Raw genomic sequence first — 245,807 nt, forward strand, 5'->3', positions numbered from 1 at the left:
GTCTGCTTACCAGTTCCACAGTCCTGTTAGTAAAAACATATCTGACACCAGCGATTGTGGCCTGAAAGATACAGTGAGAATGGGTGGTGCTTTTGGTTATTGCAATGAATAAGTGTCTTGCTAGTATTTGGAATGTAGCCATGGAATAAGCAGTTTTAGGGGCGTTAATATACTTAATGTTTGAGAAGCCGTGAATGAAAACTTAGGAATTGCCACCTGTATGTTTAAAGAAAAGGAAAAAGCTACTTTCTTTATACTGCTTCCCCACACCAAAGGAGGCTGCAGGATCTTCGTATAAACCTTATCCTGAAAGTTCCTTCTTCATGCTCAGTTTGCTGTACTTAAACTGGACATTTATATTTTCAGTGTTTAAAATGAGACTTACAGGCTGTTATTTACAGAAAATGCTGTCTCTCCCGTTTGACAGTGGTTTGATAGTAAATGAAATTCACTGGAATGTGGGTAGATAGAGACAGAAAAACACACGTTTTACACATGGATAATCCTGGAATAACATGAAGCTTTTGTTGTTTGTTTGTTGTGGGGTGGGTGTGGATTTTTGTTATTGTTGTTTTGGGTGGGTATTTTTGTTTTTTGTTTGGTTTTTGTTTTTTATTAGAAAGCAAAAATCTGAAGTTCCTGTGAACTGAAATTTTGAGGCTTAAATAATCTGTATTTAATTGGAATCAACTTAATAGAAGCTTAGAGACATCCTAGTCCTGGAAAAAAAAAAAAAAAAGGTTGCATATACTTCTACCCAGAATAGACTTCCAGTAACCCACAATCACCCAGAAGCTGCTCTCCAACATATGAGGTCACCTGGAACAGGCACTTGCTTTTTTTGAATTCTCTTTTTTATTGGGGTTTATTCATTTAGTTCTGATTCAAGAGGGGTTAGAAAATAAGAAAAAAATATTAGTGCTGTATAAAATCACAGCCAGTGTTTGCTATTCCAGAAGACTCTACCAAATAACTTCCAGTCTCTCTTATCTAGCTGTGAAGAATTGTATTCTCAGAAAAAGGAGTATTTTTCAGAGTGTGTAGCATGGTTGAGTGTCTGCCATAAAACAAACCATTCGCTCCTCCAAAAAATGATACAAGCAGGTTGTAGTGAGCCTAGTACATAGACAGATTTTGTCTGGGCTCATTCAGCACATGGAAAAAATATTTCATCTCATTTCTTCACGAGCTAACACCACAAAGCCATTTCATTTATTTTCCCTGACATGATGTTATGGTGTTCAATACTGCCTGCAATCTCCTCTGACTTTGGAACAAGCTGCTAGGATTTAGCAAAACCCTTTCATTTTCACAGTTACAAGGGAAAATGAGATCATAAAAGAGAAAGTTAGCTACCAAATAATGATTGGGCTCCCTGTACAGCAACATGAAGCACACCTGACATACATGACTTTGTTAAGGTTTGCTAGCCAGACACTATGCAGCTGTTTCTGATGCTTTCTGTGCCTTGCACAGGTACTGAGGGAAAAAAAAAAAGGCAAAAAAGGAAAAACAAAGCATCCTACAATAAATTCTCACCTAGTTTTGGGTGTCAATGTGAGAAAATTAGCAATGCTGCTAATAGAACAAATAACAGTGCTTCCCCATCTGTGTCTTTTTTACCTTAAAGCAGGGAAAGCTCAAGCCCTCTTCCGGAGATAAGCAGCACTAAGAAACTTGGAGCAAAAATAAATATTACAATTTTTTGTTCCTGCAGCTCCCAATAGGAAATAAAAATAAAAAGCTTCAGCCAGCTTAGAGAAGTTGGTATTGATTCTGGATTGAATGGTAACTGCAGGGGTATAAAACCTATTGCTATCTGAGACAGGAGCCGGGCTTTACTTGAACAAGAAGAGACCTGTTTCAGAAATCAATTTTAGTTGAACTATGAAGGTAAAAGGAGAGCAAGTTGCATTTCAAACACATTCAAAAGGTGTGAAAAGCTTGACTTACCACTCCTTTTTTTCTGTGTGGTTCTCTTCAATCCATCATCCATGTTAGCAGGTAGGAATCAAGCAAACCATTTTTACAGTGATCCAGCACATGTTTGCTTATCAGTTTGTTCAAATCACTGCATAAGCAGCAGCTGGGAAAAGAAGTTGGGACACATCTGAGTAAAAAAGTAAATCAATGATGGGAATGTTCAGGAAATGCAATGATGACAGAGAATCCTGATTAAATGAGAGCAGAAAACCTGCAAGTAGAAGCAAGTCCATCTTAAAGGTGGGACCACCAGGGCTTCCCCTTCCAATACAGTCTACTTTAAGGGTGTTAGCAAATAATTTAAGACTATAGCTCTTACCCTTGTCAAGGACTAACCACAAGTGATCACAGTTCCCATGAATTTACAGCTAGCAAAACAAAGGTCTTTTCAAATGTATCTTATCAGAACTGGGACTGCTACTTGCTTGTGACTGACTCAGATGAGTGACATGGAATTACATATCTTATGTCTTTTATCATCTTTTGTAAACCGAGTTGTCTGCAAATGCTTGGGTATCTGGGCCGCAAAAGTAATTTCTACAAACAAAAGTGCCAGTGAAATGTGACCACTTATGTGATCCTAGAAAATTTATGCAAAGGAGAGAGGAGATGGGTAATCTGCGGTAACTGAAATTTAAACTATCCTTAATCAACCATGAGGTAGCTGTGAGTCACAGCACATCAGAGGTGCAACCATGGGCCTCAAGAGGCCTGAACTGTTCCCTCCTCTACCACAGATTTTGCTCTCTAAAGCTAGGCAAGTAATTTAATCACTTTTGGCCATCTCCACCATGGTAATGTCTGACCTTTTGCCTCTGTTGTCTCTCCAGACTAAAGGCTCCTAAAAAGTGGCAGTCTGTCAGTACAGTGCCTAAACTCTGAACAGCCTGATTAAACATGGGGCCCCTTGCACACTGTCATCTGGCAAACACCATAACGCAGTTCATAAATAATTATGTTTTACAATAGCCCTTTTCTTCAGTTCCCAAGGAGAAGACATAACATATTGTGTTAAAGGAACAACTCTCATCTGGTTATATTAAAACTGTTCTGAACTGCTCTCTGGTCACCCCAGAAGTCAGATAAAGTTGTAAAATCCCTTTCAACAAGTTGGTGTGATTTTACATGAGTTCAGGTCTGACCTTGGAAATGCCTCCTCGGAAGAGAATTCCTTTGACCGACTACAGTGTGAAATGAGCTTCTCAAAATTATCGTGAGCCTTTCAGGGTTTCAGGTTTTGTTCCAGTATTTATCAATGCCTTTTGGCTTGCTAAAGCCTTTCTAGCTTGAGTTCATAATTTAAGAAGGGAGTTAAAAATCAGCTATTGCAAGTACGTTAATGCAAGGTGATTTATTTCATATGCACTGCAAAATGACAGCAATGACTCTTTGATCTGTCCAAGCACAGCGAGTTGTTTCTTTCAGATGCTTAGGGTATGACTGGACACATGCTCAGACTAAGATCTTTGTTTAGTAAATATTGAATATTCCCTAGTCCTTTATATCCTGTCGTCATTTCCTTTGTACAGCTTGCAGCTGTACTTTCAAGTCAATGTACAAAAGTCACTGGTTAGGCAGTGTTTCGTAAGTGTGTTTAATTGTGTAACAGAGAGATTTTCTGATGGCTTTTACTCTCAGCAAAGTCCTTGGAGTTCTGTGCCCTGCATCCAGAGTAGCCTACACCAACATTTTCTGTGTGTGAGTTGTAATCAGTAGCTTCATTCATTATCCATTTGAGAAGTATGAATATACTATAATACTAATATAAATTTATAAATATATATACATATATGTATAGACATATATTAAAAAGACAGTGGCTGCCATGTAGTCACTTTATGGTTTTGGAAAATCACAAGCTTTAGGGTGGAGACAGCCATTGTATTACATTAGTTTTTTTCTCACAGCTTAAGAAGCAGCAGCTGGAAACACCGTGGTCCAGACAGTAAAATACTCAACAGTAAAGCAGTTGCTTCTCATAGGCCCATGTGTCTCACCAGCCTTCTGAAAATAGGAGGGTGGAAGGGGATGATGGCTAGCTCATGAGTGGTCACTGGGCCCTGTGAGTTGAGCAGGAATGGGGAAAGGGCGAAATTATTTAGTGCTGAAGCCTTGTGATAAGGAGCATACACTGAGATGTGTGACACGAGGGAAGGGTAGGAGGACTGTTTACGCTGTGTTTTCACAGGAATTGCTCCATGGTAATACCTATGTATGGATTTGTTTTCAGTGCGAAGAGGGAAGCCAGCAATATTGTGAGGCAGTTTTGTTAGTTTTGAATTGCGGGCAGAGTTTTGGATTCAAAATTTCATTCTTTTCACCTCCTAATTAATATTGAAATAGATTTTTTTTGTGTGTGTATTTTTTTTTCTGTTATATTCTCGTCCTCCTGTATGTTTCTGTTCTCTGGGTCCAATGTGCAAGTGTTTAATGCCAAGACAGAGTTAATTAATTGAATAGTAAACATCTGTGTTAGGGCTGCTGTCCCTCTAAGTGTTCACTTGCTTTTTAAAGCTCTGACTGAGGGCTTTGGCTGTGTAGAGCTAGACAGGAGAGGAGTTTGGATGTTGACATCTCTAAGTTAGGAGATGTATTGAAACTGTAAGCACTACTCAAGTATGCCACTGAACAACTCTTACAAGGTAGCATGATTCAGCTGAGTGGCCTAGAGCTGGAAGGCAAGCCATTATTTTCACTTTTTCTGCCTTGTAGAATTTATATGTGCTTCAAAGCCACAGGGTGAAACCAACCAATTTTTGAAATATTTAAACTCAGCACCTCCTGTGAGTTGTTCTGTAAGTGATGCCAGAAAGGCCACAGAAATCATAAAGGGGAAAAAAAACCCAAACAACTTAGATAAGGTAGAATTCACACTCAATTCTCTGGAAAGACTCCCAGCCTAAGCATAGCTATCCTGAGCAGGTAAGGTTCAGCAGGCAGCATACTATTTTCCACCCTTACTGACTCAGATTGTTGTGATCCTTCCAGAGATGTTTTTTTCCAGTGTTAAGACAATGGAACAACACAAGCTTTCATGAATACAGAAGTCAGAGCCTCTGTTTGAAACAGAAATTATTCTTTTGACAGAGTAGCACAGGAAAGATGATAGCTAACGTTATTACACCATGGGAAGCAATACATTTGCAGTGTCCAGGGTATTAAACCAATGATTAGCTCATTCACTTTCAAATTAACCTCATTAGATTTTGTAAATGTAAGACCTCTTTTGAAAAATTACTTCAAAACTGAACTTTACTCCAGAGAAATGGCTGGAATTTGACCTCTTTCTAACAGCTTTAATTTTTTTTTTCACTTTTACTTTAGTTTGTTCTGCTGTCACCAACAAATATAATAATGTGTCTTCTGCCAAAATACTTCATAAAATATTATCTGTCTTCCAGGGTGAGTGGGGAGGGGAGCTTCTTTCAAAATGAATCGAATTAAAAAATAAAATGAAGATTATGTAGAACATGTATTTTACGATTATACAATCTTAGAGGCCATGTTAAGGAGTAAGAATTGTTTTATTGGCCTTTCATGCAAAATGGTTCTTGCCAATTCATTTACACTGCTAATTATCTCGCAGAAACAAAACTGCTTAATGAAGGCTCAGATCCTGGATGACACCCTGCAGCTTCACAGTCGTGTCTGCTCATGGGAATTTTAGCACAATATTCCCCCAGGTGCTGCAATTGGGTCAGCAGCTTCCCTGGGAGCTCGAGCGCAGACATGGCTCTGTGGGAGTTGGACAGCTTTAGCACTGCTCACAGCAGATGCCATCCAGGGTACAGGAAGGGAATGTGTATTTATTTCCTCCAGGCAGATTATGGAGTAGAAGTAGACCCGTATAATGGCTTTTCTGCTCCATAGTTCTCCAAGGCTGTTGCTCAGGTGGAAGCAAGTGTGCATCAGTTAGCATTCTGTCACTGTCTTGCAGTGTCAGTATCCTGTATGCTATTTGGGTGGTAAAACTGACAGACTTTTGCATTCAGTTTCATACGTGGTGGTGAACACACTTCACTGCCATTTCCAGAACAAAGTTTTGTCCATGTAGCAAGTAGGGTAGCTCTAACAGCACAGATCTTGAGAAGCAATGTTCTCTTTCTTAAGACACCATGGATTGAGCTGTTCCTGTGTTATCTGTCTCTCCCACCTGCTCCAGCTGCACTGGCAGGGTTGTATTTAGTTTGCGGGGTTCAAGGTTAGCCTGAAAGTTGGGCTCAGACCATGGTAAAGAAATGTAAGCATGTAAAAGGCAAGTGATATGAACACAGTTCAGAAATGCCATATGATGTTCTTCCTCCTCCCTATACTTCCTAATGAAAGCTCACTGATACTTTTTTGCAGTGAATCCTCTAGGAGAGAACAAATAAGCACCTAGACAAAATTGCAGTACAGCAAGGCTCAAACTCAGATGAGAGTTTATCCCTTGTCTGAAACCCTGTATCAGGCAAAGCTTAAATGGGACTGGTGTTTGCAAACTTATTGTTTCTGTCTTTTGTGAATCGTGGTAAGAAACATCATCTTAGTTCTCTCAGAGATGCATCCAGGCTGCTTTAACCTGTTTATAACATCTCTTAGGGTATGTCTGCATTGCATAGTAGATATACAAGTAGATACTTGTGTATATATATATATATATATATACACACAAGTAAGCTTTCCTCAGAGCCAGAAGCAATACAGCTGTGTCAGTGGTGCTTTGCATGAGACGACTTGTCATGTGCTGATATGTTTGTGTGGCCATGCTCTGGGCCTTACAGTTGTTCTGCCTTGTTCAGGCAAATGGTGGTAGCACTCAAAGTTCTGCCTTGTGGAACACAAAGCTTTGCTATCCTCATGCATTAGGATTTCTCCTAACTTCATTTTCTTCAAATGCTCCAATTAATTGTTGCCTTTCATTTCAATAGGAGACAAACTCAAATTTGTCCCACCAGAGAAATCAACCCTCAGTGTTGCTAGCAGTGCTGAACTATGGTCATGCAGTGGAAGCACTGGGGATCTCCTGGTAATTCAGTTTCCAATAAAAGAGACTACCATCCTACAGTCAGGTATGGTGCAGTGCTCATGATCTTGCTCTAGAGGTCCTATTCTGAAAGCCCCCAAAGCCCAGCATCATGCCAGATTGCCCTGGAAGCCCCAGCATTTGCTGGAAATGGCTGCTTTCAGTCCTCTTCTCCTCAAGTACCCTCCTAATCCAGAACTTTCTCCTTTCTGCCTTACCACTTTCCAGAGAGTATCTGCTCTCTACCCAGTGTGTTGTACAGGCCCTAAAAAGGGTGAGAGATAAACGTTTCAAATCTATTAGAAGTACAGAATTCTCATAACTATTTTTTGTTACAGCTTTCACTGAATTCAACTAGTTGTATTGCAGTGCCCGATTTCCAAAGCCAATTTACTTATTTAAGGGACAACCAAGTCTCCTGTGCAGCATGTGACTGGCTGGACGGTCCCCACACATGTAAATTTTCCTTTGAAGAACTGGGCACCCATCCGTAAATTCTAAAAGTTTGAATTTAGTTTGCTATCTTTTCTTTGGTTTCTCTTGCCTGAAAATTCCCCTAGTAAAAGCAGTGCTTGCTCTTACCTCCTTTCCTGCTTCCTCAAGTGTAGTGGGGAAACACAGGCCATTAGCTGCTCTCAGCTTTCCCCCGTCCATTTGTGTTGTACATCTTGCTACCCTGGTACATGTGGGGAAGTCATAGAGGTGATCCACAGACACCTAAGTCAAGGGTAAAATGTCTGTTTGTAGTCAGACAGTGCGTAAGGTAAAGCTCACGGCCCTTTTTTCCTCTCATTTCTGTCCCTGCTTCTTTTCACACTTCCAGACACAGCTGTGTGAGAAGCTGGTTTCAAAGTTGATACAAACTTACACAGTTTGCATTTGGTCTCACTCACACTCTGCACTTCTCTGTTTCTTTAGCTGTGATCTTACAGCTGCGTGTGGGCTTGTGTTAGAAACTCAGTCACTGACATGATACAACAGCTATGCAGGTGGGGATGGGGGAAGGAAGGAAGAGAGCAGAAACTTGTTAAATTGGCTTCACCAAATTCTTTCAGAGCATACATCTTCCTTCTCTCTAAGCGTGGCTTTCCCTTCCTCTTTCTCTGCCTTTGCCTACCTGAGTAGTCTCACCTGCCACTTGTAGATCAGGTTTCTTCTAATCAGCTTTTCACACCCTGTGTGTACAGATGTATATATATCATATGAACAGAGCAAAGTCTTCAGTCTTTTCACCAATGCAGAGAAAAGTATACTTGTATTACTGGACGCGGTCAATGAGCAGTACGTCAGGTTAAACCAGTTACAGTTCTGATTGTAAGGATGATGTGTTCATGGGGATTTTCAGGCAGGTGACTTAGCCTCTGACTGCTTATGGGGATGCTGTGTGGTATAATGACAGAATTTTCACTTGACCAGAATTTCATTACATCATTTGTTACTTTATATAGAATATGGCAAGGGAGTTCTACTTTATTTAACATAGTAACAATGAACATCTGTCTGCATTACAGTTCTCTGTGTCAGCGAGGATACAGTCAAAGTAGTGTAGTTTAAAACATTCAAACTACATTTTTGTAGGTTGGCCAGCATGCACTGTGAATGACCAGAACAAGGAACAGACAATTCAATAGTGGAAATAAAATGTCAAACACAGTGAGAGTCTGAGCACTACGCAGAATATTGGCATGAAAGGTGTTAGAAGGATTTAACCTATTTAAGGGGCATAGATTATAAAGTTATCTAGTTTCCAAGACTGCTCTGTTGCCTAACAGGACTTCAGGCCAGGAGTTATATATAATACAATGTTTATATCACTATTCTGGTAAAATTATGATTTTACTTGCCTGAAAATTCCAGTGTTAAAAATGTCAGCTATTAGCTCCTTTCATGCCTCTGTAAGTTTAGTAGGGACATTTGATCATTCCCAGCTACTGGCACTGCCTGTTCTATGAGGGTTGTTCTGCACCACCTCTCCTCCCTTCCCCCCAGCCATATCAGAGAGCACTATTGCTGTGGCAGTGAGGACAGTATACTTCTTTGTCAATTTTTATATGTATAGAGCAGTCTAGAACCATCTGCACACTAGCACTGTGTGATGGGTCACAGAAGCTGGTACGTGCAGTTGCAGTCTGTAACGACTAACAGACTATGCTACATTTGCCTCTTTCTCATTCATTCCTGTGTGGTCTTCATCAAGTTTCCTAATTTTCCTGGGTCTCAGCTCACCAACTAGAGAATTAGGTTTAAGCATGATTTACTCTTGTGTTTTGACAGATGGACAGTGTTCTGTGATGTATTCCATAGCAAAATCTAAATACTCCCATTCTTGTGGGATTTATAGTGAAGTTTACTGAAGTACATACAGTATTATACAAGTTAATAATAGGAAAAAGGGGATTTAGATGACACTTCTTGCCAGTTCGTGGTATTACCCGCAGACCTTCTCAGAGCATTTTGCAAATGTAGTTTTACAAGCTCAAAAGGACATTGTGTTCCCACAGTTGCTATAAGAGATACTTCTGTGATATTAAAACATGGGATTAACAGGAAGCTTTCTCTGATGATTGTCCTGACTTTTTTTTCTTAAGTATGCATGTCTATACTTTGGCATTTGTATTTCTCTAATAGCCAATAGAATAACAGTCATTATGTTTTCTTGCCATTAAGCACAACTAGACATGTTCAGCATGTTCAGTCTTACAGTAGCCGATTTCTTTGGGCATCAGTTGTTTGCATTGCTTTATCAGAACCTCCTCCAGCTCACCTGTTATTGTGCTGTGGAGACACATGGCCAGAACAAAAGGTTTCCAGATTTGGCCCTACAAATCTGGAAACCCCCAATGAACAACCAGTTGGGATTTTGTTACACAGTTTAATGTAGCTGAACCACACTCAAATGCCCAGATGGAAAAGGATTCAAAACTTGGAAGGGAAAAAAGAAAAGCAAGATGCAGCAATAGCCTTGGGATATCATCTTCAAAGAATGTTTTCAGCAAGATGTCGCAGTTTAAGGTTGAACAATTAGAAAAAGACTGAATGATATTTTACAGGTTGGTTTTTCTTTTTTTCTTCATAAACAGTTTCTTATCTGAGAGAGACACTGAGGGCAAAACACCCTCCTCAGCCCCAACTTAAGTGAAACAAAATTCATCTTCACAGTTCCTCTGAAACAAATATAAAGAGACTGACATCTCACATCTTAGTCACTGATGGGAAAAGTGAGAACTGGAAGGTGGTAAGGGTGTATGAGATCTGCTGAGTGCAAAGACTCTCTGCTGCTTGGGTCCATAACTGACAATAGTACTTCTGGAAATGGACTGGAAAACAATATGCAAATGTCCCACCAACCTTCAGCAAGGAAATCACATGCCTGCCTTTTAAGCAAGAGACATTGAAACACAAAGCTGCTGTGAATACACCTTCTAGTGGAGAGGTGTTAAAATTGTTTATTTAGCTAACACAAACATGACTAGAATCTCTGTGAGGAAGGTGCCTACTATCTGTGGTACCCAGGTATCTCCCATGCTGAGAGGGCATTCCCAACAGTAGGAAATGCATGTGGTGCCTGTTAAAGGAGGGAAGAAAATGGTACATTGACTGTGCTTGGCCTCTTGATTGGAACAAGTGAATTAGAATAAGAGACGCAGTATTTCATGTTGGCTCAAACATTTCAAATGACAAACACACAGAGGACACATGTAATAAATTTTATTGTCTTCAGAATAATAGAGAGATTTATTATGGCTTTTGTGTGACAGCAAATGATGTAATTAAGACAGCATGCACTATAATAGCAACTGTGACGAGCTATTTTAAAGGTCCTCAAACTCTTTGACAAATTCTCCTTTTAAGCCTTCTTGCTTTATGCAACAGGTGATAAAAAAAATCATATAAGCCCTTATTAAGCTTTTTTTTTAAAAAAAAGGTAGAAAACTAAATATCTTGATTCTAGGTTTCATAATTTAACAAAACTAGGTTAAATGTAGGGTTTAATGGAAAAAAAGTAGTGATTTCTATGCCTACTTTGTTTGGATAAAGAATAGTTTAACACATTTTTTGCCTAGAATTATGCATCCTAAATATCCCTAAATATTCCAGCACTGAAAAGCTAATGTGTATTGCTTGATAATTCCATTTTGAACAATTTAGCATTGCTATTATGTTAAGGGTTTGATGTAGCATATCACTTAAAGTCACTCTTCAGTATTTGCTTAAATGAATGTTTTGCTATATAGGGATGAAGTTAAGCATGTTCTTACTTGATGTGTTTTGTTTCTGAGACAGTTTCTCAATCTGCAGTATTCCTGTACAACCCAGTGCCAAATGGAGTGCTCAGCAAAAGTTCGTACCAGATGGGCTCTCCTATCTGCTGGGAGGATATGCAGTAGTCAGAGCTGTAGCGCTAAACAACCTGCAAGTACAACATTTAATAAAGCAGATTGTCTTTAGCCTTCATGTTTTCATTATAGCAATTTTCCAGATGCCAAAAGTTCAGTTTATTTTTTGAAAGAGGCACCACAAGTATAAACTCCAGCGTAATTTTTTACTGTTTGTAAATGTTACGTGTTTCATTGCTGAGGAGAAGTATCAAACTTTACACAGGATATTGAATTTAGTGCTGTTAAGGGAAAATGATCCATCTTCCCTGTGCAGAAAGCATTACATCACGAAGGGATGGAAACAAAGAGCTCCGAGGGACTGGGATAGGCAAACTTCCCTTCTTTCGCAGGAAATGGGTGAAGCCTTACTTGAAATTATTATTCAGACGTTTTGTGCTGTGAAGGAAATGTCTCCTGATAGCACAAGCTATTGGTTTCCTGTTGTGAACTAACACTTTTGGCATAACCAAGAATGGACAGGAAGGGCAAATGATTGGGGGTCATTTGAAGAATGTGTTTTAATGAGAAGACCAGCCCAAGTAAGCAGAAAGAAATTTGGTCTGAAAAAAATTGAATATAAAAGGGGAGAGGAAGAGAAAGGAGATCATTGCCCACTGCTATGGTATCTTTGTGGAAATAAGTAAAAACACAAAAAATCCCACATCAAATTTTAGCAGGATTCACGGAAGGCAGGGGGAACATTTTTGTCAAGCAGGAAGTATCATGGGGGGAGAAAGGCCTTTGTATCCTACCTAATTAAGAGCCTGATTCAACAAATATATATCCGGTTTCTGCACTAAGGAAAGCAATTTTTGGAAGTTTTCACAGATGTGGAATTGGTTTTTTTCAACCAAGACCTTATAACAGAGGCACTCTCAAGTGTTATTTTTCAAGAACAGTGTATAAATAGCACTGCCAGTACGTCCCTGAAACTGCTGTAGTATTGGGCCATCTGACTGCTTGTCTTCCACTGTAAGTTAAAGCAAGCAAAGGGAAAGGCACAATGACATTTTCCTTCCTCAAGCCTTCTTCCCAACCTATTGTGAGAGCAGCAAGGAGGTGGCTTGCCTCATCTTTTCCTGAGGTCCCTGAGGATCTGTGCCATCTTCCTGGCTTGCAAATGCAGCACCAGAACTGCCCTCGCATTTGCATAGTTGTCTTGGTCAATTTGGCTCTTGCTCTTGATGGGACTGTACAAAACTGGCTGGTGCCTGATGCCTGGTTATAGCTCCAGGGGTCATTCTCCTGCAACATGTAATGAATGATGACTGCATTGCAGCCTGTGCCCTCCTTTGCTGTGACAGGGAATGCTTCCTAAAGCAATCTGTTCTGCTGCAAGGCAGTTGCAGAGTTTCCTAGAGAACTTTATTTTCAGGAAAAAAAAAAAAAGTAAATTTAAAAATCTCCCATCAGTGTTGCAGACTGCTCTTTAAAATGGCAATGAAAATTTCATTTTAGGCATTCAAAATGTTTAAAGGCTATTTCTAAAGTAAATAAAACCTTCTTGGATTTTTGTGGTACGTACTTTTGGAAGCGACCACTTTCACCCCTGCAAAGATTATTTTGACTGTATGGAAATTCAAGTTGTAGAAAACATCTGCCTATTTCAGAACACAAAACATGAAAGGAGACACTTCATGTTTGCAGATTCTTAAAAGACCTTCCTTAAAGTGTTCCTTATGATGCCAAACCCACAATAGTTTGTAAAACTGTGCCTGAATTTGTCTGTGGATTTCATTTAGATCAAATTTTTAAAACCATAGACAAAAACATTCTACTTTCTACTCTTAGAAAAACAAAAACTTCAGTCACATTTGAATCACGCTTTTTTTTTAACATCTCCTTTTAAATATTTTTGTTTCCATTCAGGACTGCCAACATTTCCATGGAAACTTCCAAAAATAAAGACTTTGCCAGCCTTGTGAGAACACACCTGCAAGAGCAAGAATTGCCTGTCAAAAGTGACTCGCCCTCTTCACCAGTGTCACCTAAGGACATTTTTGTGGTCAGTATGATTTGTTATCTCAGAATTTGTTTCAAAGTATATTCTGAATTGATACAATTGGGAATCTTTTCATGGACCAGTAACAAATGAAAGTTGGTGCCCAACAGCCTTCTCTTCAATATTATCTCAGTTTCAAGAAAAAAAAAGCAATTGTTCACAGACTGTACAGTTGAGATTGGAAACCCAGAAAAAATCAAAAATAAACACTCATCTCAGTGAGACAAACACATGTAAAACAAAGCCCTAATAACCTGTCTTAATATAAATCTTTCCACTGGCTTCAGAAGAACTTGGATCAGAATAACAAAGGGAATTGCAAGAATTCATCTGCTGCTTCCTAGCAGAAAGGTGGAGCATATTTACTAGTGAACAATTGGCTACTATGCAAACTGATCTGCTTTGGCTTTTTAACATTGCAAATTTTGTACATGTATACTTTTTAGTTGCAGAATTAAGTTTTAAGTTATAAACTAATTATACTTTTTAGTTGCAGAATTAAGTTTTAAGCAGTTTGATCTGAAATTTTGTAATTGGAACTCATTCTGTGAGGTTTTCCAATTACAAAATTAATAATTTAGATAATTACAATGTTTTAATATGTATTTTTTTCCAAGCAGAATGCAGCTTTGGTGGTAGAACTGAATTCAGCTAATCCGGCCGTACATATGAATAATATTTCATATGTATAATGTTCTTACATTTCTTAAACTATATTAAAACCCCTCAAACTGACAAGATATTTCCATTGGTTTTGGTGGTTACTCTCTGTTCTTAGCTATATGAATTGTATATTCTGCTTGCTAAATTGTTAAGCTTCCAGTATATAAAGGCTTTTTATTTGTGTATCTTTCTGCAGTGTAGTCACAATTTGACAGCAAGTCTGCATCAGTAATGAGCACCACTGGGAAAACAGAGATTTTGTTTCTCTCTTTTTACTAGGGAAAGACTTTCCAGAGATCTCAAACCTAATGAAAAACTGAATTTTAAATAATGTTAGAAATACACCTTTGTGCTATTAACAATAATGCATGAAAATTATCTACATTTTTGCTGTTCTTGTTGTTATTTAAGCAACTGAAAAACTTAATTTAAATGTATTCAGGTCTCACCCATATTTGCTTTTCACTGCTGTTTAATGAGCAAACTCCTTGGCAGAATTGTTTGTCAGCACAGACAAACCTCAGAAATGCTCATTGAAACATTTGCATGGTATTTCTAATGCCAAATTATCCTGTTCAAATTAATAGGGGAGTTTGGGAAAATAGATGCTATTTCACATGAACAGGAGTATCAGATCTCACCTCTCCAGGAGTACTAAAGAAGAAAAGGAAAGAACAAATTCAGACCTCAAAGTGTTTTCACTATGGAGCCAAGTCTAAAGAGAAATTAATTCAGGCAGAAGGTAGAAACTGTATGTGACAAATCAGTGTCATGACTGTTGTACCATCTCAGACTCTACCATCTCATCAGAAAATACATATTTTGCAGGACTGGAGCTTCCTGTTGTACACATGAAGAATTTTCACAGAGAAGTAGGCTGGTGTTTATGAGAAGAAATCTTCCCAGAAGTGCACAGGTACTGTCAGCAGGAACAATGGTCATTCTCATGTGGCCAACTCTCTCCAGCTGTTAACAAAATCTCTGTCCTAATCCTACTGCTGAAGTTATTTTTGCTGAATATACCAGCTTTAGGTACAGTACCATCAAAGTTCTGGATATTTGCAGTCAATAAGTTTTCTGTGTCACAAGAGAAATGTTTTCCCAACAAATGCTGATTCAAGTGTACATTCCCACTGCTCCAATTTTTGCTCTAGGCCAAGTATATCATTATGTAGTGTTGCTACAAGCTGTCGTATTACTTACACTGCTCACTGAAGAGGAGGTTGTGTTTCAGCATTAGGTGGGGAGTATTCCTATGCATGCATCTGTGCATGATAATTTCAGAAGATTTGTTGCATATGTTCATTGATACTCTTTAAGGTGGATTGGTGTTGCAGATGGGAGTAAAAGCTAAATTTCCATGTGAAAGTGGGTAGGAGCCCTAGTGGCAATCAGATTGAACTAGAAAAGCATTATAAGTATTTTGAGTTCTTCAGTGGCAAATACTGTGAAAACTGCAGATAGATGAAATGCATGAGACTTATCATGTGAGGTTAATTTTTCAGGAATAAAGCAAAGAAATCAAATTAATTGTAGCAGAGCTTGTGAACTGGCATAGATTTTAGCCCAGTCATCATAAAATTATTCCTGTTCCTTTGCTGGATGCTCTGCAAGGTGCAGTTCCCACTCCTAAAGCGTTAAAGTCACTCCTTTTCATTTGTGCATGCTTTCTCAAATTGATGAGATTAAAGAAGCTTAATACCACTTCAACTCAATAAGGAATGATTGCAACTGAAATGCATTTATTTACCTGGTGTGAATCATTCTGTAGTACAGAGATTTCTCTGTCTTTTAAAGGTTTACTTAAAGAGGAGAGGAAGTGAGAAGTAGTCCTTGGCACTTTTGCTTTGTCAATGCAGCTGACACATGCCTCGCTTTATAGTGCTGATGTATTGCAGATGGACGTCTAGGGCACTTTCGAATATTCTAGTGTTTATTGTTACCACATCAAGTCTTTGCAGTTGGTTATCAAAATGCTGGTCAGTGTAAACAAGAAATAATATTGTAATATGAGTATCATAGAAAAGGTTTTACTGCAATGTCAGTGTCTATTGGTTTTACCTTGATAGTAGTTTTTAAAATGAACTAGACATTTAATAGCTACAGTTTTGTCTAAAAATAAGGCAGATGCCTTATGGAGAAAGTTGTCTCTTTAAGAGAACTGGTGTATTGTGGAGAGGATAACTTAGTATTATGGTAACCAGCTGGATCTTACTTTGAACTTCTTTACATTTGTAGCCATGAACTGACTTACGGGAAAGGACATGTGCTCCATGTGCTCCCATATCCTGTGTGTGACAGTGACTTCAGGCTCACAACCCTAATGCTCAGTCACTGGGGAGGGGGTTTCTTCCTCAGTCAGCTGGCCAAGGGCTCTCACATTAATACACAGCAGCTTCAGCTTTTTTTAAACTTAGCTAACAGTTCAAGTCAGATTCCTTTATTCTGATTAATATACATGACAATCATTCCAGGATGGAATTAGTAATCGTTCTGTAGGAAGAGAACGTACATCTAAAATTGTTATTAGATCAATTAATATCATTGGAAAGAACAGGCAGGCTTTTGTGCTCAAAGACCTTTCTCTGGGCCTGAACAGGAGTGTCAGAATCCAAGGTTGGCCCAATTCCTCTTAGTTTAATCTAATTATGTTAGTTAGGCCACTTGACAGATAAGGGTACTTAGCATGTGTAGAGCAAAGCTCTCTTCCATATTGCAGCAATCGTATTCTGCTGGGAAAAATTTATGTTGCAAGGCGAGCTAAACAATCTTGTACATCAGTTTTCAGAGACCTCCTGGGGTCCTTAATTGCTGACACACATTTAGCCATACTGGCAGCATACACAGCATTTAAGCCCAGCCACATGGAATACGGGATATACTGTGTTCAAAAATAACGTCTGTTAACATCATGATGCAATGTTTGTACATAGGGCTCCACTGAACCTGTGGCTTCATTGGTGGTTGTCTAACTGCTGAGGAGGCTGAGTCCCCCTCAAGAGACTGAGAAGAGCTCAGTGCCTGTGATTTTGGGAGCCCCTTTGGGAATACTCTGGAATCTGTCTCTGAGCTGGTGGGTGGATGAGATTCCAATCAGGCAAATGGATGGATTACCAGTAAGTCTTGTTGTTCGGCCATCTGGATGTACTGCCACCAGGCTCATTTCTCAGCTTGATGACCGTAGTGATTTTGGCAATGGTTGTGGCTGCTACCATTCATTCTTTTAACAATTTCCATTACCCTGGCCAATTATTTTTGGGGTCCTGGCCTCTTTAAGAGCTATGTGTTTTTATGTTTCAAGATCTCTGAATAGTGATTTGCACAACTGTGTCCCTTTGTGGTTGTTCTTCATCTTCTTGGAGCAGTTTTACATACAGCATATGCCTTTTGAACTAGCTTGTGACAAAGTGACTCAGACATCTCTGCTCTAAATAACCTTCCAGCAGACAGTGAGTAAAAAGGAGACAAGTATCAGCTCTCCATTTTGCTGGACAGGGCATGCACAATAAGCAGACAGTCAGATGGGAAAAAATGTGGATTTAGTAGTGTTGTCAGTAGTAGATCCCAGCTGTTCCCTCTGATACAGCACACATAGAGACTCTCCATACAGGACTGGGTTCAGCTGCATTTTACTCTATGGTTTTGTTGATCTTTAGTATTTTGTCAGCCCCAACAGGCTGAAAGAGGCATCATCTTGCATATTTTAAGCTGAAAGAAAAGTCAGCAAACAAATACTGAGAGAGTCTATACAGACACCCAGAGACAAAGCTAGCATTATAGGACATGCAATCACTTTTTATGAAGCATTGTTAAGTCTTATTGTCTCAGATCCATACACACTGTCTCGCATCTTAGCTCTCTGGGGGAAAAAGTTCCCAAACGTGCTTGAAATACTAAACTAGTCCCAGGAGGGAAAACCTAAACAAACACTATTCCCCTGTTGAACACACCCGATCCTTCCCTAATCCTCACAGCCACTGACACCACTTTCTGCCAGCCACTCTGTTTTATTGTTAGGAAGTAAGGCTTATATTGCTTGTACAGGTTTGACCACCTTTGTACACTGCATGTCCCAGATACTCAGCCAGCTGTGTGCTGCTGATTCTTACAAGGGCGCTTACACACAGAAAGGGATTCTGTATAAAAACTCTGCTGCACTAGGACTAGGTGGGGACTGGCCATTAGGTCACCACCGGTGACTTGTGGTGACTGGTGCCATCCATTACACAAGGAGACAAAGAGCAGAGATTTTGGCAGAATGGCTTCTGAATGACACACTTCCTGTTATCAACGTGTACTAGTGTGTGTACATATTGCAACAGAATAGACCAGGCATCTTTAATTCCCACTGCTAATTCACAAAAGTAAGGTTGGCTAGATTAGACTCTTGATACAAGAATTTATAAGAATCAAAGTTGTACACGGTGAAAATTATCAGTTATCACTAGAAATAAAAGCATTTCAGATGCCATTTCCTTGCATATATGCTTAATAGTTTCAAATCATTGACAGCATGTATCAGCTCCTCCCCATCACACAGCTGCATCGACTCCACAGCCTTTGGATTCAGTTCAAATCTTGTTTTCAGTATGACAAGAACTTTTGTCAACACTGTAGTTAAGCAGCAAGAAGAATGCCACTAACAAGACAGACAAACAGAAATACCTTAGTAAGTAGGTGAAGATCTAAAGCCTTAGAAAGGATGGGTAAGTTTTCAGCGCAAACAGGACCATAGCTATAGCCCTGGTTTGCTTAAACTGTACCTGAGACAGCCACTTCTAGAAACATGTTTTGAGACACAACCCAACTTCTCTTTCCAGGCAGCCCTCCAGACATCCTGAATCCAGACTGTCTAAAGTGCCATGTGTCTTCACATAACACTATGTTGACCCTCATCAGAAAGGCCACAGGACGTCTTGTCTATCTAGCCTCAAACATATGGTCTCATCACAAGGGCAGATGGGACGCAGGGAGGTGATGGGGACAGGTAATGCTTACAGCCTGCTATCACTGCAGGGTAACAGTCAGGTGCTTGGGGCAAGCTCAAGTTTTATCTGAGGATGCCAGTTAGCTCATCAGTCCCAAATCTGATCCTGGGACCCGATCGAGAGTTTAATTCAAAGCAGTGTGAAGTTGTTCTTCAGGCTGTATTCATCTCATTGAGCTTCCCTACCCACTCATTCAAGGCAACTCCAAAAAACTGCACATCAGGTATGTACAATTTCATAGCAAATGCAAATACAAACTTGAAGTGTCATATCAATATAGTGGATTGCATTCACAGCACGCTGGCAGCCTACTTAAATACCAGCATTTTCTTTTCCTAAGCGCACATGTAGTTTATAATGGCCAGCTAACTTCAGGAAGTTCCTTATGCTCTAAGGCTGAAATACTTGTATATACATCACTACCCCAAAGACTAATAGTAAAATTGGAAAATTCATTCCCTGTAGAGAAGACTCCTAGACTCCTCTAGGCTTTAAGGACATATAACTTCCAATTAAAGCTTTACGAAAGGGCTGATGCATGGAACAGCTCAATACTACCACAATATATGTCTGTCTGATAAGGTGCGTATGGCAGTGCTGCAGCATCACAAATAGGTACCAGTAAATCCACCTCTGAATGCAGTTCACCTGTCTTGGGAATGAAGTTCATCTTTCACAGTACAACATAGTCTCCTAGACAAAAGAAGAAAGAAAAAAACATTTATCATTCCTATGCCAGGCAGAGTTCGACTTGAAAGAAATAGGATGAAATGTGTATCATTCATCTAAGGAACAAACCCAAATGTGAATGCAACCCAAAAAAGCTATCCATTTCAGAATGGGAAGCTTGAATTCAGTCCAACCAGAAAATGCATGCTGCGTAGCATCCATTTATTCAGGGTAGTAATGGTTTCTTTCTAAAAGTATGCTGCCTTGTGTTAAACATGGCATATGTACCAACAGAAATCCCCATCTTTGTGAATGCAGGCTATCTGCCAGCTCCACAAAGGGAATTTTTCTTTTTAAATAGCTACTGCAGTGGGGCTGCTGCCTGCAGAGCAGGTTTTGTATGTTCAGCCTACTGCAATCATCAGGTCTGAGTGCACAGTAAATGGAATCCACAAGCCTTTCCAAGTCACCTCCTGTGTAAAGCCCTGAACAGACAGTCCCAGAAGTGAAGTAAGGAACAACTCTCTCCACCCCTTTGGGCAGCTCACATACATGCTTTTAGCAATACCCAAAACAAGAAAAACACCTAGCTCCACTTCGCTGGGATTGACAGAAACAGAAAGGAAATGAGAAACTGATGAAGTGGCGAGCCAGCTTCACATGCAGAGAAACTTCCAACTTTCTTTCCTAATGACTTTTTTTAAAGCGCTTCATTTTTGCCTGTACTTCACTTAAAAAAAAAGAATCTTGGCCCACGAGTTCTCAGTGCCTACACAGATGAAAGCTGTGAGAAGCCTTAAATGACTTCAGCAGGAAACTACTGGGAAGGGGAGTGGTCTGTTTTCTGACAGTCCCATTACACATTTCTAGGAAAAATCTTTTCAAGTTCTGCGTATGAAAATGAAACAGGATTACAGCACTGCCTCTCTCCTGGAGACAATTGCAACAACACTTTTCTTGCTCCCATGCTGGAGCGATGCAAAGTAATTCCCTTCTTTTTCCTCTCTCCTTCTCTCTACCTCAGGATCTTAGACACAGGAATAGCACTTTAGATTGCAGAATTTTTTAGAATTGATGCATTTAAAGTCTGCTCATATAGGACCCATATCTACTTCAGGTAACCCTGATGAATACTTTGTTCTGCAATTGCACTCATAAACCCTTCTGCCATTACACAAACCCCTCACAAACTGTTTAGTGAGCTCAGGAGTTCTCCACTTAGTAACGATGACAAAGCACCAGACTACTGCGAAACCCATGACGGAGAAGCTGAGCAATAACAGATGCCAGCCAAATAGATCACTAGGGTGGAAGGTCATCCTCAACAGTATTTCCATTTTTCCCGTCTTGGTAAATTGCTCTGGGAACAATCCTCTTTTCTAGCATAATGTAATCAAGAATTAGAAAGGCATCACCACTTACACAGAGCTGCGATTCCTGGCCTGACTGGCCGTGTTGGGAATTTTAACTGATGTCTCCACCCAAGCAGCATGTGGAACCAATGTAATGGCTAACACAATTCAGAGCTTAAAATGGAGTGATGTTGCAGTTCCAGCTGGTTTTGTGAGTGAGTACAAGAGAGTTTTGGAAGCATTAGAGGAGAATCAGAGGTGAGGAATGGCTCCTAGCCTGATGATGTGCACTAAGGAGTATGTGAGTGACAATGCAAAAAGCAAAAGTAAAGCATCACTAGACAGTATTACATTGTGAAATGCTCAGGACCAGGACAGCAGTGACTGGTGGGACATATTTCATGGGAAAGAGGTGCATTATTTTTTATCTCTGTTTTCAGAAAAGGCAGAGCCCTCTGCATATGGAGAGGTGAAGATAGGTAGCAGCCTACAGGTAGACAATAAAGCTTTCATTCTGATGAAGAAGAAAGGATCACTGTAAGTAGACTTGGCCCAAACACCCTTAACAGGTATTGTGACTCACAGTGCTTCACAAATCCCTTAATTATCAGAGCTGCATCTCCTGATCCACTAGCTTAATCCAAGCTAATTCTAGAAGGAACTTTTTCTTTCCTAACAACAGATACATACTTTTTAACTAAACAAGTTTCCACCTTCTTCCCCAGTCTTAACATGCAGAGACCCAAAATCATTGGCAAGGCATGAGGATGACAAACATTTACCTTATTACTAAATATATTTCCATGTACGTCCCTGCTTATAAGCAGAAGTTCTCAGCTAGCTGCTAATTCTGAGGTAGTTTTTTGGCAATTTATTTAAGTAGTATTTAGTAGATCTGCTGTCTATCCAGGGCCCCTGTTTAATGATTAAATGTCCTTCAAGCAAACTGTATTCTCAACAGTACTTACTGTTCTTTGAAGGCAAGAATCATACTATTTTGTAGAGCAGTGTGTGGGGAAGAAAGGTCAAGTCTTAGGAAGGAGTCCCCTTTGTATGTATGTTTATACCGGTATACTTCATACCTGCACCTACCACACCTGATCCCTATCTGTCTGAAAGAATCCGTATGGCTGCATCATTTACTGAGATCAAGGCAAAGTTCATTTTTTCTAGGGCTTTCATCCATAAAAACAAATCTAAAAGGCTGCTTCTAAAAAATGAAAATCCATGTTTCCTTGAAAAGTCACAGATACCCCGACCTCAGGCAATGTAGTTCTTAACTAGCATTAAAACAACCCCCTTAAAACATGCTCAACCTGTACATCCCGGTTTTGTATCTGCAGGTAGGACCCACCCTGCAAAGCAGATCTAACTAGGATCATTTTTGGTAAGTATAGTCTAAAAGGCTTTAATTCCCATATAACCTGGTCTGGGAGAGGTAATTCTGTACTCTCTGGAATAGAGATAAAATTAAACAGTTTGAAAATAGTATGCTTCAGGCTTGTAAGAGTCCTCAAACACACTACTACAAATGCAACAGCTTTTAGAATTACTAGGTTGAACTCTCATCAATCTGACTTATGCAAAGCACTAGTTTTTCCCCTTAGAAATAAACATAGTATCATTTCACTCTGTCATTAACAATGATTATTTGGTTCTGAGGAAGAATTTATATACTGTCAATATGACTGAAGCACATAAACAAGCTGAGCACTTTTCTAAAATGAAACTGTAGGATGTCAATGCACATCAACAGTAAAAGGTATTTTAGAATGCAATAAGCAGTGGGATAACTTAGTTACACAGCATCTAATGAGCAAAAGGGATATCGATCAGTTTGCAGTCCACTTCTGAAAACCAAAACAGACGCTTTCCTTTTTCCCTGCTGAAAAAAACCTGCTATTTTTTGGCATAAAAATACATTTAAACTGTTATTTTTAGACAGACCAGATAGACATGAACAGATCAAAACATGAAGGAAGGCTTTCACACATCATGTAAGTTATCAGGGTTTTTGGCAGCTGAAAATTCTTTAAATACTCTAATTAATTTCCAATTCATAATCTTGAGGAAGAGGGGCTAGTTCGACAGAGTTACTGAAAACAAAATGTCCATCTTACAGGCTTTCCTATAGACATGGTCTGAACATTCTTTATGCTTTATTCTCTTGACATGAATGATTTTCCCTGATATTAATGATTCATGCGAACTTCAGATCACATCAGTAAAAAAGAAGTCTTACAAGGAAGTACATGGAATATCTCACAGATCACAGCCTCAAGGATCCAGGACCACTCAGCAACTGCATCTTCTGTAAGTGAAATCAGTCAAACTTATAAAATCATTTCATAGAGGAGCAAATGTCCAACAATAATATGAAATGAACGTAACAACAAAACCAGGTAAAACTATGCCTAAAACAATACTTTGGGGAAAAGCTTTGAAAAAGTACTTTGACTCTTTTAATCATCTTTCTATCTGATAGGTTTACTAGTTTTTAAAAGTCTGTTTTACTCAAGCTTCTGAGCACCACTGTACATTTGCAAAGCGTATTTATCATCCAGGGAAAGTGGGGTTTTTTTTCAAAGAAAAAGGGAATAATACAGCAAAGTCTTCAAAGATGTGAGTGAATTATTTCATCCCTTTACAAGCCCAGCATGTGCTCTCTCTTCTGTAACGACACAGTACAGAAAACAAGATGTAATTAATGCAATTCCTTTGCCAAATGAGTGGGATCTTATAAAGAATTGGCACATAATTCCAATTTGAGCTTTCTTGTCTTAAACAAAACCAAACGTAATACAGAACATTATAATGTACGAACAGGGGCTTTCAACAGACTTTTTCTCTTTTTTTTCCCCAATACAAGTGACTGCAAAGTGCTGAGCCTATAATCAAAAGGATACTCAGTGCCTAGAACAGCAATATTGACACAGCCTGGCATTTCTGTATACTACAGTACAATCATGTAAGTGCACCAAACATTTGGCCTTTTGTTATCTCATGTACCAAGACAGAGAAGCATTCCTTTTCTACTCTTTTACCCCAATGAACAGATGTGGTTTTAATCACATACAAAACAAAATGCTCCCCAGTTTCAGACTATGACTTTGAAATTTAGGAGTAGAAGTATTTTTCAAAGAAAGTGATTTCTATCTAATTATCTTGAAACTTTTCATAAAAGCAGATGTGCAGGGAATTGGATAAATACACCAGGGTTATCCAGGGTGTTGTTTGTTTGTTTGTCCCCAGTTGGGGAGAAAATGAAGGTAATTTTGATAAACAGAAAAACTTGTAGCAAGACAAGAAATTTTAAAAGAAGCCTCAAGGTCCAATTTAGAAAAGTTACGGGAAAGTCATCAAAATAGATTTTACAGAGCAGTGTAAATCCAGATGCTACTTCCCTGTTATTGAACTTCAAAACTGCAGATTAATTGAATACATAATGTTAACAGAACAAAATAGTTAACAGACAGAAAATGCCACACAAAGCCCAAATGCTACTCCACTGGGAAATGGGCACCTAGAGCTGCTACGAATTTAAGCTCGACACTAACCTATGTCTTATAGTATCCCGCTCATCCACCACCCTCCCTAACTAAAAAACATCTCATAAATACTTAAAGTCATATCACCCTTTCTTCTGAATCTCATTAGAGCCCTTTGTTGAACTGTGTGTGAAAGAGTTCCAAGGAATATTGATTACAGGCAACTCTTCAAGACCTGTTTTGGAAGGATGTATGTGATATTGAGGTAGTTCGAACCTGCATACAAAGAGAACAGGTATGTTCCTGATGCAATCTGGACCTCAATTAGCATGAACTGTCTTTATGTGTATGGCCTGTTGAGGATAACATGAACACAGTACAAAGGGAGCTCTGTGCCACATCTGGGTGTCACACCAGGAGCAGAGAGTGGAAGGAAGGAGGTGAAATCTGTGATTCTGATATGAAGGTAAGATGCACGATGCTGGCATTTGGCAACCAGAAGAGACAAATGAGGTAGAGCTGGGCTTCTGGCTGCTTGTCAGCCAGGGCATAGGCAAGGGTAACAAGAGCTTTTAACTCATATGGAAAGGTCAGGATGGCAAGAACAGAATTATGGCCCATGTTCATAATTCAGATGCAAATTTTCTAGCTTTACAGAGTTACAGTAAAACTCTACCACAACATTCTATAATTAATCCTAAATCCACAAGCATTCAAAGTTCATCACAAATGACCAGGTTCACAAAACATCTAGACGTATAGCTCTCACTGAAAATCAATGAGAGTTAAGCCCCTAAATACTCTTACAGTTCTGACCAAATAATTATTCCCCCGCCCCTTGAAAACCATAAATTGTGCCCACGCTGTGAAACAAACCTCCCTTGCTCATAGCTTTTTTCAGCCCTGTATTTCACTGTAACTCCTCAGGGCTATTACATCCTGCAGCGCCTCAGCCAGCAGTGCATAGCTGTGAAGTTTCAAAGATAGTACTCATGTCTCTGGAGCTTGTACCACTCACTTCAACAACTGCCCTTCAGCCTGTTCAGATGCTACCAGCTCCATTTACAGGCTGTTGAGACAAACTGCTCTAATACAACAGTCACAAGAGTAGGCAAGATTACAGACTCCGAATGAGTTCATGCCTAAAGTCAGTATTAAGGAAATTTCATGCAGATAGCTTCGCTCACAGATTTTCTCGCAATGCCTAGAACCAATCCCAGTTTCTAGAAAGCAAGTTTTTAATTATGAGCAGAGAAACAATGGCTCACTTCAGCATCAAAAAGAATACACCCAGTATTTTTCCATGCTCTGTAATTTAAAAATAGGCAGACCCATTAGCTTTAAAGCTCTCAAAAATATTAAAATTGAAATACAGGCCTTAATTTCCTTTTTGTTTCTTTTTTTAAGACAGACCCAGAGACTGAGACATTTCAGGCTAATGGCTACTTTAAGATGATAAAAGGGGATAAAGTTTTTGAACTATGAATCTAACATTGCCAGAACAGATTGATTCCATAGTAATTTTTTAAACAGCAAGTAAATTTTTAAACATTGACTAAATTTGAAGCATTTAAATAAGAACAGAGCATTAACTGCATGCCAATTCAGAACTGCTACACCGCACATACAGATCTACCTGACTCTTCTCATATTTTTCCCCATAGTGTGCATGTTCAGAAAGCAAATGGGCCAAAGTACACCTGAACAGCATGCCTACCAATTCAACAGACTTCCTATATTTAATGTAAACCGGACAGAATAAATAGATAGTGGAAAAAATTACTAGGAATTGACAATTTTTTTCCTCCGTACTTTAAAACCATAACCCTGGAGGCCAAAATTACTGTCTTGACCACTGGTTATTGATGACAAAATAATTATGATTAGTGGGACAATGACTCCCAGTGTTTCCAAGCACATTTTGCATGAGCTGGAGGAACACTTTGTATACACTGAATATGGCACAGAAGGTCCCTCAGTTCACCAGCACCACAGTGCCCAACAGGCTCTGCTCTTTTAAGAAGCATTCTAGACCTCAGCAATTTACCCAAGTATCAACCAAACAAAGCCTCACAATTGCTAAAATCCAAAGGCCAACCAGACCTGGCCCAGCTCTGCTGCTGATGCTCCACACACTAACACAGCCCCTGTGAACTCAACCGACTGAATGGGCTGAAGAGTGACACACCCCACAGATCAGGGGAATAAAAGCAGTTCCAAACCATCCCATGGTGAGTCCACCCTGGTGTCTGTATGGGCTCACAGTGCCAATCATATGATTTGTAAACAGAGCAGCATGCTGGTGATGGAGAACCTGATGTCAAATCTCTCCTCCACTGCTTCACGTAAATGTTCAGACCAAGGAGGTGGGAGACACAGAAGCTACTGCAGAGACTCACAGTTATCCAAGGCTGGTTAAATTAATTCAGGGATACAGCAGCTCGCAGCATCCCAGCATACCACTGAACCACACCCTGTGAGTTATTTCCAGCAATCCTAACAGCCACTGCAGCCTTAAGACCATCTTGGGGTTTCCATCTGAAGTTCAGACCCTGCAAGAAATGCTACTGCAAGATTCAAGGCTGTGTTCTATGCTTTTCAGGATTCACTGTCCTCAAACTGAAGTTCAAGTTCCTGCTGCTCAAACGAACCTGGAGAAAAAATGCTGAGTTTAAAATCGTGGTAGGTAAGTCAAACCCCATCAAACCTCTCCTACTCTGATGCATCTCATACTTGCAGCCATTTCACTTCAAACTAATTGATTTTAAAACTGAAGTTGAGCAACTTGTTAGTAATAATTTTTCAAGTATTTATTTATTTTGTTGGGGGAGGAAGGGAGGGAAAGAGGGAAAAGTCAAGCTATTTAGCTTTCCAAGTATTTAACGCAAAACCCAAAAGAGCTCCATCTGGCAACCAGCAGGACTTCTAAATTATCTAAATAGCATCTACATAAGAACCAGGCTGTCTATGGAGTAAGACAACTTCAACTTTTACAGCCACAAGAAGCCTTTATTAACATAAAAGGAAATTATAAAAAATTAAGTTAGAACAGGAACAAGAGCCTGGTGAGCTGCCAGGAGACCCCAGGAATCTCTGCACTAATCTTGAAATGCTGCTTTTGCCTTGGTTAGAATATAGCATCATACACTGTGTGGTTTTAAAAAAACAAAACACTTAGGTTCAAAGGACTCTAGTGCAATAAAACCAGTTCCAGGAAAAGATCCAGATTAATGAAAATCAATATATAACTCCTCACTTTGCAACACAAAATGACCCCCTAACATTTTAATATCACTTGGGGAAAACATTAATATTTAATTACACAGACTTCATTGAGTCATGGATGAGGCCCTGCCTGTCCACAGATGTCCATCTTCATTAAGAAAATGGTTCAGAATACTACTTCAAACTACTCCTATATAAAAATGTTGATAATTCATAATTCCCAAGTAAATAAACACCTCTCAGAGGACACAGTATTTAATTTTCCAAGTTATTCACATGAAGGATTTGGCCCTGCACTTCATACCTAGTCTGTACGTTTTTTTGCTTGTTTGTGCGTGAACCAAACCTGGGGGCAGTTTGTTGGCCTGTGTGAAATATTGTAATGGTCTTGATGCCCTTGTCAAGTTGCCATTGGGGTTTACTGTCAGTTTCTCAGGAAAAAGTCAAAGAATGAAAACAGTGGCCCCCCCAAAAAAAATACAAATATTGTCATGTTAACCTATGCTGTGAGGACAGGACAGCCTTGGAGCTCTGCATTTTTGCTGTCCCTGGGCTACAGGAAGAGAATTTCTATCTTTATCATTGCCCATCTGGCACCTTTCACACGCAGCAAGAACAAAGAAGTAAAATGTACTGGTCCCTGCCATCTGCTTCTGCTTGTAAAAGCTAGAAAGCCTAATAGGGGGAAAAAAAAAAAAAGAAAAAAAAGAATAAAAAACATTAAAAGCCAACCCCTTCATTTCCCACCAAACTGTTGCGGCAGTTTGTACCGCAGCAGGTACACAGTTCTGCCTGTACTTCTAACATATATCAGGGCAACTTGAAGCTTTCTGTTCCCTACAGCAATACAGCAGCTCAGTGCTGAGCATCCACAGTGCTCCTATGCCGCTCCTAGCATCTTCTCTCACAAGCATCTTAACAGCTCAGAAAGAAAGGTTTCGTTGTTTGAGATTTGCTTTACTGGATCAGACCGTTTCATCTAGAATAGGAAAATTCCTGTGGGTTTAATAGGAGGTACTACCCTACAGATTTTCCTCTGGTTCCACCTCCTTTCCCATCAGCCACATCCCCTCTTGCTGCAAGGCTGCATACACCATGTGTTGGCTAGACCCCTTCTGTCTCTGACAGAAGTTTGGCCAAAAAGAGCAGATTTTCTGCTACTTTGATCATTTCCTGTGGTAAAAAGTGAAGGGAATTATCTGACCCATGGTCTTTTTTTTTTTTCTTAGCTTTGAAAAATAACATTTGCAAGTTCCCTTTAGTAATGTGCTTGTTTTTCAATTGCATTTTGCTGCTAGTGTACTGGTTGTCTTACAGAACTTACTTTTTTTTAGAATCAGAAAATACATTGCTCTGATCCTAAACTCAAGAGATTCAACTGCTGTGTTAGATCAACAATGAACTTCACTATGATGAAGCCGCAAACAAAAGGTAATATCAAATTCAAAGAAAATACAAAAGTGACGTCTTCCCTGTTAAAATAATTCCTACATTTAAAAAATAAGCTTAATTCTCTTTTGGTGGGGATTGTGTTATTTTTGGCTACAAACCTGCATTGCATAATGTGTTTAGAAATAGGTTAACCCCTTTATTAAACACACTGTTAGAGCAGATCTATGACATATGTGATATAAACATCCTAAAATACTAAGCTTTCTCAAAATCACCACAGTTTCAGATCAGAAAACACAACTCATGCTTGTCTGAGCCTATGTTGAAATAGTGACACTACCTGTTGACCAACATGGTATAAGCACTTGGGCAATGACAGCCTAAAGTATGACACTAAGTGATCATCAGTGACCTCGATGTGCCCAGCAACTGCACCCTGAAAACTAATCCATTATGTACTTTTTCTGTCCCAGAGAGTACAAAGTGAATAAACATTAATATACCTACTGTAATAATGTCTTACATTGGAATTAATACTCTCCAGGAATACATTCCAAAGTAAATTATCACAATGTACATAAAGTCTTTGCAAATGTGGCACTACAGCATTTAAAATACATCTATGATGTTCACGCTTAGCAGTGGAACCACACTCTCAACTCAGAAAATCCCACAGCGTTCATATGTATATACAGGCTTTTTCCTGTTAATTATTTACTCAGAGTCCATAAAAATAGTTGTATTTGTTTGCATCAAAAGCCTTTTTTTTCTTGAACTTTGCTGTGCTTATTATATAAATGGCATGGATTTTGACAGATACTCTCTTGAGCTGAGACCAGGGAACGCAGGGCTCCCTTTGTTCTATTCTGGAAAGGAATGATTGAACATTTTGAAGTGTTAAAATTACTGTTATTTTAAAAATGTTACAGTAAGTTCCTTCGGTGAATTTACCATTTGTGTATATTTTTTTCCATCAGCCTGCTAGCTAAAATCATGGCCTAGCTACAGTTCACATTTGATTTTATAAAACTGAACACCCCCTGCCCCCAAAACCCACACTCCTCAAAAGCAAAGGGAGATCCCAAACAGTTTGCTTTCCTTCAATGTCAAAAAAAGGGAAAAGATACATACTTATTTAATATGTATGCATGTAGTTCACTTTAAAACACAGTTACAAAGGGGGGGAAGAATCTGCAGTACCCTTGTTAAGACAAAAACTGCATTAAACCACTTAAAATTTTACCACAACAGGAATCGGCACTACCACCATTAATAATATATTGTCTTTCACATGCAGAGGTAATAAGGAGGCTGCACTGTGATCCATACAACCTCAATAATGTATAAATGAATCAAAAAGAATCTAATTAGTTCAGCAGCACCAAAAATTAAGTAGAAACATCAAAAGAGCCAGTGGGACGTTACTTTTTTTTCTTTGTCAGACACGCTGCAGAGCTGCCCTTCAGAATCCTCTGGTTTATATCTGGAAGCAGATCTCCGATGTAGGTCATGGTAATTTAAAATACCTAGAGCTGAAGGATGCCGCCCTAGCACCGGTCCCCTCCCCAAACAGCACTGCCCTGCGGCCTCCCCAGCACCATCTCCGCACGTCCCACACGAAGTTCTGCACCATCCAGGATCTATGCAAAGGAAGGGTGGAGCCAGTTCCGCACCTCCTGTCTGCAGCCACAGAAGATAGCACATCCTGAAAGCATTACTGCTGCAGTCCCCTTTTCCTCCTTCCCCTAAGTGCAACCACGGAAAAGGACGGGTAGATTGGGACGGTATCTCGGCTCCCACGGAGACATGCGACAAGGGAGGGAGATACCAAGGGTAGTTGAGTGGACAACCACAAACACTGCAGAGGCACAGGACCTCCCTGTTAGATGTCCTTGGCCTCCTTCAAATCCCTCAAGAGTGCTACAGCTGTTTCTGCCATCTAGATCCAAAAACGTGTGTCCACACACGTGTGGAACACCTCTGAGGAAATACCTGTGGAGGCATCTAAGTCAACGGTAGGACAGCATGTGTGTGTACTTATGTATGTAAAAACAGGGAGAGAACTGTTGCTCTATACGACACAGACATGGACCTCCAGGCCTCTGCATCGTGTACTGCCAGGCACACACTCCATCAGAGACAACATCATGAGAATGTCATACCCCAGAGCAATGCAGCTTGGGTTGATTTTTTCACAAAAAGTTCTAATCATGCAATTTACTGAAGTCAGGAAGATCTCATTTAAAAATAAACAAAATCTAATACTGGGGTCCTTTACGCTTAAAATCAATGAATTATATTTTTCTAACCCTGAAGACCTATAAGCTAAGCCTTGTCCACTATGCAGTTCAACTCGCCTTTGAAATTAAGTAAAAGCATCATGTGCTAGAGAAACAATAACACTATAAAAGGAACTCCTTTTGCTACTCCAGGACTGTTTCCATATCCAAACCCAAAAGGTTTGCTTCTTCAAAGGATTAAACAGGACAATGCTTCTACAGTGAAGGTTTAAACCACGATAACATTTTAAAGGTATGTTCTCCAACAGCATTCAACATTGAACAATCTGCAGACATAAAAAAATAATCCAATTATGCAATGGAGCTGGGCAGACAAACAAAGCCTCCTTGCCAGAAGACTTGCTCTTCTATTTACTTTTCACGGAACATATAGAAGGCAACAGATCCCACAGGTCAACAAAGACTAGGCTGAAAAAAGCCATCATTGCAATTATGGGAACCATGTACTCCAAGGTCCACTCAACATTCCCAAAGAATTCAAATGGAGGTGGCCTGGGCCTGGAAAGCTAACTTTTCCCACTACCTCTGTCATCAAACTCAAACTGCTTTGACAGACAGAGCTCCAACACAAACCGCTGCGGAACCAAACGGCCCGCTTCGGCAAACCTCCACAATCCTAAGCAGACACACGGAACAAGCAGGGCTATCCAGCAGGGTCAAGCTCTTCAAGAACTAAGTTAACATGGAAACTCACAGGCTTAACACAGATGGCCCACAACATCTGCAAGAGTTAAAATACAAAACCTCACAAGATAACACAGAATGCTGATAGAGACAACACCAGCCAGTGCCCTACTGCAGCAAGCAGGCAGGGTGATCCCAATGCCTGCAGCACTGTCCAGCTTCCCATAAATACAACTAGAGTATCTCTGTCAGAGGCAGCCAGAGGAGCAGGAGGGTAGTACTGGGGGAGGGACAGTATTTATGAAAATAAAAGAACTGAATTGAAGCCTCTATGCTGCTGTCTACAACTACAGTTACATTTGTACCACCCATTCCCTGGAGGAAATGACATACAATGCAAACAGGCCTGGCTGTTCAATTATTCAAGTATTAAGAGATTCACGGGAAGACATCTGAGAAACATAACATTTTAATAGATGAAATAAATACTCCAGTACATGCAAGATAAAAACTGACATTGGAAAAAAAGAATTAAAAATCACTTTTTGTTATAGTGTAATTTTTTTGTTTGTTTAAACACTCACAGTAGCTTTTCCCCCAGTTTGGAAATCAACACATGGAAAACATAATCACAACCTCCAGTCCTTCCACTCCTACACACCAAATGCACTTCTAACCTAACACTTGATGCAAAATAAAAAAATCATACAAAACGAAAACAAACAAAATAGTAGCTACATCCATCCTCTATGTGGTGGTGGGGTTTTAATCATTTCTTTTTTAAATGAGTGAGAACTGAGGTAACCTTTTTCCTGCACAAACAGTAAAATTTAGAGGGGAAATTTTGGAAGACGAGACAAGACAAACTTTAAAAACCGCACCCAGCGCGATTAAAGCTTTTTTTTTTTTTCCTTTTTTAGTTTTTAAGACACCCCCACCTCCCCAAATAGAAAATACTTTTAAACAGCTGTTATTACTATTGGTGTGAAGACCTTGGTGATTAAAGGACAATTTTATCTGCAGATACTTGCTGGACTTTAAAGTAAAATAAGAAGCCCAAACCAACTACCTTTATTAGTACGCATAGTCTGAATATGTTCTGCTTCTTCATCACATGAAATCAAAGGATTGGGCTCATCCAAGCAAATTCTTTGGTATACAAAAAAAGGGGTGAGGAGGTGGGATATTATTTTCCTTTAGCAATGACTGGGATCTGAACAGAAGATGTGGGGGTTAATTCACAGAATTGGAGTTCACTGGCGGTAAAGTCCTGGGTGAAGATCTTTCTCTTAGTGCCTGAGATAACAGGTTGCAACCATCCGAGACGGCGCAAGCGGAGTTCCTCAACCTTTCCCTGTAATCGCTCATTTTGGTGCTACTTTCGGGGTGTTGGGCTATATCCCTGAGGCATTGGGTCAGGAGCACACAAGCGGATACCACACTCATGGCTCCTCCTAAGATGGCAGTTTGCACAGCTTTGCCCTCTGGATTAATGGTGGCAGCTTTACCCAAAAACTGGGGCTCAGTGGCAAAGCCCACCAGAGCGTACACAGACTGCACCAAAGGTCCACTGAACAAGACGCACCGGTTCCTGGTCAGCTCACTGGGTGAAGTCTTGACCTCCTTGACGCATGCCAAGAGAGCTGAGGCGCTGGTGCTCATACATTTGACACTGAGTTTGAACTGCTCCTTAGCAAATTTATCCTTGGATTTCTCACTGGCCAGCACACAGGCGTCTGTCAGGAATTTCAAGTTCTTGGACATGTTCTGAGAAACCTCCAGCAGGAGCTGAGGGCTCATATCTGCCAAAGGGGTGGTCTTCAAGACCCCACAGCCGTGCTCCACCTCATGCCTACATCGGGTCACCTTGTAGCGATCCACCAAGCCAGGCATGGCAGGCTGGGCCCCCGGAGTCTCCACTGCAGCCAGGTAGGCAGCATGGGCAGAGCACTCAGTCAGGGAGACCACCAGCTCCCCCATCTCCATCAAGCTTTCCCCCACCTCCCCGAAGCGTCCCATATTGAGCTGGCTCTGGACGTCGTGGGTCAAGATGGAGAGTCCTTTGGTCCTGGCGATGATCGTGTCCCTGCACTTCTCAAAGGACTCACCAAAGACAGACAGGCTCTCAGTGTTCACCGGCCTGGTCTCACTCGACAGCAGCAGCAGATCGGCCACCAGTTGCATCTTGATCTTGCAGTGGTCGCAGATGGAGACGAGCTTCTTCCTCTGCAGGGAACCGCTGCTGGGGATGCCGCCGCCGGACACCTCGCTGCTGGACTTGCCCGAGCCGCCGCTAGCCATCGCGCCGGGGGGGCACTCGCATGCCGCTCGCTACCCCGCTGCCGCCGTCTCTGCCGCCCGCGCAGTCCCGACTGAGCCCGGCAGGATCGCTCTGCCTTTTCCGCAACATCATTCCATTAATCGCCGGGAGGCAAGAAGGGGCTCTGGGCGCCGGGGCCGCCGCTGCTGCGGGGAGCGAGCTCCGCTGAGGCGCCCGCCCCGCTCGGGCGCCAGCCTCCGCTCCTAGGGCGCTCCCGCGGCGGGTCGGCGCTCGCCGGGAGCCCCGGGGCCCCGCTCCGGCATCGTTTAGTTAAAAAAACACTATTTTTTTTCTTCCTTTTTTTCCTGCTCCCCTTTCGCACGTCGGCTCCGCTCCCTTCCACCACCTCCTGCTCAAAGTTCCCCTCACGGGCCGAAACCCCTCAGTGCTCGGGGCTCACCCCTCCGAGTCGTTACCGTGCCCCGGCTCCCCCGGGCGGCAGCGCGGGCCGGGCGCAGCTCGCAGGGCCGAGGGGCGGTGGCGGCTGCGCACCATGTGCCGCCCCCGGCGCCCGCCGCGGCCCCGCGCCGCCGGCTCGCAGGAAGCGCCGCGGAGGGTGTGGCCCGCCCCGAACGCCACAGCCCGCCACAGCCCCGCCGCGGGCCGGAGCGGGGAACAGGAGGAGAGGGGAGGAGGAGAGGGGCCGCCGCGGGGAGCCGAGCCGGGGGTGGGGACAGAAAAAGAGGGGAGAAAAGCACGAAAAAAGATCCACCGGATCCGGGTGCTGGGGGCGGGCGGGATCCGTTCCCCTTCCTTTGCCGCTGCCTCACTCCTTCCTGCCTCGGTCATTCACGCGGCCGCTGCGAGCTCGCTCCCCGCCGCCGCGGCCCATGCCCCTCCGCCCGGCTCCCGTTGTGTGTGTCCGCCGTGTCGTCCGCTGTCGCCGCGCCAACTTAGGCTCTTCCCGCAAACAAGGGTGGTGGCTCCGGGTTGCAGCTGCGGATGCTGCGAACCGCCCGGCCTTGCGCTGCTCCTGCCATGTTCGGCCGAGTCGCCAACTCCCAGGAAAAAAAAAAAAAAAAAAAAAAAAAAAAAAAGGAAAAGAGGAAATCTTGGTCTAAATTCCCTTTCTCAGGCGTTCAAACTATTCGGAAGAGACGGCTGCAGCGGCTCCGCCAGCCAGACGCTGCATGGCTCTGGGGGAGACTCCCCCCCCTCCTTGTTGCCTTCGCTGTAACCTCACTTAAGCCTATCGAAATCTTTTGTGCGGTGTCACCGCCCTTCGTTTAAATCCTGCCCTCCCCCCGCCGCCCCGTTCCACGCCCGCCGCCCCTCGCTCCTCCCCGCCCCGCCGGGGGACAGCAGCGCCGTGCCGCGGCCGGACACCGGCCACTGAGCGGATGCCGGGGTGAGGGGGGCTGAGGAGCCGTCCCGGTGCCGCTGACCCGCCGGTAAGTTCGATGCCCGGTCACAACTCGGGGTCGGGGGGAGCGCGGCTGTCAGCGGGTGGAACGGCGCGACGGCGGCTCCGCTGCGGTGAAGCCCGCGGGCCTTCCCTGGGTGCGCTCCCGTTTAGTTAAACCCCCACCTAATGATGCTGTAAACACGGTACGGGCTGCTACTACATCTTTATTTACATATTTCCCTCAGCGCTGGTCTTGACCCATTTTTTGAACCAATGGAAATGAACCTGGCACGTTTCTCTCGTGTTTCTGTCATTGCTTTTGAAGGCTGGTTACCATTTGTTAGAATTTAGCAGGGAAAATGTAAACCTACGGACACCAGCTGTGCACAGAGAGCCTCTGCAAAGACCGTGTTCTCCTCTGGTCTGCTTCCATGCTGCAGCACACCAAGAACTTTGTTAGACGGTTCTTGAATACAGGACATTACTGTCAGTAAATCAGAAGCATTAAATGCCATTGAAAAATAATAAAATTTAAATTACTAATTGGGCTGGAACAAGTTATAAGAAGATGGGTTTAATGCTGCCTGGAATGCTACTAAAGGGAGTATATAGTTTGGGAGATGATGGTGATAAGGATATTTATGTACCGCACATCAGATTCTCTCTCTTGTTAAGCAGTATCTCCATCAACATAATCCTGCTAATCAGAGTTTATGTTGAAACCGCATCTTACATTTGTAACATTTTGCTGCAGCTTAAATAATAACATTCTTCTGCTCCTTCCACCTAGCCTTCCCTTTTAAAGTTAGCATCTTAATTTTAGGCATTTACAGTGCATTTAGCAAGCTACAGAAATTCAGGAATACATTTGTCCCAGTTCGCAGCTCCATTAACGTCCTGCTACATCCATACTACGTACTATAAAAGTGACCTTGAAATAAATGAAAATTGCACCACACTCCTCACTTGCAGGCCAGGGCCAACAATGTCCTGGCACCAGCGAAGCCCATTTAAAATGCTTCAGACAAGTTTATTTGTACGTGTTCTCAGCCATTAGCTAGAGGAACCCTTGCCCTTCCCTACAAGCTTGTAAAGCAGAACGTGAGTGGGACAAACACAGAATCATAGAATCATGAAAGTGGAGGGTTAACAGGATGTGCACTTCTGGAGGGCGGGGGGAACCCTTGCCATAAAGCCAGGCTTGAGGAAGGGGGCAGATACTGGTCTTTGGGTGTGTCAGAAATATGGCACTTCTCCACCCACCCCTCCTCAAAGGAGCCCTGTGAGGGAAATTGTGTTGACTTGAGTCAGATCATTGCAGTTTACAGGAAGGTTGTGATCTGGGCCTAAACAATTTTGGCTCACTGCCAGCAACTTGTTTTCAAAACTATAAATAGGGATGATTTCAGAGTGCTCAGAAAAGTAAAAATCAATGGGCAGGAGAAGCCGATGGAAGTGTGTTTCAAAGTATTTCCCGTTATGTCCTTAAATGAGGCACTGAGATATTATGTAGCATGAAGAATGCCTCTTATAAATGTTAACCTAGTTTATTTTTAATGAGGATTCACTACATTTAATTAGGGTTTGAAAGATTTCATTTTGGAGAACGTGGGTCTCACCCCTGGCTAGAAGAGGTGTTAAATGACCTAATAATGTTTTCCATTTTTAGATGCTGCTGCCTGCCATGATGCTCCATGTGATTTGTGCCATTTGCCAAGGACAAAGTGGAGAGATCCTGGGTTTGGATAGTTCCTGCTGTGGCTTCTCCACCAGCCTTCCCCCCAGCTGCCATCACCAGCTATGCCTTAACCCATGGCAGCACCTAGCAGCTGATAGGGCCACTCAAGCACGTAGTAACTGCTGTAATACAAAGCAAATATTTTTTGAGCTCCTTTAATCCACTGATCTTGTTCTTATCAGACTCAGCATTAGGAAGGGGTGAGACCAGTCACCACTGTAGTCATGTAGCAGGTGTTGCGTGTGGACAGTCTCCAGGGCAGTCTTGGAATCATAGAATGGTTTGTGTTGGAAGGGACCTTAAAGATCATCCAGTTCTAGTCTTGCCAAGTGTCATTTTCCTCCAGTCATTGCCGTGGGTGTTCAGCTATTCTGCGTGTGAAAGGCATGATGAAGAGTGACCTGATTTGTACTGTTTGAAAACATAGTGTCAAAAATACCACCTTAATTGGTCATTTTGCTATGGATGAGACATTTCTTGTAGCAGCTGCCTGTTGGAGCCTTCCTGCAGACTGCGTTGGTGCCTTATACATACAAGATCACTGTCAGTCTGGGTTTACCATCCTTACTATTTGACCATAAACACAGAATTGTACTCTAAAAGGCAGCCTTGAAGGCAGATTCTATTGGGTAGAACGGAGGATCAGCTAGGTACGTGCTTTAAAGTTCCAGTTGATGTTATCTGTGTGATTTAGGAGGAAACTTTTACTCAGTGATGTTTGGGGTGGGTATTTCTTTCATAAGTCTTTTGCCCATCTCTTTCAAGGGGATTGCGTGCATACCCATTTACTTCCTGGCTGCTGAGTCCAAAGGTGACCTGCAGGACTCAGGCAGCAATGTGAATTGGTGTAGAGGCTTAGAAGACATGAAAATCAGCTGGCCATGCTTGGCTTTAAAAAGATTTCACTGACAGAGTCTGAATGAACCAACTGTGGGGCTCAAACCAGCAGGCATTGTCAGATACAAGGGATTAAACGGCTTTTTAATGTGGCTTAGTAGTATACAGAAGATTGGCTTACTTGTATGAGCTCTTCTTTCGTCACATTGATCTTTATTTTGCATTGTGCTTAGTACAAGAGAAACTAGAGACCGAAGTCTTTTTCCCTAAATCACCTAACAGGACTTGGCCCTTTTACTGCTTCGTAAAATCTGGGGGGTTTATTGTGAAGAAGGAATTGATTTTGCCAGTGTTGAGTAATAGCTGAAGAATACCAAGTTGTAATAATTTTATGAACTCTGTATGTGGCCAGGTTCATGAGAGGAAGTTACTGTGGAATGGGTTATACTACTTCATATTACTTTCCTCTGTAGACGTATCGATCTAACTTAATAGGGAGCTCACTGATGAAGGAATAAAAGGCAATTCAGTGGTTCCCCTGTGTCAGTTCTATGTGGCTAAACCTATGAGGTGGTAATGACAGAATGATAGCTCCAATTCTGAGGGATGCAGCTGCTTTGTCAGGCTGAGAACTAAAACTCAGAGGAGGATAAAGTTGGCAGAGACTGGTGGAAGAAATAACACAAAGGCAGACTTTGCACAAGGGGCTGTAAGAAGCTGGGCCACCCTCTCTGCAGCAAGGGAATGGTAAGTCAGACAGAAGGAAAGGCAAGTGTTTTGACTGGTTTATTGTTTTTAAGATCTATTTAGTCTTAAATGGTTTGGTGCTAAGTAAGTGTTTTGTGGTCAATACTTACAGACATTACTTCAGGAGAGATTGAAACTGTGAGCTCTGGATCTCTCTCAGGTCTGCAGAGGTAATTATGGGTAAATCGCTAGGGATGCAACCTGAGACTGGGCTGTGTGTGGCAGAAAAAAACCCCAGCAAAATGCAAACACAGTCACTAGGTTTATTTTTAATTCTTTGAAAATTACTTTGTTTAAAAATAAGCAGCTTTTAGAGTAACAGGTGGGCTTTCACAGACAGGTTTAACCTCGGTGTTTTGATAGGTTTCATTTTATATATGGCATAATCAAAACCACAGCATCAAAGGTAAGAAAAAATTTTTTACATAGATACCAATAATGTAAATATGTCAGTTATGTCTCAAAAACTGGTCAGCTCCAGTTGCTCAACTGAGAGGTAATACAGCAGAAGTGGGTTTATTTTGTTGTCCTTCTATTCACCATTTATTGTACTGTTGTTTTCACCGCTTACCATATATAATCGATTGGTTCTCCCCTGCAGTTACCATGGATATTTAATACATTGACATGGAAAACAGACACACTTTTATGGAAAGGAAAACACAGCTACAAAATTCCTCTTGCACAGAATGGAAGGGTTTGCTATAGTTGATGTTGATACAGCCAGTAGTGGCTTTCTGCTTCATGTTATTATCTACCATCTACAAATCTGGATGTCCATCCTACAGCTCGTGTTTCATGGGGCTAGCGCCTAGGAGGGTGTTAATGTGCAACATAGCTCCTTGTGTCCATTCTCTCTCCTGAACAGGCAAGAAGGGCCAGGCACAAGTTTGTAGGTCAGTCAGCCTGAAACTGAGAAGCAGTTGCTGTCAGAGTGGTAAATGCTGTTGATTAGAGTGGTCCAGCATAAACATGAATCCAAGACCCTCCCTTCAGGCTCTTAGGTCTGGGGTTTTTTGAGATCAAAGGAGAACACAGTATTTTGAACAAAATGTGCAAAGGCCCACCCTTCCTGAGCTGCACTTCTGGTAGATGTTCTGTCCTGCAGCTGCAATACTCAAGAGAAGGGTTTGGTTCCTCCTCCCCCTCCTTTTCTTTCAAACATGTATCATGAGAGAAATCTAACAGATGTTTTCATAGGAGTCTCTGATCCTACACTCATTTTCCCTGTGTGTTCTATGTGGAGAGCTGCTGATCATTACCAGTTTAAGTAAGTCTAGCACCTTTAATTCACCAGAAGGTCATGTAATGTATTACTTACATTAGATGTAGGTGTCAAAACTGACCTGTAAACCTAAAATTAAATTGGAACTACAAAATTAATTTCACTTAGATTGTGGAAATTAGACTATAAAAGGAATTCCTGTGGGAACCATGCAAACCTTCTTTGACATTGATTTAATGTAACTTCAAGTTGTGTAAGCAGTACATAGTTTTAACCAGCACAGATTTGTAGCAAATCTTACAGTAAGATGAGTATTAACAGGAACATTCTGTGGTGTTTCTGAATTTAACAATTACAGTGTAGAGCTTTATTACAGCTTCACTGCAGTCAGGCATTGTACTCCCTTCCCAAGCCTGAGCACACAGGTAATGATACAAAGCTGACATGACATCTGTCAAATACCTCCATTCAGTCATTAAGCTTTAATTTATAAAATGCACATGCACAGGATAGCATAAAGTTAGGGTAAAGATTTATTTTGTGGTTAAAACTGAATCTGGAATCTGAATGTCAAGGTTAATACCTGAATCAGAATTTCATGTCCAAATCACAGTAATTAGCCCCTAATTTGGGAAAATTTGGAATCAAAGACTTGAATTTTTCAAATTGGACCCAGGAATTCAAGGTCTGATTAGTTCTGGGACAAAAATCTGCATTCCTTTAATAGATGGCAAGTGAGTGTGCTTGTTTTATGCATGCAGTTAATTTGAGGACTGAAATTATTCTGAATCATTCAAATGTTCATGTTCTAGATTACAGCAGATTTTGCTTGCTACGCTGCTAGTAACAGTTACTAAAAAGCATATTTTTTCTTTCTTGAGATACGGAAATACTCTGTTTTTTGAAGATAACATGTTCAGGTGTTCTCTGAATGTGATGGCGTTCAGAGGTCTGAATTCATGCATGCTCTGTTTTTGCACAAGAGCTCATGCATGAGACTTTCTGCAGGGGAACATTTAGGGTACTTCAGATAATTTGACCTGTGAAAACATTAATTTTGAATGTTTTACTGAAAATAACTCAGAATATCCTGAATTTCTGTAGAATGTATGACAATGTTTTTAAACAGGGTAAGGATACTCTGAATTCTGCATCATCTCAAAACTAGCATCAAGTTCTCTGGGATCTGCTACTCAGCAAGTCTTCTGTGTTGTTTAACACAATGTTGTCCTGGTCTCTTAACAAACCTGTAAATGTGAAAGCAATTCTAATGCCTATTGGGTTGTATGTATAAAGAGCACAGCTGTACACCAGACCTCACTCATTTTAGATATGCAAAGTAATCCCTAAAAGGCTGCCTTTCGCAACACCTTAGTCATCTAAGGCACTGTTAAACATCCTCTTGGATTAGTAGAGTTCTCAAAATGAATCAGTTCTTCCAGATGCAGCATGTGTTGATAGCAGATAGCCTGTGCATGTTCATTCTCCCTTCTGCATGGTTAGGGCTCATCTTCTGATTTTATTAGTTTAATATCTTAATTGTCCGTATGTCCTTCCAAGAAGGCACTGCCCTTTCCTTGACGAAGTCAAATTCCTTGTTCTTTCCAAGGAATGTCAAGGGATAAGCTTTAAGAACCTGCTGTACTGTATTTACAAAGAGAAGTAAAATGTGATGAATGAGAATCCACCTTCCAATAGAAAACTGCACCCAAAAGCCCACAACCAGCAAAGAAGTGAGAGACGTTTTGGCAGCAAAAATATATCCACATTCTTCTTTTAGCTCATAGGAAATAATGGGATAGGAAATATATTCTGCAGAAATATAGTTCCAAAAATGCAGGTTATATTAAAAACAAAAAAAAAAAAAAACAAACAAACAAAAAAAAAAACCCTCCCAAAATCCCAAACTTCCTTAACAGAAAGTTAGAACATCCTGAATCCTCTCATATTTCAGCTTGACCCAACCCTACTCAATAATGAAAACAGTTTACATTAACAGGGGGAGGTAGATTTGCCTTTCTGATAAGGGGTAATTTTATTATTGAAAGTACTACTAATAAAACATGGAAATTGCCCAAGTAACAGCCACAGGTTGAGGCATTCCCTGGCATAACCAGATGGGATTTTAAGCTACAAGATAAAGTTTTAAACGCCTTAGTTTTGCAATTGACAGTGCATGTAGACAACTATTATCAGATACTTTCTGTATTGTAATCATAGCAGTGTTAGCTGCTAGGACTATATGAACTGTTAAGGAACGTGAAAATGCTTAAGCTATATAAGGCATATTTGTATCATTCTGTAGATACTCTGAATAAAACAGTGTGCTTCAATAAAAAGAAAATGCAATTTAATTTGCCCCTGTCAGTGATAGGTATTTCTAGCTGCACTGCTTTTGTTTCTTGCATGGGAAAAAGCAGCAGAATAGAGGCTGGGTAGATGTTTGTCCTACAGCTGATACACAAAGAACAGGCTTTGAACAACTTCTTTCTGGACCCGGAATTCTGCATGGACAAAGACAGTTGCAAGGTTATAGCCAAGCATGAAAAATATCTCCCTTTTAAATTAAAGCTTTTCTATGCATGACAAGGAAATGTATAGCATTGTTTGGTGCAGTGCTGGATATACTGAATGACCTGTTCATTTACCAGAGGGAATTGGATTACATTTGAGATCCACATCTGAACGTAGCACCAGATATTAAAGTCAACCTTGGCTTGGTTTGCTCTAATAAGAGAAAACAGGATGGAAGAAAGTATTTCCCAGTAGAAACTCAGTGAAAATATTTTATACTGTAAGTCCAGCTTTCCAAAATTGAATCTTTAGGTTTCTTTCCAGTGGCTGTATGCATGTTCCAGTAATAACAGAAGTTACCAGAAATATATTTTAGTAAAACCTCATTAATCAGGGCAATGTGATATAGTATATCTGATATTCAATACATTTAATGAGAAATCATTGAGCAGATGTGCTCATTAGTGACTTACTGGATAGCTTTGTGAAAGATACTTGACTAAACCCCTGTTTCAGTTGCTGTGAATATAACAAGCCCCATGAATAGCTATGGTCTAACTGCTTCCTGTTTCTCAGGCACACTGGTAGTGCCTGAAATGGTATCAAGCGATAACCCTCACTATGGAGGCTGCAGGCCAGACGGGTTGTTTATGAGGGTGCTGAAATTGTGGATCCCACATCCTCCTCTGCTGTTTCTCATGCTACACGTGCGCTTGGCAACCTGCTGCTTCATGTGGCGTGTCACCCTAACACAAGCTATGTAGCCTTTCAGTGTCTTTATCACTTGAAGTTAGTTCAGGCTTCAGGAAGCTTCCCAAGCCCACATCCCTGCCCACTGACTGCTTCTGGTTTGCATTTGTATGCTGTGCCTGTAAGATTCTGGTTAATCATAGGACTATGCACAGGAACAGAATTGGGGTTGAAGTGCTCACTCTATAAAATTAGTTGCTGTGCTCTGAACCTGCTTTCCTTCCACTGCTTCCATTTGAACAGAAAAGCCCCCTGCTCACTTACCAGCCCAACCACAGCTAATATCTACCAGGATGCAGTTACTGTGGCGCTTCCTTAAATTCCCAAGTTCAAACTTCTTGGCAGTCCAAGTCTAAAAGGCAAAAGAGAAGATAGTGCTATTTATAACAGCTTCCACGAGGGGGAAAACAATAAAGACTGAAGAGTGAAATAAGGCCATGCAGGCACCAGTCTGTGTCGTTTGGTTTGGAAAATGGAAGAGTAATCTGTACAAAAAAAGAGCCGTATCTCTTAATTTTTTGTGCTGGCCAGATGTTCCGGAGTGGTTGTAATGAACAGCTTCATTCCTAAATGCCTTCTTTTAAAAACCTTAGTAGTTAAAATGAGAAGATGCTCCTACGGGCCCAGTTGTTATCTCACAGCGAACACAGATACCTGTCGTCCTACTTTAAAAAAGCAACAGGACATCACATAGTTCATATTCCAGGAGCTGGTCCATATACGGGGTTATTTAAAACCAACTTACAATGTCCACCTTTAACTCAGCCGTCCGGGCCAAGGTCTGCGGGGCCTCCACCCAGCGCGGCCCTGACCTCCTCAAACGGCCCATTGTGCCCGGGCCGCGGCATCGCGAGGAGCAGCAAGAGGAGGAGGAGGAGGGTGCTTCCCATCCCTTCTGTCCCGCCTCGCTCCCAGCTCTCGGGCACGCTGCGGGGAGCACCCGCCCCACCCCTAGCCCCGGCCCCCAGCCTTGCCCACGCCGCCTCCGTCGCTGCCCTTTCGCCCCTTCCAACTCCTCCTCCTCCCCGCGGCCCGAGCTGCCGCTGCCCCCGCCCCTTTAAGGCAGCCGGGGCCGCCTTCACGCGGCGGCTGTGAGGTTTGGGGGAAGATGGCGGCGGCCGCTGTTTGGGCCGTGTTGGGCCTGGCGCTGTGGTTGTGTGCGGCTGCTGGCGAGCCGGAGAGGAAGCAGCGGGCAGGGCCGGCCAAGAAGAAGGACATTCGGGACTACAACGACGCGGACATGGCTCGGCTGCTGGAGCAGTGGGAGGTGCGGAGAGGGGCCGAGGATATGCAGAGGGGACCCCGCGGCTGTGGCCGGCGCGAGGAGTGAGGGAGACAGGAGCCGCCCTCACGGCTCCGGGCAAGGCGGGAGGTTTGGTGCCCGCGTCTCGACCGCCCTTCCCCCGGGCCTGGCTCTGGCCTTGGTGTGGAGCTGGTGGGGGGATCCTGGGCCTGGTGGCGTTGAGGTGGCGAGAAGCCGATCCCTTCCGCTGAGGCTGCGGATTACTGTGTAGGGAGGTTACAACATCGGGGCGAACAGGCACAGAGACGGCTTCTGGGGAGCTGCCGTGGCCCCGGAAGCCCGCAGCCTGCCCTGCTGCTCCTGCCCTCTCGAGCACACTGTGTCCATGCGTGCCACAGCCTGGCTTGAGTGTCTGCTGTGTTGGGGTATTAAGGGTCCTGCTATCCAAAGGATGGATAGCAGGAGAAATGCTTATTTCAGGTTTCCGGAGTAGATACATAGTTGGTTAGTGTTTTCCTTCCTTGCCACTCATCATGGTAATGACTTCTAATTCCAGCTCTGTTGCCTCCCTTTGTCCCCATCACCCTGCTGCCTTAACTTTCTTTTGACAGTTCCCCATCATTCTTCTCTATGTGGTTGTCATGACACTGTTCGGTTCTTTTCACTATTTTTGTATTCCATCATGTTCTGATAAATCCCAGAACACTCATCAGTGACTTCTACTCTTTCCCATGAGGCTATTCCCCAGAATGTTTTGCACAAGTCCCGTGGGAAATAATGGAGTAAAAGCTTCTGTCTCCTGTAACACCATCTGCAGCTGTAAGTCAAGGTGGAGAAATAGGTTTCATATGTGTAATACAGATAAAGTAACTTTTGTGAGAAGTAAGGATGTCTGCCTTGGGCCTGGTTGGCAGATTATGAACGTGTTCATCCCAGGGACTGTTACTGTATATCTCCCTTTAAGAAGAGAGATTCTTGGAAAACTGAGTTAAAATTCTAAATAAAATTATATAAAATCTTGAAAATCACCTTCCATTGGTGGCATCAGCCAAGGACCAGGTGGTCCCAGCTGCTAAAAAATCAAAAGCTTAAATAATAATATTGGCCAGTTTCAATGAAATTTGGCATTGTAGGGAAAGTCTTAGAAGATTAACATCTCTGAATTGGATGCCTGGATGAAAGGGATACTCAAGTTAATGCTGTCATGACTCTGGCTGTGCACTCTCTTCCAGACATGTGTCAAGCAGGAGGCTGTTCAGGGTTTTTCCTCTCTAACTGGAGCAGGTCCCTGATACATTTTGCCATGTGCTGCACAAATGCCTGTAGTCACATTGCGTGCAGATGTGGCTGAACATCTGGGGACTTTGCTGCTCGGGCTGGCATTGCCACTGAGGGAATTCACAGCCAGCCACAGCCCTAGGAGAAAAAAGTTACTGAAGCAGTGGCTCAACAATTAGCAGTTGTTGTGTCTTTGGGATGGTCAGCTGCATGGCATTTTGCCTGGTGGTAGTCAGGACTCATAAAAAGAACATGAAAGACTTGAGGGGGTGGTGGCTGGAGGATAAAGGAGAAGAAAGGCATGAGTGGACTTGATGGGGTGGGATGAGAAACAAAGGGGCCATTATGAATTTGGATAAGAGCAGGAATTATGCTCTGGAGCAAGGGGCACAGGGCCCAGATCTGTACAGAATCAAGTGTCATTCATCGCAACTGAGATGATGCCTAATACTTTTTGTTTCCCTGGCGATTAGTCGAAAGCACTGGAGGATGGTGGCTGTAACATCCTTGGGTTCAGCCACAAGCCTGGTGAGGCTGAGGCCATGGCTTCAGCAGCCTTCCCAGAACAAGCAGCCACCTCTGTGCAGGCTCTTGTGCTGCCACTAACCCTGTGCTGGTGCAATCATGTGCATGGATGCCCGATGAACCGTGGGAGTGATCTAGCAGAAAATGAGGATGGGGAACTGAGGTTTCTTCATTAGATCAGTTGCATAACTAAAGCTAGAAGCAGACTGCCTAGGGATTTCCCTCATGGAAAGGGACTCTCCAGCAGCCTTGGGTCCAGAGGAGCTTGAAGCAGAACTGAGAATGTGGTCGTTCTGTTACTGAAATGTCATATTCTTTAAGTAGTTCGTAATTGTTCTAAGCTCAGGATTTCTTGGGCTTGACTCTGAGATGAGACTGTTGAAAAGGCCAAGGAATTAGGTGACATATGTTGCTAATATTTTTAAAAATAAAAATTCAGGGCATTGATGAGAAATGTGTGAGAATGGGAGCAGAGGGGAGGAGAAAAAGAAGGAACACATAGGAAATATATAGTTATTACCATGTTGTGTAATGCTTTCCCTCTGAAGCCTCATGTTACAGCTTAAAGGAATGAATCTGCTAGACATTTCAAAGCAGAAGCTTATACTTTTTTCCAGTCTTTTGCCTCATAGATATATTTATAAATACAAAACTGCACGGTAGTTTGTACAGGATCAGGAGAAGGAGTGTGGTATAGGGGAGCTTTTCACTGCTTTTCATGATATTTCTATTCAAACTGCAACAGTACAGCTTTGCGAGCATTTAGCTGAATAGTTAAGGGAAAAATAGGTTACTATATGTTAGGTTGTGCAGTCACTAAATCCAAAGTCAGTTTCTGTATTGCTTAAGGACTATATGGAAATATTTCTGCCTTTCCCTTTCAAAACTGAAATAAGCTGGTTTTGCACTAGCCAGACTGTTCTAAAATTAGGACTGTTTTGCATTTACTTCTGAAGAACGTTTTTCATTGGCTCATAAAAGATTTTGTATTTTCACTGTGCTTTACCAATATGAGCATTTTCCAGCTTCCTCTAAGATTAGTATTGTTCCCCTTTAGTGAGGGCAGTGGGACTTCCCTGGGGCTCTCCTTTGCTTTCAATTAACTTAATAAGGAATTTTCAAAGGGATGTGAACTATTTGAAGGCATCCTTCAACCTTGCAAAATCAAAGCAAATGTAGTTAGTAAGGAAAGAAAGGATAAAATCTAAGGCTTCTACAGCTTCTGTTCTGTGGTAACTAATTTTTGAACTCCTTTGTCAGAAAGACAGCAAACTACGTAATTGAGATGGGAAAAGCAGAGAGGTCACTTGCATGGAACCTTACCTTTAAAGGGTATGGGATGCTCCCTGTAGTGGGATGTTGTCAGAGGGTGATGTTGAGTTTGCATATAGGCATGTGCAGAGATGAGAAGGTAGTGCATACTTAGACCTAAAAAATAAAGCTTGGCTTCTGAAGGGAGTTATCTTTAGATGCTGCTGCAGTTCATGCCCCTGATGGAATGCTGCATATTTTCACAAAGCACTTGAAGTCAAAACAACACCTGAAATGTCGGCCTTAATTCCTGCTGATTTACTAGTACTTGGGTGGATGCCAGTATAGGACTTCCAGGGTTTTATGTTGTATTTTTTTATTAACTTTTTAATATGATACAAATACTGTTGAAGAAATCAAGCTCTGGCTCGATGTAAGCTGTCACTCTATTCACTCCTCTCTCTCATGAGCTGTTTTAAGGGGCAGCAGTTTGAATTCTGCCTTTCCAAATATTTAAATGCCTGTCAACCTCAGCAGAGGCATCAAGGTTTTTTCTTTATTCTAGAAGTAATTTACTCGTGGTGATTATGTTGTCAGACTGAGCTGCAGCTGTGCATTAGAAAAGTCATGAAGCCTTTAATACAAGTTTTCCTGTGGCATGAGCCTTGAAATTCTGAATTTTTGTGGGTTTTATTTGGTAAAGAGGCAAAGTCAGGAAAATTTAATTCTCAAGTGATCAAACGAGTCCTAGAGATGAGTTTTGACCTCTGAAAGCAATGTGCAGGTGAACACTTTTCTATGTGTGTTTGAGGCTTTTTAGTGCAACTTTCTCAGTTCGTCTTGTATGCTTAATAAATTTCTGTGAAACTGTGAAGAAAAAGTGTTATTTTATGAAGTACCTGTGTGGAATTTTACTGAATTAACCTTGAGGCTGAACTGTTTCTCAGTATATGGTAGAAGGAGAGTCTAGCTGTCAGTATGAAAATGTGTTGAGGGGAGGGTTAGAAATTGAAGAATACTGTTGGTGAAGTATCCTGAAACAAAACTCACTATTTGTTTTGGTTTGAGAATCTCCATTATCAAGCTAAAAAATACTTTGTCAAAGTGGGAAATTTCAAAACAGAACAACTTTGTGGAACAGTTGAGTTTAAAGCCTCCTTTTCCTTTTCAAAACAGAAAGATGATGACATTGAAGAGGGAGATCTTCCTGAACACAAGAGGCCTCCAGCACCAATAGATTTCTCAAAAATTGATCCAGGCAAGCCTGAAAGTATCCTGAAGCTGACGAAGAAGGGGAAGACTTTGATGATGTTTGTCACAGTGTCAGGAAATCCCACAGAAAAAGAGACAGAAGAAATCACTAGCTTGTGGCAGGGCAGTCTCTTCAATGCAAACTATGATGTGCAAAGGTAAGCTGTTACACACAAGGATGAAGTTTGTCTTTTTACAGAAGCCTTGTTTCTTTCCTCCTGAGAATTTTTTCAACTGTTCGTGCTGTGCCCTTCCCCACCTCAATCATCTGTCACTATTTCTGTATCAGTTACTATGCCAATTTGTTATAAGTCATTCTATAAAAATTCTGGCATGGTGCACAAATCTTTTTAACACTTACAAATGAGGTATGTATAGCCTCATTTGTTTTTATCTCATTACGTTTCAGCTATTTATCAGTTTTAGCTGCAGTAGTTTGCCTTTATATGCTCAATGGAAAGCATCACACTTAGATGACTCATCACGACAGAAGGCTTTTTGTTCCCCTTGCTAAAAAATGTAGTGTTTCTGAAAGAGAAAGGATCACTTTGAAACGCAGGAAGATTGTGTCTCTTGTGCTGAGACTGGGAAGGGTTATAGTAAGTGTATGAAGTAAATATAATGCCCATTAGTGGGCTTTACATAGTGCCAAATTAGTTCTTAAGTTTTCTTTGTATTCTTACTCCTCCTTGGTTATTTGCAAACTTAATACATTTTATTCTTACGTATGCTAGAAAATTGTTCTCTTGTCCTCCTCCCCAGGCAGGAAGATCAGCTTCTAAATGCTCCATCTCTGGGAGTGTTCAAGGCCAGGATGGACAGAGCCTTAGGCAACATGTTCGAGCATCCCTTCCTATGGCAGGGGGGTTGGAACTAGATGATTTTAAGGTCATTCCAACCCTAGCCTTTCTATGATTCTATGATTCTTGCTCTTGCATATATGCCTCAGTCATGGAGATGCTCTGAATTAAGCAAAATGTTGTACTGCTTGAAAAGCACAGAGCTAACAGAAATTATATCTTTCCTCCAGGTTTATTGTTGGCTCAAATCGTGCCATCTTTATGCTGCGTGATGGTGGGTATGCCTGGGAGATCAAAGACTTCCTGATAAGTCAAGAAAGGTGTGCAGATGTTACTCTGGAAGGTCAGGTTTATCCTGGCAAAGGAGGAGAAGAAAATGAGAAAATGAAAAACAAAACAAAACCTGAAAAAGCAAAGAAGAAAAAAGACGCAGACAAGAAATCTAACAGCATCAAAGAGGACAACCGAGCAACCAAACAGAGAGAGGATCTATGATGCATGTGTTAACCAGACTGAATTCTGTTTCTTGAAGGGAATCTAAATTTCCATGCAATTCCTGGGTTTACTGGGGGGGAAGGAAGGAAGCAGAGGTTACTGAGGTTAAAAGACTTTTATGTTGGAATTCACCAGTTTACTTACTAATGTTGGCCATTTGTTTAGTTGCAGGATAGGTAATGTTTAATACTTTAGTTTGTAATTTTGTATGCTTTTGTGTTAAAATTAACATACAAATCTGTGTGTCTAACATTGCAAACTTAAATTAGGTGGAAAAGAAAAAACATAGTCTCAGAATACACTGATACTCATCTTTAGTATCCACATCTTGACTGTGCAAGTTGGTCATTGATTTGTAACTGCTGATGGCCCGCAGAATGCAGTACTAATAGATTCTCTTGGAAGTCAGTTTGCTAGAGTCAGTTGCAAAACCGCATAAAAGTACAAAGAATAGTGGTACACTGGCCAAAGATGCATGAAATTACAGGGTTTAAGACATGTCTGGTTAGGCTGCCTGCTTCTTTAAAATAAACAAAACCTGTTCTGTTTGTCGCAAGAAATCCATGGAAATTCTTAGAAGCAGTATAGAAGCTAGGCAGAGAACTCAGCTGATTCACTCCAAATCAGTGCAGAAAAGAGGTTCTGTACCCTTCAAAGTGATGCTGGGCTGTTAATGAAATTACAGCACCTGCATGAGCAGTGTCAGGGCAAAAGGATAGTCAGATTCATGGCTTTCAGGTTGCTGCTGCTGCCAAAGAACTGTGCCTCTGGAAGCAGATGTTACGTATGCCCTATTATCTAGACAGTAGATTTTAACTCAGAAATTAATTTGGCTTACTGGTTTAAGGGTTTGCGTAAATCTTTGAAAAAGCACTAGGTGCAGTGCAGAGCTCAACTTTGAGTTAGACGTATCACTTCCTGATGTTTAATAACCAGATTATTATTTTTTGTTTGGGTACAGATTGCTGACTGACATGGTTGATTGTGAAAAAAACCCACATTGATTTAAACGCTCTGAAGTTTGATGTATGGGAGCGAATACAATTTCTCCTTGACATACTTTGTATAATTGGGAATGTTTTATTATTATCCAGATTGTATTCTGTCAAATTCATTACTTAGAATTGTTGCCCTTCTGCCTTACTGCTTATTAGAGACTAAATGCACCTTGTATGTGTGGTCCACATCATTTTCCAGAGGATGAACACAGTGTTATCTGTCTTCATTCAATACTACTAAGATGTTACTTTGACTCTTTATTTAAGGTGCTAAAATCCAAATGTTTTGGATAAAAGGTCCTAATTGAACCATAATGGTTAATCTTGTGGAATACTTCAGTATCAAAAGTGCGAAACTGATCTGTTAAGTACTTGTCCTAAAATAAAAGATGTGACTAAACTTACTGTTTCACTGAGTAGTAAAACCTTTTAAATAATTAATGCATTGAGTTAGGTATTCGGGAGAGACACAAATTCATCTTTGGTTTCTGTACATAAGGACTAAATGATTTTGATGAAGGTTCCAGATGATCGGGTTTATTTAATTTTAATTATATTTGTATGAATTTAGGATTAAAGAAACCTTTCTGGTCACACTTCGTTGAACAGGTCTGTGCCTGTTTGAATAGAAAATGAAATCATGTATTTCTTCAGGATTAACTGTATTACTTTTATATTGTACTATTAATCCAAACGTAACGGAGTTGAGAAGAGTCTCAGTAGATGTTTGGATATCACATTGCATCAAGATGTGCAGTCCATTTCTTGTTCATTACTCATCATTTTGTCAAGTGTTCTGCCTTTTTTTATGGAATGTTGCTTCTCACCTTTAGAGATGAGCAAAGGTTAGATGAACCAATAAATACAAAATATTAATGAATGGTTTTCTTTTTACAACTTAAATCTATGGTATAGAGATGACAATTCAGATTATGATCAGAAACGTGGAAATGTAGTTTCTGTAGTTTTCCTAATCTTAGGAAACATAAACCTGATTTTTTAGTCAAAGTGAGTTCTTCCTGAGCTAAACAATGAAGCAATGTAAACTGACATACGAAGGCAATTCAGCCAAGGAGGAGAAAAAAATTACTACACTATATAGCTATAGCCCAGCTTTTGAGAATGGATACTTGTTTTAGTCATTCGTAAATCCACATTTACAGTAGGTTGGAGCCCGTTCCCTTCATGGTTAAAAGGAGGGAGATAATTTTGTTGAAATTCAGCCAGCTAATTGACTGAGTTTTTTAATTGGTTGTTCTGAATTGTCAAGTTGCCTATCACAAATGCAGTTGTGTTTTGTGCATGTAGTTCAGTTTAAATTTCAAAGTGTGTTTTGGTTTTTGGGGTATTTTTCATTATTTTTTTTAATAGTAGTAATGACTTGAGAGTTGCTTTTTGATACAAAACACAAAGTGCTGCTTTCAAGTAGCTGCTTTTTTTTGTCTTCCATTTTTCTCCCTTTTTCATGCTTTATACTCAATAAATAGCATATGTAACTATTAAGTATAATGTGAACCTGGCAGGAACTTCACCCAGCCAGACTTTCTCTGGTATTGCAGTTCATAACTACTCCAAAACAACTTACCTTCCCTTTTGGAACTGGTAGGCTTTTGAGCCTCTAGGACTTGTCCTCATGCAGTGTTACATTAGCAGATGTTAGCTGGTAACGATTTAAGAGACCTGAACATAATATCACTTTTATATATGTATGTATAAAAATAAGTATCTTCATAAAGTTACTTAAGGTCATTCATTAATGTTCTGTAGGTACCCCAGCAGATGTTGAATTCTGCGTTAAGAGTCTCATCAGAGTTCCAGTAACAGATTTTTGGCTATACATACAGATACATGTTCAGATACTGCGTTTAAAGCTAATTTCACCAGGGAGGCTGGTGATTATAGCTTTTCCTATTTCCTTATTTTTTTCAGTGTTAAACAGAGGTATAGGAGAAGTGATCTGCTTTCATGACAGCTAAGTAAGTGCCTGCCATCTTTCTCCACTCAGCTCAGTGGTTTCTCTGTTCTAGTGCCATGACTTCAGTTTTCTAAGTTACTGTTCTATTTTTAACCCAGCAGTCCTCAGAAAAAAGCAGTTTGGCAATGGTACTACACAAGATGTGGTTGCACTTTGTGAAGAATTTCCAATGGACAATCAACTTTTTTATGTAATAAAATACCAGAACAAAGATGTTGTGGGTTTTATTTGGGGTTTTTTGTTTGTTTTTTGGCTTTTTTAAAGATAAATGTATAGCGCGTGCCTTATCAAAACAATTTAATTCCTACTTCAAAGAATACAAGTGCATCCCCTGTTCTCGAGAGCTTAATTTTATTGACCAAATAAGTAGGAAATTGAGCATTTAAAGTGGGGACCGGGACCCATAAGACACAAGAAAAGCACCATGTGCAGTAAAGGAATGAATATTTCTACAATTGTACGTTGGCAGTTGAATTTACAACTAAACGTCCTCACTTACTACTAAATCTCCCTAATCAGGCAATGTAAACAGTATTCATAATAATTTAAAAGAATGAGAATTGGAAGTGCCATCATTACTTTGTATGTGTGCTAAGATCTACCTGTGCTTATTTGCTAAGATTTACCTGTGAAGGTGCAAGGAAGTTCCCTGTAATACCACACCTGTTGCCAGTCTTATCTCTATTTGCTGCATGGTCTCACTCCGTATGCATCACTTGCTAGCAGGGCAGTTTGTGGGTACCATTTTGCAGCTTCTTTTAGTTTATTTTCAGCTTTGTTGCTGCAGTTATTACCAATTATTGCGCAGTTTTTAAACGTTACTAGGATACACACACTACAACAAGATTTCTGACCTTTATGTGAGTGATTAAAGCATTTCTATTCTCTGAACAGTTGGATCTGCCTTGACTTCAAAAAGATTCTATGCTCCTGTCACTGCTTCTGAACTCTGTCAATTGTGTCATGAAAAGGAAATCATTCATTGAAATAATATTTTAAGATAGGGAACTTATGTCTGAGTTTTGGCCACTGCTCTTGTGGGGCTTATACTGAGGCTTAGAAATTATTTCCAGTCTTTATCTCTAGCTCATTTCCTTTTCTGTGCAAAGAGTAACAGTGATTACCTTTTCCAGAGTTGTTTTTTTAATTGTGTTGGACGTTTATACAAATTCAAAGAGCCTGTGCCTGTATAATGGGATGCTCCTGTTTTTACAACTGCCTGTTTCATTGCTACTCTCATGTGTCTCGTTCTTAAGATTGCCAGCCTACTGCATCTGGTGATACACTTTTATTCGCTCTTTCTTTATATAAATAAACTATTTTTGCATATCACTATGTCCCATCAGTCATACTGTGCCATTTTTAACAGGGACAAGCCCCACTGAAATCCAGGCAATACCAGACTGCCAGGAAGGTTAGAGCTGTTTGGATTCATGAAAGAAAAACATTCCACTTGCATTCTCTGATGGTAGAGGGGTTCCTCCTCCAGTAGAGAAGTCACGCAGTGTGAAGGGAGCTGGACACACCATTGATCTCCGGCAGAAGAGCTCTGTGCAGCGTAGCTTTTCATTGGTATTTTCATTATATTTCAATCAAGCATTATGCAGCACACCAGCCTTTATCCAAAGCTGACTGGTAAATGCTTTGTTTCTTTCCTGTGTGATGCTACTTAATAGACTGATATTTTCACTATTGTTACCAGTGCCAGCTGCGTTCAGTTATCAATCAATAAGTGGCATTGTATCAATGGATTTGTGTAACAGCAAACCCAACAGATTCATTACGTATCATTTAAATTAGCAGTCATAATTGTAATAAATAATTTCTTAAAAAAATGGGTCTGTATTTTTTCTATTTATTACACAGACATTTGTGTTTTGAGAGGGATATATGGGACAACTAAAGGAGTTTCAACCTCTTCCCAGTGTTACTGGCAAAGGCCAGCAAATAAATACATGTTCCTTCAGCACACAGTCTTGCTATGCAGCATGTTACAAAGAGGAGCGTCCTTGTTCTAAAGGCCCCTGCTCACCCACTGACCTCTGGCACCACTCACTATGTGATGGCAGAGTATTCCCATCTTGTGAAGACTATAATTCATCCTGTTCAGCTGCTTCCACATGTCCTGGCTCTGAAGCAGCAGCACAGAGGTGACCTGTGTTAGAGTTTCTAGTGTTCAGGTGTCTTGGTGCCTTCTGAGGCTGTAATAATAATCCTATTGACAATGTCCTTGGCCTGAACGTTGAATAAAATGGGGACAGACTGTGTTAGTTTTTGACACTTACTTCTCAGAAGCAGAAAGTTTCTTCTTTTTTATCCCAGAATTATTGTGCCAAATAAAACCGTAGGCCCATCTTTCCTGCCTATAATATCTACTGCTTTTAAAGATAACTGTTGGCAGTCTCTGAGAATAGGCTGGTTTGCTGTGCTGGTGACGTGCTCACTAGTTCTATGGAGCCCACAGACCAGAGTATTGAGCCCTCATTGACTCGTTAATATTTAAATGGATTCAGGTGCTGTCACTGATGGTGGTGTTACATGTCCATTGGCCTCTGAGGGCTTTGGAAAGTGGTGAATAGCAAGGGCCCATCCTTCGCTTGCAAGGTGCAAGGTCGTTTGCTAGTAATGAGAAGCAGCTGTTCACTGAACAGCACCATGAAGTAACCTGTATCTTGGTGTAACTTACGTAGAGCCTTCTTTGTAATGAGAAACACTGAGTTATACATGAACAGTTGTATTGCAAGGGTGTATTAAAAAAAAAATACAGCACTTACTTGCTGAGTCAAATAAATAACATAAAGGTTTAATATGTATATTCATGTGATCATTGCTTATCATTTCCCAGATCCATGGCTACAAAACATCCTGCATCTTTGGTTTTGGTTTTTTTAACTAAGTTGTCCTCAGTACAGTTTTATTTCATTCAACTTCTTTTGTAAAATATAAATCTGTTTTCATCCCCTCACCTAAACTGAAATCTAATCCAAAATAGTGAGTACCTCAAATTGAATCACACAAGATTTTGTATTACTATTTTATTACACATCCTGCCAATTGTATCCACAGCCAATACCCTGTGACTTCTCAGCCCCTGACAGTCATCTGTTGTCTTTCTGGTGCCATAAAAATGTTAATAACTGTGTGGACTTTAGCTAATCCCAGTTATAACAGAATGGAGTTGCCAGGGAGCTTAATGGAAGCAGAAGTGTGTGAGTAGGTAACAGTTTTGGCACTTAGCTGAGTAGAAGATTTTGAAAAACTGACTTTCTTTCATTTAATGTGGGAGGCAGTTTTTTGTTGTGATTGCAAGAGCTGTGTAACCTAACCTGGGAAAGGCCATTTTCTGTGTTACCCTCCCCAACGCTTGTTCCTAGACAGCAGCACCATTTAAGCCATATTGCTCAATCTTCGAATAGACCACGTAAGGCCTGAAATATATTTCAGCCACGTTATTATTCCTGTCAGCAGTGATAAGCCAGGGCAGTCTCACTTCCTGGGATGAGAAAATCAGCTATAGCTGTGTAACAGGGAAGGCCATTCTCAAAAGATACCCGAATGACAGAGCAGTACCAGCTGGATACTGGAGATGGATACTACAGGAAAGCAGAAATTAAAGTCAAACCAGCTGCATTAATTTCCTGTGGTGTCACTATCAAGTGACAGACCCGTGGGTTTTAGGTGAGGCATCTGTGCTTTAAGAAGTGTTACCTAGTACTACTCACTCAGCACTAAGACTATAGGAGAGGAGATGAGGTTACTGTTGTGCTGGGAATTTCATCATGATCTCACATTACACCACTGCCAAAGGAGCAGAAATATTTGTTTGTAAGGGGCTTTTTCCCAGAAAGATTTCCCATTAAATTTTGTCACTGCTTCCTCATCACGGACCCCTTACTGTGTCCTGACTGCTGAAATATTGACTCCATCTGAGGCTCAGACTCAGAAACTGCAAATTATTCTATTTGCAAAGTGGTGGAGCTCTCCCTCAGTTTCTGTTTCTAAGGCTATACAGTGAGTGTACGTGCTGGATTCAGCTCCATGGGTAAGGGATCACTTCAGGGGTGTGTTTTGTGAAGACAACACATAAGAGGAAGGAAGGGTGTAGCTGCAGTAGTGGTTTCTACACCTCCCTCCCCCATCCTTTGGTCAGGAAGAAGGTGGGGGTGACACAACAGCCTCCAACCTGGCTGCTGGAATGGCCTTTTGGGGGCTGCAAGAGCCTGGGCACATCACAGCAGCTTCAGCTTCTGGCGGACGAGATGGTGCAAAACTCTGCAAGGGTGGCATAAAAGCAACCTCTTTCGCGGAACCACATAAACTGTGCCTTATTGTCCAGAGGATTTGGGAGAATCAAAGCTCTGGAAGTGGAGGGAGCATCCCTGCCCCTTGTAGTTTTGAGCAGACGCTGTGACCCCTCAGTGGCTGCTCAGCGCAGACTAAGCACGAGTGTGACACTCAGCTGGGCCTGTGACCGCCCTGCTGGCAGGAGAAGAGCCAAACCCTCTGGCTCTTCTCGGGGTGTGATTCAGCCCGTGCCCGATTTTGCAGCGAAAAGCAACAGATCAACCCAAAACACACCACCAAGACATCACCGCTAGGGGGCGCGCGCGGACAGGCAAAGGGGCGCTGGCTAAGCCTGTAGCGGTAGCGGAAACGTCACTTTACGTGGTGTTACATTGTATTACGTTATGTTATATTACGTTATGTTACATTCTGCTATATATTATATATGACGTTATGTTGTGTTACCAATTTAGTGATTTATAGCACCTAAATGATACATATTAAAATGTTATAATTTTTTCTTTTAATCTTTATTAACAAATTAAGCATACTGGCATACAGAAGCTAACACATTTAATGTACATTGTCCTTTATATATTAATGGCTGGAAAGTATCTGGTCTATACTTAAATATACATGTATAACTAAAAATTACGTAGTAAATTTTAAAATTACGTAGTAATTTTAGGACTAATGTAATGTAATGAATTGTATATGCTTATGGATAGGTTGTTGTTAAGCTAGTTCTAATGGCTGTATCTACATAGACATCCACACAGAAATATATACACACACACACACACTCTCCTTATATACATAAATATATATACAGAGACACTCCCCCAGTTACACACATATGCACAAATGCACAAATACACACGCATATGCACACAAATACACCCCTTACACAAATACACTTCCCATTATATAGACACACACAGATACAGACATAAACCTCCACACATATACCTCTCCATTCCCATACACACATGTACATATACACACACATACATACACACACACACACACATACACACACACACACCCCTTCTTTATACACAAATACATACACAGGGTGCATTTTTGGTTTTCTGGCTTGAAGGTGCTAGATGGGTTATCTCCTCTGATGTGCTAACTACTATTTTGACACCTGATTAAAAAACAGATCCTTGGATGTTAGAAACTCTGATTCTGCCACCAAAAAATCTCATTTGAGTTTTGGAGCCTCCAGAAAGTTTCATAATGGAGCCTGCTCAGCCGGCACCATCCCGGGGTGAAAAATAAACAAAGTCACACTTGACTTGACAATGAGATTCTCAGAAGCTTTAATAGGTGCCCACTACAAAAAATGTGTACATGTTTTATCTATTATTTCCATATATATTTTTATTCCATTTTCACCCTATTTAATGAAATTTTTTGTGACTAGGGGAACAAGTTTTTATTAATATACTATAGCCCCTACCTGCCCCAAACACAGCCGTTTCCCATGTCTGCCCACTGCAGTATCCCCTTTCCCGCCCCCATCTCCTTCCCTTCCCCTCTCCCTGTCTCAGATCCTGCAAGTGTGACTGGGCAGGCCTGCCATGTGCTGTGGTCACTGCAGACAGGCCAGCAAGTGCACACAGTTGTGGTTTGGGCTTTTGCCTTTTGCAATAAGTAGGAAGTTGCATGCCTTCCTGATGCTGTACTAAGTCCTGTGCGTGCATCCAGCAAACACCATTTCAATGTACAGAGAGACACAAAAGAGACAAGAGACAAAAATAAAATAAGAAATTTGCATTGAATATTTATTTTGATAAACATTGTGTACTCCAAACAACTACGTGTTATTTCAGTTGTAAGCCACAATCTGTTGGAACCAATGTCCCAAGAGTTCTTGTCATCATAACCCGGACAGTCAATGCATTACCACGGTCTGCGGACATAGAGAGCTTTCAAGTGCAAAGCAGATTATCAGAAAAGACATATTGCCGACCTCCTTAACAACCTGGACAATACTAAACTCCAGTAAAAATGCTTCATATGTCTGCAATTTAGTTGTCTTAGTGCCATTGTAATAAATTAATAGAAAATATATCTTTTTTTCATTGGAAAGTCTATAAGAAAATGTACAAACTTCTAACTCCGAAAAAGGACCAGCTGTTTCGGCGACAGGTAAAACAAGCATTCAAACTGAGACAAAACCCCCAAACATCCAAACAAACAAATAGACAAACAAACAAAATGCAAACAAACCCCTCCACTCTACCAATGGCAATTGCGTAGGCAAACATAGAAACATCTGCAGTAATAAAAACTTACAAAGAAGGGAACTGCAGTTTGTGCAGGGACTGTACAAGGTGTACAGAGAACAAGCAGTCAGGTAATTCACTAGTCAAAATGTGCGTGTGCAATTTCTAGAACAGTCAAAGACTAGAAAGTAATCCTATGGCACAAAACTATTGCTGACTGGTGATGGTGGTAGGCTTCATTCTATCATCAGAGCAACACATTGACTTCATCCCATAAAGACCAATGGAAGCCCTTTGCATTTCCCAGCCGTGGCTGCCCCACTATGATGCTCTATTGTCCCTCAGGCTCACAGACTGCAGTGATCCCATACTTTGTATTCACAGCGTGAGACCCACCTTAGCTCCAACAGGCCCCATGTGACAAGATTTGCATGATAGAACAAGCTACTTAAAAGTTTTCTTCTTTTAATAAGATGAGATTTTTTTTTTAAGAAAGAAAAAGAAGAAAGCTTTTCCTAGAGCCAAATTTTATGATTTCACCCTGAGAATACCCGAAATAGTAAAATCAGACACTACACTTCACAAAGGCAGCATGCTCACAGGAGCTGAACAAACCTGCCTAGGGAATAGACCCACCTGGTACAATCCTCCTGGGGAATTAACGTGCTTAGAGGGAGCAGGAGAAGAGAAACGGCTGATGGCCCAGTGAAGCAGGACACCACAGAGGGCAAGCCCTACCCTATGTGTCATACAAAGCTGTATCCCAACCCAGGTACATTCTGAGCCCGGCCTTCCTGCCCACCCACCATTTTTTTCAAGTGCTCATGAAAGAAATACTCCTGCTTTGGTCCATCTTTTGAGAGCAAGTGTGTTCCACTAACACCAGTGCAACGGTATCAACAGAACTGCCTAAAGGACAGTGAAGAGGTTTAGATAACCCAGATTAACGTACTCAAGGGACTTGGGTTTAGTCTATTTGCTCGAATTCAGGGACCTGGCTCTGTTTGCCTTTGGAGGAAAAAACAACCCACTTTACTTGACTTTTACAAGTGTTGCCCATTAATTCTGGAAACGGCACAAATGCCTGAAGAGCCTTCATGAACAGACCCTTGTTGAGAAGGAAGGGAGGGAAAGCTTGGCTCTTCTTCTAAATAAAACACACATGACATTCAGTGAGTTCAGAACAACTATAGAATAAGGCTGAAAAGAACATTTCCAGTTTCAAAACCCAGGAGAGGCTTGAGGGGAATGTAACCTACAACACTATATCAATTTTGCTCAGGGTTGCTTTGACTTTCAGAGCAACTGATCCAAACCAGGTTTACAGATTGCAAACCTGCCAAGCCTTTGGAATGACACAAAATCCTTGTTCTTTCATGCTAGCTGCAAGATAATATTTTGGATACTGTGGGAAAAAGGCAACTTCGTTACATGAATTAATTAAACCAGAGCAAAATGAAGTAACCATCAGCAACTAGAATGAATTCTGTACCAATGGGGACAGGCAGAGACAAAGTGGGAAAACAAACCCAGATATTATTGGCAAAACTGATATTCTGTGTGCTTTGCAAAGCTCATCATCCTGTCTTTTACCCCCCACCCTTAGATTTCTTACAATAGCCACAGCCCTCAGAGACTCCTTCATGGCATTTCTGAGCCACAGATAGAAATATCACTGAACACCAGAAGTGCTTACAATGTTTTACAAAATAATATGTAAATTCGCAGCTTCAATAGATGTCCCCATGGGAGTCCTGATTCACACTAATCTGCCTTCACTACCCAGATACTGCTTTGAAGAAGGGGGAAAGGATGTACAAACATCTAACTAGTGTATGGGAATTCCCACTCTGATTCTTCAGCTGCCTGGTAAGACCTCTGCCATCTTCCATCCAGATCTCACGTAACCCTTCCAGCAGGACCAAGACACTCATGCCCATAAGCCTAAGGACAGGATCAGAAAGCAACACACAGGAGAGTGGTCTGGTCCTATTGCCTCTGGCCTCCCTAGAAAAGTGAGGGTTGCGCACCCGATCTGAGGCTGAATAAGCTAAGTCCCAGTGTTCCCAATTAAAAACTGGAAGCCTTGAAGAGGATGGCTTAGACTGGCTACCATAAACACTCCAGACTGATCCTGAACATTATTACATGTAGGGACAATATGGGAAAAGCTGAGAAAATACATGTACAAATTGACTTTGCTTTCCTGCTGCTTGTTGAAGGAAAACATCTTATTTGAGCAACCACTATTAAAAAACCTTGATCCATAGGAGAAATATGATTATCTGAGCAAGCAGAAATATGTGGTTTCGTCAGTCTCCACTGGCATGTTTTACCCGCTCCTCTCTCATCTCTTCCCCAACTATGTGCCATGGGTTAGCATGTTCAACACAGATCCCAAAAAGCATGATCAAACATCACAGAAGCTTTAGGATAAATTCTTACTGTCCAGTTATGTTTCCCAGCATCTAAGTAATAATTCAAATATACTCTTTCTATCTTAGATTTTCAACCAACCTTTAAATTGTCATTAGGTGTTTGTGAGCAGCTAGTTACACTAGCTAGCACTAGTTACACTAGGAGAAAAAAAGTGTTTGGACAACTTAGAGGCTGGTAAAAGCAACAATCCTTGATGGCCTTCAGACCTAGAACTCCCCTTTCCAGAGGCAGCACATAAATTAATCTGTCACAGGGGTGCTTGATAAAACCAGTACCTTGTAAGCCAGGTCAAACCTTGCTTAGTAACAGCATCAGTGAGCAAGTCAACTGGCGAGGAGCTGGTGATCACAGAACGTACACTGATCGCAGGGGAAGGCTTGTCTGTCACATGTGGCCACTCTAGCTACAGTAAGGTTTCATTTTGAACAGCAACAACAACAAAACGCTACACCTCTGGAGGAGGCTGGCGAGGTGCCTGCGGTGAGCAGTCAGTAGTCCGTCCCACGGGGCAGTGCTGGCAGCCAGAAGGCAGAGCAGTGTGTCCTCATAATTTCATTTTCTTCACCACAGGAATTGGCAGTGCTTGATAGATTTTAGCCGAGTCCTCATTAGTGACCAGCTTCACCCATACCGGGCGGAAGCTGCCTTTGAAGCCAACAAAAGCCATTTTTTCTGCAAATCAAGGCATATAGATTAGGGATGTGTCAGGGCTGCATCAGAAAACCACCTGTGTGTATGGCTACAGCCAACAGCTGGATGGGAGCAGATGCGCAGGAGCACACACGAACTTTGCCAGTTACACATTCCCCAGGTATTATACTTTCCTAATGAAGCTTAATTAAAATTTTATTTACGTGTTATATGCTTCCCTTAATTAACAATGTGTGGTACATAGCAGAGGAGAAAGCAAGCATGAAAAAACCCTTCCTAGCAAGCAGCTTGAGCTATCTGTTGAAGGTGTCATTATTGGCATGGTGGTTATACTCAAAACCTGCTTGGGAAAGGTTAGGGGATGATAAGGGACAGGACAACCAGCAAGACCTATGTTAGCAAGTAAAGCACACACACACACAGAGGAGGACAGTGTGCCAAAAGCTCACAGTTACGAGCTGATCATAGCAACATACACATAAAGCAATATTTTAGTGCAATATGTGATGCTTTGAAATCGCTATGCTTTGTGCCATCAAGTCAGAATTTTGTTTCAAGAGAAAACCAGCTAAAAATAAGTTTGGAAAAGTAAAAAATTGTTGTTTGGGGCATTTAGGAGGAAAGAAGTCCAATATTCCTATTACTAAAATGCCTTTTTATTTAAAATAAATCTCGAAAATCTAACACCTGAATTCTTTACTTATAAGAACAACTGCCAGAGCACTTTTTCCATCTACAGCATTAAACTGAGCGCTGTTATCCAAAGTGGCAGTAGGTACAACCTTACCGAATAAATAAATGACTGGTCCCAGGATGTTTGAGCACATGCTGATAGAAACAAGCAAGGCAAAGTTTAGAAGCAGAAAAGAGGTCCCCTTGCTGGAACCATGGGAGGGAAACAGATCAAAGGGGTTTAGAACTGCAGTTTTGAAAAGTGGTTACCTTTTAACCTAAACCCCTCTTCTGCTCCGAGTTTTTCCAGTACTTTAGTCCATGGTCCTCTTGAAATGAATCTTCCTTTAGATGTCACCAGCACGATGGAGCTGAAAGAAACAAAGCCATTTATAAAGAGATGAAGAGTCACAACACATTCCTTGCTTGTCTGCCTTGAGCAGCGGTAACTCCTGCCTGTGTGACTCAAAGACACCCACAAACTACAGTGGTTTCTGCTTTAATGGCTTTTGACAATGCTTCCCAACAGTTTAGTCATACAAACCCATTAGAAACTAAAGAATTCCCTTTTTTTAAAAAAAAAAAAGAAAAAATCCAACTGTTTTCTAGAACTACTTAAATGTTTCCAACCAACAATTCCATCCTGCTTTGCTCAGAAATGAACACGCTCTCCTTCAGATGCTCTTTGTAAGTCTCAAGCAATCTCTTGTTCTTTCAGCAGCAGCAGATTAAACATGAAGAAATTAACTTCTTTAAGACTTTTGCTGGCCTGATGCTTTTCCTTCATTTTCATTGAGCTTTGGCTTACAAAATTTATTATTGTTATTATTTTATTATAATTATTATTACTAATACTTATTACTGCCTTACTTGCATGTACTGTATTTCACTTCAAAATTCTTAGGGTTCTCTACAAATACCAAGTGATAAACAAAAACCACAGGGTAGTGCGTCAAGCTAATGCAAATCTGTAATTGCTTGGGTAAGACTTAGTAATATGCTTCATTCTAGATGGATAGAATAAAACTCCAAATTACAAATTAAGAGATAATCATGTGAGACTTTTTTGGGGGGAGCACAAGATACTCAGTGAAGTTAAGCTCACTACTTCCTACGAAATACATAAACACCTCCAATGAGTAGTTCAAAGGCCATGGAGGAAGAGCTACACTCCAGTGAGTGCAGCGGAAGTTTTGCTGTTAAGTTCAGTTAAGTCATCTTTGCTCACCTCCTAGTTAAAGCTGCATGACAGTTACTGAGCAAACAGTTGCTTAGATGAATTATTTTGTTCCACCTTGCAGGGTTTCCATGAACAAAACTTCCCTGACTCAAATGGCATTTGCAGTCTTACAGAATGAGAGCCTTGCTGGGTCTGCTTTTCAGCTTCACAGTGGACACAAGTCACTATATTTAATTAGGCAAGAACTCCTGCAGAGCTCAAGGCCTGAGCGCAGCAGTTACCTCTTAACACCTCAGCTGGAACTAGAACTGTTCAGGGGTAAAAGCAATGGGTGGTGGCAGAGGAAGAAAAGAAGCAAAAGAGTTAAGAGTCACCAAGACTTTTCCTAGAATAAACCTGAGGTGTTAAAATGCTCCTGTGATTACAAGAGCAGCAGGCTGGTTTTGACTACTTTGCAAATGCTGAATCACCTCTTTTTGATTCCTTCAGTTCACTAAAATTCAGTTCACTAAAATCCTTCAGTTCACTGTTAAGCCTTTCCTGCTATGGAAGTTTAAAATAAATTCACCAGATGTTTTGGGTTTTTATCCCTGAGAAACTCATCAGAATAATGGATTTATTAAAAAAAAAAAAAAAAGAATTTGGCCCACAGATTGCTGCTCAAATGACTGAAAAGGCCTGTCCTTGCTAGAAACACCTCGCATCCCCAAATCCATACATCTGAATGTTGCTTTAGCAGTCTCTTCACAGCAGGCTGGTGGGGCCCTTTCCCCTCTGTTAGCACCACCTCTGTACAGTCCATGCTCCGCATGGCACTGGGAAAGGTGACAAGAGGCTGCTGGTTGTACAGTCCTCCACATCTGAATCCGAACAACACTTTCATCCAGCAAATGGATGAAAGATATTTCATGGCTGTAGCTGAAGCTCATCCCTGATCAAATTGGAAAAGCCTGCAGGGATTGATCTGGGAAAGCTTTTGGTGAAAGAACAGTAATTTATGGGTTCAGCCAAAGACATAGCCGAGCGAGACCTGAGAGGTGCTGATCATATTGGGTCAATTTCCAGTCTTAATCCTAATCCTATTCTAACACTAATCCAGAGAAGACAATGAGGCTCAGAAGGACTTGAATACACCTAAACACTAATTACAATTCAATCTTCTACAGTAAGAAAGAAGACAGGAGCTGGATTTAGCCAGAATTGAGACGGGATTTTTGCAAAGGGGAGGCTGGTCTCTCTGAAAAGCCCTTTGATACTTTTTATGAAAGAAAAGTGAGCAACTACCATGCTTTCCTGCAGTAGCTACTCAGTGTGGGTTCTGCAATCTTCAGAATTACTTAAGACAGAAGACACACATCTGTGTCCACCTGTGTGGCACTACGCTGAAACTTCCCCAAGCCTCTAGAATAAATACCAGAGCAATATCCTCCTGATCTGCCCACAGCTATTTCAGATAATTCATCAACAAAGCAATCATACTGGTATTACATGTTATGTATAAAACCAGATTTAATAACAACGAAATATATTCATTTCCCAATAGCACTCAACAAACAAATACAAGAACAACCCCTTTGGTTAAATGGCTTTTGATGTTGTTCTCATTCCAGCGTGTGAAGCCGCTGTCCTCCAGGATGCAGGAACATGTGCTGGCTACTTGCCACCCACTTGCAAAACTCTGTATTTCTGGCTCCCCAAACTTAAATAATAAAAGCATCCAGCCCTTAGGTCTGGGCAGCGAACATGTGCAACGAGGAATGTATTTTATTAGTGGAATTTTCTGTGATTTGAGAGAGCATGCAGGCAATAGAAATATGTAAACTGTGCACATCTGTCCCAATAAGCACTTGGTGAATTTAAGTCTGCATTTGTCTATAACCCACAACATAAATGTAGGTCTGCAGTTTATTAATCAAATGTACGTCTGCGGTTTATCTAGGCTTGATCAGTTCCTAAATCACAGATTCTTCTGCCTGACTGCCCACCTCACATTTGGACTCTATTGGAGTTGGCAGGTACAAAAGGACATTGTTAGCCCGGTCAGTCTGGCCCATGTTGGGTGACAAAAAATAGGAAAAAGATGAGTATTGTACAGCATTCTTGTACATTGCACCTTAGTAACACCAGGTTATTTACTCACTGATCTTTGATGTTGTTGACATAATTTTCCATCTGTGCTGGGATTCCTTGCAGAATTGAGTTTTTGAATGTTACTCGGTCAACAACTTTTCCATGATGCCCATCAATCACAACCAGTTGGATACCTTCATCAGTGAGGAAAAACCTGACACCGTCAACCTGCACGGAGAAAAAATGTTCCTGATCTATCACAGTTACACAATTGCAAACAACCACCTGCAAGTAACAGTGATAGACCTGAGTCACAGGACTGCTCTTTATATCAAATGGCAGAATTCCAGAGCTTTGAGGTCAAGCTGTCCTGCATTTTTAATAGCAAGGGGAAGTTACAGCCATATCTGGTCTTTTGCAAAATACAAAGCAGAAGTGATGTGAATCTAACTATCCATGGTAACTTTGTAAGCAGGTTTTCCATAACAACGAAGCAAGTATCTTAGAATTTTGTCCCACACAGTTCACTAAGAGGAGCTGCTCACCTCAATGTATGCAAAGTCATCCTTTAGGTGGAAGTACTGCTTCTTATAAGTTTCTATTTTCACCTCTAGTAGGTGGTCCTTAGTCTTCTGTTTACAAAGAAAAAGAGAGAAAAGAGTTTTTCTGGTGAGGATGTCCATTACTATCCATTACTTGAATGTTGCTTTTCAGAAAGCATTTTAAACCCTGAAATTCAATCAACAAGAAAGCTACATAATAAGCCCTGACTTGCCAAATTACATTGCTAATGAGACTGGGCACCACAGTAACCTCTCTGCTCATCCTGTCATCATTTAAATTGTTTTACCAAGTGGCACTGTATAAGTGATTCTCACTTTTCAGAGCTGACACATAACTCTCACAGGCTTTGCTGTACATTTCTGCTCAAAGGGTGACAAGTGAAAAGAAAAAGAAGCCAAACCAGATAGACAAATATCGCCCTCCCTTCCCCAGAACCAGACTGTACTGGATATAAGAAACAGTGTTGTGCATTACATGAATGAGACACTCAGCTATGCTGTCCCCTCTCTGACACTGCTGGTCTTATAGCCTGGAGGAACTGGAGGCCAGGCAAGGAACCTTTTTGCAATCCAGGATTACATTCCCTGGACCAACCTGTCTTCCAGCTCATCACTTTTGACCCTGCGCTTTTAAACACAGCACATCAGAACAGAGCCTCAAAAGACTAAGTATCCAACTCCAACCAAAGTCTTGGCTGGTTCTGCCCTTTGAGGAGCTGTGCTCTTTGCACATGCAAGAGTCTGTTTCATACTCTTTCACATGCCTGAACCATTTCAGAAAATTAGGCATAGGTTATCCTGAACCTGGTACAAAGTCCTTCTATGTCTGTGGGCACAATATGTGCCAGAACTACAGATATACACTGGCAATAATTCTGTGATAAGAAATTAACTACTTTACCAGCTGTGCACTAGAGAGCTTCTTAGGCATTGGCACTTCCACTATTGGTGTCTCAATGTACTTGGGATAGGCCATGGCTTCACAGTCGCTGATGCCAGCCGTCTTTGGGATCACAGCTTTGATCCTTATTCGTTCACAGCCCTTGACAGAGCAGAAAGCAAATTTCTCCTTCTCATTTTGAGCTTTAAGTTTCAGAAACAGCAGCCTGCAGGTAGGAGAGAAAAGACAGAAGCATCCTTGAGACTTCTGTGCAAAACATTACCAACTCCCAGTTTTGGTGACTCTTTACTAATGCCCTGCAATAATGTGCATTGCAAACCCTCAGTGCCAACATCCACATTTTATAGTTCTCAACATGCTACATGCAAGTAAAAGGGGGCACACATCTCAGACATGGTTTGGGGAGGTCACGGAACTTAAGACGGAAGTGACACCTGAACTCCCCTTGTAATTATATGTTTATGTAGAAGTAAATGTCTTGTATTTGAGGTCTGTCTTTCTTTCCCATCATTTTAATTCTTTAAAAGAAAATAACAGGCTTCACACTCTTAGATTCTGTGCATCCCTGTGATGGTGTTTATAAATCATTGCTGTTCAAAACAGAAAGGGTTGGGTGTGTTTCCAGCTCGGTTTCACGGTCTGCACTTTGCTTTTGCCTTTTTTTGTAATTCTTATTCAAAGAATTGGCAGAGCATTTCCCAGAGTAACCGGCGCTGCAGCACAAGCTGTGAACGACTGGCAGCCATGCAAGTCCCAGGAAAATTAAGCACTGGTCGCATTCCCAGAAAGACTTTTTGGTTTTGTTGTGCTCCCTATTAATGGCATTAGACAAGCAGCTCATGATTCCAACAGCTTTCCCATAGCAGTGTGCACATTGGCAAGGCCTGCTTCCTTACCCAGTGTCCTCATCCCAATAGTAATATCCTTTGCTAGGATATCTGTGCTCCAGTTTCTCCATTTGAGAGGTTCTGTAGAAGGTTCCAGTTTTGTATGTTTTCTTCAAGAGACGATTGTGGATGTCTGAGAGAATGGAAAATGTTGTCCCTTTAGGATAGCAAAACCCTACTTGGATCCAGTCGTTCCTAAAAATAGCAAAGACCCACATTATAACAAGTCCACACATGACTATTATTTTCCTGAAGCATGCTAGAAGCCAAACTACATAATTCACTCTGAAATGTAACTTAATTTTTTTCCTGGCCAGTTAAAATTTTAATGGTTTGGGATGAATCTATGCAATGTAAATTAGACATAACAGCCATGGGTTGGACCTGCCCCTGACTCCTACACCTGTGACTTTCATGCACCAGGAATGAATTAGCTCTAGGCTTCTAAAAATGAACCGTGTTATCTCGCAGGGCTTCCCAGGGGAGGAAACAGGAATCTGGGATGTCAAATGGAAAGACGGTGAACTCAATGGACTTCCTGGAACAAGCATGTTCATTCTGGAAGAGCTCATGAGGTGATAACCTCACCCATTAAAAATGTGCAGTTACATTACTGGGCTGGAATGTTGGAATTTGGTCAGATCACTCACTTGTTGAAGTTGATGAGCCATACGGCCAGCTCTTCAGGGGCTGTCTTGTCCCAGTGGATGGTGTAGCCTTTCCTCAGAGTTATAACTGGCTGATACTGCTGGTAATGAGTGCTTTTGCTCAAAGCCCCTTCCAAGTAGAGTGGGTGATTGTGGTAGTCATTTTTAATTATTTTCATTTTCAGGTTGGCTGGTTTGTAGGCTTGGATGTATATCTAGATGAAAAAACACATCACCAAGGGAATGAACTACAGCAAAGCATTAAAGGCGCACCCACTCCATAGATGTAAACTGGTGCAAAGCCTGTGGCTTCAGCAGTGACCTGCATGCTGTACACTTAGATTCAATTTTTTAGGCTCCCTTTTCAACAAAGCAAACTGTTTTCAGAAAAATAAGAATCATAGAATCATAGAATAGTTAGGGTTGGAAAGGACCTTAAGACCATCTAGTTCCAACCCCCCTGCCATGGGCAGGGACACCTCACATTAAACCATGCCACCCAAGGCTTCGTCTAACCTGGCCTTGAACACCGCCAGGGATGGAGCATTCACAGCTTCCCTGGGCAACCCATTCCAGTGCCTCACCACCCTCTCAGTAAAGAATTTCTTCCTTATATCCAATCTGAACTTCCCCTGTTTAAGTTTGAACCCGTTACCCCTTGTCCTGTCACTACAGTCCCTGATGAATAGTCCTTCCCCAGCATCCCTATAGCCCCCCTTCAGATACTAGAAAGCCGCTATGAGGTCTCCACGCAGCCTTCTCTTCTCCAGGCTGAACAGCCCCAACTTTCTCAGCCTATCTTCATAAGGGAGGTGCTCCAGTCCCCTGATTATCCTCAAAAGAAGGATCTTTTCCTTATCCACTGAGTTGCAGAGTGTGGGCCAGTCAAAGAGGCCTGCAGTAGGGCTGAAGTATTTCAGTGTTAGTGGCAACCCTCAGCAGCAGGGCAGCATCTGCCTCAGACATCTGACTTCTGATGAACAGAGACCCTTATGTCTGGATTTCAGAAGCATGAAAACCAGCTCAGTGGTTAGAAATTGGCTTTAGTGGCACTACACAGGGAAAAAACCCAACAGTTGCAATACCCAAGACAAAAACAGGCACTACTCAGAGGAAAGTGAGGACTCTCAAGGCAGCAGCATTCGGAGCCTGTGTGGTAGGAAGAATGGTTAGGTGGTTACACAACAGGATGAAAGATCATGACAGCCAAAGTCTAATTTTGACTGCTCAGCACATTTCCCACCACACTGTGGGCAACACTTCCCTCCTTAAATTAAGGAAAAATAACTAGCCGACAGCCCATAGATTTATGAATATTAATCTGTTAATGCTCATGGAGCTCTTAAGGGAGTTCAGACAGAAGTTGTTAGAGCTGTTAGCAGTCAAGGCCAAAGCATCTGAAAATTTACCACAGTATCCTCATGTTCAAAACCACCTGTGCAGACAAATAAACACTGAGCACCCTGAAGAAAGGCCATTTCTAAAGGTTAAGCTTTACAGTTCCAAGGAATTTAAAATAAAGGGATAACAATACCTGCAAGATAAGCAGCTTTACCTGTGCAAAGTGTCCACTGCAGATGGAACCTCTCCAGTCGGGCACGTCAATGCAGTCAGGGTGCTTGATTAACCAGTTATCTTCTTTTATCAAGTATGAGCCTGGGTACTCTGATACAGAGCCATCCACATCATGAAAAACTGATGTTTTATCACCGTCCATATCCAGATCATTGAACCAGGGGCCGGGTTCTCCAAAGAAGACCCTTGAGGTAATCTAAGCAAAACAGCGAAATGCATTTACATTTCCACAAAGGAATTCATCACTTAGAGTACACAGCAAAGGATCGCTATGGTCACTAGAGTGGCTCAAAGGACCCTTTTTTTGACTTTATTTGGCACAGAAAAGTAGCTTGGACAAGAAATAGTGTTGAGTTTCTGTGTCAAACTGCGCATGAAGAAATCTGTGTACGCACTAACATCACCACTCTTTAAATGGCCACAGATTCTGGATGCTCAGCTTTAAGACACTGTAAGCTTGATGTTCAATGGCTCAACCCCATGACTCCAGATAAAGCTGGGGTTGTAACTCCTCTGAGATAGCACTTACGTGGTAATAAAACTACGAAATTCTGAAACTGACCATCCAAAGATGGAAGCACCAAAATAATTTTCAGCTCAGCTGAGCTGGTCTTGTCAGTTGGCTGGAACATCAGTGCCATTTGGTACAGGCATATTAGGATTGTCTCTGCCTGCATGCTGTCTCTTTGTTAAGCCTTAAGTCAGTGTAGAGCTGGGTCACATGCTTAAAAGGTGTGTTTGATTTGTCAGACAGAGCAGACACAGATTTCCCTTCTGACTATGTGGGAAAGGGTAAAATAAACAGGATTTCAGCCTCAGCTATGAGGTTTGTGTTAAAATTCTGGAGGAAGGTTCAGGAAAGGGGGTGATTTCACTAGAGCCACTTCACACATTGTCTCCCAATATATTTTTAAGGTTCTAAAGCCACATAAACCCACACTGATTCTGGGAATAATCAGTAACCTCCCGTGGGAAATGGCTGCTCAAGCAACTTCTGAGTGGTATTTTTATCCAGCATAAATAAATGTCATGTCACCAGCCTGCCTGGTGCAATGTGAGAGAAGGACCAACCAACACTTCTAGGGGAATTTTGCCTTTCCCATCCCATTTGGCACAGGGATTGCTAGTCAGCACTTTTCCTGACATCCAAGCAAGTCTGCTAAGTTTTGAAAGTTAGGCAGCCCAAATCATTTCAGGCCCAACCACATGTATTTGTTTATTTGTTTGCAATGTTTGGCAGTTGGATATAACAGCTGCTAGAGGTGAACCTCAGCAAACCAGTTAGGACAAATCTGTGCAATCAAATACAAAAACAACTCAAAAGCACAGACCCCAGGACAGGTTCAGACCAGCACCCAGAAGTTCATATTGTAATTCAAAGTTTGGCAGACCCTTTTTGGCTGGGCTCTGCTCTCATTTATGTCTGCAGAACTGGAGTCCATGGAATTACCCTGGTGTGCAGGGCTGCAGAATTACCCTGTATCGGCTCAGTTTCACTGGCTGTTATCAAAAATCAGTATTTTCTGCTTCTAGGTGAGTTAGACCTTCCATAAGAGACTTCATTTTGTTGTTGTTTTAATATTATACTGCTGTTGAAAATAAAGGTTCAGATTCTTCTCCCTGTTTCACAGTTTCTGAGACATACAGAAATGGAAATTATTTTCACTTGAATGTCATTATTATTTCATTTGAAACTGATGCCTACTTCTGGTTTACTGCAAACCTGTCAGAGAATTGGATTTTCCTGTTATTTCATCCATCCAATATTCTCTTTCTGAGCTGTACCCTCTTTGTTAAACTTCTGCTAAAGACAATGAGAAGCCTTTTGAAGATCTTGTGTTTCCTCCTAAAGGCTGGTACTCCCTTTTTTGCCCACAATCCCATTTCCAAGCCAAGGGGAAAAGGCCTTTCTGAGAAGGATAACTCACAGGGACGTCTTCAAAATGAATGTCGGTGACGTTATTGTTGGGACAGCTCTGCCAGGCGTTGTTGAGGCGGAAGGCCAGGGCGCTGGTGTGCCGGCCATCCAGGGCAGCGAATTTTCGGAACGTGCAGTTCTGGACATTGATGGGTCCATCGTAGAACTGAATCCCTCGAATGGGAAAATCTCTAAAATGCATTTGGAGGAGACAGAGAGACATGGTCATGACACAATAGCATAAGGATGAGAACGTATTCTAGACATGTACAGTCCCACAGCACTTGTTTCTCAGCTGCTTTCACTTTTCACATCCCTTAGGATTACTCCTGAGTTCATGCTTTGGAAGAGGAGGGATTTCCCTCCTTTTTAGGTCTGTAAAGTCCTCTTATCCTTGCAAGTTCAGATCAAGTTTTCTCATGTCTGAACAGATCATCTTTATTTGTTCTCTGCTTCTCCAGGGAAGGAACTTAAAGCAATGCCAAAGCATTGACCTAAAAATGAATAAAGTCATGTCTGCTATCAGAAATGAGTTCTGCAGCAGTGAAACCTGAAACTCATCAGAGCCGCTCAGACTCCTTGGGCTGAGTAATGGCAGGGCTAAAAGAAGTCCCATCACATCTTTCAAAGGAACTTGGAGAGAAACAGTGCAGCTCAGCTGCAATAAAAAATAGATTTGAAAAGAAGAAAAGGTCTTACAATCTATAGGGTTGAAAAGAGATGAAGGGGCAGACTAATGTACCTTTATTAACAGCCTTTTCTGTTATCATCTGCAAGGTAAAGAGGACACCATTTTTTACACTAAGTGAATGAGATGCTTAAACTCCTTAAGAGGCTATGATAAGATGTTTCACATTTCACTCATGATAAATAAATTTCATCCCTTCCTCATATGAATGTCTTCCCTTAGACAGGACCTGCCTCCTCCTGTTCATTTGTTCTGTCTGCGTTTCTATACACAACACACAAGATGAGATACATGAAGGATATTAGAAGAAGAGCTGTAGCAGATGGGGTTTTCATTATTAGTGTAGTTAATAATAAGCCTGCTGTATCATTGACAAGCAAGCTGAGGCATATAATACATCAGGAAAATACCAGCATATCTGGCTGCTCACTCTAGGGCTGCTGTTAGGATAACTGTGTTTTTAGGAATAACAACAAAACATTATTGCACTTGCAACTCAATCTGTAGGACTAAACTCTAGGAAGAGGCTACACACGAAGTTCACTGGCCATTTCAAGACTGTTTAACAAAGGCATCAAATTCCTGTAAGTACAGCAGCAATAGTAACAGCAGCTCTGAGGACATTTGTGACCACATCTGGGGCAGTTCAAACCCAGGGAAGGGCTTCTATGATCCCTCCTGGCAGCTGGCTTGCCTGGAGACTGCCACATTGCTCAACCACTGCTGACCACATATACAGAAGTGCCCAGCTAGCACACAGTCTTATTGCTGTCTTCTCAACTCTGTTTGTAAAGGGGAGGGGGAAGGAAAGAGGAGTTTGATGCTGTCTTGGCAGCCTGCATGTATGTACCTGCCAGCAGCAGCTGCACAGTGAGGATTTTGGGATCGGGAGACATGAAACCAAATCCTTTCTGTGTAATGGTTATTAAACTGAACAGCACTGAAGAAACCACATGGGGCTGGAGCTTGCACTGAGAGTGGGAATAGTAAGTGTTTTGATGTGCTGAGCTGAACTTACGGGCCAATGGGCAGGGTCCTTCCTCTGTGATCCAGACCTCCAGGTCCCCAGATCTCGTTATCCATTGTCTCAGTGCCCAGGTTTCCACTCTCACCAACAAACAGGCTGTTCTTGATTTCTTGCTTTGAGCCATCATCATGAGGGAAAGTCCCACCACTGTGAGGGAAGGGCTGGGGGTGAAGAGGGTGCTCACATCATCCCACCAGCCATGCCCCAGGCTGCAGCACATCCTGCACCACACTTACCTTGCCAAGGTCAGGCCAATGCCATTGTCAGCAAATCTGCAAAGAGAAGAGAGATGCTTCAGAAGAGGTTTGGGTTTGGTTTGGTTTATCATGTCAAACTAAAATAGCTAAAGCAATGAGGTGGAGGACAGCAGGGCTGAATTACTGAGCACTGCTCATGGGGGAACTCAGGCTTTTCCAGGTTTGTTCTCTGGTTGTGGAAGATCTCTTTTGGCACAACTTGCAGTATACACAGATCACATAAAGCAGCAGATGTGCACCTGACTGCTGCTGAAGTTAAGCCAGTGATTACTGGGCATAGTTTACTTGTCTCATAAAGCTTTTTCCCTGTGTCTAATGACCATGTTCTTTTCACTTTTAGGTAAAATATCATGCTTATCTTTCACTCCAGCTAGCTTTTATTATTTAATAGTGCTTTGCCTTAAACACACTTCTGTGTTCCCATGTTCATGTATCACATACTGCTTCCATACAAAAAACTTTACAATGGGAACTGTTAGACAAACAGACAGCTTGGCTTCTCTTTAATCAACAGGACATAGAGATCAGATCTTACTCAAAAAAAAACCAAAAAAAAACCAAAAAACCAAACAAAAACAAACAAACAAACAAAAAAACCCAAACAAAACCAGAAAAAAGATTAAAATGTTTTTCTATTTTGCTGAAATTCTAAGCTTTTAGATGAGCTAAATCACAACTGTTGGTCCACGACTCCTGCTTATAGGAAGCTTACAATTAGTAGGATAGTTTGAGTCATTCTTGATGGTATCTTCACATCGGTGACACGTCTAACACTGATCAGCAAAAACATCAGTGGAGACCTGCCCCAGAGCAAACCCAGCTTTGTCCTGCTTCTGTCTGTAGGTGGCAGCCCTTCCCACGGTATCGCCTTGCCTTTTCCAGCCGCAACGGCACGCACAGTACTTCATATACTGCATGCCACATTAATATTTGGTTTGCTAATATAATATGTAAGTCTTTGTAGCAATAGGAATGGAAGCTCCTGTGGCTATAAAGATAATTACAGTTTGATGATGCTTCCTGGAATTCACATACACTTGCAGGTTTCCTGCTGGAAACCGAAAAAGTACTAGGTCTTTTAGCAACCTCCATATGCTGCATTTGCCCCATGAGCAATGTAAATGTCTTAATGACATGAGTGTGACCTGTAAGGCAACAGTTGCTGGCCATGGAGTGGGCTAGATACTTGTGGTACATAAGTTCAGCAAAAGCACAAACTGTATTACTCAGTATTGAATTTCTGACTGTTCTGCTACAGCCTCATTCTTGCCAACCCGACCGGTTGCTAGAGCCAGCTATGCTGCTGGTTGCTTTAAGAGGTCTGGGTCACTCGAAGGTAAGGCAGCTATGGCCGGGAACTGGACACCAGATAACAGCATGACAGCTATTTCTACTACAGTTACCACAATATGCCTCGTAAAGTAGCTTTTTCCTTTTCCTCCTTCTTCATTGAGGTTGATACCAAGAGCCTGGCTCAGCAAAAGAAACTGTAGAAGATCATCTGTTTTCAAGTGGAAAACAAGTATCTGCTCTGGCCAGCGCAGGAAATGGCCTTCAGAGAGCACAACAGGCACTTGCCCAGACTCTCTCCCTTGCTGCTGTGATGCATAGTTTTATGTCTGCTTTGTCAGTACTTGCTTATTCAGCATAAGAGTAAGCCACATAAAACTGATCTGTGACCAGGCCCAGCCAGAGAAGGTGATGGATTTTGCTGCTTTCTTTTCAAAGCACCTCGTTTCCCTGTATAAAAAATAGGTTTTATTTTTAGTTATTTTTATCTGTGTGTATGTGACTATTTTTAGATGCTGGTCAGCATCACACAGAGAAACAATCTGGGGGATCTTTAGTTGAGACAAAGCAGGTTTTGTTTGTGTAAAATAGTGCCTGTGTTTATTTAACGTTTCATCTGTATTTCAATCTTAGCCATATGAAAGGTGCAAAGTGATATAAATAGCTTGAACCACAGCTATGCTCATCATAAACACCAGGCTGAACTCTGAGAGTTGAAATAAGGCAAAACTCACTGGCAGTTGTCCAGCCACACATCTCCACCCCGCAGCCAGGCCCCGTGATCCTGGTTCTTGTAGGCAATAAAGCGCTCAATTATTGCAGGTTCCCTGGGCTTCAAAGGATCAGCATCTTTGTGTGGGCTGTATCTGTAACCAGAAGCAGAGAAGGGTTGGCAAGGGAAGGGGGCCTTGCTCGGTGCACGGCCCCACTAAACATCTGGTTTATGCTAACTCTGCAGCAGCTCTGGGACAACAGTCCATCCAAGTAGCATGTCTAGTCCAGCAGTCATGGCCAGACCCAACTGCCAAGGGAAGAACGGTCCAGGCAAGGCAGTTGTAAAGACCCACTCCAAGTTTCCTTTCACCTTTCCATTATTGTATTGCTGATATATTGCTGAAAGCATGGAAAGTTTATTACTGCTCCCAAAAGTCTAAGATTATTTTTTTTTTAATCCCTGTTATCCTTTAGCATATTCCTGTTATTTAGAAAAATATCCTTTCGTTTTCCCTTTTGAACATTCTTATCTCCTAATCTTGGCTGTACTGTGGCAATGAATACTACTGCCAAATTTTCCTTGCAGTGGAAAGGAATTAAAACATCAGGAGCATATGTCCTTTACTATTCCCACTATACATTACCCAGGACACACGTACAAGATTTATTAACTCTGAAGTTCCCAAGTATGATGAAAAATAGTTGGCCTGATACAGGAAAAAAAGAAGACACCAGCAGAAACCACAGCAATGTGTGCCCTCAGCTGCTGCCTGTCAGCCACTGCTTGGGCCACATGATCTGCCCAAGGATCTAGCTCACTATGATGATCCTGAGGTCAGCTGTCTGAGCTCAGCACGTCCTGAGGCACAGCTCTCCCTTTTGCTACTGAAGGAGCATCTTCCATCATACTACATAGCTTAGAAAACCTGACAGATGTATATCCAACTCAGTGCTAGAAATGGATGGTCCAGAGATTAAAATTCATGCCTCACCAATGAGTAGCAAGGCCAAGCTGTCAGATCACTTACAGATATTCAATAGCACTTTGCTTTGCTTAATAAGCCATCATATCAATCTAAAACTGAGCATCAGGCTGATAGTGTTCCAGTAAATGAATATTGCTTTGGCAGTTTAATCACTGTGAATTTGCTTTCAGGAAAGATTTAGTATCAGCCCTTGTGAATTCCCCAGACATTGTTAAATACAGATTTTGAGATGGATTCCAGTTTCATTCACATCCATGTAGAACTGGAGGAAAAGTACAGGGAATAGAACTTGACTCAGACATTTAATGCAGAATGCAGAATAATCTCTCAAACTCTGTCCAGTCAACCTCCAAGTTTGCCCCAGCCAACTCAGCTATTTGATCTTTCAGTCTTGACACATGAAAAGTGGAAAATGACATAAATAATCAAAGGTGCAGCTTGTGCTGGTGTGTAATCCCTGAGCATAAACATGACTGCATTATGAATTGCTTGGCTTCCCAGGGTCATTCCTGCCCTTGTATGGCAAGGGACAAATTGCCTTTTGTAATCACTTTGCCTGTGGCAGCAGGCAGTTTCCCAAGCTATATGGAAAAGCAGCATCGAGCTTCCCAAGAGAACTTGCAGAGCACAAACTGATCTTAGTAAGTTATTTTTTTAGCAGTTACTTTTATCATTGAATTAACAATTTCAAATAATTGAGCATTAAAATAATGTAAGTAATAGTCACTTTTGAACACCTTTTAGCTTCAGCTACTAGGCAGGACACTGGGGTGGTGTTGATCATGGGATAATTGATATTTGAGCTGCTGACTGGGTTCTGCTGGGGAGGAGGACTGATCCCACCCCTGCAGTGCTTGCTCAGTGCATGACTAAAGCAGTCTGGGTAACCCACACCCCAGAGATGAAGAAGAGGAAAGGAAAAAGCTGCCATTCTTCCCTGCTGAGCAGAGATTTTCAGAGGGTTTCTCTTCCCTACATGGTTTCTTCTGTCAAAAAACCCAGTCGTGGGGAAATGCAGGTTGGGTGCAACTTGAGGTTATTGGTCTGTCAGGAAAGAAAACTATGAAACTTGAGAATATTTAAGTCCTTTTCTCTCCCTGGAATTGGCAACTAAGTTAAAAGCCAGAGACAACCTCTAATGAGATAAAAGGGTGCAAGCACAGTCCTTATGCTATTACACTTGCCTGCAAGAAGCCCCCTGCTTCCATCAGCCTCCTCAATAGCATCAGCTTCAGAGAAAGAGGAGGGATTCCCAGAAACCACCAGATCATGGTAGGTATGCCGATATGATATATTCTATAGAGAGGCTTCCAGTATTTCTAAAGAACTCCATTATGCCACACAGAGGCTGTGCACAGCACGAGGGATAAAGCATCACTCTGTGTTTTTAGCTATAACTATTACTACAGTGGCAGATTTGGAACTAGACAGAAATTTGAAATCAAAGTATGAGCTGCATTACATAAGCACACCCTGTTAAAGCAGGTTCTGAAACAATAAAGAAAATCAATAGCATTCCCAGGAAATACTTTTATTTCTTATTCCTAGAAGTTCTTATTCCTAGAAGTTCTTGCAGCAAGTTCTGTCCCATTGGGACAAAAGTTAGTGGAACACCTTAGAGCAGATGTATCATCCATGCCAGCTCAGCTAGAGCTAAAGAGGAAGGACAAACTGGAAGCATGTGGATGCTGCAGGTTCCTTAGGAATGGGAATAGAGAAAATGAAGTTAGAAAGTGGCAAATCTAAGTGAAGACCTTTCCTCAATAAAAGCCACCCCAGAGGCATTGCCATGATTCTTGTCAGCTTTCTTTGGGGCAATTTCACAGCTTTCAGTCAGTGTTATAGAAAAGCCTTTTCCAAACCAAAAGGTTTGTTTTCTGTGCAAAACACTTTACCTTCCAGAAATCAGTGTCAGGATAGGTCTCTTATCCTTGGCGGAGGCTGGAGTAGTTTTAACGCCATTATCGATGATCATTCCAGCCTAAAAGAGAAATGCAATATTACAGTATATTTATATATTCTACAATTCTTTCCATCTCCAGGCTCTACCTCCAACTGTTCTAAGCTGAAGTAACTCTCATGAGCCTAATAACTGCTTCTGCAGCCTCAAGCACTCCACAACACTTCCACACAGCCCCACTACATGGCACGCTATGGGTAAATAAGTAAAGTGAAGGCAATTAGACACAGTGACCTGTATTTATCTCTCCAGAAGCTGTTCAGTTAATTGCTAACATTGGCAGTTGAGGTCTATAATTAGACAAGCTGCCAATAGATGCTCCTGGAGGCACTATTTTAGGAGTGCAGAAGCAGAGGAGCAGCCTGAGCAGAGGGAAGAACCTCTCTGAATGCCCAAGAGCCAAGTGAAGCAGGTGCTGGCCAACTCTGAGAGCTCCTGTGCCAGCACGCAAGCTGCTTTATCTGCAGACACAAACAGGCCTGCAGTAACTTTCAGTCAAACAGAAAGCACAGGCATTAATCGCCTGCAGACCCAAAGAGCTGAAGCGAGAAGATGGTGTTTATTTCGAGGGCAGTGTTCCCATTGCGTGCAGACTCACCCGGTAGTTGGAATGTGCACGGTTGTTGAAGAATTTCCCCATCGGCATGTGCTCCGAGTAGCCGGGGGAATACATCCCTGCCGATGGCCCTGTTGGCACATGGTGTAGAACAAACCAAAAGCCTGTTTCCTGAGAAAGAAAACAGATATCTGAGACTTTGCTTGAACTTCTTCGCTGGTCTACATGAGCCCAAGGAATTGTCAGCAAAGCCATAAGACGTAAGCCAGAAGATTTCAGGACAAATCACAGCTAGCAGCATTGACCTGTGTAACTATACGCAGCAAAGTGTTTGACACGCACATACATTCACATTCACAGCCTCACATCTCCAAGGGGCCTTAAGTTAAGCTTTGACATCTATATTGAAGCTATAAGCAAGAATTTTAAATACTTACACACATACACTGATATCTTCCTATCACTGCATAGGATCTTAAAAATCAGATAATTTTTATTCAGTTGCCTAAAAATGTGTCTAGGAGACCAAATCCAGGTATTCAGATTTGGAAGTTTGGGAAAAATCGTATCTCTTTGCTTAAGGCTTATTAAGCTTGTTTATTTGTCTGAGTAGGAAAATAAAGGCTCCTGATGTGATTGAGAATTCCTGTGGAATTGGCATTAGCGCTGATTGAAATTTCAGGGCACCATTACTGTACTGCCATCGGCAGAATCACTGCCAAAGACTTCACTGGGACTCCGCAGTCACATTTATTTCATTTATTCAGGCTGCACATTGTGCAAAGGATGGGAACTTTTGTTAAAGTCATGCAGCTCTAGAAACAGCAAGTGACAAGAAGTGTGGAGCAAAAGGAAAAGTGTTGTTTTTCATTGGGGGCAACAGCCACATTAATATCTGTCTCGATTGAGCAGCATTTCAAAAATGCCTGTGTCACAGAAGCAGGTTTTATTCCAGCAAGAGCCTTCCAGGGCTGTAACCAGTCGGGGTTGTTCCCAAATAAAGAACTTCTGCACTCACTTCAGATCCAGCAGCTGCACAGTTTATCAGGTTGTTGTGTGGGTTGGCTATCCAGAAGGTGGATACGGCACTGCAGGTCAGGAAAACAAAACATAACATAAAGATGACACTCTGAGCACACACCAGAGTCACTGATCAACTCCGCCAGCACAGGGCAGATACCTCCTCAGATAAGAAGTCCTGCCTACGAGTCAAAGGGAATGTTGTTTTTCCTTTCTCTTCTCATACCACGTGTCCTCTGCAGTTTGACAGAGAGCATGGCCTTATCTTTTAAAACCCTGAGCATTAAATGAGGAATTTCAACTGCAATTCCAAGCCTGCTATGAAGCTGTCAGATGTCAATCATGTTTTATGATAAGGTAAATATGTTGCACAACTCACAGAAAGGAACTTTGCCCCCAGATAAGCCCTCAGAAACTTATTTAATCAAGAGACCCAACAAATTGCCTCTTAAGGGCTTTCCAAGTGCACCCCAGTACCTGACTTTTCCATGAGTTTCTGTGATTCATTAACTTTATTTGCCACACTCCTGTGCATTGCTTTTGGGACAAAAGGACTCAGTTTGTCTAATGCACACAAAAGACTCTTAATGGAAAGATTCCCATCAAGGAGGAAAGATCAATCCATTACTGTCCATCCTGTGACATACAGTATTTATTAACCAACAAGTATATAACTTTGGGAGAAGAACAGCCAGCACTCACAACCAGCAGACTGGCTCCCTGAATGTCCTGAGGGAGATTTGTCCTTCTGTAGGGGCTGAACTGATGGAACCCGTATGTCTACTTTAACTTTGCTATGAAGGACTTCATGGGGGCTTTAGGCCAACTGATTTTGCTGGCCTAAGGTGAAGTTTTGTTTGTGTGATTTTATCATGAAAACATAGCAATTTTTTTTTTCTATTTTTGGCATGCAACTGACCTAGAAAGAAACATTTTGAGACTATTGAAATTACTCTGGCTGTGTAGGCAAGGGCACGGACATTATATTTCCACAATGACTTGTCTTTCAGCCCAATCCTGCTCCCCAGAGCCATGTGGATTGAGCAGGTTACTGTGTCATTTGGCACAATCTTATTGTCTTAATTTCTGCCAGTGGCTTCCTTCCTGCCTCTTCCAAGCTGACGGAGCCGCAGCTGGTGCTCATCCATCATCCCTGCACTGGGTGCCTTGGCTGCTGCCCCACGGATAGCGTTAGTGTACTCACGCACTTGCATGAGCTCAGTGCAAAACAAGCTATTTTTCTAATCAGACCTCAAATTCCTTTAAATAGCAAAACATGGCAGATCAAAGGACTGTAGGACTTTTTCATTAGATCTCTGCCTATCATTCATTTTTCATATAACAGTCTTCAAGATGACACAAAATACGTCCCTCTGACTATTAAATGGATTATCAATGGAAAATGAGCATAACGATCAACTCTTATTTTATGAATGGAGACATTAAGTGTAAATTATAAACAAACACAGATGTTAAAAAGTGCATTGCATGAATTCATCTCTTTCCCTTGCCAAACTACAAAGCTAAAAATATGTTTCTTTGGACAAAACTCCAGTTTGTTCTGAGGACAGAAGGGTGATACTGAAACAGGCTCAGCAGATTGAGAGTATTTCCAAATAAAAGAAATTCCCTGAAGATATTTCACTGTTAGCCATCAATCAGCTTCTAACTGTCTAATTTTCAGGATGGAAGTCTGGCTCCAAAGAATTTTCACTAACATTTTGTCGATCAGAAATTTATCTCTTCTGGGTTTTGAGTGTTTTTTAAGAATAAATTCCTGGAGAAAAATCTGGACTATGAGCAGAAGCATTCCTGTCTCCCAGCAGCTTCAACACAGCACCAGCGTTCTGTGGTCTCAAGACAAATCTTCACCGTGGAAGACCTCCCATTCTGTTGCACAGGGGTCTTGTCCTCAAGATGATTCACCATCAATTTTAAATTCTTAAAGGCAAGTTTGATGTCCAGCTTTTAAAAGAAAGCACTCTGAGAGCAATGTGGTTCCACAGATCTGCTCCAGACCATTTGCTATGCTTCCTGGACTACAGCTGGGGATCTGGTTGCCTAGCTGCAAAGTACACAGGTTTTACTGTAAGAGTTTAGTGGTCTCTCAAGAAGAGTCAGGGAGATGTGGGAAGAAAAAGAAACCTAATTAATTGCCTGATATGCATCAAAATGAGCAGGTTCCCTGAGCAGCTATTAATTAGCAATGAATAATTTTCCAAGTTTTGCACCTTGATTTTCGTGCAGAAAACCAGCTGGCAAATCATGGAAAGAATGGTTAGAATGGCCTTCAGGAGCTCAGAGAGTCTATACCCTACCTTACAACAGGGTCAACTACAACTACAGTATTTGTGACTGGCATCCTCTAACCTGTGCTTAAAAATTACTGGTAATGAAGAACCCATTAATTCCTCCAAGAAAGAATTCTAATGCTTAATTGTGTGGCCCAGCTGGTTGTTGTTTCTTCTATATTTCACCTGATTTTTTTCTACAAGGCAACAGAGCTGCAAAAAGAACTTGTAAAATCCCTTCTTGTTGCAAATGCTTCTGTAATCCTCATTTAAACTTCAGTTGGCAGATCTGCAAGGACGCTTACAGGAAAGGATCTTGAAAAAAGGGAGATGAAAGGCATTTAGCATTTTTCAAGTTTAATACGGTGTTTGTGGCAAACAGAAGTTTTGAGAAGCTCTCTCAGAAACATTTTAATGAGCTCCTGTATAGACAAATTATTAGAGATCCAATGGGTGTATACAGTCTTTGATCTTTTACTAAATTCCAATTCTGTGCTAAACTGCATTTATTATATCATTTTAGTTTCACTCCACAGTTGGGCAGACTGCCATATGAATGCGTAACTCCAATGCTTTAGCATTAAACAGGAGTCATTCTTCACAAACTCTTCTGAATTATCAGCAGTATTTTCAAAATCAGCTACCATCTGAGATGAGCACAAATGTCAGAACTCAGCCCATTCTGAACTCAGCAACTTTTTGCTGAGCCATTGGGATCAAGTGTCCATAAGGCACAAGGCATCACCATGTCCTTTGAAATAGATTTTCAATATCTGAGGTAGGAACACTCTCAATTGACTTTATGGTAAAAATGAAAATCACACCCTAGGTGTGTAGGCATCCGAACGGCACAAGTATGAAGATCCCAAGCAGACTGCTCTCCCAACTTTTGGGACATGCAGCCCAGACCTCTACAGAGAAGGACTACATAATAAAATACACAGAATGCCATCTTTTATGGCTAAGTCTTGCAAAGAATAGAAAGAGGAAAAGGAAGGCTCCCACTCACCTACAGTCCTGCCTGGGTTTAGGGATGTACCCTGGGTAAGCACCCTCTGTGATCAGCTTGCACATCCTGCTGTCTCGGTCAGAGGGGAGCAGAGTGCTAGGTTTAACAAGCAGTCCGAGGCAGTGATCAAATGTGTTGCGCTCTTCTGGTCCATCCTCTGTAAAGAAGCAGTGGCCCAATGCATCATAACCCACAGCATCCTTCACCTGCATGTACAAAGCAAAGGTCAGCGTTCAGGTTTTGTGCTTCAGCCACTGCATAATAATAAGAAATTTTACAGCAATGGCACATAGGAACTTCAGTACCCTCTTGAACTCAGGGTGTATAAGGAAAACCAAAAGCAAGATCACTCTCTGCTCTTAAAAGCTCATAGTCTAAGCAATAATTCCAACACGTAATTAGCATTTGTCATCACCTAGGAAATGCTTATTCCATTCTTATGTTTGCTTGTGAAATCAGAGACTGTCTTAGCATGAGGCTGGAAAAAACACAGGGTGGGGGGTGAATGGAGGACATTAGATGTTCAAATCACATCTGGGCTCATTCATCTTCATGTAGAGTTACATGGGCAGCACATAAAGTGCATTTGAAAAATGCAGCTGAGCTGAAAAAATATTTTTTCAGGCTATCACAAAGGCAGCAAGTTGTTTTCCAGACAGGCTGGCTTGTTTTAGGTTTGACCTGATCCTTTTCTCCAAGTTGTTGACAGAAGCTTTACTTGACCCTGAGACGTATCAGCTGGCGTTAATGCTGCTCTGGTTTTGGTTTGAATGTTGTTAACATTGGGACACTGTTGTGTTGGGCAGAACAATACCCATCACACCACTGACGGATCTGAGAAAACAATTTCAGGAGCAGATATGTGAATTCAAAGCATAAGGCTAGGACTGGCTGGGAAATAACAGCTGTTGGACACATCGTGTCCAGCAAGTCAGTTAGTGGATATGTCTGGGATACAGAAAATTAATTTCTGGTCTCCACTGGCCAGATGAATGGCTGACACTCCTGGGCTCCTTCCTTGCTCTTCCCATCAGCCATCACCCATCAGCCACCTTGGACTTAGGAAACCTTCCTGGCAAAGGTTAGCCTGACACCTGTGTGCTCCTACAAGTGCTTCTGATGAAACAACAATTACCAAGGGGCAAAAGATAATCTTAAACTGGATAGAAGACCTGTTCTTTATGGTGTCATTGGGAGACCTGGGTGCTCAAGTGCCTGAATTACCTTTGTAAGCTGGCCTGAGATTCCTGAATCATATTCATGCCACATTCTCAAGGCAGGGAGCACCAATTTCAAATAAAATCCCAGGACTAGTGTTGAAATGATTACAAATATGTTTTCACATAAGAAGGAGCACTTTGCTTGCCAAATCTATTACAAGCTTACATCTGCACACACATCTATTATGTATCATCCATGCTCCAGTGTAAATACTCAAATCTCTGAACATCACAGTAAATTAAACACAGCTAAAATGACCTGCAAAGTGGTGCATTCCTTTAAGCGATCTCACTGAAGCTTACTGCTAACTTCACTGATCCAATTAGATGATAACTTTTGCAAGGTTTAGGCTTTTTTATTTAGGTGTAAAATGTATAGACTAGACAGAACTGTCCCTTCTTGGATGAATAAGCTGTTCCAGCCTTGTAATGGTAAAGGTTTACAGGATAGAAGAACATTTCAGGAGAATGTGCTATCTTCAGAGGAAGTTTTCCAGCACATAGAGGAAGTCTTTTAACCACACAGATGTCAGAATTGCACAGAAACTGCCATCAATACCTATTAGCTTTCTCTCACACAACAGTAATACTGGAAAGACACACAAGTAATGGTGCTGCAACATTCAGATGATGGAAACAGTTTCCCTAGAGAAATGTTAGCCACTTAGTACAGCCATTTATCTCCAGCACAGTGCTGAACTAAGACTGGGAAAGGAAAACCTGTAGTGACCAAACTTGAGCACATCTTTGTGTGAGTAACATTGCAGAGGAACACATCTCCTGGTACAGTGACAGGAGTGAAACAGAGAGGCTAGCACTGGCACAGGGGCTCAGAGCCAGCAAATGCCCAGTGTTCTCCTAATTCATTCCTGAAAGCCCGCAGAACAACATGGAGTTATCAGCCAGGGACCTGGTAACCAATGCGTTTGTCACTCTCCATTTTATAAATTACTTTCCCCATATCTCATCTTTCAGTCAGCTCTGTCTTATTTTCCTGTGCGTGTTTTCATGCACAAGCCCAGTACTGAAATGCTTGGATAGCAAATGAAATGCTTGTTCCAAAATCACTTTTCAAATGGGTCTAATTTTTTAATTTGATTTAAACCTTCCTAATAGTCCCTAATCTTGCTTTAACCATGAGTAATTTATGACCAGATAATGCCCTTTTGGTATAACAACTGCTGTGCAGTACAGCTGGATTAATAACAGCAGATACCACTGAAGCAGTTAGACAGCACAACCTCATATTCCATGAAGTACGGCTCTCCCCTGAATTCTGCCAGACTGTTTTTTTGACTTCCACTTAATTTCCCTCCCCATTGGCTGTTTCTATTTTATCTTTCACACTGGGATCCAGTGGAGTGGGAATCAGAGCAAAGTTTCATCCCTGGTATTGCAGTGGCGCAAGTAGGTGGTTTTTTGGCAAATGTATTAAAGAAAACATTGGGTAATTATTGCATTTTCAAACAACAACTCTGGTGAGAAAAGAATTTCTACAGATTTGTTTCCAAAAGGACCTTCTGTGTCTTCCAGTGAATATGAATTTGCAGACAAGTGCAGAACAGCCCATCAATGGGAGTGAGCTAATGTTAAGATTGTGACTTTTAGCACAGCGTACAGACCCACAGGAAAACATTTCTGTCATCAGGAATTACTGGACACTGTTTTCTGCTAGTGTTTTCAGTATGAGTATCTCTGAAGTGACATGAGAAAAGCGACAGCAAAGGAAGCAGGGAAGCCTGTATGCAAATTACCAGCCTGCTTTAATGACACTTAAAAATAACTGATGTCCCTCTTCCATTTGTTAAAGCATTTGCACAGCTATTCAACCACAGCCCTGCAATAAGCCCCTCTGAAATCAATGGCTTCATGTTAAGGATATCATTAAGTGCTGTGCTATTCTGAGGTTTAATAGCCCAGCTAGATTTTTTTGTACAGCTATTTCCAAAGTGTGGTTTGTGCACATCATCAAGGCAAATACTCCCTCAGTGAAGTATGCTTTGGTTCTGCCTGATCTCAGAGGGAATGAATGTTACCTGGGGAAAGACAGAGCTTGTCTGTTTGCAAAAACAGTGATCATGCATGCAGAAACAGGTAGTGTTGCCCAAGTAAGAAGATAATAGGCAGCTAGGAAATGTACAGAATAACTGTTGTAATCATCAGAGACCCATGTGGGTGTCTGTGAATATATCTGGGGCAGAAGGAAGAGGAAAGGAAGGAAGTTAGAGTCAGAAGGCTGATGAAGAGATTGTGGTGGGATCACCTGATGAATTGAGACATGGAGGTGCTGACTGCAGATGTCTACCATGGAGCAATGAAACAACATTTAAGTGATGCAACCTTTGGAGCACATCTTCTGTGATGCAACTGAACAAACTTGTTCAGGTTGCTTTATTTCACTGGAACTTTCTTTTTAACTATCAGCAATAATCATGCAGTTAAAATAGAAACAAACAAACAGGTAAAATATTATGAGTCGAGTTTAGCATCCACACATTTTGGTAAACCATAACCCACAGGGATTCAGTTCTTGACTAATGTTTATTATTTGTCCCACATTTTAAGATTCTCTTGTGTGCCTTGTCATGGAGGCAAAGCACAGTCATTTAGTGAATTGTGGCTGTGGAGTAACAGCAGGAGGATCAAGCTGCTTTCATCTGCTACATCAGCCTACCTAAATTTCATCATGCCATCTTGGCTGAAAAAGCCTGAGCACATGGATGGATCTCTAGCCCATTAATCCTCCATGGCACAGTTATCACTTGGAGAAAGCAGGGGTTTAGCTGGCCTGCAGCTCACCAACAGCTGTGCAACCTCTGCGCAGCCAGAGGAAGTTTTTATGGTGTCATTAGCAACAGTCCATGACAGTGTGACAAATGAATCCTGCAACACCGCCCTTACGCTCTGCACATTAATTGCATACTAAGCCACTGTCCTGGTGACTTCGAACTGGGAGGATGCCACATGATCCTGAATGCCATATATAATTTAGATAGCAGAATGTCTTTTTTCTTTAGAAGCTGTGTTCACTTGCTAGGATTTTAGGATCATGTTATAAACTTAGAAGGATAGAGGTCAAAACAAAACCTCAGTTTCATAAATAGATAAAAAGCTGCTCTGCTTCTGGAGCTGCAATTTCAATGCCCTCTCTTCAACTTCGGTGCATTATAATTATGCCTGTGACTTTCCCTTCCAATGGATTTCTTGCTTTGGAGGACAACTCAGACAAATCAGAGCTCTCTGAGTGCTGAACATTGTGAATAGGATTGCAAACACAAACCTTTATTACAGGAACGATGAAGCACCTTTAAACCTTCTCATTATCATTTTTAAATAGCAAGTTCTCTGTCTATAGATAGATCCAACTACTCATTAGAGATGGGCTGGTCTGCAACATCACTGTGTACAGACAAAAGCTCTGCCTGCTCTGAGTCACACACAGCCTACAGTGCCACATTGGCCTCCTCCTTTTGAATGCAGGTTGAAATACACCTGGAATATATATCCACAGTGGGAAGAGGCAGACATGAGCTTGAACAATAAAACACATCATCCTTTAATAATTAAGCTGTAGTCATACTATGAGGAAATTTTTTAACTGGTGCTTTGATGTCCAAGGTAGACAAGGGGCTTCTTACCAGTAAACCATTGGATCCATGGACTGTGATACAGCGGGAAAAGGTATGGTGGATAGAGACATCCTTCACATATGTTGGAGGGTTGTAGCCTCCTTTCTCATCCACATCTCCAGCCATATGGAAATGAATTGGGTAATGTCCCATTGTCTGCTGCCCCATGTATTTCAGTTCTAGACCTTCAATATGGGTAGCCTTAAAATCAAGACCAATCTGGAGAACAACAGAACATCAATTAAGTAACATGAAAGACTGTTGAGGAGGGGGAATACAAGAATAGGAAAGGTTGCACTGTATCTGCTAGGAAGATTTACCATGTGGAAGGAAGCGTATGGCTGCAGGGTGAGGAAAAGAGGGTCATGGTGGCTAAAGGGACCATGATTGCTTTTTGATCTCCCCACCGCTGCGATGGCTACATTTAACTTAAATTTAGAAGGAAAACAACATGTATTTAATATTTCCATGAGTTTCAGCCAGCTGGGCTCAAATCAAACTCCCAGGCTGAGCACCACCAGAATCTGCGGAAAACTGGGGTTGAGACATGGAGACTGTATCTCGGGTAGGTTGAGCACCAGCCTGTCTGGTTGAGCAATGTCTGCAGGGGCATGAGGTACACTTCAAAGCCAAAGGACAGGCAGCAGCAGTGGGGGTGATCTGATGTACTGTGGGGAGAGGCTGTTTGCTCAGTGGCTGACATGAGGGATTTCTCCCTTCCTGCTTCCTGGCTTCCTCAGTATGTGAAGGTGCGGCTGGGAGGAGAAATGTGCAAGGAGAGGGCTCTAGCCTTACCTTGATGTGTCCCCCAAAGGTGTCGAAATCAAAGAAGGAGCATAACTTGCTGCCGTACTCATAGCACTGCCCCTCCATCTCGCCCATCACGACAACGTTGCGGCTCAGCAGCCCCACTTCTGCCCTCATGTCAACACCATCAATCACTTCACCAATGTGAAGGTATGTTGCTTTCCCTAAAGGAACAAGATCCAGTTTCAGGGTTACTCTGCCAATGCTGCTGGTTTCCCCTTGTGCTTCCTGTGGCAGGGTTGGTATGATAATGAAAGGAGTAACTGAGTCAGCATAACCTGTTGATTGACTCCTTAAAGGAGAGAAGGCTGGAGCACAGGTGTCACCCAAGGCCTTGCTGAGATATTTGCAATGGAGGAGGTGGGATTTTTGGTTTAAAGTTTCTTCATTTACCCAGGGAGTTAAACCAACAGCCTGTCAGACAAATCACATTCCCTACCTTGAAAAGGGACTGTAATCCAAAATAAAAGGATCTTGAATGATCCAATCAGCTGTGTATGAACATTCTGCGCATAGAAAACCGATGATGTAGCTACTGAAAAGTCTCAATCCTCAAGGTTAGCACAGCTCTTCTTATAGTGAGATAATGGGAGCTGCTCAGATCCCACAGCACGGCCCACTCATGGGCGAGCATCAGTCTTGGTAACACCATGGCTGTTAATCTAAGCGAGTAGAGGTCTGGGCAGACAGTCTTGTGGAAATTGAGGCTTGGGACAACTGCAACCCCTCCTCCGCCTTGTGGGCTGCAAAACTTATCACTGCCTACCCTCCCAAACCTCTTAATTTCAGTTCCACCTGCATGTCTCCAACTTGCTTCACTCTGCCCTGGTGTAGTTGGAGTTGGTAGATCTTCCACCTACCCCACGCCACGTCTCCCTTTGCTAGGCCAAGTCACTCATACCATCCTTTGCACAGATACCTGGCTTCATGGAAAGATTAAAAGCACAGAAAACTTTCCCTGGCCTAACCAAGAAGGAGTGAAGTCCAGGCAGTGTGCATGCCTAGAAAGCAAAATCATCTCTTTGCTATAATTTCATTCAAACATATTCATACTCCTTCCTTCCTTCCGTGGCTTTCTGCAGAGAATGCAGTTGGAAAAAGGTTCATCTTACTGACTACATTCTGTATTATTCCAGTAAAAATAAGTAATAAACTCTTTAAGTAAACACTGAACTTTAAGGAATGCTACACTTGTATATATTTCATTTCAATGGAACCGTTCAAATATGTAATTAGAAACAAATGGCAAGCCTGAAGCCTGGCTATCACTGTGAAGCACTTTATGCTTAAGCAGAGGTGCCAAGTTAAATGGGGGGATTTTTGAACACTGAAACAGTTTTGTGTTTAACCAAAACATGATGCTTTGACTTTATAACAAAGATAAGCACACACCATTCACTCTCTCTTCTCTTGCAGCTGGGAGCAGTGCAGTTTGATGGTAATATTGGGATTTGGGAAGGGTGAGGGCTTTGCTTTGCTCCAAGAGTGCTGTGTTGTGGGACAGGGCTCACACCATTACATGTGCCCTCTGCCTCGGCACCTCCACCTTTAAAACTATGAAATTATGTGAAAGAACACTCTCTGCTAACTAGAGGAGTGGTGATGACAGAACATTTGGACACAGCTTTCTGCCTGCAGGGGGAAGATAAGGCTACTCCAAGCTCCGTGCTCAGCCCCAGAAATGAGGGGCTGCAGGAGGCCATGGGTTTGCTCCTCACTCATTTTGCAGTCACCTTCCTAGAAAGTCCTGGTATTCCCTGTGTTGCTGCCCTGAAGCCAGTGAGCCTCATTGGATGTGTGGTCAAAACCAGACCTAGACCATCCAAAAAGCAGCTTTGCTTCCCTTATTCACATACATTAAAAAAGCCATTGTAGTAAGTGCCCTCCACACATTGAACAAGTCTGCTAAGGAGCATCGTGTCTTGTTATGAAACCGGTTTTAAGCTGTTATTTTTCAGTTTCCTCCTGAGCTGACCTTTGCTTGATTTACTGAAATGCAGGAAGAAGTTCAGATAATCATAAGAACACCCTATTGGAAGTCACATCTCCAGGATTTGTGGCAGTGAAATTGGATAGGTAGTTTTGTTATTCATGCGCTGAGCTCTAGAATAATAAATGTCATGCTTGCATGTATTTAATTTAATCTAACACCAGTCCAGACATGTAAAATAGGGTAAGCACTGACAGGAATGTTAAATACGGACTAACCAGTTTCTAAATATAACATCTTGGGTGCATGTTTTTCACTTTGTGCTTTTGCTGACTTGGCTTGTTTGGAGATAAAAGGAGAGATGGAAACCAATTCCCTTCCAACGTAAAAGTGGATTTTGAATAATAGCTCCTTTAAAAGAGCTCTGAAAAACAAACCTCTCCTCAAGGCAGCCGGAAATTCAAGGTCCCCATGGCAATGGAACTGTGCTCCTGAAACAGATCACGGGAGACAGCCCCTGACATGGGAGCCCTTAGGTGCTGTAAATGCTGCTGGGAATCAGCACTCCAGCAACAGGAACTTCCCATGAGGCTGGAAGCACCACAATGTGCTTTTATAGACACGTGGCCCTTCCAGAGAGCTGCTGGGGCATGTTTAGTGATAGGCATGGAAAAAAAGCCCAGCAAAAGAGGCTACTCCATGATGAGTTCAGGGAGTTCACGTAGGGACAGGAGCATCTCACTCTGCAGAGCTACAGACTTGAAGCTAGGCTGCCAGCACAGGGAGCTTTCCCAGAGAGCAACCATGGTATCTGAGACCTTGAGAGCTGGCCATAGGCAAGCCCAAAACAGGGGTTTTCAAACTCCTACTGAAGTGTTTTGGTACTAAAAAGGCAACACTGTGCTTTGGATGTGGGAGGAATTTGTCTGCTGCTTCAGCATCAAAGCCAACAGCTGTGATTGCTCAATCGCTAATAAACCCATGGGTCACTGATTCACTGTGTCCTTCTTTGGGCTCATACTTGCTGCATCCCTCATGGACAGATGTTGCCCTGTCAGCAATCCAGGCTTGTGCCATGTTATAATCTAAACCCATCAAAGCCTTGTAGTGACTTAGATTATGTCTCCCCATAACAGGCCTATGTGATGGACTAGCGAAAATGCCCTGAGTTTGCCACTTTATTTGTAGTATCAGTGCCTCCAGGTAGTAATATGTAAATTCATGGTGAAAAGCTTCCTTAATGCATGACCTGGCCTGGCAGAAATCTTGATCCAGAAAATATGAGGACATTTCTATGCTTATTACTCAAGACAATGACTATTAAAGTCATCAATTGTTGGTAAGGACAATGTAATTATGGAAAGAAAGTATGCATTAAAATAAACATAGATGATCCACTAATCAAGGGCATGCTTATGCTAATAAAGCAGTTCAAAGCAGAGTCTCTCCAAACCGTACAAAGCTCCAGGAAAACCTGCCATACAAACATAGCCATAAAACCTGTGTCTCAAGCCTTATCAAACCTAGGGAGGGTGGAATTTTAAAACTATTTCAGCTGCTACAGATGTGGACGTATGGTTAGCTCTGGTGAATTACACAGATGTCTGACAACCCTCCGAGGTACACTTACGCATTCCTAAATGCCTTAGCTCTAAACGACAAACTGCTAAATCTCCCTTTCAGAAGTGAAACAGGCACCTGAAGGTCTGGCTTCGGTGAAGATAAAGTGGAGCTAAGATGCTCCTGGATTTATTTTTTTCTCTGAAGCGTCTTTTGTTCTTCTTTGGGCTCTCTAAGGCCAAGACCTTCTCTTTCATGATCTTTTAACATTTCCTAAACATGAGGTTTTTAAAGGAAATGCTAAACACAAACTTGTAAGTTCGATCCATGTAATCCAGTGACAGTGAATCCTTCAGGGCATCTTTCTAATCAGTGCAATTCATTGTAGATGCCATCCCAGGCCTCTGTCAGATTTGGTGTTTTTGCCAGATATTTATCATCACTGGTGGTAATGCCCTTATTCCTTATATTTAATAACCAACAAATGTTCACACAGACATCCTGTCAAATTGTCATTCTGAATTATCTTGATGAGGTTTGCTATTGCATCCCTAAGCCACAAGCCTGCAATGCAACGCAGAATGATCTGGGTGAGTTGATCAGCTTCTTGAGTCATACAGTACAACCTGATGTCTTAACGAATAAATATTCCTTGTATTCCTAACGTTCACATGGAAAACTAAGTTTACAATAAAAAAAACAAAAAACAAAACCAAAAAGCCTATAAAGCAAAACATACAGCAGAAAGGATGAAACTTTGTAAGGAGTTCAGGGCTAATCTAAGTCTTTTGGGGAGATATTCCTGCTGGGTAACTCATCCTATTACAGCCCTTCGTCCCTTTTCTCCTTCAAGATCCTGCATGGTACCCTGCAAAGTTTGGAAATACACCCTCTGGTGTAGGAGTGTGAAGAGCCTTGATTTAACATGGATATTATTAAGTGAATTATTAAATACTCTATTGGATCAAAGCCTCTGTAGCTGTTTGGTTTCAAGGCTGAAAAAAGTGGATCTTACTGCCGCAGATTGGTGCAACAGGAAGATTGATATAAACTGGGGAAAATGCATCTGCTCATGCTGACTTTAACTGAGCACTGAGAGGTCTGTAAGTGTTTTATCCCAGTGGCAGTGTCACACTCTTCCTAAGGCCACTCCTGTCCCATCTCACACCCTCTTTCTGGAGCAGCTACTTGGCAATGTACTAACATACTTCTGTAAATGCTAGGTTTTCCTTCTCCAAATGGCCAGGTTTTTCTTTCCTTATGCTGACATTTAAGTTCTTGTAGCTGGGATGGGAAGACTAGGCAGGTCTAGCGGACAAAGGTATCAATTCCTTATTTAAATCAGGCCCAAACGCAACTCTTCTGAACTGCTATGTCAACTTGAGTATGCTTCCGTCAACTTTGCTTCCAGGCAATACCCAGAGGCAGAAGAAAGAGCTCAGAAAGACTGTTTGAAAGTGCCATATCACAACATTTCCTGCCTAGCCTTCAAGCAGCAGGGTTGGCTTAAAAAAAAGTTTCTGGCAAGTTCCAGCCAAAACGATGCCAACTTCTAAACAGAACCCCCTAAATCTCTAAAAGTATCTGAATTTTGATAGCAGAGTATCTTCTCCCATCCTTATAGCACAAGATGAATGCCAACACACGCTGTGCAGTTTAGACAACTATGGATTTACATTTTTTATTCAAGAACAAGATCACTGTAAACTCTATCTCTCTCTAGTATTTGCAATCCAATAAGCAGGATTTAAGATATGTGTGCTTGTAATCATAGATTCACCAGTATGTGGGATAACTGGAGTAATTATGCAAGGTACAAACAGTTTTTTCATGCTTTATCAAAAACATATAGTAGCACAAAAGAGCATTTCATCATTTTTGTTCCATGGTGAAACTTATCAGCATTAGTAGTAACTTCATACAGAGCAACCAAGATGAAGATAAGACTTGTTTCCCAGGGAAACTACACAAAATACTTGATCTTTCCTACTATCCAATTCTATCATAGCAACACAACCCTTCCTTCCTTCCTCCTCCCTCCCTCTGCCCTATACTGTTGTCCCTCCCCAAACCTTGTGAAGTTGGAAGATCAAACAGTTTTAATCTGTTCCCACAGAGAAAATAATCTAGGCACAAAAATGACAAGTGAAAAACAAAGGAGGCAACAGGAGAAAAAATAGTTCCATTTAAGTGAGTGACCATTTGATGGGGAGCAGGACCTGAAGAGCTGTCCTCATGCAAACCAGGCTTACTCATGGAAGCCACAGTTTTGACATTAATGTAATAAAGGAGGGCATAAGGTCATTCCCTGGGTGTCCTCCACAACTTTCTACACTGTGATTTGCAGAAGTCCACAGTTAGACAACTAAATCCTACTAAAACCTGATGGCAATTCAGTATTAACACTCTTAAGCTGTTTTGAAAAGACCAGCTTCTAATCAATCCGTTCCTAGCATGTAAAGAAAGTGTGAGTTTTCAGCAGAAAGTATCAAATATAAATAGGACATGAGCTAACAAATAAGTTTGATTTAGTTGGCACAATATGCTAAATTGTGTCTATTAAAATATTATTAAATGATGAGAGCATCAATTACAATCAAACCTTAGTATGCCAAGCAGCTGAAACACCAAATTGTCTGTCCACAAAGCAAATGTTTTCTGCCTTTTTTTAAACAGAGACTTTTAAGTAGTTCAGACTTGACTTTCAGGTTTTGTTTAAAAAAAAAAAAAAAAAAAAAGGAAAAAAAGAGAAAAGATTAAAAGGAAATAAATCATCATGGGTAGGAATGGTTTTATCATTTGTCTTTCAAAGGGCAGACTTCTGGAGTTTTCAGCTCTTAAACTAAACCTCTGAGGGAAAATTAAGACATGCCACTTACTACAAATTACATTCCTCTGAGACTCCACATATAAATGAATCTGTGTTGAAGTTTTTTTCTCAAATGGAGCAAAGCAATCTTGCATATCTCACATAGCAAAAGGCAGACGGGCATTTATGTTAAACATCTTCATGCAATTAAGAGCCTAACGTGGCCATACAAGCACAGGTTGTGCTCACCTGTGCTAAGGCTAGAAGCAAGCACACTGCTTTTGCCAGCTATTTTTCTGTGGTTGCCCTCTGTTGGCCAATCCCCCTTAACACAATGGATGATGTGTCACTGGAAAAAATAAAGCCCTATCAAAAGGAGTGTGATCAGTAGGTGAAAGGAGGTGATCCTCCCCCTCTGCTCTGCTCTTGTGAGACCCCACATATTGTGCACAGTTCTGGAGCCCCCAACATAAGAAGGACATGGAACTTCTGGAAGAAGTCCAGAGGAGGCCATGAGGATGATCAGGGGACTGGAGCACCTCCCGTATGGAGACCGGCTGAGAAAGTTGGGGCTGTTCAGCCTGGAGAAGAGAAGGCTGCGTGGAGACCTCATAGCAGCCTTCCAGTATCTGAAGGGGGCCTACAAGGATGCCAGAGAGGGACTCTTCATTAGGGACTGTAGTGATAGGACAAGAGGTGATGGGTTCAAACTTAAACAGAAGATATTTAGGTTAGATATAAGGAAGAAGTTCTTTACTGCGACGGTGGTGAGGCACTGGCACAGGGTGCCCAGAGAAGCTGTGGCTTCCCCATCCCTGGCAGTGTTCAAGGCCAGGTTGGACAGGGCCTTGAGCAACTCGATCTAGTGGAAAGTGTCCCTGCCCGTGGCAGGGGGGGTTGGAACTGGATAATCTTAAGGTCCTTCCCAACCCAAACCATTTTATGATTCTATGATTTAACAGAAGTCTCACAGGTAATTAATTGAATCACAATAAGTTTTATCAAAGTCAGTACCTGATCACAGGACGGTGGATTCATATGTGCATACCTGTGTGCAGACCAATTTCAATGCAAGCAAAGCGCTCAGAGTCGTGGTATTTGCCTCCTCCAGCAATGAACACACCTTGCAACCCACCACTATGGTACTGCTGCCTGCCTGCAGAGCTGTGCAGGCTGTGGGAAGCTACAGGCACTGCAGAGGGGAGGAGGCATAGAGAGCACCCACCCCGTGGCTCATTTTGGCTACCTGCATGTCGTGGCACAGGGCAATGGATGAAGTTACATCATGGCTGGGGAAAGAGCAGCTCAGGGATCTCTTGGCTCCTGAAGCTAGGGAACAATCTCAGCCCCACCCAGGTTTTATTTCATCTAGGCTGAACTTAGATTATTTTATTTTCTAGTGTGAATGTGCTTTTGTTACAAGAAAGTTGGATGTAATTTTTATTCCTGGAGTAGATTTTGCCTTGATTTATATAATCAGTGAAATCCCATTGACGTCAATGGAGTTGCCTGGATATAAGTAAGGGCAGGCTTTGGCCCCAGTGCTCATGTCATTTGTGGTAATAAAAAGAATGTCCTAATTCTCCTAAAGAGTAATTGGAGACTAAAAGCACAATTACTTTAACAAGTGTTTCCACTGCTTCTTTACTTAAAATTCACATGAACTTTTTTGGGTTTTTTAACCCTTTCTTCATTTCCTTAAACTTCATTGCCATTGTTGCAGAAGATAACTCTAATTACATGAATTTCACACATTCAGTAGATTATGGGAAGCCTGAAGAGAAACATTCCCATGTCATCTTTATTTTCACTGACGATCTTCCAAGATCATCTTCATGATGTGGCTTGTATTATGCTAGTCTGGCACAGTTTTTCCAATAGCTCAAAAGTTGCTCAAGAAAAATATTCAGCTTGGAAATGTGTCTTCTTTGAAAGTGCTAGACATTTTAAGTCATCAGACTATGATACATTCGAACTGTGAACAACATTTTTCTTGGCTTGATGAACATCTCTCTTTAGGGCCAAACAACAATGAATGGCTAGAGCTCTTTGGGGAAGCAGTCGCCAAAGGAAGCCAAACGAAGTATATCCGTACCTTCCAGAAGATGTTGCATCAGAGATAATGAGGAAGTAGTTCATTTCACAGAACTAAGCAAACTCCCTGGTGCACTGCATGTTCCAAATACCCTTATGGTTTCTCAGAAAGATCTTACTGTAAATACAGACAAAACCTCTGCCTACAGCAACTGCCAGTGTGTAAGATAATGTAATATGCATGACTTACCACCAGGCAGATGCTGCCTTTAAAATACAGCCTCAGGTATTACGTAGCTCTATATTGTAAAATAACCTTTGATTTTGAGTAAATTAAGTGTGAGTAAATTATAGAAGTTAAAAATTCCTCATCTATTCCTGGAAGAGGCAGTTCATGTAGTACTTCCATGCTTTGCTTATCAGCATGCCAAAACATAATTCTGGAAGGAACAGACCACTTCACAGACTCAATCCCACTCTGGATTTCATTTTCATGCTCGTATCAGTAACAGTCTGTGCTTCACCATGGTTATGCTATATAATTGGACTTAGTATCTGAAGCCATTTTACAACGATTAGACTACAAGGCCTTTTCATCAGAGGCAATTTGTTCTGGATTTGAGCTAGTCACCTAACCTGGTTCTGCAAGTGCAACTCTTTGTTCATGACAGCTCACAACTCCCTGGCCTCATGACTCCAGAAATGTTTGGTTAATACATCACCTCTAAGCAATGCCATCTGGAGACACAGCAAATGAGAAACAGTAGCTTCAGTAGTACAAAACAGTATTTCTAAATTGTAAGATTACGGTTCTTGTTAAGTGTAACTTTCTTAGGAAAACAGCCAGATGCACATTAATTCATAGCCTTGCTGTCTCTCACGGTCTGCTCCTGCCCTAGCACACTCTTTGGATCAGCTGTGCACATCTCCTGCTTTCTAGGAAGTGATAAGTTTTCAAATGCAGTTATGTAAAATTGAACATTTCAAATACATGACCTGTATTTGTCTCTCTTAAATAAATACATTCATACAATAGTGTGCTTGAAGACAAAACCAGGAGTCAGCTATGAAAAGTGAAGGCAGAAATGAATCAGAATCAAACAGTTTTCAAGCATGAAAGGCATATGTTTACCCAAAGCATCTAAAAACTAGACATCAAATTCAAGTGTCTTTCAGCTCTCCACAGTTTTTAATGGAGTCACCTCAGCACAAACAACAGAATTTGTGAACTGCAACACCAGCAGGATAAGACGAAGCACCTTACCTGCTACCTTGACCTGGGTGGGTCTGCAGGCTTTGCATGGCAGCACTTGGAACTCCTCCGCCTGGTACATGGAATAGTCAGTGCTTGCAACCACCAGCCTGTCTCCAGGTTCCCATGAGCTCACATCATCCAGCAGATTCAGGACCGTGCTGTTCACATTGGTGTCAATGGTTACCGTAAGCTTCGGTTTCACTGAAAAGCCAAAATGGAAGGGTGGAGAATTCAGTTAATCTTATCAGAAAATGCTTCCTCTTTTTTTTTTTTTTCTTTTTTTTTCCTTTTGCCTGGAATGCCACCAAAAATGATGATTTCCTCATGCAACAAAAAATACTTAACTCTCCAAAACATGGCTCTTACTGGCTTTGGCTTCGAAAGTGAGCAAACAAGAAAGTGTTTTCCTTCAGTTACAGGCAGGTGGATTTTCCACTAGTCCCAGGCCTAAATTTAAATGTAGCTCTTAGTGGCTCTTTTTCACCACACCCACTGAGCAGCAGCACTTGTGGGTGCGGGGCACTGTTATTTACAGCAGCTAAGTGGTCTTTAACCTAATGACTGTTTTTTCCAGCAAAACAACAGTCTTCCACACCTTCTTTTCCCGCCAAAGAATCCTCATGACCTGTCTAATGACGAGGTCAGGGACAGCGGTGCTGGAATCAATAACTACAAAATAAAGTATTACTTTCAAAACCTGTCGTCTTTGCACACACTGATTGACTAATTCTGCCTCATCCAGAAGTGCTTTAGCAAAAGACAAGGTATTACAGGAAGGGACTTGCCAAGTATTTGCCATAGCCTTGCTGGGTTTTTCAGACACCACCCTGTTGCCTCTGTTAGTGCTCAGGAATTTTTCCTGAGATAAATTGTGCTGAAGATTTATCTGTGTTCGTGTCAATAGCCCAGCCCAGGTTTTAGCTTGACTCAAGATGTTCCTGCACTGAACAAGAGACAGTCATCAGAAGACTATTTCTGCTTTTCCCTGATCCGGCCTTCAGACATGGGGCACATACCAGATCTGCCACACAGGAACCGTACTCTGTAGTTCTGGCAGCCCTCGCCCGTCTGGTCCTTCCCGTGGCACAGAAACCTGTAATCATGGCCACTCTTGTAGAACACTTCAGTTGTTAAATCAGCTCCATCAAGCGTCATTGCCTGGAATGAGAATAGAAAAATAGGTGATACCTTGAGGTGAAGGGACTTCATCAAAGCACCGGTGCCATCAGAAGAGGTCTTTGCTTTGTTTTGGGTGATGCACAACAGTTGTGCAACAAAACATGACTGTTATGTGTGCTATGCAGCCACACTCCAGCTGGTGCTCAAACACAGCTATTTTATCCACAAGCTACACAGATTATTGCTAGGTGCGTGCCTTTCTTCTGTACCTATATTAAGACCATGTGCTTTTTTGGGAGGAGTATTCTGAGCTTGACTAACATCTGCCTCGGTGCCCTAGATTTTCTCTTGCTGTTGGTTTAGGGTAGATGAAAACACTGAACACAGATGCTTGTACCCAAATGAGCTCATGATTCAAGCCTCTTCACTGCACTCATTTAATGTCTTGTGGCTAGGCTATGTCTGAACCTTGCAGAAGGAAGAGGTAGGGGTCTTATTTCTTCTTTGTATGGATCAGTCTCTCTAAGAAAAAAACCCACCAAGCCGCTGTATGGCCCATTGCTCCAAACAGAAAAAGAAAAGGTGGCTTTTTCTCACGTACAAGAGCCACTCTGTAGAGCTGCCTTGAGAAAAAAGGCTGTATCCTGACAAGAAGCAGTGCAATATGTAGCCTTGCCTGTGTTCCTGCTGGAGCCTTGTCACTCCTCAGGGTCATGCTGAATTTCACATTCCAGCTCTATAGCTTGCAGTTCTCTTGACCTATTCACAAAAATGCGATGCCTTGCATTGGGCAATCCAAATATCATGTGCATTTTTACAAGGCACCAACATATAAGCTGTCTTTCAATGAAGGGTCTGATCCTGATTCTCTCAGTCATGTAGACCTTCGTTATTAATGCATACACCCCACTGCCATGTACAGGATTAGCACCATCAGCTGAAGGAATGTGCCTCTGGCTGTGCAGCACTTCTGTTATTATCATCATATCTTCAATTTCCTTGTATGTTTCATAGCTGGAGCAGACCAGCTGCTATAAATCAGCGTAACTTTATGAAAGCAATGAGCAACACCAGATTACACTACCTAAGGATTTGCCCTAAGATCTGCAGGATAAAACCAAAATAAGCTGTCTTGGTTTTAATATACATGGGGAAAAAAGTGTGATTTAACAGTAGAGGAAAAAAAGTTTCTTTCTTGAAAAGAATATCTTTCTTGTTTCCTTTTTAATACGCATGCTAGAAGGGACTGTGTCATAACAAACATCTGACCCCTGTTTTGAACTAAGTTGTCACTTCTAATACATGTATATGAAGCAAAAATTAATATGGATTTGCTAAGACCTGGCAGAAAATTATAGGGCAAGTTTCTCCTTTCTGTTCAAGGGGAGATGTTTTATGACATCTGGCTCTGGAAACTTTCACCCATACTGTCAGCATTCCCGTTTACTTCAATAGCTGCATTCTTGTGAATAAGGACAACTCTGCTAGTTCAGAGTATGCAGACTACCAGATATGAAGTATTTTATTGTCTTTTGCTAGGCAATGCTTCTGCTATAGTTCTTTTATCAGGTAGACATATAAAGTATATGGTGAACATATGCAAAACAAATCTTGGTATTTGCCTTTTTGGTTTTGGGTGTTTTTTTTCCATTAAAGAGGCTTTCGCAGTCTCGGGAAAGGTATATGATTTCTCATCAGCTTGCTGGCCTGATGGCATAATTATGTTTAGCCCCAAATGGAATTCAGATTTCTTTCCACAGAGACAAAAGAATTCACTCCAAAAAATGACTGCAGGCTCACTGACAGCTGGTAGCTTTACCTATTACAGCTGGTAGCTTTACCATCTCATTACACTCTATGATGAATTTTTTTAGGGAGGGTCTATTCCAAGACTATTTAAGAACTTTGAAATTTTCATGGGTTTTTTTCTTTTTAATCTTCCATCAGGGAACCACATATTTCATGATAGCATCTGTGCTGTCCATGACCCCATCTGTACTCCTTTTCATGCCAGAAGCCAGAATTTACTGAAAGGAGCTCAGTTCTTTAAACTTTTGTCTCAGAATGATACAAGATACCAGATCTTGTTGGTTATGTATTACAGCAGTAAAATAATTGATGTCTTTTATTTGGAAATAAAAATCACTGATAAGCACAATTAGTTTGGGGTTCAGTGTCAGTCCAAAAAGGACTTGCCCCTCTAAAACAAGTGGTAAGCAAGCCTACCTGGATGTCAATGGGTTGCCTACAGATTTTATCAGGATGAGCAGCTTTGAAGTCAGAAAGCTTCTCCATGTCCTTAGATCTTGCTTTATCAGGCTTCTCAAACCACTCTGTCCATTCTACATCTGGAGACAAGTGCAAACAAGAAAAGCAATTTGAAAGTCAACCTTAATGAATGCAGCAAAATGCATGAAGCATAATATGATCTCAGATATCTCCCAAGTTTCTTCCCTGATGATCTGATTCCTGCCTCTTCCTGCCAGTCTGTCAGATGCTTTGAATGATGCTGTGAAGTGTAACAAGCTAAGAGAGAATGGAGTTATTAAAAGCTACATAATTGGAGTATGCAGTAGGATCATTATTAATAGGAATGGATTTTGGATCTGTGTCCTCCTTAGCTGCCTTTTCTGATCTTGATATCAAGTTACAACCAGTTACTGTATGTTGTCTGTAACAGACATGCTGACTATGCAGTCAAAAGAAGTAAGAGGTTGTGTGTGATCTCTTAGATCATAAAAGATGGAATTTAATACCCAGTGCAGTAAAGGAAAAAGGATTCCAGTTATTCAGAGAGTCCTGGAGACAACTGGGGAAAGAATCTGTGCATGTTCTTTACTTAGGTTAGCGGCGACGTAAATAGCAGCTAGCAAGTCCACTCTTCCCAAATGGAAAAGTATTTCAATAAAAAGGATGATTCATCCTATTTGTCAAGTCTTTACCACCGAGATAGATGGCAAATAGGCCTCTTACCTTGAACCCACTCACTAGTTGAAGAGACATTAAAATGTTCTCCATTCTCAGCTTTGAATAGTTTGAATACTTTGGCCACAGCTGACCCTTTGTGACCTGTACAAAAACAAACATTGGTAAAATTCCTGAATGCAATCAATAAAAGTCAGAACTGAAAGGTAGTGGTTCCTCTGTGTGTTGGCATATTTTGGCTACATTATCCTGAACTAGCCCTGCACAGCTTCCAGAAAAAAATTACTGATCTTAGAATGAAGCTTCAGACACTTTTATAACTGCTTGGACAATCAGGAGGAAAAATCTTCAAAAATCAAGACAGGATACAAAACCAGTGATTTGTAATTTATTGCTATTTTTATTTGATGTTGTAGCAAGCTGTGTTGTTAGCTGCTCTTGAAAATGTCACAAAAAGACACAGACTCAAAAGTCTTCAGCTTGCAAGAAAATGGTTTTGCAGTTTTTGAGGCTATCAATGCAGGATACACTGATTAAATTTTCAGCTGGTGTGAACTGGGTTTGTTCCATAGCCTTGTGTCTAAAAGAGGCAGTGTCTGAGTTCTAAGGAGTTGCATGGATTTACGGTGGTGGAGGATCTCACCCTTTAATCTCAGGGTTTGGATAATCCAGGTTATACCCCCATACACACTCAGCTATTTCAGCTGTATTGATGGGAATAATATACAGAGAGACTAGTCAAATATATCTAACCATCAATTACCCACAGTTTCGATGTAATCCAGGGTCAATTGAAAACACAATGGACAAAACTAATCTCAGCCATAAGTCCAGTACCTTCCAGAGATAATGTCAAGCTAGCATTTTGTGCATGAATTACCATGATATTCAATGTGGTCTTCAACAGAAGAGGAGGGATTTCCTTTAACAGTAATAAAACTCCATGGGTGCCTGGAAAATGAAAATAAGAAATTATCAAGTTATGTCATGTATGAGATGCATATTTTTTTATGGCCCAATGTTTTTGCATTTCTCAGGGGCAACAGATTCAAACCAGTTTGATTAGTGTGAAAGGTAGCTTAGTTAAAATTAAAAATATCTTAACAGACTGTATTTGTTCAGTAAATACATCAAAAGAGAAGGACTTTCGAAGACAAATGTCTGCTTAGCACACTCCTATAACAAGTGTATTTCTCTTTTAAATGAATGTTTAAGAGGCTTGTGATACACCTAAGAGACACTGGCAACTCCTGGGGGAGCCTGAAAATCCTTTGTGTGTGTGCACGCGTACACTAAAGAATATGAAAAGAAACCACTTCTGCTTAAATAAATTTAGCTCATGTCGAAACCTTGTATGTCACAATTGTCTTTGGAATGACCCATGAGAATTTCTAATAGACAGACTGGCTGGCAAAGGACAATAAAAAATACCTAGATAGTCTCTGGGTATCTAGTTTCCTTATTTTGAACATTGAACAGAGATAAATGTTTATGAGTCTGAATTGTGTGCTCAAATCTGATCCCATGTCAGAAGTAAGGTCATTACTGCCTGATGGTTATTGGTTAAGTAGGTTCAATAGCTATCAGCAACACTGGAGAATGACCACATGGATGGATGAGGTCATGGAAGCAATGGAGAGAGAGACTAAAGTGCCTCCCAACCTTGGAGGTGAACCCAATTAATAGGGGTCAGGAGGGAGTTTTATCTTCAAAAGAGAAGTATTTCAGGCATATCTGCTCTTAATGACTAACAGTATAAAAAAATATGCTTTTAGCATTATAGGGAGACTGTCACCTGTACCCTAAATTTAGCAAACAGTCCCATATATTAAAATCATATCTCTATAGGTATAAGTACCCTCAATTACATCAAGATTCACCCTTGTGTCTTGCAGGTCACCTTACATTTACCATCTGCTGGTAAAAGTGAAATTATAAACCATTCTGGGGCTTCAGAAGAAAACATATACAGACATTGACAGATAACCAGTACGACACACACAAATCACCACTGGCATGAGCTGGGCTTTGCTGGGATTTGCAGCTCTGGGAGCAGCAGGAGCAGGTTCTGAGTGAGCACTAGTGCATACCATGCTATGCTGAGGCCCCACACACACACTGGACACACTCCTCCAGGGGAGGCAATCCCAGTAGCATGTCCTTGGCCCAAGCACAGGACAGCATCAGTGGAAGCTGCCAGCACAACTGCCTCGGGAGCCTGCCAGGGAGCCAGATGCTCCTGCTGGAAGACTTGTCTGTGCACCAATTGCCGAAGGCAATGCTGGGCAGTAATCTCCATCCAGGGAGAGAAGGGAGGTGGGAGCAGGAAGGACACTATCGCTCAGCAGGCAAGACTGATTTTCTTTTTTGGTCATAAAATTCAAAACAAATGACAGAAAAAACACCAAAACAAACAAATGAAAGGTGAAAAAGTGAGGGTCCAAAAATAATCTCAAAAAATAAACTAAAAAAGAAGCTATCTCGTTTTGCAACTCAAGGTTTTGCCCTATTTCATATGTTAAAATACTTGTTTCTTCCAGGTATTTAACAGCTACAAAATAGTTTTAAAGTCACTCAAACCTGAAACATAAGGACACATTCAATCTGTTTGGGCTATATGAAATGGATTGGTAAATCCAGAGCTAAACCAGTGATATTTGGGTGGGATTCCAAAGAGAACAACTATGTCATCAAGTGCAGAAAGACTTTAATTTATTAGTTAAAGAAAAAAAAAAAGCAGTTCACACTTAAAGAGTAAACTCACTTTTGAAAAGGAAAACAATGAAGGAGGAATGCAAGATTTTCCTTTCATTCCTAATGTTTTGGACTCAGCAAAGAGGTGCCAGGAGCATCTCTTTGGATAAATCAACATTGCTTATCAGCTTTGCTACAGCAAGTGGGAGTTGCACAACTTTAGAGTCTGGTTGAATATGGAGCAGCTGGAGATAGATATGGAGATTGTCCATAACCACCACCCTAGCCAGAAAAAAGCCCAATCCATGGCTGAATAGCCTGACACAGTGGCATCTTACAAAATGTGACATTCCCTTAGTCAAATTTTTGCCTGGGGCTTACACTGCCCTTGTCTCAGTGATGCCCATGCCATCAGCATGGACCTGCAAAGTTCTGACAAGCAGAAATCAACAGGATCAGCCAGCAAACCCCGAGTGCCAGCACTGACTGGTAAGAGCACGCACACAGCCATGTTAGAAAAAAACCCCATCCAGTCTCCTCTGTCAGAGCCTGCCTTTAACGTATATATGTGTGTGCAATTTTCTCACCCTAAGCACTTGTTTTTTAAGATAAATTCCAAAAAGCACCTGTCAGGTATATACATCCTTATTCATAGTTATAGATGTGTCTGAAACATAAACAAACGTGTCTGCATCTTGTTACACTAAATTGAACTAGAAGTTCAATATGCTTAAGGAGAAAATCTTGGATACATCTGACAAAGCTGCCTGTCTTCCACTCTGCCATCGACTGTCTTTGTAAATCTGGTCCCAGCTGCTATCCAATGTTTGTTTTGAAAGTTGATGAACTTAAACCCTGAGAACACTCCTAAAAATGCAGTCTTTTAAATAATGCACCAAGTTGTGGGTATTTTTCCATATATCAGTATGCTGTAAAGGGACAGTATTTACCAACAACTACTACATTTTGGTAACCACAGCATCCCTATTTATATAAGGAAATATTGTGGTATTGCAAATAACAGCATGGTAAGGATTAGCTTTTTGACTACAAACAATAGCAGTGTGGAAAATCACACTTCTTTGGATAAATTTCTATGGTATTCCCATTATAAGCATTTACGGCAAAGAAGTGAGAAACTAGCATTAAAACACCACAGCAGCCTACAAATATCAATGCCATTTACTTTTATAAACATATGCCAAACCCATCAATTCCTTCCTGTTGCACAACTGGAAAAAATAGTATAATGGTCAAAAATCTTCTGTTTCCCTAATTTCAGTCTTTCAAAAGAAACCCAGAAGGTTACTGGGCATTAATATGAGTCTGGGTATTTGAGAGAAATCATTGCATTAATGGAGGCAGCCTGGTTTTGAAGACTATTTCTGCAGCCTTGGTTGATTCTTTGAAATGAGTTATCTAATGCAAATGAATGCCTGTAATATTTGACAAAACCACTTTGCCAAACACCCCAAATCTTAATCCATCTGCACATGCCCAGCTGATACTTCCCACAGACTGCTGTATCCAGTCACTTCTCCCTACAAAGGAGATTTTTTCTTTTCTGTTCTGCAGTGATCCTCTTAGTGCCTCTTAAATAAAGAGCCTACATAAATTCAGATAAACACAATAAATATAATGGCTACAGTTGGGTAAATAGCAAATATTCTCAACAGTATGTGTGCCAACACAGACACTGTATTGGCCTCAGGAGTATTTACAGCCCACAGCATAAATTCATGCTTGCTAAATTTCTGTGCTGCACAAGTATTATTAGAATATGTATTTAAACAAGCTGAAGGATATGCTTTATACATGTCTATATGTATTCAGCAAGGGCTACACAGCTATTATTCTACCCTCCTTAATGTTCAGCCCATCCAGTCCACTGTGTGTAGATATGCTTCTTAAATCTTTGGGGGATGGCCTGAAAAATAAATTGAAATAAGTAACTTATGGGAACACATCTTGGAAAAACATCTTTTTAAATGTGAATCATATGCTATTCCTCAATCTGCTAATAAAAATACCCAATATAGACCCTGCGTGCATCTGAAACTGTCTAATTAACTGCTAAAACTTCACAAGGAGAAGTTTCCCTTTTTCTTTTTTTTTTGCTTCCCATGTGAAACAACTTTGTGCCTTTGAGAGAGTGGAATTATTTGGACATCTCAGGAGCATAATAAAGCCTCTGTGCTGGGAGAACTGGCAGGACTGGCACATACCTAAACCCAAGGTGGAGGAAATGCTTGCTGCCCAGTTTGGTCATTGCTTTTCTGGCTGTGTCATCCAAGTTTCTAGATCCTTCATCGTTCACTGCAACTGACAGGATCATGCCATTCTCAACACTGCCCAAATACTGGGCAAGACGTATGCTTTCCTCTTTTGCTCTGTAGGTGTCAAACCTAAAGTGATAAAAACACCCAAAACCCATTTAATTCAGTGAGCATCGGAGCTGTATGTACTGAAAAGCAAGTGATAGAAATAACTCTTCTGCATTGTTTACAGTAATTGTATCTTGTTGCAAAAGAACTTATCTAACAGGGTATATTAGGGGTTTCTATTAAGCCAAATTGATTAAACTCTAGTTGGCAGAATACCATGATAGTAACATTACTCAATCTTTTGTTTTGGAGATTACTGATCTAGAAAGAATCGTATACACATGCAATAACACCCATTTGAACAAGATACTAAACTGCATGTTTCTGAGCTTGCTAAGGTGCTGTCCCCAACCTGTTCCCAAAGATTCTTACATCTAGACAGTTGAAAAGTCACTCACCGATCTGAATGGACAACTGCTCCCGTCTTTGGGTCAATAACATGGACAATGACACCTCGATGGCCCCAGCTCCTTTCAAAGTAATATCCACCTTCTTCCATGCCACCAGGATGAAGAGTCTTGTTTAAGAAAGTCCAGGACAGCTTTTTCTTTCCATGGATCTCAAGAGTGCCACCCTTACTTACTCCAAGATACTTCTTTCCAAAGTAGGGATTTGGCTGGCTGCTATCATCCGCTCTGCAGCAGGAATTGGGGAAAGGAATAGGTTTGGGTTTGTATCTGACAGCCAAGAAGACCCTTTCCTAGTTCTGCTGTGGCCCAAGGAGAAATGATTTGCATGCATTTCTGTCATTATTTCATGATTTGCAATGCATTTCTTTCAACTACTCTAAAATCAGCAATTGCCCACACTCTACAGAAAATAAACTATTTGAAATAATACTAGCAACTACTGGAGACCAGGAGCAATCCAGAATGCAGATTATACATGTTATATTTATTATACCCATGCCAGAGGAGGCCTGAAGCCCAGACTGAAAAACACATTTGTGTTTTTGAATACTGGAGGAAGTTAAGACCCTAGCCAGGAGCTAGTGGTTGTTAAGTATGAGTTTGGCATCCTTGAAATTCTGAGAGATCCTGTAGCAATCTGCAAGACATAAGTAAATCCTTTTGCTCACCACTGTCATTCAGAAAGAGAAGATGTTTAGGGAGGAGAATTTTCAGAGTAAAAGAACTGCTTGGATTTTAAGCCCATTCTGGAAAAACAGCTTGAGTGGTGGCAAGATGCATGCTGATTTTATGGCATGCCCAAATCTTCCAGTAGGATTTGAAAACTAGAACCAAAACTGAATCATTTTTTTACAGGCTATTTAAGTTGTTTAAAAATCTACTGAACTTTCCACAGAGCACTGATGATAAGTATATATGAGAAAATGTAATTTTAAGGAACATTTTTGTTCCCTGTTGTGGAAGAGAGATCCTAGAAAGTTCTAAGACAATATTTTATCATGCATACGTACCGCCCATATAAGATGATGATCACGTTGCTTTGGTAAGGGCACATCTCACTGCCAATATGTAATTCTCCATCATTTTCAATTAGTATATGTCTAGTACGCAAAATGATAGGCTGCACATCATCTTTAATGACCAGTTTTCCTAAATAGAAAAGGTCATGACATTTGCTTTAACACACCGGAGCTCATCAGAGGTGGTGATACCATTCTGCTAAACCCAGTGCTGGGATCTCATCTCAGTTTTTTGAAAAGTTCTGCCCATCCTCCCCCAAAACAGCTCCCAATAGAAATACTAAAGACATTACATGTTTTGTATTCAGTCCAGTTCTTGAAGAACACAATTAAGATTTGTGTGGAAGAGGTCTCACTCAAAACTGAGACAGAAATTCAGACTTAAGATGAATAAAAGCTATTCATGCTAACAGCCACCAGCAACACTATGTCCTTAGAGAAAGAGAGGCACATATGTATCTGCCCTGTCGTGAGACCCTGAGAACACTATTGGAGTATGATGTTATCAGGACAATGATTTAGTAAAAAGAAATGTTTTTGAAGCAAATCACAGAAGTAGAAATAATGAGTATACTGAGCTACTTTTCTAAAGAAAGGACAGCAAATAGGTTGATTATAATGGCTAAAGATCTGATAGCATCTGAGCTACCACCCACCCTTGTACTGAATTAAAGCTCTGTTTGTCCACTAGTTATCCAGTTCTCAGCATGAGGCAGGAAGTTCTCCCAGCATAAGACAGAGTGATTTAAATAGCCACAGTGGGAAGAACACTTCACCCAGCCTTGCTGCTAGCACGTTTTACCTCCATCAGTGATGTGGATAGAGTGGACAGTCGCAGAAGAAGAGAGAAGGAACTTCCTGCCGTTACTGATCTCAATGTGGTTTTCTTCATTGTGACCTGGGTTCCAGTTTTCTAGCTCAGGATCTTTATCAGGACATGTGACAGCTGCTTCTGCTGTGTAAAGATGGAGAGTGAAGACAATTACCACTTGCTCAGTGCAAGACAGAAAGCTCCATATCTGGCCATCTTTGCAGTATCATTACAATACATTCATACATATCATACAGTATGCTTATAGTACATTCTTAGTACCCCACTTTGCTGACTCACTGGAACACAGCACCACCTCAGCAGAGCACATGTGGGTCACAACCAAAAGAAAACAAAGAACAGTTTAAGCTGCATGATTTCCTGTTTTCAGGAAGCATGGAAAAGCCTGCTACCCCATGCAAAGGAGCCTTGCAAGGGATGCACTTTCCAGAAAACAACCTCGAAAGGGTGTAACTGAGCCCTTTGTGCAGTGTCATTAGCTCCGTTCATACTATCCAGATACAAAGCCTTTCACAAGTCCGGGGAAAATGTTGATGAAAGGATAAAACAACCACTACCTGTTAAAATGTCCCCCAAATATCTGCGAGGTTTAAGAAGCTTTGTTTAATGTAAAGATGTTAAAATACATTTGCATACTGTGTTTTCACTGGAAAGTAAAAATGCTCAGACTAACATGAAAACACCAAGCAACAAGGAATTACCAGTCCACCCAGTAACTGAGCCAAGGAATCATATGATTCTCCAAATCATAACAGAGAGCAACAGGAATCTCACAGGAGAAACTCTGGGTTTCTGAGGTTTTCCAGGCAAAAGCAATAAGGGTTCATTCGCATTGAGTTCACACCTCACCAGTATCCACACACAAATGTGATTATGGACTGCCATGACGTGTTAGTCTAAAGGGCTCTCATACCAACCCCAAGAGTCTCATGTTGTAAGTATTTACTTAAGATAAAATATTTCCCTGATACAATCTCACTCGATATGTGAGCCTCACATCTTGCTCTAATCAACAAAACAGCAAGTGTGGGAGTCCCATGTGTTATGCATATTTTCTGAGGGTAGAAAGCTTTCTAATCCTAGGAAGCTGAGGTCAGTGGGAGTTTGAACAGTGAGCCCTTTGCAATCAGAAGGGGTTGGGAGTTCTCACCAGCTCTCCAATTTTTAATCCTTTAAAACCAAAACACCATCGGAAAACTACAGGATCCACAAATCAGTGATAATAGATATGAGATAAACACCTTGACTTCAGCAGGGTTATGTCTCTGGCACTTAGTATAGTAAATTTGGGTAGGTTTTGCCCTGCAGACACTAATCTGTTCAGATAACAGAAAGGACAATGATGTGAATCCATGCAAGGATTCCCAGTGCTGGTTTAGTTGACAACGAGCAGTTGCGTGCTGCCACTGTGAAACTTGAGGGGCATCTGCAATTCCACAGCAACAGGAGCAAAATCTGTTCACCTGAGTTTCCTCTCAGATTCCTCCATCAATTTCATGTCTTAAGAAAACAGACATTAAAGAAAATAGAATTGGACCAGCCACTTCCTTAATGTCTCCAGAGACCCATTAAATACTAACAATTCAATATAAGCAAGGGACATTTCATGTGGGCAACACATGCTTTGGCTCTTTTCAAGCTTTACCCATATACATGAATGATCAAATCAGAAATGGCTAATAATCTACCAGGTAGCAAGTCAAATACTGACAAACATCCAGGACCTGATTTGATACCACTTGTGCCAGCTGGAAGCTGAAAGTATATCAGCAATGTCAGAGGCAGTTTTTCTCATGTACAATAATTGAGGAAAATAATGAGGAGTTTCTGGTTTCCTACCAGAAGACACAGAGAAGTAATAAGATTAATATTTCAGGCAAGAAATGGAACTTGCAATGTAAGTAGATGTTCAAATATAACTGTAAAACAAATTAAGAAAAAATGAGCTGCTATTCCCATAAGAATAAGGATAATAGAAAAAATTGCACATGATGAGAAGCTAAATAAAACCAAAAGAATTGATTCAAATGCAGAGGCATAATTTATCAGATAGATTAAGTGGACAGGCTAAAAGCTTGTTCATTTTTCCATTTACTTGGCTATGCTAGTGTCCAAAAGAGCTTTCTGCAGTCTCAAAAGATTACTTGTGCCCCCCAAATTCATTATTTAGAAAAAGAGAGGTAGGCAGTGAAGCCTAAGGGGAAATCAAGAGAAATTTACATTGATGTTTGGGAACAAACCAACAAAAGCTAACACAATCAGAACAAAGGAACCAAATTCCCAATTTCATTAACTAATTTGTACCAGAGAGAAGGAGCTGTGGAAGGTGAAGCACATCATCCACCCCCTGCTGCACAAAGGGCACTGAAGGGCTGAGCATATTGTGGTCCAGGTACCTTGCCAGCTTGCTTGTTACTCTCATTGCCATTTTTTAAATGAGTGCAACTTCTACTCAGGACAAGGAACTAACTGCATGTTTTGCTTCTTGACCAAAAGGGCCTGAGCACGGCAATGAGATGTTGCTTCATGTAGCTGCATTGCATGGGACAAGACATATGGTCTCTTTGTTTTAAAAGATACAAACCCCCAAATTAGCTGTATTTTGAATATGTATACCCAGTTTCCCTGTTCCCCTTTAACTACTTAGGAAAAGGGTTACTTGGAAGAGGCAAACTCCAAAGGGCAGGGATGTCCTACCCTAGAGGTTTTTGCTGTCCACATCTGGGCTTGGGCAATGCTGCACAATGCTCGACTTCACTTCCCACAGCCACAGCCATTAGGACCTGAGGTTTCTTTTGTTATTTCTTTGTGGCAGTTTGTTGGATTTGGGTTTGTTTTAAGAGCACGTGGCAGAGGGATTCCTGAGGGTACTTTCACCTGCTCAGAAGTTGCCACTCCAGCTGCCCTTGATAGTGAGTACTGGCACATCAGAAAACTGCTTTTCCCCTGAGTTTTCTCACTCTGTCCTTGACTCTTGTTACATGAAGAAGAGTGAAAAGCTGCTCTATCTAGAACAGCAATATCTTTATTTAAAAATAACATTACAAACCATGCCCTTTTTCCCCACAGCAGGAAAACTTACCTGTGCTTACAGAAGAGCTTACAAACAGAAGAAAAATGACATTTTCAGCCAGATACTTGGAGATAAGTAGAGCCATTCTTCAGGATGTTTAATTCTCTGGATGGATAGCTGTGAAGAAAGAATAGTAAGAAAATGTCACCTTTTTGGTCCAGTTCATGCAAAAACCATCCAGTGCACAAAAAAAAAAGGTTATATTCAGCTTTATGCCACTTCCAGTGTCGGTTCAAGAACAGCCCAAGCAGAGCAAGAAACCTCGGGCAGCTCCTCACCCTTTGTTTGCTTTAGGATAAACCCACTTCGGAATCCAAATAGACACTCAGAAAGCAACCACCAGATGTAACCAAAACCGCCTTAGGAATGCAGTATAAACACATCCAGTCAAGACTCTCTAGGGCTGCGTATTCACATGTGCAAAAAGGTAATGAAACACAACAGAGGAGGCGTTTGCAGAGTGACAAATTCTCACAAAGTAACCTTTCAGTGGCACCTCTCTCCCCCCATATTCCCCACACGTTTTTAGGAATGGTGTTTTGTGCACCCCTGAGATAAACCGTACTCACACTTCCAATCTGAAGCACGCAGTTTCTTAGATTTCAAATCCAAGAAAACATTGTCTGTTTAGTGTGCCAGCCCAGAATTTTCTTGCAAAACCAAAAGCTGCTTTTGAAACCAGTCTACCTAATGTTGTTTTCATTTCCTCAGTAGCCAACCCCCATCAAAAACAAACAAGCAGTGTCATGAAAGTCAAAGTTAGGATTCATGTGATTCTTTCCAGTCTCCAGTGATTGATTCTGCAGCTCTGCCCTGCACTCATGACAATTTATTGACACGTGTGTTCACACTGAGGCAAGGACACACACTTCTGTATTTATAAGGCAGTGTTTAAAATTCACATGTAGTCCTTGGAGCCATTAGGTTTTATCATGTAAACCAGTATTGGAGGAATATTGAGTAAATTTATTTGTAGCTGTCATGTCATACCACAATGATGAAATAGGATAAATGTAGGCATCACAGAGCTTAGTTAGACGCAAAAACGGTGATTGAAAACAACTCCATGATGCCCCAATATTTAGGGCAAAAGACATATGCTATTTTTCATGTCACTTGTTAATACAAACCAAACAAAACCATGAGAAAATATGGAAGAAGCTAGAATTTAATCTGGAGCAAATTTTACAGTGTATATATACAAAAAACACCCGTACTTCTCATAAAGGTGATACAGCCTGAAGTACAACGATATGTTGAGACCACATGTAAACCAGTGATTGTATTAAAAATAGCATTAGAACCAGATTTGTCAGGAAATATTCCAGCAGGAAAATGTTTGCTTGTTTTGGTATAGTGTATTTGACAGCTCTGAGCTCTGGAAATAGCATAGACTGAGGGCTTGGTACAGTGTATCAGGTGCTGAAATGCTGTTACAGAACAGCAGAAAAGAGGAATGCACTTAGTAATGCTATAACTTTGAATGCTATACATTATCAGAGTGCAATACCGTCACCATGGAATTTGTGCCAGACCCAGGATGCATGTGTCTGACATTTTAACAGCATTAACCATCAACATTTGATAAGACAGGGCTCTTTTAAAGCAAGATTATTGCAGGTATGCCCAAAGTACAGCAGTCACCATTAAAATGTCAAGATTTATTAGGGATTATTGCACAGCCTAATCTGCAAACCCAGTCAGTAGATTCTGCTTTAATGACAAGTGGTAATAGTACAGGATGGTCACTGCAGATAAATAGTGTTCCTTATAACATATAGTATGTTAGTGTTGCACAAAACCAGATTCCAACTGGTAAGGTATTGATCATAAAAATACATTCAGATGATGTAAGTGTTCACAGAAATATAAAGAAGGGACTGATTTTTTGACAGTGATGGCATGCATTTGCTTTACAGGTAGCAAAGCAGCTATTTTGTTCTGGCCCATTAAAAACTCAGAGGACCACCTCTGCTCTGTCCAGTTCATGATGTTGTTTCTACAGCAAACAGGTAGGAAATTAGCTTAAGAAATTTCACAGCTTTTGCTTTCTTTAGAGCCAAGAACTGCACATTACTTGCCATCAGGTTGTGCAAACAGCTTCTGGTATTACATCCCCAGTTGATCACCGGGGACTGCTTCCCTGATTACATCCATCCTCATAAGCAGAGATCAAAACAAGTAATCAGACACTGGAAAGTCATGTCATTTTTGGAGGTGTAAGCTGTGTGCCAGGCTCCAATGTTTTTGTAGTGTCTGATCTGCCACAGTCCAAAGAATATCCTGCTTACTTTGTGACTGAGGGAGGGTGTTTGATTCAGCTCGCAGTGAGCCAGGGGTCATTGTGGTGTTAGTATTAACTGGCACTCGGGTTGGAAAGACTGAAAGCTGACAGGTCCAAGAGGATCCGACTCCTCTGATTCAGCTCTGACTAACACACTACTGGAAAAATGCTACTTGGAGGATAATCTCAGGAATTTTCCTTCAAAGGCTCTCAATTAATCATCTTTCCCAAATATTAGGCACAAACAGTGACATGTTCGATTTTCCTGTTAAATAGAAAAGGAGGAGGAGATAGTGATTCTTTTCATTAATGTCTCCTGCTGGAGGGAACTCCAGAGTGGTTCTCTGCTGCCAGCCAGCCATGTGTTAGCTCAGCATTCAGAGCTGCGTGGGGATACAGGCAGCAATATGCTACCTCTCATTTGAACAGGCGCCACGTGGCTGACTTCAGCTGTGATGTAATCAGCAATGTCAACAAACCTCCCTGCAGATTTGGGCACTCTGAGAGCATAAGGGCCGTGCAAGTGTCCTCCTAAGTCTATCATCTCCAACATTTCTCAAATACCATCTGTGACTCCTCTCTTGGGTGAGAAAAGCTTTTTCATCTCGCCATTAAAAGCTGCCTGGCAATGGCAAGTGGGACTCATATCCCTGGATCTGGCAAGGCAGACTTTCTGAAATGATTCCCAGCTGCTGGATCTTTCCAAAAAGTGAACAATAGCAGCAGACAGTGCTAAAAGTAAATGCAGGAAACCATTAGCTCTCAATTGGTTGCTACCGCAGGTGTCAGCAGCTATACTGTACTAGAAAGTGCACCGACTGGAATCCCTATCCACTGCCCTCCCTGCAGTTTTAATGCAGAGCAAACAATCCGGACGGCAAAACAGTGAAGAAATGCTCTGAGGAAGCTGGATTGTCCTAAGCATCTCACATGGAGACCCCAAATCCTGAGGGCAGAGCAGAGCTCTCTGGGGTGGCAGAGCCAGCCATCCAGAAACACACGCCAGGCTCCAATCTCAACTTGCCACCTTGCCCACCTCTAAAAAAGTAGCTCCCAATATTGGATATTTTAAAGTGTTTTGTAAAACTGGCTTGACACACATTGAACGATGTACCTTCAGTGTCTGCTGAAGACAAGGATCCTTTCTGGTATTGTCAAATAAGGCATAAATAGGAGCACTGACCATGCATTATGAACCACGGCAAGGATGGTGGAAAAGCAGCACCTCTACGATCTTCCCTGAAAAGGATGTCAAGCAGGAGCAAGAAACCTGATGGCTACTACTGCTGCCACTGCTCACAAAGAGAAACCACAGACCTGTGCAGGACAAGGGAGGGTTCCAGAGCAATCCCCAGAGAAGAACAGGAAAAGCTCATATGGAAAAGGTGCCATTTAGCCTGATGGGGAATAAACTCTCAGCAGACACTAATTTGAACAGGTACTTGAGATGACCTGTGCACAAAATATGTGTTCACCAGGGACCACCTTCTCCAGGCAAGATGCTCCAGGGGACCCCCATGGGTCTGTGCCAGAGGTGTGGTGTACCCCTCCTGCTCTGGGTAGGCAAACCTGGACCCTCACACTGCCACAGCAGATGCTGAGGTTTTAGCGGTTTTTTGGCTGGGTCTGAAGCCTTGCCGCAATGTTTCCTCATTCATATGCAAAGAAGACAACATCAGTTTGGAAGCTGATTCCTAACAGAGAAAAAGTTGTTTAATTAGCACCTCTGCTGCCTTCTTGCTGACATTGCGTGGCAGCAACTGTCCTCTCACCCCACACAGGGAATTCTGCTTTTTAGCCCCAGCTGGGAAGATGGATTTGAGCAGCACAGTTGCCTTTCTGACCCAAGGACATGCCAGCTCTCACTATAGTGACATTTCTGTGCAGGGGGAGCCTCCATGCACCCAGCCACAAGCACAGCTAGAGCCTTCAGCCAGCCTTACAAATAAACAGGCGTATTCCTAGGGACTGCTAATGAAAATGCTCTCCCAGTCCCAGCAGATGACAGCAGCATGGCCTCTTTATCTTGTGCTTGCCACCCAGCCATTAGCTGCTCCTTTTTACTTGCAAGTAGAGGAAGGTTAAACCCAGGAACAGACTTTACTTCTCAATGAAATCAATACTGGAGTCAAAAGCAGCACTCCGACTTTTTTCTCAATGAACCTTGGTTCCCTGCAAGGAAGAAGGTTCTGCTCACGTATTCCGTATATAAACATCACTGCAAGTTCCCTGATTCCTGATGTTCATAAAAACAGATTCTGGAAGAGGAGCACGAGTTAGAGGAAATTTTCAAAATGAATAAATTGAAGGAAACTGGGGTGTTTGTAAAGTTGTGATATTGGCACACTTTTTTGAGACAGAAATAAAAGAGGGGGGGAAAAGAGTTATTTTAAAGCTATGCTTTTTTCAGATTTAACTTTTGGGGTTTTTTGACAGAGGCTTACAGACCTGGAAAAGGAGAGGAAGCAGTTTTTGGCTCAGCTAAAACAAAATGATTTGCAATTCACATCACTCCACCCATCCGAGGCTGACTGACTCACAGTTTCACATGCTTTCGAAGAGCTCAACATTTCACTGAATTAAACCCTCATCTACGGCATGAAGCTTTCAAAGCATCAAAGCGGTGGGAAGCTGAGACCCACTAGCTGGGGTTCAGGGTGCACAGACTTTGCTGTGCCTGCTGACAGTAACTCAGCATATAGCCAAGCTAATGCTTTCAGGGGATGCCAGAGCTCCTGTGTCCCCACTGCAGAAATGCTCTCAGGGTAGCCAGGGCACACATATATCCTGAATGCATTAGGTGTACTGAACATGCCTGAGTTAGCTGCAGGTCCATGTGGACAAACACAGTTCATGGGGATCCTCCTGCTCAGGATATCCAACAGCTTCCCACAAACAAAAAGCCAATGTGACGCTTACTTACCCCCACAGCTTCACCCACACAGACTTCTGGTGCATGCCAGGTTAGTGTTAGCCTTTGAAATCATGGTCTTGAATGTCCCAAGGGTCCGTGAAGGAACTGTACCCTCTGCAGAGCTTCCCTGGTTTTGAAGCCTTTTTTCCCTCCCAAGGAAAGGAAACTTGTGTGCAGTGGCTAAAGACGATCACAGCATCCTGAATCCTCTTCAAACTGCTGCTTTTAACTACCCAAATAACTGCATCAGGATGTAAATATTTTTCTTTTTGCTTTTGTGGTACTTTACTGTTTGCATCTGGCTCGCCATGGCGCCACGCCTTCCTCTCCAGGACATTTGCCATTTGCTCTCCTTCTGAGGCAGGAGGAGGAATAGAGATTTTTCAGACGTTTAGGCACATTCCTTCCTTCACCAGGCTCTTCCTTTGCCAATTGTTTAGTCTCAGCCTGGGGTTAGAACTCTGCAAAGTTCTATTGGGATCCAGGGTCTGGACCTGTCACAGGTTATCAAATAAATCTCCAAAAGGCTGAAAGCTTGCTATGCAAATACTTGCTCCAATGTTGGGGTTACGTTCACAAGCCAAAAACATCTTTCTTCTCTTTCCCTGCACAGCCTCAGAAATCGTGACAATTAGGTACTATTAGGAGTTCAAATGGACTTCAGGGAGCTCCGTGGAGGGTCAGTATGAGCCGCTTAGGCTCTTATATCACTTCTTATCTCCACAGAGTACATCAGTCCCTATCGCTGCCCATGGGGGCCAGCACAGGCCCATCATGTCCTGTGCATCAATCTTTATCTTACCTTTATTGAGCAGTATCAGTGATTTCCTCACACTTTCTAGCAAGCCAGGAACTTTCCCCCAGCCAGTCTCAACTCACACCTCTCCTACCTGGTGCAGGGATGGAGCCACGATCTCCTTCTCTGCCTGTAAACCTTTCAGGTGTCCTCTCACCCCACGTCCAAGGACCACTGGGCAGTACGTGTCTGACGGAGGCAAGTGTCCCAGCCAAGGAGTTCAGTCCCCTTTCAGAGGCACAATATCAGCTGGCCGGTGTGCGGATGCCAGAGCGACTAACTCACCAGGGAGCAAAAGTCTGGCCAACAAAATACTAACCTTTCCCTGTAGCAACTTGTTTGGCCATTTCTGAGAACTTCAAAGAAACAACAGGACATTAGTAACAAAGCCTTCACCTACCTGTTTGAGTAATCCATGTGACAAAGACATGGACAGTCTGTAATTGCTTGCCCTTCACTGATGTCACCAAGTAACATCATGTTCAAACCAAAACAAGTCATCATTTGTACTTAAACTGTCAGTGAGGTCATCAGCAGTTTCTCAGTTTGCATACAAAGTTCTATTTTTGTCTTTACTTCATAAAGCAGCAGCATAAACAGAAAATCAAAGAGAATTAACCACTACTACTGGCAGTATTTCAGTCTGCAATGGGAGCAGAAAGTCAATACAAGCATTGTCTGAAAGGAACGCAAGACTTAACCCTATGCAGCACATACTTTATCCTGGGTTTTATTCCTCTAGTCTTTAATTAAATGTTCACATAATTTGGACAAACATCATTTCACCAGTCATTAGCTACAGACAGAAATGCATTTATAACTCCTTGGAGCACCCTATTTATTCAGTTCAATTAGAAGATATCGTAAGATCACTGCATGCTCACCAAGCAGATGTTACTGAGTTCGCCTAAAATGCCATGGCAGATGGACAGTTAGGTGTTTTAAAAGCAGACATTAATGGAGGGAAAACAGAAGTGAAGGGAGAATTCCCTACCTCTGCTGAAGTTCATCTGTTTCCCTGGATGTTGCTAAAGCTTCCATGCCAAATTCCATTTCCAGTCTCTGTGATACTGGAGAGCAGGCTCTTGCCTTTGAAACTTACCTTTTGATACCAAATCGTAGGTATGTTGAAACACTTCTCCTTGGGAAAGGCAGCCCACAGGCTTTTCCTGTTCTGCCCTGTGAGGCACTGTTTGCAAAATAAAGCTCTACCACGGCAGGTAAGATGAGACTATATTTATTAGTTATACTATATACAAGTGAACACCATTGGTTTGGTACAATCCCGTGAAAACAAGAGCAGCTTTGGTGGCAGCAGTGGGCTTTGCCTGGCTGGTGATCCCCAGCGATGCTAATCCCAGGAAGCTGCAGCTGTAGAGATGTGTTCCGAGTGGGTCTGAGAAAAAGCAAATTTTAGTGGCTCATCAGCATTAGCTGGACATTGATATTCTTTCAGCTTCAAGGGAACATAATGCTGTAAAGAAGCGGCTTTCTGATAACCAGCATGATTAAGGACTTTAATCCAGGAGGGTTTGGCTTGTCCTTTATAGCCAAGCATGGCAAAACTCCCTGAAAAACAGACACAAAGAGAGTGAGCCTCTGGATGGGTTGGTTCACTTACTAGCAGTGCAGCACAGGCTTCCTCCACATGATGGGAACTTCTCAGTCTTCTTTTTTTTTCTCCTGGATTAAAATAACAGAACATTTAGGAGAGAAAAAGGATGATGAAAGAGGGAATGAGCCTCACTGAAGCCAGAACCTCACTGCATCATTTATTTCAGTGGGTTCCCAGATGTCAGTTAGCAGGAGTATTGATTTACTCTTTACTTTTACATAAGACTAGTACTTTTTCGTATTTGACTACCTGAAAATGGTTAGGCATTTTGAATCCTTCTTTTATTGGTTTACATCAGTTTCTTCCTGTTATGCTGAAACTATCTCCCATGTCGCTCTGGTCCTGTCACAAAGTACAGAGGCATTATGTATTCTTCTATTTTAATAATACTGTCTTGTGTTTATATTATGTTTTTCATTGCAAAGACTCTCAAGGCTATTGCAGCTGGCTGGACCGAGTCTATTCCTGTAAGCACTTCTAATTTAAATCAGGTTTTGCAAAACCAGGCAACAAGACCCTAAATCCTGATCCTGCTGGGGACAAGTGGATTGGGGTTTTTTTGCATTATCCTTGGCAGAAGCAATACGCACTTGGGAGGAATGCTCCATCCTGCCCTGGAACACAGCCCCCCCAGTGTGGATCAGTCCTGCATGCAATTGCTTTTGGAGCTGTGAAGTCAAATAGTGTGCATACCTGAATCAGCAGGAGAAAGCTCATGAAGCAGAATGTAATTAGTCAGACTGGAAATCAGGGCAGGCACATGGGTGAACACCCTTGCCCTTAGGAAAAACAGAACAGGGGCTGCACATGATCAGCCAGCAGTGGAGGCACCAGCATCCTGCCAAAGTGTCAGAGCAAGGAGGTGGCCACCAACTAGCATGACCCCGGGAGGGTGGTGGTCCTGCTTGCTGCTTTTTGTGCCCCAGGAGCATTCAGGGCTGGAGGCTGAACCGACCTCCCAAAATGACTTGGAAGGGCTGTGCCCATGCGAGTGGCAAAGGTGGTTCAGAGAACAAAGTTTGACAAAACAAACAAAACAGACTGGTTTTTAATCAAAAAATTCTTTTCAAAAGTATTCAGGGCTTTGGCGAAGGAATGAAGCAATGAGGTTTCAGAACAAAAACAAAAAAAGAGAAAACTTCAAAGTTTTGCTTTTAAAAGGATGAAAAAACCCCCCCAGCTTTTTGGGAATCAAACAGGCACCAAAGTGAAATCACTGTCTCTGCTTTAAAAGACTATGCTGTCCTCCCCCAGAATGCTTATAGCAATGAACTTTGAAACTTGAACCAGAAATTGATACAAATTTCAGTAAAGCAGTAGGGGGAAAAAAAAACCCCAAACCTCCAAATAAAAATAAATAAAAAAAAAAGCTGGAAGCACCTGGAAATGCAGCCAATTCTCCAGCTGATCTCTGCTTGAAACTGCAAATTAAAACTCAGTCAGGCTGGTTGGTTGTTTTTGTGATTTCCTTATCAATCACCCAAGTTATTCATCCAAATCTGGACTCAATAGCCCCAGTCTTCCAGGAGGAAACCCAGCATGGATTTCCTGGACTAATGATACCAATGGATTTGTTGCAGCAATCCAAGGTAAAACTGTAATAAGAACTTTCCAAAACGGGTGATTTCACCTTCCTTCTATATGTATATAGAAAAAAACCGCTCATATTTCACTTCAGGTAATTTTATTTTTCATTAACTTTTCCATTTATGATTGTTTTTCCTTGCAAAGCAGATGAATTTTGGAATCCTTATCAAATGGGGGTTTTTTTTCTGTTTTTGATTAGAAAAACAACTTCCCTTTAGGATGAAGAATTTGCAGCATGCAGGTTTTCACTGGTGACATAGAGTCAAAACCCTGAAATAAGTCTCATATTTCTCACCATCCCTAAGCCAAGAGGTTTTTACTAGGTTACAGCTGGGATACTGTGCTAGGAAGTCTGTCAATAAGCAGTATATAAGGATGTGTACAGTTTTGATAGGGAAACACACCAGTAATTCTTAAGCAAAAGAAAATGGTAGAATAAATACATTTACCTTCCTTGTGGAAGACAATAGGCTTTGCTGAGCCTAACCTGGTAAAAATAGGCATTTCAGAGCTCCCCACCACATCTGCAATATCTCTAGAGCACACGAGAACAAGTGATCTGAAAAGAAGGAAAGTAATTACCACATGATTGCAAAATATTATTTCATTAAGAATCCACAAGACCTTTAAACTCCAATTCAGAAAACTACTTAAGAGCTTGCTTAACTTTAAGAACATGTTTAAATCCCTTTGATTATGATCCCATGTAAACTTTCCTAAGTTTAAGCCTCTGTTTAAATGTTCCTAAATTAAACCTGTACTTCTCACGGAATCAAAATAAGCACAAGTGAGTGTTGGCAAGTGCATCGCTTTATGGGAGAGGGACATTCAGCAACAGAAGAAATTCAGTTGCTGTGTAGTCCTCAGATTCTGAAACCGTCTGTATTCTGGGTCTGGTTTTCAATCAAACTTCCATCTAGCTTAGGTCCTCAGAGACGGGCTTTCAGCCCCCAGTGAATTGTACCTGCAATGAATTACTGGCACAACTGGTTGCATTTAGCTGCACGCCTAGAGTTGCAAAATATACATCTTACCAGAAAATCAAACCGAATATATAGGCATCATATGGATATATGTCGCTTCATGCATGTTTGATACATGTACACACTCATGCGCATAAATACAGATGTAATAACTCAGGAGTGTTCAAGTCTTTGGTCATGAACTGCACAGAAATGTTTTGGGCTGAAAGTCTGTTTTCTCGTTATTTGACCTGCTCCTGCCAGCAGCCAAGAATTTATCTATAAATCTCTGTTGTTCCATGTTTATGTGGCAACACATAAAACCACAAGGAATGTGGGACAGACAGAAGTGGAGATGATCCAGACCATTGCCAGGACACATGCAAGGTAACAGAGCCTGCAGGCAGGCAGGTCTATTCATTGGCTCACCCAAGAAACGTCCTACTGGAAAATCTGGCACACCTATGATTTTCATCTGTTACAAAAGGCAAAAATAATCAGTAAGAGTAAACAAAAATCGACTCGGTTTCAGAAATGGAAAACTGAGTCACTGACTGCCAGGAAACTGCTGGACACCAGGACAGAAGCGCAGGATTGCAAATGTCATTGGAAGGACATTATCTACTCCATGCTGGAAACTGAATGGTTAATTTAGAAGGAGTTGCCAGTTTACCAGAAAACCTGTTTCTGCCTGCTCTAATCTGTGCAATCCTGGGAAAGAGACCCTCCTCCTCTTATTATCTGGGTGATATTTGGGATTTGTATATATTTAATCTGTGCCAGATTCCTTCAGAGCACAGGTTTGGTTGTGAAAGTAGGTAATTTTCCTTTCTCTGTCTATCAGCCATGTGTTGCTACATGAACTGCACTGCCAGCAGTTTGCTTACCTCTCTTTTATAGATGTTTGAACATAGTCAGTTATTGCACTGGCAGCGTTTGCACCAGTAACTGTGTCAAAGTCCCTCCTACTCACAACAGCTCCTGAACATGCATCTACCACCACGAAGAATAACCCATGGCTATTGAACAGGAAAATGGTATCATTTATCTGCAATAAAAAGCACAGGTTAGTTTTATGGGGGCAGACTGGGGAGCTTCAGACTCTGACCCTGCTTCTCCATAAGGACTTATAAGCAAGGAAATTATCAAGGGTGTGCACCCTATAATTTTACATGTATAATTAGTACAGATGAAGTGACAGCACTGATAAATGGCCAGTGGCAGAAGGAAGCAAATGTTCTCAATGGGGTACAAAACCAGGAGGAATGAGGTCATCTTTTGCGTATTAGGAAGATACATCTGTGAAGCAAAAAACCCTGAGAGTTAAATGCTTAGTTCAGTCTATAACCACTTTCTTTCCATGTGGGGAAAATTACTGTCACTTGGCAAAGCAGATTTGACCACGGAGCAACAGAGAGGTGCTGAGACAGCAGATGGGGGAACAGAAGCAACACATGGACTTTTTCCCTGAAAGTGCAAATATCAAACCCAAAATACTCCTTCTTGGTCTCAGTGCCTCAAAGAAGTTGTAGCACAAGTGGCTCCTACTCCCTTCCTGTCCTACAGCATGGGCTCCTTCTGGAAGTTACTCCTCTCAGGATGTGCCCCACAATATCTGCTTTTAGAAAGGCAAAGACTCCCTGAGGTGCCCGACACTGGTGCATCTTCCCATCATCCTGAGGAACAGCTTAGCCTGGGAGGACACATCCACCACCAAGGAGAGCAACAGCATACCAAGATCAGGCTGTCAGAAAGCTAAGCCCAGGATACAACATGCGCCACTGTAATTTGCATAGTTGTCCATAGCCCAAAGACACGTGGGAGCTCAGAAACTTCCCATCAATCTGAGACATGTTTATGCCTCCATGGAATATAGGGCCAGAATGAATGAGGGAGTCAAGTGTTAAAAAAGTGGCTTCTGCAAGGTGTCAGAGGATGCTGAATGCGACAGGGTGTCAAGGGTAAGGAAAACTTGACTGTTTGGGCCATGCAAGGCCCAGAGGGGTGGTGGGCAGAGGGGAGTGAGGAGCAAAGACAGACTAAATGCCTGGTCCTGGCTGACTCATGCTCCTAAGCCTGGGAAGCTTGTCAAAGTCTGGATGCACATGGAGCAGAGAGCAACCCATTGCAAACTGACCTAATTGTGGCTGCTAGGAAAAGCAGCAGCCCCACTGTGCGTATTGCCCCTGTCTCCATTCTGCAGACCCACCGAGGAACCAGCACAAGGGCTCCTGTGGTCCCTTTTCATTTAGACATTAACTTCATCATTTGCTTAGCCCAGAATGAAATTTCTTTCAAAAACCAGTATTTTCCATTAAAGCTTTAGATAAGGCAAAGCAGATTTGAGGGTACTGTGCCTGTCCTATGACTGCTGCACACACACAGATCTCTGCACCTCATCACAGGTGAGATGCTGCTTCCAGTAACACCTAATGGTTTTGAATACATTTTTGAGGATGCAGTCAGTGGATGTGACAAGAAATCTTGGCTGCTCAGACTCCTTAAGGATGCTGTCCCAGCTTTGCTTGGTGTTTGTTAGCATTAATTATAATTCAGTATCACACTGGCATGTAAGCCTGGATAATGTCCTTGCAAGCATGATTTCAGTCACCCATCACATTTAGACAGACATATAAGGCATGTGTAGGGACAGCCTGACAGGTCCACATCCCTTCAGTAGTGAAATATTGTTATTTTTGTCTTTTAGTGTAACGCCAGCAATCAGAAAAACAAACTTTGATTTTCTTTCCCCCATCCTTTGTAAACAATGACTTCTGTGCTTGTTCCCCCCTCTTCCTCCACATTAGAGTGGTTGTGTTAATTCTTCTTCTGAGTTGATAAAAGACCTTTTTTTTCCCCTAAGGGCTCAAATCCTCATCTGAATAGAATACAAACTCCCAGTGACTTTAGTAGAGTTAATTGTAGGAAGAACAATGCATCTGCCTCTTCCAAGGGAACTTCCCATTTCCTTCCTCTAAAGCTCAGCAAGATTTTGCATCACCTTTCCTTGGAGATAAAGCTTTCCCTGATTAATCACCATTTCAAATGCAGTAAAACACAATATACCTTAATGAATGTGGATGTCAAGTGGTTTTGTATGTCCATCCTGCTGAGAGACTGGATCTGAATCCTTATATACTTGACTGAGGGTGTGCTAGTGATAGCAAGCTGCAATTACACCAGAGACAGAAATATAACAACTGTCTTGATAACTGGTTTTCATCACCAAAATGACACCAAGTACCAGTGCTCATATAGATAGGATTGCAAAACTTTAAGAATCCTTTTATCGAACTGTGATCCTGGTTCACAAGTAAGTGCTCATTATTAAGACCCATTTATCAAAGAATCGTGGCAATGCTGGTTGGAAGAGACCTCTGATGGTCACCCTGCCACTAACTCAGTTTAAAATTGCATATATTTTGCCTGGTTATAAACTCAAATGCAAATCTTGTATGAAACAATTCTGTAGGATTTAGATGGGGTGAATTTACAGTAAATGAGGAGAGAACCTGGCTCTAATTTTCCAGTTATTCCTATTAACCAGAATTACTTCCCAGTTTGAAATCAGCAGAGTTGTAATTTGGAATCCAGAGTTAATCCAGTCTGAGCCCTCTCCAGAGTCCTGGTGTTTCTTGTTTAAAAGAAAGAAACGGGGGGGGGGGAAAGGCTCCATGAATGTACATTCACATGCTCCCAGTTGGGCAATTCCTTGAGGCTATCTTTGAAGCATAGTACAAAAAGCTGCCGAAATTCACAGCAAACCCCTTCCCTCTACACATATTATGTGATGCTGGGCAGATTCATGAGTGGGAATTCCCTATGGTTTTTCCTTATATGCTGTAAAAATGATATGGCTGCACATCTACTACATAACTGCAAATGCTGTTTCATGTGGTGGGTACCTGTGGGGCCCCACACACCCTGCATGGCCCGGCTGGGTGCTGGGACACGGGGCGCTGGGTGGCTGCTGGCCTCTCCGAGAAGGGGTTTGGGTCACAGCTCCAGGAGTCCCCCGGGTACATATGTGCCATGATCTTAATACGTTCGCAGCCTTGCTGAGAGCAGTAGCTGTGTCCTTCCCGAGCTTCATGGGCTTGCAGGTGAACGAATAGGTACCTACAAACGAGAGCAAACAAAGGGATAAGAGCCACCGTGTGCTTAGAGGACAAGCTGAGTGGAAGGAGGATCTGCACTTGCTAAATTCCATTATCTCTCACATTTCCCAGCATCACAATCCAACCCTGTCTTAGACTGGTGTAACATGGCACACCCATTGCAAAATGTGTCCTGCCAGGATGCAGGTTGAGCTCCCCTCTCATCCTGCCATGACAAGACCTGCAGCACTTGCAGCCCATATGCCCAAGCCAGCTGCCTTCACCAGGCAAGCACTGAGTGGAACAGACACTCTCTCCAGTCCCAGGCACCCCACTCTGCCCAAGGCATGGTGGCATCCACCAGAGAAAGAGCTCAGGCTGTTGTGCAGGAGACAGGCTTGCCTGGAAATATCAGCATCTCCCCCTCTGCTGTTGCATGATCTTGGCCTGCAGGCAGAGCTTAGCCTTAGGCATGCACAACAAAAGCTTGAAGCCAGCCAGGTCTTCTGGCCTTTGGAGTTCATTTTTCCTTCTAGCTGTTCAAAGTATGTTTTCAATTGTGTTGATTCTGCAATTCAGGCTGAGGAAATGATATAAACAGCTCAATTCAGCTCCAGGATCAGATACATGAGGTTTAAAGGGTTTTTTCATTCTATTTCTTTTAAAACTAAATATTTGTTTCTATTTGTCTGGAAGAAAGAATGAGTAAGCTTGGCCCCTTTCCAAGGACACAGCATGTGGGGTTAAAAAAAAAGAAGGGGGAACATCCCACTCATTATGAAATAAAGTCTAAAAAACAACAACAGGAAAAGAAAAAGCCAATCCTGTGACTTCTGTGCTCTGAAAGGCTAAAAAAAAAGTCACTGCTGAATTAAACAGAGAACCAAAAGGCTGATACTGCCAGGAGTTAGTTTAGACCCATCAATCTGCATGTACCAGGTCCAGGTGGCTCCTCGCAGCTAATGACTCTTCCGCCACAGACCCACAGGTATAACAATTTCCCTGCTATTCAGTAGTAAACAACCTGTTTTCAGAATTTGGGCAACTTCCCCTTCCTCACCTCCCAAAAAAAGGAAAGGAGGATTAATTAGCAAATTGTCATTTCACAATTCCTATGATGAGAGAGACTTGGCCATCAGCAAGGAGCCTGGTTAGCAGGGAAAGCATGCCGGGATTCGATTGCTCATGTGTTATGGTTGAATGAATAAATATATCCCACCTTATTTTCAAATCTGGCATTTGTGGATTGATTCCTGAAGCAGCTACTTAGTCAGGTGAAGCATCATGGGACCCATGGTTAGACCACAAAACACCTTTTTTCGTCCTAACTGTTTTAGCTGGTGGAGAAACAGTGTTTCGTAATATGTTTTTTTTAATCAAAGGTGTCCTCGAGTCTTATAAAGGCAGTGCAAGATCTCTAGGACTCTCTTCATGCCTTCAAAATAAGAGATGCACGATGGTGGCATCCTTTAATCACAAAATCTAATTTTTAGAATGTGATGATTTTAGAAATCTCTCTTCATGGGAATATGAAGAAGTTGAAAAGTCCCAAACTCCCTCAGTGTTGGAACTGCAGCAGTCACAAGAGGGCTCCTCTTCATGGCCTTTTGGGGTTCAATGGATTTTAACAACTATTTACACTGTGCACCCACACCTGCAGCAATCTGAGCAGCAGGGATGCCTTAAAGGAGCTAAATTCAGCCAAGAAATCAGCTGTTTTCTTAATAGCAATGCAAATCACTGCTCAGTAATACAGACATGGATCTATCCCAGGTACTCCAGCCTGTAAATCTATTTTGACCTGAAATCAGTAAGAAGACCATGCAAGATGGATGGGCCTGAACTTTAACTACTAGAAAGGGAAAGGAAGTGCTGGGGCTGGAAAGAGAAAGACCCTGAGGGTTTGCTGCCCACTCAGGAGTAATGCAGGGCTCACCCTGATGCTCTGTCGAAGTAGAAGAGCCGCTCATCGGTCCCATTGAGAGCGCTCGCCCAGGAAGGAGCTGCCAGGTAGTGCTTTACACTGTGCACCATCCCTGTCCGTCGCTGGTAAATATCTGCCACCACCTGGAAAACAGCTTCCCTGGGATAGCAGAGGGCAACATGCAGCCAGTCTCCTCTGAAGGCAAAAAGGGGAGGCAGGAAGAAGAGAGAATAAAATATAGTTAAGGGCTTGAGTACAGGAGAGATGGTCTGCAGCCAAGAGTACAATTTTCAGGGCAAAACAAAGAAATGCCCTTTGAGGTTCTTCTCCTGCTTTATAAAAAAAATACATAACAAATCCTCAAAGCCAAAGAAAATCAGATTTTTTTGCTTTGTCTGGAAACAACAACTGCTTATTATGAAGGTCTGATCCAGGGACCCCAGCTGACCTCAGAGGACTTTGAGTCAGGTGCCAGGATGGCTTAAATATAGAGATTTTCTCTTCCTTGCCCCATAAAGCTGAGGTACAACCAGTCACATACCCACTCACATCTCCTGAGGCAGCCAGGGCTTGTTTTAGTTCATCTGGTGCTGCTGCAGGAGAGGGAACCGGCATCCAACAGACATTTCACCAGGGGCACAGATTCAGGAATTAGAAAGTAATCTCCAAGTTGAACCAGAGCCACGGTCTAAAGAGACCTGCTTCCTCCACTTTACAGCAAAGTTTATTATTATGGTTTCCATTAAAATCTCCCTCTCCCCAGCTCTGTCTTCAATGTCAGTTTATAATAACTAAGGGTAAAGTTGAATAGTCTTTTAACTCTTGTCTACCACAATTTTGGTATGCACATTCACAGAAATAATTGCCCCCATGGCTTTCCTTTTTCCTGTGATTCACATTGCCACCCTCACAGAGAGGAAAAACTGGCTCCAAACTAAAAGCCTTTGCTGCAAGACTCAGTGCCAAAGGGTACAGCTATGATGCAATTCAGGTACCGATAGAAACGATCTTCCGCTAAAGATCTCAAAACTCTTTCCTGTCTGTGAGGTGTCCTTGCACTGTGCAAAGCAGAAAGCCACAAGAAGTTTACACTTGAAAACTGAATACCAAGATAATTAAGTTTTTTTTTTTTAACTCCTTTCCACTCTCTGAAGTGGCTCAGTGTGCCACACCAAGGAGCCTGACCCAGTACTGTGGTTAGCTTGCTTTCCTTATATTACCAAAAGCATCCAGGCTTTAAATGTATTCTTTTAACTACCTAGTTTCCTGGCTAAAATGTGAAATTTCAATGTCTTACAGAAAGACAAATACCACCTTCATCAGCTGTCTTTTTGGGTCCTACAAAGCTCAGGAAGACAAAGTTTCTCCAAGGACTCCCCTGAAATAACCTGCCACTCATCCCTGCCTGCAGAGCCATACATGAGGGAAACCACTTTGATTTGGAGAAATCTGTGAATCTGCATTCCTAGACCTCTACTTTGCATTACACATGGAGAGCACAAAAGCAAAGCTATTTCAGCCTTTTTCTGGTTTTCTCATTAAAACAAACCAAAATGATCTACAGGATGGAAGAGGGGACAGGCTGTTCTAGAATAATAAATCAAAGCCACACAAAGACCTATCAGCTTAAGCCAGACACTGCCCTCTAGATTTTAACCAACTCCAGCTGTGTCATAACACAGGACAGCTAGAAAACGGATATATTTTCAGATTATTTGGCCTCCGACTAGAGGAAATGAAAGAAATGCACCAGAGCCATATTTGTGGAATACTTTTAGGATGGAGTCCCAAGACATTTGGCTGTTTCATAAGGGTGATTTGCATTGCATTAGCACATTTCATCCCCTGAAGTCACCATCACAGAAAGGGCTTGTCATCTCCCTCAGATGCTGGGAAGCAGCTTTGGCGTTGTGCTACGCTGACTGCCACCTCTCTGGGGAATAAGAAAGGCACTGGAAAAGGAAACTGGAGGGTGAAAGGGAAAAAAAGTGTGAAAACCCCACAGCTGCAACCGTCTTGAGTTGCCGAGGCATTTGGGAATGTGAGCGCTAGAGTCCAGTATGCATGTGAGTAGACTGAGTGAAATGCTGAAATAAATCACGCCAAGATTGAAAAGATCAAATGAAAAGCACTTACTTTGGAGTTTGTGAAGGAAGGGGTGAAAGTAAGTGCATTCCCACAACAAAGGGTTTGGGAGGAGACGGGAGAAGAGGAGGTATTAAAAGTTATCCTTTATGTAAATATAGGAAAGAATAAGGTGGTTATTTTCTCTTTAATTTAGTAGTATTTTAACAGCTTTCTATTTAGATGTTTCCTTCAGTTCTGTTTCTTCAGCTTGTAAAAAATACACTGTAAACCCTCCCAAATACCTGTCTGTGTGACTGAACTGGGCTCCACCATCTCCAGAAAAAGCAAAGCAAGAGACATCACTACTGCAGGAAGGTTCACCGAACTCTGCCTTGCAGCTGGCCTGCGGATAGGGGTTAGATGCCTGTTCTCCAGCCATTGCTGAAACGGAGGGAGAAATGCAACCTCAGGCAAGACGCAGTAATCAGCTGTGGGACATATTGGACATTGGATTCAAAGGAAAATGTGTGTGTGCCTTTCTCAGTCACTGCACTGGCTACCAAGGACTTCCCGGCTGGGTCAGGAAGCAGCCTTTTTCAGGGTGGTCAGAAAACTGTGGCTTCTGCTTTATTTCTCTGTTTAAACATTCCAATTGTGTCTTATTTACCAGCTGCTCCTCTGGGGTGAATATTTGCAGGCAGAATAAGACAAATTTGAACCAGCCTAAATATCCTGTAGGACATTAAGTTCTTGTTCTGCTGCTCTCAGTACTAGCACATCACCTAGGATCTTTGCAGCTGCCTCGGTGGCTTAGGGATACATACAGCACTAGCAAGAAGAGAAAACACCAAATTCATATTATATCCCAAATTATGAATTCAAAGTAAGTTCACACCACTGCCTGAATGCTGTGGGAACCTGTAGCTTTAGATGCTCTTATACTTAAAGACCAGAGCCAAAAAAGGGGAAAAATAATTTAAAACACAAGAGGTAGAAGCCAGACTTTCAATAAACAAAATGCTGGCCAGTGTAGCAATACACAGCAGTTGCTTTTTTAAACTTTCATCCTTAAGAGTTTCTTGCAAGAGAAACAAATAAAAATATTCTCAGGTGGAAAGTCTGACTGGATTTGGCTGTCAGTGTGAGAGTCATATTAATGTATAGGAAACAAACTTGAGCTATCTAAGATATTCTCACCCCAAAACTAATTAATTGTGTTCACAGCCTTTTCTGGTGATAAATTTCAGTTTATTTTATAAGTAAGGAACATTCATCTTCCTTTTTTTCCATTCTTGCTCTTAATCAGGCCAACATTTTCCTATGTGTTTTTACAAAAAATGAAAAACTTTTAAAAGCATTTGAAGGAGAAAAGCTAAATATGCACCAGCAAAACCTCAGTTTTTAGTGGGTCCTAACAGTTTCAAACATCGCTTGGGAAGCTGTGGAGAGTCTGCCGACACCAGCATGTATAAAACCTGCCAATTCTGCCCCTCTGTTACTGTCACTCAAAAATCCCCGCAGTGCATTTCATGCATTTTTATGAGTGTATTTAGCCTGTTTATTTTCTTTCGGAAACGGCTCAATGAAACAAACCCAAGAAACCTTTCTTTTTTTCACCAGGATATTGGCATTTGCAGTTCTGGCTCTTTCAGGTGAAGCAGAAACATCAAAGTGTTAAATAAAGTATCCTTATGTTTTGGCAATGAGCAGGCTTCCTGGGATAAGCAAAAGCAAAAAAGGATGAGGGAAAGGCAAAAAAGCAGGCAAGAGGTTTCCTGTTCTTGGACATGTGGTAGATACAGATCTGCACGTACACACATACATACCTCATTTACAACCCTTAGAACAACCCCCCAGTTCGACCCCACACTCCCAAAGCCAAAGCCACTCAGAAAAACGTGATCAAGCAGGCAAAGGAGGGGAGACTCTTGCAAGTAGTGGGATGTAAAATGAGTCATATAACTTGGAGATGAAATCTGGCTGCAGTAAACATAGAAAGAGTGCATGTCTGGGACTATCACCGCCTGAGAGAGGACAAATAACACTTTTTCAGTGTTGAGAACATACCCCTTGGCTACACTGGATAAAGTATCAGTCATGGGCAAATGGGTATGATCTAGTGCTGGAGTTGGTGGTTATGCTGGTGCCAATCCTGGCTGTATTTTAGCAAAGGGAACCTCTAAGCTGATGAATATTGTTCTAGAAAACAGCTCCACCATGTTTATTGACATGGTGTGTCACATAGCTGATGACCATGGAGGTGCACAGTCCAAATTCTGATCTCACTGATGAAAATCTGGGGTAAGCTAATGAGGGAATGCCATAGAGTACAACTAAAAATTACTTATTTTTTCCTTGAGCTCAAAAATCCAAGAGAGTTCCATCCAGTGAGTCAGTCTCCCCCAACTGTTATTACTCCTATTTAAAAACAACCCCTTTGATATTTCAGTCAACATCTATGTGAGCTGAAGTTTCAAAGGGAGTGAGACAACTAGGCATTTGAAACTTCCCTGTTCGTAACATGGGAACCCAGCAGAAATCCCCATGTGCTGCTTTGGCAAGTTTGTCTCTCACAGCCTGAATGTTGAAGTTCAAAAGACAAAAAAGCAAAGCCACCATTCAGCCTCCAACCCATCCTAAGAACAAATCATAGGAGGTCAATGCTCCTTGCTCTCAGTCAGGATACAGCTGGTTTTTCTCTCCAAAAACATCTCCCAACCTCACAACAACCTACGCACAACCAGGCTAAATCTCCTCTGGTATAAATCTTGTTTTCAGGACAAGCTGTCTCTTCTCCAACCAGCATCACTGGTGGGGAAAATGGAGAAAGAAATACCCACGTCTCACAGGTGCTGAGAAGGGTGGAGAAAGGGTTGTAAGGAACTTGGCCACATCCTTACCACTTTCTCCCTGTTTAAGGTTTTCTCCTTGAACCCACATTTCCCACCAGCTCCCTGATGCTGTTGCTCTCTGCTTCTCTTTTTCTAGATTGATTTTTAATTTTCTACTCAAATTACTCAAATTACTACTTCAACTCAAATCCTTTAAACACATCCAACCCCCTGTGATGTCAAACAAGGCTTCTGGGCAAAAAATCCAGCCATTTTTTCCAGGACCCTGTTATTAAGGATATACTGTTCTGGAAGACCATTTGCTGCAGGGATAGCAACAAATAAGGTATGTGTTTAGCTAACTAGAGTTTTGTGTATTGGGATTTAAATGCCCTTCCTAAATGTTGCCACTTAGGAAATGCCATTAAAAATTCAAAAGCATAGGCCATCTCTTGACAGAAATTAAAATTTTTGGTTTTACCCACATGCCTCCTTAGGCAATAAAGAATGATTTTTGTTTTTTGTGAAGCTCAGTAAATTACAGAAGGGATCCTGCCCTGAGGTACACTTCAGCTGATACTTATGAAACCAGGGTCTGACTCAGCCATCATTTGGCTCACAGACAATTGTATGCAAGCAAAAATAAGAACATCGTGCATTTAAATATAGTACATCATCTTATCATCTTTTTTCCCACCCTACATGCTTTCACAGAGGAATCACATCCCAATTCAATTTGTAGCTTTTTAAATGTATTTCCAAGTACTGTATTGCTGACTGTTGTGCATTTTGTACTTTCCTGCTGCTTGTGCCTTGGATGCACGTCAGGTCAGGAGAGCCTGGTGGCCCTGAGTAGCCTCAAATCCCACTCCATGGGCTAGGAAAAGGGTGAAAACATGAAAAAACCTTCAGGTTTCATGTGCCAGTCTTCAAAGTGACAAGCAGTCTGGTTTGCCTGATCACCTGGAGACTGTGTGGTGCTCAGATTGGTCTAATTCATGCTGTAAAATTATCAGCTCAGGAAGGACTCTCTCAGAGTCACCTTGTTAATCCCTGTCACTGAGCCAGCTGCAGGCACAGGCCATAGAGGACAGGGAACAGCAAGGGATTGGACAAAGACAGGGCTTCAGAATCACTCAAACTTGGTGATGTCAGCACCCGCTTTGGCCTAGATGTACTAAAATGGTTCAATCTGCAAAGTGCTGTTCTGGCAAACTGGTGTTCTGGCAAATGGTTTAGCTTTTTTCCAATTTTAAACAAACTATCTCATGGCTTTGGTCCATGGGTTGACCTGTGGGTAATTTAAGGGATTTAAATAGACAGAAGGGAATTCAAATATATCTGCTGACTTCTGTATTGTGTGGATGATTAACTCTGAACTACAGATGTTATCAGAAGGGGCAGGATATGAAACCCAAGTAGCTCTTATTATTATTGGAAATAGTGCTGGTGTTACTTGTATTACATCCAGATCTTGGGGATCCAGGTCAGAACTCATGTATGTACAAGAACAAGAAAGCAGTCAGAGCTTTAAACTGTTAGCTTCACTTTGAAGCACTAATTTTGCCTTCCTGTGCATTCATCAATCTGGAAAGCAAGAGGAAAAGCTCATTTAGAACTAATCTGAAAAAGAAACAGTTTGGGAAATATCCATAAACTGGGCAAGCCTGCAACAAGCCCAATCTAGCCTTGTCTTGTTATCTGTTTTCCTCCAGACCTTATCACCACTAAGGAATTTAATCGCAAAAATGTCAAGTAGCTGAAAGTATGAATCAGACTGGCATTTAATGAGAAGCTGTAGGAAAAACACCTACCTACACAACCCTGACAAATACAAATATAATGAGTCCCCCAGAGTTTCAGTACACACATGAGCTGTGTAAGTTTGGTTGCACTGAAAACTCCACTTTTGGATGGGCTGTGGCATCCTGGAGGCTTCCTTATCACCCAGTGTCCAAAGCCTCCACTACTTCTAGTGAAGAATTTAAACACAAGCTCATTCCAAGCACTTGAATTTTCAGGTAATTAAGATTATTCACTGGTGAATATGACAACAAGTCCTAGCGCAGAGCTCTGGCCTAGCAAAGATGGGAGTTGAGCAGTGCACCTCTGCCCATCCCTGCACAAACACCATGGCAGAGAAAGGCTGGACACATGCCTGAGCACACACAGACATCTGCCCTTTTGCTCCCTGTTGGCAAGAAATTCGGCCGTCCCCTGCCATTTTATCTTTTAAGTGTCTCATAAGGATCCAAATCCTGCAACAGGACACCGAAGAACTTCAATATGATGAGCCTCACTGAACCACTCCACGTGAAGCTAAGAGGATGCGGAGAGTCTGGGGAATGCTGCCATGCATGGTCCTTGGAGGCAGTATCTCTCAGGAGAGGTGCAGTACAAAGCAAAGCCCTTGCTTGCAGGACTGTGGCAATCTATTACAAAAAAAATACCCACTTTCTGCTATTAGATACTCACATTTCCCCGAATTCTCCCTGTCGAGCCACAGCAGAGAGCCCTAATAAGGGAAAACCCTTCCCTCTGAGGCTCAACAGACCAAGTATAGAGATATTTGCCTGTGCTCACTAAAAACAAGGAATGTTCATTCTAATTGCCACTGCTTTTCAGGCTGCTTCAGCAACACAACTTATTACACTATACTCCAGATATGTGCTCTGAGGTGATTTAATTCTTATCTTTAGATGTGCTGATAGCACAAAGAAGCCTGGCTGATTTACTGACCAGCATTGTGCCTGTGATAATAGTATTTGCCTTAGCTTCTTCTGTGATTAGAAAATTTGCACAGGCACAAAGTCTAGGTCATTAAATTGAAGGACTTCATTTCTGAGTTTGCTTATTGTATGAAGGGCCAATCTTTGTACCTTTTTCCAGCACCTGAAGGGAGGCACTTACTTCACAACCAAACTATTCTCCATTCTTTCCTCCTGGCTTACCAGCCTTTCCTTACTCTTTTAACAAGCTTGATGCTCTCTGCATGACTTTGTGCTTCAGGGGGGTAATTTTGAGGAAAGCCCTTAACTCAGTCTTACAGATAATTCTCATCTTCTGTGAAGCAAGAAAGGAAAAAAAAAAGGGAACAACCAAGAAAACATAGAAACAGCTCTGAGGGGGCAGAAACTGCTCCAACAAAGAGATGAAGCCCATGGAGAAAGCGTCCAAAGGCTCCATTTATGAAGGGTTTGCACACACTTTGTGCCTGATGAGAGCAATCCTGAGCAGATCTGGATTGGATCATTAAAATTCCAGCCAGAGCTCTCATTCTCTTCCCTTGCCAAAACAGTCAGAAGTTACTTGTCCTGCATTACCTCTTTCCAGAAGCATCAATACCCAGCTGCCTGCCCATCCTCACAGGGGAACTCCCAGCCATTAGCCAGACAACCCTATCTGTAGTTTAAAAAGGCATTTCTGCTGAGACAACGATGTTCCCCAGCAGCCTGAAAACACAGCCTGTGGGTCTCCACCATGGCTCTATATTTGCCCATCAATCAGCTAGCAACACAGCTACCCTGATCAATGCAAACAAGTATATCTCTCCGTGGAAGGGAAGTTGATGTATGTTAAACAGCTCATTCGCACCACATGGCTGCAGATGGCAACACATGGAGACATAGCAAGTTTGGTTTAGGTACATATTTTGGTGGAAGTGAAGAAACTAAAGAATTACTCTAAACACAATTTGAATCAGTGAGAGGAAGACACAAGTACTGCAGCAATGCTTCAGGTGCCCATGACAAAGACTTGCTCAGTGATGGTGCTCCAACTGTTGTCCTCCTCTGCTGAGTAAATCCACATAAGCAGTGCCTATGAACTCACTGGACAAGATTCACAGCTTGAGGAAAGCAGCGCTGCCAAATTCAGCTGAGTCATGTGAATTCATCCTGCCCGGCTCCTGCCCACCCCAGGAATCTGAACATTCCTGTCTGTTAGTAGACATCTGAACTGGCATGAGCTCTATCAGGTCTTTCTACAGTGCTTCAGAGGCAGGGAAAGCGTTAATTGTGCAAGTATTCAACATCAGTGCTATGCCTGACCTCCACAGAAATCCAAATCCTTGTACACATCTCCCTGTCAAATTCCTTATTTCCCCTCTGACCTTCCTTTAGCCAGTGTAGAGCAAATTGCTCCAGAAGCATGAGGGCTGTCTAGCTGGAAAGCCAGCATCCTGGATGTATCTATCCATCATTTTACAATGACCAAACTAAAAATAGTGTAATTGTTCACTCAGGTTATGCCTGAAATTATTAATCCTAGAATACTGCAATTAAAGTTCATCTAACATATTTTGATTTGTGTCACATATTCTGCACAGATGTTACTATGCTAAGAGATCAATTTTTGGCAGATTATTCAGTGTTTCGGATTAAAAAAGAACAAACAAAACATAAAGCCACTTGAGACAGGTAAAAGTCTTCCCTGATTACTCTGGGCTCCACAATCTGAGATTTCTTCCATTCCAGAAATGACTGGAATACAATATTTAATAAAGGTCATACTTGGAACTGCTTAGGCAGCCACTCTTTTCCTTCAAACTCCTAAATCCTATTTTTCACTTCAATTCCTTTACCCTTCCACAGACATCTCATTTCTCTGTATTTTTGCATAGTCTGGATATTTCACTATTGCTATTGCATCAGCCTGAAGTCTTGCATTAGCTAGCATCCAGCATACTTGAGGTGTACACAGAGCAGCCACACATTTCATTCCCAATTATTTCTTAGCAAGATGATCTAAATGAAATTAAGTTAAACTGTGGTTTTCCTTTGTTACAGTATATTTCTTGTTTATAGTTCTTCAAAACACATACCTTGCCAACTGTTTCTGGATCAAAAAAAATCTATAAACCTTTGCCCTGTTCAAATAACTGGTTTCACACAAGACAAAAAGAACCGCAACCACATTGTGGTTTTCAATAGTAAAATGCAGTTCAGCTGCTGCTTGAACAAGAGCCTAACTTCAAGCTGAGTTTTACCAAAGACCAGTGCTGCCTTCAGATTTGAATCTGTGTTTGAAGATCATGGGCCAAAGCTTTGCCAAGTATTAACTGGCACAGTGATAGTTACCCAGCGAAAGACTTAGCTCTGCATTTGTCAGGAAATAGCTAATTATTTTAAGAGAGATAATACTTGCAAAGCTCAGCTTGTCTGTGAGCGACTAATGGGGCTTCCTCTTCCTTAAAGTGCACAAAGATATATTAATACCAAAACCAGTGATTTAATAATTCCTCTGTGACAGGAGTGTCCAAATAGTGATCCTCCAGTGACTTGGTCATGCCCCATAGCTAATACATTTTTAAATCAAGAGGACCAGGTATATCTCACTGACTATGATGGGCATGTGTACAGAGGAAGCATTGCCCTTCTCAGCTACATTCCTATGAGGTTTCATAATGGGAACTAAGGACAGTATTTTTCCCCAGATTTCAGGCGAACCAAATAGAGCTCAAGTTTTTGCCAAAACTATCCTAAGCTAAAACCACAGCAGTGACGCTCTGCTGGAGCAGCAGTGGATGGGTGTGGGGTTTGGTGGGTAACACTGGATGGGCTTGGGAACCCGCCAGATTTACCAGCGGTACATGCTGCTTCATGTCCTCAGTGCCTCTGACTTCTTTCATGTCAACTATCTGAAACCTGCTTTGCAAATCTGAGCCTGTGCGTGGCTGGCTGTGTGTAATCATGGGAGCCTGCATTTGCACACCTCTGTCCTTTTATTTCATTGTGCTTTTATCAATAGTTGAGGAGTGACATAAACTGCAGAACCTAAGGTGATGGCAGAGTTTTTTTGTGGATCTCATCTCTTGCAGCATCTCATCTGTGCAAACCATGGCAATGTCTGTCACTGCTAAGCTGCCTGGATTGCCCCCCTAATATTTGTACCAGTGCAAAGCACAAGTAATTTCACTAAACTAAGAATAGTACTAAAAACCGTAAATGAAGTTGTGCAAAATGAAACAGACTGGAAGGGAGAAAAGGAGTACCTGAAATGGATATACTCTGCTTTTATATAATGCTACAAGAAAACATGGGAAATAAATACAGCACAGCCTCAATTTGCCTGTACTGAGCCCGAAGATTTTATAACTTTATGTAAAAAGAAACAGTGACTGCAGTGCTGTTTGGATTACAGAAGATGCAAAGTTCTGTGCAGATTCTGATGTATTTCTGCACTGCATACATATGGGAGATAAATCATGTGTGCACCAACCAGTACAAACAAACGAACAAGAGCCAGAGCTCTTCTGGAGGGATTTCAGGGACAGCAGCCCAGGACTTAGTTGGATTCTGCTTCAAAATTTTCTGGAAAGAGAAATGTCACTGCACATCAAAAAAAGCTGGAATAAAGTGAAAGCAGAGGAATCTCGTTGCATCAGTAAGTGCCAGTTATTAACACTTTGCTTCCACACTCTCAGAAATTGCTGACATTTGAAAGACCAAACTTGTGAACAACCTGAGAAGTTGTTAAAGCTCCAGACTTTCTGAAAGTAGAATATTCCCTAACAACATACCTGTTGAAGTTGATGGGGTACAAGATAATATCCTCAGGTGCTCTGCCGTCCCACTGGATGATATAAGCCTGCTCGAGCATGACGACAGGCTGGTACTGCTGGTATGGTGCTCCTCTGTTCACGCCTTGCAACCGCAAGGGATTGGAATGGTATGCTGCTCTGGCAATGGATAAGGTCAGATTCTCAGGGCGTCTGGCCTGGATATAAAGCTGAGGGTGAAAAGAAAATGACAAACATAGCCATTAAACAAGCCAGGCCCAGCCATAACATGTGCATTTGATCATCATTTGCCTGTAAATGGTTTTTGCCAATGAAGAACTCAGAACATTTGGAAAGTCACTGAAACATTTCCAGTTCAAATAAAAAGGTAAACCAGAAATAGCATCTTCAGCCATTCCTGGGGATACCGTGAAGGGAGATATGAATTGGATAGTGCCATAAAAATGTTCACTATTTAAAATCTTAAGGGAGAAAGGTAATCAGGGAAGTATCTCAAATTAACTTTTCTTATGAATTCAAATAACTGCACTTTCAAAACAGGCTTATTCCATTGAAAATACAGAAAACTCTTAAGTTATTTCAGTGGGCTTTGGATTAGGTCCCATTATCTAATGGAATCCACATCTTTGCTCTCAAGTAGCAGTCTGGGCTGAAATTTCAGGGGCTAGAATTTGATGGCCTGACTATATGACCTTTTAGACTAAATACCATGTTCCACAGGCTTCAGAAGAAAGCTCCTCTGTGCAGGGATCAACATATGCCCTTGGCCTGTAGTTCAACTCTACATACCAATTACAAAACTATACTTCAGTTGTATGCTTTTTCTGTCCTCACTCAAATGAAGGCCAGTTCATTGTGGCAAACACTAGTTTTAAGGCTGAACATGTGATGTTCACTTTTTTCCCCCTGTGTGAAATTCCAGTGCAGAAGGAGAATGGCACAGCTAGTCATAAGAATCTGTCTTGGCACACAGGGCTATAGAGGACAGCTTATTATATTCTCTGAAGGGCCTCAAATGCACCAACGACAAGTGAGGACACCTATAAACCTGCTTCTTCCCCTCTCGCACAGTATAGAATAGCACTCATTGCATCAAGAACTTAAAACATCCAACATAAAAAGCCATGTTAGCTCAGAAATGTCTAAGCTTCTACATGAGCATCCATCCAGCAGAATTATTTTGAAAACCCTGCTTCTCTCTTTGAGGCAGATCAAAATGCAGGCAGTAGTCTCTTAACAGATTTTAATACTGCAGGCAAAGATACAAGCACAGGCAAGACTAGCAGAGAGGGCAAGACTCCATCTACTAGGATATCCATCTTCTAATGCAGGGCTGTGAGACCTGGGCCCCTCACATCTCCATATCTGCTTCTCTTCCTCTTTCTTGTCTATGCAGACCGAAAGCTCTGCAAACCCAGACTATTTCTCACTGGTTTATATATGAGCTTATTTTAGTTGGGGTTTACACCCAGTTCAGCTCCCAGTTCCAGTTTCATGCCCAGAAGGTCTGTGCTTATGCCTGCTTTTGGTCGCGAGTTTGAGCTCCTCAGGACCTCTAAAAGAGAGGCCATCTCTGCCTACTCCTGACCTCACCCCTGAATTCCGCAGCCGCGTGCTGAATGCTCAAGTTAAAAATCTGGGTCTCATGTCAAAGAAGTAATTCAAAAGTGGTTGTAAATATTTTTTGGATATTAGGTCCATTCCTCCTTTTACATCATTGCATTTTAATGATGAGAACCTATGCTGAGTGGTATTTGCAGACCCCTGAAGATTAAAGCGGATCCCAGAATTTCATTAAACAAATTTTTCCTGATGGCTAAAACTATTTATAGTAATTCACTCCAAACTGTCTCTGAGCAGCAGGCCGTTTGCTCATTCTTGATGAATAAAGGAAGAATAAATTATTTTTACAATCTTATAAAAGACCTTTTTTATCTATGAAACCAAGGAGGGAAACCTATTTTTGCTTTATATTCAAACCATGATTGGAGAGTCAGTAACATGCAACACAATAAACCAGATTTCAATCTTGTTTGTCCTCACCTGGATGGTAAGTGCTGAGGTCAGAACAGGTGATCAGTAAGGTACCTTCAGACTTGAAATCCCATCAATGTATTCATTGTTCTCAACCACAACAGCATTTTCTGACAACGAATGGTTGAAATGAACTCTGATACTGCAAAATAATAGCCCACTTGTGTCTTTCTCGATAAGAGGCAAGAGTTTCTGTCCTATCACTGTAAACTTTGACATGATTTCCCTCTAATATGTGTTTCCAGCAAGCACAGAATGTTAAGGTGGTAGCTGGTATGCACTTACTACAAAATTAAATACAGCAATGATAAAGCAAGCCAAGAAAGGAAGGAAATGCCCAATATTCAATAAGCCCCAAAAGTTCCTAAATTACAGACTACCAAGAAAAAAAAAAAATCCTATATACTTTAAGGTATTTGTGTAAAATTAAAAAAGAGAGAGAGTGGGTACTATGCATGGCCTAAGCTGCTCACTATGATTGTTTTCAAGAAAGTGCTGAAAGAGTTTGCAGTATGCTTCAATAAAATGATGAGGAAAGCATGTCAGAGATATTGGTAATATTTTCCTTTGGCCTAGGGACCAAGTCATAGGTCTGATGTTAAGAATGATGGTGGTAGCTGTTTTGAGAATGAAACAGTAATTACCAGAACAAGGAATAATGCCACTTTGTGTTGATAGAAATATCTGTAAACTGATTTTGTCTCCTGCAATGACCAACAGTGGCCACAGAGTGAATACCTTCCAGGATGTGATTTTCTGTCCCACAGAAATACAGTAGTGTAGCTGGTGAATCTTGAAAAACGTTTATCACTAAAGGGGGTTACAGTAGGTAATTGCCTATATCTACATGAAGAGACTCTCAGAATAGTGCTCTATCTTCTCTTGGGATGCTACAGTGTGGCTTCTTTCTTCGTCAGCCTTTAATCTTTGACACCTTTACTCACTTGAACTGAACACAGAAAACTATCACTTTTCTTCCTTGTATCCGCCTTTGCAGGGGCAAAACACTTGTGAAGAATAAAAAGGAGAGTAAGAGATTTATTTTTTTCTAGAATGAAAAATTCCTTAGCAACACTTCCATAATTTTTGGTTAACTCTATCAAAATATTTAAGAGAAGAAAGTGGGTCATGAAGATACTTTAAAATATGAGAAGTGGTGACAGCTTAATGTAGTAAGAGAAGAAAAGCTAGTTAAAGTGTTATAAAATGCAAGCCTTCTACTTTCCTGGATGGCTTAATGGACACAGTTGTCATTTTAGCTGCTTAACACTTCATGTTAAAAAGATGTGTCAGATTTCCTGTGCTTATATGGCAATTTTCCCAAGTAGATTGTGAAACTGAGAAGATAAGTTCTTTTACAATTCATGGGGGATCTGCTATTCAACTGGAGTATGAAGATAAGCAACATGCCAAGTATTGGAACAGAAAATGTTGGTTTCTAAGAAGAGGTCTGCTTGCTTTCTAGTTTCTTCAACATTGCTTTTGTCCCACTGTGCTGTCAGCTGTCAAGCTGTGGCAAAATACCTTAAAAAATGAGAAGCTCAAAACATGCTTTCGCCCCTTCTGGTTGTTTGACTGTTCCAAAAAGGTGAATACCCAGAAAAATGCGTTTTCTCTATGAACTTTCCAAGAGAAGACTTCAAAATTCTTTCAAAAAGAAAAAAAGAAGTTATCTATCTTTCTTTCTCTAACACACGCTAGGACATGCCAAGATGTCACTGACATCAGCAAAACTACTTTGTTTTTCCATTGGTGTACATCAGAGATCAAAATTGGACCTCCTTGTCCAAATACAGACACCATTAGCTGAAAAATATCTTGCAGGCTTTTCCTTCTTCCTACTCTGTGAGTTGCTGACAATCCTCAAGCATTGCAGATACCCTCGGATTGTATGGTCTTCCCTGTGGTTAGAGAAGCACCATTCACTACCAACTGCATCTCTTGCTTGCTTTACATTTAGAAGCGTCGGTAGCAAAACCAGCTGCAGAGGCACTGAGTACACAATACCAGCTGAAGGTATATAACTTGGAAATGCAGGATCAGTGCAATTGCGAACGTTTGCTGCAAGAACAGAGTTAAGAGAAGTGGAATAATTTCACCTCATCCACCTGCAGTATGGAGGTGACTAAGTGAACTGGTGAAAAATCAGCATTTCCTAAAATATTTTAAAATAGCAAGGCATCAATCTTTGTTAATTCAAAACTGACGCTAATTTATCTATGTGGTAGTCTCTTATGTCTGTCTAACACCTTTTTAAGCTTGTAAAAGAAAACAGCACACACTGCCAAAAGCTCTGCTTATTTTAATAATGGCTAATACCAAAAAAGAGAAGTTTCACAGCCTCTCCTGATGAGCTGCTGTGAAGTCTGCAAGGAAGCAGTAAGTGCACAGCTTCAACTGCCCAGTGGGAGCCAAGGCACTTGTCTTACAATTTAGATAAAAATCAGAAATGGTTTAGGAATCTCATTTACATTTTAACAAGTAATGTGGGTGTTGAGGAGTCTCCATCTCAGTGCCTTTGGAAATCTTACCCACCTACATTTTTCTTTTATTATTAGCCTTTGCAATAGCTGAAAGTCAGGTTCATGGAACACCAAGGACCTCAGTGCACTGCTGACAGGGTCTGAGTGATTCACACGGATTGGCAGATGTGGTGCTGCCAACTTCCTCTACTGTTCTTCCTTAAAGCCTCACTTTATTTACATTACAACATGAGAGTTTCAGCTGTCATTAAAAAGCAAAAGGGTTGGTCTTGTTTGGACAACACCAACTCTGCAGGCTCCAGAACCAAAAGAGGAGGAGTAAAAAACCTGGTAGTTCTTGCCTGTGCAAATTTCATGATTTTGAGCTGCTTCAAGAGCCCTTCTTTGGTAGTGAAAGGCAACACTGAAGCCAAAGCAGAAGGCATTTCTTTGTGCTCTTTGTTGAAGGAAGATCTTGGATACCATGTGAGAAAAGTGGCATGATGCTTCTTAGAGACATCAAGGAGGAAGGGCCATCAACCAGCTGCAGAGAGGTGGGAATGTCAACCTCAGCTGCCAGATTAAAACACTTTCAGAAAAGTTCGTCCACAGGATGCTGTGGAGCTAGAGACACTGCCAGAGGAACTGGTTTTACCCAGGTATTTCCTTTCCTGGGTGAATTACATCCAGGAGAAGAAGAGCATGAAAAGTGAATTCAAGAAAACAAGCAGAAAGGAATTAACTGAGCTCTAAGCACTTTACTCAGAAAGGGTTTGCCTGTAATGTTAGCTGTAGGACTTGGATCTCATTTCTCCATGCCAAGTAGCCCATCCCTAGGCAGACTATCTTGGGCTCAGTTTCAGCAGTAATATAGGAGTCACTGTTTCCTTGAACTGAAAGGATATTTTCACCTGCTTGCGCTAGGGAAGAATAAAAGTTCTTGTCTACCAGAGCTACACGGAAAGGAAAAGAAAAACAGATTTTGTAATAGAGTTACTGAGATCAAAGCAAACCATCTTTCTCCACAACTGAATTCACTCCTTTAGGCTTTTGATCTGAAGTATGACACTCAGAATTTAGCACACAAACAAATCACCAGTTAGTCAAGGTGCTGAGAATCAGGGTTAAGCTGAAATACTCCAACAATTACACCCTCCAAATTAATACAAACCCTGCTGCACAGGACCAATTTCTTCTACCATTCATATGCATACATTTCCCTACCCAAACCCCATAAAGTAAAGCATTTAATATGAACTTTGCTCATCCTGCTGGATGCTAATTAGTAGAAAAACTCTAAGTAACATATCCCAGAGAAGCAAATGTTTGCACTTGCCTAAACCTAGCCAAGGAAATTTTCTATGGTGGAAAAACTGCTTCACCATGTACAGTGCCATAAACAGGAGGGTATTAATAGAAATAAAAATATAAATGCCTACTTGTTTACAATTCTGAACTTAACTATTAAGTTTCCAGAGCAGAGAGAGTCATTTCTCTAGAGACACAGAACAAAATCAAATGTCAAGAACAAAAAATTATATCAAGGGGAGTGTTTCATAGGAGCCCAATCCCATTTCTGCCCAGTCAATAGTAAACCAGGGGTTGTTAAGTCCAGTGTCTAGGCACTTAAATGGCAACTCCTGCTCTTTGCAGTACAACTAAAGCAAATGCATATGCTTTTGTTTAGCTTAGAGATACGCTTATCTGGATCTGACTGTGCAAATATTATGTATGCATAGAGGTCTCAAAGACAATTGTATTCTCAAAAGTTTCATGCAGAAAGTTCCATGGAGAAAGCAGAGCTATGTCTGACTACTCAAACTGCAAGCCTACACATTATTACACATCAGAGAAGCCACAGAGAAAACACCTTCAGAAATCTCCCAATATGGAAAATTCACGCTCACAAAACTGCATGCTAGAAAGGGAAACCTGAAAGTCCGCTCCAATTAAGGCAATTTTAACTCTGCCAAGTCTTCAATGACTTCAATTAGAGTTTCATCCTGTGCCACACCGCTGGTGTCAGTGCCATGTCTACCGACCCTCAATGGTACAAGAGTTTGCAGCATGCTCCCAAGCTCTCTATTAAATAAATAACTCCTGCTGTATCTCATGAGCTTGGATCTTATTTTAACATCACTTCAGAAGTGATGACACTTCTGAGTGCACCCCACTGCAGACTTTATTTGACAGTGCAGGGCTGTTCTCAGGGGCTATAAGAAAATAATGGTCCTTCCTAAAGCCGCATCTTGCATGAGGGCTTCCAGTACTCACACTCCAACTTCAAACCACATGGTGCTCTATGTGCCCAACACACATAGTCTTAATCTTTGTCTTGCTCAACACAAAGAGGAGACCTGGCAAGATGTCTAAATAACTGCAGCTTTAAAATAGGCCTAGATAACTTTTCAGTAAATACATTAATATTCTTTAGAAGTGGAGGAGCAAGGAGAGCCATCTGCAGTCTCTTACATGTGGCTGTGAAAGCTGTGGTGAGTCACATATTTACAGTATGCTCTATCCACACACAAAGGTTGTGTTGAGATTTGAGCAACATAAAATGAACCACAATTTGATTTTGAGAATCTTTCTTTCTTCCTTTCTCTTTCTTTCTTCCTTTTTTCCTTCCTTTCTTTTTCTTTCTCTTTTCTTTTCTTTTCTTTTTTCTTTTCTTTTCTTTTCTTTTCTTTTCTTTTCTTTTCTTTTCTTTTCTTTTCTTTTCTTTTCTTTTCTTTTCTTTTCTTTTCTTTCTCTTTTCTCTTTTCTTTTCTCTTTTCTTTTCTTTTTTCCTTTTCTTTCTTTCTCTAGTTAAAGGTTACCTGGGATTTTCAGCCCTTTCTACCAGGGTGTTGAATGACCATGCCTCAACCAGTGATGTCTGGATGGGAAATAAGTGTGAGTTTGTGTCTCAACCACCCGTTTCACCATCGTGAACACAGTGGGATGTATCAGAGAAGTAAAATCTTCCATTACTGAAAGTTGGTTCACCAGACTTATCCACTAGAGCTCCACAATAGTGGACAAATGCCTCGAAGCAAGAACTAGAAAACAACACTTTTCCCCAACTCAGTTTCAACTTGCAGCTGCTTGTGACAATGGGAGGAGACAGGGCTCCTTACAGCCACAGGTTCTAGGCAGCTGCACAGCAGGAGTTTTACTGAGTCCTTGGAATTAGGCAGATAAGACTGAGGAGTGAAATTATACCAAATTTATTATTCACCTCTTACCTTATGGAGTGTTGAGTAGGCTTCACTCCATCACCCCTCAGCAGAATGTCTGAGGACACCCACCCAACATGCGCAGCAATGTTGCCTGCAGACACCTCCCCATTACCTGTGCAAATTTCCCAGTACACATCAACCCATTCCAGTGTGGGACAGTGAGACACCCAGGATGGCGCAGCAAGTAGTTGTCCGCTCTGCCTATGAAAGTGTCTGGATACCCTGTCACCGAGCCGTCCAGGTCATGGAATATAGACATTTTGTCACCATCATTGTCATTGTTTCCGAACCACTGGCCTGATCTGCCAAAAAACACTTTCAGTCCAACCTAGCAGGAGCAAATAAGAAGCAACTGGTTAGGTCTAAGTAAAGACTCAGGTTTGCAGCATTTTAACAGCCAAAACAGCAATACAGCTAGAACTAGAAAGTAAACAGTTTTGTTTTGTCTTGTCTACTTAGAAAAATTTCCAACAGTATTGGCTTTCCCCTCATTTCTTAATCCCAGGAGATATTTCTACAAAAATGAGACTTTTGATTCTTTGAAATGCACCCGCACAACTATGTATTCCTTGAAATCACACAGCAATAAAGCACGCAGTGGCCAGAGGAAGGGGATGACTCAAAGGGTAGCGAAGTACATAATGCTATGAAACTTACTGAGGACTGTCACAGCTGAAACAAGGACTACTAGATATTTGATGAATTTTCTCACGTATTTTTCATATATTTTCTCATATATTTTCTAAGTGGTACTGAGGGAGCTATTGTTTTCTAATTGCTCCTCCTAAAACCTTATAAAACTCATAAAAGTGACAGCAATTCTCAGAATTTGCTCTAGTACACATTTTAACATTTTCTCTGAAGAATTTATTTCTTTTAGGGAAAGCGAAGAACAGGAAGCAGCATTATCATCAATATGCATACCTCTTTTATCAAGATTTTTCTGTAGCTAAGTAGAAGAATCTGTCCTGATACAAAATCCAGCAAAACAAGGGAACTGTAGATGTTCCACAAAAAAGCATGGAATATTTTATGTCTGCAGATAAAATTAGTACAGTGTGTGATGATTAAGTTCAGAAATAATCAAGAAAATAGTTAGTCCAGGTAGAGCACTCTGAATCCTGCAGCAATGTGTGTAAAAGCAGGCAGCATAAATAGCGACTGGATCACGCCGACTCAAAAGACTGATTTGTTCCATTTAGTCCAACTCATTTTAATTGGACTGTACAAATGAGTAAGAATTAGGGTCAGTGGGATTAGGCTGCAAGTTTACCAAGGGCTTTAAAGGCTTTATTTTAACAATAATAAACAGAACAGCTTAGGAGAATACGAGGGTCATTATGATTCTGAGGTAGATGGAAAGTCCCACTGGCTTAAGAATAATGACCACTGCAGCAACAACTACTTGCAGAATAAAAGTCTTTATTACTTAAAATTAAATTAGAGCCTAGAACCATTTTTCTGCTACCTTCTTGTCTGAGTCTCATAAACAAACAGTTGAAGCAGTCTCATTTAAAGGAGGCTCAAATGATTGGAAATTTAATGTGTATTTTTGAGTATTTTAAAACCTTTTCTTACTGCACCACAGGAAATTTTTGCCCAAGGGGCTATTTGGCAAAGTGGAGAGATCCCAAAAGTTGGGAGGGTTTTTTTATTTCATTTTGATATATAAAAGAGGAGATATTAAATAAAATGTAAACACTCTGCTGCAGCTCAAAGCTCCATTATAAATACTTTGCGACAATGCACAAAGTTGGGAGTTGAGTATGAAAAAGGGCACTTCACTGCAGAGAACATAGTCAGCTGTACTTCAAAATAAACTAAAGCACAGCTAGTCCTGCTTATATTTGATTAACACTCCATGTTTCCATCTAGCAGCAGACAGTTTTGGTGCTACAGCTAATCTGATCTCTAACATTCTCCTCTAAAAAGTCTGAAAATCAGAAACAAAATGCTAGTGTTAACGAGCAGTGTCAGGTCTTTCACAAGTCTCAAGGTTACCTTACTGTGGTACACTGTGGGATAGAGGTGCACTGAGTTTGCAGCTATAGCAATGGCAATATATTTTTTTCTAAGTGAACGCACATGAACAAAGGCTCAGCTCATCAGGTATGTCCATGAGGAGCTAAGAATGAGCTGCAAGAGAGTGCAGAGACAGGTCATGTCTAGCTACCACAGTACTATTCAGACACCTATTTTTCATTAGGTGTGGACTACCTGGGAGTGGTATGGTACAAAGGTTACTCGAATTACCTGTCTGAAGCCTGACAGGGAGATGATGGTTATATGAGTACGTAATCTCTTAGGAATATGCTAACTCAACCTGTCCAAAGGCAGCATACCTAACACACCTGCAGTGTAGTCCTGAAGACTGCAGTGGAAAACACGTTCTATATTAAAAATTACTAATGTACTGGAAAACATCACAATAAATTGCAACTTCTTCTAAAATTCAAGTGTTGGCATATGCTGCCAAAAAAAGACACATCACTTTATCACTGGTATCATTTTAAGGAAACTTTTATCCAGTGTGAATCTTCCTCTATTGTACTACCCAGGGACTCTGCCCTTGTTAGCATGGCTTTTACTCTGCTGGAGTGATGCAAGTCCTCATCCTGCCAAGTTCCCTTCAGTCAGGAGTCTTTTTAGAGTTGGTTTTGGGTTTTCTTTTTGCCCTCTTTTTAAGAGAATAACAGACTTGCTCTTTAAATGAGTGTCTACTTTTCTTTTTCCCATCATGAACTGCTTGCAAACTTCTGCTTTGACGCAGAAACTGAGCACTAAGACCACACAGGCTAAACATAGTAAAGGCAACATTAGGAGGTGGACATCTCTTAGCTAGGCAGGACTGCAATTCCATGGGAATCGCTAGACCATAGACAGGAAACAGTGCTGTCCCCTCTGAGCTCTTCTGGGGACCACAAACCCACCCAACACAGCCCGCTGGGATTTCTTTGGCACAAGTAATTTCAGAGACACCATTGTGTTGACACAGCTAGGAGTGGAAAAGGATTGAGTCCACCCTAAGCTCCTGGCTGCAGGGAAAAAATAACCAGAGAGAATATTAGCAATGGATGTGAATAGGGCAGTTTGTGAATTTTCTGTAACTGCTGAGGTGGCCTTGTTCATGGGAGACCAAAAGGTCACATACAACCTCTTGCTCCTCACCTCACTCTAAAGGAGCTGTGCAGCAAAAGGACAGAAGGATGAATAGGTTGCTATTTTCTGACTAAAAAGAGATATGTCAGGTCTTCTTAAGAAATAATGCACAAGTGTCCTGTTTGGGCATGGCTCAGTTCCGGGCTGGGGCTACCTCCTTTGAGCTCTCTCAAGTTCTACTGACTGACAGTAATGAGATCTACAGAAGACACCAACCCATCAGGCATGCCCTCAGCTGAATTAAAACTGCTTCCACTGGTTTGAGTTAACATTTTAAAAGCACCCTTTTCCAAACAAACAAGCAAGCAATAATGTTGCTATTAATAAATGCACAGATATCTTAATATCTGAGATTTAGAATTGTCAATGAAAAGGCAACTAGAATACTATTTGTGGAGCATAATGTTTAGGTCTTCTATTCTCCTTGACTGTTATTTTTATGCTGGAATTAAACTGCCTTTATTATTTTGTTGTCTAACCAATCTGCTGATTAGTCTGATTAATTATACAATTATTCCTCCAGCATGACTAATAGTTTTGTCATCCCTATATAACTCGTGGTAATGTTTAATTTCTTCCTAAAAAACAACTGTAAAATGATTGTCCTTTAGGGAATTAGTACTTAGCTACACTTTAACAAGTCATAAAATGAAGCCTGGAGACAGAAAATTAATTACAACAGCCTACAAGCTCTATCCTAACTAGTCAAAGACATATTGTCCTATATAGCAATTAGCAACAAAACAATAGACTAACCATGGTCCTTTGAGTCTGAAATCAGATTTAGCACATCTGGGTTCAACCCAGATGAAACAGAATCAAAGTGAAAAGTAAGTGCTGAGATGCAGGTGGTTACAATCATAAATGGTTTTTAAGTAGGCAAAATACCAACTTCAGAAACAGATATTTCTTGGAAATGTACGTACAATAAATTATTGGGGTAATGTCATTAGGTTTTTTGTAATAAGCTGACACTCTACTGTTCTAATTTGCTTTGCAGAAGTATTCGGCAAGTCCTCTGACCATTTTTACTCTAAAAACCTCAGATCTTAAAGGGGTGAAAGTACTAAATTGCCTCTCAGACAAAAAATGCTGGGATATTTAATGGGCTCGTTGGCTTCAAACGGTGCAACTGTATTAAAGAGATGAATTTTCAGCCATTCAAGATGTAATAATTCTTTTGATAATGTTCACAGATGTCATCTGCCTGAAGCCAATCTGTTGGACAGAGTTCTATGGCCATTACAAGAGGAAAATTTCCACTCTCTTCCATTCCACTGATAAAACTATTTCATCATACGTTTTTCTCTAAGCTACTCTTCCCAGTTCCAGGTTGATTTTCTCATTCATGTTCCCCATGACCATCTTATAACCATGTCCTAAGGGAGGACATAAAGAATGTGCATCAAATTAAAGCCCTTATTCTTGCTCCAAAGCTCCCTAAAGATCAAAAGTAACTAAGATCTCTTTATTGAAATGCACAGGAACTGTGTTTTCTTTAGAGGAGCAGTCAAGTGACTGCAGTCAACAACATCCTTTTGTGAAATACCCTTCTGCTGTTGGTCTGTGTGCACCAGAGAGGTGACAAAGTAACTGCTTACCAGAGGGAGTTATATTGGTCAGTCCTACAGCAATGGAAATTTTCCTGAAAATAAAACCAAACTTCAAGCCAAACTTACTACAATTCATGAACACTGTCACAAGCATGGACCTTGTCTGAAAAAAGCTAAGGAGAGTTTATGATACCTCAGAGAAAGCCAGGTGGAATCTATCATTTCCCGGGGCCAAGTTCGCTGCAGGAATCCAGGACAAGGACTGGAATTGGTCAGCATCCTACAGCTCCTACCAAGGCAGAGATACAGAGCCGATTCTGCTCTCACTGCTCAAGGGAAATGCCTGTTGTGCTGAACAGGAATTTCACTGCTGACCTCAGAAACTGGGTCATGTTTTTCCTTCTAAGTGCATTTTCCATTTCTGTATAAAAATTGTACTGCAGCTTACTGTCTTCTGGCATTTCAATTGTGTCCCTCTCAATCTCTGAGACTGGGTCCTCAGCAGGTCCTCAGCACATGTGAGCTGCACCAGTTAAGAGTGGTGTTCCAGCTCTTGTGGTTACAAGGTGAAACCTTACTGTAGTGCAAATTATTTAATGTATATCTGCCCAGGCATAATATACAATCACATTTTACAAGCTTATAAATAACCTTCATTTTAAAAAACAGGTGTTGCAAAATGAATTGATGATATGCACCAATGTACATGGAAGTCCCTGCTCTAGGATAGACCTCTTACTGCTTCTAAAATCCTCAGAAGCTTGCACATCTAACAGCACATATTTCAGCTTTTCCTACTTACACTCTTCTCCATCAGGATCTGTGACACATTATTCTGGGGGCTTATCTGCCAGGAGTTTTTCATGAAGAACCCGATGGCACTTGAGTATCTGTCAACAGTCGGAGTGAACTTCTTGAAAGTGCATTTTGACATCCTGACAGGCCCATCATAAATCTGGAATCCACGAATAGGGAACGTCCTGTGAGATTTAAAAACAAGCACAGTCCTGTGTGAAAGGCTTGGGCAAGCTCTGAGTCCTCCTGAAAGCACAGAGATACTAACAGGTAGCTAAACCACCTTCTCTTTGACAAAACTGGGATCTGCACACTCATCACACAGTTAAGGAAAGATGAAACTCTGCTGAACATCCTCTACATTGTAAGGCTCAAATGCCAAAGAAGAAGACTCATAAGCTTGCCTAAGTCTTGCAATCTGGGGTTAAGCAGTTCAAAAACCTTTTCTCCAGCCACCCTGGAGCTCATCGCCACAAGGAAGACCCAAAGGCTGTGTGGCAGCATTGCCTTCAGGTTCCTGTTCCAGGGCAGACAGATTTCCCAGGAAAACATCAGCACAGATCAGTCAGACTCCCTGGAGGAAAGTCTCTCCTTGGAAGCAAGTGCCAAGTGGTGCAGCAGTTTCTCCTCTCCATACAAAACATTTCACACGAGGTCCGTAAGACCTAGTACACAGCATTTCATGCAGAAAAGCTGTTTCTGAAGTATCAGTCCATGGAGGTGTTGTCAAGACATCAGAGTTGAAGGAGACACCACTGGAGTCACAGGTAATGGCCCGCCCCTTCCATGGTTTGTTTTGAGAAGATGCCAAGTTTTGTTTGGCCCTGGCTGTGTTTGATTAAAGGGTGGCCTGCACCAGCTTCATAGATGGTAATGAAGCTGGCTAGTAGCACCTTGGAAGTATAGGTCAATGCCTACTGAGTCCAGAAAGAGTTGTTCAGACACACAAAGTGGGCACACAGGCTCCCTCCAGCCTGGGGGTGGCCAAGGCCCTGATTTGCCCCCCAGCCCTGATGTTTTCCTTACCGGTCAGCTCCAGAGATCCAGAAACACTTTGCCAGTTGAAAACACTAGGTACAAAGAGTGTTTCTTGACCATATAATTCCTCTTCGATTTTGAGAGCTGTTATCTCACTAGTTGGGTTTGGTACAACCCTTACATCCCACTTTGCACTATGGTGCAAGGACAGGTATCAGACATTTAGGCATACTTCTTTCCAAGAGTACATTACTTAACAATATGATTAGAACTTGCTTGTACTGCAAAGGAGCTTCTTTTGCAATTGCAATTAAAATTACAACACAGATAATAACTGATGATAGCTTTAATTACCCTTGCTGTCCTTCACAGATCCCATTCCTGTGACACTTACGGCTGAGACATAATAGTCATGGCTGTGTGCATGGCATGTCTGCTGAGTATTAATAATTTTATATTCCTCATAGAGGGTTTAATAATTGGTGAGCACCACCAAAACCAGATGAGGGTAGAATTTAGGCTTGGGGAAGCACAACTCGCTATAGGGACATGAGTAGGGACCATGGTTGCTAAACAAGAGGTTGTGCTGCTATCAAAATACAAAATAACATACAGCTGCCAAAAGAGAAATAAGATGCAATAATGACAAAAGGTTTCACCTTTGTCAAACAAGCCATGTTTGCCCAGCTACGCTGGCAGGAGGGATGATAGCTTGGTGTATGGGAGCTGCACCATCAGCTCGATGCTGTGCTACTGAAATAGTACACAAAAGCCATTTAGTATCTTCCAGATTCTCTAATCCATTCTCCAGTCACTAATAAATTAAGCAGAAAATTAAATCAAACACATTCAGGAGAGAATGCTCTCAAGCTGTTGTCCTGAAGAGTGAGTTTATTTGGATGCTTATTATTTCTGGCCTGTACAATGATTTAAACACCTGGTATAAATTACTTATTGGTAGTCACATTCATTCCTGAGGCTTTTCTTCTAGCTTATGCTAACACCAAGAGGAAATGGCAGAAGAAAAACTCACTTGTTTCTGGGTAGTGTTCTGTACTCTCCATTTGCTCCTTTTCCCCAGTAGCTGTTTTGACCTCCCTGGGACCCAAAATTGCTGCTTTCTCCAACAAAAATGGAGCATGTCACCTCCAGGCTGGAGCCTTCGTCTGTCGGGAAAGTCCCATCACTACAAGCAAAGAAACACCAGGTAACTATACAGCACCACAGAAATGATGAATTAACACTTAATTACACCACAGACACAGTAAAAATTCTTTCTTAATCTGTAAAAATTTTAAAAAATGCGTTCACTGGTATAAGGGTGCTTTAAAATCTCTTTAGAAACCAGCAGGTTAATATTGAGGTAGCTTCGCGCTCAGGCATCAGTAATAGAGGTAACTTAGCCTGGGTAAAACCAACTCTATAATATAATTGCTCTATACTGAGTTGCTTTATAGATTTTTAGCTATATCCCTGCAGCGAGAGCCAAATATCACTGATTCTCATTGCCTGCAGTGGGCTTTGGATATGCCTTGGTTTTGCAGGTCTTTTGCAAAATGGGTGCAGACAGTAGCAGCAGGAGCATGGCAGACATCAGCAGAGGTGGCAGGAGACTTGCTGTGCCACCACATGGGACCATCACAGCCACCCTGCCCTGGCAGCACACAAGCTACAAGCAATACTGCTTGGGACAGAGCAGAAGAAAAGCCTCCCCAAATGCAGAGCCAGATGTTTAGTCTACTGGTTCAGGACCTACCGCCCAAAAGGAAATATTCAGCAATTACCATGTATTCCCCAGACATGCTGAGGCAAAGAGAATGAAAGGCTAAATTGCCCCTTGTATTAATGGCTGCCTAGGGAAGACTTGATGTGGTCTGGGAGGGAAACGTGAGGTTTCTTGTGTCTTACAGTAATTGCCAGAGGAGTGTCTCAGCTTCCATTCTTCAGTCTGTTACACTGAGGGGAAAAATGGGAAGAAGTTCCATTTTAAGAAATTACCTTGCCAGAGTGAGTCCAATTCCATTGTCTGAAAACCTGGGACGGAAGAAACAGAGGTGTAAATGATGAGGAATGTCTGCAGTGAGTTTGGCCTACAGGCCTATTTATGTCTGCCAGGCGGGTAACGATATAACACGCAGTTAAAGTAACCTACCCTGAGTTGCAGAATATAATGTCGCCACCCCTTGCCCAGGCCCCATGGTCATTATTTTTAAAAGCAATAAGACCATCAATCACGGCAGGAACTCGTGGCTTTTCAGGATCAGCATCTTGATGTGGGCGAAACCTGAAGCAAGGAGCTTAGTTAATGCGGCACAGGAGACATAGGAATCAGCCTCAGACAGATGAGGTTGTGCCTGGCAGACCTCGTTTGGCTTCCACACATCAGCACAAAGGGCCTAAAGAGGTGATATGCCCTGGATGAGAGTCAGGCTATTAGCTTGATTTCACTTCTGTGCCTTGGTACAAAACAGAAAACAAGCATTCACAAAGGTGGAATTCTGGCCCCAGTGAAATCAACAAGTGACTTCTCACTAGACTTCAACAGCCCCACATCTACTCCCTAATTTGATTCAATGTGATTTTAGAGGCATAGAAAACATTCTTCCAGAGTCACTTGGGTCCTTTTGCAATTGTCTTTACAAAGTCCATTGAGAATCCCTGGGTTGATGCTAGAAAATCAATTAGGCACTTTCAAGAATCTCATTCAGCAAAGATAATGGAGTAATTGAAGCTGCTTTCCTTCCATGTACAGACCAGACCTCCGTATGCTTCTATGTCTGCGGAAAGAGAAGCTATGATATGAAAATAGGATTCACTCTGGGAACTGGGAGCTTCTCAATCACTTGTAGGTTATATCTTGTCATGCTGGCTGTTAATGGTAAATTTGTGCTGTGTTTGGGAAAATATCATCATTGCTTTTTCTGCGTCTGCCCTCACCTCCTACTTCTTCCAGCTGCTGTACTAGGGAATATGTCTCCTTGGTGCCTAAGCGGATGATCCTGGCAGTGAAGTCTCACAAAGGAACACAAAGTCACCCTTTCAGCCATATGGGAGCATAGTATGTGACATTGATAGGGGATGATGGAGGAAGAAAAAAGCCAAAACTCAACCAGGAGCAGGGCCCAATTTCTGCCACAGCCTCCTCACACAGACCCATAGAACTGCAGCAAGCGAGAAAATGGCCTTAATTTACCTGCTTCTGCTCTGTGAAATGAAGCTCAGAGATTTTAAAGCAGCTGACGAAAAGCTCTGAGGCTACTTGACTTTCCTCATTAATCCTAGACCAGACTCAGCAGCCTCTTACATCATCATTCAGATGTAAGTTCTTTTAAGTAATTAATAAGAAATGTTGGTGATTACAAAACCCACTAATGGACTAATGGGATCTGGATCCCCTTCCACATGCTTCACTGCTTAGTCCTCATAACCCCAAGTGTATGGGTATCATTTTTTGATCCACAATAGTACAAACAGTTAAGTGCATAGCTATGAAGTATTTGCCTCTGCACATCAGAGACAGCTTGTGTGTTTTCTTCAGATGCTCCAGCCGTAATGAGGCACTAATGATCTGCTAAATACAGTGCAGAAGCCAAGAAGCAATACAAGGATCCAAAATACTTAACCATACAACATGTGCTTACCTGGCATTATCGACAGTGAGATACTCTCTGGGATCTTCAGCGTTGGCTCTCGTTGTCTTTACTCCTTTTCCAATAAACAAACCGGCCTGAGAACACACGCGACTCCAATTATTTTAACAGATCACTGAATAGAAACCCAAGATCCCAGATTTTTACCAAAGAACATGGGCAGCCAGTGCATGAGAACACAGTCAGCCCCTGCAGCCTGGGTTTTATCTTCCCTTTAGGTGTCACTTGGCACCGCTCAGCATGACATTAGCACAGGATGTAGCACGCTGAAGTCAGGACAGAGCCTGGCCTGCCATATGTTATACATCAGCATTGTGGGCTGTCTTCTGACCCAAAGCAAGGCACTGAACTCCCACTCTCTCCCTCTCTCTTGCAGAAAGCTATAAGGGACTCTGCCAAGCTCTTGATAATTTTGTGGAAAAAGACTGTTGTTAAGAAGTAAGATTTTAAATAAAGAGTGACGAGTCCCCTGACAGTCAAAAGAGAACATGAGCAGCTGTAGCCAACTTCAAGACTTAGGGCAAAGCAGCAGCTGTCATAGACCAAAATGTAAAATATACATGACACAGAACAGCAATGATTTCAATCTAGATTCCTGAGAAATAAGTTAAAATGCTCTTTATAGCTTACAGATTACATTTTCATGTCAACAGTGTATTTGGGGGAGAAAGTGTTTTTCTTGGAATTACTCTTGAATTTTACATCTTATTTTTCAAAGGTGATGAGGAGGCCCTGGCACAAACGGCTTCTGCTCATCCCCCTATATGCCCTTGTACCACTGTGGCCAACAGCAGTGCTCAGTGTCCTGTTTGTCATTCCTTAAATCTCACTTAGTAGTAGGTGTACCCATGGCCTGGGCTCATCCCCTCTAGCACAGGCATCAACTGAAGTGCCTGAAACAGGACCTCCATTCTGCTCAGTTCCCTCTTTGCTCATTAGAAAGAGCATCACCCCCAAAAGTTGACTGTGTCTTGATATAGTGTTGAAAGAACTTTACGAAAATGTAAGACACCCATGACCACCTGATTTCAGAGCACCACACACAGTCAGCCCCAGGTCATACAATTATATTGATAGAAACATAAAAAAAACCCATCCACGTGCCTTGAAATTCGAGTGGACTCTGTTGTTGTAAAATACTCCCAAGGGGGTATATTCAGCCTGTCCCTCTGGATATTGCCCCTCAGACTGTCCAGTGGGAACTCGGTGGAAGATGTACCATATCCCAACATCCTAAAAGACAAAGGAAGGTCTGAGAAATGGGACACTGCAATTAATGACACAGGTTATCCTGGAGGTTTAGGGTTTCCACTATGCTGTCCAGATTTCTGACCTGAGCCTGCCAAACATGCAAATCCCAGGGGGCACATACTAGCCCATACTGTTAAACCTCCCAGCTAATCCTTTGGCATGCACAGTGGGTCCTTGGGTTTTAAAAATGCTTATATTGTGGGTGAAACTCAGATGGTTTATTAGAAAATATAACCTTCTCCATACAGGCACATTAAACAAACATGATTTGAAGAAACATCAAAGATAAAAAAAAAGGAGAGAATATATATTTATAAATATACATATAAAATTTCATTGGGCTTTTAACTATTAACTACTAACATTTGCTAAGAGACATCACACACCATTCCCAGCCACAATGGTGAGAGAAATCAGTGTGAGAACTGCAGGCAAATACTTGTTCTTAACAAAGGTTGCAAAAACACATATCCCAATTTTATGATGGCTTACTAAAAAGTCATTGCCCTCATGCTAATGACATCAGTAAAAGTAGAATATATGGCAACCAAAGGCAAAGCATAGCTCTTGCCATTAAATGATTTTACCTGAGCACCAGCCGCTGCATTCTCTATTAAGTTGTTGTTTGGATTTGCAATCCAGAAAGTGCTGACAGCCCTAAAAAATCAAAATCAAAATGATCCTAAGCAGTTACCAAACAGGAAGGGATACATTTTCATAGCACTGCATTGGACTTGAGCCACAACTCTCCTATTGACTTTAAAACTCCACACAACCTTTTAATGACACTCTTCAAGGAAAAAAAAATCATCTAGTACTGTCAGATATGTTCATTTCTGGAGCCACATGCTGAACCTTCTGTAAATTATATGAGACTGTTAACACAAAATCCATGCTTTGTTAAATGCAGCTGAAGGAAGCCCAATATCTTTTTATTATTATTATTATTATTATTTTAAGTTAAACAGCTTTGTACAATGACTGAAAAGTGAACTTCTGGTTTGTGTTTTGGAACTTGAGGGGCAATGGCAGAAGCTATGGGATTCTCTATGGATTTTAGGAAGCTTCTACTCAGAAAACTAAACAAATGTCCATGCAAACCACAAATGGCTTGTTAAGTAGAAGATTAAAGACATATTATTTTGATGCTTGTTCAAATAAGGAGTTTTTGCTACAGAGGGAAGATGAGCAGTGGCAGAAACAGAAGCCAGATATAGTTACGAAAACACTGTCATCTGTTGTCTTGCTTCATTTGATAACATCATTAGCAATAATAAAGACCACATGTAAAAACACTGTAAACTTTTCTCACGACTGTACCAATTAATTTGATCATTCTAAGCAAATCTAAATCATGGTTTATCCACAACAACCATTATGTAATCAAGAACCCACACTCCTTTGTATTAACAGAACCACGAAATACATGCAAAATAAACCTGTATTAACCATACCAGCAACCCTAACATTTCAGTGCCAATAATGGTAATTAAGTGGGATTGTTTACACAAATTAGAATAATTTGTTTGGCTACTGCATCCTGCTCCAGAAAATGTAAAAATACAAATTTCCTTGGCTAAAGTGGGTTTTTGCTTGCAAACACTAGCCTAGGTCCCTGAGTGCCTGTGTTCTAGCTCATCAGGCTCCAAAATAGAAGCTTACTTTTGTCAGCTATATCAGGATATTGTTTATTGTTGAGTTACACTCCCTGTAATTTAGGCTAATCTGTGCATTCTCACTACATCTCTTGAGGTACTCTAGATATTCATGCACTCATGTACTATTGACCAATTTACTCTAGATGCCCCAGCCTCAGTTCAGCCCTGGTGAAATAAGGCAAAAACTCCCTTTGTAGTAAGTGATGTTTCCGCCAGCCTGTACCAGGGCTGAAGCAATTTGATTTTTCAGACAGATTTCATGAAGCATTCAACATCCAACTTAAAAATAGTTGAAAGGGGTTCAGAAACAAGCAAAGAGCTCTAATATATTTATGATTCTTAGGAAACAGAGACAGGAATAACCAGCAGCAAATATTCCTCGTTTAGGATTCATGCAGGTGTTAAAAGATATCGTCACAAGCAAAACACGGTCAAGTAGCTAAATCATTTTAAAATGAGAAATTGTAGAAAAAGCTACAATTTTTCATTTCATATCAAACAGCCCCTTTCAAAAGTTTCACCCCAGCTTTCTTTAGGACCCAGCTATAAAGCATAAAGCCTGATTACAGCTCCCAGAGCACTTACATGCAGTCAGTGCTCGGCACAGGAATGTAATCTCCATAGACATTGCTGCGGATGGCGAGGCACATTGCCTCACTGCGATCTGAAGGCAAGATTGTCCCTGGCTTTGTGAGGAGGCCCAAGTTGTGATAGAATGTATTGCGCTGCTCCGTCCCATCTTCCAGGAAGAAACAGTGCCCCAGAGTGTCATAGCCAATGGTGTCTTTGACCTGGGAAAAAGTATACAGGTCATCAACCATAATGCTAACAATAGCAGGAACTATAACTGATGTGCTTTGCTTGTCAATAAATGCCCAAAATGCTCATGGAGTGGTTTTGCCACTGCTCTGCACAGCGAGCAATGCATAGGCAGCAGTCCTGGAGCTAACTCAAACTACACCCAGTTTGCATAACTCTGGACTGATCTTCTTATACAGTGAAGCTGCTATTAAAATTATTCAGGGAAAGACCACATGCATAATTAAAGGAAAACTGCAAAATACCAGATTTAAAGCTGTCTTCAGCTCTAAGAGATAATAATTGGTTCAGTGTCATGGAGTAAATATCTGCATAAAGACAAGTGTATCTTGCATGATAAACCAACAAGTTAGGATGGTTAATGAAGACATTTTCATGAACTGCAACACTTCCCAAATAAAATAAGAAAGTCTTTAAAATGCACCATGTGAAGTAGTCTGTATTAACGAGACTTCTGTTCTTTCTTCACTCTCAGAAGGTGCACAGCCACTTCATTCCTGTAATGATCAGCTTGGGCAGGGATGGTATTTTACTGTTTCACTCTATTTAATATTAATTGACATGCAGAGGGATATTGCATTAAACCTTAATTTGACCAAGAGGACTTAGCACAAGCCTCCTTTGATGTACAGTCTTATGAAGATAAAAATTCAGAAATCCTTCTTTTAAATGTAAATACCAAATCAGGCTAGTTAAAATACCAGCAATTTGTTACTAAATCTTACTGAAACCTTAACTTTGTACTCAAATAATCCCTGTCAGCATATTTATTCACTCATCAGGCACACAAAATTCCTGTTGACGTCAGAGTTATGTCTGTGTAAGACTGCAGGATTAATTAATATTAACCTACATGGTTATTTCTGTATACTTGAGGGATAATTGAATCCAGACTAATATCCTGGGATTTCCCCTTAATAGGCTGCAACTGTACATAACATCTGGAGCCACAAATAGTATAGTTCCCATAGGTATATCTCTACTGGATTTCATTGTTTTCCTGGCAGTCACCCCTCAAATTTGTCATCTGCTGCTCTTGTTTCTGCTTGGATGAGGTGTTCAAGAGAGAGTTAAAAATAACACACAACACAGCCAGGTACCCAGCTGCTAACTGATATAGTTGAGAAATCCACTGAGACCCTGCACACAGGTACAGTGGCTTGAAATGAGCTACAAGGAGGGTAACAGAGAACCTAGATGCAACGATGCTGAACATGCTCCTGCCAGCTTGGAAATACAGATAGGAAATGGATTTAGATAAAAATGCAAGTGTCCTTGCCAGCTGCTAAGAACAGCAAGCCTGGCTACTTCAACCCTTCCAAAAGACAGGCAGAAGCTGCTAAGGAGGCTGAAGACTATTTTTGGAAAGAAACTGTAACAACAAACTGCTTGCTGTTTCAGACAGCATTTCAATTGTACAGTTTCATTCTGCTGAATTTAGCTGAAGTTTGGCTAACCTGAGCTTCAGCCAGCTGCATTAAAAAACAGCCTTGTATCCAAAAACAGGTTTTAGCTTGGATTAATATGGTTAATCACAGCTTTGTAATTGCATGGCAGCTCTGAAAACTTAAATACATGAAACTATATTGATCACTCTCCTCATCAGAACTAACGTAATTTAAAGATCACATACATTTCAATGAAAGATAAGGGTCCATGCCATTACATCAAAACCCCAATAATTGATCAGTTCTGGCACATCACAGCTAGGAACTACATGCTTGGAAACAAGCCCACCTGTGGCACTGTGACAGTGGCATATTACTGTGTGTGACAGCATGAAACACTGTCCACAATACAGGTGACAACCCCACCGGTGTGTCCAACACTGAATGATTGAGGTAACCCTACACACTGAATTATAAATAGTTCAGCAACACAATATGAGTGACCTTTATGGGCTGCAACATTAGACATAAAGAACTACAGTAGTTGGTGTATGTCTGACGTGTGCCAGGGCAGTGAGAGGCATGTCACCACCTGCTTCCCACCGAGATGGGTAACCCAAGCTGCTGCACCGCAGCGCAAACCTGGCACACAGGAGCAGCAGATGGGAGAAGGGCCTTGCAGACAGCGCTGTCTGACCAGTACACAGCACAGCACAAACCACAGCACTCCAGCAATGTATGTCTAAAATTACATCCTCTAAACCCTCAGGACAGGAGTGGGATAAACCCACCTATCTGGTTTATGCTGCTTCAAGGGCTGAAGTTTCATAATGTGATGCTAAATTTGGTACCCATCTATGTTATTTAACTGCCTTGCTCCGGTACACATGCTCTTCTCTGGAACTGCAACTTATTGTAATTTATTTTAAAGCAAGGCTTTTAATTACATTTTAATAACTCTTTATCTTAATGGCTATATTGAAATCACATGATTCTTCCACAGGATCACATATTTAACCTTTACAATAAAACCTGTTCACTGATTTATGGACTCAAAGCCCTCAGTGGTCACATGCTGGGGGGCTGGATCTCACTCCTGGATTCTTGATCTCACAGCTACTGCATCCCACACATCCAGATAAACCCCTGACAACCTCACTTTTGATAAAGACCAAGACCATACACCATTCTTCTCAGGACCAACATTAGCATAAGGCTTAATTTTTCATCCCTGGCAGATTCCTTTAATTCCAGAGGTTTAATACCAATGGGAGGAGAGAGGGAGTTAAACCACATCCACACACACTGGGCAATTCTCCTGCCACCTAAAGGTTCTGTACACAAAAGCAGGCTCTACAGCCAGAGGGAACCACATATATAAGAAGTCAATCGATAATTTTGAGTGACCTGAACAATACGAATGCAATTTAGGATACATGAAAACTGGGACTGGGCTGTTCATGTCCTAGTTACGTAAGTCCAGCATCACATTTTTGTGAATACATCCTTTTGGAGGGACCCTTTCACACAAGGGTCCCACCTGAGCACCTCTAACTCATGTCTTACACAGCTTCATGTCCTGGGTTGAGAAGAAGTTCTCAGGAAAAACACAGGAGGCCATGGACAGTTCAGGGAGTGTCTCTGCCTGAGCACACATCACGTGAATGAGGAAATGCCCACAGACACCAAAACACTGTTCAAGGTCCTGCAGAGCATACAGCAACTGGATGTGTTGAGGCTGGAGCAGGAATCTATCTTTTCCAGCTGGGACATGTATGGCTTTCTAGGGGTTTTTTTGAGTTTCTCTCCACAACACCCTTGTGAGGATCTATGTCAGAGCCAAGTTCCTGAGGGTTTTTCTGGCACTGAAGCAGACATTTGGGTCTGTCCCTCTCATATTTCATTCCCTTTGTCATGTGAATATCTTTGTATATATTTCACATTGCTCTGACTTGAACAATCCCTGTCTATCTCCTTTGCAAATTAAAGGCCCATTGCTTCAGTCAGGTCCTAAAGTCCATTGCTTTAATTTTAAATGAAAGTTTCTATCATCGCAATCTGTCCAGAATAACATGGCAAATATTTCACTATGTATCATCACACCTTTAATAATATTAACTAGGCAATACCAAGAACCTGAAATTCATTTCAAAGAGCTGCGCTACCAGAGCAACAGCCCTAATCTGAACACCAGTCAAATGAAGTTGACAAGTTGGGACATTACTTGGGGTAAAGATGGCTTGTGTCAATAATCTATTTTCTCCTTGTATCACAAATGGTTCTTGCTGTTTAGCAGTACCTAAGCAAATAAATGAACTCAGTACTAATAAAATATGTTTCCTACCAGAAGGCCATGAGTCCCATGTATGGCAACACACCTAGAGAAGCAGTGATGGATAGCCAGGTTATCAAGGTACGTCGGGCGCTCGTATCCTCCTCTTTCATCCACATCCTCAGCCAAGTGAAAATGCACAGGGTAACTACCCAGGATTTGCTGCCCCATGTTTTTCAATTCCACTCCTGACAAGTGAACAGAGCTAAAATTCCTTAGGATCTGTTGAGACAAATGTAGATGTAGATTGTAGGCATTACAACAGAAACAGATGCAAAAAGAAAACCAACTTTTTTCTCTCTTATTAGGCAATATGCTTGCAGAGTAACACAGGGCCTGATCCCAGAAGGAGGTGCCAGCTCCATGCTCTGGCTTGGAGCAGCATGCCAGAGGCTGCACACCTACAGGCACAGGGCTGCCAAGGACCAGCTGCCAAGCAGCATGTGCAGTGTTTAGCAACAGCAGTGTATGACAAGGGACTCCTGCCAGCTACAGAAAGGGGCAGCGATTATCACCAGGCTCTATTTCCTGGCAGCTTTATCTCTGTCAAGTGAGTTCAGACCTGCCCAGCTCCTTGATTTCCACTGACTGAGAAGTAATTCTACACAAAGCTCCTTCAACAGCAAGGCTTTGCACCTCCACCAAGAACACATGGGACAACCAAAAGGAGACAGAGCACAACAGGGTGAGAGCCAGCACTTCTCTGAGCCATGAGGGGTGGGGGAAGCTCCGCAGAAAGCACAATTTCTACAGTGACATCTCGTGAACTCTGTATACCAACCCTACTGACAGCAATGCCACTAAAGAATCCCCAGTAACCCAGAGAAGGGTATGAACTATGCAAGGCTAGTTCTGCAAGATTCCCTTCTTCACAGACAAGTATACTTTTTCCCCCAGACACAACAGTAGTTTCATGCATTATATTGCTTGTTTTACAAACCAGGAAAGGAATCATCTGAAAACACCTACAGGCATGTGCATTAAAAATGACTCACTTTAATATGTCCTCCAAATGTATCGAAGGAGAAAAACTGGCATTGATTTTGTCCGTAACAGGAGTCTTCCATTTCTCCTTGAATAAGTATATTTCTAGTCAGAAGGCCAACCTCTGCCCTCATATCGACGCCATCTATGACTTCTCCAATGTGAAGATAAAGTGGGCTGCCTGTGAGAATCAAAAACCTCTTTATTCAGGGTTAGCACTGCATCTTCATTACTGCCTTGTTCTAAGCAAGAGCACATTTTGAATTTAAGCAGTCACCAAGTCTGGAGATATGCCCAGTTGTATCTGATCCCAGAGGAGATCAGCACTTCCCCTGGCTTCTACAAAGGATTGATGCCTTGGTCAAGCTTTCAAGTCCCAATATAATATCGGAGGCTTCACCCCTTGTATGTGCCCATGTGTTTATGGGACAAAAATCTAGCTAAAAGGACAAGTAAATGTAAAATGTAAAAGACAAGACAATGTAAATATTTACCACAAATGAGTAGCTTGATAAAAATATTTCATACCATCAATTTTCACTTGATTACTTTTACATTCAGGGCAAGGAAGGAGATTAAACTCTTCAGCCTGATGCATAGAATAATCTGTACTGGCAACAACGATTCGGTCACCAGGTAACCAACTGGTAACCTCATCCACCAAGTGGAGAATTATTCCATTGGATGCTTCCACTTTAAATCCATTATGAGGCACCCCTGAAAAATGAAGCAATCAATTATTTTTGCAGTTGCACATAACACAATCATGCAATTAGTGGAAGAGCATATGAATTTAATTTTTATGTAGGCAACTGGGTGTAATAGAAGGGATCTAGCCATTAAATATGCCAGTGTTACTCTTTGTAGGCAGCTAAAACTTTACTTTTCAAGAATGATATTGTTAGCTTGGTCACTGTCTATGCAAGCATGACTATGGTATTATCATATGTCCCATCCCTGGGAAGCGTTCAAGGACAGGGGTTGGATGAGACTTTGAGCAACCTGGTGTAGTGGAAGGTGTCGCTGCCCATGGCAGGCAGTTGGAACTAGATGAGCTTTAAGATCATTTCCAACCCAAACCATTCTGTGGTTCTATGATTAGCATTGTAGTTTGGATTCACAGCAGCTGGAAAAAGCAGAGCAAAGCAACAGAAGACAAGCAATTGTCAGGGCAGACGGAACCTTTTATCCATCCACTGAAAGCAGTAACGGTAAACCGCGTCCCATCGTAAGTGAGGAATTCTCTTCGGGCTACTGCTAACCCCGTGTTTCCACTCCCGTGGTACTCCCGTTTATCCTCTGCTGCGGAAGGCTGATCCCCTCCTAGGATACCTACCAGCGACCAGGGCTGCCTGAGGGAGATGGAAGGAGTCGGTGACATCCTGAACCCTCCACCCCCGAGGAACTCTAGCAGAAGCAGGTTGCAGGGCAGTGTGTCCGTCCCTCTTCACCCTTCCTCCCCCCGATCCCCGCCCGCCCCGAACCCCCGGGAGGGCGCGGCGGCCCCGGCGCGCCGGAGCTGTCCATGGTGTTGCCGCTGGCCCGCGCCCCCCCGCCCGCCGCCCCTCACCTGTGTCGCAGGCGGGCGATGTGCGCGCTGCCCAGGCGGTCCCGCAGCAGCAGCCGCGTCTCCAGCGTGAGGCTGCGGGCGGCAGAGTCCCCCACGGCGGCCGCCACCACCGTGCCGGGGGGCTGCATGGCCAGGAAGGAGCGCAGCCGCCCGCACTCGCCGTGCCGCAGGTGCGTGTCGAAGCGCGCCGCCGCCAACACCCGCGCCGTGCCGGCGTCCAAGATGCGGAGGTTGAGCCCGCGGCTGCCCCACCGCCTCTCGGAGGAGTAGGAACCGTAGCGGAGGCCGCCGGGGTGCAGCGTTTTGTCCAGGAGGGTCCAGGAGTGAGGCCGCCGGCCGTGCAGCTCCAGGACACCGCCGCGCCCCACGCCCAGAAACTTCTGCCCGAAGCCCTCCACGGCCCCCCCGTCGGTGGCCCGCCCGTACAGTGAGATAGTGGCCCGCGAGCCGTAAGGGCAGCGCTCAGAGCCGATGTGCAGCTCCCCGCCGTCGTGGATGAGGATGTAGCGGGCGCGCAGGGTGATGGGCGGCCCGCGGGGACGGTCGGCGAACACCAGCATCCCTGCGGGCGAAGGAAGAGAGAGGGATCGGGGCTGAGGGAGCGTACGGCCGGGGCCGGGAGGTGCCACCCACCGGCAGCCACAGTCCGGCCGCCAGCCCGGGCTCCAGCGGTCCCGCTTACCTCCGTCGCGGATGACGAGGGAATGGAAGGCAGCGGAACTCTCCAGGCGCAGAGCCGCCCCCCGGCCCACCACGGCGGCGCGGCTGGTATCGGAGCCGGGTCGCCAAGGGGCGAGGTATGGGTCGGCCTCCGGGCAGGTCCCTGTAAGAGACGGGCGGCAGCGGCGGGGCGCGGCGGGGCGCGGAAAGGCGCGGAGGGGCGCGGCACCAACCTGATGCGCTGCCGTCGCTCGCTGCTCCCCGATGCGTCCCGCGGCGGCGCCGAGACCTGGACCGGCTCCAGGTCCGGTTCCGGCGCAGAAGGCAGGAGGAGCCGCTGCTCCCCGGTGGTCCCCGTGTCCCGGGAGCCCCCGCAGCAGCTACCTGCAGCCCGCAGCCGCGGGCATCCCCGCCGCAACACGTGCGCCGCCGCGCCGGCTCCTTCCTGCGGATTCGCACGGGACCGGCGCAAAGGCACATTTTGCTTTTGATGTGTTTTGGGATTTTTGTCTTCTTTTCTCCTCTCCGCTTAAAGTAGCAAGATCAAAACCAACCACCCCCCCCTCCCCGGCTCCATACAACCCCAGACACGGCGAGGCAACCACAACAGCAGCAAGAACAGAGAGCCGGCGAGGAGAAAACCCCAGCGGCAGATGGACGCGAGACAACAGCGAGTTTCAAACTTGAGCTGCAAAGACCACTTACCTATCCCCGGCAGCGCCGAGCCTCGAACTTTTTTCGCCGCCTCTCGGAAGCTCCCGACCGTGCTGTCGGGCTCCCCGTTGGCGGAGGCAGGCGTGGGCAGGGGCAGGCAGGCGCAGGCAGCTCCCGCTACTCCGCTCCGGCTGCCTCCCCTCCGTCTCCCTTTTTATATCCATCTCCCAACCGCTGGCGGTGCCCGCACTGTTTACAGTGGCGGAGCTGCTGGCTCCTCCCAGCCGGGGACGATCCTTCCAGCCTGGACGTATATCTGCAATCGGCGGTCCCATGTCCGGGAGAGTACCGCTGGCCCGCAACCAAAAGTCTTCCAAGTCAACCAAACCCCACCAGACGCCCCAGGGTGACGGGCGAGTCTCGGCCCGAAGGCTCTGTGGAGACCCGCGGAGCCCCTGCTATGTTCAAAGCCCGAAACAAAGCATGTGTCTGGGGTGTCAGGTGTCACGCAGGAAGGGCAGGGAGCTGAGATGCCCCAGCCCCTGAAGTGGTCACCGGCGTTCGGCATGCCTTGGCCCATCTCAGGAGGCAGCTGGCCTCTCTGGCACCTTTCCTTGGGGGTATCTGCTACTTCACCTCCTAACCTGCCAAATCAACCTGTAGTCAACCTGTGGTGAAAGAGAGGGGAAGCCTTCGAAGGTGCTCTGATAAGATAGGCTCAAAGAAACACATGTGATTCAACTCACATGACCTGGGTCTGCATTCCTGACTCTTGCAAGTTCCTGTCTGGATTCCAGTCTCAGAAGACATGGCACTGCCCACAGAAGGACCATCAGACACTGGTTTGTTTTCCATAAACCAGAATAGCTATACCATACAGCACAGCTGAGCTTCCAGGTGACACATGAAGACAGGTAACTGTCTTTCTCCCTCCAGAGTCTACACAGAACCCCTTATCTCAACTCCAGAGCCCCACATCCAGAGAGGATAAGGCCAGAAGTGATGAAGTGACAGTGCCAGCCACTGCTCCTGCCCAACATCAAAGCCAAAGGGGTGCAAAGCCACAGGCACCGATCTCTGAGACATTTGTGTGCCATCATCTGGCCAAACTGCTCCAATCTGTCACCTCTGAAATTTATTCTGGTGCAGGATTTCTACTGACAGAGGGCACAAAGAGCCTATAGTCATGTTAATAAGGAGCAAGTGCTGTCAGACAAAATATGGGAACAGACTGGAAGCAGGAGGTGGGTGAGGGGCACAGCCATGCCCCACGCTCCACACAACAGCTCCAGAGAGGGAGCAACGTTCACTTGTGTTAAACAAGACCCATTCACCCTCTTACACCCTGTTCTGTGAGCCAGAGCATCACTGAATGTGAAAGATAAGCATCCAGCCTAGAGAAACACATCAGATAACCCTCCCTCATTTCAATACTCCATAAATACAGGGAAACATCAGAGCTGCCACCTCGGCTGCCGGCTGTTCATCCATCATTTAGTGCTGGCACTTCTATTCCTGTCTCAAATAGCTTTTGTCATTTTCCTTCCAAAAAAAGCGGCCTTACTCAGCATCATGCCTCATTCTTATCTGAATATGACACATATGAATGCAGGTCATGGGAAAGCAGAGCTGTTATCAGAGGTACAGGAGGCAGAAAGTTTTATCTACCACTGGAAATTTCAGGCAAGAAAAGACAAATTGGAGTATTTTGCCTTAAAACACACTAATTTTTCTGAATTCAATGGTTCCAGCAGTACAAAATGTGAGGTAAAAGAGGAGTTGAACCCTTTAAGCCTGGCAGGGCCCTAGAAATCTCATGCACTTTTCTTTAGAAAATTTATTCTGTGCAAAAGATTTCATGGACTTGCAATGTAAATAAAAGGCAACAATTAATCTGACATAGAAATAGTGGAAATAAACATAACACAGGCTTTGGTTCACCCTAAATGTTGTACTGGCCTCGTGAAATGACCAGTGAAGCTAAAGCTGCTCCTCTTTACATGGGGCTTTCCTGAACAAGACCTCCACATTTTTGAGGTGTGAGCACTGTTTAAGCCACTTTCCCTGTTTAGCCTCAAAATCCACAGAAATACACTGGTCAGATTCTTTTCCTGAAAGAACTACATTCAGGAGAATCATTTCAGTGCTATTTCCCATTGTATCAAGTGTTCAGGGGCCTGAGGAAGAAGACTTCAGAGTAAATGAGACTGCCCACATCATCCTGCATTTCTGAAGATTCCTGTCTCTGTTTAAGGAAAACACAGAAGCACCATCTGTAGAGTGGTGGCCGGGGGCTGGACTGTTCTCCTTCCACTCTTTTCCAGATTGCATGTTGCAAGATGATTTCGGTTTTGCAGCAGCACTGGTTTGAAGTGTATGCTGCCTGTTTGAAGCTCACACCACCATGCTCTGCTACAGGATGTGTCCACAGCGCAAGAACATTCCCAAACATCCTCACACCTGCAAGTGGGAAATCCTGACTAATCCTGCCTCAAACAAACAGCTGTTAAACTGTCTCTCACAAAAATAACCAACCCAACCCCTCCTTCATGCGTTATTGTAGGTTATAAACTGAAGTTCACCTTTCTAAGATACAAAATAGGGTCGTTTTCTGTAAGGGGCTGTCAGGCGTGAGGTGACCTCTCTCACCCCGTGTCTCAGTGACTGTGGTGCTTTGCTTACAAACACGATTAAAACGCTCAGTTACAAGGATCAATGACTGGAGAGGATCCGTTTTAAGGTAAAATAGCAGAAAACAAGGCAGCTCTGGGTTTGGCTTCCGAGCACAGCCGCCCCTTCCAGGAGAAACAGCTCTCGCACATGAATGCATAGAAAGGACGGGTCCTCCTCTGTAAATGACTTTCCCGGGCACACTCCCTCGATAGACAGTTTCCCGTTTCCTTCTTGCTACTTAGAGAAAGGAAGGAGAAGCGGAGTCAGCATCCCCCGACCAACGCCCGTTCCCACGGATCTGGAGGCTTCACGGGATGACCCCGGGGCGCCCGTAGCAGGGCCACGGCCAGGACCAATCCCAGCTCGTCCCACCGGGACGCCCGTTCCCAAAGCACACCCCAAGTGTCGGCGGGGGAAACGGGGAACAGGCAGCGACGGCCGCTCCGCGGGCTCCCCCTGCTGTACCACGGCCGGCCGGGAGGGGTCGCCCTTGCACAGCCGCTGCCCGCCCCTCGAGGCCACGCCCCCTGCCGGCGCTCCCACATTGGTTAATTAGCGACTCAGATCTGGTTTTCCTTCTCTTCCCAGCTACAGATCCCGCAATTCCCCACTTGTTCTTTCAAATTCATTTCACCTTTTCAGCACACCGCAGCTGTGTTTCCACAGATAAGCACCAGCCCGGAGCAGGGCATGGAGCACATCTGCTTCCATCCGAAGATGGAGGAGCCATGGACAACACATCCCTACTGCATCACAGCCATGCTCCGGGCCCCATGATACCACAACGGGGCTTTTAGTGCCTGTATTGATCCCTACAGACTGTCTAACACAACGCCATACCAGCTTTCATCTAGCATGCCCTCCTCTGCAGGCAGCAACTGCTTCCAACCTGCCCCATTCCAGAACTTCTGCTTTGGGCTGAGCCTGGCTCTAGCTCAGCCTGAACACTGAGTGCCAGCTTCTGGCACAATCCAGGACAACTACGTACCCAACTGCACCCAGTGACATCCACCCCTCACACTGGCAGCACAGAGCCTGGCCCTATGGCTCTGCTTAACCTTCACCACAAAGCATTTGAGATACCAAAACCATGTCTCCTCCTTATATACCTACCACTTTGTTCCTTCTCAGGCTTCAATGGTGCTTTCCTTGGGTTAAGCATTTGCTTCTTGAGCAGATTGAAGGCCTTGGACTGCTGAGATTCGGACCACACTCCCATATTCCTGAGGAGCTGCAGCACCCTGTGCAGCAAGAACGGCTTCACCTTGTGCTGGGCCACCTTGAGAGGACCGATATGGATTTTGGGCAGGTTAACTTCTCGATCACAGTTATAAAACCTAAAAAGATTCCAGGCCAAGCTAGATCCAAAGGTATCCTTTAAAACATATCTGGAAAGTTTAAGGAGCATGTCACAGGACAGCTGCTTTTCTTGTGGTTTCTGGCCCAGGTTCTGAGTTAAGCTCTTCCTTTCCTCATGGCTCAGGAGAAACTGGCTCCTGAGTGGGCTGGAGGAGCCCACAGTCTCAGGAAGGGTTTTCTTACTGTGAAACAGTCTTTCATGATCCATATCCCACAAAGAACTGTTGGGATTCAGGCTGTGTTCTGGAATAATCATAAATACAGTGAAACCTATTAAACAAACAGCGAAGAATCCCAATGGCTTTCTTTAAAATATATATATAAATACACACATTTAGCAGAGTTCTGCTGTAGCCCTGGATACAGTGCAGGCCCCTACACTGCTTTGACAAACTCACTGAATGTTTTGACAGGCCGAATCAATAGATTTGCAATAGACAGGGGTTTAAATGCTATAGTATAATAATGATTATTGGTTATTTTTGATTGAAACTATTTTTTCCCTGTAATCCTCACAAAAACTATCCTTGTTACTTATACAGACACTCCAGATTCCTAAAAAACCTCAGTCACCAAAAGAGTATGTACTATTTCATAGACATTTTCTGGAAAACATTAAGAAAAACAATTATCCTATCAAAGACTACGAAAGCCTTTTTGATATGAGACTAAGCAAGAAAATGTTTACATTCCTTCTGGACCATTGGCCTTTTGGGTCCAGCCCCAGGGCCCAGCACAGCCTCCAGGTTTCCAACAGATATAGGCCAGGTTTAAATGAAAACCTCGGGTTTGCTTTCTAGGTGATGTTTCTGGTTTCTGCCTGCTGATTCAGGTCATCAGCCTGCTGTAACAGGGTTAAGCTGCGGCTGCTCCGAGGCCACAGCAGCTTCACCTTATGGACAAGAAGGTGCTGGTATGGGAGAACTGGGACTCTCTGGAGCCATACTCAGCTCTCCCTCATCCAGGCTGAGCCTGAAGGTTGAATTTACACTCTGAGAATTGATCAATAAAACAATTAAAGGCAATATAAGTAGGCTGGGACTTGACAAGGAGTAGGGCTGCAAACACAAAAGCAAGCTCTAATAATTAAAAGGGGCAAAGGAACCCCAAACGCAATTGCACCTTGCCAAAAGTATTTGAAACAGTCAATGTTGTAATGTAACAGCTAAAGGCTGGAGGTCACGTCCTCGGAGCCCTGGAATGTGCTTGCAGCCTCACTTTCATTTTTAAGTGGAGAACAAGATTTTAAGGAATGTTCTTCTATTTCCTAGAGGTGGATCCCAGCCCAGCACATTTCAGAAGCTTCAGGTATTTATTTTTGTTTGCTTCAAGGTTATCAGCTGCAAGCAGCTGTGACTTACGGTCCAGGGGTTGCTTGCATATTGTAATCATATTAGTGAAGTATTCTATTAATTTATGGCTGTAATTCATCCCTGAAATACAACGTAGTACTTAGAAACTACAAAATGTGACTCATACGACCAGATGGCAGCAGATAACTGATGGACACGCCATAGCAAAAGCAGCATTTTGCATCTTCACTGTATCTTTCATTCCAAGCAATCAATAGTCATTGCAAGAGCCCTGTTCATAAAACCCCTGAGAGATCAATGAGCTGTTCCACTAGATTACTGATGGGCTAATGTGAGGGGAGCAAACAAGGAGAGAAGAGGAAGGACCCAGCTCCAGGAGGACCCCAGCAATATGGGATCCATATTACCCCCTCCTCCTGCACAGACGTCTTGGGGGATGGATGCTCCATGCCGAGGAGAAGTGCATGCGCCCCTGCCATCCCGTAAGCCAAAGGGAAAGGGCTCTGGGCAGACCCAAAGAGAAAAGGGCTTTGGGCAGACTCAAAAGCCTCTCTAAGTGCACCTAATGGCACCGTTGCAGCAGAGTGGCTTAAAATGTAAGTAATGTTAAATCTTTAAGTATGTCTGCAAGCTTTCTAGAATAAACTGCTGCGTAAAACGTTATTTAGCATAAACAAAACTTTGGATCAATGTCTTGTCTTCAAAGGCAGCCCTTAAACTAAAACCTGAGGAACTGAAGAAGACAATACATTAAAGGCCTATTGCATGCAGTCACCTCCAAAGCCACAGCCAAATCATGCCATCTGTCTGCGTCTGGAAGTCAAACTGGAAACCAGAGCCGCGTTCCCCTTCCGTCTGTTGTTCAGACAACAGCCACGCTCCTTCCCTCTTCCGGGACCGTACAGCCAGGACCTCGGGGCACCCACACCCGCTGCTGCAGCACCACCTTCCCCTCTCCTCTTCCTCTCCCCAGCCCTGCCCACCCCACCTCCGGACACTCCCGGGGAGCCCGTCCCCGCGTCGCTACTGACCGTGGCCGCCCGCCGCCAGCGCCCCGGGCCGGGCGCCCGCCAGCAGCAGCAGCAGCGGGAGCAGCCGGAGCCGGGCGGCGGGGCGGCTCCTCGGGGGGCCCAGGGCACCTGGAACAGACACAGAGTCAGGGTTTAGCCCCGCGGAGCCCCCCATCACCCCGCCAGCAGCGCTGCTCACCCGGCGGGGCCCGGCGGGACCGCATGGCTGCCCCCGTCCCTCCTGCCGGCCCGGTGCGATGAGCCCCGCGGAGCGCAGCCCGGCCCCGGGGCTGGGCGGGCCGCGGCGGGAGGGATGGACCCGAGCTGGGGGCACAGAGCTGGTTGTGCGGAGCGGAGCGCGGCCCGGCTGGCATTCGCGGGCAGGGGAGCGGAGATGCTGCGGGCTCTGCCCAGGGAAAAGGCTTCGGCCACGTCCCACGCCGAAAAGAATGAGCGCACCTTTGTGTTCAGCAGCACAAGCACAGCTACAAGCACAGGGGATAGTGGCCAGTACAGAACGTGCCCGCTGCCCGGCAGACCTGCAGGAGCCCGGAGTTCTATTGTAAAAAGCAACGTGTGCCGGTTTATTGCCTACCACCACCGTGCTGCAAGGAAACAAGCAAAAAGTGTGTTTACCTGTACAGGAACCAGAAGACAATTTACAGTTAAGGCGCTTAAGGTGGAGGGGTGAACTTGGGTTTTCTTTCCCTTTTTAAGCCAGCAGGCATGTTACTCAAACACTTTCTGCAAAATCAGAGTGCAGGAACCCAGCTCCAGAACCAGACCTTGCCAGAGGCACGGTGCCAAAGGAGCAGTGCTCACACTCCTGCTGCAAGGACCAGCTTGTGCTTTCTACTGTTGTGGCAAAGTTATGGGACCCAATTACAGCACAGTTGAAAACCTTTTCAACACAAAAAATTTCACACCTAAAATCACTGGTGAATTGCACAGGGAAGGATACAGAAAAATAAGATAAATGTATTTAAACAAGATCATTAATTTACATTAGAATGTACATAAGAATTAATTTACATTCATGAAAAAGACCTAGGGAAGAAAACATCTTCCAAATGAGAACAATCACAGTTTACTGCTGAACAAATAACCAGAGGAAGAAAGTACATCAGTTCTTTACTTCTGTGTTTAGCATAATTTAGAAAAAGCAAATATGATGCAGAGTTTATAAAAGATGGGCACTGTACTAAGTGTGAATACAGGTGTGGGCATTTAGAAAGCTGACAGGGTCAGTGCCCAAAGCAGAACTGCCACAAGCTACAGGAACAACATGGGAGAACAAGGACTGAAATGCAGCAGAGGCAACACAGGCAACAAGTCTCCATATGAATGTGAGTTAAATTCATAACAACTACGTATATTTTAAAAGGATGCTTATCAAACACCTCGGAAAATGCCACCTCTAACGTTGTAACAGTATTTTCCTCTGTAAAAGTACAGACAACTCCTGACGCAAACATGCCACATCTTAACTCCCCTAAAACCGGAAGTTCATCACGTATGGCTGTAGTATATGGAAAACAATGCTAAGTCACACAAGACAAATGGATGGAGCATCCACATCAAGAAAATGGCCTTGGAAGACCCACTGCATGATCTACCCAGGCAAGGCCAGCCATTTTTACAGGGACACCTTGGTAGCTCCAAAATGTCAGCAGTTTGCTGTAACAGGCCATTTCTTAGCCCAAAGTTTCTCTTCCATAAGCTCACATCACCCCCTTTCCCATCATCAGTGAAAAATTCTGTTCTAACCTTTTTTCTTTAAAGAAATGGGGACCTGACATCCACTGTCTTGTGAGGAGTTTCACAAGCTGGCCACAGGTTTTTTTCAACCAACAATTCTACTGTTGTCCAGAAGTGGCATTTTGAAATGCCTCAAATAGTGATGCTTTGATACAAGTTTGCAATATAAAGAATTATAACAATTTCAGAATTCATTAAGAACTACTGGATGGGAACAAGGCCACAAGGAAAACTATTTCAAGGACTGACCAAACAGGTAAATGAATTATTGACTTAAAAGAGAGGGAAGAGGATCCATACCAGCAGATCACTGATAAGCCATTAACATTTTAATTAACAGCAAAACATTTGTATTAGTTAAATGTAGATAAACTTCACAAAGCCAAACAGACAATGCAGAAGCCAGAAGAACAGCCAAGCACCACTGCGAACTAGTGAGGCAGAAATTTGGACAAATAAAAGATAGTACAAGTGGAAATTCACATCCAGCCAGAACACAGAGAACTCAGTCTGCACGTGCAGAGACCACACGACATAGGTGACAATGCTGAATCCAGATTTTGGCTTCTCATTAACAGAAGAATACTGACAAAAGCAAAGCAAATGCAAAGACAAGTCACAGTATGACTGCAAGGATTAGAACAGTAGTAATTGAAAAAAATATTGATTTATAGGGGAACGGTTAAAGATACCAGTTTGTTGAAGTGAAAGGGTAGCTACAAGGGGTGATGAGAAGAAGAAACATTGTAGGCTTAAGTTTTCAGAGCAGCACAAAGTTCAATGTGGGTATCAAAAGACAATGCCTAATTGAGTAAAAATTCCCCAACTCACTCCACGGACAGGCTGACACTCTCAAACGTGACCTTGAACACCTATACCACAGACATCAGCTTTGTTTCCACAGGAAGAACACATGTAGAAATGGAAGAACATCCACTGCACATTTACAAAGGTGCAAAATAAATACAAAGATGAGACATGTATCTGAACACAAAGCGGGGGAAGCAGCAAGCTTGAGGTGATGATTAGGCAAAACCTGCTTGGGCATTTAAAACTCACAACCGGGCAACACATACGCACAGATCCAGATTCTAAGGATCCAGATGATGCGGAGCAGGATGGGTGTCCTCATTTCCCCCCCTCTGTAAGTGAAAATACCAGTTTTTCTCCTTTTACAGTAACAAGGCCAAGTCAATAATCAAAGACAATAGACGCACTTGCAGTGCTGAAAATTAACTGCAGGCCTGTTATAAGGACTCGTGACAACAATGTTCAAACATTTCTCCTAAGCAATGAATCATGATTTTTCGTTACTTAAAACCAGCTGAACACCATATAAAAGTAATCTCTTTTACATTTTATTTACATACCAAGCTTCATGGGAATGTGGCTTTGCACCTGAGGAGAGTTTTCCTTGAAAGGAAGGAATTAAATAATGAAGTTCAAGTTACTCTTATCAAATAATCTGTACTTCATACTTCTCGTATGCATGAAAAGTATGTGCCAAATAAGATTCAGAAATTCAGCAAGCTCTAACCCATGCATCCTTTATTCCATTACAATCACTGTGTTGCATTCTAGCAACAGGACACAAACTGCAATCAATCGTGATCAATTTATACAACAATCTGAGGCTTACAGTACATTTAAGGCCTTTAAATTTGGAAAAATTAGACCTATGCTAGTAGTGTAACAACTTTTAAGTGTCTTGCATTTCTGATGCATAATCTGTGCGATTCCAGTGTCAAAGAATCAAATTACTTCCAAACTAAAAAGATCAGCTCAATGAAAATTTAGTTACATAAATTCATCAAAACATAAATGTGTAAATTTTTTTTTTTTTTGTCCTGGAAACTTTATAAAACTTTAATAGCAAAATAATATAGGGATAAAAACATATTTTAACAAAATGTATTCAATCATATACAAACCAGAATTTTGCAGTTTATTGTAACTAGACTTAAATTAAAACTACCAATTAAGAATCTATGCACAATGTAAATTCAAATATGTACAGTACTTTTAAAAAGTCTACAGGAATGCTTTACAGAAGGAAATGTCTGTTATGGCTATTATTCAGACCATCTGAATATTAAAATGAGTTTTCTAGTAGTAAATTTACACATTTATTTTTAAACAAAAGCAATTTTTGTCCCTAGTTCCTTTAAGAATAATTCCAGTTACATTTATACAGGTAAATGGAGAGGTCGTTACAGAGTTTAGCCCCATATAGTAGTTTATTTTCAGGAAAAAGTAATATTTAAATAATTTACTTGGGAAGATCAGTAAGTTAACAAAAGAACACTACAAGGGAGGAGGGGGAACTTCATCACAATAACTTTCCAGTTAAAATACCACAGCTAGAAACTTTACAGAGAAAGTACTCCCTTGGATTGAACCCATGACTGATTGTTCAGAACAAGCTGTAGCTCGTAACAGTGTGTTCTCCACACTGAGAACACTGGCGAAATAAGTCTTTGTAAGGACAGAATTATAAACAATCTGAAGTGAGACAGAGAAAACTGATCTTCGATTAATACAGCACTAGGTAAAAAGTGTCCCCATAAGCAGCTAGTATTCCCACTTCCTCCAGGGCAACGAAGCTAAAAATTGTTGGAATTACAGTAGTTGACCATATTTGTGTGCATTAGTAGAATAATTTCCAGATATAAAAGACAAATTTCATCAGATGTTTGATCAGAACACCCTAACGACAGGGTATTTCTTCATAGTATAAAGCTATTACAGCTATCCAGTTAAAGCATGTGCAAAACCAGGTAATTTCTTCTGTTCACAGTAACTGAGGTAAAATCAGGTAGGCTTCTTCAGGAGTTGGGAAGTTCATGAGATATGAACTGTTTTAGTCTCTCTAGGTATTGTGCATAAAGCTCTATGTCATTATGACCAGCCCCTTCCACCCAGAGGGGCTCTACTGCTCGTGGACATCGCTCATACATGGCCAGGCCGTGGGAGAAATCAATTACCTCATCTTCGGTACCATGGATTACCAACACCGGAGAGGTTACTTTAGATATCTTGTCAATGCTGTGGATGGAAAAGAAAAACACAGCTCAGTTTGGGGCTTTATCTTTTATACGTAAAGAAAGCAACCTTAACTATCCACACATGATTCAGTTACCACTGGACACTTTTAAATGGCTGCAAAACATTGTAATTGTGCCCAAGTGATATGGAACACAGCTCACTCTCAAAACTCATGTGTTAAACAGGAGCCTGCACTGCCACCCCCATCATCCCACCAGTTTTGATAACAAGAAGCTCAAATAGGCAGCAAGCTAATAAAGTCTGGCACCAAAAAAAGCCAAAACAGTGAGTATATCTATCACAAAAACCACTGAGAGGCAAGGAAGATTCCGCAGGACATACTGCCAGTGTGGACTTTTCACATCAATTCCTAATCTCTTAAATTGTAAGGTGGTAATTAACTACATTCCAGTCATAAGACTTCATTAAAAAAAAGCCTTAGCTCATGAAGTTTGAACCTGTCTTTGAACCCCCAAATTAGATAGACTCAGCTGGAGAAAAATCTGTTCTTTCCACTGACTGTTTAAGTTCAAATGACGAAAGAGAAAACTGTGGGACAAGAGCACTACACAAGGATATTTAACCAGAAAAAAATCTCACAGGATTTTACTCCATGCAACCAACTTCTCTGCCAGCTCTCACTGCAAAGTGGTCTTAAACTTTCTTCTACTTGCTCCAGCTACCTTAGCGGATCAATATGGCTAGTGGACAGCTCTCACAAGGAAACAGGTTCAGAGGAGAGGGAAAAGTGACAAAGGCACCTTCATACCTAACAGTTTGGGCCAGAAAATTTCAATTACGAAGTAACTGCCAAGTGGTAAACAGCAGTTTTCTCCATCTTCATGTAGGCACCAGCTTTTATTTCCAATCAGCCATTTCATGTTCATAGTTACCCATAATTCCAAATCAGTATAGAGACAACAAGTGCTAATGAGCTCTCAGCTTCCTACCAGCTCCACTTTCATCAACGAATGGATGAACTGGCTCAGGACATTACGCAGAGTATGGGATGAAGTAGGTAGAAAAATGAGTATCAGTAATATGTCATCTAATAGAATCATAACGATTCGGCTGGAAGGGACCTTAAAGCTCACCCAGTTCCAACCCTGCTGCCACAGGCAGGGACACCTTCCACTAGACAAGGCTGCTGAAAGCCCCATCCAGCCTGGCCTTGAAGTCTATTTCTTTACGCTATCTAATAAAAGGTGTTTGGATATTCCTGCTCCTGAAGAACAAGCAAGCATGCAATTCTGGTAAGACTAGAGATTTTACAAAGTGATCAAGACTGCTTAAAATGATTAAAAAATACAGATGCCAACTTACACTGACTTAAAAACAGGTTTAAAGAAGCTTTATGAAAATACGAAGTTAATTAAAAATTAAGATGTAGACTGAAGCACTAAGCCTCATGCATATAAGTCTCAGCATTTAGTATTCCAGAGAACCGTTAATGGCATTCCAGTAAACAGCTCAGTGTTAACACATTTCTGTTCAAATACGTCTCAAAAAAAATCCCAGCCTTCATGTCTTTTAAAGAGGAAAAGTGTTATTTAAAATTAAAATGCAGCCTATTGTACTTTTCCTGCCTGGAACTCGAGTTGTGTACAACTATGCTGAATACAGAAAAATATCCCAAGAATGTAAGAGAAACATTGGAATAATGCAGATGTTTTTTTCCCCCCAGTTTTCATACCCAAATTAATATCATAGCCAAATGTAAATACTTTACAATCAACATACTATATAAAGTCTTAAGCCCATGAAGAGGCCTGCCCCCAAGCTCCACCATGTGACAGACAAGTCAGCTACATAAAGCTACAGATGTTTATGCCTAATTTTAGTGGCTAGATACTAAGTTCTCATTTATTGTAGGAAGCCAGGAAATCCCTTTCACTTCAGTATTCAGATAACAAAACTATTCTTTTGCTTATATCCACAGAACATTAAGCCAGGTAGTATTTGTGTTTTGCAGAAAATTGGAAAGCATCCCATTGCCAACTCAGCGACTCATAAGGCAAGTATTTAAAGTGCACATTAGACTTACTTAGTATTCTCAGCCACACTGCTCTGCAGCTAGAAAAATCTACAGAGACCCAGTTCTCATGGAGTCCCAGCATAAAATGCACATAATAGCGATTCACTGTAGGTGCACACTGAACTGTTTTGTCTCCCACCATGAAGACAGACAGCTGAGCTGCACACATTCATAAAAGTGCACTGCTGTTTATTTTCACTGCTTATAGTGCAAGTGAAGTCAGACTGACAGCAATGAACAGCTCAGTAGGGTAAGAACAAAATACTCAAGTGCTACAGTACATCTGTTGTCACTGTTCCCCCCCTCCCACTTCTTCCTTTTAAAATGGTTATTTGATTTGGCTGGTATCAGCTAATCGCTGTTACTTTTGTCATCAGAGCTATTTTTAACGCTTTGTATTTTCCCCTCTCACAGAAGCATTTGCAAATATTGGATTTCAGGTTTCAGGATGATGAATGAGTGTTTCAAATAAGTATAAGGGTTTCAAATCCTGACTGCACCTTCAACAATTTAATTACTTATTTAATTCATAACCCATTTGGAAGGATTCTAAACATGGAGACTGGACACATACTGTGAGAACCACTACTGGTCACTGTTACTTCTAGCTGCTTTGGCATACAGATTTACATCTACAGCCTCTCCTACCTTCTAATTTTAATCTGTTGTAACCAAAATAAAACAAACAAATCAAATGCTATGAGTATCCCCTACTACACTTATTGCAAACATGACCTTCTGAAGCAAAGCCAAGCTTTGCACAAGACTTCAGGGTGTCTCTCTTTTGTCTTCTCTCTTCAACAGACCTGTTAGCTTTTTATCGGTGCCTCCCCTCACCCCCATGCCAGGTCTACATACACTGCTATAAAGAGACTGTCTTCCTCCTCTAATATTCTCCCTTAAACTGGGTCTGATAAGAAGTTTTAAAAGATTCCTAGAACATCTGCTATTCCCAGGACCTCTACTATTCCCAAATATTTGGATATTTTAATTTAGGTCTGTGGCAATTGCTTTTCAAATGAAACAATAGGCTATAAATGAAACCAGTTGTATATATAGGTTTCTATACCTAAAATATTCTAGAGCTTCTTAAAGTAATTTATTTTTTGTCACAGACATTAGAACCTTACATCATCTCCATCAGGGAAGCACAAGTCTCACTACCTGTAGTGATTTTATATGGACAGGATGCCAAAGATGTAAAAATATTTTTCCTTAGAAGGGCCAAAGGCAAAGGAACACTAAATTAATTTCCTTAAGATCATACATGATATGCAGAACCAAGCTGAAAAGTGAACCATACCAGTCCAACTCTCTAGCCTCTGAGCCAGTCTTGTTTTCTCCCTTTAAAAGAAGCAATTACCTATACCTGTTTCTCTGCTGATATGGTAAAACTATAGAAATATTTCAACAAGCAGCTTGAAGACAGCACATCCATTTCATGATATCATATTACCTTCTAAATCAAAGTTGGCTGAGATACTAACAGTGTACAATTACCAATAAGTCATTAGCCTGAAGGACTCATTTCAGTATTATCAGTTGGTAAGCTACTAATCCAAACTTAACATAAAAATTCTGATATTAACAACACAAACAACAGGAGAAAAATCTACTGTAAATACTAAGACTTCTTTTGTTCATTGAACTGACTATCATGTCAGTTTGAGACTGACATAATCCTCTTTCTTACTTGGTGAATCTCTGCTTGGATTTAGAAGGTGTGCATATCAAAAGTTTAAAACGCAGGTGACAATTCAATAAAGTTCCTTTTTAAACACCTAAAGAGCACGTGGAGTCCAGAACAACCCTCTTTGCGCTGTTTATACATACCTTGGAAAAGCATCAAAGCAATAGGTTTTCCTAGTGTCAGGAAAAGCTACCCGTAATCCAGACATCAAGGGAGAATGAAGGATTACTGCTGCACACTCGTACCGAGATGCCAGGTCTACTGTAGGGACAGTACCAATACTCTGACCATACAGAATAATGTTCTCAGGACTAACACCATACCTGCAGAGACAAGAAACATCCCTTTAGAAAACAAACAAAAAACCCCCATCTTATAACATAATTTGCATCACAAAAGCAAAAGCCAACCCAAACCAACAGAAAACAAAACTTCCCTCCTACCCATTGTAGCTCTTTAAAATCTGTTCCTAGGAGATGTGAATTTACAAGTCTAAACTTTAAAACAGTCCAGTAAAGTAAACAATCAAAACAGGGCACAGGCTGAGAAGAACTATCCCCAAAGGAATGTCAGTTTGTTCATTAATCTTCACCATCTTCATCAACATCTCTTATCTTTCACTCCACGGCACAGCAAGTTATAAATTTGACTTCCCCCTTCATCCCCCCCCCCCATTGCAGAGTAACTCTCCAGAATTTCAATTAGGTATTCTGGAGAGTAACAACCTTTCCACTATTAATCAAGATAGTTACTCCTCTGCTCACCTTTCCATGCAGCTGGAACAAAAAGACTGAACTGCCTTGTTAGTGTAGCTGAAGACATTAAAGAGGATAAAAATTTGAAAGGATAGTACTGTTCATTTTTCCATTTTCTAATGAGTGTAAATTATTCCTCATTTTTCTTTTCCAGTTTAAAAATACATCAAGCTCATTTTGTAACTATTAAGATACATAACTCCATAAAACTCAAGTTTTCATAGGGAGTCCTGGCTGCCCACTATTCCCATCCAGTCTATAAAGCTGTCCTAGCTTGTGTGCTGTTGAGGAATACACTAATTCAGTTTTTATTTAAAATGTGCAAAAGATAAGGGAATCTGGAAGGGGCACAGGAGGCAGCAACAGTGTCTAGGAAGGACTGAGGAGTACAATAGTATTTGGCCACCACAACTTGTTAGGAAAGCTGCAAATTAAAGCTATTACTTGGTTAATTACAAAATATTTACCCAGATTTCCATGTATAACTCCACTTCCTATTGCAAGCTGTATAAAGAACAATTGAGTGCAGAGAAGAACACATTTCTAGTAGAAAATAATGAGAACGTGTCTTTTTGCTGTCTACACTGTCTACAGTTCTGCTGTCACTGCCATGACAATGAAAATCAAACCCTACAGTTTAGGCTATACCCCATGCACACCTGGAATGTTTCAACTTCCTCACTAAGCTGATAGCAATGGCAGGCCTGGGGAGTACTTGACTTTCAAGCAGCTCATATGATATATGTACAAAAGAGAGAAAATTACAATTGAAGATAATAAATTAATAATTAAAAATACACCGGAAGAATAACTGAATACTAAACATCCAACTAACTACAGGCTGTCAAGACTGCCTGGTTTTACAAGGAAGTAAAACTAGACTGGATTGTAGCCCCTGTGAAACTGGAATTTTCTATACTGATGAGCATAAGGGTGCATTTGGCATCTGCTGTAATATGAATAAGCAACTGTACAAAAATATCTCCCTGGAGTAAAATTTTATCCTCTTGGTAACCAAGCAGCAGCTCACGTTGGTGGTCTATCACCACAGCCACAGCCTCAGGTTTTTAAAGAGATGCTGTGAAGCTCTTTTAGGAGAATTTTTTCTCCCTTACTATTAGAAATAGTTCAGCACACAGTACAGCCTAGCTGATTTTGCTATGCACGTTAACAGGATCTTGGAGCAAAACCCTGTCCGCACAGACTTCACTCTGGCTGTTGGGTGGGTAGGGCTGGAGGCATGTACCTTGGAAGGCAGCATATGCATCCAATCTGCTGATCTACCAGCTGTGGCATCGTATTAAAGACTGGCAAAAATGCATCAACATCAGGGAATACAGGATAATGGGACTGGAACCAGATCCTTTACAAGGCACTTAAGTGGGGATAAAATTATATTAATGCTGGTAGGTTCTGCAATACCATTCTGAACTCTAGTGTCATGATAAATATAAAGGATCCTCTCTCAATGGTTTACAATCTAAGTAGAAACTGGAAACAAATGTTTGACAATCACAGGGTAACAGGACAGCATAGGGTGGCAAGAGATTTCTTCACCACATACAACTGCCTTAGCATTGCAATTTTCTTCAGTATTGATCTGCTTTGGATTCACACCTTTTGATGTTATTTTGTTTCTGAAATCAACTCTCACTGTAAGTGAAGCACCTTGCTGCTGTGGCAACAGGTGCTCTAGAAAAAACCCTCAATTTCATTGTATGCCAGTTAAAATCAGACACAGGCTATAGCATCATAAAAAACAAAACAAAACAAAACAAAACAAAACCAAAACAAAAAAACAAAACACCAAAAACAAAACCACAAAACCAACACAAGAGATCTCTAAATTTAAAAGTGGCCCTTCAACACTAAATAAACGCTACAGCTACTCAGTGTCTAACTCCTCAGAAAACCAACATGACAATTTTGACCAAAACCACCCAAATCATAAAAGTGTATGAGAACACTCAGTTAGTGCTCTTGTAGCCTGTCATTAGGTCAAATGTCTTTTCTACTTTGTACTCCAACTAAAAAAATCACTGGGGTTGTTTTAGTTAGAGTCAGTCCAACTTTCCAAGACAGAACAGTTACTGTAACAGATTTATCTTCACTATTACACCATCAATCAGAAGGTGAGACGTCAAGCTTACCGCAAACATCAGCAGGAACAGCTATATGTAAAATTTATTGCAAGGCAAAAGGACATATGACAACTCATAAGCAAGGGCCATGAATAATTGACACACGCGAGGTTCTTGGAGCTGAAGGCAAGGGCTTGGCTCTGTGATACTCTGAGTCTTCACAACACTGCCCAGCAGGTGACTCAGCAAGCACCATTCAACAGAGGTACAATATGGGGATGCTAGCTTTAAAGTATTTAAAAACACTTAAAATCATTTTAAAATACTTAAAGTTTCCTTTAAGCAAAGGCTGGGTCTCTTCCCCACTCTCTGCCAACTCCCTTGTTGTATCAGATTGTTATGCAACAGGAACAGTGATACAGAAAGTGAAGAGGAAGAGCAGACCTGGATAAGAGGGCAGCAATGAAAGGGAAACTAAGTGACATAGAAAAAAAAAAAAGAAAGAATGCGATAGAAAAAGGCAAAAGAGAAAAGAGGAATCATGTTACAATGTGCTCTCCTATTAAGGAAGAAAGTCTTTCCACCAGTGAAACAGCAGCTCCTAAAAATATCTTCCCTGAAACACACCAGCTTTGGTCTCTGTGGAAACAGAGATCCATCCTACAGAGCGGGAGACCCAAGTCAAACGCCTGGGTGGGATGTTCCTGCACTTCTCCTGTGGAGCCCATCAGAGTTCAAAATAAGCAGGGCAATACTGCAATGTCAAAACCAGCCTCCAAACCAGTAAAACCAAAGTAGGAAGCAATTCAAACAGTTGCTGTGGGCCTATGCAAAATACTGCTTTGACAAGGCAGATAAAAAGGCAGGCACTGTTTTTTTCCTCAAGGGAAGTCAGTGATAAGTGCATCATTTTGAACAGCAGTAGATTTGCAAGCATTTCTGCTCCCCCTTACCCACAAACACTCTTCAGGTGAAAAAATTCTCCAGCCTAGTCTATTCTCAATAGCCTATGAGTAGATTATGTTGATTAAAGATAACATTTCTTATGTGCCATCTTCAAGCTATATTCACAAGCTGTACAGAATCTGTACCTACAACTTCCCAACTCAGGCCAAGTATACCTAATGCACCAACATACTCCATAGTCACTAGTAACAGAGCATTTTATTTTTGCCCTGTGTTACTGCCTTTATTCATAAAAATTAGGTTTACCAGGAACTCTGGTCTCCTTATGCTAGCATGAATTATGTGCACAGAAGTTGTCTATTAAGAATCCAGACCCCAAATTCTACTTACTCCTGCACTGAGTAATTGGAGACCTCAGTAACACCAACTGGTCAGTGGGACATAGGAGGCTGGGAATATTGCTGACACCCAGTACAACAATGGAGGATGGGACACAGCTACTTCTAGTTCACACTGCTTAGCTGTGTGGCTGTGGCTTGGGCCATGTACGAGGAAACTGAGGAGGGACAACACAGATGATATCATTTGCCTTTGTAAAGTTCTTAACACTTTCTGGCTGACTATGTATCATCATAAAACAACTTTAATTATGAGCATAAGATACCGATTCTCCCCCCTCCCAGGCTTCAGCTTTGAGCGATACAGATGGGAAGTTTACCATTGCTATTTTTACACTCTCTTTGCTCAGCTGAAAGCACTAGTGGAATGCTGCTTCAGGGACTTACACACGTGTCATACAGCTGAAGCCCTGCAATGTTCACAGCCAAAGCTACAGCATCTGTGCCAATCCTCAAAGGTAAGAAATACATATTCATAATGAGGCCAGGTTTTTTTCAGGCTTACTGAAGTAGCGAAGTTAACCACACCTTGTATTTTCAGTTATGAAGTTTTAGTGTATTTGCTGTCCCAATATCCCTTACCTAAACTGAAAAGCATATAGAACAGTACGGATATACCAACAGCAACAAATTAGTTTTCAAAAACAATCACAGTAACTATCTAGGCAGAGCATTTTGATTAAACAAACCTGATTTCATAATGCTGTTGAAACCTACTTTTTAACTGCTACTAAACTAAAGCAGCTACTGGTGGTCAAGTTCTTCCTTACAACACAGTATATAAAGATAAAAAATAAGGAAAACAAGCCAACTAGCTTAGGTATTCTTGCAAGCAGAATGAGTTTGAAACTATGCACTCAACCCTCAAGGGAAACACCAATTAAATAATTCATCTTCAAGACACATCAAAAATCCAGCTTACATCAGGAACAACACACATTCATGCCACATTTGGACGAAACAGTGACTTCTAGAGTATTTCTAATGGAACATACATTTGCTCAGTTACAGTAACATCTTCATAAGCTATTCTTCAAATCTGTTTCTTCCTGTTTATACAAAGCCATTTGTCACAACATGCTATTTATTGCCTTTTCAAAATGCATTATCAGCAAACTTTATAATCCACAGAAATTTAGATTGCTTGTTAAGAAACATAGATAGGTTTTACTACAGCATCATTATACACTTCCATAAGATATGCATCTACATTTTCAGATAAAAGTGCCTATTTAGTCCAGCATGAGTCTAAAAATTTAATTTTGGGGGTAGAAACAAAAACTGAAAATCCTCAACTATGCAGTCTGCATAACTTGAATGAGACTTTATGTTGTAGGACACTTATGTTAAAAAAACCCACAAAACCTCAACAAGAGAAAATTCAGTCAATAAATATGATTTCAAGCAATTTACAATAGCAGAAAAAACACCCCACTGAATTTCACATTGTGCTTTAGCACCACTCTAGCATGTCACTCAGAATACCACAGAAATTACAGCCGATTTTCTGCCTAAATGCCAACACTGAACTGAAAGCAAAGCATTAGATTAAGGATTTTTGGTTAACAATAACAACAACTCTCAAATGAGAAAAACAGAATTATTTCAAGATTTCCAGGAAACCCTGGCACACAGCAAGAGTCCCTGTACCAGTTTCTCACTCCAGTTTCCTTGAATTCACACAAACATAGGTCTAAAATACTTCACCGTTTTACTGAGCACAATAGAAATAGATTCTTTAAATTATGTGATGTCTTCTTCTCCTCTGCCTCCTTCTTGACCAAGTCTACAAGTACTATGTGATTTAAATTCAGGTACAGCAGACTCTCTTTGACTTCACGTATTCCTTGCAGTAAGAGCCAAAACCAGTTTGCATAGTATTCTGGCTTATAAAGATGCAAAAAAGACTAATTTTTTTTGGCATATATCCCATCACACTGTCACAGGAGCAGACAAGTAATTCCACAAATGTGTTTACACTCAAAATAATTTCAATGGCTGCCAGAGAAATTTAATCAAGGAATCTGCCACAGTTTTATATGACTATTATTTCACTGCCACACCAGGCAGTCATTTTGTTACACATTGGAGAAACCCCAGTGCTGATCAATATAAGGTAACTAATACAATTACAGAATAAACCTATGACTCTTGAAAATGCCCTCTTAAAGGTTATTTTGGAAGACATTATTTTCAAGTATCACACTGCTCCAGGCTTGCTGATCTATGTGGCTGTAGTGTTAATCCAGTGATGTACGCTCCTCTTTTCATAGAAATAAATGGATCAATTGGAAAGAAACAACTTCTAGGCACTTCTTAGGATGATCATTTGCCCTGTAGTAACTTAATTATACTGAAGAATGAATCATTACAACTGCTTCTTGATTACTGTCTTGTGATAAACAGTGATCTGTTACTAAATACTGAGAACTGCGCTGGAAGTTCAAGCGAGTCCTAAACAAGGATATTAAATATCACTGGTGAGCTCAAGCACCCATGACAAAAGCAGGTGATCTACACACTGCTAAGCAGTGAAACCACTGCAAGTTTGTCCTGAAGAACCAGGGTAAGTAAAGAAAGGCTGTTTCATGGCATTGTCTGTTACGAACGGTAATGAAATTGCATTTTAAATTAACTGAATTGTGCTAATCTGCACAGAGTAGCTTTGGGGTGAGGGCTAGGTGTTGTTTTGGTTTTTCAGGTTTTTTATTAATAACATCCTAATAACACTAGTTCCACTAAAAATTAGCATCTCTTTCACATCTAGCCTTAAATTACCTTGTGCTCATCTGCCTTGAACACAGGCTCCTGAAGAAGTCATGTTTCAGAGTAGGAAACACCTTCCCTAACTAATGTAAATCTGCTCAAGATGCAGAGCAAAACCAAGCACTCTTGAACAGTAAATCCATTCACTTTCTTTCCCCTCCCCCTCCGCTTCACCATTATAAATGAGTTCCTTCTCCCTCTTCAACACCCGTTTTGTTGGAGGATTTCAAGCCACACCATAGCAGCAGTTCCACTACACATTTTTGAGACAACTTACCATCACCAGCTACAGTGAAGCAGCCTGGCAGGTAGCAGGTCCAGCCTGCGGTGTCCTTTTGTTAGAGCCTCGTCAATCAGGCTCTACCCTCATAACGACTTACAGCTCATGATCTCACAGCAGACACCATTTGACAACTGCAATCAGACTGCATCTATCCATTCTAACGTTTTCAAGAATTAAAAGAGAAATGAAACATAAAAGCATTAAAAAAAAAAAAAAAAAAAAAAACCAAAATCAGATAGTACGCACCACCAGCCAGGAAAGAAGGCTTCTGCAAACTTCTGTTCTGGTGTAGATCTCATCCAAGCTAGCTGAACAGCACCAAAACATTGTGATGCAAAAGACAGAATAGGCAGAAAATCTGCAATCTGTGCTTGCAGACCTATTTTTTATTTCTTAGGGAGCTACAAAGTAAAACCTCCTTTGTTTTCTGTTGTACTGAGAACTCAACTGTACCTCTAATGTGATTCTTCACCACCACAATAACCCAGAATACTAAATTTTGGTGTTTGGCCGATGCTAGGTTGCTCATTTGTATACCACACGAACTAGCAGTTGTGTGTATAAACAACGGACAGATTTGGCAGTTGCTTCTGTCTGACTGAGGGTTTAGGGCTTTGGGGTTTTCTTCCTAGATAGCAAGGAACAAGGAAACTTTTTTATTAAATGTGCATGGAAATGTAAGCAGGAACTCGTGCCATGGGCAAGCTGATATAAGAGAACAGAGTAACTTTGCCTCTACAATCATTAATTCTTTCATATTGAGTGAAAGTTAGCAAGAAGGCCACTGACAAGCAAAATCCTCATATAGGACACCCAGAAAAATAAGCGATGATGCAGCTGAGCCTTCTGTTAGAACTCTACCTATCACTCTACTACTTTATGACAAAAGGTGAATAACACTTCAATAGTTGGTGTGCATTCATGCAATGAAAGGAAGGGAGCATTTTCCTAAATTAATTCCTAAATAAACACCCCTAAACGCTGGAGGTTTATTTTATTTCCCTAATCACAGCAGCAAATGCAATCCAAATCCACTGTAAACTCTAATACAAGAAGCTAGTAACAGTGGAAACAGGAGTTAAACACTGGGATATATGCAAATGTTAATTCCTGCTCCCCAATTTTCTTTGCTTTCGAAACCTTAGAAATCAACTAGAGTTCTGAAGCCAGCACTCTATGACAAGGTTTTGATTTTGAAGATACACACATGCTCTCTACTCCTCACAGTTTCCTTCTCCCAAAGTGCTTTCTCAAAGCAATCTTGATTTACATCAAGTCCCAAAACACAACAGGTTGATGGCATACTAAAGTGAATCTCTCACTCCAGTTATTTTAAAAATAGAGTATCGGAGTTAACTTAAAAGTATTTTGCGTTTAATTGAGATGCTGTGTAGCAAACAAACATGGCATACAGAAGTCTTAAGCTTTATTTATCAAAGACAAAAACTTTTACTGGCCGCTAAGAACTATCTTTATGACCACAGCATCAATAATTCACAAAAACTCAGTCAGCTACATTCTATTATATACTCTTTACTGTAACCAGTGTACAAAATCTATACAGCCAGCCTTTGAGGTACATTTAAATAAGCTGAGATAGCTGAGACAGCAGAGACATTTCTGTTACTTTGACAGAGAAGCTCAGCCTATAGCATCTTCTGGAGTAAAGAATTCATTATCTTTACCCCTACCTTCTACCTCATCTCTACCCTGCTGTGGTATTCTTGTTTTCAGCTGTACACATCATACTCTGTTTTATAATACGGCATAGCTAAGACACATGAGCAAAGTCCTCACAACATCACATAAAAAACTTTGACAATTCTTTTACTTTCACTTGGGACATCCTACACTCAAAAGCTGAAAAAAAAAACCAACCCCTACTTCATAAAACTAATTCTGTAAGGGTTGTTATGAAGAACAAGAAAGATTTTATGATATCCATGTACCTAAACACAGTATCTTTTAATATAAAGACTTCAGTTAAAACAAGTATGTGTCAATGAACACAGAAACTGGTTCCCTAGGAAACATTAAAACAAACCATGAGCAAATATTAACACTGGTTATGTATTCCCGCAAGTTCTGTGCCTTCATAGCTGTCTCTTAAATTTCAGTTACTTCCAAACTGGAGTGCTTTGCCTTATTCCCAAGGCTGAAAATTCTGTGAGCCACGGCATTCTGGCTCACCTCCCAAGCCCATCAACATAACCCTCCTCACCACCCTTGGTTCAGCACTGGGAGACTGAGGGTTTACAAGCCTGGAGGAAGCAATCTTGCTGCTCTCCAACAGTTCGCAAAGCATTTTGTTCAGGAGCACAGTATTATTCTGCTACTACTCCCACCTATTTATTGGAGCACCTCTGACACGTCACTTTTGAGCACTGCTCTTACCCTGCCTCCTCTTCACATCAGACACTTTCTGATGTATTTCCCTTATCTCTACATACCTACAGCACCATGCAATAGTTCAAGGCCATCCTGCAGCAGCAATAATTGTCATGAGCTCACCTATGCAAGACTTAAGCCTCTGACTCACGTGTTAGGATTACTTATCTGAGGAGCGCAGTGCCATTTGACCCAAGCTGCTGCCTGCTCCACCCATCTCCAAAGTTTCTACCCTTTTCCCAGGCACAGCTCCCAAAGCAGGGAATAATTGCTGAAGCACACAAACCACAACAGTCAAGACAAAAAGATATGGCACCAGTTAAGTTTTCTTTAAATATATCAGTCTGTACTTTCCGAAATAAGAGTTATAACTGGATAAACATATAATGAAACTAGACTAACCCTAAACTGCAATCAAACTGCAAAGCTCACCTAAAATTTCACACTTTTAGGTTTGCACAGCTGCTTAGCTATATGCATTGTAACTTAATAAAAAAAACAAAAGAGTATTCCCAACCTAAGGATTTATTGTAATTTTGTATACATTTCAGTCTCTACAGATTTTACAAGGAACCTCATGTTTTCAAGGTTTAACAGCTTTAATTCTCCAGTTTTGCTATGATTCTTTGATACAGTTTACAAGCCATTAAATGTGAAATATGGCAGTGATACAGCATTTTCCTTATGTCACTTGTAGACAATCGTAACTATATCCAGAAAACAGGCTGATATAAAAAGATTTAACTATCATCCCCACAATGCTGACAGAGGAGAACAAAGAAAAAGCTAAACCACCTCAACAAACAGCAAGTGTCTGTATCCAAAATCCTATTGTAACAGACAAAGTTTAAGCCATTTTCACACGGTTCTTCAAAGATCCCTAGAAACCTGAATGCAGTCTCTCCTACAGAACACCAGAGTCAGCGTCTGAGAGGATTACGTGGGAGCTGGAATGGATAAACTCTTGCAAATATGGAGGCAGACAAACTGGATGCATCACATCTTCCCATCCAGAAGCATTAGTATAGCTCTTGCAGCGATCTGACAGTCTCCAATACAAAGAGCATGAGAGGGCAGAAAGGCACGTTGAGGACAAGAACAGCAGAGAGGTCCTGATACAAAAGTGATCAGTACCAATGAACTGGTCTAATATTCCTAAAAAGAACTGACTGCAGATGAATGCATCTGTCCCCAGTATATGAATATTTTATCAGCCAGCATTATATGAAGATGACTCAGCTGGCAGTAGGATTTCTCTTTCCTTTATATACCTACATTAATATGCTCAAGCACTGAAGAAGAACAAAGAAAGTTATTTAATAAGACTGGGCTTCTCTCAAAGATATGCAGTATCTCAATCACTGAAGGGCTGTACGCAGAAGCCAAGTAGTGCCAAGACTTGTGTTATCCAGGAAACCACCATGCTTATATAAGTCCTCTTTAATTCTCTGAAAACAATTAGTGCTTCTTTGAGTTACTCTAACCAATTCCACAGACTGAAAAAGAAAGAAAAGCAGTATTTTAATTTTAAAATCAGAACAATAGGTGATTCCTCTGCACTGACATGTCTTGTGAATCATAAATAAGAAGAAATCCTCCTTGGATAAGTGACACTGTAACCTCTATTTTTCCCTCAATCCCCAGATAAGTGGAGGCAACACATACCAATTTTCTAACTGCTGCAGACATTTGAGCTTTATTACAGTGTGAATCTGTATGCACTTCAGCATCTGCCTTCAAAGAAGTGGTGAATCCACAGCCTCAAAGAGAAACAGTATCCTCCTGAAGAGTCCCTCCTGCCTTCTCTAAGTGATCCATTTTCAACTCGATTCATTACTCTAACAAATACCAAAGTGATAACTGCCAAATGGAAGACAGACATTTTACAAAAGCAATTTATAACTAGAAAATATTCTTCCAGCATCTTCTCAGAAACTAGAAAACCTACTGTTTTTAATTTCTCTGGGCCATTTTTGTATTGGTGCTCTGATTTAAAAAAATCAGACTCATCAATCTCTTTCTCCTACACATCCTCAAGTTCTTCCATTCCTGTTGCTCAAAGATGGCCTGATTTGACTCCACCAGGATTACAGATCTGTTGCTCCACAAAATCTATACATTATCACACTGGTTTACACTTTGTTTTCCTCTTGCAAATGTTCCTTTAATGAACTTTAGCACAATGAATGCTCAGGCCCCAGCAACAGTCAATATAAAGCTGATTAAAAAAAAAAAAATATAGCAATCACCAGGATTAGCAGCACCAGATGTTCTAAAACAGCAGACCACAGATAACTAGTTCAGAGCTTAAAAATCAAATTTCCTAGCCAAAGCCTTTATCACTACAAACCCAGGGGCTAAATCCTTTCTCCCTTCTCCCAGTAAATACGACTAAGAACTGTGAACAATAAAATTTGGCATGAAGTTTCTCCTCAACACTTCTGTTCAGTTGAAGTGCTCATGAAACCTGCCTTGTGCTCTCCAGAGACATGGAAAGACAGCACAAAAAAAGTAATTTATTACAGAAACAGATAACTGCATTTAATTATAGTTTAAAATATTTCATATCAGAAATTTTACCTATCTTCAAGTAATAAATGTTAATCTAAGAAATGTTGAACTGTAATTCTGTACATTTAGAAAAGTATTAACTTCTCAAAACCTTCCTAACCGCACATCAGAAAATCCAGGTCATATATACTTGTCCAGATATCTTATCTGGGCTCATCCAAGCTTCTATGTAGTAAAAGGCATTTTGCCCGTATCGTGCAAATGAAGGTTTTGACAATTGCCAAACAGCACGCTTGCAGATTCGTTTCTGCCAACATACCTAGTTAATGGAGCCAATTGCTCTTGTAGTCTTTTTGGCAAAAGATTTCATGCTAGTCAGCCTTTTCCCCCTCAGAAAAGGATGCTTACCAATTAACAGCTACTGGACAAGAAGCAGAAGTAGCTAGCTGTGTGGATCATGGGCAACTGTTAATGCAAGCACTTAAGATCATTATTTCAGCTGATACGTAAAGGTAGAAACTGACCTGCAGATGCACCTTAGAAAATTATAGAAAATAATAAAAGAAAAAGAAAAAAGAGCAGCAGTTTCCTGATGTTACTCAGCATCCTATTTGCTTCTATTTGCAATGCAGTACTTGCAAAGCAAGCAGGCTTCTTAATTTGATTGCAGTATCACAGAAGAAGAACTGGTCATGCAGGAAAAAATGTTAGCAATTCCAGTGCAGGCCACACCAGCACTTAATTGCCTACCAGTAAACCTGCATAGCATAAAGAAGTCTTGTCCTGTTGAAGTTTCTATTTCTCAAATAGCAGATAACAGTGCAGTGCTTGGAAAAGTACATGTATTAATGCCTACGTTATGGCTAAATGCCATCCCCATAGTAACGTTTTGCTATGTATGTTTCCTGCAGTTTACCATCTCATGACATGCACTTCCAGTTACCAGCTACTGCTCTTCCTCAACACAGGTTTTTCATATCTATCTCTGAAAAATTACATTTTTCAAATGAACAGTGTTTCCCTTTGTCCAAGTACCTCAAAGCTTCTAAGACAGAGGGAAAATAGAAACAGTTAATGAGAATTTTAAAAAATATTTAAAAAGGAAGTCTGATCAGTTCTACATAGCTCACATTAAACTATTGCCTAGAAGCACTGGGAATAGCAGAAGGAAGAAAAAGCAGCATAACAAATTGCAAACAATGCCTGCTAACTACAGCCTTTAAAAATCACAGTTAAGTTCAAGCTAACATTGCTTCCCTTATTCTAAATTAACACATACTTCATAATATTAAAAAAAAAAAAAACAAAAAACAAAAAACAAAACCAGAGAAAATTGCTGTGAATATCCAACTAAACAGACTAATAATCTTTAGTTCAGTTTTTCCTGCTGCTGAAATGCAACAGATTTAGAACTGCATCCAGGTAAAGAAACATCCAAGATCCTTAGGTTTAACGTTCCTCATTATGAACATCATTAAAGTGGATTTTTGGATGGAAAGGGTAATTTCCTGAAATAATTGGAAGTTGCCAGATCTTATTTATATCAATAGTGTCTGTTCAATTCTACACAATATGGTCTCCGGTCTTAGATGAGCTTTGACAGAAGGGCATCCAGTTTGGAAGGGTGGTACATTTGGCACCAGCTTGCTTAGTTTCAGGATAAAAAAAGAACTCAGTAAACCAAGGAGACTTTACAACCCTTTCGCCCTCTACAAAACTAGGTGAACACTGTGGATTTATGGCAATCTTATCTTTAACATCAAGTATTTGGATCCAAGTAGTATTCGAGTACATTCTATCATCTTTGTTAATGCAAATACATATTAGAAAAAATTTTTGTATTTCTTTCTAAAGGCAACTATATTTGTGCCTGTATTCCTTCACAGATAGTTTCTGCATTATTAGATTGATTTTTAGTACAAATTTCAAAAACAGAAAAAAGAACTACTTGCACTGGTTTCATGCATGGGGGCTTCAGAAGTGAACATCACAATCCATGAATAATTAGCAAGAGCTCAGGGAAAAGGGCAGAGGGTTTCTGTATCAGAGGAACAGAAACTTGGAAGCTAGAAGAGATTCAGCAAAAGTTAAAACCTTTTAGGCATCCTGGTCAGACTTAAGGTTAAAACATCAGGTAATATCTTTAACTACTGTACTGACTCCTGAAGGGTGTTTCTTGCATCAGAAAGATGCCTGCAATGTATGCTAACCCACAGTGTACTTATTAACTAGTCCAAGGCAAAGATTACATGCTCATAAACTAGTATGCATAAAAATAGCAAAACTGAAGCTGAAACATTTCTTGACCCCACCTCTTCCTAAAACTCTGGTAGTTTTATAGTCAGATAAACTTGGTAAGATGCTCATACCCAGACTAAACTACCAAATTCTTCTGTAGAATTATTAAGACACATGAAGAAACATGCTTTACTAGAAAAACAGACAATGTTACCGTAGCGAACAACAAAAAGATATTATGAAAAAATGTGTAATACAACTTAATACACACACTGAGGAACATTCCAGTCTGACTGGCTCTTGACCAAGCTGCCTCAAGGTAAGAACTGTCCAGGGAACACCTCCAAGATAAATATACCAAATTAGCTACTTCATTTTTAAAACCCCAAAACAACACACCAAAACACACACCTGAAGCTATAAAGAACAAACAGCTTGCTGGAAAAGACTTTCATAAACTTGCACTGGAGAACACACTCCAAAAGCAAGATCATTTTCTTGAAAGATGGCACTTTCCCCAGGCTGTCATACAGCCAACATCCTACAAAAATAAATTCATCAGATGTTGGGGAAAACTATACAGAGATGGTACAAAGATTAAGATCTGTACAAACAAACCAGTCCGATGCTTAAGGCAGTAAGTTAACTACTCAAAGTTTCCTTTAAAGTATAGATGGCTCCATACACCATTTTGGCTGCAAAATGCTCAACAGAAGTCTGCCCCCATATTGCTGTTGGCTTCCCTTTTATTTTGTATATTATTAAGCCTTGCAATTTACTGTATAGTGTAATAGTTAAGATAAAGTGTCTTGTTAACTTTATTATAAATAGCTATTAAGATTCATAGAATAATGATGAAATAATCTGAAGCTTATTTCAGTTTATCTGTATACTGGAAAAAATATATAGGTGGTTTTGCTTCTTTGTTGATACTGAACATCATTTTTCAACTTCTGTGAGAACATTTAAAGCAAAGCTAACTAAAAGTCAGCAGAGGGGAGGAACGTCCAGAAAGATCCTATAATCAGAGCAAACCCCTTTCTAAACAACCTTACTAAAAGAGAAATATTTAAGCCATATTATTTTAAGGGTGTTTTCCTGAGAAGCAAGTTGAAGTTGGTCTCAGAATTTTCAGACTTGTTGGATCCCATTATCCATTACTCCATAGCTGGTCATTTACTGCACACAAAAAGAAAGGGCCATCCCATGTCACTGGTCTAACATACTGGCACTTTAAGAAATTTGGCAGCGCCCTGTAAAAATCAGTAATAAAAATCTCTGAGCTACTGGCTGACACTGCATGCCTTAAGAAGGGTTATTTGCCATACACTGATGTATGCAGCTTCTTCCAGCAGCATGCCTTGGCTGATAAACAAGATTCACCAGAGTCAAAGTTCTTAAAGTAACATTTCTATATGTAAGCATGACTTTTTAATCAGGCACAGTAACACAGATCTGCCTAGAAGCATATCCCAAACTGTCTAAACCACAGTTAATTTCAAAACAACATTCTTGAAGGTGTACCTAGAAATTTCAAGAGACTGTACCAATAAATGATATTACAGTCAGGAAAGCATACATGAAGCTTTTCTAACAAATATGCAATACAGAAAAAAACAGAGGCACTATTTTGAGACTACCTCTAATTTAAATTTTCCCCTCTGGACTTTGAGGCAAGTATATTAACATAAAACCTCATCTTCCACATCAACACCATTCTTCATTTGTGAACCCACATGGAATTCCCCTTTTTGGAAGTTGAGATGTTACAGATTTATTTAATGATTGTAGGGATTTTTCTGAAGACGTGCATGTGCTCATCAGGAGACATGAAACCAAGGGTGGGAAGGTGGGGGGGCACTGAGCCAGATCCTCCTGTTTAGCACAATTTTGTGCCATCGTATTATTTGGTCTCACAGTCAGCAAATCCAACCACAATGTTTAATGCCGATAGGAGAACTTTGTCTGCAAAGTTAGCATAGTGGTTGTGTCCTGGGTTCAGCAGCAGCAGTCACTTCTTCTCCTTCTTAGTAGCTGGTGCAGCGCTGTGGTTTTGACTTTTGGCCTGGGAATAATACTGATAAAGCCGATGCTTTCAGTTGCTGGTCAGAATGTTTACTCTGACCAAGGACTTTGTGAGTCTCATGCTCTGCCAGGGAGGAGGGGAAGCTGGAAGGAAGCAGGGACAGGACACCTGACCCAAACTAGCCAAAGAGGTATTCCATACCACAGCACGTCATGCGCAGGGGATGTAACTGGGAGTTACCCAGAAGGGCACGTTCTCTGCTCTGTCGGGCTCGTTTTCAGCAGGTGGTATTGTATTCTCTTCCCTTGTTATTTCTCTTATCATTATTATTATTGGTGGTAGCAGTAGTGATTTGTGTTATACGTTAGTTAATGGACTGTTTCTATCTCAATCCGTGGGAGTTACATTCCTTCGATTCTCCTCCCCATCCCTCCGGGGGCACGGGGGAGAGTAGAAACTGCATGACTGACTTGCCGGCTGGCTTAAACCACAACAGTTCTTTCTGGCACCCAACTTGGGGCACGAAGGGTTGAGATAATGACAGATCTGACCGGAGTGTGTCTAATCATATCTGTGATAAGCATTCATTGTTTCGGATTAATAGTCACTCGTCACAATGCTGATTTATTGGCTCTCAAAGTTGTTGGTTTTGATCTCACAGTTTCAATATGCCGTAGCTTAGTTAGAGCTGGTATTTGCCGTGTTAAGTGTTTTTCAAGCGTGGGGCTTGGGCTAAGGTTATTGTCTCATTGTACTTTATGGTAACGACTTGTAATACAATAGAATCATTGATCATGAAACTGATCTGGCTTATGTTCCCAGTGTGGTCACCACCTTTATACTTTGGGAAGTATACAAGTGCTTAGCAATTACACATCTTTTTTCTCCTCCTTGGGTGGTCAACCTGTGAAGGAGACATTCTCTTACCCTCCCAGCACCCCCCCCCCAGACCATTTACAGCATCGTTTGAGAGTTTTGAAGGTTTTGAATGGCCTTTTAATACTGTTGAGACCTGTTTGCTGATTGTGATGGGGATCACCATGTTGGCACGCATACAGAGTGTGTTTTGTCTACAACCATTACGTCTATCTCAAGAGTTAAGCAGAGTCAGGTTTGGGTCTTGTCTGGGGTTAGATGATGATATAGGGGGACCAAGAGATTTTCCCCGAGGCTGGACAGCCATGAGTGGCAGGGTGTGTGCGATAGTATGGGCAAGTATCTATGTCAGTGAGCCCCTCCAGTGCTTTGGAATTTCACCACCAAACAAGTGCAAAATCCAGAAGAATTAGTAAAAGACTTAAATGAGGTGTCTTATCCTGGTCATTCCAGAGAGCGACAAATCATGTCAATGTGCTGGGGCTTGGCCTATGCTTACAGGGCCTTGTTCAACACTATCCAGCACCTTCAAAAGGAAAAAAATGTCCCTGGATCTTAGGGCAAAGCAACAGATAGCGCAGCTACTCCAGCTCCAAGCACAGCAGCTACACCACCCTCAGCGACAAGTACAGCAGCTACTCAAACTTCAGCTGCAAACGGACAGCGCAGCTACCCCAGCAACAAGTACAGCAGCTACACCAGTCTCTCTTTATTCATCTGCGTTCATACAGTTTCCTGGGTTTACAATCACACAATTCCAGTGCTCACAAAACCTGACATTTAAAAACCCACAACAACAAAACACCTTGAGTGTAGGAATGAAATTCAACTTCATCATAAGACGTCAGTCTGAGCATGCAAGACCACAAGGAACTCCTCCTCTTGCACACAGGTAAGTACCTTCAACTTTTCTCAAGTGCAGTGGCAACTGAAACTATCTCCTAACCAGCAGAGAAAGATTTCTGCCCCTTTTAGGGAGCAATTGGTAAAAGCCAGCCTATATGTGCACAAGCATGTTAGATACAACACATTTGCAGCTTATTTTACGATTCATTTCAACTTCTTCCAATGCAGCCTTTTAATTGATTTCTATTTGTGAGGGAGGGCAGAAGGGAGTGTTAGTTATTCATCAGATTTATTACTGGCTTTAGGAATAAAGAAGGGCTATGATATTTCTTCACTTAGTTTTATTAGTGCTACATAATTTTGAGGTGTTTGGCTTTAACGCCAACAGAGGATGCAACTGAAGAACTAACCTCTTGATATTTTGCTTAAATGTGGTTTGGGGACAGGGTTTAAAAGTTACTACAATCACACTGCCCTCTCCACCAGGCAAACATTATGATAAAATGAAATACAAAATTCAGACATACGCTACAGAACCAGTTGCTTGGCACTGCTTTTGTACTAGTTTCTGTCCGTGTGAGGAAGCATCACAGGGCAAAACAAGATAGAAAAATCAAAAAAAGAACCCCATTTCCATCATTCAATATGAAAAAAAACAAATATCCATTTGCTCAAGAAGTGTCAGTTTTCCCCAGAAAACCAGTTGCTAGCAGATTACCCACCTTCATAGCTTGAAATGTTCTCTGCTAATTGGTCTTTTTCTTTGCTCTTTTTACTTATGCTCACAACTAATGAGCTAGCGTAAACTTACCTCACCACTTAGAAACACACCAAAACAGGAGAGTAACAAAGGACAAAGGTTGAATTTTGGAAGGATTTTTTGGTTTTGATGTTACAATACACTGAAGATTGACCCTGGCTTCAGAGCAAAAACACTGCAGTTTACATGGTCCAGCTCATGCTTCATTATTATGACCAAAGTGAACAAACCTAAGTGCTGCCAGCAACATGAACAGGTCAAACAGCCACTGTGTAGCAACCATCAGCTCAGTCTCCAGAAGTGACACACTTCTCTATGCAGAGTGAGAAAGGGAAAGAGCTGCCTTTCTCTTTTTTGTATGCTTCACGCAATTTAGCACTAAAAAGCAGACAGAAACCTTTAGCTCTTTCAGCAAGTAGGATTTAACAACATGTTTGCCTAGAAACCTTCATGTTCAATGCTCTGACGATGCTGAACACCAGGTCCTACAACCTTTGTATAGCAGGGTAAACCAACATCTCCAGTTCAGGCAGCTGAATTTCAGGACTATCTACACCCAGGTTAGCAAGTGTTGCTAGCCAAAGGCTCTTTGGCAGCTTATTGTATTTCCCAATTAACACTAGTTGCAAAACATTCTTGACAGTGAAAAATCATATTTTTAAAAAACAAACAAACAAAAAACCAAACAAACAAAAAAACCCCAAGCTTTGATCTTGTAGTCCTGACAGAAAGAGGGAAACATTTAACAAAACCACTTTTGCTTCACTGACTTAACTATGTAATACCACACCAAAGCTCAGTAAACATTCTGAATAACTTTGAACATCAGAGCACCTGTTCTAAACAGTTGTTGGTATTTGTCCCTGTGATGCTCATCATCTGATTTAATCTCTGCTCGCTGCATAAACAACAGGAGACTATTCTGTGTGTTTCTATTCTTGAGCAAAGTTGTATGCAGTTGTGTGTTTTTCTTGATGTACTGACTGTGGCAGATAGAATAAGTTAAGATTTAGGGAACAGACTCTTTAAACGATCCTTTGCAGAAACTACAGCAACATTATTAAGAAGCTGGAAGTGGGAAATACCCTATCAAAGTCAACGACAGAAAAATCTACCAGTTGATGAACCATCAACAAGGAGAACCCTATTACTCCTGTATTATTTATCATGACTCTGCCAAGCACTGCCTTTGGCCAAATCAGGAATTTAGTTGGTATCTTCTTACCGAACCCTGTAAGTATTCAATCTAAAGAACTCAGGTTAGATTACACACAGAAATACAGTGCTAGTGAAAGAAGATTCTGTAGCAAAGAAAATTAAAGTACAAAGTAAGCATTTTGACAAATCAAACAACCTGAAGCTATCATTCACCTAGAAAGCTGTAACCACTGCAGCAAATCAGAATGGAGACAAACTCAACTGACATAACCTCACAAGATTAGTTATCACTTTAATCCAATTCGGTGTGTTTCTCAATTTTATTCCAATGAAAACCATAATATTTTTCCACTAACTTCTGCGAAACAGCCACATGAAGAGACCGATAATCAGCACCACAAATAGTAAAATTCACATATAATAAAAGGTTTAGTTTTGGATCTTTTTTTACATTAAATTTGGGCTTAAAAACCTATTTAAGCATTCTAAATTACCTTTATCCACTGATCAAACGCCCTTGCATTTTACTATGCCATTTCACAATCAAATTCCTTTCATCATGCCAAGAAGCATAATGAAAAATGGAAGTGAACCAATGCTCTCCTACCAACTGAAAGACAAATTCAAATGTACATTTTGAGAATGAGGGATTCATACACTGCAGTAACATCTACAACTTATCAAAAGCTTAAACAGGAAAAAAAGAAAGATACTATCTTATTTCGTATGAGAAAACATCTAGCTGTATTTTGTTAAATGCAACAAGAACAGCTCTTCCTCTTCTATTTATTAACTATATTTTCTTCTCCTCCTTTCAATATCCGAAAGGTGGATTATTAGGTTCTCCTCTCTGATACTTTACTTCAGAAGCAGAGGGAGGAAGCAGTACCTTCTTTCATTTGACTGGGGTTTTAAAACATTTCACAACACTTCTCCAAATTTTTAGAGAACATACAAATTGATTTTAATATAAATAGCACGCAGTCAACAAAGCAGTCATGGTTTTGTGCTTAAGCACTGTAACCAGACCCAAAGAGTGCATCCTGTTTTTAAGTACTGTACATTGTCTTAATGTAAACATGTTTGAAAGTTCAACCTTCCCATGTGGAATTCAGGAAAGAAGGGGGAGAACAACAATCAATACAGTCTGTGCAGATGTTACACTAAGTCAGTCAGATATCAGGATAAGAATTAATCACACTTGAATAAAAAGCAGCAACTTAAAACCATATGGACCATGATAGAAGACAGAGTCCAATACAGCTTCTCTTCAATCTGGTTCTGGCTTTGGAACAAACATAACAAAGCTGACCAACCTGCCTAAAATAACACATGCATAAAAAATGTTACCTGAAGCAATGAAACAGAAAATTCTCTGAGAAACATTTAGATACCACATGGAAATTTGTTCATTGAGTGGAAATAAATATATATATAAAAGCCCAAATTAATTACCAATTAACAGTTTATAGTGGAACTAGAACAACCAATGCTACAGTTCTGCCTCTGAAGGAACATCTATAAAAACTCATTTCAAGGGAATAAAACTATATGTCAACATCTTCACCTGGGCTGAAAGACAACATTCAAACTAAATAATTAGTAAAATTATGATTTAAGAGTGTACTTCATTCATGAGAAGAGATACTCATTTAATTAGAACTAAGGAAAATAAGTTACTCTTCACAAAGACTAAGAGTACAGTTGACAGATTCTCCAAAGACAGATGATAATTGAAACCAAACAAAATTTATTATTTTCCATCCAGTATTTAAAGGATAGTTTTATAATCATCTGTTAAGTAAGCTTTGATACCTAAATGTGTAAGGGATTGCAAGATCCTCATTTGAGTACCTCTAAAATATGCATTCAAAATTTGCAGCTATGTTTGCAAACACATGCAGCTCCCCATCATTTCTGAAGTTTGGCAGCAACCTCTTTTTGTAGTGTCAATCACTGCAACTTTCATAATACACTAAAAAATTAATATTTGTAAGTATCAGTGGTACTTCATGGGCACAATTTAAAAGAAGTAAAAAACAAAAAAGAAAATCTCAGACTTCCAACATTTTAATAATTCCTTACTACTGCCATGTGGAACTTCTGGTGGATTCAGAAGAACAACAGCTTCCCACAGAAATTAGCACAGATGACTAAATGCTTTTGATAGCATAGTGAACCTCTATTTTAAGACTTTACCTTCAACTTTGCGTTACAGTTCACTACCATATGGCTACAGGCCAAATGTTAGGAATTTGCAATAAGAATAAAAGCATACATAAACTCTTGGAAGCTACTAGTGAACTGCTGCAGCAGAGGTGTTATAATACATTTTATCTTAAGAGGCAGACTTGAATTTTTACAGCAGAGTATTTCACTTAACTGTGAGCCACCTGGACTTACTAAGAAGGGCTAAGAAATGATCAAAGTTCACACCACTGCTTAGAGAATTCATCAGCAGAAAGACTATTGTTTTGGTTCATACCTGCTCAAAAGACATCTGCCATCTAGAACCAATTAACTTCTTGGGGTTTTTTTTAAGCTTACATTTTACAGGAACCAATTTCTTTACTAAGCACCTAAAATACTGTAATATTTCCTTTGGCTCCTGAAAATCTAACCAATAATAACACAACTTCTCTAACAGCAGTCTCAAGGTAGCAGTAAGACATGGGATTTACAAACATGGTAAAGTTGGTGAACTCTTAAAATCCCTCAATTTAAGGAGGAAAGCAAAACCTAGATCTTGCATAAACCACGTAAAAAGCTCTAATGTAAAACTATAAACTTCTCCAGTCACACTTTAATAGAAGGAGCCTGATCCTCTCAGAGCAAGCTGGGCACGTGTGGGCATCACCTACTGGGTCAGGTTTCTTGAAAGGCTTATGTGAAGGAACCCCTTATTTCTGGATATGTGTAGACCTTAAACATGTACTAAATGCTTGTCAAGAAGGAGCACTTCCAGGCAGATGTGAAAGCACTTTTCCAGAGCTCTAGAATGCCTCCATGAAAAAACATGATCAACTAAACAAAGAGAAACAGAGAGAAAACACAGCAAATAAAGGACAAAAATTAACCAGGCTTGGCTCAGCCACAGCTCTGTTCCTCCCCTAGACATCATTTACATAATCCATATGTGGAATAGTGGCATTTAATAATTTATTCTGCATACAGCACATTAAAATTATTTCCTTATTTATATACAAGAAATTTTTTTTTTATGCCAGAGTGAACTGGAAAATGCACCCAGAACCTGGTCTGCTCACCAGACAGAACACCTGCTGCAAAACGTGTTTTTCCCCCCTACATCTTTCTTCTCCATGCTCTTGACGTTGGACTCCATGATTGACCAATCCCCAGATCCTTGAAAAGCCAATTATCTAAATTAGTAACAACTCCTGTCACTATTTTTGAAGTTGGCACGTATCCCTAAGACAGACATTAAATACTTATTTCATGGAAGCCAAGTTCATCTACACAACCCCAGAGCCAAGAACAGAAAACCTCCATTGTTCTTTTCTCCTGCCCTATTACAACCATTTAAGCTTTTTAAAGCCCTATCTTTATATGTTCTACAAGGCCCTACTTTAAGAACCACTTATGCAACAGCAAGAAGAGCTCATGGTTTCTGTGGACAGAAGAGGCAAGAGAGGCCCACGGATAACAACCAATTACAGCAAGGATCCAGGGGCAGCATATCTGCTTGGGATTTCCTATAACCCACAGCCTCCTTGTTTCTACTGGCTATGCCGCCTTGCCAGAGCTGTTTCATTGATGCTCCACCTCTTTGGATGCCACCTACTTTGGCACCTCCTCCTGGCAGAATCCCCTGCTCTACTTCCACCTGTCAACACTTTTTCTTTCCACTCTGCTACCCTACCCAATTGATAACAGTTGTCTGAAAGATGTCTACGTCGGGTGAACATGTGTGAAACCCCAAACACATCACAGAACACCAGCAGTTTCTTAGTAAGCTCTAATCTAGGCTACTACCAAATTCAGTCAAAGCTTTGGCTCCACTGCGTTACCTCTAGGCATAGACCATGGTGGGCAAGTCTCAAACAAAAGGTCTTTTTTTGTACCCTGCAAGCTCAAACTGCAACCAGCGTAGTATCTCTTGCTCAAAATGGAGATTTTTAGTGGTGCAGCAATGACTAACATATAATACAGCTGAATAAACCCCTAAACCTTTTAAAAAATGAAGCCATACAGCAAATCACATTGTAGCTGTTGACAGAATATCTGGTGAGGCCATCAAGATAACTCAAACCATCTACAAACCCATTCCCCTCCACCTCTCAGCAGGTCAACTGTGCAGACATTGGAGTTATTAGGATTAAACAGAGATACGGAAATACCTTGTCCCCAGATATTCATTTACCTTGTCCTGAGGGCCTGCCAGGCTGCATCAATGTCTGCATACAGGTTTTTCTCAGAGGGCTTGCCAGTGCTCACCCCGTAGCCAGAGTAGTCGTAAGAGAAGACGTTGCAGTTGATGCGAGAGCCAAGGCCAATATAGAAGCTGCACATCTGGCCCAGGTCCACAGCATTACCATGTGAGAAGAGCAGGGTGTACCGGCCAGTGGGGGCACAACGTACGAACATGCAGCCCAGCCTGTTATCTCGAGCCGTGCGGGAGAAGAACACTTCCACAGCATCCAGTTCCCGCTGCGAATACTGCCAGTCCGCCCGCTCACTCAAGTGCAGACTGCAGGTGCCTGATCCCGTCGGGGTCCCTGCCCCAGCTGCTGCCCCAGCCTCCTGCTGCTCAGGCTGCAGCACAGTATAGGTGGGCTCCGGAGGCAGGAAGGCCAGTTTGGCAGCGATGCGGCTGGGGCAAGGTGGGCAGCAGAACAGCCAGCAGAGCTCGCCCAGAGAGAAACCGTTCATTCTGGGGCCTTGTTCTGGCATCAGAGACACCGGAGAAAAACTAACTTATACTGGAAAGAAATCAAAACTGAAGCCAGTGCCTTCCTCCAGCACAACCTGTGCACCTTCCTGCAAGGCCACTAGCTGCCCTCCCAAAATGCAAACAATGATAGCCTTGGAGGAACTACAGTTCAGCAAAAATAGTTGAGCTTTTCACAGCCTGACAACGTGCTTATAAAAAAATCCCAACTTACAAACAAAAAACCAACACTACAAGATATAAGTGAAGTACAACCAGCCCTTTCAAACCCCACAACTAATCCTACAATAAATACAACTCTAAAGCACCACCCTAGATTCCCTCAAAGGAAACAGATCGCAAGTACATGTACACATGTATAAGACGACCACGCAGACCCCACGGCTCGGTGCAGCGCTCAGCACTAAGCGCAGGCGCCCCCCGCGCCAGGAACATGCAGCCGCGCCAGGAAGGGCCCTTCCCCCAGCACCACACGCGGCCCCGTCCCGGCCCAGCCCCACTCGCCACCAGCCCCGAGGCCCCCGCCAGGCAGCAAGGGGCCCCCTCAGTGCTACCGGCCCCGCCCCGGCCCAGGCAGCGTCCGAGCAGCGGCGGGAGGAGGAGGTGAAGGAAAAGGGGAAGGCAAGGTCGATGCTCAGCTGCGCGTTGCCGCGGGCAGCGCCATGCCGGCTGCGGCGCGCAGACAGGAGCAGGCAGCGGCCATATCCCGGCGCTCTCCCCTCCTCGCAGCCGCACCGCTTCCGGGTTACGGGCGAAGAGCGGGGCCGTCTGCCGCAGGTGCCGGGGCGGGAGCCCGGCGTTACCACAGCGCCCGCCGCGGCTCGCGGCTGCCCCCTAGGCCTTGCGCCGGGCCGCCCGCAGGTGCGCGAGAGGGGCGGGGCGGGGTTGAAGGTGAGCGGCAGCCCGCAGACGAGCCGGCAGCGCACGCCTGGCCCTTTAAGGGAGCCCCTCTGCTGCTCCCACGGTCACGGCCGCCCACCTCCCGCGCATGCGCGGCGGGGCCGGGGGCCGCGGTTGTGGGGCGGGCGGGGCGCTGGGGCTATGTCACGATATGTCAGGATATGTCGCGCCGCTTGTGGAGAACGTGGTGGGGGCTTCTCTGACCTCCCGCAGCCTCTCGGGATCCTCTGGCGCGGCTCCTGAGTTCCGAAACTCCAACGCGCTGGGGTCACCTTGGGCAAAAGGCAGCTTGGGGCTGAGGCCACGCTCGCCCCTCACAGCGTAGCAGCCGGCCGGAGTGCCTGTCAGCAGCGACTTTCCCGAGCTCGCGAGGCTGGCGAGGGAATATGAGGGGAGAGAAAGGCCGGCCATGAGGGAAAATCGGGAGAGAGAGAGGAGAGGAGGAGAGGAGAGATGGCCATGAGCAGCCTTCGAGTTATCTGAAGGCGGCCTACATGGATGCTGGAGAAAGACTCTTTGTTAGGGACTCTAGTGACAGGACAAGGGGTAACGGGTTCAAAATTAAACAGGGGAAGTTCAGATTAGATACAAGGAAGAAGTTCTTTACTGTGAGGGTGGTGAGGCACTGGACTGGGTTGTGCAAAGAAATGGTAAATGCTCCATCCTTGGCAGTGATCAAGGCCAGATTGGACAGACCCTTAGGCAACATGGTCTAGTGGAAGGTGTCCCTCCCCATGGCAGGGGGTTGGAACAGGGTAATCTTAAGGTACTTTCCAAAGAAACCATTCTATGATTTTATGACGGAAAATCATGAAGGGAAAGAAGGGCTGGCCCTAAGGGGAAATGATGAGGGGTGAGGAGGGATGGCCAAGAGGGGAGATCATGAGGGGAAAGAAGGGGCAGCCATGAGGGGGGATTGTGAGGAGAAAGAACGGGCAGCAACTAGGGAAGATCATGAGGGGAGAGGAAGGGCATCCATGAGGGGAGATCATGAGGGAAAAGAAGGGGCAGCCATGAGGGGAGATCGTGAAGGGAAAAAAGGGGCAGCCATATGTGGAGATCATGAAGGGAAAGAAGGGGCAGCCATGAGTGGAGATCATGAGGGGAAAGAAGGGGCAGCCATGAGGAGATCGTGAGGGGAAAGAAGGGGCAGCCATGAGGGAAGATCATGAGGGGAAAGAGGGGGCGGCCATGATGGGAGATCATGAGGGGAAAAAGGGGGCGGCCATGATGGGAGATCATGAGGGGAAAGAAGGAGCAGCCATGAGTGGAGAACATGAAGGGAAAGAAAGGCCAGCCATGATTGGAGATCGTGAGGGGAAAGAAGGGGAGGCCGTGAGGGGAAAGAAGGGGCAGGCACGAGTGGAGATCATGAGGAGAAAGAAGGGACAGCCATGAGTGGAAAACATGAAGGGAAAGAAGGGACAGCCATGAGTGGAGATCATGAAGGGAAAGAAGGGGCAGCCATGAGGGGAGATCATGAGGGGAAAGAAGGGGCAGCCATGAGGAGATCATGAAGGGAAAGAAGGGGCAGCCATGGTTGGAGATCATGAGGGGAAAGAAGGGGCAGCCATGAGGAGATTGTGAGGGGAAAGAAGGGGCAGCCATGAGGGGAGATCGTGAGGGGAAAGAAGGGGCAGCCATGATGGGAGATCATGAGGGGAAAGAGGGGGCGGCCATGATGGGAGATCATGAGGGGAAAAAGGGGGCGGCCATGATGGGAGATCATGAGGGGAAAGAAGGAGCAGCCATGAGTGGAGAACATGAAGGGAAAGAAAGGCCAGCCATGATTGGAGATCGTGAGGGGAAAGAAGGGGAGGCCGTGAGGGGAAAGAAGGGGCAGGCACGAGTGGAGATCATGAGGGGAAAAAAGGGACAGCCATGAGTGGAGAACATTAAGGGAAAGAAGGGGAGGCCATGAGGGGGGTTCATGAGGGGATAGAAGGGGCAGCCATGAGGGGGGTTTGTGAGGGGAAAGAAGGGACAGCCATGAGTGGAGAACATGAAGGGAAAGAAGGGACAGCCATGAGTGGAGAACATGAAGGGAAAGAAGGGACAGCCATGAGTGGAGATCGTGAGGGGAAAGAAGGGGCAGCCATGAGGGGAGATCGTGAAGGGAAAAAAGGGACAGCCATGAGTGGAGATCGTGAGGGGAAAGAAGGGGCAGCTATGAGGGGAGATCGTGAAGGGAAAAAAGGGACAGCCATGAGTGGAGATCGTGAGGGGAAAGAAGGGGTAGCCATGAGGAGATCGTGAGGGGAAAGAAGGGACAGCCATGAGGGGAGATCGTGAGGGGAAAGAAGGGGCAGCCATGATGGGAGATCATGAGGGGAAAGAGGGGGCGGCCATGATGGGAGATCATGAGGGGAAAAAGGGGGCGGCCATGATGGGAGATCATGAGGGGAAAGAAGGAGCAGCCATGAGTGGAGAACATGAAGGGAAAGAAAGGCCAGCCATGATTGGAGATCGTGAGGGGAAAGAAGGGGAGGCCGTGAGGGGAAAGAAGGGGCAGGCACGAGTGGAGATCATGAGGGGAAAAAAGGGACAGCCATGAGGGGAGATCGTGAGGGGAAAGAAGGGGAGGCCATGAGGGGGGTTCATGAGGGGATAGAAGGGGCAGCCATGAGGGGGGTTTGTGAGGGGAAAGAAGGGACAGCCATGAGTGGAGAACATGAAGGGAAAGAAGGGACAGCCATGAGTGGAGAACATGAAGGGAAAGAAGGGACAGCCATGAGGGGAGATCGTGAAGGGAAAAAAGGGACAGCCATGAGTGGAGAACATGAAGGGAAAGAAGGGGCAGCCATGAGTGGAGAACATGAAGGAAAAAAGGGGCAGCCATGAGGGGAGATCGTGAGGGGAAAGAAGGCGCGGCCATGAGGGGGGTTCGTGAGGGGAAAGAAGGGGCAGCCATGAGTGGAGATCGTGAGGGGAAAAAAGGGACAGCCATGAGTGGAGATTGTGAAGGGAAAGAAGTGGCGGCCATGAGGGGAGATCGTGAAGGGAAAGAAGGGGTGGCCATGAGTGGAGATCATGAGGGAAAGGACAGGCAGCCACGAGGGAAGATGATGAGGGAAAAGAAGGGGCAGCCATGAGTGGAGATCGTGAAGGGGAAAGGAGGAGCAGCCATGAGGGAAGATCATCAGGGGAAAGGAGAGTCGGCTATGAAGGTAGACGATTAGCGAAAAGAAGGGGCAGACATGAGTGGAGATCATGAGGGAAAGGCGGATCAGCCATGAGGGAAGATTGTCAGGGGAAAGGATAGGCTGCCATGAGGGGAGATCATGAGGGGAGATCATGAGGGGAGAGCAGGGGCAGCCATGAGGTGTGAGGAGTGACCATGAGGGGTGAGGGACAGTCATGAGGGGTCAGGAGAAGCAGCCATGAGAGGAGGTCATGAGGGGAAAGTAGAGGTGGCCATGAGTGGAGATCATGAGGGGAGAGCAGGGGCAGTCATGGGGTTTGAGGGGTGGCCATGGAGGCTGAGGGGCACTCATGACGGGACTGCAGGGGCCACCATGGGATGTGGGGGGTGGCCATGAGGGGAGAGCAGGGGCAGCCATGGGCGGTAGGGGCAGCAGCTATACAGTGTGTGCCACTTATAGGGGGCAGATGAGGAGTGGCTGCGAGTGGAGATCATGAGGGGCAGCCATAAAGGTAGATCCTGAGGGGGGAGCAGTTTGCCCTTTGTGACGTGGTTTAGGTAGTGGTGGACTTGGCAGTCCTGGGATAAAAGTTGGACTTCTTGATCTTAAAGGTCTTTTTCAGCCTAGCTGATTCTATAACAATCCATATCCCAAATCATTCATTGAATAAATCAGCACATCATTTAGGGCATATGGCAGAAGCAATGGTGGTTCACAAAGTGGTTGTGGAGCTGTGTCTCTATAACACATTCATTGACCCGGAGAGCAGAATGCAAAAGATTGTGGGCAAAAGATGTATTTATGTGTTAGTACAGGTTATAACTGTAGCCCTGGATGGATAACTAGCACTGTGTGCTTGGGGAAAAAAAAAAAAAAAAACAAAAAAAAAAAAAAAAAAAAAAAAAAAAACCACACACCAAAAGAAAACAAAAACAAAAACAAAAAACAAACAAACAAACAAAAACAAAACTCAAAACCACTGTAATGTAGCTCAAGTGAAATTATAAGGAAAATTACACCTGTGCAGCTTGCATGTACTTACATGTAATTCATGTACGTCCAACCAGTGCCCTGACTTTAGGCATGGCATGCATGGTCACCCCATTACGGAGCTCTTCTAATGTGTGTCCCTTACCCAACTGGTTACCTATGTGGAAAAATGTTTCAAGAGCTCAAGAAGAACACTGAGCTGAGGTCACTTCATTAGCAACAAGCCTGAGAAGAACTTCTTCAGTGGTAACATTTGCCAAGTCCATGAAAGTTAGTTCAAAACCTGTATACAGAAGAGTTGATTGTATGTGATATTGCTGTCTTTAGAATGTCAACAGTAAGACATCCAGCCACATAAGTCTTTAGTTTTACTTACAGTGGGAATCAGCCATCTATATTGTGTCTACACTAATTGTTAAGGGAGAAAATTAAGGCTGTGTGTCTCCAACCAGCTTGAAAGCATGGCCTTTGGCATGGATGGGTTGTTTCCTGTAGAGGGGATAGAACATCCAGGTTATCACATGTGTCCGAGGTGTGTCCCGCTGGGAGGGTGTCACGGCCCAGAGATCGGGTAGGGTGATGAAGCAAGTCCTACCTACTGGTGCTGGGTTCCTTCAGGTGGCAGACGTAGCCAATGTGCAGGCTGTTTGGACATCTGATGAAATGACGAAAGGGCCTCCTACTCCGTAGAATGTGATGGAAAAACCTGGATAAAGAAAATACAGAAGAGATAAATGAGGAACCTGTGAAATTCCTTGGGGATCACAAATGGCCTGAAGCTCCACCTACACTGTTAGAAGAAGCACTATTGATATTCTGTGGGAAGACTGATAGAACCCTGAGAAAACCCTGGATATATCCTGAGAAGTGATTTGGCTGATGATATCCAAGTAAAGCCTGCCTGGTGCTGCCGCTATGCATCCCTCTCATTGCACACACAGTGAAGCCAAGATAAGAGCTCTAATTTGGACATGTAGCACCAACTGAAACTAACATTTCTCAGAACCCTTTCAAAGGCTGTATGACTTGCCTGGAGCCAGCAGAGGCTGTTATATCATGAGTAGATTGCTACTCCAAAGAATAGACAATTAAAAGGACAGTATTTCCCATGCTCCACCCTGGTCCTTCCTTAGGTCATGTTTATAGTAGTGAGATTAAAACGTCCTCTTTGAATCCAGGGGGAAGTGTCATGAAATCTGCTCCTTGAGTGAACTGGGCTGCACAAACCTTATTAGTTACTAGAGTTTCCTCATTGTTCTCATCATACACATTCTGTAGTTTATATTAATCTCAGTCCTTTTCATGTACAGTAAAAGAGTTCCTGCACAGTGGTGCCTCCTCCAGAAAGATAATATTTGACAAAGTTTTGGAGAACAAAATGAAGAAAAGAGTAAAGAAGGAGGAGTTGAAACAGAAATCATGCTGGATGAGAAGGACAGAGAAGAAAACAACCATGCTGGCTACTTCTACCACTATAGATAGCTTTTGTTCCTCAAAGCTTGCTCCCTCCTTTCTTCATCCACCTGTTTTGCTAAAGATCTTCCGCTTCCTCTGGGATGAGGATGTTTCCAGGATGTGCAGATCTTCTGATATCATTATGTCCAGGTACTCGGCTATGGTGGGCACAGGAAGACAATGGATAGAGAGTATGCCAGTATTTATCGTACTCAACGTCTGAAATTACTACTTGAAGAATGGCTGGTTTGGATCTTTCCTCTGTGTGTTCCCCTTGTAACTACTGCTTCAGTCCAGCAGTCCCTCATCTCAAATCTCTTTTGCTCCAACTCCATACTTCTCTTTGCTCTTTCTTCTCCTTTTCATTTTGCAGCCAGCAGGCATCTGCATAGTTTTCACTTGACCAAATACTGTGAAAATACTCAAGAAAAACAAGTATTTCTGCTTATTCTGTTACCACACAACTCATCTTTTTAATGATCTGTAAATAAAGATGTCCCTACTGCTGTGCCTTGTAACTAACATGATACTAAGATTCATGAAGTACCCTGCTTCTTCACTAGATATTAATATATGGCCTGCAAGGGTGGAATAGATAAGCATTTGATAATAAACAAATTGTAAGCTTACTAAGAGATGTGAAGTAACCCACAGGAAGACATGTAGTCTATGAGCCTTTTACCATCAGCCTTTAATTAACTGTTGGTGGACCTAGGAAGATGTCTCAGATGAGCAAGGAAAATTTTCAAATAGCTACCAAAAAGGTAAATACAACAAGTAGAGCACACCGTGGTTGGTTATGGTTTGATTATTTAGACCATGTTCTGTAGTCACCATCTCTGTTACACAGGCAGAGCACTTCATACTCCACTTCCTTTTCCTGAACACTAGATAGACAAAAGAACAGGAGAGGAGACAGTGAGATTGAAGCCAAAGAAGACACCTGGCAGCAGCACTGTAAAGATTATGTATCTTAAACCATACATTAACCATGCCTGACTTCCTGCTGCTGCTTGCCAACTCTGTGACTGTTACAGCTGGATAAACAGTCCACATCTAGTACCTGCACATGTTCAGCTGTCTGACTGCAGGACTGGTTACAAATTCCACATTCAGACTGGAAAGTTCCCATGCATTTTTGTGTATTTCCTGGACAAATAGTGCACATATTGTATCTTACTGCTCATGTAAGTTAGTACCTGTGTGTCCCAGGCCTCTTCTAGAACATGTTAAATCAGTAGCGACACTGAAATACAGTATCCCCCCCAGCTGAAGCACAAGGCGAGACATCGCACTGGAGTCTACCAAACTGAGGTGCTGGGGAAATAATGAAGCACCATTAATCAGCATACTTGGCAGTGCTGTCATCAGCCAAGTTGCTGTCACATTGTTTGCAGTTTCTGGGTGAAGGTGTGCGTGAAGGAAGGATTTGAAAGAGCAAAAATATGCTCTGGGGATGGAAGGGAACCTTCCCAAATGTAAGAGAAGCAGATGTAGCAGGAAGTGGTGTGTCTGAAAAAGACAATGCACAGGCAACAGATGGTGGCATCAAGAACTCACTGGAGACAGATACCACTCTAGTGCTAGTGAAAAGAAGATGAAAGATTGTGTGAGAAACTGTGAAAATGTTGTCAATGAAGTTAAGGGTGCTATATGGGATGTGCTACTGGCACAGCATTGGCCAGTGGAGTTAATAAAAGAGGGATCATATGATGGGGATGGTTTAGAGAGGCCTCAAGAAAGAACCTGCAAAAACTGAACCAGCCACAGCTGGTTGAGAATTAGGTATTGAAAATTATACCCACCTTGTGCACTTTGGCCAGCAGCATCTTGTGGTTTACATGTATTCTTCCATTTGCTTGTCTTTAGTTGTATAATTAGATTTTAATTTGATCTGTTTCTATAACTAATAAGGAGTAACAAAAAGGTGTTGATAACTTTTAAGATCTTTTAAAGTGAACAGCTCTCCAGAAATATAAAGCCAGTTTCAGGTTTCTCAGATGTGTGTGTAAAACTTAATATTGCTGCCTCCAGCAAACTAGTGCCAGGCTAATGCTAAACCACTGCTGCAGAGGAAACAGAGAGTAGATGGAAGGGATGGAGCAAGGAAGGGGAGCCGGACACTGAGTCCCTTGGGGCTGGCCTTGCTGATCCTTCTGTTGCCAGGAGGAAGGGAGAGTCAGGGCAGGAACTGCTACTCCTTGGATATGACAGGTCCTCCACCCCACCGAGACTAGCCTCCCTGTTGGCAAGAGTGCACTGCATCCCTTTCAAGATGCTGCCACGAACAAAGCGGGCACTGGGGCCATGGCTCTTCATCCATCCTTGGCAGTCCAACACAGCAGCCTCCTTTGCAAATTGCTTAAGCTAGTTCTCATGCTTAGCTTGGCCCTGAAGCTCAAGAAGGTGGTGGGTGTTTCCAATCACACAAGCAGCCAGAGTCTCAGACCTTAGTCTCTGTATGGTCAAGACTTTAAGGTGTAACACCTACATTAGTCACCCAGGGTAAGCAAGATAAATATAACTTCCAGTAGATGGCCCATACTTATGTTTTTTCTGCTGGGTGTATCCTTCCCTACATTGTGCCAGTGGAAAGAACTTTCATTTCTTATTTCTCATGCTGCAGCTGAGCAAGATCGTAGCAATTCCCTGCCATGTAAACCCATGTAGCAATAAACTTAAAGGTCTGTATGGACAAAAGTGCATCAATTACTTTACCAGAATGAATAAAAAAAAAAAAAATAAAAAAAAAAAAAAAAGAAAAGAGAGAAACCCACAGAGCTTGAATGATCAATTTCTTCAGAAGTATGAACCTAAGATAAATGGTACTATTCAAGGTTTAAAAGGGCTTTCTCTAAGGTTTGCAGGAGTTTAATCAGACACAGCTAGCCTCAGATTTGCTGTGAATACAGTATGAGAAGAATGTGGAAATGAAAACAAAGATGTACAAACATCAAAACTTATGGGAGGGTGGGGAGGGAGATGGGGAAGTGGCAGCTTGGTGATATACAGTGAGGGTTTAGAGTCTTGATTTGCAGTGACTGCATTTTATGCCTGTCACTGGCAAATTGACATTTTAAAGATATGTTCTTGACTGCTTTTTCATGTCAGTATCTTTGTTCAGGCTATATCAGGGCTGATGAAAGGAATTTCAATTAAGGATGAAGTCCTTTCCTTACTGTATTGAAATGCACAGAGTGGGAGCCTAGGGAGAATGGAGCAATGAAAGCTCTATAGAGAGTTTTTAAGGCATCTTGCTGACACAGGACAAGATAGTTTAGAAATGCCTGGGGCAGTGCACTCTGTAGCATGGTTTACTGTGCCTTTACAAAGAAGCAGTGTGCATTCACCTTACTGCCTGCTGCCTGAGGCCATATATCATTCAAACTAAGGACTAAGGGTTTAATAAATCCTAATCTAGTTTAGTCCTCAAGGGAATAGCAGTCTGGACCATTCAGGGATGGCAGGGAGGATGGCTGCATAACCTGGCAAGAAAAGGCTGATTTTTGCCCTGTGAATATAAGCAGTGTCATGGGAAATGAAAGGGTTTGTAAATCTGCATAGCTGTATTGGGAAGAACTGGGATGAAGCATAGTGAAAGCCTTAAGGAAAAGAATTGTGAAAAATAGTTAAGACATGGATGAGAAGACAATGCATAAGGGAAAGAGAAAAACAGAGGAAAAAAAAACAATAGAAAGCGGGGGGGGGGGGGGAAGAAAGGAATACTAACTGTAGCAGACCACATCAAAATCACTTTTTCTCTTTTTCTACCTACCATGCAGTCACCTAATACTGGGGGTGAAAGGCAAATTGGTTCCTGCTGAGCACATTCGCTTAGCTGTATTTCTCTTTGCATGCACGTCCTTGTCCACCATTTTCCATCCTATCACTTTGTGAGAATTTTTTGTTCTGCTGATACATCCAGGATGCTCACTAGGATCTGTGGCTTCCTGTGGGCTCCCAGCAGTTGTGATGACCTTCAGAGAGAGCTGATCCACACTCCGTTCCTATCCATGCATTTAATGTGCATGTAGCATGCGTACTGTAGAGACTTTTTAGGACCTCTATAACTCTATAACAGATGCCTTTGTTCAGGTCTGAAACTGGAGTAAGCACTGAGGCATTGCTTCCAGACAAAATCTGCACAGAGCCAGAGCTCTGTATCACTGTGGCTAGACCCATAATCAAGCTATCAATTAAAAGCTTTTTTGTGTCTTTCGGCACCACTACAGTCATTAATGTGACAGAGGTGTAGACAGAATTTTCATTTGTTGCAATAATTCATCTATTAAGATGACCTGATTTATCAGCAGGAGCCAGAATTACTGCTCTTGTGGTTTATACTCATGCAGACATTCGGGGCAGAGGCTGTCATGTGTGGAATCTTGATCTGAGTATCGGCATACAACTGCCAGATCTCATGTATGTCACAGAAACTAAAGTGGAGAACCTCCAAATTTTCCTGCAATAATGAAGCTGTGATGGTGTATCACGTTGTTTCCTGAAAAAATAAAAACTAGAATAAGTTTTTTGTGTTTCCTCATTTTCCAGAAAAAACCCACAGAAAACATATGCTTCATTTCATCATAAACCTCCAGGTGATTTTCAGGGTCAGTGGAGATAAAGCTCAAGCTCCCATTCATGAGTACTGGTCATGTAATTAAAATAGAAAAAGTATGTTTAGGCTTATGCATGCTACTGCATGTCGGAAATCAGCAGTGCTTTATTGAAGTATGTGTACCGTTCCAGCTGTCTGTCAAATGAAGACAGTTTTCACATCCAAACTCTGAAACATATTCTTCAGCTGGAATAAACTTCTAAGAGTCAGCTTGAATTTCTTTCTCTGTTTAACTTGTTAAAAGTGCAAGCACAGAAGTGCAAAGGATGGGGTTTTATTCCTTATTGGAGGTGGATCCATTTTTTCTCTCAACATCATTCAAACTTTTTTTTCAAATCATACAAACAAAAAATGCCATTGGTCTGAGACCATCCCTGGACTCACTGAAAGAGTTGTAAATCTCAAAAGCAGGTCCCATGTTTTCACCTGGAGTGTGCCTTTGAGGCTGGAAACCAGATCACCCAATTCTCAAACATTACCTGCTCCTCCCTTCCTGCTCTTTAAGCTATTATCTCCCTGTTTTCCCTAGAAAGCCAGGATAAAACCTGTGTTCTGGCAACATGCTTTTATCAGTGCACAAGGAAGCAGGGAACTGAACTGTGGAACATATTCCCTCTTCTTCTCTCATGGTGCTACTGGGGGTTACTTTACCTGTCACTAGATGCTGGCAAAAATGAATCTGGAGGAAAGAGATGAAGCTACCAAAACTGCTGCTGTAAGCACAAGTGTACTCTGTATGCAGCACTGGGTGAATGGATTGGGCGTGTGGGGCCAATGGGAAAAGCAACTGTTCAGGGTAGGAGCAGATGAGCAGAGATGCTCCTCTCTATGAGAAGAGCAAGTGGAGGCAGCAGAAATGACACATTCTGGCTTTGTTCCTCACCAACTCTCTGCAACTGTTGCCATTACTTGAAACCAAATATTGCACCTTTTAGCTCGACACATTCTGAGAGAAGAAGAGGTGGCACTTCGCTGAGAGAGTGCCCTACTCTCAGTCATTTTTCTGGCAAACGGAGTTCCCACACATGGCTTTTAGTCATTGTGGTTTCTGAAAGATCAAACCCTGATGTTCATCGTCTAGGGGAACTTTCCTAGAAAAGTCTTATTTTGGTCCCTAACATTTAAAAATGCAGTACAATTAGAGCCAAGAACAGAAGCTTAAAAAAATAGGATTAAGTGACCTTTTAGGAGGTCTCCCAGTCTTGCTTGGAGGCAAACCCATGCCATGTCTAACTAACATGTTTTAACCTGTTCTTAAATACATCTAGTCAGGCAACCTCAGACAACTTATTCCATTGTGCCTCCATTATTCCCATTGGCAATTCTTTTAATTTCCAAGCTATATGTTTCTATTATTTAAGCCCACCACTACCCTTCCTGCAATTGACATTAAAATTAGTCTCCTTTCTTCTTCATAGCAGCTATTTACAGATTTGTCACTGCCTCTGTTCAGTCATTTCTTCAGATGTTCCTTCAACTTTTCTTTGTGACTTTTCTTTCTGAGTCATCCCTGTTCGTCACCTCTCTCAAGCTGACCACAACTTGTCCTCAAGTGCATAGCCTCAGGATCGATATAGCACCCCAGCTGTGGCCTTACTCATGCTGAGTAGAATAGTAGGATGATCTCACAGCTCATAGACCACACTTTCACTGATCTATCCCAGTATGATGTTTGCCTTTTTTTACTCTTGTTTTTTTGTTATGCAGAGCTGCATGATACTGCTGGCCTTGAGCCTGCAGTCCACTCCAACCCCAATACCTTTTCAGCCAACCGCTGATCGCTCTGTTGGCTCTGCACTCCATTTCTTTGCAATTGATTATTCTCACCAACATGCAGAACATCGCAGTTGTCCTTATCAGGTTGCATTTATCCTCTTCTAATACAATCAACACACCTGGCACCTGCAGAGTTGCAAACAAATACAGCGCTGAGTACAGGGGCTATGCTCAGTTCAGCCCTCCCTTTTCAGGAAGCTCTTAATATTCTTATTTTCAGGACCCATTTTGTCTTTAGATGACACATCCTGCCACGGGTGTTGGCCAGCCAGGATGGCTAAGAGGGTCTCCTTGAGAGCCCGTTATACTGCCATGGGTGGGCAAGTGCTCTGCTGTGTGGCAAAATGCCAGTCCTACCCCCAGCCCATACCCCATGAGTGAGCCATCTGCACCTCAGCATTGAAAAATGACGAACAGAAGCAACCTCTCACATTTGTTTAAAGGGAAAAAACAGTTATACCATCTTTTTGACTCACTTTGCCAGAAAAGGGAAAAAAAAAAAAAAATCCACAAAAACCAAAACCACCCAAAATTATTTACAATCCTACTAAAAAAAATATCAATTTTCCCCTTTTTTTTGCTGAACCTGCTGTGGAATATTCACTGCTATACATGAAGCACTTTAAGGGAAATGTGCTTGCTCAAAAGATGTTTTTTCTGAAGCATATAAAACTTTCCACAGATTTGCCCCCCAATCTTTCGGAATATCATCCTACTTTATATATAATTACCAGACTCTACACATCTGAACTCCCTGGCAATACAGAGCTGACTGGAGCTAGCACAGTCATTTTTCATACCTCTGTCTGACAGAGGTTTTTAAAGAGACGTTCTGCTAATCACTTTGACTGAAGGAGTCTGGTATGTAACTGAAAAGACACTCATTATTTGCTGGTGAAGTAGTAGTAATGAAATTCAGTGACAGTGACGTGGAGGCTAAACACAGAAACAGAATAATCCAAGTTACTGTGATAGCAGATTAATGTTAAGTATGCAATCAGATAAGGCAAAATAAATGCAAAAGGAAACAGATGTAAACCAGCTTAATAGTTATTTTGTATCTTCTAGCCAACCATATCTTATTACAGGTTTGTTACTGTTGCTTTTAAATCTCTACTAACCAAAATGTATCAGATAGGGAGAGCAATGACATTTTCCCTTCAGGGTTTACAATGCTGAGGTTTTGCCAAGCTAAGCTCATTGCAGGATGCTAAATAGTTAATGAGGTAACAACAACAACTGCCTTTATAAGAAAGAAAAGCAGTAAATGGCCAGATCTTTTTTGCTGAAATCTTGAGGTTTTAAAAATTAGTGCCAAGGTCCTGATAAACTACGTTGTAATATCCTGAGGAAAGATTAGAGGCTTGTGCAGAAGATAAAACCCAAAGCATATGTTTGCCTGCCTTGGCTTTCACGTATTAATCATAGATATACTGATGGTGTAATTGGAACAATTCTGTGACCATCACAATTTGCTGAGCACCATCCTACAGCTAAGGACACATTCCTTACTCTCCCACAACCAGAGAATCTGAATATCTCACTGCTTTCACGTCATTCAGTACAAGTCTGTTAGCAAGTAATAAAGACTAGATTCTACAAATGCCATAGGACATGATGCCTCACAGCCCTTCAGAGTAGTGACCAGGCTGACAGATCTGTGTGCACTGGTTATCAAGAGAAGACACCTCTGAATCAGCCTGATTTGCATCAGCAAGGCTTTCAGTGATCATGTTAAATGCCAGAGCTGCATTCTGGACCGGGGGCTTGCTAGCTTCTTACTGTCACTGAAGGTACATCCTGTAGTGAAGGCACTGGTGAATAGGTGGACCAAGAGTGGTACGTAGCTGTAAGTATCTGCTGCTCCACTTAGCCATCCTTTTTCAGTCTAACCATAGCCATTACTGGCTTGCATTGCAGAGTTGGAAAGCAGAAGAGGAAGGTTTGACAAGTTCAGGAAGACACTGGAAAACTTCCTGTGTGAAACACATGATTTTCATTGGGATCCTTTGTTTTATAGCAGATATCACTACTTGAATTCTGTTGTTCATTTCCAAGCATCTCTGTGATTCAGCCTGGGAGGTGTCTGTTTCACAAATTGCTGTTATGGTCTGTATTTCAAAAGGAAACTGATACAACACACTAGTTGTACTGAAATGGGATTGGTTTTTATCTTACAGAAATTGGATTAATTTTGGCTCTGAACTGCTTAAGTACTTAATCTGGTGCTTAGCTTGAAACAGTCCAGTACTTCCATTGCAATGAATAAAATTGTCCACCAAGTTACTTTCCTGTTTTTCTGGACTGGGTCTTTTTAGAGCTGATCACTTAGCTTAATTAATACAACTCGAAGTATAATTTTAGCCTGGTCTAAAAAGAAAGTGGGTTTGAAGGGTAGATCCTGTAGCTTCTTTTAATTTTTTTTATTTATTTATTTATTTTTTTTTTAATAAATAAAAAGTTTTCTGCTTCCCACTTTGGACAAAATGCAGTTTTTTTGAGGGATGGAAATTCCATTCTGTCAAATTGCAACAGCGATGGCAACATTCACAGTTTTGTTTGCAGTAATTTTAACAGGAGGATTATTCCTGCCTCTTGGATACGTTTGTTTCTTGTAAGCGCTTGATGCAGCGTATCCATTTGGCAATAACCCCTTCACTGGGGAGCTACAATCTGCTGTTTTTGTTTTCTGTTTGATGCTTCTCAAACTGAAGAAGTCTCGAGTTAAGTTTATCTGAACCAACATACGTAGGGTTCTCACAGATGTTGAGTCACCAGACCCTCCTTTTCCTCACACCACTTCCCAGGCTTTCCTCCTACGGAAGCGTCATAGTCTGGTGAAATAGAGGAGAAAATGCAGCTTCACATGTCAGCAAAAAGGCTCCTCAGTTAAGAGGGACTCAAGGCAACCTCCCCCCAAAGCCCTGGTGTACATGGTGCATGGTGACCCACTTCTCCAGCTTGAGAGGCTTGGCCGATCTTCACAGAAATCAGTGAAACCAGGTCAATTAACTGCAGTGAAAGACCTGGCCAAAGGAACAAACAGGATGGTGAAGGGGTGTAAGAGATAAAGGAACTAAATGCAGCTTGAGCTGAAGTGTTCAGGGACCGTAATTCATGTGGCAAGAGGATAAAGGTGAAGTTCAGTGACAAGGTTCCCCTTGAGCCTCTTTTCCCCTTTATGTGCACTATTTAGTGTGACCCAGTTTCCATTTTGGCATTGGGGAAAAGCATGGTCCATTCTGATCACAGTTTTATTTCTAACTCTGCTGAAAGGAGGCTCCTGATTTACACTGACAAGGAAACGTGGCCCTTAGGGTTAGATGGTGTCTTAACACCACCTTCCTCTATTCAGTCTGACTTCAGATGATGAATGAAACCTTGGATCTGCAAATGTTGATAGTTTTCTGATTAAAACCCCTCCACTTACATACAGATAGATAAAAAAAATATATATTTCTCTAAAAATCTAGAAACCACAGCACAGCCTTTGATTTACCTATGCACACTAAAAGTTGTCATCAGCTTTGATAAGTGTTTCCTTCCCCGGTGTCTCTCTAAAGGTGATCCATCCTATCCTCCACCTTAAGGGAAGTCCTATGGATCTCATTACAACCTCTGAGTTTGCAGGCATGGGGCATTGCCTGTCATGTCTTATTGCTTCAGCGCTAGGACAGGAACTGCATTGCTGAATACGAAGATGATTGAAATATTAATTATTTCTAGGAGAATGTCAGCAGCAGCATTTGCCTGGCTGAAAGAAAAGCCCCAGGGCATTTACCTGAAGGCAGATGAGGATCATCCTTATCTTCCTTATACCTGGGTCAAAGCAGAGCAGCTCCATTGGCTTCAGCTGAGCTTGTTTTTTTTTTTTTTTCTCTGGAAAAGAGAGAGGTCAGAATCTGTTCTCTGTTCATTAGAACAGCCTGACATGGAGAAACCAACTTAGCAAGACGGGAAGTCAGCCATGAAATAAACTGTTAATATAAGTAAGGAAGCAATGACAGACATCAGAATTACTGCTGCTGTGCTCATGTTTTGTGAGATGACAGAATTCCAGCAGATCATTAGCAGGGGGCAAACGCAGAAGCCCTTAGGCTAGATCTTGCCATTGCTCCCAGTAATTGCCTTTTAAGCAACTGGGAGTTTTTGGGTGAAAGGTCTTGTGCAACCAGAATGAACGTTTTGTGACAGTCAATTTTTCTGACTGTAAGTCAGAAGCATAGAGACCCTAAATACACACAGCCTTGTTAATCCTAACAAAGCAACACAGACTTGTAGAGGCTGCTCTCCTTAATTTTGTTGTAGCTCGTACAGCCAATAAACAGATCACGCTAGCTTATTGCAAAGATACATTTTCTTTACACACAGATGGTATTGAAAAACATCTCTGTATATAAAATCTGTAAATACGCAATGAATTAGTTATCTGGTATGCAATGAACTAGTTTTCTGTGCAATATCCCCAACAGGAAGCAAAGTGTGTGTAGTGACTAAAACCAATATTATTACTTGCTTAAATAGAGCAGTGCATCCTGTTGTTATGAAGGGTAAGCTTTGACTGGAAAGGACTGTTATTGCAGCTTCAAATTGTTCAAAACACTTTTTTTTTACTATAAAAAAGAGTAAGTTTTATTCAGTTCTAAGCAACAACTGTTGGCATATTTCCTTACAGAAGACACTGTTGTGTCCGGCTATTACTCAACCACTAGCATTAGAGACGTTGAAGTTGCAGGAAACACAGTTCATCTTTTGCGTAGTTAGAAAGGAGTTGGCTTCCCAGTTACACTGGAAACTGAACTTGCAGTAGGGCAGAAAACCACAATTCACAGAGGAAAAATAATAGTTGATATATGAATATCTACCTAAAGACTAATCAGCAGAACAAACAAGATGTGAGGAAGATGACCCACATGACGCTGTTTGGAGGAAATTAGTCACCAGTATCCGCTTGCTTCCTTTTGTTTTAAAACATCAAATCACTGCCTCTTGCCAATTTAGTTGAGAATGGGTTAATACAATCTGTTGTGAATAAGAAATCAAGCTGTTTCCAACAGCCAGGCTGTATTTTACAGGCGCCTGATGTTGACCATGTGCTTGTTGACTTTCAAGGTTTAGCGCTTCAGGCTAGCATTTAATTCCAGGTGTTAGTACACATCATGCAGTGCTAAGGGTCCTAGCAATCATCAGCGCCATGAAAGACAGTCATGACAAACTGGGAGTAGAGGCAGGATCAAGTTTGCTTTGTGCATGATCGCAGCCAACTTTTGTATTTTTCTGCCATATTCACTGTATCAGTGAGCATACCTTTAAAAGTTTTCTTCCACTACTGGCTTCATTGCATACTAGTTAGGGAGGATAACTGGCTAAATATTGCAGTGAGATAAGCCTCTCTAGATCTGAAGTAACTGCACTGCCTCTGAATTCCTGCTTAATTACACCAACACGTAAGCAAGAGCAGTGGTTCTTCTTATGCCAACTGTGCAACGTACAAGCAATAACTCTGAAAGTGTATATTTTCTTTCTTCTCTGTCGAGAAACTAGGTATAGAACATTCTGGACACCAAGTACTACAGGACATTCGTAACAAAAAAGGCCAGAAGATGAGTCCAGGACTCACTGGTGTGGGAGTGGAGGCTTTTGCCATTCATTTCACCATTGCTGGTGGTTCTTCTGTCCCAAATCCACAGGCAAGACAGGACAGAATTGATGCTTGGGAGCCTCATGGGTGATGTGACTTCTCCTTCAAGGTGGTTAACTGCAGTTTGTTTTCAAAAAGCCAGTGCATCTCTTAATTGTCAATGCGTGCTGCTTTGAGGCTGGCAGCCCCTTTGCTTTGGTTTCAATTAGGCTCCAGTCTCTAGCACATTAGCTTGATAGCAGGTGTCCACTTTTATTAGTCAAAGATCTAACTAAAACTTTGTACTTCCAGCTTTCTGGCAAAAAAAGATCCAGACTCACCATTGTTTCACACTAGGCTTCTCTAGACCAACAGCATCTACTAATACATGTGCTTTGGAGGCTATAGCCAGCTATGTCCACTACAGTGCAAAAGCATGTGGCTTACGGAGCTAGAAACCGCTGCCAAAGCAGTCTGTTTTGATGTGTAAACCAGAAGAAAGGTCAGCATGCTGCTGAGCAGACGAGCACCAACACCAGTGACGTGTGTAGGAGCTGGGAAAAGCATCAACCTCTGCGGGTGAATATGATGACATGGCAGTCTGGTGCTAGGCTGCTTTGGCAGGTCTCATCTTCCACCCTGTACGCTGCTTTGGCCTACTCATTATGGACACTCATTTCTGTGAGCAAAGAGCAACTCTGGCAGAAGTTTAGGGGTTGTCAACCTTTGGGTTTGGTTTTCACTCTACATTTTTTAAATGTAGCTGTTTCACTGAAAGAAAGAAAAGAAACAAAGAACCCTCAACTCAAACCCTAAAACACAGTTTTAAAGGTTTGAGAAAAATGCTGCTTTCTTCCAAACCCCCAGGAAATGACTCAGAACTAGAGAAACATTAAAAAAAAAACCCAAAAAAACACACCAGCTAAATTGTCTGTTAGTATAAAAATCGATTTAAAAAACTGAAACAACACACCATGAGATGTGCAGCTGTCTTGGCTGAATTAGTGTCCTAGCAGTGGTTTTCCCTTGTCTTGCCTTTTTCTTCTTTAGCCTCCTACCCCACAGCTGTGTCTGCTCTGGTCCCTCTCCTTCCAACTGCTACTTCTTTGAACAAATCAGTGCTACTAAGAGTCATGACAAGTCCAAGCTTCAGCTCTTTCACCTCATCTCCTGGTGTCAGAAGCTCCTGTAGAGCCACCTCTCTGAGCTCACCTCCTCTTTCCTCAGCCATGACTCTAGGATCGGAGCCCTGGTCTTCCCAGTCCTATAGGATTTCAGGACAGAGGGAGGGGTGCTGCCAGCAGGGAACAGGATCTTCTCCCCTCTTTTCCCTGAAGCCATGATTTGGTTTTCCCAGCAGCAGACTGTCTTAAGCAACTACTTACTGGTTTTACTGGGTGGGTATATCCTTTAAACCCCATGACACTTTATATGGTCATAAACAATGCAAATATTTTCTGTGATTGCTACCCACTCAACATTTTCAGCCTTGGCTGTCCACCAAGCGCAGGAGGGATCATACCAGTCCCTACAAATCACCATGCTTCAACATTACACTATAGCTGGGCATGGAGGGAGATTTCTGTGTTACCCATTTAGCCAGCACAGGGTCCTGCGGAAAGGGCTAAAGAGAGCTTTGGGAATGGGCCGGATCTTTGCCACGTTTGGCATCTCCCCAGCAGTTGTAGCTGCAGATGAGGGCAGTGCATGGTCAGGGGGTAATGAGCTCTAGAGTGTGCATCTGGTGTGGATCACAGCCTGACTTCACTTCCTTCCTCTGGCTCCCTTGTCGCACTCTGCCCAACCATTTCGCCCAGGCCTGGCCCTTTGCCAGCTGGTACCTAGCTTCATCAGGGCAGAGCCACAGATAGCACTGGCTTCCCAAGGTGTGGGATAGCTGGTAATCACTCCATTGAGCCTTTGTGGGCATATTTTCTTTCTCAGGAGCCACCAGGTCTCCCCAATGGCATCTGGAGAGCATCCAGAACTGAGGGAGCAGAACAGGCTCTTCCCTGTTATACCTGCCTGAACTGGAGACCGCAACCAGTAAAACAGAGGAAGAGTTCCATCCGCTTGGCCCACAAGGCTCCCGTAAAAGCTGGAGACAGGAAACATTATCTATTAGGGACTGATCAGGTTTTGTGCTACTGAAGCTCTAGAGGCTCCCACTGACATCCTGCTCCTGTTATTCTGGGCAGAGCCACCAGATTGAAAACAGTCCTGGCTGCAAAGACTTTGCAATTGAACCCAACTACATGAATAAATAGGGCCTGCTCCACCAACAGACCTACAGCTAAGAGGCTAGGCTCTTACCATTTAGTCAAGGCTACCAGGGATCATTATATCTGTGCAAACTGCCCCGTCTAGTTCAAGTCCAGTCATTGACCGTGAAGGACTTTACTGAGTCAGTACCTGGAAGGACAGCAGCAAAGCTAGAAGAAGTTCAGGTAATTTCAGCCCTCCATTCCCTCCCCAGTAGCTCATTTGACTTACGGTTTTGATGCTTAACCTCACCATCTTTAGTAATTCCCACAGATAATAAAGCTAGACAAACACTGAGGCTGGGTAAGAGACAAGGACCTAAACTGAAGGTCACAGGGTGCAGGTCCACAGCACAGCCAAGGGCTGAACCTAGGTCTTCTCAAACACAATCCTGTGCCCAGCCTGCTGAGCAACACCACTTCTCATGCTTTACCAGCCTGCAAGTCTTTTACTTACATATTTAGAAAAGGGTTCGCTTGATTTTTCAGTAAATACCCGCTGCTGGTGATGATGGCATTGAAAAGTTGTTTGACTGTAGCTGTGCTCCTGCAGCTTCTTCAAATAAGGCTTAAAATAATTGACACTAAATCCAGGCATCTGCTCCAGTGACTCTCCTGGTAAGATACAAGGCAAAGAAAACAGTTTGGGATTAGGTTCTGCCAAATATTCCCCCTCTTACTGATATCTTTTATACCCCTCAAACCTGTACAAGGGTACACAAGAAAGGTTCAGTTGCATTTCACCTCTCCATATAAAACAATACAAATTGGTACTTCATTTATGACAAAAATTGCAAAAAACTAGATATATAGAGAAGCATTGTCAGCTATCCATTGGTAGCCACCAATATCCTCAATAACCAATCCCACTTTTATTTAATTTAAAAGTCACTAGTACGTGCTTGATACTAGGCCTGCATGATACTAGGTTTGCTATATTTATTTAGGAGGGATAAGGGGGAAGAAAACCGAGCGGAGATTAACCATTTATGGAATAGTCCTGAAGTGTTTTGTTTTTCTTCATGCTTAAATGACAGGAAAAATGTTTTGTCATAGCAATTTTCTGGGCTTTCCAGGTTGGAATAAGCAGCTCTTGAACTCTGCAGACCTATTTATCTATGACAGTCGTGTTTCTAGTTGTTGAACAGGAAAGACTGTGTTAATTGCTATGAAGTGGAAACTGCTATAATATCTTGACGAAAGCCATATATGATGAAGAGCTGCTTGCTCTGCTGGATTTGCACTACTAATAACATACATGTATCTACTGGACTATGTGCCTTTTAGGAGTCAGCTGTAACTGGAGGGAGGACCTGTGTGGTGTCGGCGTGGATCACTCATTAATCAAAATCTGACAGCTGAGCCCAGGCTGGTGCAGTGAGAAGGGTCAGCTGGGGCAGGCAGAGGAATGGGAAGAGGCTCTCCCCATGCCAGGTGCTGCCTGTGCTGATCCACCTCTCAGGTAGCATTAGTATGGGCCAGATCCAGAGCACACAGAGACTTGTGGCTGCCTGGATCTGGCATCCTCCTGTGATCTGAACCAGGACACCAGGGCAGAATTAACCAACCTCAGGATCAGTCAAGCACATGCACTGAGTGGCCGTAACAAAGTGCTTATCAGTCTCTCATTACTAAAGATTATTCTCTGATGTCTGCCCCACTTGCAAAACCTGGAACTGGCTGAGTTTGTTCTCCTCTTGTTCCTCCCAGAAGGTATACACGTTGTCAGCGCTACTTAACTATTCCCAGGAAGAGATGAGCTTTCCTGAGAGGAAATCAGTGTTTCATCTCCACCCAGCAGGACTGGATCAAATCCACAGTCTGAGGTCTGCATGTAAGCCCAGGGGCATGGCTAGTGAGCATGGCTTGTTCCAGCCCTTTAAGTCCAGATGAAAGGCTCATGAAAAAGACTTAAACCCCTGAGTTTCTGTACTCCCACTGTGAATCAGAGGATGCCCAGCCTAGTTTGCCTCCCCCCATCCCTTTCTTTCCCTTTGGCTTCCTGCCATTGTCTTTGGCAGAGCTGGACTGGCTGTGGGAGCCCAGGGAAAGGGGGCAGTTGCTTCTCTTGCCCACTGTACTATTCATAACTCTTTCAGGTACTTTCCAGCCTATTCCAGTTTTGCTTGAGTGTGTATATACGCACAGACACATGTACACATTTATACATGCACACACGCCTACTTTAGACTTGTATTCCTGCGTATACACACACTTGTATGGTGATCTTGGTCCTTCAGAAAGTGCGTCAAACTCATTTCTGCCATGCTGATGTATTTCCATCCACAAACATACAACTCCCACCACTTTTCCTGCAGAATGATGATGCAGAAGGATAGGATGAACACACTGTGGGAGCATAACCTGGCACTGCCTTTCACAATGGCACCACCACATGAAAGCTGTAAGGGGCAATGAATGGCCAACCTAGGCTTGTCTTTGATGGTATGTAAACAGCTTGTCACAGCTCAGCTCCTAATTGCTGTCTCCATTCAGGAAGGACCCTGAACACCTACGAAGTTTTTGCAACAGCGAGCCTTCAGGCCAGGCTCTTGGGCTCGCCGGGGCTTTGTTTAATGCAACAGAGCCCTGGGTGCCCTGGAGCAGCTTTCAACATCCTCCCTCCCCTACAGGCAAATCCTGGAAGCAATCCAGCTGCTGGAAGTTGCTTCAGTTTGTGTCAGCAGTACAGGTCCCCTCTGCTGCCTGCATGCACCGTCCTTCAGTGTCACAAACACACTCACTTCCCAAACTCCTCTATTGCTTGGGAGACCCTGAGTCCAGGAGCAGGTTCCTGTAACTGTAGATTTTCAGGCTGCTGAGGTCAGCTTTTCTTCCCTTTCCTGTTCGTGGGACAGGCCAAGGCATCTGGCTTTCATTAGCTGTCAGTGCTCTACTCTAGGAAGCAAATTCTAGTTTGAGAATGACTTCTTGCTTTTCACATCTTGCTTTGAAGAACCCACTGTTTAAAAGAAAATGTTTTTTCATCCAATGTCATCACTGGTAACACTGAAAGGCTGCTTTCAGCTTGCCGGAAACTGGCCTCAGGGAGACTTCAACACCTGCTAGAATCCTGCCCTGAGCCGGGGCGTCTACAGAAACCCTCCACCACAGTCCTTGTCAGCAAAATTCAGAGCCAGTCCATCACCTCGGACAGCATGTGAGGGAGCTGGGTGCTCTTCCTCCAACCTCAGTGTAAGGGAGAGCAGAGGAGCCTCACATGAGAAAGCCAGTTGTGACAGACCCATCAGCAACAGCTGCCAACAGCTGCCCAGTTGGGATGGGGCTGGTGAGCAGCCAGCATCTCCTTGTGAACCCAGCACAGATTCCCCATCTCACTGTGCAAGGCTTCACACCATATAAAGCTCATCTTTATCCCTGATGTAACATACAGGAGAGGCCCAGATCTGCCCCCCTGGGTGAGCTGAACAACTCTACTGATGTACCAAGGCCAGATAAGAGGTTACATCCACTGCAGCGCTAATGCTGGGGCCCTGCGCAGCCAACATCAGCTCCAAATCACTGCACAGAGGGCAAACATCACACTGAACACACGCAGAGAGGCACTTTCTCACCCACTGGGTGGGGTTACCCCCTACAGACAGATCAGACCAGAAGGGGCTGGGAATGAGAAAGGGGAGGGAAGGAAAAGGGGAAAATCATGGAAGCGATGGTCCCAGCAGGAAACACAGATAAGAAATAAGCCATGAAAACTCCCTCCCTGCGATTTGCTCTATGAGAAGTATCTGCTCTCAGACTTGCCAGCACAGTGCTTTCTTTAGCTTCCAACACTCAACCTTTCTTCCTGCCCATATTAAGGCATTCCTGCTTAATTAACACACCTGGAATTTCTGAACCACCTTTCATTTATTTCACTGGGACAGAGACTGCCTGTTCATTCTTACTGTCCACTGACTAAAATGAGAGCAGGAGCTGGGCTCGCAATCTCCCACACAGTCATGCTAAACAAAGAATGAAATAATCATTACCAACAGAGCCAGAACTGCACTTTTCACAGTGCTTAGCTTATCACTTACTTCTGTCATTCAGACTTCAGCCCCAGAAGACTCCTATGGACCTTGAAGACCCTGTGGGATAAGCTTGCTGCCAGTGACACAGAAGGTGAATGTTTCTCTTTCACTTTGTCACTATGCAGCTGGCAGCACAGAACAGCATATTGGGTCTCCAGCCCTGCACAGAGGGGCCTCCCTGGGGAACCCAGCTCTGCAAGTAACTGCTGGAGAGGAACAGAAAATACTACTGATAAACTCTGCAGAAACAACGTGAGACATGCCTAAGAGCAAAGCGGAGAGCTGAGACACGCTGTCACAGTCTGCTCCTGTGAATAAAGCTTTCTGCTGCTTTAGAGCAGAGTGGGATCAGGGAAATGCTGGCATTCATTGATTGCTTTAACACCAAAGCCTGAACTGTTTGGAAGTGAGAAATTTCACTATTCTTTGATGCAGCTGTGCCACACACTGGAGCAAAGGGGAGTGATTTGAGTCCTGGACTGCCTGTGCCACCTACACAGGCAAGTGAAGGGCCCTTGGCAGTGACCTAGGGAGCAAGTACAGCCGTGATTTGAGTTTTAAATCATCTGTGAGTCCCACTGAAATCTGAAACATTTTGTGGGAGATGAATCAGCTCAAGCAAGTGCTGGGGCACTGCACCTACCCCACACCATGGCCTTTGATCCTGTCAGAGTGGCAGTAATAGCAACCTGTCCTCTGGTTTTTTTATAACAAAACCCAGCAAAAATTCATTGCATCAGATGTGTTTTGGAGGATGGGTCACACTGGTGTTAAATACATCCCTTGTTCTTCTGTACCTTGAAATGCTCAAGGCAGAAAAGGAGGATTTTAATAAAAGAATAAAGATCTCTTGTTGGGTGGTTGGCTGTGTCCAACCAGGCAAAACACACCAGGCAAAGCTTTGTGTTCCCATAATGCAGGCAAAATGAGAAAACATACTGAACATTGAGGGTGGTCAGTTCTCACTGCTATTCAGGACTCATTGATTGGTAGCTTTGATTCCTACAGTAAGCAGGGAAGGAGTTGTTCAATGGCTGAGGAATCCTCAGGAAACCTCATGAGGTGAAAAGAAAGGTGCCTTTCCCATCTGCCGTATCAGCATCAGCCCATCTATTCCCGAAACCAGGTCTCAGGGAAGCCAGGTTGGAAATTAGAGGCTTGTAAAGGGAAGGAGGCTCCCTGTTCAAGGGAAAATTACCTTGGTCATGTCACTCAAAGCCCTCAAACATCAAAATATCAGGGATTATTTTGGTTTTCCTTGTTTCCCTGTTTTTTGTTTGCAAAAGTATTGTTTTGGAGGAGGGATTTAAGATTTGTGCTTACAAATAAAATAGAATATAACTTGCATAATGGGAGCAGTTCAGTTTTACATGGTTGTCTTTTCATGTTTACACAGCTGTCCAGATACCATTAAAACATATTTTCTCAGGAGGCAGTGTGGTCTAGTGGAATGAGCACGGGCCTAGGAGTCAGGAACTCCCACATTGTAATTTTGGGTCACCAGTGATTTGCTTTGGTGCTCAGAGAGAGTCATTTAACACCCATTAAATCCAGAAAGATACTTCCTCATCACAGCTTGATGTTGGGGATCAATGTGGTAGTCCTGGGGCGGGAGAGGACTAAGGTCCTGATGTGGTACCCAGGGTCATCAAATAAAGACAGCAGAGGGATACATACATATATACACTGGCTCTAACTTTCTTCTCTGTCTTCACCTCTTGTGGGTTTGGCTTAGCTGGTCTCTGAATCAGAAATGATGCATCTGACATGGTCTTGCACAAGTCTTTCTGCTCCAAATTGAGATCATCCGTAACTGCACTGCAACAGTTTGTCACTTTTCCTGCTAGTGAAGGAATACAAGCCTTCTTGGTAAGCCCACCACAGCTTTGTGGATCCTCAGTGAAGTGAGAAAGCAAACAAGTAGCAGCACTGACTTTTAGAAAAGGAAATACTAATGATTGAAAAGCATCAATTTCCAAAAAGCTGATGAGCATATCAAATATTACACCTGAACAGGAGCTTGCATGGTGATGGGATTGGACATACTGTGAAAGAACTGGCTCTTGTTCTAGCTCAGACAGTTAAAAATCAAATAAACCCTAAACTGATACTGAACTAGGGCCTATCCTGTGACACCACTGGAAATTAAAGCCTTCCTTCTTAGATTTGTTCAATTCAGGATACTTTTGCCAGAGCACTGAGATTACAGAATAGACCACGTTTGACCTGGAAACTGCATGTTCATCAATCCATATCACTTCTGGGTGACAACGATGGAAATAATCTTACAGGAAGATGTTTTGGCAGGTAGCTAAACTGTGATCTTACCCGTTAAACATCCTTGTTGTTTACTTCTCCCACTGTTGTTACGTCTGGTAACTGCTGTGTTTGTGTTTCACTCTACTGTTAATAATGGTTTTATGTGATGGAATACTGGAGATCATCCAGCAAAAAAATGTTCCAAATCAGGCAAGAGCTATTTTGTTGCTTCACTCCGGTTCCTTTCTTCCCTCTCTTGGTTTCTCAGGGCCTGTAATAAAAAGTTCCTTGCAAAACTTGGGGACTGGCCTTGCTGATAGACAGTATCTGGAATTTTGTCAGCAGCTTGAGGGGATTTTTGTCAACAACTTGAGTCACTTTAGAGAACTGGTCGGCTCTTTGTAAAGCAAACTTCTGCAAAGGAGGATGGGTGTGGGAACAGCACAACATCAGACAGGCAGCGTGGTACAAAGCGCTTTCTCAGGGCTTCTGGATACAGAGAAAGGATGTGTCAAGGCATGAGGGAGACAGAATTGGAGGTGGCCACAGCCCGGGATAGTCTTGCAGGCTGTGTCTGTTCAGCTGCTCTAACCTGCCAAGTAGGCCATGGGACTTTGTAACTGACTCGGGGTCAGTGACCATGCAAAGGGTCTTGGTGCCTCCTCTGACTCCGTGGTTGTGCCAAACGTTGGCGCTGACCCCACCGAATCCGAGGAACACTGGAGGCACAGGACCTATGGACTCTTCCGCCCTGGTGAAGCAGGGCTCTCCCCAGCTTCATACCTGGTCGACCAAGGCTCTGTCCAGACAAGGATGGAGACAGCAGGACCCCACTGGCAGCCTGTTCCCATGCTGCACAAGTTCTCTGGGTAAAGAAGTTTTCCCAAATGTCCAAACTGAACCTTGTGAGCCACAGGCTGTGGCTGCAAAGCCCCACTGCAATCCAAGGTTCAGGAATCAGACCTTTTGCTCCATTACTGCTAAGCTCTGAGGCCGGTGAGAAACAGAGGAAGGTGGCAACCATCTTAGCAGCATTTCTGGACACATTTGAGAAAAGTACAGGTTTTTAACTCATTTTCGTAGGTGATGGGGAAAGATTTTTAAAATGGAGTGTATTCTCTTAATGAGGAACAGCCAAAAGAAACTGAGAGATTTCCTCTTCTGGATGGCAGACCTTAACTGCAAAGGAATTTGAGTCCTCAGGGTATCTTTAACCCAATATTAGAACCTCTTGGAAGCAGGAGTTATTAATGGACTTGTTGCTGGAAGCTCAGCTTGAGTGTTTAAAATGACTGTGAAACATACTCCTGATGGGAGAACAAGCACAAACCCAACAGCAAACAGGACTGTGTTATGGGATATTCCCACCCCTGCTAATAAAGTTCTCTTTTCAACGCTGAAGTCTTGGGCTGGTTTTAAAACAGTCGTGTAAAAGTGCCTTATGTTTCATAAGTGACACCTTATGAACATGGGTGCAAGGGATAAATGGGGATTTTACAAACGTGACAGAGCATATCTGCTGCCTGAGCTAGGGGTTTGTGCACGGTCTGTCATGAAGCGTTGTCGGCATCTACAGCAATCTATAAATATCCAATACTACCACTTAGGGAATTAGGGGTTTTGTCTTTTAGTAGCCTTATTAATCTAATTGACACTTACTTCAGTGGGTTTGCTCGGGTATTTCATTACCAGATGATGTATCCAGGTCAGCCCTCACAGGTTAGTGCAGAACCCCACTCCCTCAGCAGGGTCTGAAAATCTAGGTCAACTCGCATAACTTTGATGAATCTTTAGAACTAAAATGATTAAAGTGAGAACTTGCATGAACTCCCTGCTGAGGTCTCTGACCTTAAATCATGGAGGTCACAAAAAATATGTTAAGAATCTAAATAAACTCCAATTCAGAAGTCCTCTAAGCATCTCTGTGCAGTGGTGACATCAATATGGCTTAAAGGAAGTGCACAACACTTTATAGTTTCTCAAGAACTAAAGCATTTCATAGGAATTTCACAGATTTCAATACCTTTTTTGCCTCAACCCCACCAAAAACATTTTTTGGAAAGACAATGGGAAAGAGAAGCACTTCAAGTTCAGAAGGTATCAGTTCTGCAGATTCTTCATAAAGCCGTAACTGTCTGGTTTCAGGGTTGCACAGAATAAAATGAAGACATTTTTCCACACCATACCAGGATAGGTGTAAACATTCAGTGTTTGAGCTTCATGGGTACAATGACAAAGATCCCTTCCAACATCACTGAATAAATCATCAGGCAAGAACTCTTCCTGACTGCACAAGACAACCACGATGACACATGTGCTTGGTATTAAAGGAAGAGGCCATGATGCTGTGTAAAATTAATGTCCAAACCCAGATTTTCTTTTGCTATAGCATATGTTCTGTTTTGGAATGAGAGCCTTGCCAGAGCTCAGTGTGTGAGCAGTCACATACTGGAGAGTGCGGGGGGAACAGGAAGCACAGGGAGGACTGTGAGTCTATTCCTGCATCCCTGCAAGCTGGTGCCAAGAGGACAAAGCGAGGGGGTCCAGGAGCTGTTTTTTATAGGTTCCTCTTCGGAAGGGGGGATGCTCCATGCTCACTAATGGTTCCCTCATACCCAGCTACCAGCACTGACTACCTCAAGCAGCCCTAAATTCTCACCCATAGCACTTTGTGCTCTCCTGATGGCTGGAGCAGGTGATGGAGGGAGGATGTGACATCCCCATTGAGAGTGCCATTCTAAAATGAACAATAATTCCATTCTTCAGTCACTGGCACTGTACAGCATGGCCTCCTGATGTCTTTAGCTCAGAATTACTCGAACCACGAACAAAGTCATGACGTTTGTTTGTGATTTGCATGAATGAAGGAATCCCACAGCATTTACGTTTCCTCTGACTCATGTTTTGGTATCCCTCATCATGGGCCTTCACAGAGATTTGGCCCTGGACACAAAGGAAACCCAAGGACAGAAGGGCTGTTTTTGAGACAAATCCCACAGTACAGATTTCTTTGTTACGTGGAAAGGATTATGACCCAGCCTTCGCCTCCTGCTACGTCCACTGAAGACAGTGTGGGTAGTGTGTACGGGTGCCAGGGCAGCAATTTCTCTTTTGTGTTTATTTAGCAAAGTGGAGGTCTCAAAACTGCAAAGCAAGCAGCAACTTAGGCCTTCAAAATCCTTGCTCCTCAAGTGACAATGGGTCTATCTGAGCAGCAATTCCGGCATTAAATGGAAAATAACCATACTGTGATTTTGTTTTGCAGACCGAAGCTGCCTCCTGCCAGGGCCACACACAGAACTGCTTTGGGCTCCAAGGGAAGGGTCATTAGCCACAGCAACGAGGGATGGGCAGTAACTGGGGAAGGCTCTGCAAGCCACCCAAAACATGTTTGGGATGACGAGGTGCACCAAAGCAGTTCAACCGTGCACTGCTTCTATGCTTCAAGTCCTCTTGTTTTTAAGAACATTGCAAGTATTTAAAACCTCACTTCTCAGCCAAGAAGAGGATCTTGCTATTTATAAGAGGCAGCAGCACTGAAGCATTGGGGGATTTGTCTTCTTTACCAGAGTGAGTGCACTAGGGCAGGTTTCCAAGCTGCAGCTGGGGCTTTCTTCTGTTCCTGAGTTGTGCCTGCATATTTGTAATCACAGCAATGTGTGTACAGCTGCTATGTTTTTGCCTGCAAAAGTCATGGTAAATGCATTTCAGCACTGCTGCATCTTCCATGTGTGAGTCGTGGGTTGACATCTTTTAGAATTAGGTCCCAAATGGCACATTTTGTATATTAGTATTTAGTGCCAGTCTATAATTAGAAGATAATTTTTTCCAGAGCTAATGAAAAGATGCCCTAGCAACCTCTGGATCTGATCCCAAATCCATTAATCAAGTGATTCCATTTGATTTTATATGGGACACACCAAAGTTTGAAGAAAGATGCTGCCAAGTATCTCCAACCAGAAATATGCTGAAACTTGATAAAAAAGGATGGAAGAATTCATCCTGCATCAGTCCCTGCTACATCCAACTTGGAGAGAAACTGGGAAAATTCAATGAGTAATACTTCCTGAACTAGGATGGTATATTGATGGAAATGTGGCAAAGAATTAGCTCCCATGGAAAAATTAAGAAAAATATATTTCTATCATCATAATGAAGACTTGAGCTGTTGTTATGAGTCAGTAGTGCCAGTTTGCAGAGCCAAAGATGCTAAGTGTAGGGATACTGTGAACCTCAACTGCATTTCTTTTCAGTGTACCAGCCTTTGTGTGGATTTCTACCATGGTGTCCTGCCACACCGAGCTCCAGCGACTATTTGTCACTGGACATTTGGCTCCATTTCATATCCAGTATCTCCAAACACAGATTCCACACCAAAATTAATAGTTCCCAGCACTTCTACACCCAGTTGTCACCCTGGTGCCCAGAAGTACACTTGATTTAGCACATGGGATCACAGGTTAATGACGATAAATCTGAAAGGAGGGATCCTAAGCCAGCCCAACCCTAAACGCAGCCCAACCCCTCCATACTCTGCTTGTCATCGGTGCAACACCCATCCTGTGCATGCCCTTCTGTTTGGATAATGTCCTTCAACATTAACTAAGAGCCTATTAAAATGCACCAAAAAAGCACCAAGCAGCCACCACACTGAAGGCATGCTGCATTTCCATATGGGGCTCATGGTCTGGCACATGCCCATTCAACAAAGAGGTTTGCAAGCATCTGGGGAAATGCCAAAAGAACATCACTGTTGAAAACCCAATTTTCACAGGTGAACAGCAAGAATGGAACATTTTCACTGACCAACCTGTCTCTTTGGGATGAGCACTTGGTGAGCAGAGCCCAACAGAGCAGATGAGGCTGGTGGCTGCATTGGATTAAGCCCATCCCAGAGTCTTGCTTTGACCGCAGGCTTCCCATCAGCTCCCAGCAGAGCCCATGTCTGTTCTCCACAGGCAGAGCCTTGAAAATGGAGTCAGAGCTGTGAAAACACCACCTACCCTGCACCAGTAAGGCAGGCGCCAGAGCACAGCATCTTCAGTTCCTGCCATGGTCCAGTCATCAGCTTTTGGGATTTATCAGCAAGGTAAATCCCGCTTACAAACTGTCAAGTCGACAAAGAAACACACCGTTAAACAATGAAGCACCACAGTGAAAGGCAAATGCACTTTACAAAGGAAGTCTGAAAAGGTCACTAGAATGTTTGTGGGAAGGATACAAGCATTTTTAAACTTTGAACAATGAGACCTAACGGTGGATAAGGAAACCACTGCGTTACCACACGAGCAAGTGAATAAAATTGCCACAGCCTCTGAATTAACTGTAAACCAATTGTGCTCTAATGAAACCCTCCACAATACAGATACCAATTCACACACCCCCGTATCATCAGCAGAACAGGACTGTTAATGATGTTCTTCTGGAACTTCTTTTAAAAGCTGAGATCTCCCATTCCCTCTGCACAGCCTTTGCATAAGACAGATAAAAGGGGGACTTCCGATCCATGAGCGCACAGCATAGGAAGAGATTTCAAAGATCAATGCTGAATCTTCTGATATTTGGCACAAATCTTAAAATTCAGAGTTATTTCCTACCTGACCATCCCCAACAGTGTATCTTACTTATTTACAGAAAGACAGGGATTAACAACACCTCATGACATCTTTATTTTAATGAAATTTAAAAAGGCAGTTATTAGTTATACATACACACAACTGATTCTGTACTTGTTAGTCATAAATATAGAACATTCAGAAGTACAAAATACACTTTATCCACAGCACAATTTCACATCAATATGAAGAGTTTAAACAGATACGTAACCAAGTGCCTAACAATGACAGAAGCCCATTTTTGGAGTTGTTTTATTTTTCTTTTTTTTTTTTCTTTTCTCTATTTTCTTTTTTATTTTTAAAGACCATTAATCTACACAAAGTAATCAGTGTCCGCAGCCATCAGTTCCATGAAATGCACTCCGGTTTAGAGTAGGAAAAGATTGACCTTCTAAAGACAATTAGATGCCATAACCTTTTCTTTGCTCCTTTAACAAAAACAAAACCAACATTCTCCTCTTCTCACAGCCAACAACTGTGAAAAATGGGACTCTGGCAAAAAAATCACCCAAAGCCAAAGTTGAGCACTGCCAAGAAAATATCTGAAGTAGGAATTAGTCCACTTTATACCTTGCAAACAAAGAGCAACAGCAGTATGACACTGATAAGGCATTAATGACAAAATGGCTGTATTATTCTCGAAGAAAGAGTACACCTATGTATAAAAATATATGTCATAGCAATTGGGTAAATCCAACACTATTTAACACTGTGCCCAAAGTAATTAAGAGTTAAAAAGGCAGTACTGCAAGAAGTATTTACAGTTTCATACTGTACTTCAAAACAACAACAAAAAAGGCAACAAAGCTACAAATGGAACTATCTGGTTAAAGCATCACCATAGGTACTGCCAGTAGCACTTGTAACAGGCAATGTGATGGTGTCCCTCTTGTTAAACAGGACTGCTTGTCTGAATAAACTAATGTAAGTATTTTAGTATCTGAAATCTTCTCAGTCTACATGCCTGCGGCGCATTGAAATAACTCACCCAGACCATTACTATTTGCAGTTTCTTGCTTCACCAGCTTAAAACCCAAAAGATTCAGTGTCAGGAAACACCATGTTTGCAACACAGCTCGCTCAGGAATGACAGCTTTATTTCCAGCTTGAAAAACACAAAAGAAACAAGAAGTCCACCACCTGTGTAATTCTGGAAACCGGCAGCCACAGCGTCGGCAAAGCTACACCAACAGCACGTGATAAGAACGTTAGCATTCCAAATGCACTTTATAACTTCAGCTATAGGATAAATAAGTTGCTTCACTAACCAAACACATGATAAAAAGATACAGCACAGCCAACGCTACACAGCTTTTTTTGGCCACGAAACCTGGGATGAGGCTGTTTCGGAGGAGCAAGCCACTGACACAACAACAGCACACGGCAAGGGCAGCGTGGCTGCCCAGCAGCAGCAGTAGCAAACGCTGAACTTGCTCATTTGCTCGGTCAGAAGCACAAAGTTGCCAAACTCCTGAAGCTGGTTAAGCGCTCCCTCCTCACTGGCTCGGGAATGGCACCACAACACCTCCCTTTTGGGCATGGGAAAGCACTGTGGAGATGGGAGGGAAGGCAAGGAAGGTGGAAATGCCAAGAAGAAAGCACTAGCTTGGGTGGCAGATGATAATGGCTCAGAGGGAAAACCCAAACCTGGCACTATCTGAACTGCACCTTAACAGAGTAGCCATCCGCTTTCCCAACCAGAAAGGCAG

At 42.2% G+C, this 245,807-nt stretch overlaps 5 protein-coding genes and 1 long non-coding RNA gene across 6 annotated transcripts; 1 reads left to right on the forward strand and 5 right to left on the reverse strand.

Moving 5' to 3' along the window:
• Positions 1-32,521: 32,521 nt before the first annotated feature.
• Positions 32,522-34,516, reverse strand: TLNRD1 (talin rod domain containing 1). The gene has a single exon (XM_080626787.1). It carries the CDS (start codon positions 34,369-34,371, stop codon positions 33,304-33,306), a length of 1,068 nt encoding a protein of 355 aa, XP_080482913.1. The 5' UTR covers positions 34,372-34,516; the 3' UTR covers positions 32,522-33,303.
• Positions 34,517-41,452: 6,936 nt separating this feature from the next.
• On the reverse strand, positions 41,453-44,377 carry LOC308225669. The gene is made up of 3 exons (XR_013957771.1): positions 44,292-44,377; positions 43,811-43,898; positions 41,453-41,529 (listed from the first exon to the last, which is right to left on the reverse strand). It is a non-coding gene; the product is annotated as an uncharacterized lncRNA (long non-coding RNA).
• A 243-nt stretch (positions 44,378-44,620) lies between these two features.
• MESD (mesoderm development LRP chaperone) lies at positions 44,621-53,391 on the forward strand. The gene is made up of 3 exons (XM_080626324.1): positions 44,621-44,813; positions 49,020-49,252; positions 50,125-53,391. The coding sequence occupies exons 1-3, from the start codon at positions 44,655-44,657 to the stop codon at positions 50,387-50,389; spliced, it is 657 nt and encodes a 218-aa protein (XP_080482450.1). The 5' UTR covers positions 44,621-44,654; the 3' UTR covers positions 50,390-53,391.
• A 9,472-nt stretch (positions 53,392-62,863) lies between these two features.
• On the reverse strand, positions 62,864-114,966 carry CEMIP (cell migration inducing hyaluronidase 1; the record flags this gene model as incomplete). Its single annotated transcript, XM_080626596.1, has 28 exons — positions 62,864-62,991; positions 63,913-64,013; positions 66,963-67,120; positions 67,438-67,524; positions 68,357-68,561; positions 69,253-69,438; positions 69,894-70,105; positions 71,446-71,661; positions 73,394-73,574; positions 75,090-75,245; positions 75,335-75,370; positions 77,380-77,511; positions 80,241-80,326; positions 80,904-81,032; positions 81,880-81,949; positions 85,182-85,387; positions 90,040-90,249; positions 90,826-91,001; positions 100,435-100,626; positions 101,442-101,583; positions 103,771-103,892; positions 104,518-104,613; positions 105,350-105,420; positions 109,389-109,568; positions 109,946-110,182; positions 110,968-111,106; positions 111,779-111,931; positions 114,891-114,966. The coding sequence occupies 28 exons, from the start codon at positions 114,964-114,966 to the stop codon at positions 62,864-62,866; spliced, it is 4,083 nt and encodes a 1,360-aa protein (XP_080482722.1).
• A 7,260-nt stretch (positions 114,967-122,226) lies between these two features.
• Positions 122,227-175,913, reverse strand: LOC308225670 (cell surface hyaluronidase CEMIP2-like; the record flags this gene model as incomplete). Its single annotated transcript, XM_080626753.1, has 23 exons — positions 175,433-175,913; positions 171,015-171,155; positions 170,333-170,894; positions 169,945-170,114; positions 169,291-169,479; positions 168,774-168,943; positions 167,791-168,000; positions 163,825-164,030; positions 162,169-162,238; positions 161,435-161,563; positions 160,322-160,407; positions 158,833-158,964; positions 158,679-158,714; positions 157,714-157,866; positions 155,710-155,887; positions 150,308-150,523; positions 142,479-142,687; positions 131,073-131,255; positions 128,945-129,158; positions 128,106-128,207; positions 125,927-126,087; positions 124,527-124,636; positions 122,227-122,444 (listed from the first exon to the last, which is right to left on the reverse strand). Exons 1-23 carry the CDS (start codon positions 175,884-175,886, stop codon positions 122,227-122,229), a joined length of 4,299 nt encoding a protein of 1,432 aa, XP_080482879.1. The 5' UTR covers positions 175,887-175,913.
• A 6,671-nt stretch (positions 175,914-182,584) lies between these two features.
• ABHD17C (abhydrolase domain containing 17C, depalmitoylase) lies at positions 182,585-211,432 on the reverse strand (the record flags this gene model as incomplete). Its single annotated transcript, XM_080626284.1, has 3 exons — positions 182,585-182,804; positions 186,673-186,852; positions 210,903-211,432. The coding sequence occupies 3 exons, from the start codon at positions 211,430-211,432 to the stop codon at positions 182,585-182,587; spliced, it is 930 nt and encodes a 309-aa protein (XP_080482410.1).
• Between the last annotated feature and the right edge of the window lie 34,375 nt (positions 211,433-245,807).

Source organism: Psittacula echo, assembly GCF_963264785.1.
Source record: "Psittacula echo genome assembly, chromosome: 10".
Classification (NCBI taxonomy): Eukaryota; Metazoa; Chordata; class Aves; order Psittaciformes; family Psittacidae; genus Psittacula; species Psittacula echo.

Excerpts from the sequence above, each read along its gene's own strand:
- MESD (XM_080626324.1), top strand. The coding sequence starts at position 44,655 with ATGGCGGCGGCCGCTGTTTGGGCCGTGTTGGGCCTGGCGCTGTGGTTG. Across the intron at positions 44,814-49,019 it reads GGCTGCTGGAGCAGTGGGAG|AAAGATGATGACATTGAAGA; the intron begins GTGCGGAGAGGG and ends TTTTCAAAACAG. Across the intron at positions 49,253-50,124 it reads GCAAACTATGATGTGCAAAG|GTTTATTGTTGGCTCAAATC; the intron begins GTAAGCTGTTAC and ends TCTTTCCTCCAG.
- TLNRD1 (XM_080626787.1), bottom strand. The coding sequence starts at position 34,371 with ATGGCTAGCGGCGGCTCGGGCAAGTCCAGCAGCGAGGTGTCCGGCGGC.